This window comes from Suncus etruscus, chromosome 1 (genome assembly GCF_024139225.1).
Source record: "Suncus etruscus isolate mSunEtr1 chromosome 1, mSunEtr1.pri.cur, whole genome shotgun sequence".
NCBI classification, from domain to species: domain Eukaryota; kingdom Metazoa; phylum Chordata; class Mammalia; order Eulipotyphla; family Soricidae; genus Suncus; species Suncus etruscus.
Genome location: NC_064848.1, coordinates 126,235,485 through 126,492,136, shown reverse-complemented (window position 1 = coordinate 126,492,136; position 256,652 = coordinate 126,235,485). Strand labels below are relative to the sequence as shown.

The 256,652-nt window shown below is 34.4% G+C and overlaps 1 protein-coding gene, 1 non-coding gene and 1 pseudogene across 2 annotated transcripts; 2 read left to right on the top strand and 1 right to left on the bottom strand.

The window, feature by feature from the left end:
* Window positions 1–33,235: 33,235 nt before the first annotated feature.
* CFTR (CF transmembrane conductance regulator) lies at window positions 33,236–181,215 on the bottom strand (the record flags this gene model as incomplete). The annotated part of the gene is made up of 26 exons (XM_049778966.1): window positions 33,236–33,436; window positions 34,696–34,801; window positions 35,533–35,705; window positions 46,149–46,238; window positions 54,653–54,808; window positions 64,961–65,212; window positions 75,616–75,716; window positions 78,180–78,407; window positions 79,786–79,936; window positions 85,506–85,585; window positions 89,633–89,883; window positions 90,337–90,374; window positions 101,061–101,189; window positions 103,818–104,544; window positions 106,107–106,193; window positions 108,709–108,803; window positions 128,560–128,751; window positions 130,878–131,060; window positions 141,754–141,846; window positions 145,391–145,637; window positions 149,393–149,518; window positions 150,647–150,810; window positions 151,654–151,743; window positions 156,296–156,511; window positions 178,210–178,318; window positions 181,100–181,215. Coding segments are annotated over 26 exons (4,401 nt in total), but the record flags the coding sequence as incomplete, so codon positions are not given.
* Window positions 41,220–41,326, top strand: LOC125996532 (U6 spliceosomal RNA). The gene has a single exon (XR_007491283.1). It is a non-coding gene; the product is annotated as a U6 spliceosomal RNA (small nuclear RNA).
* A 62,232-nt stretch (window positions 181,216–243,447) lies between the features above and the next one.
* LOC126029873 (uncharacterized) lies at window positions 243,448–243,547 on the top strand (annotated as a pseudogene).
* The last annotated feature ends 13,105 nt before the right edge of the window (window positions 243,548–256,652 follow it).

The window sequence follows — 256,652 nt, the reverse complement described above, 5'->3', positions numbered from 1 at the left end:
GTCCTTAACAGGATTTGAAAGACCTTCTAAAACCCTCATATCCTTCATTTTTAATGTCCCAACAATCTGGTAGGCACTCAAGTACTTGCATTTTAATTGAAAACTTTCAAAACAACAATTTTAATTACCTAAAGAATAATCTTCAGTTGATGAAAATTTGTATGCCATTCCCAAGTGTGAGGAATCTTTTCCTACCCCTGGCCCTTCCTCACTTCCCAGTTCCTCTCAATTATACATTTAAACTAACCTTGCTATCCTATACTGAGCTACCAGTCAAAACACTTAGAGAAGTCTTATGCAAGGCTGTAATTTTACAGAATTGGAAACTAAGGCCTAAAGAGATTAAAATGTTTTGCTTAAGGTAATAAAACTACTTAGGTGTTCATTAACCTAAGGCCCCAGATTTTATTACCCACACAGCATTCCTTAACCATGATTCTTTGTTTTTATCTGCCTTAAATCCTCTCCCCCCTAAACCAACTCTTCAGGTAATGCACACCTTATTTTTCCTTGAGAAACAGTTCCTTCTATTCTCTGTCAAATGGACAGGGCTGACTCCTTTTACCCAGGTTGGAAACAGTTGGCATTAAATCTGAATTTAGTCGATCAAAGTAAAAGACGTCTAATTCAAGGACTATGTTTCAGATTCAAATAGAGGAATATTTTTTACTTCAAGGTTGTTGAGAAAATAGAGTGAACCTGGGATAGCTGGTAGTCTACTTTGCCAACTCAGGAAGAAATCCTGCCTTAAATAGAAATATAAAGACAAACAGACATAAAGTGACTTAAAGACATAAAGTTATTTAGAATATCTAGGTTTGGCAGAGTTCATAAGTTCTCCATTCTCTTTAAGACATTAATAAACTTCAGTTTCTTGTGACTGGAATTTATTAGTAGGAAAAATTTTGTATTATACCACATAATATTTGATTAGGAGAAAAACTAATATAAAGCAAAGAGAACTAATCACAGTGCAGGTAGTATCTTTTCCCTTTCAATGGACTTCTTTGATATAATGTCAAAGACTTAAAAAAAAATGTGCTTTGTTCTGCCCTGTTTTTGTAAGAACTTATGTGTTTGGTTACAGGTGTAGGCCAACAGGAGTGCAAAGAATAGGCCCAGTATTTATTTATAACAATTAAAATGAGAAAATCCAAGTCAGAGTATATGAAGAAACTCAAAAAACTCAGAGTTTACTGAAAAAAAAATTAGAAAACAAATATAGAGAGTGATAAAGTAGTAAGTAATTCTTAGGACTGAAGAAGAAGGAGGGGTTGGAGGTAAATAACACTAAAGAATGTAAAATTTCTTTGATGATTATGATTAAATGTTCTCAAATTGCTTATGGCATTGTTGTACAAGTATGAGTATTTTCAATTCTTAACCCTTGAAAAAAATCCCCAGATGAAAAATACAAAAAGAGAAAAAAACTGTTGGGATGTTTATGGGCTCATTATGGAGTCAAGTATAAGGTTCAACAATAAAGTATATGCATGAGACTTGACTTTAATCCCTGGTATGAGACACATATAAAAGTAGTTGAAATAGAGCTGGGGATAAAGGTATGTGGTAGATATGCCATGCCTCTAGCTGCAGCACTGCAAAAAGGAACCAAGAAGAAAGGGGGCCGGAGAGATAGCATGGAGGTAAGGCGTTTGCCTTTTATCCATAAGGTCGTTGGTTCGAATCCCGGCATCCCAGCCTGCCAAGAGTGATTTCTGAGCATAGAGCCAGGAGTAACCCCTGAGCACTGGGGTGTGACCCAAAAACGAAAGAAAGAAAAGAAGAAAAGAAGAAAGAAAGAAAGAAAGAAAAAGAAAGAAAGAAAGAAAGAAAGAAGAAAGAAAGAAAAAGAAAAAAGAAAGAAAGAAAAGAAAGAAAGAAAGAAAGAAAGGAAAGAAGAAAGAAAGAAAGAAAGAAAGAAAGAAAGAAAGAAAGAAGAAAAGAAAGAAAGAAAGAAAGAAAGAAAGAAAAGAAAGAAAGAAAGAAAGAAAGACAAGAAAGAAAGAGAAGAAAGAAAGAAGAAAGAAAGAAAGAAGAGAAAGAAAGTAAAGAAAGAAAGAAAGAGAAAGAAGAAAGAAAGAATGATAGAAAGAAAGAAAGAAAGAAAGAAAGAAAGAAAAGAAAGAAAGAAGAGAAAGAAAGAAAGAAAGAAAGAAAGAGAAAGAAAAAGAGAAAGAAGAAAGGAAAGAAATGTGGGTTGGCGAGATAGCACAAAATGTTGGAATGCTTACTTTGCATGGAGGGATCACCAGATACAATTTGGCACCATAGTTCATCAATCATTGAAGGGTATGTTCCATTCCACCCCATAACATTTTAAACCTCTGACTTATATTGGTCTTAAATGGGAGAGTTGTATTTATAGCTACCATATGTGAATTATATTTTCAATAAAGTTGTTACAGAAAAAAAATCCATAAAAACTAAGCTTAAAGAAATATTTTATAAGCTATATTAATTTAATTGTATTTATATGAAATTATATGCTTAAAATTTCTATAAAAATATACTGGCCTGGAGCAATAGGACAATGGCTAAGGTAATTGTCCTGCATGCAACTGGCCCAGGTTCAATCCCTGACATCCCGTATGATCTTTCAACCTGCCAGGAATGATCTCCTAAGCATAGAGCCAGGAGAAAGTTCTATGTGTAAGCTCTGTTCACATCTGAGTACAACCAGATGTGATCCAAATTCATTCTTTACCAGAGCCATTCAGTACTCATTTTGATTATTGATTATATAGGCTATCTCCCCAGTTCTGTGGAGTAATAAACAATAATTACTAATTATTTATAGTAAGAGAAATATTCTGGAACCTAGCAAATCCAGCTGTCTAAAAGCTGACATAAAGAAACAAACATGAAAACTTACCTTTAATTTAGAAATATATGTAATATCCAGAAAGAAAAATGTTATTTACATTACCAGATATTAGTTAAGGTAAAAACTTTTCTTGAGAATCAAAAGAGGTCATTTGCAGTCTTCAAGGCCCTCGTGGCTCTATGCTCAGGAATCATTCCTGGCAGGCTTGGGGGACCATATGAAGTGTCAAGTATTAAACCTAGGTTGGCTGCATGCAACACAAACATGCTATACTTTGTTATCTCTCTGAACCCATCAGAGAAAAATATTAAATAATAAAAATTTCAGAATTATCATTTGTGTATACAAAATAAAAAATTCAACTGAAAAAATGCAGTGAATTTCCTTTAAGTGGTAATTACTTCTAGTGGCAAAAGTATATATGAATTTAAAGATCTAGAAATGAGTATTTCTTTTTTTTCTGGAAGAGTGGTGGATAGATTTTTGGGGATCACTTGTAGTGGTGCTTGGGAGACCATATGCAGTGCTGAGGACTAAACTGGAGCCAGTAGCATGCAAGGCAAGTGCCTTACCCATTGAATTATTTCTCTTTTTCATTATAGTTCAGGTAAAATGGCTAATATTTGTGGTTTTGAAATACACAATTACTACATCTCATCGCTATCAAAAGTGTCCAAGATACTCCACCACTGGATATATACCATTTCTTTGAATTGCATTGGTAAAACACATTTAAAGATTTCTTGCTAAGGTGGACACCTTAGGCAGAGGGCAGTGGGGAATAGTTAAGCTAGTTATATAGGATATGTAATCTGAATCAGAGTAAAAAACAATGAGTTACTCTGATTCTTTTCCTTGAGGCAAAAGTTAGATATTTAATTTAATGAGTTGACTTTTAAAGGTAGGGTTAATCTGGTACCATAAAGCTTTCTGCGAAAATATTCTCTAACTCTTGCATATGTCGCAGCTACTATACTATCCCAAACTTCTCGGGATATTATTCAGGGTCATTACAAGTGAAGGTTCTTTAAATTAATGTTAATTTATGTAATGGTAAATTTCTTTGGCAAATCCTTAACTCCAGACTTGTGCATTAAACACTTAACTAAATTAATTACAATAATCTAAAAGGGGAAAGAAAGAAGACTTAGCTCTTCATACTTTTAAATATATATGAAAGCTCAGTACTGAACTTGGACATGAGCAATTTAAAAAAACTACCAAAATCATTTTTGAGACAGTGATCCTGGAATCATTCTCTCCCAGGTTATAGGAAAGGAAAAGATGGGTTAAACTCAATGTAACAAGTTATCTAGAGGTCACAAATAAGAGGTAGTAGAATACTGAATTTTCTACAATCATGAGTCAAGCAGTTACTGTGTGTTATAGGTTTCTTTGTCAAAACACCATGTCCTGTTTGGCCTTTTATATGCACTTTTTCTAATACAAAGGATAGTTGTAAGCACTTTTTAGAAAAGGTTTTGAGGATTGCCAAATTATTTTTCTAGAGAATTATTATATCAAAGATGTAATCACTTGTGAAAATAAAACTGTGACAACATTTGTATACAGAGAGCCTTATTCTGTACAGTGTAGATTAAAAAGAAGAGAATGTTAAAGAGGAAACATTTCACCTCCACAACTCTAATAGAATAATAGACGTATAAGGAGTGTAAAGAAGTTTTTATATGGGTATAAAAATGGTTTATAAAAGCCTAATTTTTCTATTTAAACAAGTGGGTACAAGGTTGTTCATATTACAGGGTTCTTTTCCACATGATAAAGTTGTTCATGATTGAGTTTCAGTCATACAATATACAAGAACCTTCACCAGTACACATTTCCTGCCACCAATATCAACATTTTTAAGATGGGTGAGAAAATTACTACATGGAAGTTCCTACTGCATCTAAGAGAGAAAAGAAAACCTACCTCATAGATCTTTTAGTAGTTGACCTGTTTACATATTCCTTTTTTTTTTTTCATGACTTTTAAAACTTACAGCCTCTTTTCTGTGCCAACACACTCCACTTTTTTGCCCAAGTGGAAACAACTTACCTAGTAGCCTGAGAGGAAAATACATCTAAATAATCCCCAAAGTAAATATGATTAATACAAAAGGATTATTAAATAAAATCCACCCTGTGTTCTGTTGACCTTGACAAAGTTTCCTATTAGAATATGTCTTTTCTGTGAGGAAAAACAACTTTGACAAGTTGCAATGTAATAGTAACTGTAACTAAATTTTTTCCTCACATTTGACCTCTAAATGAAGAACTTAATGTTAAACTTAAGAATTTAAAATACTAATTGTATGTGTCCATGCACTGGTTATATAAGTACACTTTTTAAAAAGTCTCTTGGAGTTACAAAGTAATGAACAAAAGTTCTTTGACTTATTTATAATGTTTACTTATTTAGATATATATATATATGACATATAACATATATATGGCACTGCATCTTAGAATAAGACAAGTCTAAGGGATCCAAAAGACATTTTCATGACTAGAATCTGTAATGAAGCTTTAACAATTTAGATAATGATGTCAACCATGACCAGTTATAAACTGTATTAAATGAACAACCAAAAGAAATAGATCATGTTCCCATAGTGTACAATAAGTAAATTTCACAAAAATTTGCAAGTATATTTTACTTAATAAGATGACTATCCAATGCTGTATCTATTTTATCTTCAAATAATTTTTAATTACTTGAAATATACAATATGCTATTAAAATATGCTACTTGAAATATGCAATACTTGCAGAAATTTAGTAACATCAATTTACTATTAAAAATATAAAGAAGTTTCCTAAAATTTCTGGATTATACGAACTACATCATATTTTGAGTTGTGCTTAAAATTGACTACAGATATAATAGATTAAAGAGCAACTGGATAGTGTTTTTTTTCTTATCAATTTATGTAGCCAAGATGAAGGCCCTGAATAAAAAAAGAAAAAGAGACCAGTTAGTATTAAACACTGAAAGTATTTAATATTGAAGGCAGTAAACCAATTTCAAGGATACTTAGTTTACGACTTCAAACCCAAAACCACCACCACAAAGCTTTTTATTTCCCTCAAGCTCCAAAATCCAATCAGGTACTATAAAATTGGACATGATTGGGTATAGAAGGGATTCTGACATATCCCTTCCATTTCCTGATATACATGATTTCCTTCATTGGAAACTATAACCCTTCATAGGCCTGTGAATTGATGCTATGATCACCAATACCAGTATGTGTGGAAGAAAGAGCTTCCATGACAAAATGAAACATAAATATAAGGTGTCCTTGTAATCCGACTCAATATTCTGACACAATAACAGGAGATCAAAAAGACCTCTTCAAGACACTTAGCCATTTCCCAAGCCAGACACAATTCAGGCAATTACCTTTGCTTATAACTAAGTGGTTATAAACATCCAGCGTTCCCCAAATCCCTCCTTCGATTCAGCAGATTTGTTCAGGTACCTCATAAAAGTCAGAGAAAAAAAATGTACTCCTTATGTAACTATTTTATCATAGAAGAATGTAACTCAGAAGAGCAATTTGAAAGAGATACATAGGAAAGCTAATGGGCCTCTTCAGTCATAACACTAGTCCAGCATACCAACCTTCTCACCAATCTAGAACCTTTTCAAAAACTGTCCTTAATGGTTCTTATGAAGACCTCATATTTTGTATGTTTGATGAATTTATTTACGATTAAATCAACTTCTAGTTTATCAGCTTGAATGAGAAGTCAAGGAACAGAACTGAAAATGCCACCCTTTAGAAACATTGCTCTTTCTTCTGGCAACCAGCTTTGTCCTTAATTGCCTCCAAAAGTCACCTTATGGGGCTGGAGAAACAATACTTTAAAAAATCGCTTTAACTTGCATGCTACTAACTCCAATTAGATATTCTGTAACATAAATGGTTCCCTGAGTCAGAGGTTAAGGGTTACTCTTGAACATAGAGCCAGAGACAACCTATGATCACAGCAGGTGTGAACCCAAAACAAAAAGCAAACAAACATCACCTCATTGTAATAATAAGAGACACCTTTATCATTCTCAATTCTTTGGATATTCCAAGAGTTTTGAGAGTTATGAGTCAGGAATGTAGCCAAATGTGGTTTCTGAATGACAAACGTAATTATCAAAATATTGAGATTTGCTCTAAACTTCCCAGGACCTGGGTAGATTCGCAATTAATTTTTGAAAAGATGTAAGTCAAGCACCTAAAATTCATGGGTACACAGGTCTAACAGCTGAAAATCTCTAGTGGTGGGGGGGGCGGCTTCAAAAGTGGGTCAAGTCAATTCCATGCCCTGACAAAACCCTGGAAGCCACACCCAAACCTCACAACTTCAGCCATGCCAACAATCCAACTTTATTTGCTTTACGATTAATCATCGCAGAGATGCCAAACCAATACAAATTCTAGGTTTCACCAGTTTTCAGGCTAAAAACTCTGGGGTCTTCTAAGAGTGGGGGGGTGAGAAACCTCATACTGTCAGAAGCCTCAGTAGCAACAACCACATCACAGCTTCTGCCAAGTAAACTCAGTCAGCCAGTTCTGCAGATTCTGGAGCTCCTGGAGCCCAAAGCCATGTTTGCAGCCACCCAGAACCTTCAAATTGTACAATACTGAAAACCCAGTAGGATCACATCAAATTAGATGGGAAAGTAGCACAGAAGCCAATTAAGTTAAATAAACAAAAATACTAACACCAAGGCAACAAATAGCTTAGTAAACTTCCAACGACTTAATGACCCAGTTTGGGATAACAGTTTCCACACATTTTCTTTTACTGAAGTATTTCTCAATAACTTCATTAACCAGTTAGTTGTAACAAGAAATATAAAATAGATTATTTTGTGCCTACTCAGGGAGCAGGCTTGGGAGAGTGTGTGGGGTAATGGGGACAACAGTGGAAGGAAGGTCATTGATGTTTGGGAATGGTGTTGGAAACTGAAATCTTGAAACAAATATATTATAAACAACTTTGTAAACCATGATACTTAAATGGAATAAAAATAAAGCAAACTTCTATCCAATTCTTTTGTATCTTTTTTCCTTCATAAGTATCAGATCTCTATTAAGGCCTGAGTGATTGACCCATTTTCTCTTTTCCTCTCCCCATTCTTCAAGTGTTTTCTTCCATAAATCTCTCACTTCCAATCACATTTTAGTCTTGTCTGCTTCTCAGAAAATTTAAATGAAGAGACTTTTGATGACAAAGGGTGAAAGTGTGTCTTTTATCTGTGCAATCATGCCATGATTAGATCCTTATAGTGATCTACTAGCTCTTAATATTTTCTTTATCATTGTAGTTATTTTTATATCTAAGATATATATTTATATATTGTCATGTATATACATTTTTATTTCCCTACTGTTCAAAACTGCAGGGATAATAGTTTCTAGCATAAATTGTCAGTTTTCTAAGTTTCAATTTCAAGGGATAATAAGATATTTAGATGTCTGATATATATATATATATATATATTCAAAAAAATAAAAAAGTAAAAACAATAGTTATGAATTATTGTTGACAGAAAACCTAAGTTAATCATTATAAAACTCAAAGCAAGAAGAAATATCAGTTATCTTTTATATTTTAAATAGATATGGAAGTAATATCTTTATCCAAAATTTACATATGAATAGATTCAATTCAGTGTGATAAGCTTAAAAAAAAAAAAGATTACCTAGCAAGAAAGTTGTAAAAGGAAAGAAAACTAAGTCCCAGGATTTTTGTGCTCCAAAACAGTGCTGAAGAGTGAAAGCAAATGAAAGGGAGGCAAATCTGACAACAGAAGTTGTCTTAGTAAAGTGGCAAGGACAATTTTCAAAGTGGATACCCTTGCAATGAGAAAATTTAGGAGCAGAAGCAGGCAACTAGGGCACGACAGCTTAGTGACCCTTTCTAGGATTGGGGACAGAAAAATAGGCTATAAATTATAAAGTTATGAATAAAACAGAAGAACCAAACTGATCAGGTCCTGCTTGAGCAGAAACAGAGAATCAATTAGAAAATGTCTAGATGAAACTTAAAACAAAACATATCAATCACCGATTATACCAAGCATTGCATATGTTAGCAACCATTGTATATGTTAATGAAAAAATTGTTCTATAGGATTTGCATATCCTGTATCTAACCTATATAAATTATGTGTGAACTAAGTCTGGGCTGGACCCATTTTGGTGTTAACCAGGTTGAGTCTGTATGTGGAAATAAAACTTGTCTTTCCATATAATCTCTGATCTGTATCTGATTTTGGTCAGATTTTTATACTACTCAGTCCATACATCTGTAAGTACACATCTGGCAACCAGAGTAGCATCTGCATAAACTATCCCAAGGAACTAAATCTTCTTTGTCACCTAGAATAAATCAGTGTTGCCTCCCCAGATGATAATAGCTCACTCCACTACCACTAAGTCGGCAAGGCAATATGGGTGAGTCATTCTCTTAAAATACATGAACATGTAAGAACAGAATTGCCACAGAGCAATTTCATCAGCTGCAAGAAATTTTTGGGAGGGAGTTCTGGCTGCCCTGATGCAAACTCAGAGAATTATACACTGCCCAAACATGATAACCAATCCATTGAAATATTGGAGAGCCTTCCATCATGATTACAAATTCAATGCCTATAGAAAAGTCAATCTGCATTGTTTTTCATTTGTTTGCTTGGTTGGTTTTCATTTATGTTTCTAGTTTTGGTTTGGGGACCACACCTAGCTATGGCTTACTCCAGGTTCTATGCTAAAGGATCACTCCTGGCAGAGCTTAGGACACAATATGTGGCACCAGCGATTGAATTTAGGTTGGCTGCTTTGACTTAGCAGCTGTACCAGCATTCAAGCCAAACTTTGGCTTAAAAAGTTTTTTTAAGGTTTTTTTTTTGAGGTCTCACCCAGATTCTGTGTTCTTTACTTTAGGCTCTGTTCTCAGGGATCAATCACTTAAGGCTATGCTTAGGGGTCCATAATCAGTGTTCGAAATAAAACTGGAAATGGCCACATTCAAATCACATACCTTACTCTGTACTATCTCTCTGGCTCTAGAAATAATAAATAATTGGTTGCAACATTACAACCAATTCAACAATTATTAGGAAAAAATTCTTAGAAATATTTACAGCTCTCTTCTTCTTTCTCATTTCTCAATTATTAACAATTGCATCTACTAACAGTCCACAAAGTTCTGTAAACTTTTTCTCTTTTTAAAATCTTCCATATAATCCTAGGGGGTTATTTCTTTTTGACTTGAAGAAAATAAAAACCATGTAGACTGAGTCAATTACCCAAAGTCACTCAGGAACTTGTAAGACAGGAATAGGACTAAGAAGTTAGAATTGGAATTTAGATGTCTGACCTCAAAAATTTGGCTTTCCACTGTTTTAAGATAGGCTATAAAAATAATGACCCTTTCATTCATGATGATCTAATCTTGTTTAGATTTAATTTTATAGACCACCACAATGCAGTAGAAAGCTTTCTTCACTTCTTACCTACTTACACATGCACAGGAATTCTGACTTGAAAACTACTTTTCTTATTTAGTCCATCAAAATATTTGCCTGTTGTGTATATAAACATTTTATGAGATTATTATGTTACTGACCCTACCCTGATCGGTGATTGTGCCCTACCCTAGGGTGTGACCTGGCATTCTACCCCCACCCTAGGGTGGTACCTGATTCTGTTTCCACCATTGGGTGGTATCTGATCCCACCATTGGGTGGTACCTGATTCTGGGGATAAAAACAAGGGTCTGTGGAAGGCGGGGGGCTTTTGGCTGGAACTGATGCTGAGGCTCTGGGCATCAGTCTTGTCCTCTGAATAAAGCTGATATTTCCACAAGCCTGACTGTCTGCGAGCTGTTTACAAGCCGCTTCACCTCAGAACCGCCGGCTGAACAGGGTAATAGACGCGCGCTCCGAGCTGGAAAGACCTCATCCTCCAACCCTCCATCAGTCAACCCCTTCAGGGGCTGACTTGCAACATTTGCCTACATGTTTTTTGTTTTGAGGGGATTTTTTTTGGGGGGATGGGTCACACCCAGCAGCGCACAGGGGTTACTCCTAGCTCTATGCTCAAAAATCGCTCCTGGCAGGCTCAGGGGACCATATGGTATGCCAGGATTCGAACCATCGTCCTTCTGCATGCAAGGTAAAAGCCCTACATCCATGCTATCTCTCCAGCCCAATTTGCCTAGATATGTTTTGCAGACAAAATCATATATTTACACTTAGAGATGTTAAATTAGAGAGAGGTGTATGTTTTAGGATACTACTGGAGGATAGAATTGGATACTAGTACCATCCTCTCCAAATTTATTTCTATTTATCCATGTTATCTGACTACATTTTCTTCTTTTGTCTCATTAGCCAAACTTATTCAAATAGAAACAAGTAGGTTTTTTTAGAAGTGAAAGTCTTTTTCATCTTTGAAAAACAATGTATATTAAATGACATGTATTCACTTAAGCACAATTCCTTAAGTTTAAATATTGTCTATGCCCTTGAAGCCATTACTATAATAAGATGTAAAGCATTTCCACTACCACAAAAAAAAATTACCAGTGATTTTTGGGAGGACTTTAGGGCACACCTGACATTATTCAGGTCTTAGTCCCCACTTTCACAATCACTTGTGAAGGGCTCTTGGGAACACATGGAAACTGGGGATGAAACCCATGATAGCTGCATGCAAGACAAATGCCCTCCCCTCTGTACTGTCACTGCAACCCTCACCACACAGTAATTTTTAATAATTTACTTACTGTATATATTTATATGTCATATATTATTACACTTTCACTTATACTTTCATTGTTACTGGTCTATGAAAATAAGCTTTTATCATGTCAATAACTAAGATCCAAAGCTTCTTTTTAATAGCCTCATAAAGTTTATGCTATATGTTTACCACAACTTTCTCATCTACTTCCCTATTAGTGGATTTTATTTAGATTTTGTTTTGTTTTGTTTTGTTTTTGGGTCACACCTGGCAGTGCTCAGGGGTTATGCCTGGCTATACACTCAGAAATCGCTCCTGGCAGGCTCAGGGGACTATATGGGATGATGGGATTCAAATCACCGTCTTTTTGCACGCAAGGAAAACGCCCTATATCCATGCTATCTCTCCAGGCCCAAGATTGTTTTTTTTTTTATTCTGTTTCAGTTATTACGATCATATCATCTAAAATCTTTAAATAAAATATAGGCTTGCTAACAAATGTTTGCTGTATGAAAATACAGAAATTTTTGATATCTGTAACTTTTAGAAAAAGAACTATCCCTAACTAAAAGTGTCTCACCTTGTGTTCGCTCCTCCTTTCACACTGAAGAACACTGGTGATTCAATGCAAGGGAATACAAGTGGAATTTTATTTTGTCACTACCTTATAGGTAGTGACAAAGACTATGTTCCTTTCATCATCCAGAGGAATTTCCGAGAGCTATGACAGGCTCCCTCTGACACACTCCTGCCTCTTTTCTTTTGTTCCCTCATAAAGAAGCCTTTGACTTCTGTGAATCTCAACATATTAAATATTCTGACAACACAATACCTTTATCTGGAAACAACAAGAATGTGTATTTATGGTTAAAACTTCTCATATACTCTCCCAAATTCAAAGCTAACAACCCCCTACATAATCTCAGAAGAACTAGCCCTAACCTTAGTTCTTCTGGAGTGAGGAAACTGCATTCTCATGGGAACAAAAGAGGAAGCTGGGTCCTGTAGTTTACTGATGCTTGCTTTAGTGGTCACAGTTTCTACTGACCTTCTTTTAAATAGGATTGCTTCATTTTAATGTGCACAGCTCCAAAGCTAGAATTTTCTAGGTTACAGCTGTCCTATGCCCCCCCATCCCAATATATCTCATTTAAGTCTCAGTTGTTTCCGTTTATTTGAATTATTCTTCTCCAGAATCCTTACATGTCTGGCTAATTTTTACATCATTCATATAAGATTAAAATGTCACCGTCTTTGGAAGGCTTTCTCGGCTACAAGTTTCCAACATGCTTATATCCCTTTTTATGCTTCTTATCCTTTGTGCCATAGTATCCTCTCATAGCACTTTTTCACTGTCAGTATGAAAACCAGTAGAGTCAAAAACATATCCCTAACCTACCCATTTTCCTTCCACTGGTTCCTGTTTCAAATTCTCACAATATCAGGGGATTCTATTGAATTCAAGCCAATTCATGACATTCTTCAGTTCTAAACTCTCAGAATACTTTCCACAGCATTTAAAGCAATACATTTCTTTCTAATTGGTGCTCACTACTGCTTAATCCTTCTTTCTTTCCATTCTTTCTGATTTAATTTCTAAAAGCTCTACTGACTCCCTACTGTTTCTAAAGATAGTCTATATTCTTTATACTAGAATCCCCCTTCTTTGGAATACTGAACCTTGATATTCATGAGACTTATATCCTAATTTCCTTAAGAACTCATAGTAAAGTTATATAACTTATTTGCTCTGTACTTCTTTGCCTCCATTTTTTCATTTATTCATAACATTGATCATAAACATAATAATAGCTAATAAAAAGCTGTAATAATTGACTATATATTTAATAAGTCATAAGCCAATAATAATAAATATCTAATTTTGAGATATAAAATATATATCTTGGTCCTTATTCAGGCTCTTGAAATATTTATCATTTCCTACATGATAGAATTGCCTTTTGCGCCATTGCAATGTCTGAGTAGCCCTTAGGTATGGGCTGATCACAAGCATGATTTAAAGGTCAGAATTTTTAGCCTGGAACAATTTCTTGAGAAAGGAGGAGGGATTGAAATGGAATTAAAAGAATCATCCTGAAGCAGGGTGGAGCCTGTTCACCACCACCGAATGCCATTACAAGAGGCTGCAGCACACCCTCCCTATGGGTTTTGAGACCAACCCCTACCCAGAAGTCCCTGCTGAAGCTGTTTAAGCTCAGGTAAGCCAGAAACACCCAAGCAGGTTCTAGTCAATGAACTCCACCATAATCTGTAGAAAAAGCCACACAATATGCATGACAATGGGGAAACAATGCAGGCCAACACCAGGCATAGAGAATGAAAATGGCAGGTCTGATGACCTAAAAAGTGCCAACCACCTAATTAGACACTTACAAAAGATATTTAGAGAAGAAATATGGAGGATCCTCACAGAAATCAAAGAAATTTGGGGCCGGAGTGGTGGTAAGAGCCATAAGGCGTCTGCCTTGCGCACCAGCCTAGGACAGTGGTTCAATCCCCTGGCGTCCCATATGGTCCCAATCGCTCCCAAGCCAGGAGCGATTTCTGAGTGCATAGCCAGGAGTATCCCCTGAGTGTCACTGGGTGTGGTTGAAAAACCAAAAACCAAAAACCAAAAAACAAAACAAAACAAAACAAAAAACAAAATCAAAGAAAGCATAGGTTGAGCTGAACGGAACACAAATAATAATCAAGAAGATATGAAGATAGAAAACAGAAAACTCTAAACTGAAATAACAAGTCTGAAAAACTCAGTAAATGAAATAAAAACCTCAATGGAAAACTTCTCCAACAGAGTAATAGAAGCTGAGGACAGAATCAGTGAGCTGAAAGATAAGATACAGAACAACTCCATACAACAGAAGATATTGGAAAAGAACCTTAAAGCAAATGATCAGACAATAGAAAAAGTACTTAAAGAGTGTGAACAGATGAAAATAGAAGTCTTTGATAAACTCAACAGAAACAATATAAGAATCGTTGGAGTCCAGAGACATAGGAAGAAAATCCCCCAGGAAGAATAAACAGTCAAGGACATCAATGAAGAGAAACTAAGGAGTACATACAACCAAATCCTGCATGCTCGAGGAATACCAGCTAAAAGAGATCCAAAGAAAAGCACCCAAGACACATCATAGTCAGACATATCCCACAGATAGGGACAGAATACTGAAAACAGCAAGATAAAAAAGGAAATTACATTCAAAGGAGCATCCTTAAGATTTAGAGCAGACCTGTCACAAGAAACCTTCAAGGCCAGAATGCTGTGGTGGAATATAGTGACAAAACTCAATTAAATAAATGTTTCACCTAGAATAGTGTACCCAGACAGATTCACTTTTAGGTTTGAAGGAAGAATACTTAGCTTCACAGATAAACAACAGCTCAGAAACTTTACAGACTCAAAACTAGACTTAAAAGAAAAACTGACAGGACTACTTTAAAACAACACACACCAACAGACACACCAAACTTCTACACAGAGATTACACTAAATCCCATAACAATTATCTCTCTCAAAGTCAAAGGACTAAATGTACAAGAGACACAGGGTGGCAAAATGAATCAAAAAGCTGAATCCAATATTCTGCTGCCTATAATAAAACACATATGAATAGTCAGGACAAATGTAGACTCAAAATCAAAAGTTGAAAGAAAAATTATCCAAGCATACAACTCCCTTAAAAAAGCTGGAGTGGTCACATTAATATCAGATGCCACAAACTCTAGACTCAGAAAGTTATAAAAAAGATAGACATTTGGTACTAATCAAGGGATCTGTACAATAAAAGAAATCACATTTCTAAATATATATGCATCCAATAAGGTACCAGCAAAATATTTAATACAATTATTGACTAATCTGAAAGAAGACATCAATAGCAACAATAACAGTGGGAGACCACAGCACTGCCTTGTCACCCTTTGATAGGTTAATCAGGCTGAAACCCAACATGAATATACTAGCTCTGAAAAGAGAAATAAAATAAAGTGGACTAGTAGATATTATATGTGTATATATACAAATATATGTATATATATGTGTGTGTATATATATATATATATATATATATATATATATATATATATATATATATCTACCTCCAGAAAACTGGATACGCATTCGTCTCCAATGCACATTGATCTTTTTCCAGGATAGACCACATGCTGGCCTATAAAACATATCTCCATAATCAAGAGATATTATATATAATCTCAGATAACAAGGCACCGAAATTAGAAGTGAACTAAAAGGAACACAGAAGAAAAAATATAACTCCTGGAAATTAAACAGTTCACTAGTGAACAACCAGTGGTCAGATATGAAATCAAAGAGAAAATCAAAACATTCCTGGAAACAAATGACAAGACAATGAAGGCACAAATTATCAGAATTTATGGGACATAGCAAAAGCGGTACTAAGAGAAAAATTCATAGCTTTACAAGCACACATCAGGAAGGGAAAAGGGGCCTCCATAAATAGCTTAATGACACATCTTTTAGAATTAGGAAATGATCAATAAAAGGAACCAAAAAATAGGTAGGCAGAAGGAAATAACAAAGTTTAGAGCAGAAATCAATGAAGTGGAAATAAAAAAAATCTGAAAGATCAACAAAAACAAAAGTTAGTTCTTTGAAAAATAAACAACATGGATAAACCACTAAAAACTCACAAATAAAAGGAGAGAGATAAATGTAATAAACTGGATAAGAAATGATAACTGCAGAGATTCAAAGGGTAATCTGAGACTATTTTTAGAAACTCTATGCCATGAAACATGAGAACCTGGAAAAAGATGAATAAATTCTTGGACTCTTAAAACCTTCCACAGCTAAATAAGGATGAGGTAGCATATATAAACAGCCCCATTAGTAATGAGAAAATTAATATAGTAATCAATGGTCTTCCCAAAAACAAAATCCCAGGACCAGATGGACTCACTAAACAAATTCTTTCAAACCTTTCAAGAGGAACTACTACCAATCCTTTGCAGGATCTGTCATAAAATTAAAGAAACAGGAATATTCCCAAATAGTTTTTATGAAGCTATCATCACCCAGATACCAAAACCAGACAAAAATGCTGCAAATAAAGAAAACTACAGATCAATAAACCTGATGAACACAGATGCAAAGATCCTCAACAAAATCCTGGCAAATAGGATTCAATGCCTCATCAAGAAGGTCAGACATCACAACCAAGTAGGTTTCATTCCAGGAATGCAAGGATGGTTTAACATACAAAAATCAAGCAACATAATATACCATATTAACAAAAAGAAAAATAAAAACCACATGATCATATCAATAGATGCATAGAAAGCATTCAATAAGGTCCAACACCAATTCTTAATAAAAACGCTCAGCAAGATGAGAATGGAAGGAACTTTTCTTAACATCATCAAGGCTATCTACTACAAGCCAATGGCAAATATTGTTTTCAATGGAGAAAACTAAAGTCTTTTCTCTAAAATCTGGTACAATACAAGGCTGCCCTCTCTCACCACTCCTATTCAACATAATGCTGGAAGCTCTTGCTATAGCTATCAGGCAAGAAAAAGATATCAAGGGCATCCAGATAGAAGTCATGCTCTCACTGTTCACAGATGACATAATACTATATTTAGAATATCCTAAAGACTACCAACAAGCTTCTAGAAACAATAATTTGTATAGTAAAGTGGCAGGCTACAAAATTAGTGCACAAAAATCCATGGCTTTTCTTTTTTCAAACAATAAAAGAGAAGAAAGAGACTTTAAAAAAACAATCCCATTTAAAACTGTGCCTCAGAAAACCTAGTACCTCAGAATCAACTTAACTAAAGAGGTGAAAATATATATTTAAAGGAACTACACAACATTTCTTAAGACATATAGGTGGATGCAAGGAAATGAAGACATATACCCTGCTCATGGAATAGGAGGATTAGCATCATTAAAATGGCAATACTTCCCAAAGCATTGTACAAATTTAATGCAATTCTTATAAGGATACCCATGACATTTTTCAAAGAAGTGAATCAAGCACTTCTGAAATTCATTTTAAATAATAAATACCCATGAATAGATAAAGCTATCCTTGGAGAAAACATGAGAAGCATCCCTTCCCCCAAATTTTAACTATCCTATAGAGCAGTATTCATTAAAACACCATGATATTGGAATAAAAAAAAACGCATATCAATAGAGTAGACTTGAATATTCTGAGAGTGATCTTCAGTTATGTGATTACTTGATCTGATAAAGGAGCAAGAAATCAAAGTGGAGCAAGAAATGCCTCTTTAATAAATGGTATTGGGAAAACTGGTTAACTACATGCAAAAAAGTGAACTCAGACTTCTAATGACATGTACAAAAGATATACCAAAATGATTTAAGGACCTTGATATCAGATATGTAACCACAAGATGCATAGAAGAAAATGTAGGTAAAATGCTCTCTATAACATTAATCATAAAGGCATCTCCAAGGGTGAATCATCCTTGGCCAAGTAATTGAAAGCAAAGATGAACAAATTGGAGTACATTAATCTAAGACGCTTCTGTAGTTCAAAGGAAATTGTGTCTAGGATACAAATACTACCCACAGAATTGAGTAACTATTCACTCACTGACCATCTAATAAAGGATTAATGTATAAGACATACAAGGCACTGGTAGAGCTTAGCAAAACAAACAAAAACACATCTACCCTCATCCAAAAATGGGGAAAAGAAATGAATAGACATTTTCTCAAATAAGAAATTCAAATGGCCAAAAAGACACATGAAAAATGCTCCACATCATTAACCATTAGGGATCCCATTAGGAATCAAAACAACGAGTTGTCATTACTTGGGAGAAAAAGGGCTTTCATTCACTGTTGGTAGGAATGACAACTGGTATATTTTATCTTTCTTTCCACATGATTCCCATAAGTAGATTCTAAAAACTAAGAGGCTAGAAGAGGTTACAGAAGTCACTTCTGATGCCTGGATTTGACCTCTTAGAAACTATGGCCTCATTTCCCACCAGAGATAAGTCATCTTGTTATTCTCCCCACGTAAAGAAGCCACTTCCTGATTGTGCTTTTCTTTTTAGAGTCTGCCATACTCTCGACTATCCCACTCAATCTTAAACCACAACACTCTTTTCAGAAAAGACTCAAAGTGTAAATAAATCTTATATTTTCTGGCATGACTAAACTCAATCTTATGCCGTCACTGATTTTTTTAACTTTGTCACCATGTTTCAATAAACATTTGCTTTGTTTTGTTTTGTTTTGTTTTGGGCCACATCCAGTGATGCTCAAGGGTTACTTCTGGCTATGCACTCAGAAATCGCTCCTGGCTTGGGAGACCATGTGGGTCGCCGGGGAACCAAACTGCGGTCTGTTCTAGACTAGCAAACTCCCTACGCTGCGCCACCGCTCTGGCCCCCAATAAACTTATTAAAAAAAAAAACAGATTCAGAGGCCGGAGAGATAGTATGGACCTAAGGCGTTCGCCTTGCGGTTCGAATCCCAGCATCCCATGTGATCCCCAGAGCCTGCCAGGAGCGATTTCTGAGCATAGAGCCAGGACCCCTGAGCGATGCCAGTTGTGACCCAAATACCAAAACCAAAACAAACAAACAAACAAGCAGACAAAACAAACAAACGAAAAAAAAACACAGATTCAGGGACCGGCAATGGTAGGGCGTTTGCCTTGCATGTGGCTCACCCAGGATGGACTGCGGTTCAATCCCCTGGCGTCCCATATGGTCCCCAAGCCAGGAGAGATTTCTGAGCGCATAGCCAGGAGAAACTCCTGAGCGTCACTGGGTGTGGCCCAAAAAAAGACAGATTCAAACAATAATATATAAACACGTGGGGTACTAGAGAAAATTACAATAGAAATTATTTCCTTATGTACGTTGTCAGTTCTTAAAAATGTATTATATAGAAAGCAAAATGTTTAATTAGGAGATTAACTTTTTTTTTTTTTTTTTTTTTTTTTTGGTTTTTGGGCCACACCCGGCGGTGCTCAGGGGCTACTCCTGGCTGTCTGCTCAGAAATAGCTCCTTGCAGGCACGGGGGACCATATGGGACACCGGGATTCGAACCAACCATCTTTGGTCCTGAATCGGCTACTTGCAAGGCAAACACCACTGTGCTATCTCTCCGGGCCCAGGAGATTAACTTTTAATTAGAACATATCGAAAAGCATATGCTTTTCTACTCCTATTTCTTGTAATAGTTTAAAAATTAAATTACGGACCGGAAAAATTAGTTAGCATGTTATCCTTATAGTATTTCCAAAGTTATTCATACAAAAATAGCTTTTGTGATACGTTTAGATAAACTTAAAAAATATTGAATTAAAGACCCCTGGTTTACAAAGTTTTTAATATTTGAGTTTTAGGTAGAAAATATTTTGAGTTTTAGGTGAAAATATTTAAAATCAATCCCACCTTCTGTGTCAAATCCCATCAACAACACTTTCATACTCCATAATGCCTAACCTCCCAATGGATCTCTCCACTCCCTGCCTGCCACCTTGGCACTCACATTAAAGTTCCATGATTTTACCTTAGATTTCATGTTTTCAGTGTTGCTAAATCCATGTTTTTGAACTATAGCTATACAACACTACTCCCTAGTATAACTGCTAGCTGGACCTCTATTCTACAATTATTTCCCTTTTTCATCTTCTTCCCTTCTTGATTTTATTTCTACTCTGTACTTTTCCTCCCTAGGTTCTGGGGTCAAGAGTGAACTAGACATCTCTGCTTATTACATTATGTCTCCTAATTCAACTATTTTCTGTACCATAGATAAGTGAGATCATCTTATCATTTTTATGGCTTACTTCACTTAAAGTGCTATTTTCCAATTTCAACCACTTTGCAGCAAATTGCATGATTTTATTGTTCCTTAAAGTTGTATAGAATTCAGTTGTGTATATGAATGGCATTTTTATAATCAATTTTTTATGTTTTTGAACACTTAGGTTGAATCTATGTCTTAGCTATTGCTCTCATTGCAGCAATGAAGTGCATATATTCTTTTGAGTTTTTAAGTGCTGGGGAAAGATACCCAAAATTGGGTCATTGGAATCTCAATTCTAATTTACTGAGGCCTCTCCATATCACTTCCCACAGGGGGTAGAACCAGACAACATTACCACAAGCAGTACATAAGAGTTCTTTTTTTTTAACAAGTCTGTGCCAGCACAGATATTTCATATTATTTTTGATATGTGCTATTTGTTCTCACTGGTGTGAGATGATATTTTACTGTTATCTTGATTTGAATTATCCCAATGATAAATGATGCTATGCACTTTTTTGTGTGAGCATTGGTGATCAATCTGCTTCCTTTTTGATAGTTCCTGTTCATTTCCTTACCCCATATTTGATAGAATTTTAAATTTTGTTTTTGTTGATCATTATTAATACTTTATATACCCTGGATATTAATCCTTTATCTGAAGATTTGAATACGAATATATTTTTCCTATGCTTTTTTTTTAATAATGTCTTTATTTAAGCACCATGGTTACAAACATGTTCGTAATTGGGTTTCAGCCATGTTTCTTTTGCTATTACAAAAATTCTTAAATTTGATGTAATATCATTTGTTTATTTTTATTTTGTTGCCTTTGTCAGTGTTAATAGATCTTTTGTTTGTTTTATATTTTTGGGCCACTCACCAACAGTGCTCAGGAGTTACTTCTGGCTCTGAGCTCAGAAATCATTCCTGGCAAGCTCTAGGAACCAGATGGGATGCCAGGAATCAAACCTGGGGTACTCCTGGGTCAACTGCATGCAAAGCAAATACCCTACTTCTGTGCTATCACTCTGTCCCTGTTATCAGATCTTGAACATTCTTTTGAGGTCCAAAAGTTGGAGCATTCTGCCTATATTTTCTCAATGTACTGAATTGTTTTTTCTCAGAACTCTAGGTCTTTGATCCAATTTAAACTGACTTTTGTAAGGTGTGAGATATGAATCAAAATTTAACGTCTTACATTTAGTTATCTAGTTTTCCCAGTATCATTTATTAAAAAAGGTATATTTACTTCATTTCATGTTCCTGGGCTCTTTGTCAAATATTAACTATCAATATATGTAACTATTCTAAAAACTCCCTCCCTGCTTTTCCGTCCTTTTCCTCTCACCTATCTTGAGTTCTAAAAATCCACCCAGACTTGATTAGGGACCCACCTGGGTTTATTTAACATAAGTATCCTTAAGTATTTTAACCCTGCCTTTCAGGTGAATTATCTTTATTCTGTTCATTTTGGCTAATAAAGGCAACAGGGAGCTACAGGGGGAGCTAGCTGCTCAGTTTGACCCTAGATGCTGCTTAACCCCCTGACCCTATGCCCTTTCTCTCATGAATCCATTTGTTTCTTATGATACACTCTTGCTGCTGACTCATCCACTCTAGGATCAGAATGAATATGGAAATCAACTGCGGACAGCTACCTATATATATATATATTTTATATATATATATATATATATATATATGTATGTATATGCAGTTTTGGCATTAGATATTTGCATTAGATATTTGGCATTAGATATTAGATATTTGATTCTGACCAGATATTTGATTCTGATCAGAGAGCTTATCTTTATGAAAATGTATTTAGAAGTTTGAACTCACTATCAATTTATAATTATATGGAGAATAGAAATTTTGGAGATGAAAACAGCAAAATCAAGACTGGGAAAACACAAAGGATGTCAAACCTGTTTCTTTAGACTGTAAAGTTCATGGATAATCAAAAGAGAAATGAAAAGATCTATAAAGAAATATGATATTTATGAACTATCAATAACAAATAAGCCTTAACTGAATTCAAACAAATTACTGGCAATTCATATTTTGTATAGTCTAATGTAAACAAATTTCTAATACCATAAAGTAGTTGAAAAGAAAGAAAAATAAAAGGAAAAAGAAGTAGAGAAGGCAAGGCAAGGAAAAGAAAAGAAACCAGTTCTTCAGCAACATGACTCAAATTTCAGTTACCACAGTATATTAACTATGAATAAATGCATAAAGTACACATGTCACTACTAGCTCTATAGCCCACATATTACTGTGTAAATAGCATTTAAGTCATTATAAGTGACCAATCATGTTGCCACTTTCAAAATCTGTTGGTGAGAGATGCCTGTGCAATTGTTACTTGATGCATTCAGCAAATTATGTGGAATGTTGGTTCTCTTCCTCTCTCTCAATGATAAAACCACTTGACATTTTAAAAAGTAGACAATGAAATAAAGGAATTGGATACCAGAAAGATAAGTACAGAGGCTAAGACTCTTGCCAAAAAATGCAGCAGACCCCAATTTATCCTAGTATCTTAAATCCGCCCCCCCCCCCAAGCATAGCCAGGAGAGATTCTAAGCAGAGCCAAAAGTAGTCCTTAAGCACCTTCAGGTGTGACCCAATATTGCCTCAATCCTGAAAAGGGATGAAGTTGGCCAGAAATGAAATTAAAACAGAATGCAAGTGAACTGAACTTAGAGAATAAAGAGCAAACCATGGGAATGTTGACATCACATCCAATCAACAGTCTTTATATATACAGCCTGAGAAATGCCGAAGGAAAACTCTGGAGTGAGGAAATCAATATGACAAAAATAGATTTCCTAGGGGAAATAACATTAACAAAAATAGTCACGTTAAACCAAGTCTTGTAGACATTTTAGCATTAAAGTTACAAAAGATAATATGTTGGGATGTAACCTAAACCTTGAATGGTATCTAATAACCACCCAGGTATAGGAGAGGAATTTTCTTCATATTATAAGTTGCATGATAAAACAAAAGCATTGTTCAAATTAATCTTGATAAATCTTTAAAAGCCACTTTAATTCTATAATATATCTTAAGTTTAAAATGAAAGTTTTGTCAGACTAAATAATAGTTTTGTCAGACTTTTTATTTTATTATATTATTCTATAAGATTTTTAAAAGTTTAATATCTTTTTTCTTTTTTTGTTTTTGTTTGTCTGTTTGTTTTTGGGCCACACCCAGTAACGCTCAGGGGTTACTCCTGGCTATGCGCTCAGAAGTTGCTCCTGGCTTGGGGGATCAAACCGTGATCCATCAGTCCAAGGCTAGCGCAGGCAAGGCAGGCACCTTACCTCTAACGCCATCACCCGACTCCTAATATCTTAATTTTACTTTTTTGAAGAAAGGTATAAAGACCATGGACTCCAGCACGTGAAAAAATATTTATTAACCCTGAACAATCTCTGGCCGATATTTAATAATTTTAGGGAACATGGTATAATCATAATTTCTTCCTTGCTTATTTAAATTATTTTACAAGTCACTTGGGTCATTGTGGGTCAGCCATGTGCAAAAGCAAGCACCCTACCTGCCATACTATTACTCTAACCCCATTCAGGATCACTTTTTAAATTTTAAATTTATATAAATTCTATACGTCAAAGTAATTAAGACAGTAACATCTGTATATTCAATATCACTTAGTGATATTAATGACTTTTTATTTTGGTTTTCCTTCTAGTGACGATAGCTTTGTATATATATTTTTGCAAAGGGACAAAAGACGACATCCTTGTCTTTTAGAAATTTATACATATAATGAAATAAAACATTTGAAATTTGTTCAAAATATAAGAACAGGTGCAAAGTAATATATACAAGAGATTATCTAAGTTAATTACTGAATTACAATAACCATGATGGAGTTTATAGATTTGTATGTCTAGTATTTGTATATATTTGTAAATAGAAAATATTAATTTGCCATTAAATGGAAAAATATAATAGTGTACAAGACTCACTTGCATTGTTTAATTTTATGTTGGTGATTCCTAGCAATACTGCTCATTTGCTAAGTACAAGTAATATGTAGAGAAATGGAAGACTGAAAATATTCAAGAGCCTCTGGTTCTTGTTTGCTCCCTCAAAGACACTGTAACAGCCAAGTTAAATGGAAAATGAAATGATAAAAGCAATTTCCATTGTTATATTACGCAAATCAATTTGTACAACTTTTCCATTGGGATAAATCCTTGCTATCTACTTTTAGTGAAGAAAATGAGAGAAAAGAGACAGTTGATTTGTAAACAGCTTTGTTTTTCCCTCAATCAGTTTATTGAACACTAAAAAATGATAGTAAATCAGCTGTAGCTAAATATGTTTATTTTTAAAAATTATTTTCCAGTTTGAGATAAAAATCACATGCAATGCTATAAAAGTATAAGGTATACAAATTATCATTTGATACACTATATATTACAAAATGATTAGTACCTTAACATTAACGAATACTTATATCACAATGGCTTTTTGTTTGTTTGTTTTGGTTTGGGGCCACACCCAGTGACACTCATCTGTTACTTCTGGCTATGTGCTCAGAAATCATTCCTTGCTTGGGGAGCATTTGGGATGCTAGGGATTGAACATAGATCCGTCCTGGGTCAGCTGCATGCAAGGCAAATACCACTGTGCTATCGCTCCAGCCCCCATATAGAAACATAATGTTATAGTTTCTAATGTTTAAATTTTTTATGTTCAATGTTATAATGTTTAAATATGTTTATAATGTTTAAATAAAGTTTATAATAATAGTTTATAACATAATGTAATAGTTATAACATAATGTTATAGATATAATGTTTGTTATAGAAACATAATGGCACCTTTCAAGCTAGAAGATAGAATTGCTTATTATAATAACTATGCTGTACTCTATAGAACATAATCATTTTCTAACTAAAAAAATTAATTCTTTGATTAACAACTTCCCATTTCTTCACCAGGGGCATATTAATAACTACTGTCCTACATTTACTTGGGGGTGGGTTTTGGATATACCTTGCAGTCCTTTGGGCTTACTCCTGCCTCCGTGCTCAGGGATCACTTTTGGCATAGTTGGGGAACCCTATTGGGTCTGAAGGAAACGTCAGAGTCACATCAGCTTCGTGCAAGGTATCCACCTCAACTGCTATAACATCTCTTCAGCCCTATTCTATATTTTTATGTTTATCCTTTTATAATTTAAAACACCACAGATTCACACACAGAGCTTATTTCTGTGACTAACCATTTTCATAAAATATTACTTAATTTTTGTGAGTGAATTTCAAGAAATACTTCTACACTTTTTTTAGTTTTTGTGCCAATAATTGTTCCTTTAAATACAATTCTGTTTTAAGAACTTCTGCTGCTTGTAAAGATATTTCCTTCTATATTTCATCAGTATCAAATATGAATGGGAAAGAACATAAATAAAGCTATTTATACTCTGTAATGTTCAAACTTAATTTAAAAAATTCCAAAATTTATCATGCCACGTCTTTCAAATATTTTTAATGGGATCCTGTACTTGTTTTGTACTTGTCACAGATTTTCTTTCAGAAAAGGATCATCTTCACAGTAGATCCAAATCTCCACAAGGGGGCAGTTCTTAAAATTAATCTGCACTTTTTACATAGATTCTGTGGGTATTTTGACAAGTTGAAAAGTACTATACACTGTCTTTAAAAAAATTACTCTATTTAAATAATTTATGCATTCGAAATGAAAGGTAATGATTAGAAATTGTCGATGACCTTTCTTTATGCACTCATTTTACAGATACAAAAGCTGAGTTATTAAAAGAAATAAGTATCCTTATTTATACCCAATGAATTTAGCATGAGCTATATTTCTGCCAAGAATCTCCATTCTCTACCAAAGAATATAGATATGGATCTTTTTTGTTTCCTGTCAGTTGACAGTCACTCAACTCTGGAGCTACATATTGAGAGCAGCTTCTAATACCCAACCTACCAATTTAGTTCTCATGCCCTCATGTGATGTATTTGTTTTGCATTTATAAGATTTTTATTGTACTTTTTTAATTGAGAATTGTGATTATCTACACCTGTTTTAACAGGTAAAACAGGTTTTTATATTGAGCTCTTTAAACCTCAATATAAATTGTCTTCCACAAAGTATTTGAGGTTCTTTTTATAGCAATCAACTAAAATATTTACACTGGGGGTTTGTTGGTCTTTCACTCTAATACATAGCAATTTCTCAATTCTGCAGGATCTCTAGTTACTGGAAGGAAATGCACTTGTTTCAATTTTTAGCTTTTTTGTACATAATGAAGAATAAAGTAAAGGGATTTGCATATAAATTAAGAAGGTGTAATGTTATATTCAAATGGGCCTGGACTGACAGAAGTAAAACCTAACATTCAAGATTTGTCCATAGGAAACAAATAGAGGAAGTTATCCATAGCCATACTTTGAATTTTAGATATGAAAAAGAAAAGAAAATCTAATATGGGAAAAAGCCAAGTATTAGACTGATCAGTCAGTTTGGGGGATCATCACTGGCTCTTACTGTTGTTTTAGTATTTTTCCTTTTGTTTATTTGGTTTTGGGGCCACACCTTGTAGCACCCATGGGTTGCTCCTGGCTCTACCCTCAGAAATCACTCCTGGCAGGTTCAGCAGCAGATGGGATGCCAAGGATCAAACCTGGGTCCTTGCCAGGTCAGCCATGTGAAAAGTAAATGCCCTACAACTGTGCTATCACTCTGGCCCCCATTTTTCCTTTTTAAAGTAAACTTTCATAATTAGACATTTCTTAATGATATCCAGCTAGCATTTGACTCCTATCTTTGCAAAGGTTTTTTTTTTTTTTTCTCTTTGTTTCAAATTGAACTACAAATACTTTCAGTTTCTGATTTGACCTTTACAAAGCTTAGAAGTCCACCATTCCAACCTAACAATAAGTAGAGTTGAGCAAGCTGAAAACTCGTCTGAGTCCTGCCAGAGATGTAAAACCATAGAACAAACTGCACTTTATCAAACAGGAGACACAGATAAGGGGACACAGCAAAACACAGATTACCTGCATAAAAAACATCAAACAGACATCTTTTAGGAACTGGTGCTGGGAAGAAAAATCTGGGCTGTGAGCCAAGAACTGTTGCATGCTCAATACAGACACATGTCAAGGACAAAAATTATAAGGTGACCTATTCAATGCAGAATAATGTCAATTTTTAGGAGTTTCATGTCTAGAAATTCTTCACAGGTAAATAAAGTCAGAAAAACTCTGATGCTTCTAAGGAGAGAAAAAAAAATCTTTATATTTACCAAAGCCTGTTTTCTTTTTTAATTTCAAAGCCTAACTCAGAGATCATAATAAAATCTCACTTATATGTTTTAAAAGAGAAAGAAAAATTAAAAAGCAATCTAACCAATGTAGAATAAAAAAAAAAAAACAACCAATTCAAGCCATCTGGTTTCCCATGGTATCTGATGAAATTCACTCTCCTGGAATACAGACTCATTAAGTATGAAAACTTCTAGATGACTGACAGATTATGCACCTCTTTGCACACAAGGATTTCTTTACATAAATAATAATTATAATAATAATATCATTATTTCAGCTCCTATTTCACAGTACCATATATCTATCTTTCAACAGAAACAGTCACAAGCCCTCAAAAGAATGAGGAGAATTTTTACATCTTGATAAAAGACATTACAAAAGCCTTTTAGCTAATTTGAGTAAGTGTGAAAAACTAAAAAAAAATCCCACTAACATCATCAACTGGGTAAGGTTGTTTCTGCCCACTCCCAATATAATTAGCAGGCTACTGCAAAATACTATAGTAAGATAAGGGGCTGAAGGCTAGTGTAGGAATTAAGGTGTTTGCCTTGCACATAGCTGACATAGTTTTGGTCCCCTACATTGGTCCCCTGAATGTACATCACCAGAGTTATCCCTCAAAACATAGCCCAGTATAAGAATTTTTGTGGTCAAACCCATTTCCCCAAAAGAAAGCAAGGAAAATAAATTAAAAGTACACAGATAAGGAAGGGAAAAAAATAACCCAACTTTGTCCACAGATAATTCAAACATCTACATGGAAAATACAAAGAATAAAAACAAATAGACCCCTTAGGATACAAGTTTAATATACAATTATTTTTTATATATGAATAACAAACAAGTAGAATTTCAAATTAAAAACATTACCATTTATGTTTGCAGCAGTGCTCTCACACACCCAAATGTTTATGTATAAAATATTTATGTATAAAGTAATAAATATGTTCTATGCAAGATCAAATATTGCAAGATATCTTCGCCGTTATCTTGGCTGGGTATTTGTGAATCCAAGAACAGTCCCCAGAATGAGAAATTACTTCCCATCCCCTTGTCCCCTTTCGGGGGAAGACCTTGGTAATATTTATCCGCAGCAAGTAATAATCCACACAGACAAGAACGATAGGGTTTAAAAGATCGGGCAAGGAGAGCCAGAGAATCCTCCTGCAGCCAGCAGCTTTTCACAGAAGGACCCCTCACTCCTGTCCCTCAAGCTATTTATTGCCAACTCCACAGCGCCCCACCTGGAAGGGTTAGGTGGGGCAAAAGTCACAGAACAATCCTAAGGAAACACTTTTATATACAATTCCAAGAATCATCTTATGGAAACTTTTTCATATGCTACAAAATATAAATCTGATATACCAAATATTAAAACAAAATTAAAAAGTTATAGTTCAAATTCATGGCTCTCAATACACAATTTTATTATTCTCAACTTAATGTAAAAACCAATATAATGTTAATCAAAATTCCAATAAATTATATATTGGATCTTAAGTACTTTATTTTAAAGATTATATGGAGAGGACTGGAGATCTGATATACAGGGGTAGAGACACTCAATTTTCCTGTGGCTAGCCCCCGTTAACATCCTGACATTGCATGTGGTCCCCTGAGAACGAAGTTTAACATAAAAAAAAGAAAAGGCAAAGAAGAAAGCTTAAAATAAAAGAAAGAAAAAGTAAGAGTAGCAAGCACATTTGTCAAAATTATTGCGTCTCTGATGAAGTCATTAATACAATGGTAGAAGGTTTAGTAAGCTCTTAACTTTCCATTCTGTTAAATTCCTGTGTTCCTTTAGGGATGACAGCATCAAACAAAAGAAGTTATTCAGAAATTCAAAGCACTATTACTAATACCACAATTTTTAGGAGCATGTACTCAGCTGCCAGGCCTCCCGGAAGAAGGATGTTAAGGGGGAAGGGTGCCCACACACTCGAAAAAGCCCTGGTGATTTCAGCCCAGAAAACAGCATACCTGCAAGTGTGGTCAGATAAATGTCCTGAAGGAAATCGTAGGATCAGTGATGAGGCTGGACCTTCTTGGAATCAGTGCTTGTGGGTGATGGTAGTCAGCAAGCATGGCTTCACCGGGGGGTGGGGGGTGGGGGGGTGATGGGGCTGTTTGGCCCACCCTTTCCTCCCGAGAAAGCCAGTTTTCTGCTGCATGGGCTGTTGTAGCCATATTCTGTCATTTAAAGCTCGTTAGGAAAAAGAGTAGTCTATGGGGCTGGCATGATTTGAACATGGCAACTGCATTTGTGAACGTAGTTACAGTTGCCAGGCTTAAGATCATTGATCATAAGAACCAAACTATGTGAACAGGGGAGAGGTCATGTGGGAAAAGTTAGAGTTCAGGAAGCTAGAAAGAGGTTCAAAGTTAATCTATATACAAACCCTTCACAAAAATTAATTCAGAATGAATCTAGACCTAAGTGTATAAACTTAATTTAGAATGATTCTAGGCCTAAGTGTGAAAAATTAATTTAGAATGAATCTAAGCCTAAATGTGAGGTGCACATTTCTTTTCTTTTTCCTTTGTTCTTTCTGTTCCTTTTTTCTATAACTGCTTTCACTTATCTTAAAATAAATGAATTATGGTCAACTATGTCAAGTATATGATGCATTTTCTTTAAATAAAATTTAAAAAACCAACAAAATCTCTTGATTAAAAAGATCTATGCTGTACTGACTCTATTGAACAATCTGATTTTATATTTTCTTTTGTTCTATTTTTTCTGTTGTGTGTTTTGTTCCATTGAATTATTGGCATATTTTTGACCAATTATTTTACTTTCTCAATTTTCAGCAGGGGGATTCACACCCGGTGGCACACAGGGGTAAATCCTGGCTCTGGGTTCAGGAATCTCTCCCAGCAGACTTACGGTACCTTTTGGGATGCAGGAAATTAAACCAGGTCTGTCCTAGGTCAAGCAGCATGCTAAGAAAATACCCTAGAGCCCCTCAATTAATATCTTTTTAAAAAAATCTTGTTATTGGAAAATGTCAATTCCTGAAAAGTCTTCTTCAATATTTATTGAGTGTTGTGAATCTTACTATTTTCATAAGATTTACTTATTTATTTATTTGGTTGGTTTTCTATCTAAAAAAATTATCTAGAATGTACATAAGGTTTATTCCTGATTCTACTCTGGTCCCAAGGGATGAGAGTTTTCTTGAATGACTAAAGACCGATTTTCACAAGAAGACAAAAAGGTCTGTGTATGGGTGGTGATGACAATTGTACTATATAAATACACTTAAATCTTTTGAACACCTATATTTTAAGTGTTTAAAATGAAATTAAGGTAAATTAAATTTTACATATAGCTTCCTACAATTTAAATAATGATTTCTGGGAGGAAATATAGAATAGGGGTCACATTAAATATTTTGCCTGTACCCAATTCCAAGTGAAGCCCCTGCACCAAATACTACCTCACCTCTCCATTCCACACTCCTAGCACCTCCAGTGTAGCCCTGGTGATTCTCAGCATGACAAGACTCAAAAAGTACTACAATTTAGGGCCTTAGATTTCAACTCTCTGGCCTAGTTGGCTCAGAATCAGTAGAGGTAATTTCATGTCCCCTGAGCCCTGCTTAGAGGCTGCCCTGAAAACAAAAAAAGGGGGAAGGAAGGGAGGGAGGGAAGGAGGGAGGGAGGGAGGGAGGGAAGGAAGGAAGGAAGGAAGGAAGGAAGGAAGGAAGGAAGGAAGGAAGGAAGGAAGGAAGGAAGGAAGGAAGGAAGGAAGGAAGGAAGGAAGGAAGGAAGGAAGGAAGGAAGGAAGGAAGGAAGGAGGAAGGAAGGAAGGAAGGAAGGAGGAAGGAAGGAAGGAAGGAAGGAGGAAGGAAGGAAGGAAGGAAGGAAAGAAGGAAGGAAGGAGGGAAGAAAAGAAAGAGAAAATAATAGAGAAAAATAAATATTTCTAAATGGAATGTCTTATATGGCCTCCTCAAAGGTGCTGTATCTAAAGGAAATATTTATTATATTCCATGTGCCTTAGAGACTAAAATAAGAGATCAATGAGACATAATTATTGAACACGTCTGGAACAGTTAAGTTTCACAACAATATATGAATTTTATTGACATTATATTGTTATACATTAATAAATAGAGTGTAGCATTAAGGGCTACTTTAAAACTTGAAGGCAGTGTGTCCTTGAGAGTGTGAGTAGATTTCTTAGTACCTTTTCATTCAGAAATGTTTCTAAGTGGGAACCTGGCACTGACCAAGAATCATCCAAGTGTGAATAATATCCGTGTCAGCCCCAATGCATCTTGCTTCTACTCATCAAGAAAATTCACAGTTCCTGGCTCACAGTCGAGTCCCACAGCTACCCCACCCCCCAGTTATAAGCTATCATAAAAAAAACTAGTGCCATAAAAAGTCAACAATTTAAATATAAAAATTCTTTATACAAATATAATTCATAATATAATCATTCATAAAATACAACCATTTATGTGTGTGTTTGAAACATTACTAAAATAAATATTTCCTAGAGAAAATTTCATTTGTTTCACAAAATTATAAAAGAGAGCATATAAAACTAATTCATGTTTAAATCTCCAGTTTGTCTCCCATGATCTTTCCCACTCATATGTACAATGTGAACTGCACAGAGCAATGCTGGAAAAACACATTATCTTTGATATACCTAGAACTCTGGATTTCAATTAATTATCTCTAATGCATCCAGAGTCCCTCTGCCCATACATACTCTACATAAAGCATCTGGATAAGAAGGATTTCCAGTTAAGAGCTCTAATGAGTTTGTTACTTTGTTGAAAGCTAACAAAAATATTCATTATCAAGGGTAAGCTTCTATCTTCTACATGGAACTGAAACAGCCCTTGTCCTAAGTCAGTGATCTATTCTGATTATTTCGATCAATATTGGAGTAGAGCTAATAGGACAAACCCTGATTTCCAAGATCAAGAAATTCTCTATCTTGATTTATAGACAGAATTTGCACCGTTTGTGTTTTGATGGGTCATCTGTGACTTTCACTTGCTTCTAACATTTCTTTGGAGAGAGAACTGTCTAAATTCCCAAGATACTGTGTGCTTATGCCATTAGGTATCTTGAAATGTAAGACAGAAAAGGGGGCATGGGCTTATACAAATGACTAAAATTTCCAAATATCATTACTTAATCACATCTCTAAGTAGTATTATTATAGTTCTCCAATCATACATATTTATGTTCCACTAAACAATAAGTCAAAGAATTAATCTAATTAACATTTATAGCCATCTTTCTAACTACTACCAAAGTATTTCTAATACCAAAGTATTCTGGCTTGCAAATCTTCCAGGGTTTCAAGCACCTTTCACATAATTTGACCATTGCCAGAACTCTTTTTTCTTGATCCAAACAAGTGTCCTTAATTTGTCTTATCCAATTTTTTTCCTTAGAAGATAAAATTTATCCTTGTTGACTGAGGCAGAAATTGTTTGAATTCCTTGAAAGGATGTCCCATAAATATTTGCACAATTTCTTAAAGTCGTGTTTCTTGTACCTCTTCTTCCGTCTCCTCCTTGAGGGAAGTGATCTTGGATCGGGATTTGTACTTGCTGGAATTTCTGTGTGGAAAGAGCTTCAATCTGTCAGAGGAACTGATGGCCTGTCGAAAGAGGCTCTTCTCACTCAGCAGCTTCTGGATAGAATCATACTGCCGCACTTTGTTCTCCTCTATGACCTAGGGAAGTGACTGTTAGTGAGATCTCAGACTAAAGGTAGGATGGATCAGAACAAGGACTGAAACTGGCACAGGTTCAGAGGAGGAGAAAAAGCTAAAAGAAAACAGTTGTCCAAAAGTTTGCCTTCTGAGTAGTCTCAGATATTTTATTTAACAGCTGATTACTCAGGCTTTCTAAACAATCTACTTTTTGAGACATTAATAGTATTTCTTAGCAACTGGATGTTTTGGTTTTGGTTTTAAATTAGTCTAACACTGAGCAATTCTTCAAAGAACTTTTGAAGAACTAATGGTTATTTGAAAACAAGATTCATGTTAGTCATCTTAAATGTTAGCTGAAAAAGTCTACACAGCACTTTTACAACAGGGAATATGAAAACACTCAAACCTTTCAAATTGATCAGTATGTGCCTCTTAATATGCTTCCTTCACATATTCAAATCAATCAAATCCAAGGACAGAGGGCTTTGCGCAGTATTCTGAACAGGTATAACATGATAACAAAAGAAGGGGAAGTCTGTCCCCTAATTTATCATCTGGCACTTAGTAACATTGGTGGTAACAATCCTTCATTAAAGAAAGCATTTAACACCAAGAGTCTGAAAAGCCTGTATAGAAGTGATGTGATAAATAAATCATCCTTAGGATTTCTATATGACTAGACCCAAAGGAATCTGTAGATATCACTGGAAAGAGGCTGACAGTTTTTAAAGTACAATAAAAAGGAACTTCAAAAATGACTTAAGAAAACATTAAAAAATACACTTTGGATTGTAAGAAAAATCAAACCTGTCTAAGAATCTATTTGTGGAAGACTTAATTATTGAAAGCATTAGGACTTAGTCATTTTTATGACTTGATCTTCAACTAAAAGGTTTGAGAAACATTTATAGATAAGTCAGTTATTATTTTAGAGAAATAATATGTTGCTATTTTGCTTTATTTTATTTATTTACTTTTTTTTGCAGGGCAGTGGGCTATCCCTAGCTGTATTCAGTGCTTATTAATTCCTATCTCTCCACACAGAGAGAAGTCCTTGTGATGATTGGAGAAACATTGCACAGCTTGGGATCTAACTTGAGTAGACCATACGAAAAGCAAGTGTCTTACCTACTATAATATCTCTCCAGTTTTCTATGAAATATGTTTTAAGAAATAACTTTGACACTGATGTGATTTGTAGAAACTATCACAATGATTTTGTTATCAAGAATTAAAGAGGTTAAATCATATATACATTATTAACTATAAACACTTACTAAAAATCGTTGGCATTCCAACATTGCTTCTATCCTGTGCTCACAGAGGATTACTGTGCAATCAGCAAATGCTTGTTTCAAGGTTCTTCGAATGATTTGGTATGTTCTAAGAAAGACAAATAATTCAGAATGTTAATCACAGATATCACCAACAATAAATCTTATATTTCTAAGGTTTATAACAAAGCTATTGTCCTTTCTGTAAGTTACTGTAGGGACTTATTAAAACCTTTGTGGATGCTCTTGGAAGTGCCTGGGTTACTATAAGGTAAAATAGAATTCAGGGTCTTGCATATATAAGGTATGTATGTGCTCTTCTACTTGAGCAATATTTTGGCCCATAAATACTTCCAACATATGTAGATATAGAGTTAGTTACAATCAAATATTCAACCACAGGAAAGATTGTAAGTTTTTATATATAAACATTTATGGAAAATATTCTGAAGAAAATTAAACAACAATTTTGTTCTGCATTATTCACTAGTAGTTCTTATATGCTATAAATTATCCCTATTGGGTAAATTGAATAGAAAGTAACATTATAAGTATCTGATTATGCCTGTGTTATGATATATTTTCTCATATATCAACAAGAGGAAACTGCTCTATGAGGTTATATTCAAAAGATTACACAACACCCTTATACATGGATTTAAACGTTTGTATTCTTGTCAAATGGTGACTTATCCACTGCACAACTTCTCCGTACATGGGGAGGGGTAGGGCCTCCACTGATACGTATGAAAACCTAGAAGAATTTCTGCCAATATGAAGGAAGATTCTGTGATTCAACACCTATTATGTGAATTCATTTGCAGGAAGTTTGAAACTTACATTGGATCCAAATGAGCACTGGGTTCATCAAGCAGCAATATTTTTGCTTTACTGAGAACAGATCTGGCCAAGCACATCAATTGTTTGTGACCATGGCTTAGGACATAACCCCCATCCACAAGAACAAAATCAAGTTTTCCGGGAAACTGTTCTATCACAGACTTAAGTCCAACCTGCAAAATAGAAAGAGGGAAAATAGTGTAATTTTAAAGGGAATTAAGATACTGTTGACATAATTAAAGGGATTGAAAGTCTAAAAAGATATATAGAAATTCTAAAAGAGTAATTACTCTGTCCTTTTAAGCTATTCTCTTGCTCTGTTCCTGGTTTAATACAGATAATCTCATTTAAGTCTAAAATAACTTGGCTTCTCGGTCTTTTGACTAAGATCGAGTGTTAAATAACTTGACTCCTCCAAGTGCCTAAAAACAGATGAGCAGATGAAGAAACTCTGGTATATCGACACAAAAGAATACTATGCAGCTGTTAGAAAAAATTAAGTCATGAAATATGCTTACACATGATTGATATGGATTATGTTGAGTGAAATGTGTCAGAAGGAGAGGGATAGGCATAGAATAATTGCACTCATTCGTGAGATTTGAAAAAAAGATATAATGGTAATAATATCTAAAGACAATATAGATGAGGGCTAGGAGGGCCATCTGATGGTAGGAAGCTTGCCACAAAGAGTGGCACACTGTAGTGAGGGCAGAGAGGGACCACTATGACAATGAGAGTTGGAAATAATCATCTAGACAAGAAATAGATGCTGAAAGGAAAAGTGATAGGCATGGTACCCCTTCAGTAACAATATTGAAAACTATAGTGTCTAAAATTTAAAAAAAGGGAGAGAGGGAGATAAGAAGGGTGGGAAAGAGGAGAAGAAGGAGGAGGAGGAGAAGGAGAGAAGAGGAGAGAGAGAGAAGAGAGAGCACAGGCAGAAGGAAAAGGGTGGAGGGGGAAGGAAACTGGGGACATTGGTGGCGGGATATGTGCACTGGTGAAATTTGTTGGACATTGTATGACTGAAACTCAATCATTAACAACTTTGTAACTGTATATCACAGTGATAGTGATTCAATTAAAGATTTATTTTTTAGAAGAGTAGTTTCAAACCAATCTTCCTCCCCCATTCCTGTTATTAAGAGTAGATTGAACTAAAGTTCCATATAAAATCTTGGCTAATAAAAAGAATCAGTCTCTAACTTTGACTTGTTTCTGCTCTGTGCTTTATTTACTTGGGGGAAATTTTATTGCATGCCTATTGTGCTTAGGTACGCCAAGAGTCATGATAAAATGACATATGGTTCCTGCAAGGCTCAAGGTTTACAAAAGCACAACAATAAATCCAACATAAAGAAAACATGTTTGGAAGATACTAGCTATTAAAAGCAATTATACACTCTACCATGACAAAATTCTTTTACATAACTTCTCATTCACATATCTGAACAAATACAGTATGGAAGGTAGGATAAAAGAACAGACAAAGGAACTTTGATTTTTTTTTATTACAGCTTAGGCAATAATGGCTATAAAAGTGTTTACATTTATAGAAATGGTGTACAATGTTACTGCACATCACAACCACAAAAAAGTCCATAACCTTCCAACACTATCCTTACATCATTATTGATCTGATTTTCATCACCCACTTCCCCTCCCTCAACTATGTGTTAATCTTTAATCCAAGTGCAATGCTATTTCCTTTTTTCTCTCTCTATTCTACAAATTAGTGAGATTATTCTATATTTGTTCTCTATCAGGTTTATTTGACTTTTCCCCATGATTTATTTTAATTACCAGAATACTCTCAATTAACTGAAATGCTCTTACAAAGTACACAGAATAACTCACTACCTGGTTTTTTAATTGATATAGAATTTTTTAATAATTTTTATTGAGACCAATGTGAATTACAAGTCTTTCACAGTTATATTTAAGGTACATAGTGACAGTGAATTAGGGCAATTCCCACCACTATGTTGACCTCCCTCCACCTCTATTCCCAACATTCATCCCATACCTTCAACCTTAGCCCCCCCCCCCCCCGGACTGCTAGTGTAACAGGTTCCTTTTGTGTAATTGATTTTAAGCAACTAATAAAACAATAAAGTTTAAAAATATTTAAAATAGTATGGCATTATTAGAATATTTAAAGTTTTTTTTTGCTATTGATGCAGGGTATAAATTTTATTATGTTAAATAACTCTTCAATAATAAAATGATAAAATAGGCTTAAATGCAAGCAAGATAAATAAACCTATAATTTTACAAAAAAGAAAAATATTTAAGGCTTGGTTCATCACATATTTAGATTTACTTACTTTTATACTAAGTACTTATATGTATTGGGGGTTTTAAAAATACATAGATTATTTTCTCCTGCATTTGGGAAATCTAAGATTTAGTATCAGGAAGAAAAATGTGTTCATATTTAACTTTAATACAGGCAAATTTCATAATGGCACTGCCCTAAAAAAGATTCATGAGAGTCCATTGATGGCTTCAGATATGACTGCCTCACTATTCAAAAAATATTATCTGTGTGCTGTGATTTTTATTGGATATAGCATTCATTTCCTTGGGATTCTTGTTAAAGCAATCTCACTTGGTGAGAATTAATTAATACTGGAAAAGTTTCCTAGAAGGAAGAATGCAAGTATATCATTAAACAAGGGGGACTGCTCAACTGTATCCTGGAAGGATCAATTATGAAACTAGTTTCAAATCTAAGTGTCTGAGAATGCAAATAAAGACACAGGTAGGAATTAGAGTACCTTTCTTTTTTCTCCTCAACTTTTTGCTTTATATGGGCTTCAGACCATGAACCTGTCAAGCTCTTATCTCAAACCAGAAATAAAACCCCTCAATTGCCTCCAGTTTTTCTTTTAATTATTATTAATATTATAACTTCTTCCTCTTCTTATGTGGTTTATGGACTGATGCTGGTGTATGGAAATTTCTTGGTGATTTGCCAAAAAACAGACACACAACCACCACCAAAACTTGTGAAGCTCTAAGCAATCACAGCAGATATTATATAAGTTAAAACATGTGATTTTTATAAAATTAGATTTAATAACTAATTTATTACCCACATGATTTACACACACATTAGGTTTTAGGGTCAGAAATATTTAACAACTAGTCTTAAGCTTTATTCTCAGGAATTAACCCTACAAGTGCTTAGGGGACCATAAATGGTGCCAGGGATTCAACCCAGCGTCCTGGATATACGGCCACATATAAGGCAAGAGCTTTCCAATCTGTATTGTCTTTCTATGTCTATAATGGTTTTTGTTTCTGTGATCCACAAAATATTTCTACAGTTTGCAAATGTAAAAATATTTAAGCATGGTTATGTCTCCCTTATCATTTAGAAATGTCAAAATATCAGTTTGTATTTTTTGCCTTTACTTCCTTATATCACAGATTTTTTTCTTCAAATATTTTTCCTTGGCATATGAGAAACACTATCTCTTAATATAATACATAAACAAGCTTGCTCTGATTCTCTTTTCACCAGAGTCCTGAGATCTCATTTATTCAATGTATTAACTACTAAGAACATGCTAATGATTTTTCATTTATCTCCAATCTCAGACAGTTATGAAATACTTCTCTTCCTTGTTAACCCTAATCCAGTGAGCCTATTTCAGGTGATCATATTTTAACACCTTACCAGCAAATGGTTGATTTATCAATAAATCACACAAACATACACAAGACCTTCTAAAATGCAGATAAACTATAACAGTCTTTCTCTTTAAAATTCTATGTTCTCTTCCAAATAAGAATACTATTATGCTTTCTTAAGAAGCAAACAAGACCAAAATTGAGTCCTCTTTACTCTTAACTCTGAGAGCACTAAATAGCTTATAGTTTCCTAGACACTGATTAGTCTGAAATACCTGGGACTATCACAGCTAAGCTCTGGGTTAAGCATGGTGATATTTGTGCATTCTCCCTTGTTATATTGGAAGCTTTTAAGGGACAAGATGAATAGTATATAATACCATTGGCATTAGGGAGTGAAAATCCAAAACATTTCAGTCCCAACATTTTGGGCAGGAGAGATGGTACATCAGGCAAGACATTCCCCTAGCAAACTATAGACCTAGTACCAAAATCCCCAGTACCACATATGGTCCCCAAATGCTATTAGGGAATAATACCTAAGCACAGAGTAAGCACATAGTAAACTCTGAGCAGAGCTGGGTATAGCTTCCCCAGGAGAAAGGTATTGATTAAAAATAGGTACTCTGGAGCCAAGCAGCAGTCGGTTTGGATCTGCATGCCACCACTCATTTGCTAATATTATATGTATTACTAAGCCCTTTTGACCTAACATGCTAAAATTGGGAAAGATTATAGCATAGTCTTCAAAGAACTATAATGAGAATTACATGAGATAATTTGTGGTAAGAGGTTGCACAGGCGGAAGTATTTTATCCAAAATAACTATTCTATTGTTATGCTTGAGAAACCCTAAGGATGTGAGCCTGTTCACTGAGACACTCCCATAGTGCATAAGGATCTGTAAGATTTTCCCTTCACTGACTGCTTTGGGAAATATGTAAGTAGGACACAGCAAAATATTAATTTGTCATAAACTAGAAACAGGATTAGGATTTGGTAATATAATAGCCTGTATATTTTACTATTACACAAATCAAACAGGAAGTTCCTGAGGCCTTATTAGGAAAACTGCTTCACTGTATGATTTTAGATTTCCTTATGATAAACTTGGAAACAATTATTTTTATTCCCAAGTAAAAACTTTTCCTCCATGCAAATCATTAATTATCTAAATATATTTCACTGTCAATATTTAGCGAACAAAGTTTTATTAAATGAACAGTAGTGAAACAAACTGATCAAGGGTGTATTTACCAACATTCCTATCTTACTATTTCATTCACTATTAAGTAGAGTAAAATATTTAAGTCATTCCCTAGAGAAAGGTCAATTACATTAATAAAAGTTCAAATTTTTGTATCAATGAACATTTAACCTATGTTAACATAACTTGTTTTTCTGCTCAGATACTGTAATACACTTTGAAAATAAAATGCAATGCCAACTGTTTAAGAATGAACTCAAGTAGTCTACTGATTGAATATAAATGGCTGCTAGTTTAATATACCTTCATAGCCTTTTAAGGAGAGTTTGTCAATTCTAGGTACTATGACACATATGCAATTCAGAGATGAATAAAATTAAAATTAAGCCCTTTCTAAAGGGCCCAATGGACAGAAAAATGATCAGTGGGGAGGAGATTACTATTCAAAGATAAGTGCTATGGGAGAAAAAAAACAGAAATGGAATTGCTATTTATATATCATCTAATTCAGTGAACCTTAGCTGTAGAATCATTTATATACACATATGATTGTATGTACATTTATGTGTGTATTTCCCAAAATAAACAGAATTTAGTTTGGTTCTATTTAAACTGTTAATTTAAAATTATTACAAATATCAAAATTTACAAGTTATTTTTATTCCTATAGTATTAAAAGTAAAAAGGTCAATCCTGGTGGTGTAGTGTTGAAATAATACCTGCATACAACTACCACTAACAGTATTGCAGCTTATAAAATTTCAATAACAATTAAAAGATAAATAAATGAAAAACATCAACAATTTGGAGCTATATAGAAGCTTAAAACTAAGAAGTTGTGCTCACTTAGGTAGCACATATACTAAAATTGGAACGATACAGAGAAGATTAGCATGGCCCCTGCGCAAGGATGACACGCAAATTCGTGAAGCGTTCCATATTTAAATAAAAAAAAACTAAGAAGTTATCAGTTTTATGCTATCGAGATAATAAAACATGTATGTTTTCCAAAGTACTAGTGTCAAGTAAACATAAAATAATGTAGAAATGTGAATTTTTATTGGAATGAATAGCCCAATAGCAGGCAGGTATAAAAACATGGGACCAGAGAGATAGCACAGTGGTAGGATGTGTGCCTTACATGCAGCCAACCGAGGACGGACTGTGGTTCAATTCCTGGTATCCAATATGGTCTCCAGAGCCTGTCAGGGGCGATTTCTGAGAGCAGAGCCAGGAGTAACCCCTAAGCACCACCAGGTGTAACCCCTCCCCCGCCAAATAAGACACTCAGCCCTGGGGAAGTAACTCTTAGAGCACTTACCTTGCCTGTGTAAAACCCTGGGCTTGATCCCCAGTGCTCACAATGATCTCTAAGCACATAAGCACAGAACAAAGAAGTCGCTGAGCACCTCCAGGTGTGACCCCCCGAAACCAAACCATTTAAAAAAACTCTTAATTTTGTTTGATATTCCTTTTGACTTTAATTATGCAGGCCAAATTTTTAACTTAAAAGTCACTATTTCTGCTTTTTAGATTGGTCTCTAAAATAACTTACCTGACTAGCAATGTATAAGTAAAAAGTTAAGTTAAAATAAGTTTTTTCATAAGTTTTAATAAATATGTTTAATATTGAATAAATTAATATTTGATCATTTAATAATTAAATACTAATATTTAATAAGATAAGTTATAGTCATAGATTTACTGAAAAGCCTTCATTCTAAATTTAAGAGATACACTGCTTATATGCAGAATTAACTCCAAGCCAGCATATTATACTGACAAGGTCTGTGAACTAGAGGTCCAGGGATGTGGGTCTTCTGCCTCCTGTAACTATTTTGTATGCATCCCTTAGACTGTTCAAGTATCTTTCTACTGTGTATATTTGACTATCGATCACAAGACTATATTTATGATACATTACACACTATCATTTATTTTTATTTGAAGAAAATTTTTTGCTCTTTCAATCAGTCAATCTATGTGCCCAACACTATTACGCATGCTAGAAATACCATGTGAAATACGGCATCATCTCTGCCTACTTCCAAGAACATCATGGGGCATGGTCAAGTTCAGATGTGAAGAATGCTTTGAAAGGAGGAGGGCATAGTCCACACTGGATGGGCAGCCTCCTCACATATAGAGCATTACAGCAAATAACTGGGAAGAAGCAGTCGGTAAGAAAAGGTCTTAGTCATGACGAGGAGCAGAGAAAGATCTACTGGCAAGGCTCCTGATGGGGTTTAGAGAACAAATTGTAGGAAAAGCCTCTAAATGGACAGAGAGCACAGAGAAACCAGAAAAAAATCTTAGTAACTGGAGAAACCTAAGAGTGAGTTTACAAAGACTGGTTAAGATCAAAATATGAGGAATTAGTTCAAGGCAATATGAAACTGTAGGCAGAAGAGGAGCATATACACAATTTATATAAAAATCCATCAGAAATGAGAAGAGCAGAATGAACCAATGGGTAGAGACCTTACAGACTTCTTCAAACACACATAAGTGGAAGGGTGAATGTAGTCTAGAGATGTGTTGGAGAGAGTCTGAACAGGACATTATAAGTGGAAATAGGGAGACATCCAGGGTCAAGCATGAGTTCTAGGTCTTGACTCTGGGTAACTGGAGCATGGTGAAACCACTTACTAGGATTAGGAATCGAGAAGAGTGTGCTCTGTAGACAGATACAGAACTTGAGGTGATGGGGTACCTGTTCATGCTGAAATATCACATAAAGAGCCCTCGAAGTTGATGCATTTGGCAGTTATCAACATATAGTGCAGAGGTTATTAATTCACTTGCCATTCTCAGAACAAAATTAGGCTCAACCCCAACATCACATATGCTTATATGTGATAAGAGCACTGTCTTATCAGAGCACTGTCACAAATGGCATCTTTGGCAAAAGGCCAGAACTAAGCCCTGAGTACATAGTGTGGGTGTGTGTGTATGTGTGTCTGTGTGCCTTTCCATAGATCATTATGAGATATAGATACAGAGATGAGAAGTTTAAAGATAATATAGGGAATTTTCCAGAATAAAGTAAAGTAAAAATTAGGGATAGTAAAATAATAGCATCAAAGGGATAGATTGTAAAAGATCAGTTGGAAATGGTTATACTATCATTTAGTTAATACCAATTTAATATGCATTGGGTTGACCCTATTACATGTAAAACCCATAATTTATAGGTTAACATTTTCCCACTTGGGATTTAACTGGTTTTAAAATTCTCTTTACATAGTTGATAAAGACAGTGCTCCTGGGAAGATGTTACCTAATCCTGCATGATTTGGAGACAGGTAAATTAGACTATCTCAGTTTTACATCCTAAAAGTACTTTGCCTTCATTGAACTTGCTTGAAAAACTCATATCTAAATGTTAAGGTAGAAGATGCCAAGATGAAGGCATGGGCCTTCATGGGTACAAGGGAACAATGGCTATTTGGACCAGATTTGCTTCAAAAAACTAAGTGCTGACAACTAGGTATGAACCTTATGGCTTTATAGCATCTTGTTCAATTCAGCAAAAGTAAAGTTTTCACAATGGAACTTGGAATTTCACACTGGAATTTCTACAAAATCCAATGTAGAAATAAAGTGCAGAGATATGTCCCCAGCCCTAGACTCCATCTATAAATAACAGTTATTAAAAAAAGAAAATCCATCAAACAAATTAAATAGGAGTTGTTAAATAAATATCAAAACAGGTAAAAGTTTGAAGTTAACCATGTCTGCCATAATGTTCTTCCAGTGATGATGGTTTCCTGTAAAATTTTCACTGTGGTTTGGCAATACTTGCAGAGTTTGTGAAGTCTAAGATCTTCCCAAATTTCTTCCCTGTTACATTGTGTTCCTCTAGTTTATTCCCTGAATTCACATCAAAGATCTTAAAAATGCGTTAGCAGCAATTTAGTTAATGTTTCCTTTGAAACCCCTGTTTGTTGGGTAATAAGGAAACTTTGATAATGAAAATGGCTAATCTATGTATATTTTACTAGGGATATGTTAAGGTTGGATTCTCAATGGGTGAGTGTTTAACACTCAGTCATTTTAAAGCTTCTGAAAAGAACCCTTCTGAAAGCAAGCAGAAAATAAAAATAACATCTAGAGAAAATAGAATCAGGTTACAACAAAGATTTTAAAATGCAGAAAATTTCAGAATAAAGTTTTCCTCTAATATTAGTGAATTTTGATGTTCTGGATATTATGGGTACATAATTTTTATATATTATGGGTAATGCTATATGTACATAATTATTATTTTTTACCATATAAAGTTTTAAGACTAAAACCTTAAACCCAATAAAATAAAAAAGTCTCTTCCTTCTTTATTAAATATAATAGTTGTTGTTTCAAGAATTATCAGTTATAGCTAAAATGCTTGGTAAACTCTACCTCCTCTATCACCAAATTTATCTTTATGCTTTCAATTTCAAAATAAATTACCCACTTAGTATGCAACATATATTATATAGGAATCTTTATTTTACTTAAATCTATAATTTCTGTAGCTCTATAGTGTGCTAATGCCTTCAAGAATATGGGAATATGGAGTTTCACCCAGATTACACTCAGCATGATAGACTCCATGTACATCCATGTATAGGAAAATTTCATGACTTCATCTCTCCTGATGGCTGCATAATATTCCATTGTGTATATGTACCACAGTTTCTTTAGCCATTTGTTGTGGAAGGGCATCTTGGTTGTTTCCAGAGCCTAGCTATTGTGAATAGTGCTGCAATAAATATAGGTGTGAGGAAGGGGTTTTTGTATTGTATTCTTGTGTTCTTAGGGTATATCCCTAGGAGTGGAATAGCTGGGTCAAAAGTCATTTTTGTAACAATCCTCAGAGACAATGAGAGGAGGATTGGAACACCAGCTTACTCCATGAAGCTTACCACAAAGAGTGGTGAGTACAGCTATAGAAATAACTACACAGAGAACTACCACAATCAAGTGAATGAATGAGGGAATTGGAAAGCCTGTCTGGAGTAAAGGTGGGGGTGGGGTGGGATGGAGGGAGATTTGGGACATTGGTGGTGGGAATGTTGCACTGGTGAAGGGAGTGTTCTTTACATGACTGAAACCTAATCACAATCATTTATGTAATCAAGATGTTCAATAAAGAAAAAAAAGGTAAAAAAAAAAAAAGAAGAAGCTTTAATAGCTACATGCCCTGAAAGAATTGACTCCTGATAATTTCCATGAATACTTTAGTCTTCTGAATGTGCTCTCAAAGCATCATCATCATTTTATTCACAGAAAAAAACATATCAAAGCAAAGCAAATCCTCAACCAATGCCTATAATACATGGAAACCCAGGCAGGGAGTAAGTGTTGAAGGTATTGACTGGTTCTAATTTGTATCACTAATAAATAGGTATACCAACAGGTATCTGGGTCTCTCTTTCATATCCAACTGATACATTTGAAAAGTGATGAAGGGCAAGGTACATTCTGCTAGAGGGAAAAATACTGAGAAGAGTACTGAGGGTACAATTACTCACTCATTTACTTATTACTCACTCAATTACTCATTACTCTGCTCAAAAGTACTGAGAGTAATGGGACCAGTTACACTGAGAATAGTATTGGGACCAATTCAAAATTGTGGGTACTTCATGTATCTTAGAGTTCTATGTTTTACAGTTGTATACACAAAAAGATGAACATAACAGTATGTGATATTATCTATTATGACAACCATTCTTATAGTTTGAGATACTACTTTCAAAATAATTTTAATAAGCATATTTACCTCTTCTGTAACTTTCCATATTTCTTGATCATTCCACTGGTCATAGGGATCCAGATTTTTTCTAAATGTTCCATTAAATATAAATACTTTCTGTAGCAATACAAATGAAAAAACATGAATACTATAAACATCTTTGCTATAATACTATAAACATTTGATAAAATATTTCAAAGAGAAACAAACTAAAAATTAGCTGATAAGCATCTATATATACTTACCAGTATTTTAAATTAAAATTTTTGTTATTTGCTTGGTCTTTTTGTTTGTTTGTTTGTTTGTTTTTGGCTACACACAGCTGTGCTCAGTGATTATTCCTGGCTTGCACTCAGGATCACTGAGTGATTCTGGAGATCAAACCTGGATTGGTTGTGTGCAAAGCAAGAACCCTATCCTCTGTACTACCTCTTCAGTCCCTTGTTATCTTTTGTTTGCTTGTTTTGTTTTGTTTTGTTTTGGGGGGCAACACCTGGTGGTGATCAGGAGTTATTTCTGGATCTGAGCTCAGGAATCTCTCCTGGCAAGCTTAGAGGACCATATAGAATGCCAGATATTAAACCCGGGTTGGCCATGTGCAAGGCAAATTCCCTACCCATTGTACTATTGCTCCAGTCCCACCTCTTGGCATTTTTAAAAGAAATGAAATATTAATGAGCAGAAGGATTTTTTTGGTGGTACAATTTTCACCTTTCCTACTTTCTGGATAAAAGAGGTAAAATTTACAAACAGAAATATGGAGCTAAAACCCTAAAATTCCACTATACTATAAACCAAGAAAAAATTAAGGCAAAAAGAAAAATGATATAGCTACATCTAAAGTTCCTATGGAAATATCTAAAATTAAAAATCTTTAGTAAAAAGATATTGCAATCATTGCAAGAAGTAGGAAATTAAATTTTTGTCTTAGCAATACTTATTACATTAAGCAAATATAACATAAAATTAAAGTGAAAATTATAGTTTTATGAAGCATAGTAAACTTGTTGGAACAAATTCCTATTGTGTTAATGTATTGGATTTGTAAATTAGCTTAAGGGATTTTAAAACACTTAAAATTTATGGACATTTACATAAAAGCATGTTTTATGATCTGTAAACTAAGTCATGTTTCTACTTGTGAAACCAGGAAAGACCACAAATTAGGTCTCCATGAGACAGTGTAAGTCAATTATTTATTTAGAAAAACGTACTAACTTAGAGAAAGGAAGGGAGATTGATAAGATCGAGTCAACTGAGGTGACAATCGACAACTGATTTCCTGAAAGGAACACTTCACAACTATTATCCTAAGATACTTTCTTGCCTAATCATTGTCCATTAGATATGACTATTCTAGAAGAACATTTTACAAGAAAAATCTTGTTGAGAAGTTCTGACAAGAAAATAATATTTAGTTTTCTTTCAGTTCATTTGTCAGAAGAAATGACAAATATTCTTGACATCATTGTTTAGAATAAGTTTTCTTTTCTTGTTTTCCTATTTCCTTGGTTAACAGTGTCTTGTAGGAAGAATTGAGAACCAAGTTTCTCAAAGCCTAAGTTTTTTTTACCAATTTCCTCAGCCTTAGGAAAATTACTCAAATGTTCTTCTGACCTGTAACAAGCTATAAAAGGCAAGCTGGCCCTAGTTTCCTGGTGTCCACTTCCTGGCAGAATAAGAACATCTTTACCCTGGGAACCAAGTTCATGGAGAGTAACTTCGGAGACCACATTTCCTGAGACATAGTTTGCAACTTAAACTGAACAGTAACCATCTATCTCAGGAAACCTTGTAAGATGAAAAAAGGCCTGAGTTTATATTTTTAAATCTGCATTGAAACCTCTTTTAGGGACCACCAACAAAGCTTCTAGAACTGAATATGTAATGATTTTAAAATCACAAGATATGAAGGATATAATTATTTACATTCCTTTAAGAAAATAAAGCAAAGAAGCAAATGAAAGTCTAAAGAAGGTAATGAGAGGAGACAAAGGTAATTTTAGGGAAACTATGGTACATTAAATTAAAGGAAAATTAAAAAGAAATAGTTCTAAGAACTCATAGCCATTGATAAGTTAAACAACTGGGTGGCTTTAAGAGCTCATGTCAATTGATACATAAAGTAATTGAGTTTAGTATCTGATATTTAGTTTACTATTATTATTTAGTATCAGAAACCCAAAAGCTTGCTAGTAGAGTATGTTTATTTCTAATTAAAATTTACTTTTCTTTTAGATTGTGACTTATTATAGAGTTCTAGCATTCTTGAGAAAGATGAAGCATAGCAACTGAAGTTCATGAGTATTATAGAATGCTTCAGAAATCTGGGAACAAGGCATAGACTTCAGAGTTCCCATTTGTGGTTGATTTACCATGTGCCAAGTAAGGCTTTCTGATAATGTATTATCTCTTTTCATCTTCATAGAAACCAAATGAAACCTATCCCAATGAAATCACAATTGGGAGGAGTCAAGTGACTTTCGCAAGGTCCCTTAACTGGTAAAGAGCAGAGCTGAAATTCCAAACAGCGGCACGTGACTCCAAGCCTGTCCTCACTACCATGGCGTGGCAAAATTCTTTTCTAATCTGGAGTCAAGATTAAAGGTTGGAGATGTTTAGCTCATTACTTCTCATAGAAGCCGTGCTAGTGGGGCCAGAGTCATAGCACAGTGTTAGGGCATTCGCCTTGCACATGGCTGACACGGGACGGACCCCAGCACCCCATATGGTCCTCTGAGCCTGCCAGGGGAGATTTCTGAATGCAGAGACAGGAGTAATTTCTGAGTGCAGCGTGTGTGGCCCCAAAACCAAAAAAAGAATTTGTGATAGAGCAGCAGTAGTGTTTTTTAGAGCATTACTGCCCACCACAAGATTCAGCTCTTCTTCCCTTCTCTTCTAAATTGATGGGTTTTATATGGCTACAATGTCTTCACAACTTTCAAGGAAACTTTTCAATCCAATGGAAAAGTACGAAAAATGTTTGCTGTAGTTGAGAGGAAAAATTTAATTTTTCTGGAGGACTGGGGTGGAGACTTAATGTGTCATCACATTACATGAAAACAGTCATTAAGGTTAGTACAAAAATGAATCCTGCAAGGAGGATGTGAGGAAAGCAATTTTGGGCTGGATATGAGTTGATAAACAAATCAAATCTGAGTCTAGGGGCTTTTTATTGGAAAATGGGGGAAATGCCACCTTTCTTCTTAAGTTTCTTTTATCTCCACTTGGATATATAGTCCATTCATTTCCTCAATCCAGATATATTAGCTGCCCTAACTTAACTTTCTACCAGATGCTTCCAAATATTGAAACAATCATCAGCCCAATAACCATATATCCCCCAGATATATGTGAAATTCATTCATTTCTGTTTTTTTTTTGTCCCATCCCCTAAATTTATTCATTTCTACCACTGGTTATGCTACCAATAGTTTAAGCCACAAAACTCCTTGGAACATCCCCCAAACTTCCTAATTAAAGTTTTCCTTATCTCTTCTATCTCCCATCCCTCACTCCCTCTCCTCATATTTGGAAATGAAAGCAGTCACTTCAAAGATAGATTACATGGTACCATTAGCCTTTTAACTTTTGGGGGTAGGGATATGGCTCAACAGTAAAGTGAAAACTTTGTATGTAGTACATAATATATTCCTTCTGGGTACAATCTTTTTGCACTGCAAAGACAGACAAGCACAGATCTGTCCAGGGTGCCCGCTTTTGTGCACTTCACTCTGGAGTTACCAGAGTAGATCAGCCTTTTCCTTATAGAATTTTTTATGAAATCCTCTCACACTTTTCCATTTAGGGATATACAACTTTATCCCTTAATTTTTGGATTTAATTTTTGGATCCTACATTTTGGAATTGCCCATATCCCAGCTTGGGTTGTGTGATTTCTCTTCCTTTACATTTAGGGACTCTTTTCACTTCTCTTCTTTAATATTTCTGAATGAAAACTATTTATTTTACTGAGTAAATAACACAACAACTTAGTGACTTTCTGGTATTTTCTGGAGAAAATGTAAAGCCCTTTAGATGGCCTATGGGCTGATCAACATGCTAGTGACTCTATTTTTTGTCTCATGGAGCCTTTCTCCATTGCTTTTTTATTCTAGACTGACTTTTGTGCCCTCAGTTTCCTCACACATTTCATGTTCCCTACTTCTGAAAATTTTATTACCTATACTTTTCCTATGTCCAACTTGAGTCTTCAAGTTTCATATAAAAAGTTACTTCCTCAGAGACATCTTTCTTATCCTGAAAATCAAGTATAGTCTTCCAGTATAGTAGTTTAATTTCATAGCTTATAATGAACATAAAATAAAAAGTTTCCAAGAGCTGGAGCAAAGGTATCATGGGTAGGATGTTTGCCTTGCAAGAGGCCAACATGGATTTGATTCCTAGAACTATATATAGTCCCCTGAACTGTCCTAGAAGTGCTCCCTTGAGCTCAGAACCAAGACTAAGCACTTAGACCTGCCAGGTGTGGACTCCAAAGGAAAAAAAATCAGAGTTCCCAAAGTGTTGGGCCTACCATCCTCCTTAATTATAGAGATATATAAGAAAAATAAATCACTCAGAATAATCACAGAAATCTATCTTCTATTCTACAAATAAGAAAAAGTGCTCCAAATTTCACCCGAGGCAATCATTGCCCCCTTGGAATGTTCCAGACTGCAATCGAGAATAGTATTTCTCTTTGGGAAATACTGATTAAAAATATATGTGAAATTATATATACTTGGGAGCATTTTGTTTTAATTCTTTCTCTTCTACATTATAACTATTATTATGTAACTCTGTTATCAGCACATGGGCATGTACTGAGTACAAGCTCTGTCAGTGTTGCCTGACTGGATAAATGTGATGGCATAAGATAAATTGTGCATATATAATAGCAAAAATTTAGTGTATATTTCTCATCTGGAAAAGTAGATACTATAAATTATAGTCTTTAAAAGAATAATACTAAAAATTTATTAAAAATTAAATCTTACTTCATAATTCAACAAATGCCTACATTTAAAAATAATAACCTACTAATTTATATTCACAAAATATGATAATATTTTAAATAATTTGTGTAAATTAAGTATGGGGAGATAGCTGAGTGGTAAGAGACCTAGGTTTGAACCCTGGAACACATGGTGCTACAAACACTATCAGGTATAGTCTAAATTAAGGTCCCTAGTACCACAAACTGAAGTAGTTTCTCATTTTGGGGTTCTATCCTTGAATTTGGGCAAGTATTACAAAGTAACTTCAGGCCCCCTGAGTGCTACTTGGGAAGCCTCCAACAAAACATGAAATAGATACATTCAAACTACAAATATAGAAAAGGGCTTACAAAAATGAGGTTTTTAGAAATTAAAACAGAATAGAATAGATATGATGCCTCTCAGAAATTCTGTAAATCTTTTCTTTACAGTTTTTTGTGAAACATTCGTATAAAGCTTTGATTTTTATTGTTGTAAAAAGTAACTGGCTGTACTAATTCAATTATTCAAGTTTGTAAAGCGGATCAGACATTTCATTCACATTTTACAAAGAGAATCTGGCACTCTAGCTTCCAGGAGTGCTAGTGAGTAACTTAGTTCTGTTTTCTAAAGTGTTTGAAGTTTCTACAAACTCGTCTCTAATATGGAAAGGTCCTCAAATGTACCTAAATCCTATCTTTCTTGTTTACAAATCAAACAGTCAAGGCCCAAAGAAGTTCTATGACTTGTTTAAGGCAGTACATTCAAGCTGACCTGTTTAACTAGACAATACACCTGTGACGATCGTCACACTTTGCCTCAATTTGACAGGAAGTTGTCACCAATAGGAACATTTAGATATGTGAGCATTTGAAATTAATTTATTGTCATGTATGTATGGTATAAAAAACAGTCTTAAAATTCAAGAAGGAAACGAGAGAAATGTTGTTTAATAGCTGACTAATAGTTTCATATTGTCTCCTCAAACAGACTTAGTAAAGATAATTCAAAAAATCTGTGTGATGTGCTCAGAGCCAATGACATATGACTATGAGGGTCATGATGCATTAGCCTCATCATTTTATTATGTCAAATGAAAACAATGCATCACTGTGGAGTATGCAGTAATTAAGAGCGATACAAGGGAAATAAGTGTCAGGACAGGACATATTTTGAGATCTTGGGCAAATTGCTATTTGTAAGGTCAGAAGAAACAGAAAGGTATAAAAGCAAAAAAGGTTATTTCTTTGATATTTTAGATATTGCTTTCATTTTATTTCTAAAATTATATTCCAATAAAAAAGAAAAGTTACTAAATTTGAAATTTCAGAGAAAAGTTAAGAAAATCAAAGTATTCCTTAGCTTGGGTATTAAACCTATCTATGGAACTTACTTTCTTTTTTCCTTGCACATTTACTTAATTTTACCAATATGTAACTATATACGAAATAATATATATTGTCAATAGACATCCTTGGTATAATTTGGGATACAAGAAGATCTAATTCAAAACCAGGGTAATACACAAGTGTAAGCACCATCTACAATAGCGTAGTCATGTATTCATGAATGCATATCTTGAAGTATTTCTCAATTACTTTCTAAAAAGCTTAATGCAGAGAATAAGATACATAAAATAAAAGCAATTTGAGGAGATATGCTTAAGCAGAAAGGTAAAATTAAAAATTTATATAACACTTGTCCCCTCAATTTTTTGTAGGTTTTACATATTTGGGTTCCTAGATAGAGCACATGATGGAACAAAAATATGTCACCTGGAAATTAAAGGACACTTACTGAAATTGAAAAGAGTTCTTAGAACTTTGCTAATTCTACTGAGAATATTTCTGTGGACAAAAATATAAAAATATTTACAATTATAATTCAAAATGAAACCAAGAGAGTTAGAGTGAATAGGAGAGCAAAGGTTCTCCTTAGATACCCAGTAGATTGTATTTCTGGGTTGTTCAATTTTGCTATTGTCTTAAAGTTGATACATGCATTCTGAATGCTTCATTATTTTTGACCATATAACAACTCTCTGTTAATGTTTGAAGAAACAAAGTATTTAAAATATTTGTTTATTTATTTAACTTGAGGGCCATACTCCATGGAACTCAGGAATTACTCCTAGCCCAGCACTCAAAGATCACTCCTGAATATACTCTAGGTATCATAGATACTGGGCATCAAATCCAGGTAGGCCACATGCATGGCACATAAACTATTTTCACATTCAGCCAGATTTATTGTTAGTCTACCTAGAGATGCTCCTATGATTTTTAAATTTTTTGTTCAAAATAGAGAATTGTTAGATCCTTGATAGTGGGATAATTTAGTTCCTTTTATACAAAGGGAACAATGTGATAATGAAATCAGTAAAAATACATAGAGATGAGGAAAAATTTCAAGAGAAATAAGCATATTCATTTTAAATTTGTTTCCTGTAAAGATATTCCTTGGTATTTATATATATTTTCATATATAAGAAATATTCTTGCACAATAACTCAGAGAGTGTTACTTAGCTAGCAAGGCTAGAGATCTTTTGTGATCTGAATCAAAGAATGACATTTAGAAATTAAATAGCTGCAAATTAGTCTGACATGGTGCAATCTACCAAAGAACAAAAAACAACCATTGCACTTTCTATTTTCAATTTCACTAACTCATGTTTCCAAGTATTTGTTTTTTCAACAGCATCTTTTGTATCTTTCAAAGAATTTCCTAATCTGTTGTCATTGCTAATATGGAGTTCACACTAAAGAACTCAAACAAAAAAATAAGTTATAAGCAGATTTTATCTAAGGGGAAAGGCTATCAAAAGTACTTATATTTTAATAATTGTACTTTAGGGTATTTTAAAATTTTAGAGAGATTTCCCCCCTATAAAAAGATTGCATAGGGGCTAGAGCGATGATGCAGCGTTAGGGCATTTGCCTTGACACGGCTGACCCAGGGCGGACCACGGTTGGATCCCTGGCGTCCCATATGTCCCCAGAGTCAGGAGCGATTTCTGAGTGCAGAGCCAGGAGTAACCTCTGAGCATCACCGGGTGTGACTCAAAAATATATTACATAAATCCAGAGAGATAGTACAGTGGCAGGGATCTTGTCTTGCAAGTGGTCAACCCAAGATCAAACCCTGGGTATGCCATATGGTCCTCCAAAGCACCCCGAGCACAGAGTCAGGAATAACCCCTTAGCACTCCCAGGCTTTCTCCTGTAAGTAAGACCTAGATTGCATAGTATTAGAGGAATGGTACAGGATGTAAGATTCTTGCTTTGCAAGTGATGATCTCCAATTCAATCCCTTGTGCTTCATATGCCCCCAACCAAGTGCTCAAGAGGAGACCCAAAGTGTAGAACCAGAAGTAAGCATTTGAACATTGCCAGTTGTGGCTGACGAACAAACAAATGACACTTTATTGAAGAAGAAAGACAGCAATAAATATTGATATATTTTACTAGGAAATATAGATTCTTGAGTACAAATATTCAATTAATGGTACAATTTTATCCGGTCACTTTTTCTATAAGTACTTTTAGCTTACCTGTGGTATGACTCCAAAGGCTTTTCTCCACTGTTGTAAAGTTATGGAATCCCAAGACACACCATCTATTTCAATTTCTCCTTCAGTATTCAGCAGTCTCAAAAGAGCTGATAACAAAGTACTTTTTCCTGACCCAGTTCTTCCCAAAAGACCCACCTAGAACATAAAAGAGATGTCAATTTTGTGACATAAAGACAAAACACTGTAAATGTAATCTGCCATTACATTTTAAAATATGTTGCTGAAATTATTTATTTTTTAAATGTGTTTTGCTTTTCTTTTTGTTTTTGTTTTTTCATAATTTTGTCTTCCTCTTTTTTGGGGGGCTGACACTAATTTTAAATATGACTATGAGCCTTAAAAGCACCTGAAATATGCCTATCATTTATATTCAGTCTTTAATAAATGAATCAAGGTCATATTCAGGTCTAGTAGCAAAAAGGTTTTCAAAAATATATTGCACAAGCATGCTATTTCACCATCTCTTCCTCAGTGAATAAACACATGAAGAATGGCCATATCAAATTCTTATATCCACCATGATTGACAGGAAAAATAATTGGAGAAAGCATAAAAAGATAATAGGAGAAAAAACTTGTTACCTAAACCCTAGACAGAAAGTGTAGCATGGAAGTAAAAGAACACCATTGATTGCAAAGGATTGGGGTGGGGAGATAGGAGTTATAAAGGATTAACAAGAAACCCCAGTTCTGAGTTTTTGTGCTATTTATATTCAACCCTGGAAATAAGGTGCTTACAATGAAATAGTTTTACAGTACCTGAAAACCAAAAAGCTGCTGAGAAGTTAGTGAATTATGTCAGCATTTATTTTCCATCTCTTACATGATTCCTATTCTCTTTTATGTTTGGCCTTTTGTTTTATTTTATTTGGTCTTTTATTTTTACAGTAGAACCAAGCTAATGGTCTTATTCAATAAATATAATAAATAAATATAAATAAAATAAAAATAAATTCAATAAGTATAATAATAATTTAGTAAGTATTCAATAAATACCGTATTTATTTGGATAAACTGGGAAACAAATAAACAGAAGAACAGATGAATGGATAGTTAGTTTGATGTATTGGATAGCACCTCTGGGTGATCAAAAGAGAGGCGAGAAATAAGAAAGTATACATAAATAATCTTATTTTTTGACTGATTTTCAAATGAACTCCTAACTTTAAAATCTTCTAGAATCTCATATGCTTACTTTGATTTTTGAGTCATTTTAAGCTTCACAAATATATTCACCATATATTGTGAGTTTTCAAACAGCAGTAAATTTTTTATTATTAATTTAAACATATAAATGAGGTAAAGGGATTAAGTCCCTAAAGTCAAAATGATTATAGATCTTAGCTAAAGTTGACATAAGAAATATATTATGGTCTTTCCCTTCCTTAAGAAGAAAACACTGGGGCCCGGAGAGATAGCACAGCGCCATTTGCCTTGCAAGCAGCCGATCCAGGACCAAAGGTGGTTGGTTCGAATCCCGGTGTTCCATATGGTCCCCCGTGCCTGCCAGGAGCTATTTCTGAGCAGACAGCCAGGAGTAACCCCTGAGCACCGCTGGGTGTTGCCCAAAAACAAAAACAAAAAGAAAACACTGAAATTTTTAATATTTCCAATTTTTATAGTACAGTAAGATTGGATTGAAAGGCAATTTTTAAGCCTTTTTATTTTTAAAGTTTTTATCTATTGCTCTGATTTCTTTATATCACTGAACTGCTGGTCATGCAAATGTTTTACACATTTTTTAATAGGGAGGAAACTTATTGATTGGTAATTAATGAAGTCTTTTCTTGTTCATATAATTGTCATGTAATAATTCTTTCCCGGAATTTGTTTTTCCAGGTTTCTCAGTGATCTGTTGAATAAGGCCAGAGCACTTCCTGTAAATAAGCTTTTAAGTTAAATCCTAATTCCAAGTCACTGTTTCTAGTAACTTCAATGCACTTCCTCTCTAAGACTTTTGGATCAAGATAAATCAAAATTTTATGTTAACAGTGTTGAGTTTAGTACTAACTGTAATCACATTGTACCATGAGTAGAACACTTTCAGTACATTCTTATAAGTGTCTTATTCACCACTTTAATGATGCAGCAGAATGAAACATGCTATAATTATTATTCCTCTCTCTGTGGCTTACATAAATCAATATGCAAAGTGAAAAAATTATTGCCCATTTTATAAACTTTTATATTTTGTTACACTCCTGTTTCTTAGTAAAGAATAGTTGCTGAGGATGTTTTTATTAACCAGATTTAAATTACTAAGTAATGCAGCTACTTCACACTAATTTCCATTAGTATGGAATGCCCTGTTAACAAATCAAAAAGACAAAAAAAATCAATAAGAAATTTAGGCATTTACAATGTTATGATCTGAGCTCTTAATACTACTCAGTATTTTAAAGAATATACAAATGGTATATACAGGATATACAAGAATATTAAAGAATATATAAATGGCATAAGTCATACAAATGAAGATAAGCAATTCAGCCAAAAACAGATTATGTATATAAGAAATTAGTTTTTATATCATAATATATTATATTTTATATCACTGGAGTGTCCTGTGAGATATAATAAATCATATCATATTATATATCATCTGCAGCATTTTGATGTTTATCACTACATGTTTATCAGTAAAGACCTGGCTCCAAATTAATCTCTCAATCTACTTTGCATTTTAAGAGAAAAAATAAAAGAATAGCATGGAAAATATTTCATTTTTAAGAAAGTGATCTGTATTAAAACATATGCATACACTATTAAAGCTTTTAAGAAAAAACTAATTGATGGGGCCGGAGCAGTGGCACAGCGGTAAGACGTTTGCCTTGCATGGACCACGGTTAGATCCTCTGGTGTCCCATATGGTCCCCCAAGCCGGGAGCAATTTCTGAGTGCATAGCCAGGAGTAACCCCTGAACATCATTGGTTGTGACCCAAAAACCAAAAGAGGAAGGAAGGAAGGAAGGAAGGAAGGAAGGAAGGAAGGAAGGAAGGAAGGAAGGAAGGAAGGAAGGAAGGAAGGAAGGAAGGAAGGAAGGAAGGAAGGAAGGGAGGGAGGGAGGGAGGGAGGGAGGGAGGGAGGGAGGGAGGGAGGGAGGGAGGGAGGGAAGAAGGAAGGGGGAAGGAAGGAAGGAAGGAAGGAAAGAAGGAAGGAAGGAAGGAAGGAAGGAAGGAAGGAAGGAAGGAAGGAAGGAAGGAAGGAAGGAAGGGAGAGAGGGAGAGAGGGAGAGAGGGAGAGAGGGAGAGAGGGAGGGAAGAAGGAAGGGAGGAAGGAGAAAGGAAGAAAGGAAGGAAGGAAGGAGGAAGGAAGGAAGGAAGGAAGGAAGGAGGAAGGAAGGAGGAAGGAAGGAAGGAAGGAAGGAAGGAAGGAAGGAAGGAAGGAAGGAAGGAAGGAAGGAAGGAAGGAAGGAAGGAAGAAACCTGTGAAATACTTCTATATTTCTCATGAAATAAAAATAAAAACTAGGAATGGGTAGATAACGAAGATTGATTCAAGCACCACACAGCCTTCCAGATATTCCAGGTGTATAGTCCTTGAAGATCTCAACAGATGCCACCTTGGAAGTCTCCAAGAACCATGAGTGGCCCTGTGGCTATAGGCCCATTGGGGCTGCATGGCACCATGTAATCAGGTCTTAGCCCTAAATCATTCATCCGGTTAGTCAAGTCTTGCTGGGAGTGCTCCATGGGTCCCCAGAGCACTACTTGGAAGAGCATCCCCCAAATAAAATAAAACAGAGGCTTTTTTATGTCAAGGTATAATAGGAGCAAATAAAGTAGTAGGGCTCATTTTACTTAAAGTAAATGATATGTACAAAATCTTAAATATAATGAAAAAAATTTTATATAGAACATTGACCTTTCCATCATTTCTCCATGATGTGTTGCTGAGTCTGCATATTTCCCTATATTCCCGTTCTAATGGTTAGCCTTAACTCACAATATGATGGTAATAGGAAATGATTGGGTCATTAGGGTAGATCCCTAACAGGACTGTAACCTTTTAAAAGAAGACCCAGAGAAGATAAATTATACCACACGTGGTCTCTGCTCAGTGAATTTCAACAAACAGAAAACATCAGTAGCTGCAAGAGAGCTGAAAAATCTCCATCTGCTTGGAGATGAAAAAGCACATGAGTCAAAAACAAATTCAAGTAACATCTAAGAATACTTCAGATAACTAGAGAATTATCTAATTTCTTAAAATATATGGTGACAATGAAAGGAGTACAGAACAAAATTTATAGTATTCAATGTAAAAAAAATCTGAAATCAAACAACCTAAATGTCAAAAAACTATCAGAGACTAAATTCAATGAAGAACAAGAAACTAATTAAAAATCAGTACAGAATCAATTAATTAAATTGAAAACAGATGCAGACAATTGTTGAAGAAAAGAAAATCAATGAAAACCAAAAAAATTAATTCCTTGAAAAGATGAATGACATGGATTAGCTTGTAGATGGGCTTAAAAATAAGAAATATTGATATAAATTATTTAGAACTAAGAGAAGCTGGAGAGATAGCACAGAAGTTAAACGCTGGCTTTACATGAAGCTGACCCTCATTGGGTCCTGAAACTGCATATGGTCTTCTGTGTGCTGCCAGAAGAGATAACTATACACAGAGACAGAACAAGCCCGAAAACCACTGTTTATGACCCATAAGACCAAAGAAAATGGAAAATGAAAAATAGGAGAAATAATGTCAGAATATAAAATGTATTCATGTATATAATGTATAATATTATGTGTAAAATATGTAATAAAATAATATAATAAATATATAAACATATAATACTATATGTAAAATATAATACTATAATTATCCTTTATTAAGAAAATAAAAATAAATAATTATATGACCACTATTTTGATAATGCAGATAAAATTAATTTAAAGATATAATGTGTCTAAATTTTTACACAGTAAGTAGGCTATCTGAATTAGCATACATTTTTAAAGATACTGAACCAAAAATTTTAATCTTTATAAAAAGAAGGCATTAGGTTAAGATAGATGGACTGATAAATTTTGTTCTTTTTTTTGTTTTTTTTATTTTTGTTTGTTTGTTTTGGCCACACCCGTTTGATGCTCAGGGGTTACTCCTGGCTAAGTGCCCAGAAATCGCCCCTGGCTTGGGGGGACCATATGGGACGCCGGGGGATCAAACCATGGTCCTTCCTTGGCTAGCACTTGCAAGGCAGACACCTTACCTCTAGCGCCACCTCACCGGCCCCCTTTTTTTCTAACATTCTATGGTTCCAACATTAAATGACATCAAACTTGACAGAGATGTCACAGATCAGTATTTCCCATGAATCTGAATATGAAAATTCTAAACAGCATCAGCAAATAAATTCCAAAATTATCTAAAGAAAAATCATACACTGTAAATGATATTTATACTAGATATTCCAGATCAGTGTAACATCTGAAAATCCACTTACTCATTTGGATTTGGGCTTGGTTTTGGTCTCCCTAGTTGTACTATTCCTAGTTCTAGGCTCAAGAATTGCTCTCTAAAGTGTTCAGGGCAAAACATGAGTCTGGGTATCAAACCTGAGTTTAATTAATTCTCTCTGGTCTAGAATTCATTTATCAAGAATAAATAAGCAAATAAAAAGAATAAGAATTACATGCTAATGTCAGGAAGTGCAGAACATTTTAACAAAACTCAAATGCAATTTTTGTTCAAACTCTCTAACATTAGGAATAGAGGATACAGACTCCAGAAATTCAAAACTTCCCTGCTAAGCTTAAGCAGAAGTGAGGCAAGAACATACTCTTTCGACCCCTTTTCACAATGTACTGGGAATTGTATATTGCAAAAAAAGCAAGAAAAGGATACAATAGACATACTGAGAAGGAAGGAAGAAATAAAATGGCCTTTGTTCACAAATGGCATTATCATAAATGTAGAAAATCTAAAGAAATAATCAACAAAACTGCTGGAACTAATAAATGATTATAATAAGGTCGCAGGATACGAGGTTAATGTACCAAACATCAGTTGTTTTACTACATACCAGCAGTGTACAAGGGAAATCTGAAGCCACAACAACAATACAGCTTACGTTAGCATCTTCAAATGGGTTAACTTGGGTATAAGTTTAAGAAATTATCCTCATTTCCTTAACTCCTTGTTCTATGGTTCTCTATTTCCCTCCTTCCTCACTTAAAATAATTCAAACCTGGATAAAGAAAATTCTGCCCTTATAGCCATCCCCTTAGAAAGATGTTCTTGCTTTCTTTCCCACCACCAACTACGGTTTTCTATAACTAAAACAACTCATGTCAGTAGTCACATACTGAAGTCTCTAACTCTTTGCAGTTAGATATTCACCCTTATTCCTCTATTTCTAAAGCCTCTCCTGAGCGGGGTGTTTTCTTTTCTTTTCGTTTCCTTTCTTTCCTTTCATGTTCTTTTCTTTTACTTTAATTTTTCTTTATTTTTTATTTCTTTCTCTTCTTTATTTCAGACACCACACTTTATAAAACTGTTAATGGTAGGATTTCGTAAATAAAACATTCCAGCATTATACCTTACACCATTTTCCCAGAGTCTCCTCAACCCTTATCCTAATTCCTTGCCTCATAGTATGCTTCCTATTGAAGATCAGTTTTCAGGTTCTGTTGCATTTGAACATTTGTTTTTCCCCTACTATGTGCCTTTAAATACCACATGTGAGAAATATCTTTCTATATCTGTATCTCTTTTTCTGACTAACATCAGTCAGCTTTATACCTTCCAGTTCCATTCACCTGGCAGCAATTTACAACTGTATTGTGAACAACTTTATAAACCCCAGTGTTCAAATAATGTTTAAAAAAGAAAAAAAATGTCTGAACATATTATATCTTTCTCATTCAGAATGTCTGGTAATTACCCCTCAGAGAAATTATGCACAAAATGAATTCAGTGAAAATCTTGACAATATAGAAATTGAGTGAACTAAATTGAGTAGCCAAGTGAACATCAGTGAAACAAGGTTTGGGAAGTTATCACAATGAAGAAAAAAGATTAATTTACCAAGTCTTTCTCACTTGGTCTTATATTAACCTATTTGATTATATGTTCATTACCTATTAGCAATGCTTTTTAGCATCCATCCTGGTGATCCCAGATATAAACCCTTAGATACCTATGTGTAAAGTAAAAGAGAATTCTTGTGATTTTTCCAGTGCAAGGCAGAAGTGAAAGAAAATGATTGATTTGACCATTTCAAAGCATAACAGTCTTTCCAAGTTCAATAATAAAATAAAAATTTTATCAGAAATATGATATAAAAATATGAACAAACATTTCCTTAATAAGAGAGGAAAATTCAGTACAAAATTTTTAGATTTGAAAGATAGGACAAAAGGTAAGATGCAAGTCTTGTATGCAGCCCACCAAAGTTCAACCTTCAGTACTGCATATGCTCCCCTTAACACTGCCAAGAGTGATCCCAGAGTGCAGATACAAGAGAAAGCCCTGAGCACAACTGGACAAGTGTTCTGATGACCAAAGGGGAGGGATTTCACATAGGAAAAACCTTTTTCTTTAAAAGGAAAAATAATCTCATTCTGAGCAGAAAGATGAGATATTTCCAGGAATGATCTCTCACTGTAGAACTAGTACAGCTCAATACAATCCCCAAATATTTTTTTTAAAAAAGGGAGTGAAATACCCCTAGCAATGCTCTAAAGGGTGTGGGCATAACAGTGCCTAGAATTGAACTCAAGTCAAGTTAACTATGAGCTCTTTCATTGAAGCTAGCTTCCAGGCCAATGAAGTAATGTTTTTACTTTAGCTTTCATGAAAACTACCTATTCTCTCTTACTGAAAAAAAAAAAAAAGATTAACAGATTGTCTAAAATCAGAGATTGAAAGACAATAAAAACCAACATTTATAGAGCATGAAATATTAGAGAATGAATGACAGTCCCCTTCTCTGAAATAATTTCAGAATTAGAGTATTTGAGATGTTTGTGTTGTAGTTTTATTTTTTAATTTTTGGGTCACAGCTGGCAGTGCTCAGAGATTACTCTTGGCTGTATAAATTTAATTTCCATATGACCCAGTAATGCCACTCCTGGGAATATACCCTAGGGACACAAAAACACAATTCAGAAAAGACATCTACACTTCTATTATATATTGCAGAACTATTCATAATAAGCAGAATCTGTAAACAACTCAAATGTCCTAGAAAAGATGAGTAGATAAAGAAACTGTGGTATATCTATACAATAGACTACTATGCAGCTGTTAGAAACAAAATAAAGTCATGAAATTTGCTTATACATGGATGAATATGGAAAGTATTATGCTAAATAAAATAAGTCAGAGGAAGAAAGACATATAATAAAGACATTCATTTTCTGAATATATATAAAAACGATTGTATGATAATATGTACAGAGACAACAGAGATGAGGGCCAGGGGGATCATAGAATGAATAATTAGAAGCTTGCCACAAAGAATGACAGAATGTAGTTAAGGCAGAGAAGAGACCACTATGACAATGATAACTGGAAATGATCACCCTGAACAAGAACTGGGTGCTGAAAGTAGGTAAATTGATATATATGATACCTCATCGGTAACAATATTGCAAACCACAGTCTAAAAGTAAATAAAAGTAGGGAGTAAGACTGAAAGAGAGAGTGGGACATATAGAGAAGACTGAAAGAGTGGAACACACAGAGAATGAGAGAGAGAGAGAGAGAGAGAGAGAGAGAGAGAGAGAGAGAGAGAGAGAGATGCCTGCCATAGAGGCAGGCATGGTGGAGGGTGGGAGAGAAACTGGGGATATTCGTGGTGGGAAATGTGCTCTGGTGAAGGGATAGGTGCTGGACACTGTAATACTGAAATTTAAATATGAACAACATTGTAACTGTATCTCATAGTGATTCAATTAAAATATACACACACATATATATGTATATGTATATATATATTAAGAAGAAATGAAAAAAGGCTATAATCAACTGCATCTCAGTCATCTCAAATGGGAGTTTCACAATGAAAAATCTCAAGTGTTATAAGCTTTGTTTACTTTATGGTTTAATTCTTTTGATTGTCTTAGTTTTAATTGGCTTGCTTTACTTCTTTTTTAATAAAACAGGGTTTGGGGTGAGCAGGGCAGCAGATAATCTGATGCACTATGAATACACCCAGAAATATTTGGCCCCCTGGGTAAAGCAATGATGCTTGGGTCAGCAGTACTGGAGGCCTCCAGGGCATAACCCCATCAATGCTGGTGGGCTGGTGGGGATGGGGCATACAGTACCTAAGGGAAATAGAAAGCCTGTCTAGAATACAAGCAGGGGTGGGGTGGGGAGGAGGGAAATTCGGGACACTGGTGTTGGGAATGTTGCACTGGTGATGGGGGGTATTCTTTTTGGTTTTTTGTTTGTTTTTTTTCGGGTCACACCCGTTTGATGCTCAGAGATTACTCCTGGCTAAGCGCTTAGAAACTGCCCCTGGCTTGGGCCGGGGGATCGAACCGCGGTCCTTCCTTGGCTAGCGCTTGCAAGGCAGACACCTTACCTCTAGCGCCACCTCACCGGCCCCAAAAGAAATAGCTCCTGGCAGGCACAGGGACCATATGGGACCATATGGGACACCAGGATTCAAACCAACCAACCCCCCTTAGGTCCTGGATTGGCTGCTTGCAAGGCAAATGCCGCTGTGCTATCTTTCTGGCCGCCTAATTGGGGGGGGGGGGTTCTTTACATGACTGAAATCTAACCACATTCATGTTTGTAATCAAGGTATTTTAATGAAATACAAAAAAAAAGGGGACAAAAAATTCAGATCCTGAACTTCCTCCCAAGATTCCTAGTTAATAGCTTCATATTAATCCACCTAGAGATCAATTACACAGAATTATATATATGTATATATGATATGTAATTATGTGGAATAATATGTAGAAGTGAGAGATTTAAGCTTTGGCAAACTAAATCTATATGAATAAAAAGAATAACTCCATATACCATAGTTTTGTACCATTTGATGCACTCCTCCTCCTCCAAAAAAGAGGTGTCTTATGGAGCAAATGCCACCTGGAGCTGAAGCCTGAGTGCAGGGTAGGAGAGCATCTAAAAACTATGTATGTCTTATGATTAAGTGCATCTTATAGAGTGAAAAATATGGTAATAACAGAAATATGTGTGTACAATATTGGTCTTTTTTATAATAATAGTGTTTTAGATTCTAGACCACTGAGAGTCTCTTAATGACAAACAAATGACGAATGACTAACAAAGCTTAGAACATTTAAGACTCACCCTCTGACCAGGGCTTATAGAGAAGGAAATATTCTCTAATATGGCATTCCCTCCATCTATGTATTTTGCAGTAAGGTCTTTGATGGTCATTTCTCCCCCAGAGGGCCAGATGTCATCTTTCTTCGCATGTTGATTCTCAATAATTGTAACTTCTGAGAGTAGACCATTTTGAGATGTTTTGATTGCCTTGGTAGGCTTACCTTCTTCCATTGGCATATCAATAAATTTGAAGATTCGGCTCACAGATCGCATCTAAAATAAAAACAATAATCTATTTTTATTTTTTTGGTTTTTTCATACTGGTATGTACATAAATCATAAGTATATATGTTGATCTTTAATTGAATATTAAAAGTTGCATTTAAGTTCATCTAATTTTACTGCTTGATTTCACACACCACTGAGAAAGAATGTTCTGTGAAGTTTATGTTTCTATCCAGTAATCCCATGTTTTAGTTCTCTTTATTTTGCAAATATCTTGAAAATTATCTCCAGTTACTGTTCAAAATTCAAAAAAGAGAATCCTTTTAAAGCAAACCCACTGTTATGGAAGTGAATTGGCCAAGGCTTACATCTATTTTAGTAACTCTAGGGTAAGTAAAAATCAGAGTTAGTATTAATCCCCCAAGTAATATCTTAAATTCCAAATTATGAACAACTTTATTTCATTTTTTATTAATGCCAAGTTAAAGTATATTATATAAAGTATATTACTTAAGTAATATAATACTAATTTTAACAGAGAGCTGCTAGATTCAGAAGACACAAAGGAATTGTAATGACCACTGAGATGATAATCAGAGAAATAGCTCAAATGTCACTTAAATATCTTCTTGCATTTATCCTAAATAAAATAAAATCATGACCACAAAATGATTGCAAAAAATATAGAACTGTAGCTTAATATGATACAATAAAGTTGAGAAAAAATCAATTTTGAGGGGATTGGGTCACACCCAGTGGAGCTCAGAGGTTATTCTGGCTCTACACTCAGAAATGGCTCCTGGGAGGCTGGGGGACCATATAAAATGCCAGGAATCAAACCCAGGTCAGCCGAGTGCAAGGCAACACCCTACCTGCTGTGATGTATCTCCAGCCCGAGATGATCAATATTTTGTATGTAAATTTTGTGAAAAAAATTTAACCTGCTCTGTGATAAATGCTTTACCAAGCCAGAAAAGATAATACAAGATAACAAAAGTTTTTTGTTTTTGGTTTTGGTTTTTGGTTTCTGGGTCACACCTGGCAGCGCTCAGGGGCTGCTCCTGTCTCTAGACTCAGAAATCACTCCTAGCAGGCTCAGGGGACCATATGGGTTGGCGGGATTCGAACCATCGTCGTCCTGCATGCAAGGCAAACGCCTTACCTCCATGCTAGCTCTCCGGCCCCGTAACAAAAGATTTTCTACAAATTAATACTTTTAAACAATCAATAAAACATTTAAGAGTTGCTATTCAAACCCTCAAAATTGTTTTTGGAAAACATACAAATTCAAAACTACACTTTGGTCACAGCACAAATTTTTGAGGTGTAAGGAAGAGTGTTTGAGCACTGCAAAGTACACATTTCATTGTGAGGCTCATTAGTGAAGATGAATTAAGAACGTGGCAAATGGAACATGGCCAAAAATTTAGAAAATAGCTTTTTTAATGTATCAGTTTTCCTAATCTTGCTTCCTGCAACCTCAAGACAACTTAGCATACTTACCCAAAGCATGCTCAAACATCCCTGACCAAGAACAAGTTCATCTTAACTATGGGCACTCATCCACAGCATTTAAGAATTTGTTCAATTAAATAAGTTAGAATATTTTCTAAGGGGGCAAGAAGGGAACTAGTACAGACAGCTGCAGGAAGGTCAGTTTTGTAGCCACTCTGAATAGATGATGTGGTCAGATAAACTCAGGAATTACTGATTTCTCTTGAACTTCACAGGGCTCTCCAATTTACAACCATTTCTCAGAGGAAATTTCTCAAAACCAGAGCAAAGAAAGTCAATCAACTCTGGCTTATCCAGTCTTTTAAAAAGGTATTAGAATTGACTATTAGCTTGAATATTTGTCATACAATTATTGATTTTCATCTTTAAAAGTCTAAGCATGAAGGACTCAGCATAGTTTCTGGGCAAAGATGGTAGCCACAGACAAAATTATGATAAATAAGAATCAGCTGCTTTTCTCACATTGTAATCTAATTAATGAATGGAGGTAACTGAAGCTCTTATATACCAGTTTCTCTAAAAAGTAGTCATGCCTTGCAACTATTGCAACCAGCTATGGGGAATTTTCAGACATGCCTCTAAGCATGCAACAGACATCTGTTGCCTGGCAGAGCATGGGAAAGTGGAGAGAACATGGTTGCTAAGTAACTTGACATAACTTCAGATTACCCTTTATATCTCAATGGAGAATCAGATAATCCCAAACTTTTAATTGTTTAATGTCTTTCACTCTCTGGTGTCTCAAGAGTAAACTCACAGTCAGGACATAAGGATCAAAGACTGAAACTATGTGACCAGTATGCCTCTAGGTTCAATATGAACACTGATATCTCAGAAATAGCATGATCTGGAACAAGTTGGAATCTGATGCCTCCTCCCTACAGAGTCTTGGCATCCCCTGACCTTTACTTAGAATTCAGGATCTCTTCCAGCAATATCTGATAATTTGCCAAGATTGTTTCTTCCATTTAGTAACGTGGGTTCAAACAGAAAATAAATTCAACACAAGGAAAATAAACTTACCAAAATAAATTCATATTTCTTGCACACTTTATTTCATAGACAAAGATGCATTTCTGTGACCAGAAATGGATTCAGCATTGTGAAACTTAGAGTGTAATAATTTCGGAAACTATTAAATAATCAGAATTGGCAAATCTAGTTAAGGCTAGTTCCTTTGAAACCATCCATGCAAGTCAGAAGACTTTTTATGGTCTTCAATGCATATCAAGCCAACAATGCCTGCTGCAGTGAACTTACTCAAGGCATTCCTTATCTATCGTATGCTTTCCCATTTAGGATTTAGCATGGTGCAGTCCTTGGTAAATCTTTGTACATTATGAATGAGTTCATTGTTTTACCTCACTTGCAGAAAGCAGTATCTGTGCAGCAAGAATTACAATGCTATATCATAGCAGATAATCCAGGCTGCAACTGCCCCCCTTTGCTCCTCAGCCTGACTGTGTATGTTTGGATATGGATTAAAATGAAGTTGCAACATAGCAAACTATTTTTAGCCTTGTTTTTTTGTTTGCTCTAAGACTTTAAAGCTTACTGAGTCCTCACTCTACATTTTAAATGCCTATTAAACATTATTTAGATGCTAGGTTAAAAAAAAAAAACCTGCTGTGGCATTACCCGTCTATCTAGATTGAGCTGGATGGAAAATTCAAACTTGGCAAATGTCAAAGCAACACTAGACTGACAAAATCGATTTAAAATTCTCCTTCCTTGCATAAAAAAGAGTCACCATAGGAGAAATGGAGGGCCAATACTGTGGGCTCCAGACGAGAACATCTTATGTGACCATCATCCCTTGGATAGAATCATTTGTTCCATAATTCTAACAGAATGAAATGACAAACACTAAACCACTTAACATATTCTTCATGTAAAGAAAAACATTGAAATAATTTGTGTAGAATGCTGCAAAACTGGATTTCAGTTGAAAGGAGATGGTTTTTCTACTTGAAAATCATCTGCTTTACATTTTTGCTTCATTAATTATATTTATTATGCACCAAAAATTCTCCCAAGCTGATCTTTAAAAATAAATCTAATTACCTTTATAGAAATGTTTTAAATTACTAATCTGAGTCATAAGAACATGATCTTTTGAAAGTATGATGTGATTTAAAAAGTTGCACCAACTTATCTCAACCTTACTTTGTAACAAATGTGTTTAAGCAAGAGAAAAAATACGCATATAAGAATTCCAAACTAACTGATTTTACATTTTTTGCAGTTTTTTCCAAGAGTGAATTGAAATATACAATTCTTAAAAAGAGGGTTTTGATTCTTTAATTTCACAGAACCTCTTTCTCCTTCATCATTGGATTTTCTAAAACCTAGGGTTCACAACCCTGTAAAGAGATTTTATAACTGATAGTTATAGAAAGATAACCAAAAAATAAACAAATGTAATTCTATCCCATAGACCAAAATACAGCAGAAATATAACTGAGGCAAATCCAGCCACACTCATATGTCTTATCTTGCAAAGGTAGATTTGTGTAATTGTTATAGAGACCATGTATTCTGCAAAGCTACTATTATTTACATGTCCCTTTATAGCAGCAGTTTGTCAATCCCATATGATTCCGAAAATCAGGGCAAAATTGAATTCTAGATATTATCTAATCCAATTTACTCACAAGTTTGGATGCAAATTAGAATAAAATGAAACACTTTTAAAAGACAATATGCTTGCTTGTGACTAAGAAAGTTTTATTTGTCTTTAGAAGGCTCAGAATTAATGTATTTTATATCAAGTTTTTTCATGTTCTGCTAGACTGAAGAGTTCTGATTTATTTTAGTCATTCTTGGGTGAGAAAAATAGAGAAAACTAGACATAAAAAAGGCATGAAACTCAATAATTCTTCAAACTTTCCAACAGTCTTTCAGAAAAGGGTTCAGGAGAAAATGTCAAAGATGATAGAAAACAAAATAATAATTAGTATTATTATTATTATTTATTTTTATTTTATTTTATTTTATTTTATTATTATTTTATTTATTTATTATATATTTATATATTTATTATTTATTATATATTTATATATAATATATATTATATATTATATATATAATATATTATATATTATATATTTATATATTTATTTTATTTTATTTTATTATTTATTTATTTATTTTTATTATTATTATAATAATTAGTATTCTTAGTTTTACATATGGGAAAGTTTGTTTCCCTTAAGGAAATTAAGACCACAGGTCCTCTGAGTGGTAATTTCACAGTCGGTTATAAAATGAAGTCTCTCTGCAGATAGAAATACAATACTTAACTGGAAATATGTTTTGTATCAGAGGTTACGAGTAGAAAATAATACCACAGACTTGATCTTGTGTTTGTTTTCTGTTTTCACAAATTTTTGGTATTACAGGAATAAGTAGATGTTGCATGTGCACATCTGCCCATGGATGTATGCACTTATACATATAAGGGAAATGAGTCTGCTTCTCAGATTCTTATAGAAAAAATGTCTTAAATACAGGTGAATTGCTTCAGGAGCAATGAAAAAAGCTAGATTTCCCTTTTCTCCTACCATCAGGTTTCTTGTTGGTCATTATACAATCAGTCACTTGATCTTTACTGGAACCCAAAATAAACAGGTGCAATAAAAGGACAAAGGAGAAAGAGAGGGCATTTCTATTGACAGAAAACTCTTCTCAGATTGCATCAATCTTGTAAGAACAATAAGCTAATGATTTTTTGGGGGGGTCTCATTGACTGGAATTCAAACATATGACCTAAAAATGCAGTTTTCCCTGTTAATCTTGGTGGCTGTTTTTCTCTTATGCCTTTAGGAACTCATAGTAAAATAAGCTTAGTTGCTATAGTTGTAGTATTAAAGAAGCAGGATATATTCACATAAACCAGTCCTAAAAAGGTCAACTGCCTAATTCAAATAATGAGACAGAACGTGGGCAATTTATTAGTCACCAGATGACTTGATACTGTTAAATTTGAAATCTTGTGCTATCTAAAAATTCTTTCTAGCTCCTGTTTCATATTCTTTTATTCATGGGAGTAGAAATTTAGAGGTTCATTTCCCATTTAAGGTACATAATGCTTTCAGTATCTTAGCATAACAGAAAGAGAAGTTTTACAGTTCTAAAAATAGTATTGTTGCAATCCAATAGGAAAAATATAGGAAAAATATTAGGACTTAGACTTCTTAAAAAGGCAAGGAACACATGAGTGCTTTAGCAAGATTGTCAATAATTCATATAGTACTTGAGATATGAAATTAAAATAAATTAATAATTCTAATCTGTTTTACATAATGACATAAAATATAATTGAAATCAATATATATAACATAAAACTTAAAAAGTAAATTAGAAACAACAATTTCTAAAAATTTCTAAAAAGTAAATTAGAAACAATAATTAAAATATTGTAGTATCAGTTGAAATAGATGAAAATTCTCTAATGGGTTTTTTTCCAATGAGAATTAAAGTAGATTTTATAATAATTTTATTGCATTTTAAATTTCAAGGGTGATTTATGACCTGTTAAATTATAGGAGTAGAGTAGAGTAGTTGAGTGATTTTTTCCAGCATGCAATCCTAAACTACAAAAATTAGTAGTCAGAATAGAAGTGTTGTTCCCTTTTAATGTTCTAAATATGCATCTTTAGTATATGTATTTTTTTTTTTTTTGGTTTTTGGGCCACACCCTGTGACGCTCAGGGGTTACTCCTGGCTATGTGCTCAGAAGTTGCTCCTGGCTTCTTGGGGGACCATATGGGATGCCGGGGGATCGAACCGCGGTCCGTCCTAGGCTAGCGCAGGCAAGGCAGGCACCTTACCTCCAGCGCCACCGCCCGGCCCCATAGTATATGTATTTTGAGTATACGTATTTGAATAGATTTTAGAATAGAATTTATGCTTTAAAATATAGGAGTTTGGGGCCAGAGCGGTGGTGCTAGAGGTAAGGCGTTGCCTTGGAAGCACTAGCCTAGGACTGGCTGGGATTCGACCTCTCGCCGTCCCATATGCCCTCCGCAAGCCAGGATAGATTTCTGAGTGCATAGCCAGGAGTAACCCCTGAGCATCAATGGGTGTGGCCCCAAAACAAAAGAAAAAATGACAAAGAGGAAAACAGAGTCTGTATTGGGGAACTCCATAAAATTATTATCATATTTCTCAATGTTAAAAGACCAGACAAGAGACCAGAAAAGAATAGCATGATGTGTTATAAAATGTTGAGTGGGAAAAATCTTCTAATCAACAATACTCTGTCCAGCTAGATTTCAACTCAGATTTGAAAGACAAATAGAGTATTTCCGATGTTTAAAGGATAACATCTCCTTTAAACTGACCCTCAAAATAAATACTAATGGGCTTCAAAACAGGGGGGAAAAAAACCATGTGGAAGTAATTAGATACTTTAAAAGCATTAGGTGTGGGAGAGGAGATAATTGTGATAATCTTGGTATTCTACAAATTTTTAAGTTTACTGATTTTTTTCCAGCTATTAAGTATGGAGAATATTATTTTAAGATACTCTTACTTTTCTTTCTTTTTCTTTTTCTTTTTTTCTTTTTTTCGGGCCACACCCGTTTGATGCTCAGGGGTTACTCCTGGCTAAGCGCTTAGAAATTGCTCCTGGCTTGAGGGGACCATATGGGATGCCAGGGGATCGAACAGTGGTCCTTCCTTGGCTAGCGCTTGCAAGGCAGACACCTTACCTCTAGCACCACCTCGCCAGCCCCTGCTCTTATTTTTATTTCTGAAATTTTATATTTGGTTCTTTTAAATAGATCTTATATCTGTGATGATATATCATACATATTAAAGAAGCTTATTAGCATACATTTTATTCCATTCTTGAATTTTGTTATAATAGACATTTGTTACCATTTTTCTCAATTTAATATTTAGTTAAAATTCAGTTTGGTCTAAATTCAATTTCTTTTCTGTACAAAATATGAGACCTATATAATATTTTGTTAAATAATTTGAATTGTATTATATATAATATATATTATGTTCAGATTTTTATGTAACTTATTCTGTCTCTAAATTCTATTTTAGTCTGAAAAAATGTTTTCTGTTTCTTTATTCTCATTTTTTAACTAACTTGAATTCACTGTGAAGTCTGACTCTTCATTAAAATGAAAATTTTTGTTTAGTTCTTTAATTGAGATAGGGTTTTTTTGGGGGGGTGGTTAGTCTGTTTTGGTTTTGGGGCTGCAACTAGCATTTCTCAGGGGTAATTCGGCTCTGCATCCAACGATTAATCTTGTGGTGCTCAAAACAAAATATAGGATGCTAGGGATAGAAAGCAGATTGTCACTCTCATTTGGAGTGTTACTCTAATTTATGCATAGACAAATGAGGGGTCAGTAAGCTCTTTAGGTACAATTCAAGGGTAAAATTCATTATAATCTTCCCATCATTCTTGCTTCCTAGTGTTCTAATCACTGAATTAGTTTAGTTTTTAATTGTTCTGTTTGATTAAAGCCCTGTCTAATTTTTGAAGACTAGGAATATGTCTAGTTTTGTTTGGTGTTTTATCTACTCTGTGTACAGAATGTATCCTGTCCATATGTCAAAAACTAAAATGAAAGCCTATCCTTATCACTTTCTCATCTATGGCTTGACGTCTTTCCAAAATCTACATGCATTTCTGTATACCCAATTTACTTAGGATAATTATAGGTTTTTTAATTTAATTAATTAAAAATTTTAATTTAGTTTATAATTGCTCTGCAAGAGTGCTAATCTAATAGAAACTTATTTCTCCATGACTATCTCAAAATCAATTAAAGATTCCTTATAACAATGTATAAAAACTACCAGATCACAACTGCTTTCTATGCTATCTCTTCATTCTTCATTTTTTTCTTAATCACCTATCACACTTTATTTACTTTATTAGAATTTTATTCCTGCCTAATATTTCCTGTCCTAATTAACATAGTTGTTTGTTTTTATTAAATTATCATTTTATATGTTGAAAAATTTAAATAAATGAAATAAAATTTCCAATTACCTGAAAGATATTCTATCACTATTTTATAAATGCTTGGATGTGTCAACTCAAAAATTGTAGTAAATTTGAGTAGACTTAAATAAATGCAAAGACAATATTTATTTACTATTTGAATAATTTTTAATAGAATATTTTTAAGCGTGTGTGAGAACAAAACCTCAAATCATAAGAACTATGTGAGAATATAAATGGGACCACTAAATATTTTATTAATGTCAGAAAAATAATGTATTAAGAGAATCCCTCCAATTAATCATATTAAGGTAAAATTACATTGCAATTAATCATTAAATACTGTAAATAAAATAGACACAAAAGTTTATTTAAAATTTTTGCTTTTGTGATGATGTTTATTCTGACAGAAGTTGATTAAATTTCACAGCATACTTTTGGAAGCTGTGAAATGCCTCAAAAAGTAGTAAAAATAATTAACCACATTTTAAAACTGTGTTACAAGATCATTTTCTACTTGGTTTCTAGACCATAATAAAAACAGTAATGTATGACTAATTTTAAATACAGTACTCTAGAGTTACTGAGAGATGCCAATGATGAAGCTATCCAGAAACTATATGATCTAATTAAAAGTTATATGCTACTTTTAAAAATAGAGACAGAAGTTTCCCATGTTACTTTTATTTCTTGTTTACTTTCATCTTGCTTGTTGCTATAAGATTTGTGGCTCTGACATAGTATTTGTTCTGTCACATTATTACAGACTCTGCATTCTAGAGAAACTAGACAAGAAAAACTAAACCAAAATATAATTTTGGTACACACTAATATACAAACGTGTAGCAATAGCAGTCAAACAAAAGGAGGAAAAGAAAGGATAAAATTCAGGAATAAGATAGCAGTTATCACCAAATACTTTTTTTTTTTTCTTTTTCTTTCTAGAGACAGGATCTCGCTATGTTGCCCAGGCTGGAGTGCAGTGGCTATTCATAGGCACGATCCCACTACTGATCAGCACGGGAGCTTTGACCTCCATTTCCGACCAGAGTCGGTTCGCCCCTCCTTAGGCAACCTGGTGGTCCCCCGTTCCCGGGGGGGGGGGGTCACCATATTGATGCCGAACTTAGTGCGGACACCCAATCGGCATAGTGCACTGCAGCCCAGAACTCCTGGACTCAAGAGATCCTCCGGTCTCAGCCTCCCGAGTAGCTGGGACTACAGGCGCGCGCCACCACGCCAGGCTGTATATTTTAAAAATAAAAAAAGCTATTATATAAAACATAGTGGTATAAATTTCTTTTATACTCTAAATAGGAAAGATTTCTTAACCAAGCCACGAAAGACACAAACATATAAAGAAAAAAATTAATTTGGGTTAATTAAATGTTTATTCTCATTTTAAAAAGTCTCTAAAGAGAAGTCACATATATCATATTTGAAAAGTATTGAATTGAAAATTTATCTAAAAATCATAAACTTCTGCAAATTAAACTAAAGAAAAAGTCACTTGGAAAATGATCAAGTAGTTTAAAGAGAATTCCAGCTGTCAAGTAAATATGAATTACACTCTCCCTTTTCCACTTTTCTGACATTGCATTACCAAAATCAAGAGAGTTGATTATATTAAATATTGCTGAAGTTAGAGGTCATCCTTACAATCTTTCAATTGGAGTATAAATTGACAGAACCGATTAGAGAAATATTTGGCACAAACTAGTAGATTTGCACCTGGAAAAACAATTTGCCCTAAAAAAACTGTTCAAAGAAGACAGTGCACTTGATCTTGATGGTTATTTTTTATTGAAAGAATATATGTGTGTATATATATGTATATATATATATACACAAAAAGAATATATATGTATATATACACAAAAAGAAATTGTACCTATATTATTATCCATATTTTTTGGTTTGTCTATTTATTAAATTAAAGTTAAACAAAATAATCAGTACTTACCAAGCTATCCACATCTATGCTGGAATTTACAGCCCACTGCAATGTATTCATAATATTCATGGCTAAAGTTAGAATAATTCCAATGCTTGCTTCTCCTTCACCTATAGATGGGTTGGGTGAGAAGCATTAAAAATGTTTATGAACCACTTCATTTTATTTCAATTTTGTGACATTTTAAAACATTTCCTTATCAGTTCACCAACATTATTAGCACTAGAAATAATGCCCTTCACGTATAAGTGTTCGACTGATGTTTAAAATAAGAATGACAAAATATTTTAAAAGAGGTGGCCTTCTTTTAAAACATTTTTTATATTGAAGGTGTTATTGGTATTGGGCTGTATTCTGACAGGACTTTTTACTTGCAAATTGAAATAAGGAAAAGGTGTACTGAGCTGTAGTCATTGACAGATGAGTTGTGTGCCTTTGCAACAGAACTTTCTCTGCTAATCAAATGCCTTGGGAAGAAAGTGAACTTAGAGTTTCATGAAGAAGTCAGAATGTGTGGGCCTGCTATTTAGTGTGTAAATATATAAATTTTTAGGTTTACAAAAATTTACTTGTCATGCAATAAAAAGTAGATCTAAGGTTTTTATTAGAATGAATGTTTTTCATTATAATTTATAAATATCCATTATTTATAACAACAAATTATATAGTAGAATGATGTTAACTTAAGCTATTATAAATTTGGGTTATTAAGCATTTAGTAGGTGGGCTTGGATCAATAATGCATGGTGAAATTATTATATGATGTTGAAAGTGGAAGAAACATTTTTTATTAATTAAAATTTTTTGCCTCCAAAATTTCTTTAACCTTAAGAAAAATTATTTTTAATAGTTTGGATGTTCTGCTGAGGACAACTGCTTATCAAGAGTGCTTTTGGAGAGTCATTCCCCATTGCCTCAACTGAAAAAAAACTAAAATTACAGGAATTTTCCATCTTTAAAGCAGTTGTGTGTACTGTAGGTAGCAATCCTTGAGTCAAAATGCATCTCTCTTTTCTCTTTCATAGAACTTTGTAACTGACCAAGCTCTGCTACCAGAGTCTGCAAGAATGCAGTGTACATAAAGTCACTATGATAAAGTCCAAGATAGTAGGAAATCATGTCTATAGAAAGAGAAATAATGAAGTAATCATAGATTATCAACACAGAGCAGCCTATGGCCTCAAACAGTAAAGAGGGGATACAGAGAGAGTACAGCAGATAGGGCACTTGCCTTGAATACAGGAAACCCAGGTTTGATCTCCAGTCCCCATTTAAACCCCTACCCTGCCAAAAATGTGCCTGAGTGTAGAGTCAGGAGTAAGCCCAGAGCACTGTCAGATGTGGACCAAAAATCAAACCAAACCAAACCAAAACAAAAAAGGTGAAAAGGGGGCTGCTGTTGGAGTGTCATCTTCTACTTCTAGACCCTATTCTTAACTATGAGGCATGACCTGTAAGGGGTCAGATAACTGAACATGAGAGGAAGGATCTGAAAACTTTGGCAACAGTTAAAGTCTTCCAAAGATGCAAGGTCCAAAAATAAATTTAAAAATTAATCATATAAAGAATTGAGATGTCACTTTGTGGCAATTAGAATAAATGGAAGCATCTCACTGAGCCTCCATTTGTATATTATTCTGTTCTTATAAGCAAAAAAATGTTCAGATTTGGTATTTGCTGGGAATCTGCATCCACTATCACATATAGAACATTCTTGAAATTTTTTTGCTAAGTATTTCAACGTTTTTAATTAGAAGGGCTAATTTACATATATGTGCATTTTTATTTGCTTTTATTTGTTTTAAAACCACAGTCAGCAATGCTCAGAGATTACTGTTGGTCTTCCACTTAGGAATTACTCCTGGTAATGCTTGGTGGAGTGTATAGGGTACAGAATATTGAACCCAGGCTGGCCATGTGCAAGGCAAGTACCATACCTGCTGTACTATCTCTCTAGCCCCAAATTTTTTCCATTTTATCCATTAGTAGAAGCATGTGTTTCTGCCAAAACTCTTAACATTCAGAATATTTATATTAAAAAATGGCCCTGTGATTAAAGTTATTTCACATTTGTGGCAGTTTTCAGTTATACAAAAATTCTACTAGCATAAAGGCTTTCACCAAGAGGTAGTCAAAATAAAGTTTACCAGAGAAGAGGTTGTATATGTGTGTATATATAAATAAATTTGAAGTTTTTTACTCCTGCTTATTGAAAGAAGTCTTTAATGAAGAAATATATTATTTTTGACGTCAGATATTTTTAACCAAAATCAGTCAAGATGTAATTTTTTTTCCAATCACAAACTTGCCATCTGACATCCTGCTTTAGATTCTCAAATATTAGAGTATGTATATTAATATACAGCATGTATATTAATACTATTTCAAAGAAATAATAACTAACAGATATCAAAAATATACATTGTTCAACAATAAACCATTCATTTTCATTCAAAAGATCCAGTAAATCTGCCTGAAATTTCTAATCCAAAAGTTTTATCTTGTAAGAATGTAACATGCTGACAAACTTTTAAATTAATTACTTAACTAAATAATCAGTGAGTTCATAGTACCTGTTGTTAAAATGGAAATGAAGGTAACGATAATAAAGAAGAGGACAAAAATAATTTCTATCCTCATTTGGAACCAGCGTAGGGTTGATAGGTATAAAAACCAGTTGGCAGTATGTAAATTCAGAGCCTTATGGAACAGAGTTTCAAAGTAAGGCTGTCTCCCAAAAGCACGAAGTGTCCACAGTCCTTTTAAGCTTGTAACAAGATGAGTGAAAATTGGACTCCTGCCTGCGGAGAAATTCCCACAGAAACAATGTAAGTCATGTAAATACATAGTGCAAAATATTACTACCACAGACCTCAAACAATGAGCTTAAAATAATAATCATATAGCAAAGGCCATTGGCTGGAGGGATTTTTTTTTCATTCTTTGCCGTATTTTAAATCAAAGCAATTTTATTTTACTTGACTGTCCCAAAGAAGAACTTACTAAAAAAAGCATTGACATTTTTATAATATCTCTTGGCTAACACTGGACATTGTTTTTCTGGCTAATCCAGCATTAATCCCTGCTGAGAAAAGGTTTTATTTTTTAGACAAGTTCCTCAATTAACTTTGTGACTTAGTTGATTCACAATGTTCAATGAAGAAATATAAAAATTGAAACCCTAGATATGTCCTCTTTTAAGACAGAAACTAAAAAAATGTAAACAGCTCAAGAAATATTTTTGGGCACACAAAATATTTGGGGGCACATAAAAGATCCCATGGATCTCCTTCAAACAAAACCACGTAACTTGAACTAGCTAGTCCTGCCCCCCAATTAGAGGGGGAAATAAAGGAGGCATCAGGACCAAACAGGTGTAAGACTACGAAGTAATAGGATAGGTACAGAGGGGACCACATATTCTAGCAGCCCTGGGGGTGAGGGAAGAGGATATGGAAGGTAGGACAAAAATGGAGGAGTAGGGAAAACAAACCGGTGATGGGAATCCCCCCCTGATTTTATGTAAATATGTACCTAAAATATTATTGTCAACAATATGTAAGCCACTATGATCAAAATAAAAATTATATTAAAAAAAAAAGATCCCATGGAGAAAAAGAAAGGGTGTTTGAAGACAAATCAAAGGAAAGGGTTTTGTGCTGCATTATTTGGGTAACCAGGTCAACCTTCTATAATTTTTTTTATCATTTTATATCATTTTTAGTTTAATTTTTTATCATTATAACTTAATTTTTATGGATTAAGAATGCCCTGGACTACAGTTAATAGAGTGGATTAAGGGATCTGTGTTGCACGCAGCCAACCACATTTGAGTGGTTGCAACTCTTACTGCTTCCTTAAGCACTGCCAGAATGGATCCTTCATCATAGAGCCATGAGTAAGCACTGAGCACAGTCAGATGTGGGCCCCCAAGTAAAATAAAACAAAACAAAGACATTTTTCAAGGAAAAATACTCTATAGGCCAGCCAACACTTGTTTTAAAACCTTAGAGGAGTCTGATGAAAAACTACATGTGCTTTATAATGTAATTTCCTTTTATAGGCATATTGCTTTTTTTTAATCATTGCTGTATAACACAAGAGTTTAAGAGCAGGAAAAAATGTACTGGAATAGAAGATTAATATTTCAAAATAACAAATTTTTCAGATGTGTCATACCTTCGGACTCTAGTTGCTTAAGCTGTTGTGAGGTGTGGAGGAAGTAGGCTCTCAATAATATAAAAGCAACTATCACTGGCACTGTTGCTAGGAAGATGTAAGGTTGTAAAATCGAGACCACTGTCACAGCGCCGATCACAATTAAAACCAACTGTAGGGATCAAAGAAAGCATGTTGGTGAGTGGCTATGGGTCAGCAACGCATTTCTAAGTGATTTCTTCCACCTGGTTGCCATTCTTAATAAGGGAAATATATGTTCATACAGTGAAGTCAGCCACCTCAAAATACATTTTCTTAAGCCCTAGAAATATCCCAAACTGTATTTAAATTGTTCACAAAATATTGCTGATCTTGAATTTCAGAATAATCTCATATCCTTTACACTTTCACATGCTATATAATATACTTAAAATTTTTGTTTAAATGTAACATGCTTTAAAATATGAGTTATTTTCTTGTTTGCTCTTATTTTCACATGAAATTTTCTTCTGAGATAATTTTGTATGTATGAATGTAAAATTTTAAAATGTAAGTGATTCCTAAAAATTAGACATTTCTTTTCTAATATTTAAAATAAAGCGATGGTACAATTTTAGTGTATTCTTGGTTGCTGAATAAAGCTACTAAACTTCTATAACCCTAAAGAATGAAGAATAAATACACTCATATTCTTTTTCTTCTTAAAATAACTGGTACATATTCTAGAGGTTCACAAATAATTAGGAGGGGTAACTCATTTTAAAGCTGGAGAATTTACTCTATCCCACATTCTGAAAATTATGTGTCAGTCAGACCTATCTTATTCACCCAAGAGATGGAGTTCTGTTTAAAAAATAACAGAAACAAGCCAATCATATACCTGTTAGATGTTCCTCAGAGTGATATTAAGGGAATAAATCATTTATTTCTACATGACTCTAGTTCAAGCATTTAAAGAGAAAAATATTTACTAACAGTTGTTCTACATGAGCCCATTTGCACAACATAAAAAGCACCCATCAGTAGTGAGGATTAAAATACTAAATTTTGGCTTTATTTTTTTTATTTTTTATTTTTGGCCACAATTGGACATGCTCAGAGCTTATTCCTGTCTCTGCACTCAGGGATCACTCCTGGTGGAATAGGGGGGACCATATGTGGTGCTGGGAATCAAACCCAGATCAGGAGCATGCAAGACAAGTGCCAGACTGGCTGTACTATTTCTCTGACCTTTAATATAATAAATTTAATTTTTTAAAAAACTAATGATAATGTCCAAGTGTGGATGAGCCAGCTTACTCCACAAACTTATGAGCCATATTTCCACCAGTTTTCATGTATGTTCCAGAAGATATAGTAAAACAAAATAATCTCATAAATGAGGACAGGAACTGAATAATTAAATCTTCTTTGAGTGGGATACTAGTTTTATTTTTAATGTCAGATGGCCAAATCTCAGTTACACTTTTCTAGAAAATATTCCTCTCCATCTTCAATCATCAAATTGCATTACCAGCCCCTTCCTCACTGAACAAATGCTCACACACAGCTTCACTATGGCAGGAAGGATACTCATCAAAAATCTTGACTATTTCATTCATGCCTTATAAATGCAACTAGTATGAAGAGAAGACTCTAAATGCCCTAATTATTACAACATAAGGGATATCAGTGATATCAAACTATAGTTATTTTAAGTGAAGTAGCTCATATCTCAGAAAAAGAGAAGAAATTAAGTTCAAGAAATTAGAGACTATTATTTAATATAAGTAAGTCATTAATCATAGTAAGTCCCAGTAAATCTAAAACATCAATGCTACTACACAGATAGCAGGGAACCATTTAGTTACCTCATAAAACACAATCATTACTGTTGACAGGTGTGTTCATTTGTAAATCAATCAAATAATTAAAAAAATTGTTGTTGTTGAATTTTATCATTGGGTGGGACATTTTTTTTAACAAAAATGCTAATATGGTAAAAAATGAAATTTGCAGGAATGAAACTGTAACTTTGTCATGATAGAACAGGTTCAATGAAGAAGTCAACTGACCAAGTTATCACACTGAGTTGGAGAATAGATGGGCATATTTGTAAGAGGTGATACATTCACAAAATAACATCCAGAGCAGATTCTAAAAAGCAAAAAATAGGAAGGGGTACAAAGAAAATCTAACCCTTTGGGAAAATAGTTTCTGTCATTCTAGAATAACTTAGAATTTAATAATTTAGCAGTATGTACAAAATTATTGGCATTGGTTTATAAAGTCAATAGTCTAATATTTCAAAAATCTTAAATTCTGTCCTAGTGGATTCGGTTTTTTTGTCTGTTTTAACCCTAGATTATATCCAGTAGTGCTGTGTCACTTCCAGTGGTACTTGTCCCTAAATTATGAGCCTGTCAGTTTGTTATTAGGGCTCAGTGGTGCTCACTGACACCATTACATAATTATAATGAGATATGGGAGATGGTGAAGAGTCTGAACTCAATATCTTGTACCACCAGGCATATTCTTTACAGATTGAACTAGCATCCTAAATTTATCCTGATTTTTAATTAATAATATATTAGAAATATATAATATCAGACTGGATTACTAATGGGGATAGCAAAATAAATAATTAAAGGTACTTCAGACCAAATGGAAAGATATTGGTTTTTATCCCCATACATTCTCACCCAAATACAAAATTTATTTTAGGGGAAATAAAGTCCTGCAAGACCCTTTTCATACATGCTTTTAAAAGGAGAAGCACAAATTTACCCTCCAGAACACATCAAAACATTCCTGAAACTGACTCTATGAAGAGCTGCCTGTAAAATGGGAGCAGATCTTAAGAATGAAGAAGCAGGGGTTGGAGAGATAGCACAGTGGTAAGGCATTTGCCTTGCTTGCAGCTGACCCAGTATAGACCTGGGTTCGAGTCCCAGCATCCAGGCTGGTCCCCCATCCTGACAGGAGCGATTTCTGACTGCAGAGCCAGGAGTAATTCCTGAGTATCACCAGGTGTGGCCGAAAACCAACCAACCAAACAAACAAACAAAAAATGAAGAAGCATTTTGAAGCAGTAAGTAGGTAAAGAATTACACAGACAAATTTACAAAAAAGATACATTTTTATAACCAAGCAATGAACATTAAGACTTAAATTGTAAATCCAAAATGATAGAAAGTACCAAAAACTTTTGAGATTAATAGGTGAAGAGAAGTTAATCATATAAAAAAAGAAAACGACAATGTACATCATATATTAGAAAGAGAGTAGAGATGAAAATGAGCTAAGTTTTTGAATCTGAGATTTTGTATTTTGAAATATGTAGGATTTTGCTTTCTGAAAAGAAATATTGACCGAGATAGAATATGCTAGAATAAAATTCTCCTCCATTTTTTTGGGGTTGAGTTTTGTTTTGTAGTCTACTTTCAATGTGCCAATTTGAAGCACACACAATTGAAAAGCATCAGATTTTTCTCAGACACTTTACAGGATAGAAAACTTACATCAGTGATATCTTAGAATAGGATCTGGATCTTACATTTTTATTTAACAATGTTTCAAACAGAAAAAAATTTTCTAGAACATTATTAATCATTAGGAAATAAACTAGAGACCAAGAATTATTTTTAAATATGAAACACAATGACTTACAGTACTGTTAATGATAAGGTTTTATGAATAAATTATTCCAATACCAGAATTTCTGCTTCACTAACAGTGAGTTTTTATAAAAGGAAATGTATTTGTATCGACTTTATGCAGTACATCTGCTTCTAAAATGTAAACAGGTGATTTAATTAACCCAAATATAAGTATAATTAGAGGAGGCCATCATTTAAAGGGCCCTTACAGGTGAATTGTTAACAAAATCAACAATTTTGATCAAATTTTCAATGTGAACTCATTTGAATTTTTCTATCATGTTTCCCTAATGTAAGACACTTATAAATAAAATTAAAAAATTAAAGAACTTTGTCCAATCAACTGTGAAGCAACAAATAATGAACCTCAACATTAATTGAGCAAACAGTATATTTGTTATATGAACAAGGAACTAAAATCCATTACACATATTTAAAAAGGGATAATTTATAAAATTAGTATCAAAAATTAACTTTCTCAAAGGATTTAAAAAGTGAGCCTTAGAGCCACGTAGACATAGTACAGTAGCTAAGGCACTTTCCTGGCATGCAGCAGACCTAGGTTGGATCCCAGCAACACCTATGGTCTCTTGAGTCTACCAGAAGTAATTCTTGAGTGCTAAGCCAGGGACAGCCCCTGAGCACTGTGCCAGGTATGCCCCCCCCAAAAAAAATGTGTGCCTTACACTGACTTATAATATACTCTGTAGACTATTAAACTAGAGAGTGGGGGTAATTAACTGATGATATTTATGAGTTCTTTGGCGATCATGCCAGGAAGTTCATGTTCCTGCCAATATCTGATTTAACATTATATTAAGTCCAGTCATTTACCCTTCTAGAATGAGGAACAAATGAGCGGTAGTCTTAGAAGACACAGAAAATATTTATCTTAATAATGAATGTGAGGCTTTAAGGAATTTCAGTAGCTACCACAGAATTATATCCCTAAACAGAACAGCCAAAGGAAATAGAAAATGTAAAGTTCACTTGGAACAGGTTAATATGTTTGATTGTGCCAATCATTTCAGATGAGGTAAACTGTCAATCCGGTTTCTCTGCACCTGCAATTGCCAGTTGTGTGTACATGTAAACTAGGTATTCCTTATTTTGTGCATAAGCTCTTTTGAACAAAATATTACTAAAAGGTGATGTGAAAAGAGATGAGAAATGACTCATCCTAAGATAGGCAACATCCTCTTACAAATGCCTCGCCAAGGCAATCATTGAAATGGTGGAATTTGTTCTCTGGAGATCTACCTTCCTCAGCCAGGAAACTGTTTGAAACTTGGTCCAATAGTCAAGATTATTAATTCCTCATACTTCTTATAGTCTGTCACTTATAGAGTCCTAATGCAGTATCTCCTAGATCTCCATCTCTGCCTTCCCTTTCCTCTCCACCTCCATTTCCATCTAATCACAAGCTCATTACCAGGCTGCCTTGAAAACCTCATCCAATATGTCATTCAGGAATAGACTTTGCTATTTTTGACTTTTTTATATACTAAACTGGCTTGAAAACATTTATTTTTTATGAAATATTTAAAAATTATTTTAATACATATTTATTTATGTACCAGGATTACAAACATGTTTGTAGTTTGGTTTCAGTCATAAACAGAATACTACCCTTCACCAGTGCAATATTCACACCACCAATGCCCCCACTCCTAAAACCTGCTTATGTTTCTAGAGAAGTGGAGGTCTTGATGGTAAAGTTTCTGGTTAAGCGTTGTGAGGGTGCTCAGAATAAGGATGGTTTTCACCGTAGTGCACCAAATAATGGCTCTTAATTTTAACATGAAGGGAGGTAAGTGAATTTTCATTAAATTGTGACACCAAAGGTATTTGGTAATTTGAAGGATGCTGGTCCTCTCAATTGACCTGTTTGTAGACAATTATTGCCTTTCATTATAAAGAGATATTGGATTTGAATAGGTAAATGATTCTTACTTATCATTAAATTTAATTCTATTTTAAAGATTTTTATTAACAAAATTCTGAAAATACTCTTAATCAAATGAAAAATTAAACAATATTTTTCTTTTTTAATCATTCAAAGCATGACAAGTGCAGAGATCCTTCATATAAGTTTTTACAAACCTGAATGAAGTCAAATATGGTAAGAGGCAGAAGATCATCCAAAATTGCTATATCTTTGGAGAATCTATTAAGAATCCCACCTATAATATAATATAAAAGAAGGTAAATTCTTCAAAAAATCATAACCTGAAAAATTTGTCAATATATGTTAATGTTAAATTTGGAAAATCACAAAAGCATTTAGAATGCAAATAAGATTAAGCATAGAATCATAAAAAATGTTCAGGATTGTATAAAGATTCTATGTGTGTTCAAGTTATCATCATCCACTTTACTTTTAAATCTTTATAAAAAACAAATTTCTGTGAGATTTATGTAAAAGTAAAATGGTACTCATATTATAAATAAGGTCAGGAAGTGTCTATTACTCATATTCCAACCTTAAAAAATTGGACTTAGTGTCAAGTCATTAACAATTCTATCGTTATTTTCCTTGTCTATATTCCAAAGTACAAAGTCTCTCTCGGACTTCCCACATTTTTTAATCCACTCTGCATAAATGGCTTCATGCCTAGCTGCCCAATATGAAGATCTCTTTTATTATATTCTTCCTACTCTCTTCTGTGATAACATAAGCTTTTACCTGTCTTCCAAACTTTCTGATCCACATTTATAAATCTGATCATTTTCTCCTTCAATGAAAAAATAAAATGACATGAGTATCTCTGTTTTTTTTTTTTTTTTTTTTTTTTTTTTTTTGGGCCACACCCGGTAACGCTCAGGGGTTACTCCTGGCTATGTGCTCAGAAGTTGCTCCTGGCTTGGGGGACCATATGGGACACCGGGGGATCGAACCGCGGTCCGTCCAAGGCTAGCGCACGCAAGGTAGGCACCTTACCTTTAGCGCCACCGCCCGGCCCCTGAGTATCTCTGTTAATGAGACACAACACAAGGTATTGAGATAAGAGGTGAATAAACTATTTTCATTGCCCTGAAAAACTCATTGTTTAGGGTAAAGTGAAATATATAATTAGATAAAATATAACATAATACTACACAAACTAGGTGATATGGAATCTTATATGTTACCCTCTGTTAACAAGGGGATAAAGTTCGAATTCCTGGTTTAATGTTTAATGTTTCCCATACATTGACCTTAAGACCTAGTACAAGTTTCCTTGACTCAAACATTGTTTCTGCCAAATTGATCTATTTACATATATCATACTTTCTCCTATCTTCCCTCCTTTTAGTGTGGCTCCCTCTACTTAAAAATTTTTTTCCACTCATTTATACCGATCAAATCTACATCTCCTTCTGGATGTGACCAAGAGCTCTACTGTGTGAAAAAAAAAAAAACTAGAATCAATGCCTTCCCTTTCTGAACACACAGTACCCTTAATATAACTCATCAGCATTTTTGTGTTACAATGATCTTATCCATGTCTTAATCTGTTTCTTATGTAAATATCATATCTCTTTTTGGATTAAATATTTCTAGAAATAAATGTGATCATGACAGATTAATTTTGTATCACTCATAGCCTTCAGAAAAAACTATATGCATGGAATTATTTATATATTTATTAAAGGAAATCATCATCTCTCTTCTCCAACAATATGTTTCTAGCACATTTGATTAAATATTTATATATTTTACCAATTATACAACTAAGCCAAAAATAGGAGAAAATAGATATGGAACTTATCACTGTTTAGAAAATAAAAATTCACTTTGGTGAAAAGAATTTATGCATGAGGTTTATTATATTTTAAATGATATTGTTATGTCTATTTATGCAGTAATACTTTTGCTCCACTATAGTTTTCTGAACATCTGTTAAGCACTATGCATCTCTTGAAATTGTGCACAGTGATAAAAAATAGTTAAGAGTTATCAAGCCCAATATTTAGTTGTAGAGGAGAATATCTGGGAGATACTAAAATGTACACATTAGCAGAAGAATCATTGGTTGACAACTATATTATAGAATATAAATGCAACGATGAAATATAAATCAGTAATTTTTAAATCATTCTTATATACAGAAATTGCAGCCAGGAGAGTGTCAGAAAAAGGACATTTAGATGTCATAAGATTTTCTTACAATTTTACTTCTCAGAAGCAAATTGGATTAAATATGGAAAGTTTAATGTGAAAAGGAAATGAATGGTAATGAGTTCAACATAAAATTGGAAATATCACTCTGTATGGGCCAATGATAATATAGCAGGTAGAGTTTTGCCTTGCATATAGCTGGCCCAGTAAAATCCCTGGCATCTCATACAGTCCCCTGAGCACTTCCATGAGTAATCCTAAGAACAAAACCAGAAGTAACCCCTGATCATCATGATGTGGCCTCAAAAACAAACAAACCAAAAACGAAGAAAACAGCTGTAAAAGCTGTGAATCATGCTTAAAGGAGTGAAATCCCTTAAAACATGTAAGTGGAAATTAGAATGGAAAGAGCATCCTTTATGAAAACAACACTCCATGAGAGAAAGTAACTGTGGGAGGTTTAATTTCATGTTGGCCATGTCAGAGCTAATAAGATTGTTTCGTTTCATCCTTGTGATCTTCAACAACATTATTTATTTCCCTAGTTTATAGGTATAGAGACAATTCTCAGAAGAGTCAACTTGATAAGGTGATGTTTCAAGTTTTCTGGGGATCAAGCAAAGTCTTAAACAAGGTTTCTGCTCTAGTTACTTGAACTTGTCCATTCCTGTACACTGGGATCTAAGAAAAATACTTTCTCTAGGCCACAATATTCCCATAAAAATGAAATTAGTTGACTAAGAATTTGAGGTTATCTTTAGGATTAATTTTTTTATTTGTTTTTTGCTCTAACCTCCAGGACAGTGATGGGTATATCTAAATGAAGCAAGGATTTGGTAACAAGTAAAGGCTTATTTCAAGAAAATATTCCTTAATAGAGACACTAAAATTCTCTTGCCAAATAATAGATTGATGGGCATGTCTTTCTTATATGTTGAGGTTTTAGATACAAATTTTTATTTCATTTTTATTTTTTTATTTACAGTGCTTCTGTGCCTACCTACTTATTCATCTTTTCATATCATCCCTACCTTGAATATTAAACTAAGTAAGTGCTACAGAAATGAGGGGAGCGATAGCACAGCAGTAGGGCATTAGCGCAGCTGACCCAGGATGGACCTCAGTTCCATCCCCAGCATCCCATATGGTCCCCCGAGCCAGGAGTGATTTCTGAGCACATAGCTAGGAGTGTCACAGGGTGGGGCCCCAAAACCAAAAAAAAAAAAAAAGGGAACAGGGGTAGGCAGAACGTTATTGACCTTGGAATCTTTAAATGGGAATCTGTCTAATGTTACTGATTACTTTCAAAGCATATTTTAACCTGTCATAAGTCTTTTGTCTTTTTATTTCTCTACTGACACTTTCTGTGACATTTTTTGTTGTGTATAATTAGCAAATAAAGTTACATGCATTTAAAGTAAATTATATAATAATATTAGATAAATATTATAATATATTATTTTCAGTGAGTAAACACATCCATCATCTGTCATATTTACCCTTTTTAGTGAGAATTTCAACTTTTACTTTTAGAAAATTCAGTTATACAATATTTATATTAATTATACTCACTCTATATTTTAGATGCCTATTCTTTATTCACCATTTATTAAAATTTATACTCTCCAGTTTCACATCAAGAAAAAGTTTTAATAAATTTGGGGTACCCCTGCCCTCCAAAAAAACAAACAAAAGTATCTAGAATAAACATATATAATCATGTTAGTAAAATTATATGACACCAAATTATTCTAGTCTACGAATAGGCTTTATCAGTAATATAATTTCATGTTTTCCTTAATCACCTGGAACCTTCTTTTCTAAATAAGACTACACATGGGTGAAAATTGCCTGGTAAGGAACTAGAACAAATATTTGAAGAGAGAAGTAAAACTGAGCCAGAACAGCCAGCTTCAGCTACAATTCCATCAGCATTACATTCTAAGAAACCAATTACTCTAATTAACTGATAAAAAAAATAGCGTAAGTTATAATATACAATTAACTAAGAAACACACGGATCAGTTTAGAGGAGATTCAACAAAAGACAATAGGCAAAAAGTCACTACAACTACCAGCAAATCAGCTGACCTACTTCTGTTATTTGTAGTCAGTATGTAGTCAGTACCTGCTTTCAGTGTGTTGAGGGTTGACATAGGTGCATGAAGAATAGAATGCAGCATTTTGTGGTGTAAAATTTTCGACACTGTGATCAGAGTGTGTACCAGAGGCAAACCTCTGAAAATTCCCAGAGCAAGCAAAGTGTCAGCAACTCCCACATAAATGTAAAAAAAATAAAATGAGCTGGTGTTGGTGACGATAACTCCATAGGTGCTATTTGCAAGCTCAGTTCCATTCTCTTTGCCTAATTCAGGTTGTCTAGAAAGCAAAAAGGAAAACAGTTATTCTGTAATGGAACTTTCCTGTTGAAATCGCAGTACAGTATGTGGAAGCAAATCTGAATCTGAGTCTTCAAGAACACTGTCCATTTTATCACCTGAGTTTGTATCTTTCACCACAACACTCAGTATTGCAATGAATTAGATTTTGGTACCATTAAAACAGAACAAGTGTACCTTTATTAAATTTTGAGATTACTAAGTGTATAATATTGTTTTAAATACTATCACATTATAGGGAAACAAAATACATTTAGTTCTCTAGACATTGACAAGGCTATAGGAAACATAATGCTCATAATTTAAAAGAATTTGACTTTCCTCTATCATACTACTGTGGGGAACTGAAGTACAATGGATATTACGATGCTTAGTAAGACTCAGACAATCAATACAACAAAATAAAACTCACAACAGGACTTAGGATACTCACTTTTCAAGTATCCACAGCACCACCAGAGACAAAGCAACCTGAAATAGAACAACAAAGAGATGATCTTTTCTCAATATCTTACCTACTCTCCCAAATAATTCTACCACTGTCAATACACAGATACACCAATTTTTATTTTTCTTTGTTTTGCTTTTCTTCAACTGTAATAATTATTGTAGGGACTACTATTTTGGTGAGAACATAAAAAACTAGTGGAATTCATATTTCACTGAATGAAAGACCTTATCATTTCTCAATTAGTCCTGGAAGAAAGTGATCTCTATTTAACTGCATCTATCCATTTATTTTCATAGAAGAACTAAGGATATAGGAAAAAAAAAAACCCAGTTGCCATGCTTGCACCAGGTCAGTTCATAGACTCATTCTTTTCTCCTAAAAGATGTAAATCAAGCCTTGAAAAATCATGGGTACACCAGCCATGAAGCAAAAAGCTGGCAATCTCAGGAGAGGACAGGACAAGCCCCAACCGACTGAAGCCTAGCCTGCCACATCCATCAACCATAATCATCACTTTGTCTGTGGCCCTGCCTCACCACTCCTCTTCAATTCTCTTCAGAGATACCAATCTGACTAAATTTCAGGAATGCTGGTATTTGAGTTTATATCACCAGGGTTTTGTTGGGTTTTTTTCCTGTCCTCTCTCAAACTGAGGTTGAAAGCCTCTAGAAGGACTCCACCCATTTTCAGCTTATTTGATTTTTTACCCCATTCTATTGCTTTTCTTGCCTTCAAACAAAACCACATAACTCGAACTATCTAGCTCGGCCTCTCAAATAGAGGAGGAAACAAGGAAGGGTACAAGGGCCAAACAGATATATGATCACTAGTAGTAAGCTAGACATAGAGGGACCACTTACTCTAGCAGCCCGGGGGGGAGGGGTGTGAGGGTGGGGTAGGGGATATTGGTTGCAGGAAGGGAATGGGGGTGAAGGGAGAACAAATTTGGTGATGGAAATTCCCGATTCAATGATAATATGTAGCTAAAATACGACTGTGAAAGATATGTAAGCCAATATAGTCAAAATAAAAATTAAAAAAAAAAAGTGTGGACACTCCCTCTACAACCTTCTTCCAGAGGCCTGGCAGCTGAGAACATGCCTCACAAAAGCCACAGTATCAGTAATAGTGCTTTGAATTCCTGGACAACTTCATTAATTTGATGCTGTTCCCTACAGGAATACACCAATTTAGACGCCAATGTGTAGCTGAGGTCACTCAATCTTTGGAAACAAATGAAATAACAGAACTTACAGCTAACAACAGGAGCTTATTAAACTTTCCGCCATTATCTGAATGACTTCATTGGAGACAATAATTTTCACAAATTTGCTTTATTTTCTTTCCTTTTTTTTTTTTTCTTTTCTTTTTCTTTTTTTTTGGGGGGGCCACACCCGGTAACGCTCAGGGGTTACTCCTGGCTATGTGCTCAGAAGTTGCTCCTGGCTTGGGGGACCATATGGGACGCCGGGGGATCGAACCACGGTCCGTCCAAGGCTAGCGCACGCAAGGCAGGCACCTTACCTTTAGCGCCACCGCCCGGCCCCTATTTTCTTTCTTTTTAAAATTTTTTTACTTCTCTTCCTTTTCTTTCTTTCTTTCTTTTTTTTTTTTTTTTTTTTGTTTGGGCCACACCCGACAGTGCTCAGGGGTTATTCCTGGCTGTCTGCTCAGAAATAGCTCCTGGCAGGCACGGGGGACCATATGGGACACCGGGATTCGAACCAACCACCTTTGGTCCTGGATCGGCTGCTTGCAAGGCAAACGCCGCTGTGCTATCTCTCCGGGCCCTCACTTTCTTTTTTTAATTTCTAGTATTTTTAAAACTTTGCTCTCACTTATATAGAAACAAATGTCTTTCCTAATGACCTAATTTGAGATAAAATAATTATGGCAAATTTGCTTGTCACTGGTCTCTCTCTCTCTCTCTCTCACTCTCTCTCTCTCTCTCTCTCTTTCTCTCTCTCTTTCTCTCTCTCTCTTTCTCTCTCTCTTTCTCTCTCTCTTCCTCTCTGTCTCTGACCTTTATCCATATCCCCAATATTGTATATATAAAAGAGAGAAAAAGAAAAAAAAGAAAAACAAACAAAAAATTTACTTATCACTGTACTTATTTTTTTAATTTTCTTTCTTCAGTTCTTTCTTTACTATTTTTCTTTCTATTCTTTGTAAATAAATTTTCTCTCACTTATCTGGAAGTAATGCATCTTGGTCATCTATGTCAATTATGTGATGCATTTTCTTTAAATGAAGTAAAAAATAAAGAACTAAGAGTATCGTTAAATATTTTAAATTATAAAAAATTTCTTACAAATGTACTAATAATCTCTGGTGGTAAGTTATTTACCTGATTCTTTGATATTAGTGATGTCACCTATTGAGCAATATTTATGAGACTTTGAGACCAGTGATTGAGAAGATAAAATTGTATTTATTAAAATCGATTAAAAATTTAGCTATAAGAATTGTTTATGAATAAAATACATTAAAATTAAACTGTATATTATTGGTATTAAAGTATCTCAGCCTTTCTCAAAGTGCAAAGGGACAAATGTTCTGGGCCAAAACTAAGGAAAACACTTTTAATTCAGAAATGTGGTTTCTGTAGTTTCTTTGATATCTACATTTTTTTACTTTGTTCTATTTTGATTTGATATTATATTTTACTTTATTCCATTGAATAAAAATATTGTGTTGATACATTTGTAATATAAGTGAAAAACAATCAAAGCAGCTTACAAAAACTGGTCAGTGTAATATAATTATTCACTATTTCTTATTTAAAAAAAAGAGTCCAGCTATGCATAAAAGCAATGGAACCCCCTCATTCGAACTGCTTATACTAACTAGAAAAAAATTCTAATGTCTGAAATAAAATATTAAACAAAAATATTTGGAGCATACAGAAACAACTGAGTAAACACATTCTAGCATCACATGTCCAAATTATTTTGAAGTTATATAGTTCAGGCAGTTTATAACATCATAGTGGGTAATTAAAAAGAAAAAGCGAAAGAATACTTATTTTAATATTTTTCACTATTTTAAACATGAATGATAATGAATGGACTATCCTATGGAAATCAGTATGATCTAGACCAGCGATGGTGAACCTATATAGTAGGCGTGCCAGCTGTGGAACTCAAAGGCCTTGCAGCTGGCATGCAGGAAGTTCACATTTAAGATATGCTACGGGGCGGGAGGCGAGTGTGCCGGTGTCTGCTTTGCAGCTCACATGGCAACAGGGTCGGACTGGCCATTGGGAGGACATGCTGGCACTTTGAGGAAATTCTTTGGTTTTATGTGGTAGTTTGGGCACTCGGGCTCAAAAAGGTTAGCTATAACTGATCTAGACCATCTCTGTCCAATAAAAGTTCACAGTAATAGAAATATTTTTAACTATTAAATATCATTGCTATATATTATGGATGACCTTTAATCACTTGAAATGTAGATAATGTGTTAGTAAATCAATTTTAAATTTGATTTTGATACGCTAATTTAATTCATAAGTAGTGACCTGTATGGACAGTTTATACATCATAACTTCTATATGTATATGAAACAGTTATTATACATAAAGTTACATATAAGAAATCTGATGACAATATTCTCTAAGGGAAGGCCCATAAATACATAATAATATGATACTTTACAGAAGGTGCTAAGTTTTTAAAAAAGAAAATAATATTTAGAAACTATAACAGAATTGAGATTATTTAAATTTTTTATGTAGGGATAATTATAATGAGTAGAAGTTATGTCTCATAGTATAAACTATGATATACAAAGAAGCCAAGTGCCTATATTTGAAAGACTTATTTTCTAAGTGAATTAGTAATTAACTTAAGAGATATTGGATACAGAAACTGATCATGTATTTGGAAAAAAACTATAGCAGCATGCTATATAAGATGTGACTTAGAACTAGTCACACCATTTTAGTAGAGCCAGAATATTTCTTAAAGCAGTGTTTTGTAGTTTTCTTTGTATAGGTCCTTCACCTCTTTAGTTAAATTGACTCCAATTTATTTAAGTTTCTGTGGCACTAATGTGAATGGAATTGTTTTTTAAATATCCATCCATTTCTTCTCTATCATTATTTGTGTATAAAAAAGGCCCTTGATTTTTGCATGTTAATTTTGTAACCTGCTACTTCGCTATATGAATCTATTGTTTCTAGAAGCTCTTTGGTAGTTTTGGGGTTTTCTAAATATAGTAGCATGTCATCTGCAAACAGTAAGAGCTTTATTTCTTCCTTTTTTATCTGGATGCTCTTGACATCTTTTTCTTGCCTAATTGCTATGACAAGTAAATCCAGTACTATGTAGAGCAAGAATATATTCAAACCTATGAGGAAATCTACCACAACATAACTTATCTAGATACAACTTTCATATTCACAACTAAATAAAATAGGTTTGAAAAAGAAGAAAACTGCCAAGAACAGAATAATTAGGTCAAATATTAAAAAGGCTCAAAAGTGCAAAACAAGATAAAATGGTTCAACATCCTATCCTACAGAACTGAAAGGAAATATTAAAAAAAAACACTCAAAATTATCTCACTATGGATTATCTTCAGAGCTTTTGAAGATTACTGAAGATTCTTAGCAATTGGCTTCTTTGTATGAATTCTCAACACTCTAAACATGAAGGTATTTAACAACATCAATCTGAGGTCACAGAGATACAGCTGGTAGGGTGCTTGCCTTGCATGAGGCTAACCCAAGTTCAGTCCTCAACATCCTATATCATTCCCTGAATCCACCAGGAGTGATTCCTGAGTGCAGAATCATAATTAACCCTTGAGCAAAAACAAAACAATCATTTTCAATCATCATCATCATCACCATGTCTCTCTCCCTCCCTACCTTCTCTCTCCATCTCTCCCTCTGTCCCTCATGTGACATCCAAACTATTTTTCATGTAGCAGAGTGATCTTTTTCTTAAACTTTAAAAAGGTCACATAATACGTTAGCTGAATCTTCCTAGTAAAAAAATCCAAAGTTCACACCACAGCTAATGGTCCTGAAAGTCTATTTTTCAACAACACTACATCTCACTCACTTCTCTCCCTAAAATTCCATTCATCAAGGTATTTTCATGTCCTTGTTTTTCTCTATCAATAGTCTTTAGGTGTCAGCTAGAGGTCATTTTCTCAGAAAGACCTCCCTGCCTATACCCTTTTCCCACTTTTACCTTAATGAATTGTTTATCTCCTGCCATTATCATATCTGTGATTACTTTCATCATAATGTTCTTAGGAAGGAGTATGGAGAGAGAGATAACCCAATTATCCTTCACAGCCTTTACTACTGCATCACATCACTGGCCCCATCAAATGTTATTGTCTCTTTATTCCCTTGGAGTGGTTTTTGTAAGCAGAACAAATAGAAATTTTTCTTCCATCTCACTATATTTCCAATACCTATCATTGGTTAACATTATGAATTCAAAAAATTCATGTGAACTAAAGGAATGAACAGATCAAAGACTATGTAAACAAAACATAAATTTCTAGAGAGATAAAATTATAAATATTACAAAGTTGAAGACAGATAACATGTTATATATAGAAAAGATAAAAAATCAAAGTTGGTTTATTCTACAATCTTTGTACATATAAGAAAATGCAACTCACAAAATGAATCTGTATAAATGAATATAAACATGATTGATATTTTGGCTTTTTTTAGTGGGTTTTTTTTTTTTTTTTTGGCAACACTCTGCTGCACTCAGGAGTTATTCCTGAGTCTGTACTCAGAAATTGCTCCTGGCAGGTTTGGGACACCATATGGGATGCCAGAAATCAAACCCGGGTTGTCCCGGGTAGGCTGCATGCAAGACAAATGCACTATTGTGGTACAAATGCACTATTGTGGTGCTATCTCTCCAGTTACAGTCCCCCCTTTATTTTGTTTTATATTTTGGCTTTTCATCCCCCAAACAAAGCAAGATAAATTTTAACATTATGATTATACAATATTAGTATATTCCATCTCTATTTTCTTTTTTTCCTCACTATGTACACAGTACATAAAATCATGCCTAGCATATAGTAGAAACTCAAGGTATTGTTTGAGATGGTAGTTGTGAATGAACTAGTAAAACTAAAGTGACACTGTAATATGAACTAATACTCATATTTTAGAGTTTCAGAAAGCACATAATATCCTAAAACTTAGGCTCATGCCAAAAGAAATCACCTTAACAACATAAATAGCAATTAATAGCAGTGGTATTAAAAGAGTGCATTTTATATGTATTTTACATGTTCATTTAACTGAACAAATGAACCTCAGGATTCCTCATAAACAAAAAGGAAATAAATTTTAATAATATAGATGTGTGACATATTTCTAAAATATCATAAGATAAAAGCACTAAACACAAGTTTTTGTACTCACCAACAATCCTCTTGTTCTTGTAAAAATAAACTATTATCTGCATCACACACACAATTACACATACACACACCCTGCTTGTGTCTGCCACATAAGAGCACTAGAAAGCCCAAGAATATCTAGAAAAAAATTATTGCTCATATCTGTGATAATGATATCTAAAAATTATATCTAAAAATAATACTGAAAATGTAAAAAACATTTTAGCACAAGAAAAAAATGTGCCTTGATCTATCTGTAGTGAATATTAAACTATAAACAAGGTGCAAAAGAACTTAACTATCTTCCTGGATGACTTGTACTATCATTTGAACCATGAAGAAAAACACCAACAACATATTTCAATTAATGAGAAAAGGCTACGCGGTATTAAAAAAGGAGCTTACCTGTTCCTATCATTGATATACTCTCTAATATGTAGTGAATTAAATAACAGCAGCTAAGCTGAAATTTGTTACAATGAGCTACTTCATTTTATTTTCTTGATACTATTGTAATAATTTTGCCCTATTTTTGCAAATTCGATTAATAATTATAGAATGGTTGGGATTTTCCTTTAAGTTTTATTAAATTGGAAAAAAATAAATAAATAAGGTGCTTATTTTAAAGGAAAAAAATACGAAGGCTAGCTTAGTGGTTGAAAGTTCAATGCCTTGTGAATCATGTATTTCAACCCTATTGCAACTCATATGAGCTGAGCATGATACTGGCAATTCTACCCATTGTGGCACCCCTCATGCCCTCATAGAGTGCAACCTTCAGTAGAGAGCCAGGTGTAAGGTGAGTACCACAAAAAAGATGCTTCAGCATTGCAATCCCTAGCAAGTATGTGTGTGAATACCCCTGGAAAACAAGGCAACTGTGATATATTGTGACCTAATGTGAACAACCTTTTCAGCTGTGTGCAATCCTGATCATTGAGCAACCAAAGTAACAATGGAAAAAGAGGATTGAAAAAGACAAAAAAAAATTAACTTTTGATACAAAAAAGGCAAGAGAATTGTAACTGAATTTTAATGAATGTGCCATTTAGCATTATCACTGTATATACATTGAAAACAATTACCATCACCAATTTATCTTAGTCGAAATTCCCAAAGTGATGTAAGTAGTAATAGCTCCAGAATACTGCTCAAAAATTCTCACAATTTATTACATTATTTTCTACCTCAAAATGATATACTAATTGTTCTATTAAAAATTAAGTTTGTGCACTAAATATGAGAGAACAATCAAAGCATATAGTTTAGTTTTATAGCAGTAGTATACTCTATAGTAACTTAATTCTTTGTCTAAAGACAAAGAACAACTGTATTCTGATTCAGCAAGTAATAATACTGTATGGCAACTCATTAACTAAATTTTAATTAATGACACCATTTGAGAGGTGCATTAATTTTAAAAACTCAGTAGAGATGCATGGGACATAGCTTCTGTAAATTCATATAAATCATCGCCATTCCATCTCTATTTTCTTTTTTTCCCCACTATGTACACAGTACATACATTTTGACATATCCTTCCAACTTATTCCTTTCTAAGGGACAAAAGAACTGAGCTATTATTCAGTTTATTTTTATGTGGCACAATAAAACAATTTAGAAGCATTACGTCCAAACTGTTCTTAATTTAACTTTAAGAACATTTTTTCTGAGTTCTGTAAGTGGAAAACAATTAACGTGATTAAGCAGAGATTGAAATGACTAAAATTATAAAGGGCTCTTTTAAAATTAAAAGTGATATAGGGCTGGTTTTAATCAAATGTTGGTCATTTGGTATGGCTGGCAGATATTAATGAGGTAATTTTGAAATATATAACAATGAGTAATCAAAACTTGGGTGCAAATATTGAAATATGTATTTTATGTGCAAAAGCACTTATTAATATTTTCATTATATCACTGTTATGAATATAATAAAAATGACATAGCATTAAATGAGAACATAAACTGTTTAATAAGTACCAACTATTATATTAAATATTTTAACCCACAAAAATGGTTCATTGCTATCAGTGAGGATCAGAGGCTCAGAGCTTAATGAACTTTCTCAAGGTACAGTGTTAATAACAAGAAAAAAAGAGAAATCAGGTTCAAACCAGTCTGACACTATAGTAAATATTATGCTGCACTGCACTTTGCATTAAGCCTCCTTCTTGCATCCTGTTAATCTAAAATGATAGGAAAAATTAATTTTTGGTGGTGAGTTTGTTGCTGAAATATTTTATGCACGAAACTCTACAATTTACAGCTTTGCAAACTACATGCCTTTAAACAACAAAAACAACAACAACAAAAAAAAGAGCAGGGGTTAGGAGTTATTATACAATGGGTAGGAAGTTTGCTTTGCATGTAGCCAACCCAGGTTCAATCCCCAGCATCCATTTGGTCTCATAAACACTGCCAGGAGTACTGGCAAATCCTGAGTGTAATCAGGAGTAATCACTGAATACTGCCAGGTGTAACCCCAAAACAAAAACAAATAGAAGAATCATTACCAGAATCAGATAGTTGGAAATGGTCATTTAACAGTGAATTTAGTTATAAGTGCACAATTGTGTTGTATTTTTGGATTTTTAACACTATCATACTTGATCAGAGTAATGATATTTTTATGTGGGCTTCTTAATCAGTTAGAAATTTTGATTAAGCTTAACAGTGATGAAGCATGTAACTGTATGTTTAGGCTATCATTATTTGTACTGAACATATCTAGGAGTGTCCTATGGAATACATATCTGGAGCATTCACTCATGTTCATGAGTTAAATTTAAACCATCAGTATGTTTTGGTGTGCCATGCTGTGTTCCTTTGTTATATTTTACTGTATCAACTACTCACATTTTAAAACAGGAAACTTTGAGTTGTGACTTAGAGATAAAAATTCATATTTTGCATGCCCAAGACTTGGATTCAAATACCAGCACCACAAAACAACAATAATTACAGGAAAAGTTTACAGTAAATATGGGTTTCCAAATTGGCAAATAAAATATTGCAAATAAAAAGATTTAACAAAAATTATCCCAAATTCCATTATTGCAATTGCATAGATGTTGCCAACCTGTAGTTTGGGAGAATATGTGTTCCTCATTCTGCCTCATAGTAACCACCACTGGCATGCTCTGCCAGTCCCCTTTGGCATTTTTTTTTTGTTTTGTTTTTGGTTTTGGGGCCACACCCAGCGGTGCTCAGGGGTTACTCCTGGCTGTCTACTCAGAATAGCTCCTGGCAGGCACGAGGGACCATATGGACACCGGGATTTGAACCAACCAGCTTTGGTCCTGGATCAGCTGCTTGCAAGACAAACGCCACTGTGCTATCTCTCCGGGCCCCCCTTTGGCATTTTTATGGCTGTTCCTGCTGCAGAGACAAGTCTGATTTTCCTTTAAATTTCAGGACATTTTTGATAAGGAACTAAATTAAGGCCTATGGTACCAACATACATATGACCTAACCTCTTTTGTATTTTGCTAATATAGAACCCACATCCAGCACATATAAAAACAAATATTGATGTAAAAGACAAATAATTTCTGCAATCAAGTAGGTGATTTTATTCTCTAAAGCTGTTGCTAAAATATGAGTTACCAGTATATATTTACTTCCTTCTGTGAGAAAACAGTTTTTAAGGTGGTGATTCATAGCTCTACATATTTATTAACAACGCAACATACTTATACTCAAATACATTTTAAAATTTGTACAAAAAGATTTTGTGTTTGAATTTAAATCAGCATAAAGGCATTTGAATTTGAGCTTCTACACCTATTAAAATAATAAAATACTTGTTATGCCATGTATGACATAAAATACCAAAGGGATTCCGTATTACATAAGATAAAATCTATTTAAAAATCTATGCATATTAAACAATGTTAATTATATTATGCATGTTTATGAATATATGTTTATATGTATTCATGTAAAAATGGCATACATTTTGACATATCCTTCCAACTTATTCCTTTCTTTTTTTGGGGGGGGGCCACACCCAGCGTTGCTCAGGGATTACTCCTGGCTGTCTGCTCAGAAATAGCTCCTGGCAGGCACGGGGAACCATATGGGACACCGGGGATTCGAACCAACCACCTTTGGTCCTGGATCGGCTGCTTGCAAGGCAAATGCCGCTGTGCTATCTCTCCGGGCCCCAACTTATTCCTTTCTAAGGGACAAAAAGAACTGAGCTATTATTTAGTTTATTTTTATGTGGCACAATAAAACAATTTAGAAGCATTACGTCCAAACTGTTCTTAATTTAACATTAAGCCATAGCAAAGTTTACAATAAAACATTCTTACCTCAGCCAGAAAAATAACTAAACACCAAATTAGCACAACAATTAAATTCTTATGAATAGTAACATATCGAAGGTATGTGTTCCATGTGGTCACTGCTGGTATGTTGTCCACGTCATCAAAAAAACACTCCTAAAAAACATAGATATTACAGTGAGACAATACATATAATATATTTTTCTAATGCTGTTGTGGTTCTATTTTGAATGTGTTGAAATAAAAAATACCATTTGAATCTCAGTGGATTTAACATATATAAATCCTGTGAATAACATATATATTATCAACCTAGGGGGCCGGAGAGGTAGCACAGTTGTCAGGTGTTTGCCTTGCACGCGGCCAAAACAGAACAGATCCTGGTTCGAATCCTGACATCCCATATGGTCTCCTGAGCCTGCCTGGAGTGACTTCTGAGCATAGAGCCAGGATCTGAGCACCCCCGGGTGTGACCCAAAAACCAAACCAAACCAAAGCAAAACAAACAAAAAATATATATATACACATATTTATTATCAACCTAATATTTAGTATTATGTCTATTGAAGTGATATAACATTTTTAAAAATAATAAATGTTCTAATTTAAATTGTAAAAACATGTTAATACTAATATTTAATTATTTTTGGAAAAATTTATCATTTTAATATTTATTAATCTTTTGTCTTTGTTTCAGGGCCATAACCAGAAGAACTGAGGGCTTATTCCTGGTGGGCTCCTGAAATCATATGGAATTCCAGGGATAAAACTTGGTTCTGCTGCATGCAAGGCAAGCACACACTTGTTGTACAATTGCTCTCATTCCATGTCTACTATTTTAATGTTTAACCAAATGTATGAGATTTACAAAGAGGTAAAAAAAAGATGAGAGTTACCAAGTTACATGGACAAGTTACATGGACAAATATATTTGGGAATTTTGCTAGTTCATACAGTTTTTTGACTGATATAATGGTAACAGAAGTAACCCCTAAGCATCACTGGGTGTGGCCCAAAAACAAAAACAAAAAAAAAGTAGCTTATTAGTCAAAGATCATTTTTACAATTAATGTTTCTTAAAAATATTCATTCAGGGTGAAACTGTAGGGCATTTGTCTTGCTCGCACTAACCTAGGACAGACCAAGGTTTGATCCCCCGGCGTCCAATATGGTCCCCCAAGCCAGGAGCGATTTCTGAGCCCATAGTCAGGATTAACCCCTAAGCATCACCGGGTGTGCCCCCCCAAAAAAAACCCAAAAAAACATTTTTTCATTCAGCTTTATATTACAAGTATACTTTTAAAGAATGGAATAAATTTGGGCTGGAGAGCTATAGCATGGAGGTAGGGTATTCGCCTTGCATGCAGAAGGATGGTGGTTCGAATCCTGGCACCCCATGTGGTCTCCAGAGCCTGCCAGTAGAGATTTCTGAGCAAAGAGCCAATAGTAATTCCTGATTGCTGCCAGGTGTGAACCAAAAACAAAAACAAAAAAAAGGAACAAATTTACAGATTTACAAATCATATATATGTAATAATAGGTATGTAATAATAGTCATGACTGATCATGACTATTCATAATAATCATTATGTAATTTTAAAAATTGTAGGACTTTTTTCTTTTTAAAGGGAGTCAAATTCATGGACTTTTACATGCGAGGCATGTCTTTCATCTTTCAAATCATATCCCTGGATCTAGAGTTTCCCAATTCTGTTTTCTTATTTACAAGGCAGACACTTTTGTCCAAAGGATGCTACTTGACTTTTGATTTGTCAATGTTTAGGCCACTCTTTATTATTTATTTAGTTAGTTAGTTAATTATTTTGTTTTCTCTGTGATACCCAGCAGTGTGAGGTCTCATTTTTGGCTCTGCATTCCACTCAACGATTGCCTGATGGGGCTCAAGGGAACATATATGCTGCCAAGGACTGAACTCAGTTTGGACACATGCAAAAAAAGCATCCTATCTATTGTACTACAACCATGACCCTCATTTATGGCATTCTTAAATGATATATACTAATAAATATGTTGATTTATTACAACTGTGTCTAGTTCACTGAAGATATTTATAGAAAAAATGTAATAAAAAGACACAAAAACTCTTGTATTCTATATTACATTTTGTTTGAAGATTAACAGCCTTTAAGAAATGGAGAGATATAACAAGGGTTAACGTGTTTGCCTTGCATGCAGCTGACCTTTGTTTGATCTTTGGCATCTCATTTACCTGCCCACCACCAGGAGTCATCCCTGAATACAAAGTAAGAGATAACCCCTCAGCACAGCCAGGTGTGTCCCCAAATCAAAAATAACTAATAAATATAAAACATTTTAATTTTAAAATGTATAATAGTAAGAGAAATAACTCTAGTTATTATCCCTAGCATGTACAAGATCTGAGTTTGATTGCATGGTTCCCTGGTATTTTCAGGAATGGTCTTAGTGGCCTTTGAGTGCCAATGGATTGAGTACCACCATCCTTGCATAGTGCTAAGCATTGTCCTTTTGAAAGAGCCAGGCCTATTATATATCTCAAATAGGCCGTTTTTGTACAAACCAATATTTCTATAAGTAGATATAAGTGCAGCAAAAAAGGCATATAGTTGGTTCTTTCACATTTTGAAGTTGCTTACATAAAGTTATATATACTTTAGGTTTTTAGAATCTTAAGATCAACTTCATCCTAAACCCAAACTTTAAGTTGCATTATATTCGATACATTGCTTTCTATTCAATTTCACATGGGAGGGACAGAGAACCACACTAATAATTTTGACACACCTTTAAGTCTTCTTCATTAATTTCTTCACTTATTTCCAAACCACTGTCTTGAGATAGCCGTCTTGAGTATATATCCCTTTCTGTGAAGTTCCCCTGAGGGGCCACGGACATTTTTCTAGCAGATGCAGCTATCCTTCGGTGAATGCTTGGACCTTGGTTCACCGAAGAACGTGTCATCAGGTTCAGGACAGACTGTCTCCTGCACCCCTGTAATGTGGGACCAGTGTTGAAGACATTGCTTCGAGGAAGGATAGCCTCCCCCTGCTCAGAATCTGGAACCAGAGACAGTCTTCTCTCTAAAGGCCCATCAGAGTCTTCGTCAATACCATTCATTTGTGCTGGACTCTTTTGAGCAATCGAAAACTTTCTTGTGGAGTTGATAGGATTGAGAATAGAGTTCTTCCTTTTTTCAATGAACTCTCCCGTCTGTTTAAACGATTGTTTTTTTGATTCATTCCGGGAGATAGCAGCATCTCCTTCCACTGAGAAACGTCGTAGAGTCTCCGTTAAGATGGAATTTCTTCTTTCTGCACTAAACTGATCAAAAGAATCATATCCCATGAGCTTTGAGCTGAAGTCTGGCCGTAGATTTTGTAGTTCAGAAAATGTTCCATAAAAATAGCTGCTCCCTTCATGTAAAATTAATATTTTGTCGGCTTTCTTTAAATGCTCCATTTTAGAAGTGACCAAAATTCTAGTTTTGTTGGCCATCAATTTACAGACACAGCTTTAAGAATATAGAAAGATATAATGGTATCAATGTTATAAGCACATTACTATGCAAACTAAAATGCTACATATTTATATTTATTATGGAATTCTTACACAAAACTTCTGCTGTGTCATATAAATATATTAAAATTATCCTAAAGGTAAAGATCCAAGAATTTGGTATATTTTGAACTTTTTTAGCATAAAATATTTTACTATTGTATTACTATATCATAAGAAATATAGTTGAGTATTAACAAACTAAAATGGAATTAAATGTCTGATATTCGATAAATGCCCTCTAGAAATCTATTTATTCACCTAAAAACTGAGAAAATGGTTAAATGACCTTTAAGATCTCAGGAAGTTTATATTTTATGTCTTCTAAAAGTTCAGAACTTTCTCATACTTTCAATTTTCTATTAATTTCCTTTTATATTTTTTACATTTACATCTTTTTATTAATAATTTCCTTTTATATTTTAAGCTAACTAACATCAAATCTGAGAATTGGTGATAAATTTGATTTCCCACTCAGAAAATTTATTTCTACTTCCTTAACGTGTTTACCCTGTAGTGTAGAAGTGAATCCTAATTAAAACCACTTATGGGAGGTCAATTTTATATTTATGCTTTTGGGGGATGACCACATAGTAGTGTTCAGTGCTACCTCTTGCCTTTATACTCAGTAATTGCTCCAGGACGGTGCTCAGGGGATGATGAGGAGTCAGGAACTAAATATGGTTCCCCTGCATTTAAAATGCATATACTCAGTTCTTTGAGCTATTTCTTTGGTACTTTGTACCAAAATTATATATTGTATTAAAAAAGCATCAGTTTAGATTACTCTAACATATTAGAACAGTTATTTTATATAGTTAGTAAGTTACTTATCACTATTTCAGAATTATAAAAACAGTATCTTAGGTATTGAGTTTAAATAATTTCTCAAGAAAGTGTTTCAAGGAATAATGGAGCCATCTATCTACACCTACATTATCTATATCCCTATTGCTTAAATTTTTTATTATGCAACTAAATTATTTTATAGTACATGAAATGATGTACTATGAATTTGAAATAAAGTCATTTAGTTGCCTCTTCATGTACATTGAGTCCTCATTAAAATTCCAATAAAATGTAAATTGAGGACAAGGTTCTGGATAAGGTATTGAGGGATATTAAATAAAATTCATCTACATTAAAACATTCAGCATGGGTAGTTTTTAAGCAATTTAACATCTAAGCAGGAAATAAATAATGCTAGCATAAACAATCAAAACTTTAAGCTTCATATCATTTTAAAATAATAGGAGATATGCCACAAGTCAATAACTCTATAAAACTACTTATTATAATTGACTAAGTGAAGGAATAATAGCAAGTTAGCATGAAGAAAGTGAGTGATATTTAATCTGGCCTCTGAAGAAAAGATCAGATTTAACTATGTTTATATCACATTTTGCCATAATTAATGTCAATGGTGGATTTACTTCTCAAAGGGTAATAGTTGGTTCATTGTAGTATAACCATTCTTTCTTGCCTTTTTGGATGAGCATTGTTATTTAAAGGACATACCTTTCAAATATTTCTTTTTCTGTTAAGACATCTAGGTAACCAAATGGAGAATCCAATAAGTATAAATCAGCATCTTTGTACACTGCTCTAAAAAAGTAAAAGAGCAAATTAAATCAAATTTCTTTACTATTTACCATAGCATGTGATTTGAATTAGAATTCAAAAGATAAGTCACTAGTCTTTTAGGTCACACTCAGTGGCAGATTTCTGGTTCTGCAATCAGAGATCACTCCTGTTAGGCTAAGAGGACCATATGGGATATTGGGATCAAACCCAGGTTGGCTGCATGCAAGTTAAGTGCCCTACATGCTATACTATTTCTCTTTCCCCAAGTCACAGATTAATTTTATTGCGATTCATGCTTTCTGAAAATTGCTGAAGTAGTTTTGCTTATTGTGTCATTAGCTATCAAATGTTATAAGGTGAATACAACAAAAACAATTGAGGAGGAGGTTTTTGGATCACTCCTGGCAGTGCTCAGGGCTTACTCCTGGTTCTTTATTCAAAGATGTCTCCTGGTGGGCTTAGGGTACCATATGGGATTTTAGGATAGAACACCTGGTCAATCAGCTTTAAGGCAAATGCCCTACCTGCTGTACTTTCACTTAGGATGCTCAAACATTTTTTTCTTAAACCCTTATAGACACAGTCAGTACTATACACATAAAAATATCCAAATAAACAAAAGATGAATAATTCATAATAAAATTCATGCTCATTGAATTTTACCTACCCTTTTGTAATACTAATCCTATTACCACTATACAATAGCAGACATTTTTATGTTAAAACAGTGTTTAGTCAACATAAGTAATAGAAGTAATAAAAATGGCAAAAATTCTAAATAAAACCTAAAATAACTTTTTGCAGTATAAATAATTTTATAGACAGTATGCAATGGTTATATGAAAGAAATCTCAAGAAAATGTACCCAAAAACTCTCTCTACTTCATATCCGTGACCACAGTTTTATAAGATATTAAAAATGATATATTTGGGGCCGGGCGGTGGCGCTGGAGGTAAGGTGCCTGCCTTACCTGCGCTAGCCTAGGAGACGGACCACGGTTCGATCCCCCGGCGTCCCATATGGTCCCCCAAGCCAGGAGCGACTTCTGAGCGCATAGCCAGGAGTAACCCCTGAGCGTTACCGGGTGTGGCCCAAAAAACAAAAAAAAAAAAAAATGATATATTTATAGTCAAAATAATAATGGGGCATATTGCAATCAATACAGCAATATTTTTAAGTAAAAACTCAGTCTAAATAAGTAAAACCATATCTTAATCTAGTAAAGATAAAACAAAAGCTCAATTCTCTGTATATTATTGAAACTTCCTAAATTTGATATGACACAGGTAATATTACAATTTATCAATGTCTATATCTGTGAATTAAGCACTATACACTTTACACTATACACTTTATACACTATACACTTTATTAACCCAGTATTAAGTCCTAGTTTAATATTAAGTCAAGTAATATTAATTCAAAACGGAATGCATGGTGATATGAATATTAAGTAAGATTAAGTGTGCATGACCCTACACACACACACATGCACACACACACATACACATTCACACAGCCTTAGAATAGACCAGCACCAGGTAATAGCAGAAGTCTAATGACCTACTTTCCTGTCTCAGCGGAAGTAGGGGAAGGAACCAAAATATTAATGAATCAACGTAATTTCTTGTTAACAAATATAGCAGCACAAATTAAAGAATTTTTTCAAATAATATTGAAGGAACATATTCTGTCCTCTCTTACAAAGTATTTTAAAATAAAGTTTATAGCTTAGATAAAGTGTTTTTCTTGGCACACAAGAATTTGTATTTCTCTATGGTTGTTCAAAATAGTTAGACTAAGTATACCAGCGTCATAAATATCATTTCTATTCTACAGTGTTAGATGTACTTTTCCCATTTTTTATAAAGTTTTCAAACTCTGATGTAAGTGATTTTTCTTCCTTTTGTTTTTAAAATTGTTTTCTGAACCAAGTTACATAAGTAGAATCAATCATAAAGGAGGTCTATGAAATCTGAGGTGGAATGAATAAGGAAGTACAGGATGACCTCAACAAAAATACAACAGTAGCCAGAGAGACAGTAACTTGGGCAGGAATACTTGCCTTGCAACAGCAGACTTGGGTCAATACAAAATACCCCATATGTTCCCCCCAGGCCACCAGAAGTGATCCCAGAGCACAGTCAGGAGTAGGCCCTGAACACAACCAGGTGTGACCCAAAACAAAAATAAATAAATAATGATTTATACCACCTTTTTTCTTAGAATACACACAAAACCCAAACTCAGAGTTTTTCATAAGTAATAAAACATGTAATTGGCAAAGCATAAGGAAAAATGTGCAAATACCAATATGAAGGTATGCTTTTTGAACACAAAACAAAACACTAGTTTGGAGGGTTTTAGATGGGAGTACTATATAACTATATTGCTCTTAAGTGTGATTCTCAATGTCATAGCCAGAAAACCCTAGGAATATTTCTAACTAAATATGAAAGATACAGAGAAAAGGCTTTTATTAAATTTATGATATTTGTAGCAAATGCTCACTTAGCAGTCAATCATGTGTTTTACCTTGCTAAAGAAATTCTGGCTCGCTGACCTCCACTCAGAGTGATTCCACCTTCTCCAAGAATTATATTGTCTTTTTCTGCAAATTTGGATATGTCCTATTAACAAAAATAGAAAAAGTGGTTTATTGGTATTTGTTATTAGCATGAATTTTAAAGGTATACTATAAAGAAACACCTATCAGTGAGATCACATATTGTCACTGCTGTCTACGTTGACCACACTTTGTCAACAGTCATTTTGATTAATGCAATTTCAATGGGACAAGACAATGCTAACTATTAGACATAAAAATGTGTTTAATTTCTAGAATGTTATTTGTAAACATTAAGTAAAATTTGAACATATAAGTAAAGCATATGTATACTTACAGAATTTTAAATATGTGTATATCTAGTTCATAGGCTCATGTCCCCAAACCCAATGATATTAACAAGCTAACTGTGCTTCTCTCTTATTTAAATTGTGCCTTTTAAAGAAACATCCATTATTATAGTAAGTGAAACAAGAAAATGAAAGATAATTAAATAACAGAGGCTTTCAGTTATATGAATAATGAAAGCAAACAAAGTGGCAAGAAACAACTAAACTAATTCCTAATTTTAGTGATAACTATGGTGACTATGTAAAAGAAAGAGGAGGAAATAGAAGAAAATTAGATGATGTCTTTAGAGGACAGATAGCACAAATTTGGGGTGGAAGAAGTGGTAACAATTACACACATAATGTGTTAAGCTAACCTCTTGAGATTCCATGACATTGTAAGCCAAAGTTAAATCAATAAAAATAAAAACAATGAAATGGGCTCCCTTCCAGTAAATGACTAATAAGATTAGTTAAATATATTATTCATACCAATATCAAAATATACTCATATGTCCACCGACATATGACAACTCATTTCACATTACTTGCCCAGTCAACAAAGCCTTCATCTTCATCCACCTTTACTTCCTATATACTCATCGATCAACTCTGCTTCTTATGTCACCTCCCTGCCACAAATGTCATATTATCATCTCTCATACTTAATGAATTTTCTATGAAAACAACTACTGTCTCCCAAAATATTAAAATTTATCCAAAATAGTCCTTGACATCCCATCATTGTTAATCTAATTTAGAAAATACATTATAATCCCAGAGAAAATATAAATAAGATCCTAATGATTTAACTGATTATTTTGAGATAAGTTATAAGTGTCATAAAATCAGCCAATAAATTTTACAGATAGTGGAAATATATACAATAGATAGAAAATACTGAACTTTCTGGAAGAGATGGATTTTAGCTCTGACTTGTTGAAAAAAATGAATCAAATTACATTGTATTCTTCAGTTCCATAAAAGTTATTTTTCCTTTATCTTTGTATCCACTTTTATTTCCCTTAATAATCCAAAGGTGATCTACCATCTATTTCTCTTGACCTCGTATGGGGGAGGAGGGAAATGAGGGGCATTAGTGGAGGAAAGTTGGACTGGTGAAGGTGATGTACTTTAAAAACTAATTGCTCATTTTTATGTTTTCTATGATATGAATGTTAACTGAACTTTATATACAAAATTCTAAACAAAAGGTGAGTAAATAACTAATCTATAGACTCTATCAGCAATCTAAGAGTATAACTTCCCTATGAAAACCATTTGTAAGCTTAATTTACCTAGAAGAAAATTTTAGATTTCAGACCTCCAAAATAACCTACTAAATCATACCAGAACACATAGCAATTCCAATTGCTCTAACATACAGTAAACTGTGAACTGATGGCCTAAATAGAGGGTCTGTATTACACAGTTTCAGGGAAGATGCTTAGTAGGACCAATCTTGTTCCTTGCTGTTCCAAGAGTACACTACCTTTAATGACTGCTGCCAAGCAACCACTAGATTATCACTTAGCATTTTACCTTTTATCATATATGCACATCTTCTTTATCTTTCTTTCAATTATTTTATCCAACAGGTACATAGTCAATTTTCCACTAATAGTAGTATAATGTAAACTTTCAAAAGTAGGGAATACTAGAACTATACTAGTCACTGCACTCATAGATCTATTGCTGGAAACACTTTTTACCTATAGAAACCTAAATTCCATGATCAAAATTGCTCACATGTTGGTAAGAAATGCAGCAGGACTCATTTGCATTAGTTGGAGAAATTTATCATAAAGAGTTGATTAACACAGCAGGTGAGAAGAATTTTTGTTGTGATGTGAACATGACACCTAGCACTCATTGCTTTTTGTTGTACTATATTATCTATTCAACTCCTGAACCAAGTCACATACCTAGAATTCCATCTAAATAACAAGGACTACAGATAAATTCCACACCCTAAACTTGAAATTTTCAGCCTTACTTAAGGAATCCATCTCTCAAAATTTGTCGGAAGTCTTTCACCTAGCTATTCTTTATAACACATTCTCGATACTTACGTTAGAGGAAGAAAAAACAGTTATTCTAGGCTAACCTGATTTCCTTCTCCACATCCCATGACCATCTAAAACTGAAGCTATTAGAAGAAAATAGCTTCAAATGAGTAAATTGAGAACAAGCTTTGTTAAGAAAGCAGGTTTTCTTATACAATATTAAAAATACATTAGTTTCTGAAATTTTTGGTGCTTTTTATTTTTGAGGAATGATTTTCTTTTTTTTCTTTTTTTTTTCTTTTTTTTTTTTTTTTTGGTGTTTTGGGCCACACCCGTTTGATGCTCAGGAGTTACTCCCGGCTAAGTGCTCAGAAATTGCCTCTGCCTTGGGGAGACCATATGGGACGCCAGAAAATTGAACCATGGTCCTTCCTTGGCTAGCGCTTGCAAGGCTTACCTCTAGCTTACTTTACCTCTAGCGCCACTTCTCTGGCCCCGAGGAATGATTTTCTTTAACAACAATCAACACTAATAAAAGTTGCAATGTGTCTACCAGTTTTGAATTGAACATAATGTTACTTAAAATCTTACCTTTTGAAATTTAGAAATATCAGCAACTACCTTGATAGTATGATCACAACAGTGTTATTACTAAGAAAATGGATTATATATTTAGTCATATAGTAAGTATACAAAAAAGATGTGTAGAATGAAGAAGGGAAAAGAGAATGGAAGAGAAATTAAACATTCAATTCCAAAGAAGGGGTTGTACACAAGAATAGGAAATTATGAAGAATACACAGTAGAGAAATAAAGGAAGTAAGACAATTATTTGACATAAAGAGGAAAAAAAATAACAAGAAAATATTTAACATAAAAAGAGACAAGAAATTTGAAGAGGAAGACAATAAATTCTAATACAAATTTAATAAGTCTCCCTACTGATTTTAAATACCCAAAGAATATTATATATTATATTTTCTTAATAAAAAATAAATAAGATGTTGCTTTAGTCATATCTCTGCCTTAGGAACTAGTAATATTTATATTTCATATACATCAGAGAAATAGAAGGAGGAAGAAAGAAAATGGTATAGTTTCTTCTTTCTTCTTAATAGTATAGGAAAAAGCATATATTTCTCAAAGAAATCCTAAGATTCTCAAGTGAACTCAGACTTTGTCTGTTCAATGAATAAATCAACATAAAATTCCCTTAAAAAGTTAAAAGTGAAAGGAGAATTAGAGTACCCTTTAATCTTATCATCCCTCACTAGTTCATCTATTCAAGAAAAACGGTTCATCTATTCAAAAAAAAATCAGGTCCATCCATTAATTCACGAGTCAAATTCTGCAGGCAAGTTAATCAAATAATTGCTGTGAATCCATCAAGATTTGAAGATTTTCTTTAACAACAATCAACACTGAAGTTCTGCTAACTTTGAAAATGTCTTTACGGGCCGGGCGGTGGCGCTAAAGGTAAGGTGCCTGCCTTGCCTGCGCTAACCTTGGACGGACCGCGGTTTGATCCCCCGGTGTCCCATATGGTCCCCCAAGCCAGGAGCAACTTCTGAGCACATAGCCAGGAGTAACCCCTGAGCATTATCGGGTGTGGCCCAAAAACCAAAAAAAAAAAAAAAAAAAAAAAAAAAAAAAAGAAAAAAGAAAATGTCTTTACGTGTAGTCAGTCATAGCAGAAACGTAATCATTTCTTTTACAACAGACTCGTTAGAATTCAAAAATAGGAACAAATGCTTATGAAAGAATTAATGTTTTTGTTCTATTAAATACTTTGCCCTCCTTGGACCAGGAAAAGTTTTACCTTCAGGGCCCAAGAAATTTTTCAAAATTGTTGACTAGTATATCTGAATTATCTTTCATACTAAAAACTCAATAACTAAATAAACCCAATAAACCACTCCCAAGTACCTATTAATACCAAGTTCATATGAAATTTCACACTCTTACATGGGCAGGTCTGAATCTTTTTGTTAACATGAAGAAGAAATAAAAGACAGACCTTGACCTATGTACCCATTAAAGATTTAAGACTATGAATGTCTAGGGGGAAAATGTTAAAAGAAGATAGATGGTAATGAGTTTTGGAAAATAATGAAACTTAAGAAGAAACTGCCAAGCCTTGAAGTATGCCAGAGGCATGAAAAACACATTATAGGAATGCAAATCCTGAGCTGAGCTCTTTGGACATAGAGAAACCAAACTCCCACTTGAGGGTGTACCCCTCAAGAAAGAAGTTACAAGAAAATATAAAAGTTCTGATAAAATTATGAAGGATCATCAAGACTTTCCTTGTAAAATTTTTATTTGTGCAGAGAACACCAGGCCAATAAAATTCTGAGAAATTGTATATAATTTTTTTCCAAATGACATTTTTTACCTTTCTAATTTGGAGAAGCCCATGATCACACTATTCAATTTAACTTTTTGTTTTCCCTCAAATATCTTTATATATTCTTCGGTAAAAATTATTTTGGAAAGGAAAAGGAAAAAAAGAAGAAAGAAAGGAAGAAAGGAAGAAAGAAAGAAAGAAAGAAAGAAAGAAAGAAAGAAAGAAAGAAAGAAAGAAAGAAAGAAAGAAAGAAAGAAAGAAAGAAAGAGAGAGAGAGAGAGAGAGAGAGAGAGAGAGAAAGAAAGAAAGAAAGAAAGAAAGAAAGAAAGAAAGAAAGAAAGAAAGAAAGAAAGAAAGAAAGAAAGAAAGAAAGAAAGAAAGAAAGAAAGAAAGAAAGAAAGAAAGAAAGAAAGAAAGAAAGAAAGAAAGAAAGAAAGAAAAAGAAAGAAGAAAGAAAAAGAAAGAAGAAAGAAAAAGAAAGAAAGAAAGAGAAAGAAAAAGAAAAAGAAAGAGAAAGTAATAGAGAATAATAAAGAACAAAAATTCTTGTCTAAAGTTAGTCATGAAAATAAATGCTTTCAGAAATTCTTGGTATGAGAGCTCAGGCTCCTCTGATTTTATTTTCAAAGCAGCATGACTTTTTCCTGCATATTAATTTTATTTTATTTTAATTTTTAATTGAGGTAGCATAATTTAATCAATAATGATCCTCATATTTGCATATCATTACATACATTCAGCTTAGTAAATCATAGTTACATCCCTGGAAAACCCCAAAACAGTATGATAAGTGACCCTTGTATTTGGTCTAGCTTAGTGTAAATGGAATTTCTACACCTGAAACTTCTCTCACACTTGAGATAACTTCATTACTTGCTGCACTCTAGAAGAATATAACCAAAAAATCTTCTTGGAAATATCTTTTCTTGTGAATTGCTGATGAGCTAAATTATGCACGTGGTGAGAGTCTAGTAGTGGTTGCTTTATAAGTAACATGATTGAAAGCAAAGTTGGATATTAGGGGGCCGGAGAGATAGCACAGTGGTAGGGCATTTGCCTTGAAAGCAGCTGACCCAGGACCAATGGTGGTTGAAATCCCAGTATCCTATATGGACCCCATATTTGGTCAGTGATTTCTGAGCATCTGTGCCAGAAGTAACCCCTAAATGCTGCTGGGTGTGGACCAAAAACCAAAAAAAAAAAAAAGTTGGATATTAGGAGGCCCAGGATTTGTACCCTAGCCTGCAAATTAACTATAAAATATCAAATACTTAGTGCAATGACTTCGTTCCTTGACACATAATCGCAACACAATAATAATTCATCTTTTATAAAGGGCTCTAAGAGAATTGAAGAAATGAACTAAAGAAATAAATTAAAGAAATGACATTTACAAAAACAAACAACAAATGCAGAGCAATAAAATAATGTAAAATATAAAACTAAATGTTTGTGTTTAGAGAAGGGGGTTATTGCTGTTGCTTTTTAAGTTACACCTTCTGATATTCAGGGTTTACAACTAGCTCTGCACTCACATTTCGGCAAGCTCAGAGGACCATATGGTTTGCCAGGAATTGAACTAGTGTCAGCTATGTGCAAGGCAAGCACTTTATTGCTGTACTATCTCTTAAGATGAATGTTTTAAAATCTAAAGTAAAACTTTAAAGAATAGAAAACATGAGTGGTAGCAGTGACCATCAATACATACTGTAAACTTCCAATTAAGTTGATACCTAATAATTTTGTGCTTTTCTACTATTTTGAACTGGTTAATCTCCTAATCTCAAGAATAAATGGTTCTAGCACAGAGAAAAGAGATTCTATATTATCTACCATCTTATTTATCTTGCTCTTTGACTATCCAGTCATTTATCATATAGTTTAATTAATTCTAGTAAGACATTTGATTTATGTGTGCTTATTGTGAGGAAAGGGGAGAGAGGGTATATGTTTAGGTAAATACACTTTTAATTAACATGTAACATTTTGTTTGTTTTTAGACACATGGCACAATTTTTTCACCATTTAAAATAATACAAGAAGTGTTGATAAAGATGTAAAAAAAATCAAACTGGTGTGGGAATATTAATTGTTTCAACCTCTATAAAAATGATAATAAAATGATAATAAAATTCTTTAAAATAACTGATAACAGAAATAATCAGTGAACTACCAATGTCATTCCAAGGCATTTATTCAAAAGATGTAAAAAAATTATTTTGAAAGATGTCCATAGAAGCCTTAGTCACAAAAGCCAAAACAAAGAACCAACCTCAATTTCCACTAGAAGGTGATCAAATAAAATTACTATGACACATATGCTCAGAAGTAAATTTACATTACCATTAAAAAAATATAAAATTCTATTTGGGGAGGAGGTAGTGAATGGCACTTGAAATATTAAACTATGTGAAATTACTAAGAAAGTGAAGAATGGCTTACCTAATATGTGGCATAAACAAAACAAATGAACAAGCAAAAACAAAAAACAGAAATAATTTCTAGATTCAAAGAAAATGGATGATGGTTACCAGAGAAAAAGGAGAAAGCAGTGGGAAGAAGGGGCCGGAGCGATAGCACAGCGATAAGGCATTTGCCTTGCATGTGGTTCAATTTCTAGAGTCCCATATGGTCCCCTGGAGCCAGGAGAGATTTCTGAGTGCATATGCAGGAGTAACTCCTGAGTGTCACCAAGTGTGGCCAAAAAACAAACAAACAAACAAAATAGGTAAGAAATCTTTTTGGAATCCAATGACACTGAAACTTAGAAAGCATGGAAATATTCACACATATATAGAGATATAGCACTGGACCTCAGAATTCTATATTAGAAACTATTGTATATCAATAATTTTTAATTATGTAAAATTAAAAGGACTAAAATAATGTTTATCTGAGGGTGTTTGAACAGGTTATTATATTAGTTTCTTTAATTTTTATTTTAAGTTTTTATTTGACATAAGCTACTGACTTTCACATAAGAATGAAAGTTAAATAACTGATATGAAATTTTACAAATCAGAGTTAAAGTCTGTCAAGACTTTAACAAGAGCTTTCAGAGTCTAAGGGAATAGGAGCTCTCTTAAGTGGTTGGTGACAGTGTAAATTGATATTTAAAGTACAATTAAAGTACAATTTGGCAGTATCTAATTAATTTGAAAATTAATTATATCCTATAGTACCACATTTATCTGGTAGGTATTTGTTAGGACCAGAGAGATAATCTAGAAGGAGAGGCCCTTGCCTTACACCTAACCCTGTCTGTCTTAGTTCTTGACATCACATATTGTCTCCCAAGAATAGCCAGGGGAGAAAAGTGTAAGAATTAGCCTGAGTTTTGCTGGATGTGACACCAAAACAAAAAACAGGCATCTATATCAGAGAAACTCTGGTAAAGAAAAATATTGTAAAAGTACTGCTACAGCATTAAGAATCTTGATACGTTCTAAAGATCATCAGTAGCAGAATAAATAAGTATGGCGTGAGTATAATATAGCAGTACAAAATGAAGTCTTTTTTGTGTTTGTCTGTTTTGGGGCCACATCCGGTGGCACTCAGACTCCTATGTCTGCACTCAGAAATCGCTCTGGGGACCATATAGATGACAGAGATCAAACCTGGGTCCTTCCAGGGTCAGCCACGTGCAAGGCAAACATCCTACCACTGTGTTATCATTCAATTTTACATCTAGGAAAGGTAGACTAAAAAACTAATGGGAACCTAAAAAAGGAAGTTGGAAAATGATGTATACAAATACCATTTGTCTAAATTATAAAATATACTAGTAAAATTTCAATATTGTGGGGCCAGAGAGATAGCATGGAGATAAGGCGTTTGCCTTTCATGCAGAAGGTCATCAGTTCGAATCCCGGCATCCCATATGGTCCCCCGTGCCTGCCAGGAGCAATTTATGAGCATGGAGCCAGGAGTATCCCCTGAGCACTGCCGGGTGTGACCCAAAAACCATACACAAAAAAAGCAAAACAAAATTTCAGTATTGTATATAAACAAGCATTTTATAGGTAAAAATCCATGTAAATTTTAAATTATTTGGGCAATCAAGTGTTTTTTCTTGTTTTTGTTTTTTGTTTTTCAAAAAGTACCTAGCACTATAAAAACAGTGATTTCTTATGCCTGAGAAATAGTTCAGCATATAAGGCACTTGCTTTAAATGAGGCTGACCTAGATCCATCCCTGGTATACCCATCCCCTGGTACAGCCAGGAATGATCCTGGAGCATAGAGCCAGGAGTAAGCCCTTAGCATAGGTCAGGTGTGATTCAAAAAACAAAATAGTAATTGCCTTCAGCCTAGGGTTCAGTGAAGAATGGTAGTGAGAAGGATCCAGTGAAAATTTCACTAGGAATTCATTTTGTATCCTAAAATCTCAATTGAGAAAATGTCAGGACTAAGTTCTATCTAGAACAGACACTAACTGAGGATTTTTGCATCTAAAAAGATTTTCTTTTCTAAACCAATATATTTGATCACATTTTCTAGACTAAAATAATTTATGAAGAGAAATATATACATTTGGATCACTTAACTGTATTGTGTCTTGTTATAATTCTGTATTTTTCGGCGAATAAGACGACTTTTGAAACAAAAAAAGTCAACCGAAAATTGGGGATCGTCTTATATGCCGAGTATATCCCGAAAAATCTGCTGCAGGAGATCTGGGGGCCACTTCTGGCAAAACCCAGCTAACCGTGTTGTTGTTTCAGTGCTATGGTCCGAGGATGGGGTGTTGTTTGGTTTATGTAGTGGGGGAGATAAACTGACGCCACCAGGGAATTGCTAGAAAAGGTGCCTATGACAAGAGACCAATCACTGCAAGGCTGCTCGGACCACCTCTCTAACTCAGCCAATCCAAGCTGGCTTCTTATGTATGAAAATTAGACAATGTTTTGAACCCAAATCTACACTGTAAAAACCTGCTCATATTGGCCAGAGTCAGAGAGGAGTCTATTACAGTATATAACCTTTGAACCTTTGCTTGTTGTGATTGGCTCATTGTGGTACATACAGTTGCAGCACAGGAAAGTTCTGTCTGATACAGCGAATATAGGCCTAACCCTATGTTTTAACTGCAAAATTAGGGGGTCGTCTTATACGCCGGAAAATACGGTAGTAAGCAGGATTGTAACAAAACTAAAGAATGGAGGTACATCAAGGAGAACTGTGAATGAGCTCATTATTTTATGATAAAATATATTACCAATATCAATATTCTGCTTTTATATGAGTACTTGTTCTGATTACCTGGTTTACTGTTCATTTATAGCCTTCTTTATTAATATTTATTTTTTCTATTTGACTAACATAAAACACTTTGGCTTGTATGCACTATTTAACACTTATCTTTGCTGATTACTAAGGGCATTCAAATCTGGTATATATTTATCTTAAGGGTGTTGGTTTGCTGACTTCACAGAAGCTTTTTCTCTTCTGTGAAAATTACAACTTAAAAAAAAAAGTAAAGTTGCAGTACTTGTGCTATCTAAGAAAGAGCATGTACCACTTCAAGAAAACTTGCACAGTCAGATAAATGTCTTTTTTTTCCTCTGTATACTAAAATATCCCTTGAACTCTCTTGTACAACAAAAAATGTTTTTTCTTGCCTGAGATTCCCAGACAGTGGGGTTATCAGGATCAGTTTGGCAAACGTAAAAATTGTAATGGTTGCCCCAGGCCATATGGTTTACTTGAGTTTTGACCTAATGACCTTACATTCGTAGACTGGGCAGGAAAGTGCTTTAAGCCCTTGAATCATCTGGGATTTTTTTTTTCAAGACTATTACTGAAATCATTCATTAGACTTAAGTTCATATGTATAATCATGTTATATAAAAATTAACTGCTGAGATTTTAAATACTCGTGTCTTAAATGAAATAAAATATGAATTGTTTTAACTCAATCCATAATATCTCTTTCCCAAAGAAATAAATATAAATTTAATAATTTGTGGTCAATTAATTTTCTTGTTGGAGACCCTAAAAATTTTGTCTGGAATTATCTTGCATTGCTATTTTTATTCTTTTCTGTTTTGTTTTTGTTTGTTTGTTTGTTTTTTGGCCACACCTGGTGATGCTCAGGGCTTACTTCTGGCTATGCACTCAGAAATCGCTCCTGGCTTGGGGGACCATATGGGATGGGATGCCGGGGGATTTAACCGTGGTCTGGTCCGTCCTAGGCTAGCACACGTAAAGCAGGTGCCTAATCGCTGTGCCACCGCTCCCACCCTGATATTTTTATTCTTAATAATTTTCTCAGCTCAGTTTATCTAGAAATGAAATAAAATGTCTTGATTTTTGGTTCACAGAGAATTGTCCTGAAGTGATTTTTTTAGAATTGTTGAAAGATGAAATAACTACACCTGGTATTAGTCAAAGAATTAAGGCAGTACCCAGAAACTGGCATTGAAAATTTCCCAGAAAACTATTATGATTATACCTACACATTATACTGACATACCTGGTCAAATTTTTTTTACAATATGCTCATCAGAAAGGCAAATGTCAACTTCAAAGGATTCTGTGCATATTATGCATAAGATCTCTTTAATATTGTAAAGCATGTGAAAGCACTAGATAAAGCATGCTAGATATAAGGTCAAAGCATTAAAATAGATGTATTATAAAGATGTACTTATTTTTTATTAAGAAGTATATATATATATGTATATATATCTGAAATGATGCCTGAACTTTTCTCATAAATTTTTACCACTTTACTTTTTAGAAATATACTGAAATGGGACCGGAGCAATAGCACAGGGATAGGGTTATTGCCTTGCACACTACTGCCCCAGGACAGCCTGGTTCAATCCCCAGTGTCCCATATGGTCCCCCTAGCAGGAGCTATTTCTGAGTGCCTAGCCAGAAGTAACCCCTGAGCGTCACCATATGTGCCCCCCAATATATATGTATACTGAAACTCCCCTATCTGCATATAATTCAACAAAACCAGATCACCTAAGAAGGAATTGCTAAAATCAAGTTAATCAACTTTATCATATATATATATAATAGGGAGGTGTTCAAGGAGTAATATTATGGGAACAAGAATAGGTAGAAAGAGGAGAATATAAAGAGTTTCAGGGCTGGAGATATAATATAGTGAATAATGTGCTTGACTTACATATGCCCAAACTGAGCTTGATCCCCTGCACTCCATTTAGTTGGCCCTGTGAGTTCCTACAGGAATGATCCCTGGCACAGAACAAAGAGCAAACCACCCCTCCAAATTGAAATAAAAAAAAGAAAGAAAAAAATTTTTTAATAAAACAAAGGGAACGTCAGAGAGAAAAAAAGAGACAAAAACGGCGATAGAGAAACAGACATAAAGTGTTTCATTGACTGGACCTGTGTACTTTTGCAATATTTGCTGAGTACATTTGACTTCCTCTGGCTTTGTAGATAGGAAAATGTCATAAACTTTGTTTTATGGCTGTCTTATCATGCTTCAGAACAACCTTGACAATATAGCTGCTTGTGGTAAAGGGGGTGGGTAAGAAACTGGGTTGAGGAAACCTGAACTTTAGAGGTAATGCCGTTTAATGGAGCATTAACAAAACATGCTTTTAACAATAAATCATAAGTCAGAATCATTGTTACTAATGTTTAATAATGACTAAGTATTTGTACTATGCTTTATGCACAGGGCAAATGGGTAGAAGGGAGAGGAGAAAAGAAATGTTGGAATAAGAAGTTTTAAGAAGAGAAAGTTTTGTTTTTCTTTTCTTTTTTTTTATTTATTTTTGGGTTTTGGGTCACACCTGGTGGCTTTCAGGAGTTACTCCTGGCTCTGCACTCAGAAGTCTCTCTTGGCAGGCTCAGAGGACTACATGGGATGCTGGAATTTGAGCCGGGGTCCGTCCTGTGTTGGACGTGTGCAAGGCAAAAAGCCTTACCACTGTGCTAGTGCTCCAGCCCCTTTGTTTGCTTTTCTTTGTATAGTTTTGGGACCTTTACCTGGTGGTATTCAGGTCTTATTCCAGCTTTGTATTCAGGGATCCATCTTGGCTTCTGGGCTTCAGACATCATATGTGATACTATGCATGGAACCCAGGTTAGCTGCATGCAAGGCAAAGGCTTTACCTGCTATGGCCTTATGAACCTAAGCTTTTATAAGGGAAGAGCCTTAAAATGCAGTGGTCTAGGGGGTCTTTAAGTATGTGTTTCCAAAGAAGTTGAGTTAGAAAAGATACATAAAGCAAGTATATTGAAGAATATTGACTTATTGTGATTCTACATTAGATTCACTTAATTATAGATTTATAGAGTCTTGTTTTCTGAAATGACCACCCAAAATTTAGTTTTTAAAAGCTCTCTAGTTTAGTTATATTCAGTAGGTCCAATAATTAACTGTTAGGAAGTTACTAATTCCTTAAATCTTTTTTATGTCTTTCCACTCAAGAATCTGAACCAGGGGCCAAGAAGATGTCTCAGTGGTTAAGTTTTCCTCATCGCTATGATTTTTAGAAATACCATCAACAAAGGGCTGGAAAGATATCTTGAAGGTTTAGAAAGCACCCAGGAACAAGTATGAGATTCTGAGCTTTATTCCTGGCCCCGAATATAGAGGAAGGTATTCCTGGCCCCATAGTCAACTCCTAGCAAGAGAAAATAAAGCAGATAAATACTTTTGTAAATATGCAAAGACAATCCAATCCAATCTATAAAAAGGTCTTTCTAGGTGTTTCACAGACACACCATTGTGTCGCTTTGCAATTGATGCTGCACTGGAGTTCCGAACACGTCTTGTAGGTCCCTAGTAACCAGATGTCCTGCTGTGCACTTCTGTATTTCAGAAGAGCGAACTTCAATACTTATTATCTCTGAAGTCCTTACAATGATTCTTATTCTCTCAAGAGCTACCTTTGGAATACTGGATGCTTTAACAATGTTTCAAACAGGCAGGCTCATTCCCTTTGCTTACCAGTCCTAGCCTGGTGGGACATCCATTTTTAAAATTTGAGGTAGAAGTATGGAGAAAGACTCCCAAGAAAGAGGAGAAGGAGAAAAATTGGGAGAAAACCTGGGAATCTAAATGAGAGAAAATGGGAAGATACATTTAAATTCCAAGTGTATTTGTTTCCCAAGGAGATATTTATTTAAAATTATGATAATATATATAATTATATAAAATATTTATACATGATAAAATATTTACATATATAAAATATATACCCAGATTGAGTAATCTGAAAGAAAATGCCTTGCAGAATCATATCATAGACTTTTCAATGTCTCTCCTCTTTCCTCTCCTACTCAATCCCTCTCTTCTCTCTCTAGGACTTTCACTCACATTTTCTCCCTCTCTCCCCCAACCTCTTTCTCTCCATCTCTGTTTTATCTTATGTTCCAACCACATGGAACCAATTATACCAACTATAGCTCCTCAAATGTGCAATGACTCCAGGACTTGTGTACTGTGTACTGCTTCTAGAATGTTTTGCTCCTCTTCTTTACTCAGAAAGCCCCTCTCTGCCAAGTTTCCACTTTAGGTATTTATTACTTCAGGGAAACCTTCCCTAATCCATCTGAGACAAGAATATAAATGTTCCTTATCTTTTATGACATAGGACCCTGTATCAGCCAGTATTAGAGAATTTACCAAACAGTACTTGATTTTCCTTGTTTGCCTACACTGGAATTAAAGCCATTTGAGGACAGAGATTGTGTCATACGTCCTGTCCACCAATAATTCCCAAAGTTTGTTGCAGTTTCTAATTCATTGTTTCCACTCACATGCATTTACTAAACTATTAAAGAGTTAGATATATAGGGGCCAGAGAGATAGAATGGAGGTAGGGCATTTGCCTTGCATGCAGAAGGACAGTGGTTCAATTTCCAGCATCCCTTATGGTACCCCAAGCCTGCCAGGAGTGATTTCTGAGCATAGAGCCAGGAGTAACCCCTGAGCACAGCCAGGTGTGACCCAAAAACCAAAAAAAATAAAATACAAGAGTTAGATATATAAATATCTCCCACAATTCTTCTCCATGTATCTATTAATAAGGTTTTATATCAGACAGGGATCCTTATAAATAAGGAGGTAGGATGCCTTGTATAGTACTGTGCCCATAATAGAATATAAAATAGCAAAAGTATTTTTTAAAACATTTACTCCCTTAAATTTGATCAAGGGTAACTAAGCTTTCAAAATGAAAAGTAGAATTATAAACTTAGTAAAAAATAATATTGGTGATATTAGTTCGACTTCAAAAATTGGTTTGCCTAAAGGAACACTTATGCTTGTGTGTGTTGAAGCCACCAAGCCCCCTTTTCTAGAAATGTCTTTATAAACATTACTAAATTCTAAAACTCAATGAAGCTACAGTTTTAGTAAAATATAAGATATCTTCTTAGTTTTCTTTGATTAATCATTACTACAAAATGAAAAACTCCTATGGAGTAGAGAAAGGATCTAAAATCACACTTCTTCAAGACAAACGGAACAGTAGGCATAAAGATAATAATAAATTCTGGCTTTTACCTTAAGAAGACTTAGTGATTTTATTTCCATAATACAAAGACCTGGCTTAAATGTCTTAACTTCCTTATTTATTCATGAAATAGATTCATCCCCAATAGTTATAATTAAAGTCTTATACTTTTAAGATTACTTGTACTTTTAAGTCACTTTTCTGGTGAGTTGCCCATTTCTTAGAATAAAGCCAAATTTAGGATTGTTTTGATCTTAGAGATGTGAGAACTTTGATTTTAAATATTTCCAGTATAATGTACAACCTATAGCCAATTCATACACATGAATTAGGAATTCAGCATGTGTTCATTCTTTTTGCAAATGCCTAGCAAAATTGTCAACAGATAACTAGAAAGGGAGAATTCAATGGACCAATGTGTGCAGTCCTAAGCACAGCAGTGCTGACGTGGTCTTTCAATAGATGTTGGCTAGCATTTACTTTAAAGTTCCAGGACACAAATGATATGAAATAATAGTCAATTTCAGGAAATACTATAGCATTCCTGTTTGGTTCTGGTTCAATAGACTTATAAAATAAATGTTCTTGCTTCATATTACAGCAGCACTTTCAAATCTAATTGCCTATCAGGAGAAAATTACAGGTGGTTGAAGGTAGTTCCTTCTGGGTTAGGGACATAGTTCAATATGCCTCAAATATCAGTTTTAGATGTCCATTATGTCTTGGCGACTACTGAATACAAATGTTGATTTCTATGGCACTTTTTTATTTACAAATGCCCCAATCGAACATTCCTGATTTCTCCTACAATGGTGAGTTCACCATCCCAAGGTTAAATAGTAGTTCAATGCAGGTTAGTTTTGGCTACATCTGGAGATCCAGAGGTCAAATTCAAATTTAATTAATCATACGATATCTGCAAAACAGAACTTATTTTTCAAACACTAACCAGTCTCTAACTCATTCCTTTGCTTACTTTCCTTCCAAGTTTTTCATGCTTTTGCCAACCCCACCCCATATTTTTTCTTTTAGTAACTGCTTGCCAGTTTATTTTATCACAAAATTTTCCTTCTAGTTACTTAAATATAAAAGCAGTGGTAGCATAGGCGGCGTACATTTTTACCTCTTCCAACTTCTACAATGATGCATATATAATAGTCTCATCACAAATACTCAATGAGGATCATTTTGTGGCTGACAAAAGGATGACAATTTTGATGAAAGGTTGGATATTCTAAGCCTCTGACCTCTCCTCAAACTTCCCACCTGAACTCTACTAAAAAAGTCAGTCACTTCTCCAAACTCCAGTACATTTATGAGGCTTCACAGCATAAAATCACCAGTCTGCCTAAGTCTTTGCTATTGGTTCTTTAGATACAAAGTGATAAAAAGCAAAATAAGAGATGTTCTAAAAAACTAAAAATAAAGGCGTCTGGTGCAACAGTGTTGTGGGAGCTTACCTTTCATCTGGCTGACCCAGTTCAATTTCTGACATCCCGTATGGTTCCCCCAAGTCCACTAGGAGTGATTTCTAAGTTCAGAACCAGGAGTAAGTCCTAACAATTGCCAGTGTGACCCAAAAACGAAACAAAAATTTAAAAAAGAATAAGAGAATAGCTCAAAAAGCTGCAGCAGATGTTCTCTGTCCAGGAACCCTGATTCAATCTCCAGAACCACATAGTTCATGGGCTCTATTTGTTGTGAGCTCCCTCAGCACTGAGCACTACTATGTGCCAAAAAAATGTTTTAAAGCCCATAACAGTAATTTTCTTAAAGTGTACGTTAATAAGGGCCACACTGTAGTGTTGTCCCTTTCAGCTAGCTAAGTCTTAGTAGTTAGTTAGCAGAAATATTCATATTTAGAAGGACCCTAAGGGTTATATGGGCAAATATAAAAGAATATGTTAGTAGGCAGAAGGCTATAATGTAATATTTTTAAAAATAACTTCTAACTGGCCTTGAAATTCATTTTATAATTATCAACACTCAGTGTGAGATGCATAAAGCAGGACATAGGAAATTCTATAAAATAGGCAATGAACATGTCTAGCTCATTCATGTCCACATATCGCAAGCTTATCTCTGAGTATAGAAGTGTGTTGACCCTTGAGATGGTGTTAAAAACTATCTTACCGAAGGAATAACTTTCAACAACAAACTAAAATCAAAAAACTATGTGAACTATGTTCCGTGTGCTTTTCTCGATCCAAACAAATTTATACCTACCTAGCCTTCTCCTGCGAACCAAGCAGCATTGCATACTCAAGAGCTTTGTAGATATTAGAACTGAACAAAATCAAAGAAGTGAGGAAGAAAATATTCTGATCTCATCTCCTGTTTAAAGACCCGATGTAGTACATTGAGGAAAAGATCACCTTTGGCAGTCAAAATGAAAACACATTGACTCATGAATGTTTGTATTTGGTAACAGGGGTCATGGAGAAAGCACCGAGGGAGTCTTTTGCTGGCACCAGTTGCTTAACCATCAAGAAATTTGTAGGTATTTTAAGGTTCTATGCTCAAAATTACTCCACACTTCAGAACTAAAACATTCCTTTCTACTGTCATACCCCCAGAGAGAAACAGAGGAATATTAGTGTTTTACTGGTGGATGTGGTGTGTGAGCATTGTAGCCATAAAAGATAAACCATACTCTTGTAAATTAATGTTAGCTCAATAAATTTAAAATGTTTTAAGTGTAATAATTGTTTTCTTTAATTAATTAGGCTTTTAAAAGACTCTTTTTGGAAAGTAGTCATTGGCCACTTTTAAAGGTAGACATATCAACAACTACAACGACAACAAAATAAAAACTCTGAAGCAACTGAAAATAGGAAAACCTGCTGATTTTGTTTGTCAAAGCAGTATAATTCTTGCAATTATTTTATTGTCACTCCCAGCAACAATGCTGTCAGTATAATCCTCCCCTTATCTCTAAGATTGAACCTCATAGAATCAAAATTTTCTGAGCAGAATTCCTACAACTGACCTACCTACTGAAAAATATTTCTGGAAGAGTCATTCAGTAAGAATTTACCTTTCTGTCTAGTATTATGCTAGGTGGAGTAGAGCAAAATAAATTTTTCAGAATCACTGTTCTCAAGGAATTTACTGTGAAGTTGTATAGATAACAGCAAAAAGAGTAAAATTAAAAGAAAACATTCAGCAAAGAGAAGAAAACAACATATTCTCAAGTACTCATTTTACTCAACACATCTGACTGTGTAAAATGCAAAGAATTTCAAAGAGGCCAGATTTTTTTTCCTTTTCTAAGATGACTACGAAAGCTAAGTCACTTGGCAATTGTGAGGGGAAAAGGAGCAAAGATTCAGGAGTGCCTAGAAAATAAAAGCTAAGCATCTTATTTGAGATTTTATGTTAAGGTAGACAAGAGTGAATTATATATTTGATAAAACTAAATAAAAGTCATCATTATTATGAACAGTTATTTAAGTTCACCTAGGTGTCCTTCCTGGTAGTCTGTCACAACATCAAGTTTTAAAATACTATTACTAAAATAACATTACTATTAGAATGATAGAATAAAAAAACACAAATATTTTTCAGAATAGCTTTAAAATTTGTATGCTTTGAAAATATATGTAAAATAAGAAAGTAGAGATTCAAATACCATAATAGTCAATATAGACATCATACAGAACTTGTTCATAATTGCAGTTTTTATTTGTCTATAGTCTTTCTATTTTTCATGCACTATATTATTATACTATACTATTATTATACTATTATACTGCTATACTATATTATCTCATTAATTCCACTATCATTTATTCATAGAAAGTTATATAAAGGTTTCCATTTGTGCCAAATGACATCTCTCAAGATAACAGTTTTTAATCAGTATCACCATTCAAACAACATTTTTATAAACTACATAATAAATTCCATCTCATAATATTTATATCAATAATTATTAAATCATCTATCATACAATTAATCTATTAAATACTACAAGTTTTACATAATGGTCTTCCTTAAAATACATTTTATGTTTTCAATTTTTAGCCCATTTCCAACCCAGTTCCTGTTATGAATTTATTAGTAGCATTCTTTTCATTTTTCTTAATTTGGGGAACTATAGTCAGAGTTTAGAAGGTTATGTAAAGGTCAAAGGATAAGATATAATAAAAATTTATCTCTGCTTCTCTTCTGGCTAGTCAGTGCTTACTCCATTAACCTACAGAGTTTGAAAAGTCATTAAAATTTTCTTATTTAACTCTTTATTTTCTAAAATGCATTCTATAAAGCAGGGTGTGCATTTTATGGCTGAAACCCAACTGCGAACATGTTTGTAACCATGATGCTAAAATAAAGAAATTATTGTTAAAGAAAAATAAATTAAATTAAATGCACTCTATAGAAATACACTCTACAGAAGTGCTTTCTATAGAATTAATTATATTTTACTAAATCATTTCAGTAACGTATGACCAAAATTTTCTCCATTCTATAGAATTTTTATTGTTATCAATATAGTCTAGCATTTGAAATATAAATCATACCTTATGTTTTTTCAAACTTTTTAAAACAAAGACCATATATTTTATTAATTGATTTACTCATATTATAAGTTCAAAATATAATTAGATCGAAAATTAAGTTCAATATATTATTTAAATAGTTTGAAGAGTTCATGTCTAGAATCTGAGAATTTTCACATTATTTACCTCTTCTAGTTGGCATGCTTTGATCACACTCCTATATCTGTATTCATCATAAGAAACACCAAAGACGATATTTTCTTTTATAGTACCAGGCATGATCCAAGAGAACTGAGGGCAAAATGAAATTCTTCCGCTGTGCTTAATTTTACCTTCTGAAGGCTCCAATTCTCCCATAATCATCATTAGAAGTGAGGTCTGCAAATAAAAGCCTGTTATCAGGTCATCTGATTAAATCACTCTCAGGGTGCATTTGCCTCTCATTGTCATCCTAAGAAAAGATATTCTTATTTTAAAAAATTCTATATGCATGTGTATATTTATGCATTCCATATATGCATTCCAACTTTATTTTTCTCTATCTGTGGTTCCAGATTTCTTGCTATACAAAAAAAAAAAAGCAGAGATAATTGCAATTGAGTGTAGTAAGTATTATGATCGAAGATCACTGAAAAAGCCCTAATTCAGATTGTTGCATACCCCAATCCCATATACTTACCCACTTCTTGGTCTGGTACTCAATTTATACTCTAGTACTCAATAGATATTGTCTATTCTTATTTTGTTACCCTGAATTCTATAAATGAATGAGATCAGTTTGTGTTTGTTCTTCTCTTTCTGACTTATTCCACTCAGCATGAGGATACCCTCTAGTTCCACCCAAGTTGCAGCAAACTGTTTGAGTATATATTTTTCTGGAGACTGCAGAGTATTAAATGGTATATAAACAGACTACAACTTTTTTTTATCCATTTATCTGTTGCTGGACATTTGGATTGTTCTAAAGTCAAATAATACAGGGGCCAGAGAGACTGTTCAGAGGTAAAAGTGTTTACCTTGAATGTGGTTGACCCAAGTTCAAAGGTTTGTGTCACAGATATTTTGCCAAGCCCTACCAGGAATGATGCCTGAGTACATCCAAGAGTTACCCGTTTGCCCCTTGAATGATGGCACATATACTGTTAAAACTTCAGAAAATCTACAGATACAAAATACACCCAAAACTTCAAAGATAGCAATTTAAGTCCAAAACATTGTAGATGTTTTTCTACATATATCTGCAATATATTTTCTCTTCTAAAATACAGAGATAATATTCAAACTATTTTGTATCTTTTATCTTAGTATATTATACAAATTCTTACAAGTCATGCAAGAAGTTCTCTCCCAACAGTGTTATTCAGGGAGTCATGCAATGTCAGACATCAAATGCTTACAGTACATGCAGGTTTGAACCCTGAGTTATCTTCATGGCCCTTGGGAGGATTTCTTAAATTCTATTTGAATTTATATTTTTCCCTATTAGAATAGTACTTATCCTTCCTTCCCTCATGCTTTCCTTTACACCTTTCTTTCCTAATTCTTTCCTTGTTCCTTTCTTCCTTCCATCTCTCCTTCCTTCCTTCCTTCCTTCTTTCTCTCCTTCCTTTTATCCTTCTCTTGTTCCTTCCTTTCCATTTTATGTCCTTGAATTTAATTCTAGAAAAAAAATTTTAAGAGTACATTAAATGTTTTCTTATACTTCTAGAAATGAATATCAAGTGGGCACAAGTATTCAACTGTATACACTTTCCAAAAAAATACCAGTTGCTTTTGATAGTGTATTGCAAAGCCAGGAATACTTTCATGTCATTGATTTAACTTTTTAAGTCAAAAATTTATTTCCTAAATATTGATAATAAGTATAAATTGCCTAAAAATAACTCACATCATTAAAGATTACCATAAAGTATTTTCTTTAATAAATTTCCAAACTTTAAACTTTTTTCACTTTTAAATCTATACATTTGCATCACACAAACTGCTAAATAGTCCTAGTTTTGTTATAATTTTAATAGATGGTTAATGTCATCGAGTAAGTTAACACCTAAATATTTCCTTTGATAACTATACCACGTGGGATTTTTTTCTCATAATAAATCACACACACACACAAAAAAAAAAACCACAGAAATGGCTCAAATGGCTGGAGCACATGCATTGCATATAGGAACCCTGAGTTCAATTTCTAGCAACACAGGATCTTCTATGCACCTCCATGTGTAGGCCCCAGGCAAGCTGTATATAAAATATATAATATAACATAATATAATGTAATATAATGACAAAGAAAATATTCCTGAAAATAATGTAAAGCCATAAAAAAGAATGATCGATAAAGTTATTCAAAGCATCAATAGAATTATTCAAAGTAGAATATTTCAATCATGCTCGTTATATCAAATGTAAGAATTTCCTGAAATTCTTAGCTTGTTTCAAAGTTGAAAAAGTAAGAGATTGGTCGCCTGTTGAGATCTTAGTGATAAGGAATAATAAGAGACTACCTTGCCTGCTCCAGTAGATCCAGCAACTGCCAACATCTGTCCTCTTTCTAGCTTAAAATTTATATCCTTCAGGACAGGAGCACCAAGAAGTGAGAAGTTGCTGTAGATAAGGCTATTATCACCATTGGAAATGCTTCTGTTGTTATTATTTTCTTTTGCTTTCTCCAATAATCCCCCAAGTCCCTGTAAAAGGAAAAACATAAACCAAAATGGTTTTATAGCTTTCTTCTATAGCTATTTTTCTATGATTGGTTTCAAAAGCATTATCTACACAGTAGCCACACATTTTATAACACATAATCATACAGCTCACGGTTTCTAAAGCAAATGATCGAAAGCATTTTGAAATTGCAATAATGAATTATAATGATTTTCAGGTTGGAATTATGACCCTAGTATGACTTTTACTTTATCATATTTGTAATCTTCCTTTAAGAATTTCTAAGTCCTTTCAAAAATAGTTATCCAGGCCAAGAGACAATAAGTAGGGTTTCCCAGGTTCAATCCCTAGCTTCCCATATGGTTCCCCGAGCCTGCCATAAGTAATTATTTGAGTGCAGTTCCAGAAGAAACTCCTGAGTATAGCTGGGTGTGACTCAAAAACAAACAAACAAATAAGCAAAAATAGTATTGATTTTCCAGAGCAATAGTACAGCAAGTAATATGCTTGCATGGCCAGCCTGTGTTCAATCATTGGCATCTGATATGGTCTCCCAAGCCATGTCAGGAATGATCCCTGAGTAAAAGACAGAAGTAAGCCTTAAATGTGGCCCTAAAACTAAAACAAAGGGGCCAGAGATATAGCACAGTGGTAGGGTGTTTGCCTTGCAGCTGACCCAGAACGGATGCAAGTTTGATCCCCAAAGTCTCATATGTTACCCCAACACATGAGGAGTGATTTCTGAGTGTTTAGCCAGGAGTAACCCCTCAGAGTCACTGGGTGTGGCCCCAAAACAAAAATAAAATAAAAATAAAACAAAAATAATTTTTTTTTGCTGGGCAGGAGAGATAGTATAGCAGGTAGGGTGCTTACCTTACAAGGTTCCTCCCCTGACATCCCATAGTGTTCTCAAATACTGTCAAGAGTGATTCCTGAGTACAGAGCCAGGAGTAACTTCTGGACACTATTGGATTTACATTCCCCCAAAATAGTTATCACTATTAACTGCACATGTGATGAGAATCTATTCCTAAATCCTGAACATCCAGGTTTACTTGTTTTTTAAATAAACCTGCCTAAGAATTTGCCTGATGTTTTTCACTTATTCTTTTCCACTTCTCTCTCACAAGTATCCTTCCCTCACTTCACACTGAATCAGCAGCTTTATCACCAGAACTATTTTGCACTTTCTAGAGTGTCACTATCTCTAAGACAAAGACGTAAAAATCATAAAGAGTAATTTGATTTCTTCTGAGAGTTTCCCCTAAGATAAGCCAGAAATATTTAAGGATGCAGCATGTATATATTCATGTTCAAACTTAAAGCAATCACACATGTCTTACCTAGATCAAAAGCATATTTCTAACATGAACTGAAAGATTCATTTCCAACAACTACATATTCACTAATTTTTCACTTAATTTCAACTAATTTAGTAATTTATAATAATATACTTTTGTTGCATTTTATGGTCAAGTTACATATTTTCTGGTCAAAAACTCCCCACATTTAGTTCATTCCTTTGACAATAAAAATTAGATTTATCAATGTATTTGTCTTTCAAGATGGGGAGTGGCAGAGCTTTGCATGTAATGGAGTCTTGAGTTCAATCACTGGCATCATACATAGAAGAAATGCCCACCTAAATGTATTTGTCTCTCAAAAATTGAAAGCAGAAAATCATTTCCAAATAAGGTTTTGACAAGAATTTATTACTTAAATATAAAACTTGAAATTTAATACTACAAATTACAAAAGTTGAAATACAAAATAGTCGATATTTAGATCATGTGCAATGAATGTGAATGTAATGTTTGCTAACACATACCTATGTATAAAAAACCTTAGGAGTCAATTTAAACCATCAGAGTCACATGGTTTTGCTAAGTTCTTTTACATCTTCCTAAAGATGTGAAGGTTGAGAAAAACTCTCTATTCTTTTAATAGAAATGGCTAACATGCTCCACAGTCATTAAACAACTAGAAGTAAAATATTTAATAAGTTGGCGTAAAGGACTTAAAAACAAAACAGATATTAATCTTCCCTTATTTATTTAACTAATCAGTATTTATTACTACCTTTGTAATAAATACCACTTTAAAAATCTCACTTTTGAGAATAACATGCTAATATCTATTAATATTGCAACATTTTTTGTTCTGCAACTAAAAACCAAGACAGCTTCTATGGGAGTTTACTAAAGAGAGCAACAGATTTAGGCTGGATCTTGACCAAGTAAATGACACATGCTTAGCTATGAAGGATATAAATGGAATTTCACAATACCAAAAAAATAATACAGGTGTTTCCATCAAATGGATTACATGCACAATGACTTAGGCTTAAAAGAACAAAACATGCCTCAGGAATTATGAGTAGCTAAATTAGACAGATTATATATACTAAGCCGGAAAGAGTATGTGGTTGGTAATATTAAACATGATGTCTTCTCAGAGCTGTCTCCTGTTTGTTTCTTTCAGAAGCCAACTCCTGTTTAACATTTCAATTACTATTGCTTCATTTTTTACATCAATATAAATATGTATACTTATACATATACAAAATACGTTAGTTTTACAACATTAAGAAAAATGAAAGATCTGTTGTCCATTTTATCCTGACTTCTTAAAAATTTTATTTTAATACTATTGAATCATTAAATTCTCTTTTTGTAATTGGGAGAGCCTCTCAAATAAAGCTCAGGAGTCTGGAGTCCTTCCTGGTACTTCAAGACCAGCCTAGTGGCAGATTTATGCAAAGATCCAAGGAAACTATGATACCTAGTTTCCTTTGCTGCAGTATAGGGGATTACCAGATATCCTGGCATTACTTGTGAAGGGTGTGAGTCACCTAAGTGATGCTTGGAGGCCTCCAAGGTCACTCTTGGAGTTGCTAGGGGACTTCCAAGTCTGTACCTAGAGATGCCTGAAAGATCATGTCGGGATCAAAGCTGGGTCAGAAAATGCAAGGCATTTATTTGCTTTAATTCTTGTACTTTCTGGTCACATTAAATTTTCACTTAGATATAATTTCAATTGTAGGATAGTATCAAAGGATTCAATAAATAATAAATAGTTCAATATATTTGATATTATATCATTTTAAAATACAATGTACTTATTATTTTAATTTAACCTATCATTTTTAATGTGTTTACTTTCCTACAAATCATGGAGAAAAAATTTTTCATTACCATTAATTCCTGCAAGTATAATTTTTTGTGGGTTTGTTTGTTTGTTTAATTTTTATTGTGATCATAATGGCTTACATATCTTTCACAGTAGTATTTTAGATACATATTAACATTGAATCAGGGGAATACCCATCACCAAATTTGTCCTCCCCCCATCACAGTTCCCTTTCTGCAACCTATATACCCCACCATCACCCCCCAGCTGCTAGAGCAGGTGGACCCCTCTTTGTCTAGCTTACTATTAGTGGTCATATATCTGTTTGGTCCTGGTACCCTCCCTTGTTTCCCCCTCTATTTAAGAGGTGGAGCTAGATAAATCGAGTTATGTGGTTTTGTTTGAAGAAAAGAAAAGCAATAGAAGGGGTACAAAATAAGAAAAAATAAAAAATAAATTTAAAAAAGAAGTCAAATACTTTGAAAATGGGCGGAGACCTTCTAGAGGCTTTCAACCTCAGTTTGAGAGAAGACATGAAAAAGGTAATTGAAACACCACAACAATACAGAAAGAAATATCAAGTTAAATATTCAGTGAGCACTACAGCAATAAAGACAAGCACCACACAATAGTCTCGGTTCTGAAATCAAATCATGCCGGAGTGCAAAAAGAAAGAGAAAATAAGATAAAAATAAAATGAAATAAAATAAAATTGGAGTTATCAATTTCAATATCTACACCAAAATAAAGACGTCAAAAAATCAATCAATCAATAAATAAATGTGTGGAAAGATGATTCTTTTTTTTTTTTCATTTTCCCCCTGCATAGGCACATTAAGTATTAGGGATATTATAGAGTGAATTCCCTTGGCCTAGGAGTTACAGGGTTTCTCCACCCCTGAAGTATACTGTAATGGGATTAACTGGCTGCAAGTATAATTTCCAGAACAAAAGGCATATACAATTCCAATTCTTTTGAGAATAGTTGCCAAATTTCTTTCATCAATATAAAAGAGCTTTCAATCATCATTATAAACAATGCCACTTGCTGGTTTAGGATTTATTTTGTTTTATGTTTTTTACATTGTTTATAAGTGAAATGTAATCTCAATGTTGATCATAGTTATATTTATTTCATCCTTAATAATGTTGAACATTTTTGATTTTTTGGCCTCTGTCATTATGAGTGGAATAGTAATATCCATTGTGCTTATTTCAGTCTTTGTTTTATATTTTCAAGTAGGTGGGTGGTGGATGACAAGCATGAGCTTCTGTCTCCTGAGTTTTGGGGTATATTAAGTAAAGAGAGAAGGTTTGACAAATTAAAATTTATCATATAAGTTGGCAGCCACTTTTATTTTAATGAGGTATTATGATGAATAGATAAAAGTTCATGGGTCAGAGAAACCTAAGCTATTTCAGGTTGCCATCAATTATATAACTCTGTTCTGGTTATATAAACTCTCTAAGTCTCATCTTCCAAATACATAAATAGAAATCTTACCTACTCACAAGTTTTGGAGGTGGGACAAGCCATCTATAAGGAAGGAAGGAAGGAAGGAAGGAAGGAAGGAAGGAAGGAAGGAAGGAAGGAAGGACAGATTTGAGTACCTTTAGTAGACTGGTGAGGAAAGAATACAGATTATGGTAAAAGAGAAGTCTAAAAAAGAAAAGGTAGAAAAGAAAATAGAAAAATAAAATGAAAGAATAAAAATGAGTAAAGGGAGAAAAATACTTTCTTACTTTGAAAATATTTAAACATAAGAAGGAATCACTAGGAAAGAGATACTGAAAAGATAAAGCAAAATAATAATAGCGCAGTCAAGAGCTAAAGAGGAGAAGGGAAGGTGTATAAGACGGGAAGGAAGAATGGAAAAAAATTCCAAGGATAAAGAGAGAAGTTGGAGCAGCTTTTATTCAGGACAAAGGCTTCTAGCATTGGTGATTCCATGGTTGAATTCTCACCTGCTAGGATAATGGGTATATAGCAGAAGTCATAGTCATTTTCTGGAGATTATAAGGGAAGCTAGGAGTTTCCAAAAAAAGTAATAAAATCTGGAGACTAGTGAGTTAATAAAGCAAGTAAGCTAATAACCTTGCACATAGTTGACCAGGGAATTGATCCCGAGCACCCCATATGGTCCCAGGAGTCCATGAGTAATGATCCCTGAGCATTAAGTAGTGGAATGGCCTTTAAGAAGTGCTAAAGTTAAATTTGGAGAATATTCAAATAGGTCTCTAAAATCAGTGTATATGTAGACGTGACTTCCTATACAGTGGTCCTCTCTGACTGCCAAGCCTAACCCATAAACAACTCATCTATACAATATATATAGCCCCTCTGATATATTTCACCTCCCTCACACCAGAGCCCCTTCTACTCACTCATCTCCCAATCAGATTCGTTATCTTCCCCTCAATTAACCCTCTTTACCCTCAGTTCTTTAATTTGTTAGGCACCAAGACCAACCTCCTGCCTCAACAGATTCTGCCCTTTTGCACACCCCTACAAAGTTTATTATTACTCCTTAACTCTCTCACCCCCAACCATTAGTACCCCATATTTACCCTTTTTAACTTCAGTACTACACAGTCCTAATCACAGACCAGTCATGCATTGGAATTAACAACCCCAACTATTTCAAAAGACATAAAATGGACACATATGTCTTTTGAATATTTTATGTGTATTTTCTTTAACAGTTATAACTTTCTAAATAATCTTTTACCGTGAAGATTCTACCCACTTTTTATCTTGTCTTCTCTTTGTGAGCTGTTCAATAAGGAATTTTGGTGGAAGAGTCCCTCAGTTTAATGCTTATGATTGAACCATGTCATGGGGATTGTTGGACATGTTCTTATGGCCCCCATATGTGTCGATAACGCCACGTGGCATTGTTCTTTGTTTGCATAAGCACATTAAAATGGGAAAATACTATACATACAAATAAGTTCTTATCTAATAGAGATTGGAACACACAAATCTTGTAGTGCAATGGGACCTTACACCCTGAACATTGATATAATGACCTGGCACAGGCCTCAGAAGAATGGGCATCCTCCATTCACCCCTGAACCAGGGAAGCTATCTGCAAAATATCCAAGGTTTTTTATAACAACACCTGGAAGCAATCCTCTACCAGGGAAGACCCTATCACTGCTCTGAAATCGACCTGTTCAAAAGAGACTTCCCTTAACACTAAGAAGACTTGACAACAACAACGACCTGCTTACAGGACAGGGATCTCTGAATTGCCCTTTAATTGTGAGGTGAAACGAGAGGATGCTCTGCACCATCCTGACTGCAATGCAGGATATGTAGAATCCAGGATCTTTAATACAGAAACATGATACCAAAAACAGAGACTGTGTGAAAAATAAAAGTGTATTGGCACTACAGATTGGACAAACTAGTTTACCTGGAGCCTAGAGTTGGTCTTTTGCCAGGAAACTTCAGGGGTAGGGTCTCTTGTATTTAGGCCAAGGCTTTTCCTTTCCATGTCCCTCATATTTTGGTGGGCCTATGCAAACAATAATTGCCACTCTAACACCGTTTTTACTGTGCTCCTTTGACTCTAATCCTTAAGAAAAGCAACCCACTTAAACTTTTGAGGTTAACTTAAACTAATATGCATGTGCATGGAAATGTAAAAAAGTACTTTGCTTTCAATGTTTAAGGAGTTACATAATTTTATGGCTTTAGATTGCTTTGTATGATGCTAAGAAATATTATGTACTACAATCTGGGGACTTGAGGGACAAAGTAATTGTACATGGGTTCTGTTTAATTTTTCTTAATGTTCTTTGGCTGGAAGTTCAAAGTTAAGATATCAGCAATGGGACTACTGAGAATTCTGTTTATGGGTGATTGTCCTTCCACTGTAACTTTACCTTGTCCTCTTTCTTTGCATTTTTGTTCTCATAATTAAAAATAAAGAAAAAAAAGTGCTAAAGTTAAATTAAATAAATTAAATTAGATTAATTAAACTAATTTAATTTAACTAAACTAAATTAACTAAAGTTAAGTTAATAGACTTACTGAAAGGGCTTTAAGGCCAAGATAATGGTGGAAATATAACTGAAATTTTAAATAAACAACACTGAACAATTTTTCCTACATAGCTTCACTTTCACTGAAACTGACACAATGAATGTTCTGCAGCAATTAATTTAGCAAATGGAAAAGACTAACAGTGGTTTTTGGAGGAGAATAGCAATAAATGACTTTGGAAAAAGCAATAAATTTCATTTGGACTTTGATTAAAGCAGGAGGCATCTTAAATGAAATTGAAAATATAGAAATCTTAATAATATTAAAAGCAAGGAAACTAGAGTTAAAAAATGAGAGAACTTAACGTTGTAGAATATGCAAAAGGTTTCAGAGTATGACATTTCCAAAGTGGAATGAACTAGGTGCTTAAAAAATCAGGATAGAATTAGAGATAAAGCTTCTGAAGGAATCACTATAGGGCATTAGTATTTTTGACAATATATGAAGGATTTCTAATACAGACATTGATGTCTCAGAGATGAGGACCCAGGTTTGCCAAAATCAATACTGTGCATATTCCATCAAGAACTGTCTGGCATTAGACTTTTTGGAAGACTATAGAGATATTTCTTTAAAAAAAAACTAGAAATTGAGCTTCCATATGACCCAGTAATACCACTCCTAGGAATATACCTAGGGCCCCAAAATACAATGCAGAAAAGCCCTCTACACTCCCATGTTCATTTTAGCTCTATTAACAATAGCCAGAAACTGAAAACAACTCAAGTGCCTGAGAAGAAATGAATTGATAAAAAATCTAGTACATCTACATAATGGAATATTATACAGCTGTTAGGAAAAATGAAGTCATGTAATTTGTTTATAAATGAATGAATATGAAGCATATTTTAATGAGCTAAGTGGGGTCAGAGGAAGAGAGATGAAATGATGACATTAATTTTGGGGATATTGGGGCCGGAGGGATAGCATGGCGGTAAGGCATGCCTTGCATGCAGAAGGACAGTGGTTTGAATCCTGGCATCCCATATGATCCCCTGAGCCTGCTGGGGGCAATTTCTGAGCATAGAGCCAGTAGTGGCCCCTGAGCACTGTCAGGTGTGACCCAAAAACCAAAAAATGAAAAAAAAAATTGGGCGGATATTTAAAAAAAGATAGTATGGTATTAACAGACTAAGACAGTAAAGTCAAGGACCAGAAAGATCAGTGTCTACTTCCCAAAAATAGCCACAGAGGGAAGTTAGTGTAGAAAAGGGACCACTGTGGCCAAACATAGTTGGAAATGATCACTCTGGCCAAGAACTGGATGCTAAAAGGAGAAAAAATAATTTTATGATACTTCTTCAGTATCAATATTGCAAACCAGAGTAACTAAAATATAAAAGAGAAGAGAAAGAAAGAGAAGAAAATTTTCTGCCACAAAGAAAGGCTGGGGAAGTCAAGGAGAGGGAGGAAGCAAAACTGGGAATATTGGTGGCAAGAAATGTGCACCGGTGAAGAGTATGGTATATTGTATGACTGAAATTCAATCATGAACAACTTTATAATTGTGTGTCTTGTGGTGGTTCAATTAAAGAATTCATTTATAATAGTAATAATTTGGCATTTAATAGGGTTTAATAGGTGCAAGTCAAAGAATGAAAAATGAGATGATAAGTAGGTATAAAGCAATGGTTCAGTAAAAGTACTGTACACTGACATTTCTTAAGTTAGGTTCAAATTCCAACTTCAACTGTCAATTGAACTTTGTCAAGTGCCCATAATCCTTTCAAGTAACCATTTCTTTATCAGTAAAATGGTAATTGTAGTATTTCTTAGGTCATGAGAACTTTGCCTGAGGCAAAACATGTCATATATACTAGTGTATAAGCTGACCCAAGTATAAGCCGATCACTTTCATTTTAACTGAAAACTGAGAAACTAGCAACTTGAGTATGAACCTAAGTGGAAAGTGCAGCAACCACTGATAAATTTCAAAAATAAAATATATACCCAAAACAATTACAATAATTGAGGAATCAGTAGGTTAAATGTTTTTCAATATTTACTGCTAAAGAAAAACTGTAAACTAGAAACAATAACTTTAAATAAAGTGCAGAAAACCGTGGCTTAATAGGTAATCAAGCTAAATCACAAAGGTTAAAATATTTCTCAACTGGATTCCTTATCATCATCATCTGAATGTTCAAACAGAGCTTCAGCTGTATCTGATATGAGGGTATCAACATAGACACTGTCATCATCACTGAGTTTGCTGATATCATCATCACTGCTGTTGGTTTTATACAAAGCACAGAAAATTGAGGGTTAAATAATTCAGTGGCATACAGTTCAGTTCAGCTGCCTACCTCTTCAAGCTCAGCCTCGACTTGTGGGCTGAGCTGAAGCACCGCCCCCTTCAGCAAACGACAGAAGACAACTGGAGACTATATGCATTTGATTTCGTACGAGCGCATCAAATCAAATAACCTGTATGACTCGAGTATAAGCTGGGTTTTTTCATCACAAGTTTTGTGCCAGAAAAACTTGGCTTATACTCAAGTGTGTATGTATAGAGTGCCATGCCACTCCTTGAGCCTAGCACTTAGCGTTTATGCATATTATTTTATTAGAAGAACAGCAAAATGAAGATGGTATGTTTTTTTCCACTGGAGTAGAAAAACAATGATTGGAATATAGTATTGAAAAGAGTAAACTTTCTTAGTTTTCCTTTACCATTTGAATTTTCTAAAAGTAAATATGTAAGATCAATCCAATCTATATACATTTCCCAATTTTTAGAACATATAAGAAATATTTTCTAAAAGGAAACCAACTAAAGCCATGGTGATTAGGTTACATTATATAAATGAAACCAAGTTAAAATTTGTGAATTATGTGAAAATAGAATACTAGTTTTATATTTCCTATTTAACTCAACAGAAGTGATAAATTTTATAAAACCTTAATAATTACATTAAATTATCAATAGATATTATCAATAATAAAAGTTTCTTCGGTAGAGGCTAAAGATAATGAATACTTTTAAAATGTTTGACAACTACAAAATAATTTTAAATAATAAGAGAAAATAGTTTAAAATGGAACATACAAAAATGGTATATCATGCATATTAATGTGAACTGGCATATAGAAAGACTATTGGAGCAAAACTTGAGATAAGAGAAGGTAACATTTATTGAGAAATAATTATGTGCATGATACTCATTTTCCAAAATAAATTTCCAAGATAAACAACAATGTTTCCATCTCATAGACAATTAAAGTTTTCACAAAATAACTTTGTCCTCATTTTAAAAAGAATAAGAACCATGATTCAAACCTAGTTCAATCTGAATCCTAAGCCTACAATTTGTATTCTTTCTAATCTGTTATGTGAAGCAAATTATTACACAAGAAAAAAGGCAAGATGGTTTTATACTATATTGAGTAAACCTCAGTCTCTATTTCAAAATATGTAGTAGAGGAGTTTACCCTTCCAGTTTTATCACCTTTCAAACTTCGTTGCATATGAGAGCGAGAGTCAAATTTACAGAAAGAAAATGCCTAAATAGTTAAAGCACAAATCTTATTCTGACCTCTTCCCAGTAAGCTGTTGCATTCTCCATCTCCATTTCTGTGGTTGTTAAGTTATACTCCAATGTCTTATACTCTTGTTTTTGTAAGAAATCCTGTTTAAAAAAAAAGTGGCAACAAATTTAGAAACAGAGTAGCATGAGTTCACTATGACATCTAATTTATACTCAACTGTCACTTCATTTGAATTTTATAAATTGTATTAGAACTAGTTTTTATAACGAGTTAATACCAATATTATAAACTAATGGGTCAGTGAGAAAATACAGCAGGTAAGTTGCTAGCCTTGCATGCAACTGATTTAAATTCAATCCCTGACTCCTCATAAAGTCTCCTGAGCCCTCCAGGAAATTCTTAAATGCTGAGCCAAGAGTAAGCCCTGAGCACCATGGGTATGGCTCCCAAACAAAATTGTTTTTGATAAGTTCTAGAATTGATCATATTTGAAATGCACAGTTAATCATGGGAACTTTGAGGGACCCAAGTGATAGTATTGCATGTAGCAACTCAGATTCCATCCCCTGAACTACATATGGTTTCCAGAGTACTGCCAGGTGTGGTACTCTGAGCATAGAGCCAGAAGTAAGCCCTAAATATAGCCATATGTTCCCCCAAACAAATAAATATATGAACAAATGTGTGCTATTTGATAAAAATTTATTTATGCAATAGGCCTTAATATACTAATGATTGTTCCTTGTATAATTATGTATTAAACTTTAATATTTATTTATATAACATCCAGGAATTATTTTCCAAAATGTTTATCTTCAACCATAGGACAGAGAATGCACTAAAACTTTCATTAGTAATAATACTTTTGACAAAAGAGACACTTAACACATTTGCATTCACTAAACAATTGAAGATCTGATATAACTAAAATATGAAGTCTTAATTCTAAAAAGAGAAAGATATCGTCTCACACCACAAAGACTGGCACAAAAAAAAAAAAAAAAAAAAAAAACAAAGAAAAAGAACAACCACTCCTTGTCTGGAGGCAGGGAGAAAGGGACTCTCATTCATTGCTATTGGGAATACAGACTGGTCCATCTTTTTTGGGAAACAATGTGGATATTCCTCAAATAAACTAGAAATTGAGCTTTCATATGATAATCACAAAGAATAAGATCAACCAGTGCTGGTGCAAATGAAGAGAAAAGGGACTCTAATTCATTTCTGGTAGGAATGTAGATTGGTCCAGCCTTTTTTGGAAAACATTGTGAATATTCCTAAAAATATTAGAAAATGAGCTTCCATTTGATCCAACAATATCACTCCTAGGGATATATACCCCAGGAAAACACACATACACACACACACACACACACACACACACACAAAATACAAAAATGCCCTCTGCACTCTTATGTTAATCACAGCACTATTTACAATAGCCATAATCTGGAAACAACCCAGGTACCAGACAACAGATGAGTAGCCAAAGAAACAGTGGTACATCTACACAATGGGATACTATGCAGCTGTTAGGAAAAATGAAGTAATGACATGGAGACTATAATGCTGAATGAAATGAGTCACAAGGAAAGGGATATACATAGAATAGTCTCACTTATTTGGGGAATATAAGAAAAATAAAAGATAGTATGGTAATACCTAGAGACAATAGAGATGAGGGTGGATCAAGAGGACCAGTCCATGATATGAAGCTTGCCACAGTGTGTGGTGGATTGAGTTAAAGTAGTATAAGAAGGGTCTATTATGACAATGATAGTTGGAACTGATTACTCTGATCAAGAACTGGGTGCTGAAAGGGGATAAAGTGATATGTATAATACCCCTTCATTATCAATAGTGCAAACCAGTGTCAAAAAAGAAAAGTGTGGGTAAAATGCTTACCCCACAGACAGGCAAAGGGGAGAGTGAGAGAGAATAGGAGGGAAACTGGGGACATTGGTGGCAGAAAATGTGCACTGGTGAAGGGTAGTGTGCACTGTATGACTAAAACCCAATCATGGACAGTTTTGTAACCAGGGTACATAAATAAAGTAATTGTATATAAAAAATAAATAAAAGGGATAAGTATGAAGCTTTAATTCTAATAGCAGAGTTCTGCTGAAGTCTCTAAGGTACAGTATTACTAGGGAAAGTAAGAGTGTAAGGAAGAAGTCTGTACATTCTGATATCTTTGCTATAAGTTCTTAAAAATAGCCTAGACCTTGACTAAGATTTATCAATTTATTTTTTTCTTACTGTATCTTTTGTTTTCTTTCCGTTTGTTTTCAAGATGTTTGTGTTCCTCTCCACAGACTCCTCTATTTAAGGTTCTCTGTGTAGATTTGAATATCTTTTTCTACAGATATGGACTCATTCTCTCTCACACACAACTCCATCTCTGCCTTTTGTCACTCTGTCTCTATGTCTGTCTTCTCTACTCTCCTTCTCTTCCTCTCTTCCAATCCCTCCTCCCTTTCCCCATTCCTCAAAGGATTCGTAGGTTAACAGAGAAAACAAGCTAACTTCAAAATCTGCTTTTTCTTGGCTATATTCTCCACTTTGTCTAATGCTCAAAGAGTCGTTTTTAAAGGAATATGATCAAGGATGATCTGGAGAGGGCAGGAGGACTTCTCTGAGAGCAGAGTGGCTAGTTTGTAAATGAAAATTACCCAATTTTCCATCCACTCTAATTCTTTGAAGGATATTGAAGACATCGTTTATTTATTATATAAGTGACATATCCCAGTTGCAATGTTGACAACTAATTCAAATAATTTTTTAACTCTCCCTTTTGGGCAGGTTGTAGGGGGAGGTAACTACCAGCTTACTCAGGGCTTATTTTGGGCTCTGTGCATTCAGGAATCACTCCTGGTAGGGCTTTGGAAACAATATGCAGTTTCCAGGACTGAATCAGATGCATACAAGACAAGCATCTTATCTTATGTATTAACTCTCCAGAACTCCATTATTATTTTTAATTTTAAACAAAACAAACGAGGCATTGAAATTACATTCATAGGTCACTATATATAAATCTTTCTTCATCCTTCATATTTATGTCACAGTTTTATTTTCTGAATTAAATATTTAAGTTGATATTAAATACAAATAATAAAACTTGATCTGCATACCAACTATAGTTATAACCACAACAAGTACATGGAAGTGATTTAATTCACCCGATATAAATTGTATTTAACTACCTTAGAACTTTAGAACTATATATTCAAGCCACTGGCTACATCAGCATTGCTGGGATACTAAAATAATTAATGCAGCATAATTTTCATCCATTTTACTAATGTGTTCAATGCTTGTAAAAGTTTAAGATGAATATTTCTATTGTTAGGTGAAAGGTATTATAAGTTCCTCCTGAATCTACCACCATCTTTTTTTACATATTTTTCAAACTTAGTAGAGTCCATTTATTGATTATTTGAATCAAATTTTCCAGAATACATAAACGGTATTTTCTTAATTTCTTTGACCTAAGATCATGCCAAGGGCTTTCATTTTGTTTTTATTATAAGTGCTCATGAGATCAAACATAGACATGAAAAGAAGAAATCTACACATTAGATAGGCCTAAGAACAAGTATTCATGTCTACAGGGTTTGCTATTATAAACATTTTTAAATGTTTTGAACTCATTGTATATAATGTTTGCAAGTGACACATTACCTGTATTTTGTTGATGGCTCCAAGCGAGTCATACCATGTTTGCACAGCCCAAGGAAACTGCCTTGTGACTGCCATGCGCAGAACAATGCAGAAGGAGATGGTGGTGAATATTTTTCGCAGAATTATACCTTTGAGCAATACATGGGGAAGTACAGACAAAAACACCACAAAAAAACCTGAGAAGAAGAAAGCTGAGCTATTGAAGTATCTCACATAGGCTGCCTTCCGGGTCAGTTTCAGTTCTGCTCTATAAAAAAATTAAATAAATAAGTTTCAGAATAGTTTTTCACTTCTCATGTAGTTTACATTAGAACATATAAAATCTAAGCATGGGTTCTTTCTGCCTGTATTCTCATTTTGATGCTACTCTGTATGTGCTGTGTGCTTTGTAGAAAGTTATTTCACTATTTCTGGTTATATCATCTAAAAGGAGAATCATAATGCATGTATCACATATGCTAGCAGTGCATACCATTTTAAATTCTAATTAATAATATCAACTATTTTAACCTAACTGCTGTACTATTTTTGTCTGTGGCATTAATAATTTATGAGATTAGTGATATTTATTTTTATTTGTTGATTGTCTAGTATTTTAATTAATTGAATAGGCACATAAGAACAATGTTTTGGTATTTGGGAAGAATTTAAAATGGAGAAATATATTCCACTGATTCCCTCATTTAGAAATTCTAGTGTGGCACTTGAGAAAACTGAAAACAACATACAAACCACAGAGCTGTGGTTCTCAGCTAAAAAAAACCCTGAAAATCTCATTAGAATGTAGTTTCACTTAGAGCTATTAATACATTAAATCTGTGATTGGATACTAGAACTTATATTTTAAAAAAAGAACCCAAGTGATCCTCAGGCCAGAGAGCTAGCTCAAAAGCCTAGTGTGCAGGCCTTAAATGCGGAGGGCATAAAGTTCAATCCTTAAATAGAAGGCATGATAGGGTAAAGGCTGGGTTGCCAGGCCATAGAGGTGATCCTTTGACACCCCCTCCACACACACACTAACACACACTGTAGAGCCCCTTCGTTGAATAATCCTTTCCCATTGTGTGTTGTTCAATGTGGTCTTTGGACTCCCTTGGCAATACTTGCTAGCACTCCCACCAGATAAAAAGAAACCCAGATTATATTCTTTTATGGGTAGCTCCTCACTATAAAATCATAACAACAGACTAGATCTTTTCAAACCCTCTCATACTAGTATAATCATTGCAATCATATTATACTTTCTATTTTTGAGTCTGAACTGAAAATATGAGCCTTTAAAAAAAACATTAATAAGAAGTGTAAATGCCTCAACAGACATAAAACAGTGCAAAAGGCTGGGAAGAACAGAAGAGTGTTGTACTATCTTCAACCTCTGGTCCATTATCATAGGACCATAAAATATAGTCAGTGTGATACTCTTCATCCAGATCTTGAAAAAAGCAAGTGGATATAGTACTGCTAACTCGAAGAGTTCAGGTGGGAGGAACAATTGTTATACCTGGTGGTTTGGTTCTAGTTCCATGTTTTTATATAACGTTTTGAAGTGGTAAAACTCAAAGGCAATTAATTATTTAATTACAAAGAAAAATATAATCCTGAGGATATGAATAAGAAAAAGAGTTCAGGGACCAGAGAGATAGTACAGCAGGTAGGGCATTTGTCTTGCACATATCCGACCCAGGACCAATTTGGGTTCGATCTCTGGCATTCCATATGGTCCCCTGAGCTTGCCAGTAGGTATTTCTGAGAGCAGATCCAGGAGTAACCCCTAAGTGCTGCCAGGTGAGTCCCATAAACAAAAAAGAAAATGAAAGCAGAGTTCAACATGGCCCATCTAGACTCTGATTTATGGTCTAATGAGACTTATCTCTTTCAATTATTTGTCACTGAAGATAGATCATGATTTTAAAATCTTTAGGTTTGAACTCCTGATTCTGCTGGTCATATAGCTTAACCAGATCAAGCTTTTATTTCTTTGAAACTGTAGAATTCATGTCCATAGATGGGACATCCATAGATGTCCATAGTGCTCTTATAGGACTATTGACAAGAATAAAAGACAGCACAAGATAGGGCCAGACACTTAGCATCTAGAGTGTCTATGTCCTTAGTTTTCAACAGCTTAAGAAGATGCATTTAAGAATAGCATTTTTAAATATAAAAAATATTGTTATAAAAATGTTTGCAAATTTGTCCAAATTATTATTGTAATGGATTAGAAACAATTAAGAAAAATAGGCCATGGCATTGAAAGAAAAGATATAAATTCAAGAACATTTACAAGTCTTCCATAAATAGTACTTTCCATAATAAAGTCACTAACATTTTATAAGTCATAGAAAATTGTATTAGTTATTTATGAAAACTTAGAAGTGACTTTATTGACAAAGAGTAATGAAAGAATTGATTTGCAGTGAGCTTTGCAAAAAAAATTCAACAGTGCCTGAGGCTGAGCTAATCACTCCTTTGAAGTGCATCCTTGCCAATTTTTCCAGAACACAGTATTTCCTCTTTTGAGTAGAAGCAATTCTTGCTTTCACTTATTTACGTCAGCACTGTCCAGCCTTTTCAGGTAAAAATTTTATACCAGATTAAGGAACTAGATTATACAAGTTACAACCACACATTTGCTATTAGAATTGGCCAAACAGAAATACAAAGTAGGAAGGATGGATTTCATCTTTTGAGGAAGAAGAAGAAGAAAAAAAAAAAAAAAAAAACCAAAGTCAAGAGCATTCAGCACCATGAAAGACCCAAGCACTGAATTTAACATGAGGACAGGGAAAATCAACCCTCTAATAATCTTGCTTTACGTGTGTGTGTGTGTGTGTGTGTGTGTGTGTGTGTGTGTGTGTGTGTGTGTGCATAAGATAACCAATGGGGTGAGTATAGCAGAAAAAAATCACTTCAATCAAAGAAACAATTGCCTCAAGAATATTCTGGAAAGAAAATTCAATTTCTTTCCTTGTCTTAAAAGGCATAATAAAAACAGATGACCAATAATGTTGAGGAAATAAATACTCTTTTACTCTTTCTATTTACATGGCAAAGGACTTAATATTTCAGTATTTTTTTGTTGTTCCAATCACACACCTGCAGTTCAGGTAACATTGCCTACTAGAAACAAGTCTGAATTCCTGCTAACCCATATTCACACCATCTAAATGGATACTCTTCCTTTTAGTTTATTTTTCCCCATGAAATGTTTATACTACATAGAGAGTTGAAATTATTTAGCTTTTACATATGCCCCACTTTGTTATCTTTTTTACTACAGATTGTAGAATATAAAGCCTGACTAAAAAAATATGTTTTATAATGCTAAACAAATTCATCTATATTGTATTCAAAACTATTTATGTGATAATATTTTAATCTGTGCTATCCGTTTTTTCACTGGATATAGTCTTTATTGGATATAGTCTAATTTTAACATAGATAAAATAAAAAATAGGTTTCATACATTGATTATATCTCTCTCCTTAGCTCTTATTACTTGAAGTGGCTTTTTAAGTTGGAAAGCATATAAAACACAGTTTATAGATATTCTCATACATTATTATTAGTAATGTAAATAGAATAACGTATTTTAATCAAGATTCCTAATTGTTCATGACCTATAATAAGTTGAATAAAATGTAAAATACAGAACTACTTGATAAAAATTGTATGTTTACTACTCTAGAAATTTCAATTAAAATTTTAGTCTTAAGACAATCATTATTTTTCATAGATATTATTATACTAATTAGCTATAAATATCTACAAGTGATTTTTTCAGAATGTATAAAATCATCATGTGAAAAGTAACACTCCTGATTACATAATGCCGCAGTTCATAAAAATTATATTATGCATCAAAATACGAATACTGATTTATCTTAATACTGTTGTTTACCAGAAACCTCAGGTATGAGCTGAAAGTATACTGTGACATGTTCCTTTTTTTAAAAATTAAACTTACCTGTCTAGCTGTATTGAAAATTATGATTTACTTACTGTCTGAGGTTTTCAATCATTTTTTCCATTGCTTCCTCCCAGCAGTATGCCTTAACAGACTGGATATTATCAATAATTTCTGAGGTGATTACAAGTCTTTCATTGATCTTTCCAGATCTCTTATCCCTATAAAACAATATTCATCATTCAGTATAATATTTTGTAAAAGAAATCAAATTAAGAAATCAAGTTTTTAAGAAAAAATCATATTTATCAGGTAGATACTTATCATCGAATAAATTATGACAAAAATAATAATTAATAATAATAGCTTCTATCAAGTAAATATTTTCTATGAGAAAGATACTGGATTAATTTCTTTCCACACATTATTCCAGCCTAATGACAGCCTAAAAGAGGTTAGCACATTTTTAAGACTGAAATAAATCAGAGCCATGTTGGGGTAAAGTAGCTTAAGATAACATTATAAGTAAATAACCTGAGATTCAAGCCAAGAGCTAGTAGATTTTAAAATCTGTACCCTTCTTTTCATACCCTCACTATGACACTCTAGAAGTCCTCTATGATAGCAGTGCCTATTGTCACTGATTCACTGCACAAAAAATTAAGACTTTGGAAGTGACAATTCATTAGATAAGCAGGAAATGACTGTCAATTTTATCTAAAAATAGTGTGCATACTTTGTAATTTACCTAAAAATTTTGTTGATTTGAGTAAAACATAGGATCTGCAAAACTTAACTGAATCAGCATAGTGATAAAGAAATTCTATATGTCAACAAGCAAAATTCTGCCCCCAAAATACAAAAGTGTTGTTGATACCACTAGGGTAACATTTTTAAGTGATTCCCAATAAGTAGATATTTTTACAGACAGAGCAGACTAGGTCTGATTAGTGTTACTTCTGAAATCTTCATTTGAGAACACTTTCTTTTCTTTCTTTTTTCTTTCTTTTCTTTTCTTTCTCTTTTTCTTTCTTTCTTTCTTCCTTTGTTCTTCCTTCCTTACTTCCTTCCTTCTTTCTTTCTTTCTTTCTCTCTCTTTCTTTCTTCTTTCTTCTTTCTATTTCTTTTTTTTATGATAATGATGAGGGAGTTAGGGGGACACCTGGCTGTGTTCAGGACTTTCACCAGACTCTGTGCTCATGGATCACTCCAAGTGGGCTCAGAATATCATCTGAGGAGCCAGGAATGAAACCTAGGTTGACCACGTGCACAGCAAGCACTTTACCCATTGTGCTATCTCTCTGGCCTTCATTTGAGAACTTTTTAAAGCTATAAACATAGAGTACTACCTGTACTTCATCATCATTCTTCCTAAGCCAGACTGGAAAAGGGCAAGGACTATCAATAAAGCAAGTCCACAGAAGGCAGAGGCCTGTAATAACTCCCAAAGCAGCCCCATCAGAAGTGTCACTTGTAAAGGAGCGATCCAAACAAAATGTGCAAGTGCAAGTCCCTGGAAAATAAAATTACAGAGAAACTGGTGAAGTTTTACCTACCATCCAAATAAACAAATAAGCACAAATGACAGAAACTGAACACAGTGCATTTATACAATCAAACCCATTATTTTTCTCAATGTGCTAAAATCTCCTTTGGAATATAGAACTTTAAAATATCCTACATATAGACTAGGACTTCCCAGGGATTATTTCAAGTTACAGTAGTTTTAATTATATTTTTATTCAGTTTAGTCAAAATTGCATATCTTAAGTTTTAAATTATGCTAATAATTTATTTTAAGTAGTTTATTTCTTTTTGAATAATTTAAGAGCCATTGACTGTATAGAACATGTAAGAATAGAAGGCTGATTGGTCTATACAATTGCATCATTCTGCCACCTGACAATGCATTCTAAATTAATGTGTATTCAACTCAACTGTAGTTTATTAACAACTTCTGTGGTTCAATATTGTAAATGTAAAGATAGATAAAAGGTAGTATCTGTCCCCAAGGATCTCATTCATGCTTGTTTGTGACCTAAGGAGGCACTTAACCAGCTTTCCTCAGAGGGTTACATTCAGCCAAAGTGAATAACTGATTGAAGATGTTTAAAGGAAATAGAACCAATAAGGAATGAATTTTTACAAACCTCACTAAATACACAGCAAACCAAGATAGCTTTGAATTGGGTGCTTCCACCCAACCATTCTGGATACCAGAATAATATTCTACTCCACAACTTACAGACATTGTAAAAGGGGGATGCATATGACTTATCAATTTACTATTATTTGATCTAGAAAACTTAAAGTTTATAACAATAATACACAAAAGAATACATCAGTAGGCACTTACTTCATCAAATTTGTTGAGGTTGTTTGAAAGAAGACTAACTAATTGTCCAATGCTTATTTTATCTAGAACACGACTTGATAGTTTTAAAGTCTACAATGAGATTGCAATTGTTAGGTAATATAGATGAATATAAGATAAATACATGCATAAGTAATATCATACAACACAAAAATTAAGTAACTGAATGAACTTTTAAATAAGGCATTAAAATATTTCCTCTATTGTAGTATCTGCTTATGTTTATAACTATTGGATTTTAGATATTCTATAATTTAAAATCTAGAACATACTAACTTTTTCTACACAATAGATACTATACTCAAATATCAATTTCATAGTGTAGAGAGGTATTTTGTCCTTTTTTATTTACATTAATTTATAATATATGGAATCAAAGGCAGTATAATTTGAGATTAAAAACTTGACTTTAATTTTTAATTATTGTAATTATGTTTTTAAAATACTATAGTTAAAATCAAGAAGCATATGTTAAAATTATGATTATCACTAGTAACTGTGAAATATACTAAAAACTTAAGTTTTATCAATAATTTATCAACTTAAATTATAATTGTTAAATAGATCTAGCAATCATGATTTATTATTAGATGGCTTTGATTGGAGAATGAGTACTTATGTAATATAATGTTCCTACTGAATCATTCACATATACTGTACCTTAGTATATTTAAACCACCATAATTTAATTTGTTATTTTAATTAATTGTAATTAATAATTCAAGAAAGTATTAATAATAGGGTGTTTTTTGTTTTGGTTCCACACTCAAATGTGAGCTTAGGAATCTCTCATGTCTGGCTCAGGGAACTATATATGGTACCAGTCCAAGACAAGTACTAACTCTCCAGCCCCCCATTACTAAAATGTATTAAATAATTTATTTACTTTTTATTTGAAGAATCATAGTTTACAATTGTAATTCTTGCAATACAATAGTAATTATTATAATCTGAGTTTACAATAGTAAGGCATTACTTCATAACTGCAGTATTACACAAGCCCTCCATCAATCTTTCAAGATCCTCCACCATTTTTCACCTTTCCTCACAACCTCCAAAATTTATTTCTTTAGTCGATAACTCAACCAATATATACATAATTAAAAACAATATACTAAATGAGTTAAAAGAAATAGTTTTACTATGAGAAAATCCACATATATGGTTATGAAAATATCTTGAGGAAGTATACATTAAGAAGAGATAAAATATTGAATAAAGTTTAGATTAGCATACATGAAAAAGAAATCTTGTGTGACTTACAGATATAAAGCAATGTAAGAGGAGAATTTCACTGTGATGATTACATGTGATTTATAAATACACTCAGTCACAAGTAACTTTAAGTTTCCTACTGTGTATAAATGTGTGCAGAAGTATTCCAAGGACATTTTTCATTTTAGCTATTTCATATTCTTGAGCCTCAACAGGAAAGCTTACTTTGTATTTATAACCATTATTTAAAAAGGTTTTCATGATTTCAGATTTTGGAACATTGCAAAATAGTACTTTTATCACAAAATTTGGATAATGATGAGAGTTGTTAGTTGATACTTTTCAAACAAATAAAAGTCCCATTTGGGCTGGAGCAATAGCACAGCAGGTAGAGCATTTGCTTTGCACGAGACCCACCCAGGTTCAATCCCTGGCATCCCATCTGGTCCCTTGAACCTGCCAGCAGTGATTTCTGAGCACAGACATAGGAGCAAACCCTGAGCACCTCTTGTATGTGGCTCAAAAATTATTCCAATTTATTTTAGATTTATGTTATGGACAAAGTGTGAGTCACCACACATCTGCAATAGCATTCCTCAGCAATGATGTTCATATAGAACAGTATGTGTGGGTAGAAGAATAAAGCAATATGGATAGAAATATTCAATATTGAGGATGTAGGATAGATGAAATATTTTCAAACATTTTATTAGTACATTTTGGTTCTGAAAGCATATATCCATATACCTATGATAAATGTTATACATAAACTTATCTACCAATTTACCTATTTCTTTTTGCTGGGTTTGTTCCCAATTAGTTCTCAGATAACCCAGAGAAATTCCTGGAGACACTCAACCAATCGTTCCAAGTTCATGCATAAAAATGCAGTGTGGCTGGGTCCAGTAGTGGTGGAGGCCATATGGTCCACATCAATGGTACCCAGAGCACTATGCCATGCATGAACTCAGGGCCTCTATAAGCAAGGTAGGTCCTTTAGCTCTCTGAGTTTTTTCCCAAGCCTCAGTAAACTTTTTCCTTTTCCATTTCACTACTTTAGTTTTGAGCACTCTGGTCTTCTATTCTTGAATAACTGACTCATTTTGTCATGCTGTAATACTTCAATTGCAATTTTATTTTCTCTTCATTTGAAAATCTTCCCCTTTGATTATGATTTGCCTATGTTAGAAATTCTCATATTTCAACATTATTTCATAATTTTTATCTTAGTTTCTTAAAATAGTTTATACATTCAACAGGATGTGGAGAATTACGGAAAATCAAATGAGATGGTGCACCTAACTTACTTATAAGCTTGTCATGCATATTGATAACATTTAATTAACATTTTAGTAGAGTGTGTTTATAAATATTTTTAAAGCTAGATTCATTTTTATTTGCTATACATTCTTGGTAGATACAATCTTCTGGTGGGCTGCATGTAAAGCAAACACACTCCCTACGTGCTATCGCTCCAGCCCTTAGATCCTACCTTCAATACAACACCATTATTTATTAACTTCTATCAAATTTTTGGATCAAAATAAAATTATGTTGGTTTGTTATTGTTTCCTGGTACTTGTGATCTGATAAGATGGCAACTGTGATGATCTGAGTGAACCATTGACACCACTTTTTCTTATGCCATCATAAAGTTTTTCTTTAAACAATAAAATATTTATATCAGGGGCCCGGAGAGATAGCACAGCGGCGTTTGCCTTGCAAGCAGCCGATCCAGGACCAAAGGTGGTTGGTTCGAATCCCGGTGTCCCATATGGTCCCCCGGGCCATATATAGCCAGGAGCTATTTCTGAGCAGACAGCCAGGAGTAACCCCTGAGCACCGCCGGGTGTGGCCCAAATACCAAAAAAACAAAAACAAAAAATATTTATATCAGAGTACAATCAAATAAAACAGTACACTTAAGTACTTACAAGCTTGTAATGTACTTCCCTATTTTTAAATTACCTTTATAATAATGTTTGTAAATATTTTTAAAAGTAGATACAGGGGCTAGAGTGATAGCACAACAGTTGGGAGTATGCCTTGTGACCCAAGATTAAACCAGACTCACTCCCCGGCATTCCCTATGGTCCCCTGAGCCTGTTCTGAGAGCTAAGCCAGGAGTAACCTCTGAGTGCCACTAGGTGAGGCCCAAAAAACCAAAATTAAACAAATAAATAGAAATAAAAATAAAACTAGATTCAGTTTTCTGTGTAAAGTCTACCTTATATATAATACCATTATTCATTTACCTAAATGAAATAAAAATAAAATTTAAATTAAAAAATTCTTTGTTGGTTTACCACCATTGCTTTCCTGGCAATTGCGATCTAATTGTAATGATCTCTGTAAAAAGTGGACACTGCTTTTTTCTTGTGCTATCAAAAAAATTCTTTGAATGATAAGTATATATATATACATATACATATATCAGGTCACATAAATGACCTTCATGTGTATTATGGAAGTATTATAAATTATTTGCTGACAGGAGTTATATTTTTATAAAAGTATATAATGACTTTTACATTGGGGGAAGAATAGCAAGAAGAGTAAGGCAATATTTAAATAAGTCTTAAAAAGGAACATTTTATAATAACTTGTTAGAGTTAAGCTACTACACAAAATTTTGAATCACATTGGTGGGTTTACATACTGCTAGAGGTTTTGTTGTTGTAACACTGCATGCATGAAACATTATCATTAACAATATTGTAAATTATGTTGCATATATTTTACATTTGTATACATTTTAAACAATTGTATTTAAAAATAACTATAAATACTGTATACTTATAAAGTAACTGTAAAATAAAATATTAAAATTATAATTTAAATCTGAATTTAACTAAAATCATGTTTTAATGAAGAGTTTTTGTGTGCTGTTCCTAAAAGTGTGCCTTTTCAGAACTCACAGAATAACAAAAAAAAATATCTAACCACAAATAAGACAGTGGCTACCAATTTTTATTGCCTGGATTATCATTAGCAACTACAAGTTGTGTCTTGCAATTGAACACAAATATAGAAAGCATTTTATCAAGAAACAATACTTCACCAATACTCCTATGCAGACTATATGAGTCATTTAAATGGGGACCCTTGAAACTAATAAAAAATGATGATACAAATAAAAAGAATATGAAATCTGTAACAGACAGGTTTAAAAAGATTCTCTATCATGACTAATTGAAGTAAACAAAATTATCATAAAATTAAAAATACAAATTATTGCTCCTACATATCTTATAGGCATAAAAGCAAATTTCTTTTATATACCTTTTATATATCTATTATCTCTTTTTTATAGGCATAAAAAGCATTTATCTTACACATACAAAGAATGACTCTAAGCATAAAGTAACAGTATTGAGCATGAAAACTGCTCAATAGAAGGAAGCATTACCTTCTTATAAATTAAACTGAACATAGCTATTCTCATTTGCATTCCAATGTGATGAAGCCCAAAAATGGCTGGATGTAGGAGTAATGTCCTCACAATAAAGAGAAGGCATAAACCTATGCCTAGGTAAATGGCAATAGAGCGTTCCACGGTATTATCTGGATCATAGGAAGCTATGATTCTTCCAAGTAAGAGTGGCTGGACTGCTTTGGTCACTTCCTACAGAAAAGAAAAACAGAAAAATTGAATTTCATTTTCTTGTGACAAAATGTCTTCACAATGTCAACTAACAAAAATTCATCTTTAAAGGGTTATACTATAAAGGATCATATATGAAACTCTCCATATTATTTCTCATTATTTTCATATTTGAGATAAGATTCTATTTTATTTATTTATCTTGTGAGCACAAAAATATCCTAGATACTGGGCCGGCAAGGTGGCACTAGAGGTAAGGTGTCTGCCTTGCAAGCGCTAGCCAAGGATCAGGACCGCAGTTCGATCCCCTGGCTTCCCATATAGTCCCCCCCCCAAGCCAGGGGCAATTTCTGAGCGCTTAGCCAGGAGTAACCCCTGAGCATCAAATGGGTGTGGCTGGAAAAACCAAAAAAAAAAAAAAAAAAATATATATATATATATATATATATATATATATATATATATCTCCTAGATACAAGCTAAAACGTGAAGTACTTTTAACTAAAGAGAGATAGTGGCCATAAAATAAAGGTGTAGTTTCATTAGTGGTGTGTTAATTAGTAACATCTACATAACCCTTAACAGTTTATAAAGTAGTTCTCTTTAGATTTTTAGGACAATTTTAAAAGTCAAAGTATGAACTACCATATTCACTTGCAGATGAAAAGAAAATCAAAAAGATCAAATAAAGTTCATGTGATTTCAAAATAGAGCTTTAAACGCACTTTTAGTGATGACTCCAGAATGAACATAACTTGTGAAGGTGTCTACATTAAGAGAGGTATGAAAAGGAAGAAGTATACAAGCATTAGTGTTAATTAAAGCAGTCTCTTCTGGGGTCATGCCTTCCATCAGGTATGAAATTGAAAGGAGTATGCATTCATGTTGGGGACTGACTTGTTTGAGGACATTTTGCTGTTCTCTCTGCCATAGCCCAGCTTTTCACCTAAAAGCAATATGCAGTCTTGCTGTAAATCTCTGAGCTAAGAGAAAAGAATGTAGCTGCAGGACTTAATTTAGCTATAAGCCCGGAGGAGAGAAAAAACCGCCTGGTCCAGTTATCAGAAACTAGGCCCCATTCCTTAAGACCACATTCCGGAGTAATTTAGGCTGTTATCAATAAGTATATGCTATATTGTCTGTTCAAGATCACTTAGGCAAGCACATATTGCACCATTTCCTGATAGTCAAGCAATTAGGAATGCAGCTGGAAGGTCACTAGAAATTTCCATTGAAACAGCACGTTCAGTATAGCTTAAAGGTCATCCAGCCCTAGCCCACTGCCCACTTCCTTATGAGCCTTCGCGCCAAAAGTATGATTGACAACACCTTGTACTGCCCCCTTCTCCTTCACTATAAAAGAAGGGGTTACACCTCAATAAATGTCTTTGAGCAGTGAGACGCTGCCTTGGATCTTTTATTATTAACCTCTCTCAGATTTTTTACAGGTGTGGTTGTTCTTCTACTCAGCAAAATAGGAGTGCAGTCGTCTGAGAAGCCTTCCCAGCTAATTCCTGCTGGCCGGGTCCCCCCTGGGGGGTTTCTGGACCCTGCACATTCAGACTTCAAACCCAAAACAGTTCCCAAAGACTTATCAACTTCTCAAAGGTTTGTAAACTAACAAGACAGGATATAAGCTATGTTCTCCAAATCAATACCATTGAGATTCTAAACCACTACTAATCAAATTGCCTATCAAATTCATGATCACTTCTTCTGAATGTATAAGAGTACTTTTAAGCTCATGGATTCAAGCCAAGAGGTCTCTTATCTAAAATACTCCCCTTTATTTATTTATTTCAGGATGGCTTTAGTAAAATGAGGTTCAGAGTCTAGACCCTACAGGGGAAAGAACACAATGCTAACTGATTCCATTATAAATGTCTATTCTGACCCTTACTAGACATCTAATATGGCTTAGTTTTACTCTTCTCAACCTTAATTTTTTTCCCATTATCTGCAATGTTTGGTTAAACTCTGGACCTCAAGTGCTCAATACCATCAAACTTCTCATTTGCAATTCATATTCTGGTGCTGGGGATTACTCAGCCCACCTGGCAGTGTTGAGGGATCCTCAGAGTCACCAATTACAGAAGACTGATTATAACAGCAGTGAGGGAATAGAACTTCCAGAACTGTAAAGAAAGACTCTATCCTAAGCTTCACCCTATGACCTGTGCAAATACCAAGATCTCTAGTTACAGAGTCCTGATTTTAACATCCATGACTGAGAGAAAAGTCTCCTGGCACCATAAAAAGGCATTGGGGTGTGAAAATGAGCATGTGTGGAGCCTGTAGTTATTCCCCCGACAGTATGCTTCAAGGGAAGAGAAACTCTGTATCTCTTAGGCCAAGGGAAATCCCTATCTAATTTTCTCAATATTTACTGTGCCTATGCCAGAAGGAGGAGGAGGGAGAGGAGGAGGAGGAGGAGGAAGAAGAAGAAAAGGAGGAGGAGGAGGAGAAGAAGAAGAAGAAGAAGAAGAAGAAGAGAATGAGAAGAAGAAGAAGAAGAAGAAGAAGAAGAAGAAGAAGAAGAAGAGGAGAAGAAGAAGAAGAAGAAGAAGAAGAAGAAGAAGAAGAAGAAGAAGAAGAAGAAGAAGAAGAGAAGGAGAAGGAGAAGAAGAAGAAGACGAAGAAGAAGAAGAAGACGAAAAGAAGAAGAAGAAGAAGAAGAAGAAGAAGAAGAAGAAGAAGAAGAAGAAGAAGAAGAAGAAGAAGAAGAAGAAGAAGAAGAAGAAGAAGAAGAAGAAGAAGAAGAAGAAGAAGAAGAAAGAAGAATCACAAAACCTTGCCACACCAGCACTCCTTCCTTTTTATTCTTTTTTTTTTTCTCATTCTTGTGGTTATTATTTGGTTGTTGTCTTTGTTGCTGTGGTGCTTTTCTGTAGTTGCTGGGTTTTTTTAAATTTTTTGTTTGTTTTTGTTTTTTGTGCAGAGATTTTTGGCTTTTTAATTATGTTTTTTCTTTTTGTATCTTTCTTCCTTTAAATTGACATTTATAATCTCGTCTAGGCGAACTCCTCCTGATTTTCTTCTTTTCTTTTTTTTCTTTTTTTTCAAACAGAACCACCTAACTAGAATTATCTTGTCTCCCTCATAAATTGAGGGGAAAATGGATGGTACAAGAACCAGTCATATCAACACTGAGTAGAAATATAAAATTATCAGACTTAAACACCAAACCCAAAGTCAACAACAACAGAATCAATACCCAATCTACAACAAGCTATACAAAGAGGGGACCAGTTATACTAGCAGTGTGGGGGCAAAGTAGGGTGATATGGAATGCATGCTGGGAAAAGGGATGGAAGGAGGACAACACTGGTGGTGGAATGTCCCTGATTCAATGATTTTATGTCACTATGTACCTTAAATATTACTGTGAAAGATTCGTAATTCACTTTGGTCACAATAAAAATTATTTAAAGAAAAGTTCTCAGGGTTCCAAGATCAAACTCAGTCTGTTTGGGGGATCATGTGATTGATGCCATAATATTAGCAGGTTGAGATGTGTGCAAGGCATGTGCCTTAACCTGTGTTACTGATTCCTGTCCTGAAGTATATTTGTTTTAAAAAAGTAGAAGGGCCACTTTCTTTCTTTCTTTCTTTCTTTCTTTCTTTCTTTCTTTCTTTCTTTCTTTCTTTCTTTCTTTCTTTCTTTCTTTCTTTCTTTCTTTCTTTCTTTCTTTCTTTCTTTCTTTCTTTCTTTCTTCTTTCTTTCTTTCTTTCTCTCTTTCTTCTTTCTTTCTTTCTCTCTTTCTTTCTTCTTTCTTTCTTTCTCTCTCTCTCTCTCTTTCTCTTTCTTTCTCTCTCTCTCTTTCTCTCTTTCTTTCTCTCTCTTTCTCTCTTTCTTTCTCTCTTTCTCTCTTTCTTTCTCTCTCTTTCTCTCTTTCTTTCTCTTTCTTTCTCTCTCTCTTTCCTTCTTTCTTTCTTTCTTTCTTTCTTTCTTTCTTTCTTTCTTTCTTTCTTTCTTTCTTTCTTTCTTTTTCTTTGCTTCAAGAGTGCTTTCTGAATCCAGAGGTAGGCACAACCCCTGAGCAATGCCCAGTGTGCCCCCTCCCCCCAAAAAAGAAACAAAATAGAAATATACAGGCTTACATAAATTTCCCCCCTTTGAATAATTTGAACTAAACTCCCTGCAATTATATTACCATTATATTTTTCAGTAAATTATCACTTCTATCAGTAACTTATCACTTATCACTTCTATTTGATGAATTGTTTTAATGTATGAAAAAATAATTAAGGGTATATTAAACTGACTGAAATATCTTTTTTATGTAACATTTTTGATTTAGTTGTCACCATCTTACCTTACCTAAAAGAGGACAGGACATGCTTGTCCTTTCAATTATAGTGGCTATTTTACAAAGACACTGGCGATACAACTCTGTGAGAATATATATTTATGGAAAAAGGAAAATGTGACTTCCTTTGATAGAAAAATTCTAATAACATGACTACCTGCAAACAAAAGTCCAACATAAACCTCACTGCCACCAAACTGTTAATATTCAAGGACAAAAATAACTCTCCAACCCCCTTCCCTCAAAGTTTTCCTTAATCTCTTTTAAGCAGTCTGTTCTCTAATATTTACAATAGAACCATTAACAGATATCACCTGATTTTTTATTTGCAATGGAAAACAATGGTAACTGATACTTTGCTTCATCTATGAAGTACAGTCCTTAACCAAAAATCACTCCTGTAATAACTGGAAGAACAGACATCTACAATCTTGCTACAGGAAAGCTGTGTATACTCTGTTGCTTAAAGTACAAATATAAAAAAAATATCTCCAGTATATCACTGTGGAAAATAATGACTACTACAAGCATACTGAGGCTGTAATATAGTGGAAAGGAGTACAAATTCATCTGAAATTTGATACATTTTTTCTTTTATCAGACACAAAATATAATGTAATTAACTTAAATTTTCACTTTGATAATAGAAATTAATTGCAAATTTTTAAGGTGAGTAACAGTAAAATGAATACTGAATGTAGAGGTAGAAAGCCCAAGCAAAAGTTACTGACACCATCTGTGACACTTTAGTCACTTCTTTTTTGTTGTTGTTTTGTTTGGGGGGGGTCACACTTCTTGGTGCTCAGGGGTTACTCCTGGCTCTGTGCTCAGAAATCGCTCCCCTGGCAGGCTCAAGTGACCATATGGGATGCCAGTATTCGAACGACCATCTATCTGCGTGAAAGGCAAATGTCCTACCGCTTTGCTATCTCTCTGGCCCCCCAAATTCACTCTTATATTGGACATTTTCCTAACTAATAAACATAGTGATGGAACAAGCTGATCTCAAATGTTCCTTCCATTGCTAACATCTCAGATCTTATGATCTGTGTCTAGGAAAACTTATACAGAAACTGAGGAATTCTCGGATACTGCAGCAGAGAAGGTGCTTGTTTTGCATACAGCAGACCTTTGTTTGATTCCTGTTATGGTATATTGTCCCACAATCCTCGCCAAAAGAGAACCCTAAGTACAGATCCAGGAGTGTAGCCTGTTGTAACACACCCCTTAATTTTTTTTTAATTTCAAAATAAACTTTTTTAAAGAAAGGAATTGAGAATTTCTTTGATAATTGTCATAGTCCACATTCTATAACCACAATTGCTATTTTCTACTCAAAGTGACCCAATTCTGAATAATGTGAGACCAGAAGACAATCTGAGTAGAGAGGGTATTAGTTTAGAGGGTAGTAAGTATTTTGAGATACAAAAACAGAACCAAATTTAATTCTTTTATTAGATATGCTATAAACTTTACCAACTTAAGCATCTCTATGTGTAGAGTTTAGTGATGGTTGAGTATACTCAAATCATTATACAACCAATATCCTGAACTCTTAATTCTTCTAAAAGAAAACTCTATCCATTAAAAAATAACTCCCAGGCCAGAGTTATAATACAGTGGATAAGGTGTTTGACTTGCACAAGGCTGACTAAGGTTTGATCTCTGGCATCACTTATATGGTCCTCCAAGCAAGCCAGTAGTATTTCTGTGTGCAGAGCCAGGTGTAACCCCTAGCACCACTAGGTGTGAGCCCAAAATACAAACAAATCAAAAGGACCAAAAAATTTAACTCCTAATTTCCCCTCTCACTTTAGTCCTTAGTAACTACCATTCTGTTTTCTGTATCTATGAATTTCAGTAACCTAGGTATGATAGAAATAATTGGGGATTTGAAGAGAGGGACACACCCGGCTGTAGCAAGGTTTATTTCTGACTCTGTACTCAAGGACCACTCCTGGCAGGGTTTAAGAAAACACATGAGGTGGTCAGGATCAACTTTGTGCAAAGCAAGAGCCCCATCCACTATACTTATCTCTCAAGTTACCTAGAAATTATCATGAGTTTCAACTTCCATCAACCTCCCAGAATAAAAATTAGGAGACCAGAAGATACATGCTAAGAGATAGACTTGACCTCTCCTGGAAAACTATCAGTGCTGAAAATTATTTTGGTTGCATCGAAAATCCTTAGACTATTTGTATATAGTCTATACTTGTATATAGACTATTTGTATATAGTCCATAAGGGTGTTTCCCTTATGCTATGGTCCCCTTCATTAAGCCCATCCCCTATTCTCCAAAGTTCAATTCTGTAGGTCAACTCTCAGGTTTTGTTGCTTTAGACATTTGTTATTACCTATTGTTTCTTTATATCCACATTTGAGAAAGATTATTCTGTATCTGTAGTGCACTCTCTGGATAGATTTCACTCTGCAAAAAACTCTCTAGTTCCATTCATTAATGATAGATTGCATAATTTTTATATAGCAGAGCAGAATTCCATTGTGTATGTATACCACAATTTATCAGCCATCTGTTCCTGAATATTTGAGTTGTTTCCAGATCTTAAGTATTGTGAATAGTGGTGCAATGAAATAGGAGCACAAATGTCTAATCTAATAATGTTTCTGTCATTGGTATAAATGCCAAATATGTTGGACTGTATGATTTTTCTTAAGCTTTATATGTATAACAATTTTGCTGAATATAGCTAAAAGGAAGATTCCAATTTAGGAAATTTTAGGTGTACTTTGAGTCTGCATTTCTTAAATATTCTTCCAGGTAGTGTGTGTTTGCTTTAGGGCTAGATAGTTATAGAATAAAAGGAAGTCTAGTTGGAAGGAATAGTATAAATAAAGAAATAGGCAGACTAACCAGAGCAAAGAAACTGAAAATAAGGAGACATATTCTACTGAGACTAAAATATCACCTTGGGTTATAAAAATAAAGTCCCCAAATAGCTATTAACTTTCTAAGTCTTCTTCTAGAACCACCTCCTAGAACTTCTCTGTAGAGACGCAGGTAAGAAGGTACATGTGGAGGGTAAAAGTATATCTAAGTCGGATCTCTGTTGAAGTAAGTGCGGATGTTGTATATTTTCCTTTAGAACGTTCTTATGTGAAACAGTTAGGCTTTTATTGTTTGGTTTTGGTTTTGGAGACATGCCTGTCATTGTTAAGGGCTTATCTTGCTCTGTACTCAGGGATCATTCCTGGCATTGCTCAGGGGACCATATGTTGTGCCAGGGATAGACCTAGGTAAGCTTTAGTAGGTAAGGCAAGTCTTACAATTTAAACCTGGAGAATGTTGGATTTTTACCTAATCAATTCTCTAGGACTGTTTCAATATAAAAGTTCTCCCAGAGTCTTTAGTATCATATGTGCTTTTAGCAATCTCATATCAAGTCATTTATCCAATGAAAATATACCTCCTATATCTATATACATAATGTTGTGACAAAATTATAAATTAGGAATTTATATTTCATAAACTTACACACCTTTACCTAAATATGAAGGGCCCAGTTCTCTCATTCTGGATAACAATAAAATGCATATTTAATTTTTATATTTGACTAATATCTAAAAATAATTAATAAATGTGGTGGTCTAAAATGAAATATATTTGCATTACTCTAAAGTGTATTTTTTCTAAGATTAAATAATTTTTGACTCTTCTTGAGCATGCTCATAATCTATGGCACAGCCTGCTTTTATGATATTTGAGAAAATTCAATAACATATCTGGACCTTAGTTTCCTTAATGCAATTCTCTAGAAATTTTATTTTTTTAATTATATATATATAATATAGCTCCTACAGAAATCATCTTATATTAAGTTGTTACAGAAATAATAAAGGTTAAACTTAATTTATTATATTAATATTAAGCTCATTCTCAACTAGTGCTTCATTAATGTTTGCTACTACTATAACTAAATAAAATTTCTACTTGTTAAAATACTCATCATTTAAATTTAATTATTTCTCTATATATTTTATAAGCTATACTTAAAGCACTAATTTTTATAGACTTCAGGAGAATAAGTGTTAAAAATGATAGCTTGATTTTTAATAACTAGCTTGAAAATAAAATCAATATATTTTGCATTTTATGATTTAAATCTGCCATTGCTATTATAAGAATAATAAAAAATTAATTTTTAGAGGGCATTTGCCTTGCACGTGGCTATCCAGGACAGACTTTGGTTCAATCCCCAGCATCCCATATGGTCCCCGAGCCAGGAGCAATATCTGAGTGATAGCCAGGAATAATCCCTGAGTGTCACAGTGTGTGGCCCCAAAAAAGCAAAAAAATAATAATTATAATTTTTATAAAACACAGAGTACTACTTATATTTCTACTAAGGGCTTCTTTGATAATAGTAAATTTGAATCAATAAGCAATGAAAGAATAATGCTAAACAAGTCAGTTAAAATTATGCATTAATCTAAAAGTGATTCAAAAGTTGATATGATTTAAAATTCTGTTACTATGATATATGTGCTTTAAAAAATTAAAACTACAAAATATTGTGATTATTGTGTAATTGTGTAAATTGAATTTTTTGCTAAGAAAAATATGTAAAATCTATTTCTTTAGCAACTTTTATGTCAAATATTACTCTCAAAGTCTAATTTATTAGGTTAAAAAAATTTTGACATCCTTATTCACCCTACAAAAACAGAAACCAAGTCTTTGCTTTGATATATAAGTTTATAGACTTTGGATTATGTGAAAATTTCTGGGTATGTTCTCTATGTACATTTATCTCGTCCCACTTTTTTGTTTTCTTTTTATAATTTATTACATATTATAAATTTTCTATACAAAATTTTATTATTCTAAATATTTTATGATGATGAAGTCAACTAATCATTAATAAATTTGTTACCTATCTTAATTCTTCCCATGAGAATGTTACTTAATAATGGGAGAATTATTACCTTATTAATGTTATAAATCTGTCTATTCTCTTCATATATTATGGATTATTTTTATATCATTGGATGTTTCTCTGCCTAATCACTTTAATTCTTAATAAGTTAAATAGGTGGACCATAATTCATTCTATCAGTTCCTCATTGCTGAATATTTATATGGTCACCTATTATTCATTCTGATAAGTAGTCCTCTGAGGCAGATTCTTTCAAAAAGTAATTCTCAACATGTTTTAAAACTGCTTTTCAGAAAACATAAACTAATCTTTCTCAAAACTAAAATATAAAAATTCATTTCTTAGAAAAATCACACATATCATTTAAAATATTTTATAATTTGTTATGTGAAAATATGTAACATTTTTATTTCTTTAATTTTGGTTACTAGTGAGTAATAATTTTAATATGTTACTTATATATTTATATTACTATTGTAGGTGTGTAGATCAATATATTTTGTTCTTTGGCTACTTTCAGCACCCTGTTCTTGTTCAGAATAATAAGTTCCAACTATCATTGTGAGAATGGACTATTCACTACCCTAACTGCATTCATTATACTTTGTGGCAAACTTCCTACTATGAACTGGTACTCCTGGTTCTTTTCTCTATTGTCTCCGGATATTATTACCACACTATCTTTTATTTTTCTATATCCTACAAATGAGTAAGATTATTCTGTCTATGCTTCTCCCTCTGACTTATTCCACTCAGCATAATCTTAATATACATCTATGTATAAACAAATTTCAAAACTACATTTTTCCTAACAGTCGCATAGTATTCCATTGTGTAGATGTACTATTGTTTCTTTAACCACTCATTTATTCTCAGGTACTTGGATTGTTTCCAGATTCTAGCTATTGTAAAGAATGCTACAGCATACATATAAATGCAGAGGGCATGTCTGCATGTTGTTTTGGAGTTTTTAGGATAAAACCCTAGGAGTGGTATTGCTGGATAATATGGAAACACAATATCTAGTTTTTTTGAGGAATGTCCATTGTTTTCTATAAAGGCTGGACCAGTCAACATTCCTATCAGCAGTGAATGAGAGTTCTTTTCTTCCCACATCCACCCCAGCACTGGTTGATCTTGTACTTTGTGATATGTCCCAGTCTCTGTGCTGTGTTGTGAGATGACATCTCACTACTGTCTTGATTTGCATATTCCTAATAAACAGTAATATGAAGCATTTTTGACCATCCTTATTTCTTCTTTGAGGAAATATCTGCTCATTTCTTCTCCCCATTTTTAATGAGGTTAGAGTTTTCTTCTTGCTAAGCTCTACTATTGCCTTGTATATCTTGTATATTGATCCCTTTTCTGATGGATATTAGGTGAGTAGTTTCTCCCATTTTGTAGGTAGTCTTTGTATCCTAGTCATTATTTCCTTTGAACTGCAGAAACTTCTCAGTTGAATGTACTCTCATTTATTTATGTTAGCTTCCACTTGCTTGTACAGTGCCTTTAGCCTCAATGTCATAGAATGTTTTGCCTACATTTTCCTCTATGTGCATTATGGGTTCAGCTCTAATATTAAAGTCTTTAATCCACTTTTAATTGACCTTCAGGTATGGTGTTAAAAAGAGTAGTCTAAATTCACTTTTTTTTTGCATGTAGTTTATCAGTTTTCCCAACACCATTTGTTAAAGAGGCTTTCCTTGCTCCACTTTGTATCTCTTGTTCTTTTATCAAACATGAATTGATCATATACTTTGGGGGTCAGTTTTAGAATATTCAAGTCTATTCCAGTGATCTAAGAGTCTGTCTTTATTATAACACCATGCTGTTATAATGAATACTGAATTATAGTACAATTTAAGGTTGGGGAAAGTGCCTTCATCTTCTTTTTCTCAAGAATTGCGTTAGCAATTCATTCATGGATGTTTATAAATGAATTTCATAAATTCCAAATGATGAAATTCCAAATTTCATATTCCAAATAAATTTCAAGTGTTTGACATGCTTCATTAAAATGTCATGGGTATATTTATAAGGAATACATTAAATCTATACAATATTTTGGAAGTATTATCCTTTTGATTATGCTAATCCTCCAAATTCATGAACAGGATATATGTTTGCATTTCCTTTTACTCTTCTATTTCTTGCCAAAGTAACAGCATTTGTAGTTTTCTTTCTATAGGTCTTTAACCTCTTTAGTTAAGTTCACTCTGATGTACTTGATTTTCTGACACACAATTTTGAATGGGATTTGTTTTTATTTAATGTCTTTTTTCTTTCATTATTTGTATATAAAAATCCATAAATTTTTGTGTGCAAATTTTTTAGCCTTCATTTTTACTATACAAATCTATGTTCTATAAGCTTTTTGTATAGTGTTTAGAATTCTTTTTTGCTTTTGGTTTTTGGGCCACACCCGGTTTTGCTCAGGGGTTACTCCTGGCTATGTGCTCAGAAATCACCCCTGGCTATATGGAGACTATATGGGACGCCCAGGGATCAAACCGCAGTCCGTCCTAGGCTAGCACAGGCAAGGCAAAGCCTTATCACTTGTGCCACTGCTCCAGCCTGTTTTTAGGATGTTTTTAAGTATAGTATTATATCATCTTCAAAGTGTGAGAACTTGACTTCTTTCTTTCCTATCTAGATGATGTACTTGATATATTTTTCTTTCTTTCCTATCTAGATGATGTACTTGATATATTTTTCTTGACTCGCTACTATGGCAAGTACTTCTTGCAGTACATTGAATAGAAGTGACAAGAGGGTTCAGCCTTATCATTTGCCAGATCTTAGAGATAAGTCTTTGATTTTCCCCATTAAGTGTAATGTTCGCCATTGGCTTGTAGTAAATGGTCTTGACTATATATTTAATTCCTGAAAGCAGCAAAATAAAAAGGGAAATTACATACAAAGTAAACTTAAGATTTTCAGCAGATTTATGAAATTCATTTCATAAAATTTTTTCACTATATTTCACCCCTCCTTTTGGGCCAGAGGGTTGCTTGTTATAAATCTGCTGTAAATCTTAAATTTACTTCTTTGTATATAATTTCTCTTTTTTATTTTGCTACTTTCAGTATTCTATCTATATTGATGGTTTTCGTCATTGTAACTAGGATTTGCCTTGGGTTGCTTTATTTGGATCTATTTTACTGGCACTTTTTGAGCATCCAGGATGTGGGTGCAAGTATTCTTCAGTTCTGGTGGTTCTCGGCTATTAAATCTTTGACTGTTGCTTCTTCACAGGTATTTTCTTCTAGTCTTCTGTGATCCCAATGATTCTTATGTTTTTCCTGTTGAATTTATCCCAAAGGTTTATTTTTGTCTGTTTAGATATTTTGAGGATATTTTCCATAGTCTATTCATTTATTTTAAGGCTCTTTTCCTATTTATTCCACTTAATGCAGTTCATCTTTGATCTCTATACTTGTGTACCTTCCTATGAATTCAGCCTGGTTCCTTAATTTATAAATTAACCCAAACAAGATAAGTAATGCCAAGTTCGTTTTCAGTGGCCACCCATATTGTTTGTCTACCTATGCTTATCAGTAATCAATTTATGCTTGGGAGAAACTCACTTATTTATTTATTTATTTATTTCCATTACTGCAAACTGTACCAAGAAAGCTAAATTTTCATCTTAAAGCTAAATCATTTTAAGACATATAACTTATAGTTCTCATGCTTGTTTGCTTCATGCATTACAATTGTGGCCAACTCCAGAAATACAACTTCAAGTTAATAAGTCATCATTCTGAAACCAAAATTATTATAGAAAATTCATGAAACTTTTGTTGACAAAACAGAACTAAGCATTCTACTTATGGTACTTTAAGCTGAGAAAGACTTGATGAACAGTATTATTTTACTATAGTGTTTTATACTTTATATTATACAAAATATAGTGAACTGTCTCAACTCTAAAAGGTGATTTTATTGCCTTCTTTAATTGATTCTTTTTAGAGTATATTTGTACTGTATGTTATTTATATTGTTAAATAATAATATATTATTTATGTGCTTGCTTTCAATAAATTTCATTTCTTCTCTAAATCTTGATCAGACAGGGTAAACAGTGATTCCTAACTAGGCCAGATGGCTAAATCTAGCAGAGAGAATGCAGTGCTGCTGGAACTGGCCATATTTGGGAGCTTTAGGGAATGTTGGGGAGCTTATATGGTCCCAGAGTGCAAATAAGGTTCAAGGTTTTCAAAGCATTCTGTCTATTCTATTCAATCTATCTATCTAACTCCTGTACTATAACTCTGCCCCAGACATTTTAGATTTTTAGAGATTGGGACAGAGGACCCCAGCTCTGTCATCCCAGTCACTACTTATTTCAGCATTGAAAATCAGTGGAGGCAGCCCTGGAGCCTGCTGAGCACTTCTGGAGTAGGGGACTAGTCAGGTAATCCTCAACACTGTAAACACATGCAATTCTGAATCCTTGAACCCTCATACTGAACAATCAGCCAACATAATCAATAATCTTCCGAAAGGGTGACCCCTCCAAAAAAAAAAAAAAAGGTGCCAAATCTGTGCACTATCACCTTTGTTTTCTGCTTTCAACAACAAACACTTCCTCAACAAATAATATATATTTACTATCATTTTTCTCTTACTATTTTATCTTTTACAGTTAATTATCTACTCCATTTTAAATATATTTTGGTGCATGAATAATATAGAAATGAGATAGAAATTTAATTTTAGGAGCCAGAATGATAGCACAGTGGTATGGTGTTTGTCTTGCAGGCAGCAGACCTGAGTTCAATTCCTGACATTCCATATGGTCCCCCCGAGCCTGCCTGAAGTGATTTCTGAGTGCCAAGCCAGCAATAACCACTGAGCACTGCCAGATGTGATCCAAAAGAAAAAGAAAAAGAAATTTAATTTAAAAATGAATGTATCGGGACGCAGAGAGATAGCACAGCGGCATTTGCCTTGCAAGCAGCCGATCCAGGACCAAAGTTGGTTGGTTCGAATCCCGGTGTCCCATATGGTCCCCCGTGCCTGCCAGGAGCTATTTCTGAGCAGATGGCAAAAAGTAACCCCAGAGCATCGCCAGATGTGGCCCAAAAACCAAAAATTAATTAATTAATTAATTAATTAAATAAAAATGAATGTATCATTTATAAGTCTAGTCTGTCTCAACTGAATTAAAATGCTATGTTTTATTGTATAGTAGATTATTACATGTACTTGAACCTGCTCCTATACTTTCTAGATAAATTCATTTCTTTGCCATGGCTATATTATTTCATATTCAGCTATGTAAATCATTCATATTTTTCTTTTTCTTCACATCTTTAAGGTTCAATTCTCTTATTTTTCTACACTTGCTTTTAGCCAAAAATCTGACAGGTGATACTTTTTTTAATGAAATTCAGAGTTATATTCCCTATCAGCAAACACTTGGCTTAGGAGCTATTCTGTACTAAGTATTGTGTATGGTGACAAGATTATTGTGAAGATTGTTGCAAATACTAAGAAAAGATAGCCCCTGTCAATTTGGTAGTGGTGGCCATTCATTTTGCTTTTAAAAATTGATTTATTATTATTTAAATATTTAAATATCATTGTTATTAATATTAATTGTTAATATTAATATTAAATATTATTACTTAATTCTTATTATTATTAGATATTTAAATATTGTTTAAAATTCAAATTGATATTTTAAAATTATCCACATGACAAATAAAATCAAACTAAAATTACTTTGTATACATAACATTTCCAAACTCCTATATCCTTTTTTTGTTTGTTTGTTTTTTGTTTTTTGGGCCACACCCATTTGATGCTCAGGGGTTACTCCTGGCTAAGCACTCAGAAATCGCCACTGGCTTAGGGGGACCATATGGGACACCTGGAGATCTAACCGCAGTCCTTCCTTGGTTAGTGCTTGCAAGGCAGACACCTTACCTCTAGCGCCACCTCACCGGCCCCAGAAACTCCTATATCCTAACTTTACATATTTATGATAGACTCATTTAATGAAAATGTTTCTTCTTGTTTACATGAATGAGAAACACTGGGGAGAATCTTTTATCTTGTTATTTCAACTGCCACCCCAGATAATTAAATTACATTCTCTGGTGTGGATCCATTGGTTACTCAAAGAACTAAAATTGAAGTTCTTTATATTTCAAATAAATAAAAACCTGACAATTCTCCAGATCTTTTTGTCACAGAAAGTGAGGGAAGGGTGGAACCAAGAAAATTCATTTGCATACTAGGGATAGTGGTTCTACTAGAGGGTCAAAATACTCTGGGTGTGTTTAGGCAATGAAATGTATGTCATTGCTGGGGTTAAAGACCTGCTCCATAGAGAGATATGTGAGGATGGGAAGATATGAGAAAAGATTCCTAGCTGACATGCAAGAAGAAAATAAAGCAGAGACTGCTGTCCTTAGGCAGTCAATCATTAAATTATGAAAGGCTCATACATAAATCAAAGTGCCTAAACCAGGGATTCTGCATGTGCATAATTATGCCAAACCACTTGCCCTATATTCTTGTTTTCAAGTGACTACTCACTGTCTTTGTCAAAACTAAAATTACAAAGATCTTTTGCAGTACAGAAAGTGGGATTTGAGGACTTTTAAAGCGGGGTTCAAGGACATTTTGCCCTTGGATTTCTGGACGGTCTGACCCAAGTTGCACTGCTATGGATGCCAACTCAATAATGTAAACATTTTCAGAGGTTTGGAGAAATTAAGAATATTTTTGGTGAATGCTTTTGGATTTCTTATCATAATAATTATATTGTTATAACCCCACTTGGTAAACTGCTATCAGAACTCCCTGAACTTGGCTTGTTGCAGACTATCCTTAGCTGACTCTCATTCTATTTTCTAACAACTAGCTTCTTTTTAAACTGGCAGTCTTAAATGTTAAAGACAATGTTGTATCTGGCTGTTGAGTCAGATGTAGAAAAAAAGCAGTAATATAGTGATGAGAGGGCATAACTAATATGATTTAAAATGAAATCAGTATTCCAGAGAGATATCTCCTTCATGATGGTATTTCCTTTTTTTCTTAACCTTTCACGGTCAACAGCAAATTGAATAATGTCTTTCCATTAATCTTGAAACTAACCAAAATATTCTTTATACCATGATTAAATTGATTTGGGAGAAGAATCTGAAGGACATTTTGAAAAAAAAAAAGTGTTCAACTTTTACCAAGAGAAGTTTAGTATGAATCCCTACTCTTTTCATGATATTGAAAGGTTGTCAAGATGAAATATAGATAAAGGGGAAAAGAATACACAGAAAGACTTAAGTTCTTGACATTGTTGTTTAAAATGGTAAAGTCTTGAAGCCAGGGTGATAATATAGCAGGTAGGGTGTTTTTACTTTGCATGCAGCTTACCTAGGTTCAAAATCCAGCATCCCATATATATATATATATATATATATATATATATATATATATATATATATATGTATATATATATATATATATATAGCACTGGAGCACTACGAGAAATAACCCCTGAGCACAGTTGGGTATGGCCCCCAAACCAAATAATAATAATAATAACAATAACAATAAATGGTAATGACCTTATTATAATGACAAGTTTTCCCTTTTTATCTTCTAAAGGATGAAGAAAAATAAAATCCTGAGAGGAGATGCTTTGAAAAACTGTTCTTGTCCCAAATGACCAAGTAAAAATAAAAACATTTAAAAATATTTGGTTTTTAGCATTTCTTCATGTAAAACTGCATAGATGGCTGGATCAGGGTAATAGTAAAGATTATAGGGCATTTGACTCATATGCAGCCCACATAGGTTAGATTCCCCCGCCCAAACCCATAGAATTCACTGAACTCTGCCAGGAGTGATCATTGAGCACAGAGACAGGGGTAACCCTTAAGTAATACCAAGTGTGTCCCCAAAATCAAAAGGAAAGACTTCAGTTAAGCCTTCTCTCTTGGGCCCAGGCTGTCAAGTTATAGTCTGAGCACATGGTACACTGAAAGTCAATTTCCCTCTCCTTGCCTTCTCTCTTTCTTGTTTTCCTCGCCTGCTTTCCCCACAGTTCTTTAACTCGCCAATATTTTGTTTGTTATCAGTAGAAGTAAACTTTGTCCTTCAAATCTGGGGCCAGCCCAGGGTTCAGGTTTACTCTTAATACCTCTTTTCTAGCCCTCAAGTAATTCATGCTCCTTGAAATCCTTTAAGGATGCCTATTGCTGACACTTTAAACTTGAGAAGTTGAAGAATGTTAGTGCCTCTCCACACCCACTCAATTCTCCTCCCCTTAGTATTATTTATAGGTTTGACCCTTAGCACTGCCTCTGGGGTGGATTCTACACAATTCCTTCTCTAAGTATAAGTAAGAAAATTCTAAACTTCCCCATCCTGCTTCCTGCAGTCAACGTTTTTCAGCTATCCCCGAAGGCAACCCAGAAAGACTGTAAACCTTCAAGTTTTTGTTAACCCCTGTTTCTTGAGAAGCTGAAAGAAACTTGACAGACCCATGATTGATCAGTAGATTCTCATTCTATTAAATATCTAAATTAAATCAATATAAATAAAATTGTATAGCTCTACTTTGATTCAACAGAAGGGCTATAGACTTTAGAACTAAAGATATCTAGCTACCACCTAAATGTACCATATGAGTGAATTTGGAGAAATTACTCAATTTCTCTGCATCTATTTTTCTTTTCTGTTATTAGAGCTAATAACATCTGTTCCTGTGTACTAGGAAAATTAAATAAAATAACCTGAAAAGGATTTATGCTAAATCTAGAAATATGAGATATTAAACCCCATTAACATTAAATAATATTCAACTAAGTTAAACTGTATAAATAACGTGTTATGTTAATAGAAAGCAATATCATTTTTGGTCGGTATACAGCAGATCAGAAAACAGATCTACAAATACATTAGATTTTGGTGAGTGCTTTTGTTCTGGTGAAATTTCTATGCTGGTGGAATCTAGAGAATAAATTATTGCAAGTCAGGTAGAGCATAAGAGGAATATAATTAGGTATCTTTCAGGTATTGTTCAGAAGTATGACTATTATTAATGTGAGGAAGAGCATGACGAGGAAAATTTTGAGTTTACCCACAATCTTAGTCATGTCATTTTTTCACTGTTTGAAATACCATTGACTTCAATCTAACAGTGATTTACATAAAACTTTACATTCTTAAATTATGTAATCATAAATAAAAATCAAAGAATGTAGTCATGTAGGCAACCAACAAAACATTTTATTTAATTGACTTCAAGCAGACCAGAAATTATAGATAAAACATTTCCCCAAAGATTTAGGTACTCTCATGGAGAAAAATCACCTGAGAATTATCTTTAAAAAAAATTTCTCTTCAGCTTTCTTATTCCTAGTTACCAAAAAATGTTTTTATACATATTTTATGCATATATTTTTAAACATAAACCACTGAAGTCTCTATGGGGGTACATAGATTACAGATAGATATAGATAGACAGGTGTATGGATAGATAGATAGATAGATAGATAGATAGATAGATAGATGGATGGATGAATGGATGATAGATAGATATATAAATAGATGATAGATAGATAAATATTTAGATAGATTATAGCTATAGATATAGATATGTAGATATATTTTAAAAGTCACACAAATAATTTCCAGAAAATTATCAAGAGTTTTATAAAATACAATAAGTTTAAATGTGGTCATTTTTGGATCAAGGTAAATTTTCAAAATTATTTAATAGTATGGTGTCTATTAAATAAGTTTTTAATTTATAAAATTGCTTAGCATTTTAGGAAGACACTATGGCATTATTTATTTGCAAAGGTATGAATACCAATATGAAAGTGAAACAAATCTACCCAGAGAGTACTAAATAACATAGACTAATATTGTGTGCATTCTTCACTGCAACAAATCATTTTTTATCTACCATCATCATTTATGGGTTACAATCAAGGAAGAAAATGACACCCATACATCATTTTGTAAAAATAAAAAGACCACAGTTATAGTTGACAAGAGCTAGGAACTCCCAGACTGCACTGAATGATCACAAAACCTGTATTTTCAGGCATGGAGCTACCTTTATACTAATGTCAGAAAAAACTGCAGAAGCACCTCTTCCAAATTTTTTTTTTTGTATTTTTTTTTTTTTTTTTGGTTTTGGTTTTTGGGTCATATCCGGCAGCGCTGAGGGATTACTTCTGGCTCCAAACTCAGAAATTGCTCCTGGCAGGCTTGGGAGATCATATGAGATACCAGGATTTGAACCACCATCCTTCTGCAAACGCCCTAACCTGTGCTATCTCTCCGGCCCACCTCTCCCAAATTTAATGTCTTTGTTATTATTCCTTTGAACAATTCCACCAACAGATCTGACATTGCAAACTTTCCTATACTGGCTTGGTTATACGTGATTTAAGTCTTCTAGTGATACTGCCCATTTAAATAAAGGAAAACAATAGGACCAGCAATCTCAAGTGTTAGTAAGACAGTGTGAATTAGATCTAAAATAGAAAATACACTTCAGAAAGAAATGTTATTGAACCCCATTTTAAATAACAAATCTCCACCAATGTTGGGACACTTTAGTTTTAATTTTTCTTTTTGTGAGGTATTTTTTTTTTTTTTTTTGGTTTTTGAGTCACACCCAGCAGCTCTCAGGGGTCACTCCTGGCTCTGCACTCAAAGGTCACACCTGGCAGGCTTGGGGACCATATGGGATGCTGGGATTTGAACCATCCTGTGTTGGCCATGTGCAAGGCAAACACCTTACTACTGTGCTATCACTCCGGCCCTTAATTTTTCTTTTTGTGGAGCCAATGATCTAACCCAGGCCTCACACATGTAATGCAAGTTCTATACCACTAAGTCACATATCAAGCCCTCTAAGACATACAGTTAGTTTAGTTAGTTGGTTAATTAGTCAGTCAGCCTGTTGGTTAGTCAGTCAGCCGGTTAGTTAGTTAGTTAGTTAGTTAGTTAGTTAGTTAGTTAGTTAGTTGTCACACCCAGAGGCTCTGCATTCAGGTATCACTTCTGAAAGTGCTAAGGAAACCAGGTAGATGCTGGGAATCAAATTCAGATTGGCTATGTGCTAATCCCAATGTTTTAGTTTAAAACATTTTCACTTGTTCCTCTTAGATTAGAGTGGCTTCTTTGTATTTAAACTGTTAACTACACATGTGACTGACTATCCTAGATGTTTGTACACTTATAAATGATTATGAAATTATAATACAGCTAACTGAATGGTAGAAAAATTTTGCACCCAGAAGATAAAGGTTTGATATATATTGGGCATTGAAAGTACCCACAAAGGTTAACTCCACAAAACCTAAAAACCCCATTAAAAATGGGGAGAAGAAATGAACAGACACTACTCTGAGGAAGACCAAATGGACAAAAATACATAAAAATGCTCATTATCACTTATCATTAGTAAAGTTCAAATCAAAACAACAATGAAATATCATCTTATACTAGTGAGGATGTCACATATCAAAAATAATGGGAACAATCTCTGGCTAGGATGTGGTGAGAAAGGAACTCTAAGCCACTGCTGGTGACAATGCTGCCTGGTCCAACCTCTATGAAAAACAGTATGGAGGGTTCTCAGTAAACTCAAAATTGAGCTGCCATATGGCCCAACAATCCCTCTTTTAGATATCTATCCAGAGAACATAAAAACTTTCATCCAAAAGTTTGTATGCACACCACTATTCATAGCAGCACTTGGCACAATAGCCAAAACTTGGAATCAGCCTAGATGTCCAACAACAGACAGGTGGATCATGAAGATGCGGTATGTATATACAATGCAATACTACATAGCTATAAGGAATGAGTCAACCATTCAATTTGCAGCAATATGAATGTAACTGGAAGTTATTATGTTAAATAAAGCCAGAAGAATAACTGCATGAAGAAATGCAATGGCCTAAATTGGAGTTGTCTTGTACACCCTTGGCCTTAGAGTAGAGTAATGCAAAGGAAAGAAACTGAGTGGAAGAGGAAAACCACAAATATAAAAGGATGTAGACCAGGGGTCTAGCGGTCTTAGGTGTATTGGTAGTGTTAATAAAGGACAGAGATAAATAAGTATCCAAGCCAAAAGAAACAACAGTGGAATCAAAAGACCCAAACTTTAATAATCTAAACTTAAAATAGATCTATTATATTGGCATGCTGGAAAGCCAGGTAGGGTGATTACGGATGCACTTGGGAAACATTGGCTGAAGGAAGTGGACACTGGTAGTGGGATTGTCCCTGTTTCATTATATATCTGAAGCCCAACTATAAAGGACTTTGTAAATCACAATGGTTTCAATAAACTATTTTTAAATGATTATGAACTATTTTACCTACAATAAAATTACAAATGAAATATTTACCCCTAAGAATATTAAGAATTCATGGAACATAAATTTCCAGAAAAAGCACCATCGAAGGGCATTAAATGATTATGAAGTATTTTGCTTACATTAAATTAACAAATGAAATACTTACCCCTAAGTATAATAAGATTCCATAGAACATAAACTTCCAGAAAAAGCATCTTCGAAGGGCATTAATGAGTTTGGGATTTTTCTTGGAAGCCAGCTCTCTGTCCCATTCTCTGGAAAAGAATTATAAATATGAATATCATTGTAAAAATATTAGTTGTTCTATTTACCTCAGTTTAGTTTTGTTTACAAATGCAATCCAACTAACTATAGATATATTATTTATTCATTTGTGTTCATTTTTAAATAAAGGCTCTAGACTATTTTAAAGACATTGCTAATGCATACAATAAGGTGATAAATCATTAAATCTTCCCCTCTTAGCTTTGCTTATTTATAATTACAGTAGGTTTTACAATTTTAAATTTATACCAAAACAATATAAACATCAGATGGAAATTTCTGGAATTTAACATTAGAAAAACATGTTATTTAGACTTTGGTTTTAAATGAGACAAATAGCATCAATTTTTATTTTAACTGCATCATCATTTAATGGAATAAAAGTATTTGGTTATTTGAAAATAATCAAATTTTACATTTACAATTAACAGTTGAAAGTAAGAATTCTGAAACTGAAAAATATTTATTTTTAAGTATTAAATACTCATTAGTCAATTGTAGTCATTAAAATTTTTAGCACTAGTATCTGATACTTTTTTCTCTTAAATATATTAGATAAAATAGATTTATAAATGTTACTTTTATATTCATTTTAAAATTCTATAGAGATGAAACATTTCATAAAACACAGGCAAGAACAAAATGATGAACAAGAAAAAACTGCATCTCATCAATGAATATTTCCATTACTATTAATGAACCATATATATGGCTTGTACTGAGAAATTTAAAGGAAGAATATAAATGAGACTTGAGGCGAAATAAGCATTCTCTGTGCATGACATGAAGCTTTCTACCCTATCTCATCTTTCTACCTCTCCATACTCTTCTCCATACTTTAATTAACTCACATGAGTTTGTCTTCCAGATGCACTTTTCAGTGACTTACAACGGTTATGTAAAACTTACTTTAAGAGCAAATAAATATGTGACAGGTTCAACCTCTATTTCAAAGGAATAATGAGACAAGTAAACAAGTCAGAAAGAAAGGTACATAAATCTAAAATTTATTTCAAAGTGTGAAGACGTGTTTAATATTGAGGTTATATGAGCCGTAATTATGTTTGACCTTAAGAGCCCTGTGAGCATTTTAGTCATTTAAGCAATAATAAGACACAACATAGAATTATATTTCAAAGGGAGCTCAGATGTAAAGAAAAGATAAAGAAGTAGAGATACCAGGGAAGCAAAGAACATTATGAAAGATCAAAAAGGGCGAGTAGAGTAATGACCTGAGGGGAAGGTAAGATTGGAAGAAAAATTTTAATAAATGGGATATAAAGAATGTTTAGCCTCACAGTGGGGAGTAGTGAGAATAAAGGGTGTGGTTCCAACAGCATCTTAACAGGTCCATAAGTTTTTCAAGCAATGAAAAACTCAAATCTTTCTACTTATCAAGTTCTTAGCTTGGCTGCAATTATGAAAGGAATATTTTTTTCACCCTGGAATTATATAAAAGATTCCACTTCATAACATCAGTCTAAGCTATCTGAATTAATAGACTTCAAATATATGACAACCACCAAAAGCACGTGGGCAGATATTTAGTGAAGAACTCCATTGCCATTTAGAGGTCCAAAGTCCTGTTAATAGATTTAAATGAAATAATTTAGAAAAAAATAAAATTTGTATAAGAAACAAAATATCAGTGAAAAAGATACCTTAAAATGTATAATAAATATAGAATGTACAGATTTATGCTGGCACAGAGTTGTTGGCTTGGAACAAAACAGATGTACTTTTTAAACTGAATTGAATGGGGAACACAAGGAAAACAAAGGACAATACAAAAGATCAAAACCATAGGCCATAAAATCCTATAATTTGAAGTGCATATCCTCTAATAACTATTAATAAAAAATATATATGGAGTATAGTTTTATGGATTTAGTTGACCTAATAATATTATGAATAATATTTCTCAAATATATTCAATATCTCCTATATTATACATTATGCTTATTTATTTCATTAAAACATTACATTCTTTAAATTATTGCTTTATGCCTTATAAAAACCAAGCAAATTCTAGAATTAAAATATTATTATAGGAGTTATTGTTATTGTTGTTATAATAGGAGTTACTTCTCAGAAAAAAATCGCTTTCTCTTATAATTTAATTGGTTTAATTCCTAACTGGTCAAGGTTTCATCAACAAAGTAATTATTCCCATTTTAAGAAAATCATCTTTTAATGTATTCCTCTGAGGAACCAAGAAGATGGATTGAAGGACCGGAATTCAGGCTTTTCATGTGGAAACACTGAATTCAATGTGAGCACCACTTGGTCATCCAAAGCACCTTTGAGAGTGACCCATGCATGAGAACTCTCAGGATGTTTCTTCAATAACAGATTTTTTTGTTGGTATATTTATTATCTGAATAATTAATAATATTAATATATAAGTTAACTAGAAAATATGTTTATGAACATCCTATCCACCTGTTGGGTGGCGGATTGATCATTTAGAGATGTTATGGCAAGGTAACTCTACACCCACAAACATGATTTTAAACACATTACCTTAAGTATTATAAGTATTTTTCATTAGAATAAAGCCACAAAAGAGATAAATATAAACATTGTGTAAAACAGGAGAGAAATGATCATGATGACTATAGTTAACAATGTTCAATGGTATAATTTTCTATGAAAACAAATCTTAAATGTAATCATAATAAGAGCAAAATGTATTTCTGAGTAGCTAAACTCATTGTGTCATCATCACATAGTAGATACATATGTCATGGAAAGAGTGTTCATGAACATACCTTTCCAACTTCTCAGATAGATTGTCAGCAGAATCAGAAGAAGGAATTTGATATATGTCTGACAATTCCAAACGCTGTCGGTAGCCTTTCTTCAAAATTGGTGTAGTCCAGCTAAAGAAGGGAGAGGGAGATCAGATATAAATACTGACCTGATTTGTGTCCAATACAAATATGGAAACTGACACTATTTCAAATATCTGGCATTAAAAATTAAACATTCTTTTCCCTTTTTTGGGGGGGGCACCCCAGCGGTGCTCAGGGGTTACTTCTGGCTCTGCACTCAGAAATCACTCCTGGCTCGGGGGACCAGATGAGATGCTGGGGATCGAACCCACGTCCATCCTGGGTCAGCCACGTGCATGGCAAATGTCCTATCGCTGTGCTACCACTCCGGACCCTAAACATTCTATTCTAAATAAATAAATGAATATGGGGCTGGAGAGATAGCATGGAGGTAAGGCATTTGCCTTGCATGCAGAAGGTTGGTGGTTCAAATCCCAGCATCGCATATGGTCCCCTGAGCCTGCCAGGAGCGACTTTTGAGTGCAGAGCCAGAAGTGACTCCTGAGCACTGCCGGTTGTGACCAAAATTATATATATATATATATATATATATATATATATATATATATATATATATATATATATATATATATATATATATATATATATATATATATATATATATATATAGTTTAATATGCCACTTTTCACATTGAACTGCAATATTTACCTATTAATATGAATCTTCTACTCTTGATAAAGGATACAATTGGATTTTATGGAGTCAAAAAGATAGTGCAGTGAGGAGGGTATTTGACTTTCACATGGCCTACTTGGATGTCATTCCCAGCATCATATGGACCCCAAGCAACACTAGGAGTATTCCTGAGTACAGAGTCATGAGACCCTAAGTCCACCTCCCAGCAAAATATTTTATCTGTTATATAATTTTATTCATTGTTGTGTTTTCCTAAAGAAAAAGAATGTACACAACTGAGGATGGACTGAACACAGTAGTGAAAGCAATGTCAGCATTCATGGTACCACTGCTCAGAGCTCAACGTCTACATCCAGCTAAGGCACTGAAAATACTGTTGAAAATATTAGTATCATTAGGTTGGGAAAAATCAGGGACAAAAATATAACAACTCCAGTTAATTAGTTATGACCCATTGTGAACATAAAATAAGATGTTTATGAAAGGGTGAAAAGGTAAAATAAGTAAGTGCTTATTATGAATAAAAATGTGTGTAAAATATTGCTATATATGACTTTCTAAATAACTTTCACAATTGTCAGCATGACATGGTTTTAATTTTAAAATCTTGTTAGGTAAAATAAAAAAAAGTTTTATTGTAAGGTTTAGGCAGTGTGGTTTCTGAAATGCTAGTCCTATTTTACTAAATAGCAGCAAAAGTTTCAGTAGCACAATTCTTACCTCATTCATTTGACTTCTATTTTATTTTCACCATGTGTCACTTCTCTACTTAGGAAAATGAATCATGGTGAGTGAGATATCTTGGAGGAGAGGTTAAAAGGAAAAACACTAAAAGCTAGCAAACTGCAGGCAGCAGGACTCTAATATATTGACAAAGATTTAACTATCCTTTATCCAGAAAAAACAATTAAATAGTGACATGGCAAATGTCTTTTCTACACTGCATTTTGGTTCCTTACAGTATATTTCAAGTAGTAGAATTTCTGGGTCAAATGAGAGCTCAAGTTTTAGTTTTTGAGCAATCAATGTTCATATTGTTTTCCAAAAATTGATGGGACATTCCCACCAGCAGTGAATAAAGGTCTTTTTATCCCTGCCTCAACACCAATTTTTCCTGCTCTTGTTCTTTTTGATGTATACAAGTCTCTGTAACATATGTCATTGTTTTTTATTTGGATGTACCTAATAATTCATTACACAAAGCATTTTGTTCATATGCTGTTTAGCTTTTTGTATGTCTTATTTAAGGAAGTTTCTGATGACTGGATAAAGATACTGTGGTACAAATACACAATGGAATATTACATAGCTGTAATAAAAGATAAAGTCATGTGCAACAAAGATGGATATAGAGTGTATCAGTTAATCAGAGGGAGCAAGACCAACAGGACATAATCTCCATCATATGCAGGATTAAAAGGACATAGCTAGGCAATAACAAATACTTTAAGCCAATATAAACAAAAAACATAAGAATCAGTCTTCACAGGAAGCTTGCCACTTGGGGGATGATGTTTAATTGATTTTATCCTCCTTATTATAGTCACAGCTACTAGCAGCTATATTGATAAATTATAAATTATTAAATAATTATAAATAACCAATGTTCTTACTATTTTTAACTAAAATTAAATAATCAATTATTGAATAGCAGAGACTGGTTATGTATAGAATTTTTTATAATATCAGTTTTAAGCAAGCATGAAAAACATTTTAACTTTGGGGGGGAAAGGATAGTATCCCAAACACATTACACTGTTCTATTTATTTAACTGTAAAAGCCTTCAAGGGTTTTTACTTGTTTGTTTGTTGGTTGGTTGGTTTTGGGCCACACCTGGTGACACTCGGGGGTTACTCCTGGTTATGTGATCAGAAATTGCTCCTGGCTTGGAGTACCATATGGGACGCCAGGGGATCAAATGGTGGTCCGTCCTGAGTCGGTCGCGTGAAAGGCAAATGGCCTACTGCTGTGCCATTGCTCAGCTCCAAGCCTTCAAATTTTATTGGGAAAAAAAGGTTACCATTTACTTTTTTAAATTACATGCAAAATAAAAACTAGTTTGTTTCATTTATTAAGACAAACTTTCCAGTTTTGGAAAAGACTGAATTGTAATTCCCTATGCTGAATAAAAGGTTTTAACTCGAATCACTTTAGGTGCTAATTTTCTCAAAACATGTCTCTCTAAAACTTTGTAATTAAAACAAAAAATTTTATTTTGTATTTGACATTAACTTTTTAAATAGATGTATCTTACATTTTTATTTGCTAGAACTTAATATGAAGGTCTTGTACCAAATCTATTTCACTGAAAATTACTTTTTTATATTAAACAATCATATCTTAACAGTATTTAATCAATTTTACTTCAACCATCCACATAAAATAAAACAGGTATTTCAAACCACCTTTTAAATGCACCATAAATTGACAAACCATAGACCCACATCTTATAGACTTCTCTCTTCAATAAACAATATGTCAATACTTAGTAAACTAAGTAGAAATTACTCTAAATTACTTTTTATAAAACAATTTAAGAATATGAGGGGTTTTCTTATCATAAAATATAAATACCCAGAGTTTGAAAAAACCCAAATAATATAAATAGTCCTAACAAAAGAAAATATATAGAAATAAACATTTGAACAGATTATGGTAACAAATCTCTAACTCCTGCCATAGTTAGCTCTACATTTTGCAATAGTATTTGATAAATGTCTATGACAGAAAAAACTGATTTGAGACAAGAAGTCTCAAATTATTATATTATAAGATATTTTTAAAAGTCATGAAACCCTTCCAATGTCAGAATTGTTTTATTTACTTAGATTCAATATTGTCTTAGAGAAGAGGTTCCCAAACTTATTTGCCCTGCCATTCTCTTTTCAGAAAAAACAAACACCTAGTATCCCCTTGGAACTCTGCCTATAAATGAACAAATAGTAATTATTCCTAATTGGACCCCTATTCTGACCCCTTTTGTTATGTCTAATGCCCCTAAAGCCAAGAGAGCTATACTGATTACTTTCAGAAATTTCCCTTAAAGTCTGACACTTTTTTAATATTTTAGTAAAAGTTTGAGAAAGTAGAGGTAACAAGCTCTCAAAAGTCTTAGGCTTCAAGAAGGCACCCTAAAATCTCAGCACCCAGGTCAGTGTCAGGTCAGTGACTTCTTTTTCCTATGCCACAGATGTTTAAACAGTGTATGTTGCCTATCCATAAAGTGAATTAATAAGCAATAACCATTTCAGTCAGCTCAGTCAAGTTGAGGAAGTACATGCTTACTAAATATCAATCAAGTTTGTGTTTGAGAGTTAATTACTCAGGAGGCTCCCATGTTACCAAGAGTACTGAAAAAATTCTTTTCTATTTCTATTGCTAGATGACTTAATGAACTTCCAAGATCTGAAAGCTGATTAATTGTGCTCAATAAAATACCATGAACATATTCTGAAAAAGTTGACTGGAGGCCCAGAATTTATCAGGTCCCTTAATAAAAATTATTTTAACATCTTACCTAATTAATCTAAATTTTAATTTAAAGGGCTGATGATACTGCTTAAGTTTCAGTGCACAGCCTTACAGATATGAGGCCTCAGATTGGACCCATAATTCCCTTTACCTCATTCATGGATCACTGTGGATCCTAGGTACCACCAGGTATGGCTGTCTCAATAGTAAAAAACATTGAGACTATCCATATCCCCAGCACTACAGAAACACAAACAAATTCTAGATTGTTTGGTTGCATTATCACCACTAAAGACTAAAATAAATTAATTTAAAATTATCTAAATTAAATTTATGTGCAGTAAAAAATACTGATAAGTGGAAAAATATCCCCCAAAATATGAAAAAAGTTTATAATTCATATTTCTGTATATAAGTAACATAACCAATAATAAAAGACAAACAACTCATTTTAGAAATATGCAAAGTAGTCAAATAAGCTTTTTCTGAAGAATATTTACAAATACAAAAATAAAAACATGCTTAAAATATCAAAAATAGACAAGTCAATAGAAAGATAAAATAAATGAGTAATTTCCTGGAACAAGTGAGAGTAAAGAAATGGAAAATGGCTACATATGAATAAGAAGCTTTTTGCATTCAAATGCTCCATCACTGACTTATACCACCAAGTATTTCTTTAAGGAGGCAAGGAAAGTGTTCTAAAATTGATTATAATAGATACATATCTCTGTGTATATATTAAGTATCATTAAATCATATCAATTAAATGAGGAGATTTTGTGTGGATTATATCTCAATAAACATTAAATCAACATAATAAAAATTCCCATCCATCTTGAAAAATAAAAAAACTGAAGCATTGAGAATGATATACTATGTCCATATTTTAGAAGAGTGGTTATCTGGAAGAAATGGATAAATTCTTGAACTCTTATAACCTTCCACAGTTGAGTAAGGAGTATGTAGCATATCTAAATACCCCCATTACTATTGAGGAAATTAAAATGGTAATCCATTATCTGCCCAAAAAGAAAAACCCAGGCCCAGATGGGTTCATTAATGAATTCTTTCAAACTTTTCAAGAGGAACTACTACCAATCATGGTCAGGCTCTTTCATGAAACTGAAAAAAAAACAGGAACATTTCCAAACAGCTTTTATGAAGCCAACATCACCTTGATACCTAAATTAGACAAAGATGCTTCCAAAAAAGAAAATTACAGACCAATATTCCTAATGAACACAGATGCAAAGATCCTCAACAATATCTTGGCAAATAGAATCCAATGTCAAGATCATTCACTACGATCAAGTAGGTTTCATCCCAGGAATGCAAGGATGGTTTAACATTCGTAAATCTATCAACATAATACACAACATCAACAACAAGAAAAATAAAAAATCACATGGTCATATCAATAGAAGCAGAGAAAGCATTTTTTAAGGTCCAACACCCATTCTTGATAAAAACTCTCAGCAAGATGGGAATGAAAGTAACTTTTCTCAATATAGTTAAGGCCATCTACCACAAGACAATGGCAAATATTATCCTCAATGGAGAAAAACTAAAAGCCTTCCCTCTAAATTCTTGTACAAGACAAGGCTCTCACCACTCTTCTTCAACTGTAACTGAAACGAGTGGCTGAAAAGACAGAATAATTAACTTCCTTATAAAATGACTATTTCTTGTATAAGTTCAATTTTAGGATCAATTTAATAACTGAGAAAGACAATTAATAGCATTGCTCTCTAATTTTTGTCTTCTATTTCCCTTGGCAATAAAAAATACATTTGAAACCAAAAAAATAAGGAAGAAGGGAAATGGATTGTCCTTAAGATTTTACGGTAGAAATGTCACTGGGTGACTGGCTGGCATTTTCAAAAGCTTACAGAGAGAAGCTTGTGTAACTGGCAGGACCTCATCACCATTTACTATTATCTTGTATTCTAGAGAACAGAGACACAATTTCCAGTAAGACTATTAGTAGCTGAGAGAAAAAGAAGGAAAACAAGTTCCTCTTCTCTCTAAGGTAGGAACAAAACATGTTTCATATGAGTTATAGAAGGATATTTTCCAGATATTATATTGATTTAACTTTGCTAGTATTTATTTAATAATAATGCTACTTATTTGGTATTCTCTCTAGACCTACCTAGAGATAGGTCTCTGGAACTCTAATCCCTTATTAAAGTTCTTTGTTTATTGGCTCAGACACCTTCACTAAAAGCCAAAGTAAATTCTCTGACTTATGTTCACTCAGCAAGCTATACTTCAATACTTTCCTAGTTTCTATAAACTGCATGACATCACTTTTTTCTAGTGCATGTTTCTTAGTCTGTCATTTATGGACACCAGATTTTTTTTTATATATTCTTCTCCTATTGGACTTTTGGGTTGCCATTGTCCAGCAAAGAAATACATCCCTTTGAAGTAAATGCTGTCATTCTCAAATTAGCTCAATGTTCATAATTAAAGCTACTTGATATTTTTCCATTTAAGTATGGTTCTGACTCTTCACTTCATGGGACTGAAAGCCTAAGAGAAGCCAATTTGGACTACAGAGTGAGTGGTCTGTTCAGTTTGAACCATCATAGACAAAGCATCAACTATACTCTCATGATCTTCAACTTCCAAATTGACAATGCATATATACAAAAATATCCCCATTTACTAAACCCTCACTGGCACTACCTTGTCAGTGATGCCTCAAGAAAGTTGTTGAAATTAAATTAAAATGTACTATATAATGTGGTCAGAACAATAATACAGTGAGTAAGGTGTTTGGTTTGCATGTGGCTGATCTGACATAGATAACCTGTACCCACTATTTTCCCTTGATCTTGCCAAGAGTGGTCCTTGAGCATAGAGCCAGAAGTAAGACCTGTGCACAGCTGGGTGAGGCCCCAAAACAGGCTCTACTTGGAGCCTACTATGCAAATAACTGGCCAAATGTGGTGGGAATGTTACACTGGTGAAGGGGTGTATTCTGTTTATGACTGAAACCCAACTAAAATCATGCTTGTAATCATGGTGCTTAAATAAATATTTTACATATCAAAAAATAAAAATTATAATATTTTTCTAATTTATATATTCATTCTAGTTCTGTTCATTCTAATTGCTCTTCACTCTAATCTCCTCATTCTAATGCTGTTATACTATTACTGTCCTGTTGATTCTCATAATTACTTCTCAAAGGGATTTAAAAAGGAGTATGCATGGGATTCAGAATTAACAGCAAGAAATTATTTGACATCTTTGAACTACCTGGGGAATTTGGATTTGGGTACCATTTTGATCCTTCCTTCTCTCTCATTATTATTACTTCAAGTATTTAGAAAACAAATTGCAAACTATAACATGACAAAGTAAAGTTAACATCTTTATCCCTCTCCCCTTTGATGATAGAAAAGTATATGTAGACAAATGTTAGGTTCAGGGTTTAATTTTCATATGTGTTCCTGAGATTGTTGATCAATGCTAATGTTATTATTCATTTCTTTGAAGTTATGCTATTTCTGGAGAGGACACTGACCATGAAGCTACTGAGAGCCCTACGAGGAGGGCAGTGGTGATTTTTCTCACTATAACTCTTAGAAAAATGGGATAAACAGAAGAAGATTGAGAAAATACAAGGAAACAGAATCTAATGTAAGAATCTTGCTTGAAATCCCCTTCATTTAATTTTTGCCATTTTTACATTTTGGCAACACACAACTGAATAAAAGTCCACAAACTACTCTGGTTGTTCTTTCCCCATGTTAAAACATACAATAAATGATTGAAGCATTAACTTGTTAAGCAATTTAAGAGTTTAAAATGGGACCCGGAGAGATAGCACAACGGCATTTGCCTTGCAAGCAGCCGAACCAGGACCAAAGGTGGTTGGTTCGTATCCCGGTGTCCCATATGGTCCCCCGTGCCTGCCAGGAGCTATTTCTGAGCAGACAGCCGGGAGTGACCCCTGAGCAGTGCCAGGTGTGGCCCAAAAACAAAACAAAAGATTTTAAAATGACTACCTTCATAAGTCAGGTCATAACAAAAAAATCTTAATGAAGATTTTAATATTTTAGAGCAAATAATTTATATGATAAAAATCAGAGCAAATAAGTTTGTATTAATTTAGAGCAAGTAATTTTATATAAAAGTGTATTCCTGATGCACATAGAAAAATGAACTTCAAAGAAGCAATGAACCAGACTCTCTCCTTTGAACTCAGGAGGAGTTCTCACTGGGTAAAGTCATTATTAATAAGATGTCACTCAATTTTTAAAAGAATTCTCCTATTCCTATCACTTGGCTTAGCACTTTTTATTCTTGTACCATACCTGAATAAGTGCCAAATCATACTGAAGAAAAATAAACCACTTCCTTGAAATGAAGCCTGACTTCTATTTCAAACACAACTAAAATGATTGAAAATGATTCTATAAATTATGTATGTGTAAGCCTCTCTGCAATTTAGATGTAATTTTCTTCCTCCTGTGTACGCTATTCTCTCTTGTACTTCTCTCTTGAGTTCTGACATGAACATGTTCATGTACTTATCTGCCAATCTACAGTGTCTTCAATCAAACACAAAACTATAAGCTATATGTCAGGGTTTACACCTATATATCTAATTTATTTTTGTTGTGTTGTTGTTTGATTTTTTGGTTCACACCTAACAGTACACAGGACTCACTCTTTGCTCTGAGCTTAGAAATCACTCCCAGAAGGGGTTTGGTTACCGTATGAAATGCCAAGTATCAGTCTTTTATAAGGCAAGTGTCTTACCCACTGTACGATCCTCTGGCCCCAGATCTAACTTCTTGAAGATATGTGTAGGTATAACCACATCTTCATATAACCATTGTCTTATTTATTGCCTTATATTGTCTTATACTTGTTTAGTGGAAAAATTGAACAAATTAATATGTTAACCAATTTAACTCAAGAATTCTATGTAAAAAATAAAATGATTTAGATGCTTCTTAGGCATTATTTCTGATCAAATGTACAAAAATGTCAAAACATTTTCTCAAGTCTGTTGTGAATATAACACAAATATGAAGATGTATATACTTGTCCAGTAACCTTTCTTTAATTATTTCTGACTATAATTAAAGTTAATAATATCAAAATTTGTAGCAACAATTAATTATTCTCAGTAAAATGTTTTCAATTTCAGTATTTTTATTTAAAAAATATTATTCCTAATGTATAACCTTTGTTCCATTTATTCTTAGTGTTTCTGTCACAGAATTTCTCAAGTGAAAGGCATTTTTCAGTATACAAAGAGCTGATAATCCCTTTGATTTTCACATTCTTTGAAAATTCCTGTGTCACTTCACATCATCTCCATATTATTTATGTATCCATAAAGATTACTTATTTATAGTTTTTAAAAGTTGCGTTAATTAGTGTGACTGTTCATGGCTATTATACTTTACAGGGTTTTCTTTTATAGCTCATTATTATATATACTATTGTTTCTAAAGATTATTATTATTATTATTATAAGAATAAATTATATCCATTCTCACTTAAAAAAAAGATGTGTTTGAATCCTAACCTCCAGTACCTCAAAATGTAACCCTAACTGGTAACAAGTTAAAACAAGTTCATAAGAATGCACCCTAACAAAATATGATTGGTATTCACTTATTTTAAAAAAGTGAAATGTGGACAGAAACAGGCATACAAGGAGAATGTATGGAAAGAAAAAAGCAGAGATCAGGGTTAGGCCTCTGAAAGTCAAAGAGGACCAAAACCACACAAGAGTGGGTGGGAGAGAGGCACAGAACAATTTCTTCCCCACAGTCTCAGAAGAAACTAAACTTGCTGATACTTATTCTAATTAATTAATACATTGGTTATAAGATATAAGGAAACTCATATTAACACACAGCACATGAGGGACAAATGAACAAATAGGAATCTTTCGAGTATTTAGTGAAGAGAAAGTCAAAACCACTCACATAGGGGAAAATTTATTTAGTGATTTCCAAAAGATGGACTTTAACATCCACTTAATGCTAGAGATGCTTGGAATTCACCAATTTTTGATTTAAGATGTCAATATGTTTTACTATATTAAAATGAAACACTGGGGCTATGTTAAAATATATTTTATAATATAATATAATTAATATAATATATTTATATAGTTTATAATATTATATATAATTATATATTATATGTAACATATATAATATATACTATATTAAAATGAAACACTGGCAATAGAACAGCGGTAGAGTATTTGCCTTGCACAACAGATGACCGGGATAGACCCAGATTCGATTCCCAGCATCCCATTTATATAGTCCCCAGAACCTGCCAGGAGCAATTTCTGAGAGCACCTCTGGGTGTGGCAAATAAATAAATAATAAAATGAAACACTAAAGCTTCATACATTTTTATCTGTGTTGTGTGCTGATTGGAGGGTTAGGACTAACCCAACCCTAATCCTGGACCACCAGACTAACTCATGCAGTGTGTGTGCTACATAGGAAAGCTTTCCCTGGCATCTTTTTACATATGTAAACACACCAAAATCTGCCTTTGATTATTTCCTCACTGCATAAGTGAATGTGTCACTATAGTACATGTGGAACAAGAGGGTTACATCTCATCATATCTCTTATTGACATACATAGTTTATCCCAGCATAACAGAGTTGCTACAGGAATACCAGAGAATGAGATCAAGCCACATATGATGATATCATGGTTTCATATATTTCAATATATATATATATATATATATATATATATATATATATACTTAACAATAAGGTATTGGTTATAAGATTCACCTTCAGTTTGACAATAGCCTCAAAATCGTGTAAAATATATTACTGTTTAAAAAAAAAAAAAACAGCTGAACCTGGGTCAGCAGACTATCAGAATTGTACCTTCCCACTGTGTTATATTTCTGTCCCTTTTTTGTTCTTTTTGTTGTTGTTGTTGTTGTTGTTGTTGACCACATCTAAAAGTTCTCAGCTATTGCTTTTAATTCTGTGCTGAGAGATCACACATAATGGCATTCAGGGAATGGTATGCAGTATTAGGAATCAATCTGAGGTTTGCTGCATGCAAGGCAAATGCCTTACCTATCTCTCAGGACCTAAGTCACTGTCTTTTATGATTACACATCCTTGAAGTTCCATAACATTTCATCTGGAAATCTGGACTTACTGATAAATATTATTTTTAAAAACTGTAAAAAATAATCTCTAGGAAAATCCAAAATGTCTTTTTATTCATGTACAAGAAACCTAAGGAACACATAACATTGATAATAAATCACTGGGGATTGGTAACCATATTGGGACAACAAAGCAATAACGGTGAGAGAAACAATGAAGTGACTAAAGTCAGAATATAAAGGGGTAAAACATATCAGGTATTAAATGTGATACAAAATTTAAATAGAAAAGCTGACTCTATAGGCATGAGAAAGTAAAAAACAGGAAGCTACATTTGGAAAATAAAATAAATGATGGGTGATGCTTAGTTCCTGAATTATATTAGATAAACTAGAACCAAGATAATAAGTGCAGTCTGGCTCAAACCTTATTTATTTAGTTTTAATAGGGACCAAAACCAGTGGTACTGGAGTAGGGAAAATGAATCTGGGGCTCTAGTCTGCAAAGAATGCATACGAGCCTTTTGAGTCTTTCCCTACCTTTAACATCCATTTTTACTATTGATTATTTGATAGCTGTGTATTTAATTGATTAATCAATCATATTTTATTAATGACTCAAATAATAATATATGAAAAGAATCATTGGAGAATATTAAAATGATCATGGTTACTCTCTCCCAGCAATTAAATTTTCTCATGTATTAATGTTTATCTAGTAATATGTATTAAATATCTATTAATATCTAATATAATATATCTAATAATATGTAATGTGATATTTTGTAAATTATTATAGTTTGGAAATGGGTGATTGGGGGAACACCACAATTTGAGAAGCACCATTCTAAATTTCAATTTTGATTCTAATGTCAATTTTAAGGACATAAGTACATAAATAGTTATGTAAAGGAATAATTAAACATAGGTAAGACATTTCCTAAGCTGATTTAATGTCACTTTTTTTAATATTAATGTATACACGGCAATAGCATTTCTGAGTCTATCTTGCATAATAGGAGCTGGAGTAATGTCTGTAACTAAAAAAAGTCAAGATAGTTGTTTTGAAGCATCAGAAACAAAGAAGCAAAGATTGTAATCGGCTGATAAAAGCTGTCAAGTTTTTAAATTATGTACCTCAGTGGATCCAAAGACTGGACTCACAAACTGAATTTATTATAAGTTTCCATATGTGTGAACCAATTGTTCAAGGTATTCTATTTTCTACTTTTAAAAGTTTATGTGATAGCTTTTGTTTCATCAACAATTTTGTAAATCAATTTAAAAATAATTTCTCTTTTATTTGGTTTAATTAGAAAAGTATCCCAAGTAGTACTCAGGGAGTTTGAGTAATTTTAAGCAATTTTTTAAAACATTTTTTGTTTTTGTGGAGCCACACTTGGTGGTGCTCAAGGGTTACTCCTGGCTCTGTGCTCAGAAATCGCTCCTGGCTCAGGGGACCATATGGGATGCTGGGGATCAAACCCACATTCTTCCTGGGTCAGTTGTATGCAAGGCAAATGCCCTACCACTGTGCTACTACTCTGGCCCATATTTTAGCAATTTTCAAATAAGCAAGCCAGGCAGATCAATGCTAGGAATTGAAGATGCAGAGCTGCTCTAGCCAGTGGTGCTGGAACCTTCAATACTATACCTGGTGGAGCTCAGGAGGCCACATGATACCACGGTTCAAACTCAGATCCTTGCATTCCTGATAACTGAACTAATAAATATCCTTTAATAAGTAGGAAATAATGGAGCCAGAGTGATAACACAATGGGAAGGGCATTTTGTTTTACATGGGACTGAACCAGGTTCAATCCCTGGCATCCCATGTGGTCTTTGAGCCTGTCAGGAATAATTTCTGAGTGTAGAGCCAGAATTAACCCCTGAGCATTGTTGAGGTAACCCAATAACCTAATTATTTAATTTATTGATTAATTAACTAATTGGTAAGAATAAAAAGCTAAAGCTAAATATGAATTATGAAGTCGTTGGCTTTCTAAATAGTAAAAACTATAAATAAAAATAATTTGAAGGGTGTGGAAAGATAGTACAGAAAGCAGGGTGCATGTCATCTTGGTTTCAATCCCTGTCTTTCTATATGGCTAATTAAGGTAAGCAATACATTTACATTTATGAACAGAAGAGAGTAACTCTGAGGGATCAGGTGTAAAGGGGTAGAAAAACAAATGCTAGTTTTTAGATGCCAATTCTCACCTTTGAATTGAAAAGTATGTTCCTTTGGTTATACTTGGTCAGCCTACTTGTCATTTCTAATAATAGATGTATTCAAGGACTTAAAACTAAAATTAAATTAAGATTTTTTTATTATGGGCTGGAGCAGTGCCACAAAAGAGTAAGTCATCTGCCTTGCCAGATCTAGCCTAGGACAGACGGCAGTTTGATCCCCTGGTATCCTATATAATCCCCCATGCCAGGAGCAATTTCTAAGCGCATGGCCAGAAGTAACCCCTGAGTGTCACCGGGTGTGGCCCAAAAGAAAAAAAAAAAGGATTCTTTTGTCTCTTGAACCTCTCCTGAGAGGGCCAAGAAGGGCCCAGCAAAAACTCTCTCCTAGAGGTGCCCAAGCCAAAAAGCCAAGAAAGACAGAGTGAATGAAAATCGGCTACCAGCAGTGCCCCAGCAAAAAGGCAGATCCATTGAGAAGGCAGGCAGAAGAAATCTGCCGCTACTGTGAGATTACCAACTGGGAGAGACTGAGAGGGGCCTATCACCTTTGCGTGTTTCTCTAATCTTCTATCTCCGAAACATCTCCTGAGAGGGCCAAGAAGGGCCCAGCAAAAACTCTCTCCTAGAGGCTCCAGAAGAGCAGGGTCACTCTGCTTTGCTTTGCGACCACGTGCTCTTTCTAAGAGCCCACCAGGCCGAAGAGATAGCTGGAGGTAAGGCGTTTGCCTTTCATGCATAAGGACGATGGTTCAAATCCTGGCATCCCATATTGTCCCCTGTGCCTGCCAGGGGCGATTTCTGAGCATAGAGCCAGGAGTAACCCCTGAGCGCTGCCAGGTGTGAACCAAAAAAAAAACAAACAAAAAAAGAAACCACCATAACATGCAGATAAAAATCACACTACAAGTGTGATAATGGGGAAACCTCACAGGCAAACACCATGCACAGAGAATGAAGATGATAGCTCTGATGACCCAAAAATTCCAACCATCTGATTAATCTCTCAGATAATGGGTTTAGAATAGAAATATGAAAGATCCTCATAGAAATCAAAGAAAACATATCTCTACTGAACAGAACACAAAGATAGAAATCAGAAACTCTAAACTGAAATAACACATCTGAAAAACACAGTAGCAGAACTAAAAATCTCAATGGAAAGCCTCTCCAACAGGATAACAGCAGCCAAAGACATAAACAGTGAACTGGAAGATGAAATGCAGAACAACTCCATACAGCAGAGAGATTGGAAAAGAACCTTAAGGCAAACGATCATACAATGGAAAAAATACTCAAAGAATGTAAACAGATGAAAATAGAACTCTTTGATGAACTCAACAGAAACAACATAAGAATCATTGGAGGTCCAGAGGCCCAGAAAGGGTATCCTCAGGAAGAATCAACAGTCAAAGACATCGTCACAGAGAAACTCCCAGAGCTGAAGACTGCATGCAATCAAATCCTGCATGCACAAAGAGTACCAGCTAAAAGAGACCCAAAGAAAACACCCAAGACACCTTCTAGCCACAATGATGAATCCAACAGATAGAGACAGAACACTGAAAGCAGCAAGATCAAAAAGTGAAATTACATTCAAAGGATCATCCATAAGATTTACAGCAGAAATGTCACAAGAAACTCTCAAAGCCAGAAGACAGTAGTGGAATACCATGACAAGACTGAATAAAATGGATGCTTCACCTAGAATACTGCACCCAGACCAACTCACATTCAGGAAGAAGGAAGGATTCATAGCTTCATGGTTAAGCAACAGCTCAGAAAATTTACAGATGCAAAATCAGCATTAAAGGAAAAAGTGAAAGGTCTACTTTAAGATAAGACAGACCAACAGAAACACCAAACTTCAACACAAAGATGACATTAAATCCCATGATAATCATCTCCCTCAATGTCAATGGACTAAATGCACTGACAAAGAGACACAAAGTGGAGAAATGGATCAAAAAGATGAATCAAACCTTCTACTGCCTACAAGAAACACAGCTGAATAGACAGAACAAATATAGGCTCAAAATCAAAGGCTGGAAGAAAATATTCCAAGCAAACAACACCCTTAAAATAGCAGGGGTGGCCATACTAATATCAGATGACACTTTAGACTCAGAAAAGTTGTAAGGGACAAAGATGGACACTTCATACTAATCAAGTGATATGTACAACAAGAAGAAATCATACTACTAAACATATACACACCCAATGAGAGACAAGCAAAATATATAATACAATTATTGACAAATTTGAAAGAGGATATCAATAATAACACAATAATTGTGGGAGACCTCAGCATGGCCCTGTCAACACTTGAGAGGTCAAGCAGACTGAAACCCAACATAAATATACTAGTCCTGAAAAAATAAAAGGAAAAAAAAGGCCTAGTAGATACATATACAACACTCCATCCCCAGAAACCTGGATACACATTCTTCTCCAATGTACATGCATCATTCTCCAGGATAGAACACATGCTGGCACATAAAACATACTTCCATAAAATCAAGAGAATAGAAATTTTTCAGGCTACCTTTACTGACCACAGGCTCTGAAATTAGATGTGATCTACAAAGGGACACAGAAGAAAAACATTAACAACTAGAAATTAAACAGCCTGCTACTGAATAACCAGTGGGTCCGAGATGAAATCAAAGAGAAAATCAAAACTTTCTTGGAAACAAATAAAAATGAAGACACAAACTATCAGAATCTATGGGACACAGCAAAAGCGGTACAGAGAGGAAACTTTATAGCTTTGCAAGCACACATCAGGAAGGAATAAGGGGCATATCTGAACAGCTTAATGACACAGCTTATAAAATTAGAAAATGATCAACAAAAAAAAAACAAAAATAGGAAAACAGGAGGAAATAACAAAGCTTAGAGTAAAAAGAAATGAAATGGAAACCCAAAAAAAAAAATTCGAAAGATCAATGAAAGCAGTTGATTCTTTGAAAAATAAACAAGATTGATAGACCATTGGCAAAACTCACAAAGAAATAGAGAGATAGAGAAACTTGGTAATTTGTATTAGAAATGAAAAGGGGGAGATCACTACAGATATTGCAGAGATTCAAAGTGTAATCAGAGACTAATTTGAGAAACTCTATGCCACCAAATATGAGAACCTGGAAGAAATGGATAAGTTCTTGGACTCTTATAACCTTCCAGGGTTAAATAAGGAAAATGTAGCATATCTAAACACCCCCATCACTATTGAGAAAATTAAAACGGTAATCAAATGTATGACTCCAAACAAAAGCTCAGGTCCAGATGGATACACTAATGAATTCTTTCAAACCTTTCAAGAAGAACTACTATCAATCATGGCCAGGCTCTTTCATAAAATTGGAAAAAAAAAAAAAACGGAACACTTCCAAACAGCTTTTATGAAGCCAACATCACCTTGATACCAAAACCAGACAGAGATGCTGTCAAAAAAAATTACAAAACAATATTTCTGATGAACACAGATGCAAAAATCCTCAACAAAATCCTAGCAAATAGGATCCAATGCCTCATCAAGATCATTCACTATAATCAAGTAGGTTTCATCCCAGGAATGCAAGGATGGTTTAACATTCATAAATCTATCAACATAATACACAACATCAACAACAGGAAAACTAAAAATCATGTGATCATATTAATAGACACAGAGAAAACATTTGTTAAGGTCCAACAACTATTCTTGATAAAAACTCTCAGCAAGATGGGAAAAAAAGAACTTTTCTCAATATAGTTAAGGCCATCTACCACAAGCCAGTGGCAAATATTATCCTTAATGGAGAAAAACTAAAAGACTTGTCTTCTGAATTCTGGTACAAGACAAGGCTGTCCTCTCTCACCACTCCTATTCAACATAGTATTAATCAAAATAGTACTAAAGTTCTTGCTATAGCAATTAGGCAAGAAAAAGATATCAAGGGAATCCAGATAGGAAAGAAAGACATCAAGCTCTCACTGTTTGCAGATGACATGATATTATATTTAGAAAACCCTAAAGACTCTATCAAAAAGCTTCTAAAAACAATTCATATAGTAAAGTAGCAGGCTACAAAATTAACACCCAAAAATCAATGGCCTTTTTATACACCAATAATGATAGGGAAGAAATGGGCATTAAGAAAACAACCACGTTAACATTAGTGCCACACAAACTCAACTATCTTGGAGTCAACTTGACTAAAGATGTGAAGGTCCTATGCAAAGAAAATTATAAAAACCCTGCTCCAAGAGATAAGAAAGGACACACATGAATGGAAACGCATACCCAGCTCATGGATTAGCAGGATCAACATCATTAAAATTGCAATACTTCCCAAAACATCATATAGATTTAATGTGATCCCTCTAAAGATATCTATGACATTCTTCAAAGAAGTGTACCAAACACTTCTGAAATTAATTTGGAACAATAAACACCCTCGAATAGCTAGAGCAATACTTGGGAAAAGTAAATTATTTTTCCCAACTTTAAGTTGTATTACAAAGCAATAGTTATCAAAACAGCATGGTATTGAAATAAAGACAGGCCCTCAGATCAGTGGACTATGCTTGAGTACTCAGAGAATGTTCCCCAGACATACAATCACCTAATTTTTATAAAGGAGCAGGAAATCCTAAATGTAGTAAGGAAAGCCTCCTCAACAAGTGATGTTGGCACAACTGTTTAGCCACTTGCAAAAGATTGAACTCAGACCCCCAGCTAACACTATGTAAGAAGGTAAAATCCAAATAAATTAAAGACCTTAATATCAGACCTGAAACCATAAGGTATATAGAAGAACACATAGGTAAAAACACTTCATGACATTGAGGCTAAAGGTATCTTTAAGGAGGAAACAGCACTCTCCAAATAAGTGGAAGCAGAAATAAACAGATGGAAATATATTAAGCTGAAAAGCTTCTGCACCTCAAAGGAAATAGTGCCCAGGATACAAAAGCCACTCACTGTGTGGGAGAAACTATTCCCCCAATACCCATCAGATAAGGGGCTAATATCCAACATATACAAAGCATTGACTGAACTTTACAAGAAAAAAAGACATTTAATCCCATCAAAAAATGAAAAGAAATGAACAGGCACTTTGATAAAGAAAAAATACAAAAGAAACATGAAAAAATACTCCACATCACTAATCATCAGGGAGATGCAAATAAAAACAACTGTGAGGTACCATCTCACAACACAGAGATCAGCACACATCACCAAGAATGGCAATAAGCAGTGCTGGCGTGAATTTGGAGAGAAAGGAACTCTTATTCAATGCTGGTGGGAATGCCGTCTAGTCCAACCTTTATGGAAAGCGATAAGGAGATTCCTCCAAAACCTGGAAATTGAGCTCCCATATGATCCAGCTATACCACTCCTAGGGATATATTCTAGGAACACAAAAATACAAAAATCCCTTCCTCTCACCTATATTCATTGCAGCGCTATTTACAATAGCCAGAATCTGGAAACAATCAAGATGCTCTTCAACAGATAAATGGCTAAAGAAACTGTGGTACATATACACAATGGAATATTATGCAGCCATCAGGAGAGATGAACTCATGAAATTTTCCTATACATGGATGTACATGGAATCTATTATGCTGAGTGAAATAAGTCAAAGGAGAGAGAGATAGATGCAGAATAGTATCCCTCATCTATGAGTTTTAAGAAAAATAAAAGACATTTTTGCAATAATTCTCAGAGACAGAGAGAGAAGGGCTGGAAGTTCCAGTTCACAACATGAAGCTCATCACAAAGAGTTATGAGTGCAGTTAGAGAAATAACTACACTGAGAACTATCATAACAATGTGAATGAATGAGGGAAGTGGAAAGCCTGTCTAGAGTACAGGCGGGGGTGTCGTGGGTAGAAGGGAGATATGGGACATTGGTGATGGGAATGTTGCACTGGTGAAGGGGTGTGTTCTTTACATGACTGAAACCCAGTCATATTTGTAATCAAGGTATTTAAATAAAGATATTAATAAAAATCCAAAAAAGAGTAAATTTTGGTATACACATTTAGGAAAATATTTTAAAAACAATCATTGTTAATAATCATTTAAAACTGTCAGACATATTGTTATTTGAAGTGGAAAAATGTTTTCAAGGAAAGAAATTACTTAAAGTAAAGTTGTCAATCACTCAATGATAATTGGAATTGATCTCTCTGGGCAAAAACTGGGAGCAGACAGGAGGTAAAGTGATATACATGATACCTTTGTAAGTCAAGTATTGCAAACCAGAGTACCTAAAAGGAAAAGTGTCAGAAAGAAAAGTATTTGTCATAGAATCAGGCTGGGTGCAGGATGGAATATGGTGGAGGGAACAGGAAGCTGGTAAAGAAATGGGTACTCAAACACTGTATTTCTGAAACTTAATCATGAAATCTTTGTAACTGTATCTAATGGTGATTCAATTTTTTAATTATTAAAAATAAAAGTTGTCACTTACCTTTGAAGAAAAATAAATGTGTATAATTTAAGCCAAAATTTTCCTACAAAGAAAATTACAAAAGGAAGCAAAAGGAACAGATTTTTTCTGTTCTTCTTTTTGTTCGAGAATATAGATTTTATGGGGAAAAAAATCCTTATACAAAATTAGACATCATAGGGTTCAGAGAGATAAGACAGGGTTTAATAAGTCACTGCTTTGTGTATGGTTGAATCTGGTTCAGAGGGTTCCAAGGGCACTGTCGGGAGTAATTCCTGAGCACACAGCTAGAAGTAAACTGGGTATAAGCAAAAACAAACATATGGCTGACCCACGATGAATCTTCAATGATACATAAGGTCCCCAGAGCCCTGCCAGCAGTGATCCCTTGGTATAGAACTAGGCATAAGCCCTAAGCATCTCTAGGTGTAGCCTCAAAACACAAACAACCCAATCAATAAAAAATAAAATAATATGTCCATAAACAGAATTTATCAAAGTTCATTCATTGCATATAGTGTGTTTATGGCTCATGAAGATCTCAAAATTTTTGTGTATCAAAAGACATAAAAGATTCATCTAGCATGAACTTTGAAGGACAAAAGATGGCTATGCAAAAGAGGAAATGGTCAATAATTCTTCCATGACAAAACTACTTTGATAATAATCTAATAGTCATTAAGCTACTGTTTCTCTCTTCTGAAAAGCCCATATTACATGTCTAAATGTTTCACTTCCTTTTCAAATTACTCAATTACTGAATACTATAATGGCAATTACATAGTAGTCTTGAAAGAAATTTCCAAGATCATATTTTAAACCAAGTAATTTTAAAGCATTCTTTTTTAAGCTTACTGAGATAAAAAAAATTTTAAATATATGTTTGGTACATAAACATTATATAAAATTAAAATTTCTATGCACACAAATAATATTTCCTTGGAATACAGCCATGAAGACTGTCTTTTTATTATCTTTGGCTGCTTTCCCACATGCTCACAAGGTTGAAAATATTTACTATCTGGTCCTCTACAGAAAGCTTACCAGCTCTGATCATAAAACTGGCAATGTGGGGCAGAGCGATAGCACAGCAGATACAGCAATTGCCTTGCATACAACTGGGCCTGGATTCAATCCCAGGCATCCCAGTTGGTCTCCCAAGCACAGGAATGACTCCTGAGCACAGAGCCAAGAGCACCCACTGGGTGTGACCCCAAAAACAAAACAAAACAAAAAAAAACGCAATTGATTTTGGGTGAAAAATTAATGCTTTCAGTCTGTAGTTCTTGTAGTTTTTGTAACATATAGAAATGTTTTAAAATGAAAAAACGGTGCCTTCTCCCCCGCAACCCCAAAAAAAGAGCTCCCTATTATTACTTTCTGCAGTCTACTGCTCTGCAACTCAATTGCTAATTCTGGTCAGCAGGACCTTCATGATCTTAACTGCTCCCATAATCAAACACTAATGTGCTAAAAATCTGGCCCTTGAATCTTCTCTAAATTCAGTATCTCTAGGAACTGTCTTAAGTTTAATTACTTCTATATCAGCACTAAATTTGAGTTATCTGCTTTAAGGCTATATACAGCAGTACTTAAACCTAACTCTAAGATCAAGTGTGGGGTGCCAGGGATTGAAACCCAGGGCTGTGTACAAGGTAAGCACCCTATCTACTGTACTATCACTCCAATTTCATCTCTTTCTTGGGAAAAGATATGTTCAGAATGATTAAACAGTCTCGACATTGTAACATACAGCAATGGTCCAGGAAGCTTTCAAGAGTAATTAAAGCCCTTTCAACACACATACAAAACACTTCATTATAGTAATAAGCTAAAACTAATTCACTTGAAGCCTCAGCATCTTCCACACCTTATGGATTATTTCTACCAGATAAAGTCAATATGTCTTGGATGTAAATCCACTGTTTAAGGGAATTATGCTGGGGCCAGAGTGATTAGACAGCAGGGTTCAATCCTTGACATTTCATATGGTTCCCTAAGTCTTGCCAAAGTGATTTCTGAATATAGAGCTAGGAGTAACACCTGACTCTCCCCCCTCACCCCCAAAATAGAGGGAAAAAAACAGGTCCTTCAAAATAAATGATGCTAGGTATCAGATAGCTCAAAGGGCTTTTGGGAGTAAGAAAGGTGAAAGGTGGGGAGAGACTCTGGGTGCACTTCCCCAAAAGAAAACATAAAAGACTGATGTTACAGTGGGATGGGAAAACTTCAGACTCCATTTTGGTAGGCTTGGTGGGAGAGAAATACAATAAGAAGGTTTTAACCAGTGCTATGCTATCCCTAGAATATACACTCTCAGGTGACTGTAGCAAAAGGTCAAAGGAATAGGCACTTTGAACTCTGCCCTTGAGCCACTTTAGACTTTAGAAGAGTGTGAGGGAAGTATTTCTAATTCTGACTACCACTTCAGACATCTTAATATCACTTACCTAAGATTAGACTCTCAATCACTTTAATAGATTCTCAAATAACCCGATTACCTGGCCTTGAGTCATAGGACTGTTTCCTTTTCATTTTAAAGAGAGGCAAAATGTTTGGAGTGGAGAAGCTTCCACACCCACTCCAAGCATTCTCCAATTTCAACTAACTCCCTCCTCAGCACACTTTACCAACATCCACACCACTGCCCTAAGAGCAAATCTTGACATTATCCCAGATTCTTCTCTCTCATCATCACCAGTACATTTAATCAATTTTCAACCTCTAACTACAAAATGTCATTCTACCCCATCTTTTTCCTTCAATTCCTTCTGCCACTCTACTCTCCTTCTTTTCCAAAACTGCAACAGCTTCTGAACTAATCACTTCCAATATAATGAAATTCAAACAAAATCCATTAAGCCTATTAGCATTTGACTCTTGCTAGAGTTTTTCAAGGTGTCAAGTTCAGTCTTACTGGCGGTTTTTCCATACTAAATGATGGCTTTATGTTTACATTTTTGTTTTTCTTTTTGGCCACACCCAGTGGTGCTCAGGAATTACTCCTGGCTCAACACTTTGGAATTAATTCTGGCAGTGCTCAGGAGACCAAACATATGGGGTGCCACAGAAACAGAATGCGAGTCAGTTCTGTTCAAGGCAAATGCCCTACCCACAGTACCACAACTCTGGCCTCTTGAATTTTTCCGAATCAATGATCATCTCTCTGTCTAATCTATTTTTATTATAGATTATATAATTAAGAGTCACTCCTGCAAGCCGTAGGAGTTCAGAACCAGACTTCTTTAGCCACCCTTGAAGAGTTTCTATAGGGCCCTGAGACTGACTTCAGAGTATGTTTTTCTATAAATGCTGCCACTAATTCTTTTCTTGTCCACATGAGCTTCTTAATGACTCACAGGGAAAACAAAGCTGGCATATAAATGTGCGAAGGTATCCTCCATGCTTCTATGAATCTCCTGACTTACAAAGGAAGTTCTCAGTTTGACTCATCTCCTTGAAGGAATGTATAGGAGAATTCTCTGGGTATTTGAGAGTAAATCTATTTTTGGAACTGAGAAGCCCAAAATTAATCATTTGTTTGCCAGTCAGAAACTACTAGCAAGCAGGCTAACCACAAAGGTAAAGGTCTGGCTATAAAAACGCAAGTAAAATGACTTGATGGAAAAATTATTTACTTACTACAACATATGTCCAGTGGTCTAAGAAAACATGATTTTCTATGCATTCTAGTCTTGGTACCACATGACCACCACCTCAAGAATCACTGGATTAACTAACTCCCTCCCAAAAGAAATCCTTCTACAGTCCTGCTTGTGTTTATGCCTTTTAAATCAAAATGATGCTGTACTATAGTGTGAATGTCATCAATATATAATATCCATAGAGCTCTAAAGATGATCATCACAAAATCATCATCATCACAAAGAAATATTATTCAAGTGTTACATGCAGGTCCTTTGGAATGGTCTGAATACTATACCAAAAAAGTTATAGAAATTCCAGACATTCAGGACTTTTTAAAATAGTCATTAATATTGAAAATAATAAACAATGCCAAGAAATAGTAAATTAACAGGTTTTACAATGTGGGCATAGCTGTGAAAACCTAATATATCAAAGTTCTATACTAATATATTCATTTGCTGCATCAAACATCCTCAGAATTTTTACAGGTTTTCTATTTAAAAAATTCCTACTTTGCTGATATAGAACTCAATAGTAGTCACTTTATAATTATAATCCACAATAAAATAGGAGCAAAGTAAATTCTTAAAAGCAAAAAAGAAGCATCTGAAGTAGTTTGACTCTGTGGTGATGTACTTTACAATATTTATAAATTAATGCTCAGTCAAGGTTCCTAAAAACCTTGGCCTCTACCATAATCTTTCATCCCCTCTTGACCTCATTGTATTACCAGGATTTTGCTCTAAGAAAGTACCCAACACTGATGCATCAGTAATTAATGGGTTACAAAATTGACAAAATTGCTACTGAGTCACAGGTTTTTCTGAAGGTATGACAAACAATATATAGCTCCATGTTAAATGGTTAACACCCTTCCCAATGGTTTTGTAATCCTAAACTTATATTTGAAGTTCCATCAGACTTAAATTACAAGGCCCCTGTGAAACATTAACAATACAGTTTATAGCAGTGTTCATATAAGGGCCTTTGAAACAAGCTTCCATATATATACAATAGATATCATAATAAGTCCTACTTCCTTCCACAATATAAAAATGAGTGGCCGGAGTGATAGCACAGAGGGTAGAGTGTTTGCCTTGCCCGTGGCCAAATTGGTTTTGATCCCCAACATCCCATATGGTCCCAGAACCTGCCAGGAGCGATTTTAGAGTGCAGAGCCTGGAGTAAACCCTGAGTGCTGCTGGGTGTGGCCCAAAAACTAAAAAAAAAGTGGAAAGACAGAAAACTGTGATTTGGCTATCAGTTGATTCTGATTGCATTCTTTCACATCAAACAAAATTCAGATAAATCAGTTAAAATATATTCCATTCTGTCTAGAAAGAAATTAAATATTTATACTGTACTGTATGCTTTGTATTAAAGCCATATAGAGATTAAAGGAAGCAAAAATTTGAACTATTAAAATATTTATTGGAATATATTTTTAACTCAAGATTGAATTTTAATACCTGCGAAATTAACTAAAACACATAATTACATTGTCATATGTTCTACATAAAGTATATGCAATTAAAAATTTAATCATCTTATGCAGAGGAGGTAATATTAAAACTTGAAGACTTAAAGCAGTCAAAATTAACACACACAAAAAAAACCACATAGTTCAAAGAGAAAGATATACTACATAAGAAAAAGTAAAGACTACAAAAGGTGAATAGGAAGATGGAATATGACAGACTGGCAGAGGGAGATAACATCTGTCAGTATTGGAGCACCACTGTTCAAGACAGAAGGGCTCATTTTCACAAAGGCTTCCTCCTATTCCTACAGGGAACAGACCAAAAGAGCACCAGGAAACTGTGGGTTACTCTCACTGTATGACATTTACCCACAAACTGGCTAAATTAAATGAATTCAATGTACCCTGATCCCCAAAGCAGCTATATGTGTCACTGTGAATTGTGTTTTTTCCATCAGCTTTCTTTTGGGGTTTTGTTTTTGGGGTTTGGGAGGGTGAGTTCTTTTTATTTAGTCACTATAAAATTACCAAGTTATGTATGATTGGGTTTCAGGTAGAAAATTCAGCACAGATTCCTTCACTGGTGTCCACTTCCTTCCACCAATTCCCCCCATCCCATTTGCCTACCATTCACTATTCTGCTTCCAGAGAGGGACTTCCCCCAGCCAATAACTTATCAGCACCACTTCCTCCTCCTAGTTGAATCACTACTTCCACCATAGTCATTGCCTTCTTCCTGTTCTATCTCCCAGCCACCTCAAGTGGCATGCTTCCTACATGAGAACATGCCAGCTCTTTGTTTCCATTGTCTTTGGGTATTTATTATTCCATCATTAGGTTTCTTTTAAATAATCTATCTTGCCTTAGAAATTACACTGAGTGATGCAAGTACATTGATTAGAAAAGGAGTGTTTGAGTGTCCAACTATCCCTCTTGGTAACAGGTCTATGAAAAACCCCAACAGATTGTAAACCATTTGTAGTTCTGCCATAATTTTGTATTGCCTCCTGCCATGCAAACATGTAAATAAAAAATATAAAATCACTATGATTAAATATTTTACAGTATTCTACAATTTATGCAACCAAATAAATGTTTCCTTCCCAAACTGCCATCATTTTGGTGGGAAAAGGAAGAGTGGCAGCCTCCCTAAAGGTGTTCAAAGGCTCACAGGAGCTCACTGGCCAACTCCTGGCAATATTCAAGCAGTTAATTGTGGTTCTGTACAAAGGGCCAAAGACATGTACACAGGTTCTGCAGTTCTGGGAACTACCAGGTCACCCTGGAGATGCTTGCAATAGAGGATGCGAGGAAGACCATATAGTGTTAGGTTTAAAATTGCACCTCAACTGCTGTCCTATCTCTCATGCCTCCAAATAGTCAACTTTATAGGACTTTTAAATAAGACATTTTTACAAATGTATTGTAAAATTTCATCACACATTTTTTAAAATACAATACCTAAACTTAGCATTTGACTATTAACAAAGTAAATATACTAAAAAATAACTTTAGTGTTTAGGGTGGGTTGAATTTAATATACAATTAGGTCATTTAGAAGCAAGTCAATATGACCAGTTTAAATATTATGTTTTGGAGGGGGAGTTTAAATACTAGTTTAAATATTATGAATTTTTATCTAGGCAAGTTATAACTATAAAATGACTATAATGAACATATTCTATGTTTATAAGAAATGTGTATGTTTTATATAAGAATTTATTTATTTAACAAACCACACTGCATACACTCCATTCTCAGAATATATTAGTTCCATTTTCATTGTCTATGGTTTGTCTTTTTAATTTGTTTTCTGTTTACCCACTTTATGTCCATATATTGTACACAGTTATATCAATCATTTTTGTCTCTTTCTCTGGCTTACATTGCCACACATAATACTCTCAAGTAATTTACATTTTGTTGATATGGTAAAACGTTAAAATGTCAACTTGTTATAGCTAAGTAATTATCCATTATACTATAAATGTAACACCCACTTCTCCATCCATCTATTGACAAGCAGTTCAGTTGTTCCCACATTTTAGTACACTGTACTGCTTTTTTTAAAGAAGGTAATTCCATAACAAAAAATCCAAAAAATAGGGGCCGGAGAGATAGCATGGAGGTAAGGCGTTTGCCTTTCATGCAGGAGGTCATCGGTTCGAATCCCGGCGTCCCATATGGTCCCCTGTGCCTGCCAGGAGCAATTTCTGAGCCTGGAGCCAGGAATAACCCCTGAGCACTGCCGGGTGTGACCCAAAAACCACAAAAAAAAAAAATCCAAAAAATAAATTAGATCAAATTCAGTATATTTACATTAAGAGTTTAACCATTGTCTTTTATACCTATATTGAGTCATCAGACCCACTCTAATATAAGTTCTTATATCTAATATAGTACATTTTAAACATCACATTATTTTGTGTTTAATAATTATAAAAGTGTCTTAAATTATCTTACTAGCCTGAGATGTTCAAAATGCAATTCTTTACCGAATTTCCATCTAAGATATTAGCATTATTTAATTGAGATATGTCTGTGAAGTCTCTAGCAATTTCTATAGAGGCCATGTCAAGTAGTATGGGGGGGTCACCAAAATTATGACTGACAGTGCTAGGGTATCACGAGGTACCTGAGATAAAACTCAAGGCCTCGGGGCCACAGCGATAGTGCAGGGGTAGGGCATTTGCCTTGCACATGGCTGACCCAGGACAGACTTGGGTTTGATCCCCAGCATCCCTATGGTCCCCTGAGCCAGGAGTGATTTCTGAGTGCAGAGCCAAGAGTAACCCCTGAGTATCACTGGGTGTGGCTCAAAAATCAAAAAAAAAAAAAATCAAGGCCTCATACATGCTAAGTTTGTGCACTACCATGTGTGCTATCTCCTTTCCTCATCCTACATTTTTTAAAGTATAGACCTAGATTTATGGTATGCATAATAATCACATCACAAGTTATTTCACATGACACATGGTATGAAATCTACCAAATAAACAGAATATAGAAAATCCAGGGCACAGAAGAAATAAGCAGAACAAATGGAATAATTACCTTGCATTAAAACATATAAGCTCTGTTGATAAGCATCTGAAAATTAATCCTACTGGGAGATGAATCATAAATTCTATACAAATATATCACCTCTTGCTCAAAATAATATTAATAATTCATTAAAACTTTAAGTTATTATACTTGCTTTTCATTATATAAAGAATATGATTGATTTTTGTGGTAGGCTCCCTTTTAGAGTATTATATATTTATACTCATACAGACACTAATGACATTTCAAAATGTCCTTAAATTTATTTGATGTAAAACCAACACAAATTTAAGAAAATACTTCCATTTTTCCCCAGATATTATCAACTTCAGTTGTTCAAAATACTTATATTTCTTCTCTATTAGATAATGCCTTAAGGCAGGAGCAATAATATGGTTTATAAGGCATTTGCATTGTAGACAATTGACCCATGTCTGATCACCTGCAACTCATATGGTTCTCTAAGCACTTCCTGGAATAATTCCTAAGTGCAAATTTAGGTGTAACCTTGAGCGCCAGATGCCTGGTATAGTCCTCCCCAAATAAAAACAAACCAAAAAGTCTGTTTATAACATATTTTTATAATACTTAACTAATAGTTGTGTGTTAACTAAGGAGATTGCACTAAAATAATCTGTACTTTAGGGTGAATTTGATTTTGAGATATAGTTCAGTCTTTAGAGACAGGAGTAAACTTTGCACCACCAGGTGTGACCTCAAAACAAAACAAAAGAGAAAAAGGGTGATTTAGAAATAAAACCAAGAGACTTTAAAGAGACAATGAAGTTTTTTATTATAACCTATAAACAAGATCATAAAATTATTTATTTACAACTCTGAAACTGAAAATCAGAAAACTAAATTTGTTTTGTTTTGTTTCTGCTTCGGTGGTACTCCTGTGGTACTCAGGGATACCCTGAGTTTCAGTGCTTGAGGTGTTACTTGCACTGGTGCTCAAGGAACAAAACCATGCAGTACAGGGAACTAACTCTGGAGTTCAGCATGCAAAGCACAAATCCCAGCCTCCTGAGTTACCTCTTTCACCCAAAAAGTGAAATTCTAATGCATTTCACAAAATGTTTCACTATTCTAATGATATTTTTCCTACATAAGGCAATGCCAGAAAAGGCTTCACTTAAATTAAACTCATCCAGGCCCTGTGCAGAGTCACACAATTCTATTCACAAAGATAAACTGAGTGTCTGATATAATCAAGGTACATGGTACAAAAAAAGAATGCAAAAATATGACAAATAATAATAAGAGCTAGCATTCACCAGATTACACATTTTATACTCATTTTTTCAACAGATCAGCTTCTATGATAAGGATCTATTTGGATAATTTTCAAGTTCACATTTTAAAAGTTAAATACCACAAACATAGTATTAAGGAGTTTACTTAAGATGTTGAGTCACACAATTACTAAGCAGCAGATTCAGGACCTGTATCAAAATAATAGAACTCCAATGCTTAACACACTTGGCCATGAAACTCAGCAGTACTATCTGACCTGGGGCAGTTTCTTCTCTCATAATTGCAACTCAGCAGGAAATTTTAATCACTGATACATTAGGTGATTGTCAGTTCCTATAAATAGTAGGAACCAAATTCTTAAAATGCACCTATTCTTAGAGTGATTATTATGAAATAGTTTGGAGACTAGCAATGAGTATGTTCTTGATAAACTTAGAAGCCCTTATAATATACGTTCTTTACCCCATAAACTGAGATCATTTTTAAAACTATACATGGAAATTAAAAATATTTTGTTTTAAAAGTAACTGAGCAACACAAATGCAATTTAAATCAAGGATAAAATTATTTCAAGCTCCTCAGTACTCAATTGCAGAAGTAGCCATAAAAAGAAACTTTTTTTTTTTTTGACAACTATCATTTTAGATAATTTTAAGGCTCTTCAGTATGCTGGGCTAGGAAAAAAGGAAATAATCCTCTAATGTATACCAATAAACATTCTGATTTTGTAAGCAATAAAATCTATATGCTAACAGGTAATCCAATTTTTATTTGTGGAGTAACAAAACGGGCTTTAACAAAAGGTGATTCCAAAGAGTAAAGTCCTGCATCCACACGGAGGAGCTCTCTTGCCTGGCCAATGGCCTCTTCTTAACACCTTAGCACCTGAGTTACAGGCTCACTGAAGAGACTAACACAGAGAAGTTACATTCTTACACACCCACACATACACAAACACACACACACACACACAAATGGGAGAGCTTATTTATAAAAGATTTGGATTTTTTTCTGATACCTATGAGTGCTGATTCACCAGAGAAGCATGAGTCAAATAAAATCCCATGGGAGAACTGTACCCATTCATTCACAGAAGTATAAAGTCACATAGATACAGTAACCAAAGAACAGTTCAAATATGAAATCTACATCTAATTGCGTTTTGCCTGAGAATGATTTTAGTCTCTATTTTTAAAAGTCTCATTAAATGAAGTTTTCAAGTTTTTATGGCACACAGCCTGCAAAGTAGGATAAAAGTATGAGTTATTAAAGTGTCAGGTGGATAAAACTTCAGTATCTCCTCCCATGCTTTCACATATCTATGATAATTTTGACACCCCCTTCCTTGTTCAGATGTATAACTTGTATAATAGACATTTTTTAAAAAAGATTACAAAGAAGCTTTTATAATTTCGAAAAGAAAAGCGAATGAAATTGAGAAATATATTATATCCTAGATTTTTGCTCTATCAGAATAAATCTATCAGAACGTTCCACGCCTATTACCTACATCACTGCCTCTCATAGAAAAGTGCAAACTCAATGAACTAGTTTCTGAGCACCTTCTACATGAGGACATTTCTAAGGCCTAAAGAGGAAAAAACAATAGGCCAAAGTGAAGTACTTGTCCCCCAAAAGTTGTCATAAACTTAGATAAAATCCAGGCAAACAGTTTCTAGGTAGCATATTTGGGTCTGAAGAGAATGACAAGCAGCAGACTGGGCTCCTAGATAAGCAATTAGCTTCAGACATGCACTTGTTTCTTCATGTTTTCTATTTCATTCCCCCAAATCTCTATTAATCTCTATTCTCTATTAATGGATGAATACTAGCGCATCTCCCAAAAACCTAAGGGAAAGATTCCCGGTTCGGTTCCCCCAAGCCCAGCCCAAGCCCTCCTTTTATGCAGTGCACGTGCATTTGCACTGTTCAGCGGGGCACCCCACCCCTCACCTGAAAAAAAGTTTGGAGATAACGCTGGCCTTTTCCAGGGGCGACCTCTGCATGATCTCTGGGGGCACCGGGGTCCCTGCGGGGGGCAGGCTGGGCGCGAGCTCCTAACGCCAAACTCCCTTGGCTCGCCGGCCGCCGGCCGCGGGCCCCTTTTGCTAAGACCTGCTGGTGATGTCAGCGGCCTCCCCTTTCCTCTAGCTTCTTCCCCGCCTCCGCCGCCTGGGTTCAAAAGCTGGGCGCTGCCGGGTCCGGCTCCAATTCTGCTCTAACGGCTTCCTCCACCCCTTGTGCGCCTCCCACCTGCACCCCGAGACTGCTCCCAGGTCCTCCCTCGCCGCCCCGCGCCTCCCTTTGCGCTACGAGTAGCTCGCTGGCAGCAGCCGCGTCCTGCGCGCTCCTTCCAGAACCCGAGTCCTTCCCACCTTCCTACCTTCCAGCTCCAGCCCCGCCGGCACTTGGGGAGCCGGAGCCCTGGAGGACACTTTCCAGGCACGGTGACCACGCTCGAGGACTGGAGGAAAGGAGCCGATCTCCAGGGCAATCCGCGACTCCTTCGGCGTGCGCTCCAGGGAACCGCGCAGCCGGTCTGTCCGCTCCTTCGCCCGGGAGAGTCCTAGCCCAGCCCGGAATAACTCTACCTTAGCCGGGTGCTTTTTTTTCTTTTTTTTTTGAAAGGGGGAAGGGAAATGAGTTTCTTCGTTGCAAGATAGATAGATCGATAGATGATAGATAGATAGATAATAAATAAATAAATAAATAAATAAATAAATAAATAAATAAATAAATAAATAAATAAATAAATAAGTAAAGCAGCCCTGGGAAGCCGGGAAGTTCCGCACGCAGCCCAGATTTTCACTTTGGCTTGGAAGGACGGAGTAGCAACCAGTATTAGAGCTTTGCAAGAACTTTTCGAGGAGTTGCAAAGAAAGGGACTTGGAGAAGAGGTGGAGGATTGGGGAGAGGGTCCAGGTGCAAAACCACATTCTGCTTTAGATCGAAGCATTTCTTCCGGATGGGTTGTGGTTTGGTTTTGTGTTAAGGAAAGTGTGTGTGTGTGTCTGTGTGTGTGTGTGTGTGTGTGTGTGTGTGTGTGTGTGTGTGTGTGTGTGTGTGTGTGTGACAGACAGAGACAGACAGGCAGGCAGGCAGGCAGAAGCGCACTCCAGTGTGAAAAATAATCCACCCCTCCCCTAGAGTTCCTAGTCTATAAGTCTTCCGCAGCAAAACATCTTGACTAATGCACAGAAAGGAATTCAAACAATCTTTGAAGAAAAGAAGGAAGCGTGTTAATGCCGAAGCTGAGTCAGAAACGCCATCTTCACCTCGGTTGGCGTCTGGGCTGCCCAAAGTAGAGACACCTGGGCTTGGCGGGAGACTTTGCGTGGCCAAGGCTCACAAACCTTAGGGGTCGGGCTAGTGGTTCTTCAAGAGTGTTTGAGGAGGCAAGTTGGGCCAAGGCGAGTATGCCTTGAGATCAGATGAGAACATTTAAATGAAATTTAAAAAGGCATTTTTTGAATCTGATTATTGCTTCTTCAGTGGAAGTCAGAGATATTTGTGAATTTACTCACTTGTGGTTCCACCCAAGACAAATGCAAAATGGACAGAAATGTGTAGTATTTCATGAATGAAATTCATGGATTCAGTAGGGTTCAACAGTACTGTGCATCTTAATAACACCCTCCCCCATCTTAAAGTAGATTTTATAAACTTTCCACTTTATCATCCTAGACGCGAAAAAAAGAGATAAACTAAATGCTGTAAGTTGGCTACAGGGAAAGAACTTCAGCATTTCTAATGCACAATTTCTCGTGGTCAGTTTCTTCTCACAAACTTTGTCCCTATGTTTCCTCTCTCCAGTAAGACATAAATTTCTAAGCTGTCTTCATTATTGACTTTTCCCAGGTATGTGACTGAGTTCGCTACATTCACTTCTCCACCCCCACTCTGTTGTTTGCTTTTATGACTGTTGGTGTCACCCATCAAATAAAATACACACATTTTTGAAATATTATTACAGTGCAAGTGGCTATAAAAGGATTAAGAATTAAAATCTAAGGAAAAATCATAGAAACTGACCAAGTTATGTGATAAGAGAACCCAAATATTTGTCAATCCATCTCTGTCCTCTTGTATGAATAAATACAATAGTGAATATTTTGTGAGTTCTTACTATTGTCGAGCCATCATGTGTAAACTTCAAATGTTATTATTAAATTAACCAGGTAAAAGAACATTATTCTCTCCATTTTTAGATCAGAAAACAGTCAAGAGAAGGTTAAGTAAAAATCTATAATATAATAATACAACTGAGATTTAAAATCGGATTTAATTCTAGGCCATCATTCCTATCCATCTGTAATTTTGCATCTAATTTAGGCACGATCACACAATAACTCAGTCTCTACTCACATTTGTTTCATGATACAGCTCTATCTTATCTCAAAACTGAGATAAAAATCTACCTATCAAGTATTTACTATGATTGTATATGATTAGTAAATGATGAGGACACTGTTTGCAAATATAAACTAATATTTATAATCAAGATTTACACCCAGCAGTTATCTAATGTGAGAATATAAATTTGAAAGAATCTGAATATGGCTGATGGGCATGACTGAAATCCTAAATGTGACTGTGATACCAGAAATAGGACAGAGATTGGTGACTATAATGAGAGTAGAATGTGAGAGAAAGAAACATCAAAATTATTCTCTATAAATTGCCCAAATATAAACACATAAAATTTTACTATAATAACATTAGTTGAGCACTTACCATATATGCTAGGTGCCATGCAGAATATACAACTTGCTAATCCTTATTTGTTCTTATAATAACTATACAGGGCAATTAACTTCATTATTTATCTAATAGAACTGGTAAAAACTGCAGTTAGAGAGTTAAGTCTTTTCTCAAACAAGTCACAGTTTAAAATAATAAAGCCCAAAAAATGGTACAGGAAAAAAACATATGACTTACAGTCCAGGGGTCCTCAAACTTTTTGAACAGGTAGCCAGTTAACTGATCCTCTGACTTTTTAAGGGTTGGGTTATTTAAAATAAAAATAACTATGAACAAATCTCTATGCACACTTCACATATCTTCTTTCGATAAGGGGGGGGGGACAAATACAACATTTAAAATGAAGAACAAGTAAAGTTAAACCAACAAACTTACCAGTATTTTAATGGAAACTATGAGCCTTCTTTTGGTGGGCTATAGTTTGAATACCAACTGCCCAAGACTGAGAGGAGTCCAGAAACAGAGAGAAAAAGGGGAGTTGGACAGTACTGCACACATCCCACACATGCACACTGCAGGCCCGAAATCATTCAGTGTGAATGAACAGACAGTGGCAGCAAAAACACCCTGCGGGCCAGATAAATGTCTTCAGCAGGCCATAATTTGAGGGTCCCTGCCTTACACTCAGGATCCCCAGGTTAAATTCCTGGCACTCTCTGAGCATTGCCAGGAGTAATCCCTAAGCACAAATTCAGGATAAAATCCTTAGCACTTCCAGGTGTAATCCCAAAACTAAATTAATAATTTAATTAAATATTAAAAAATCTAGTTGAGGGGCCGGGCGGTGGCGCTAGAGGTAAGGTGCCTGCCTTGCCTGCACCAGCCTTGGAAGAACCGCGGTTCGATCCCCCGGCATCCCATATGGTCCCCCAGCCAGGAGCAACTTCTGAGCGCATAGCCAGGAATAGCCCCTGAGTGTTACCGGGTGTGGCCCAAAAACCAAAAAAAAAAAAAAAAAAAAATCTAGTTGAACCAAAAATACCTATTCACCCACTAACATAGATATCCTACATTATTTCTTAATGTCTTAAGCAGAACTACTCTCAAATATAAATGATTACATCGCCATTTGTGTAGGGAGGGGGAATTAATTGTGATAAACACTATGGCAGAACTTGCTATTTTACTCCAAATATTAAATAATAATACACTTATGTTACACAACCATTATTGTTACCCACCTCCATAACTTCATCTTTAAAACTGAAATTGTAGGGGGCCTGAGCGATAGCACAGCGTTTGCCTTGCATGCAGCTGACCCAGGTTTGATCTCCAGCATCTCATATGGTCCTCTAAGCCTGCATAGCCAGGCTTAGCATAGCCAGGAGTAACCCCTGACAATCACCAGGTTGGCCCAGAAACAAACAAACAAAAAAAAGAAGCCAACCTGAAACTGTAAACTGATTACACAATAACAATTCAGCCCCATCTTCTTCCTATACCTGTTATATTCTTATCTTTATGATTTTTACTATTTTAAGTAACACAGATAAGTATTTTTTTAAGATTAGTTTATTATATGTAGCATAATGCTCTAAGGTTTCATCCATGTTGAAGATACTCAAAAGATAAATTATTAATTTTCAGCACCATGCACTCAGATGTAAGAAAGTATACATAAGACAGATTGCCAGTTTCTAAAATTTTAAATGTACAGATAAGACATTAAAGTTCTCTGAAGAGAATATAAAAGTATAATGGAAATATTTTTTCTTTGATTTTGTTCTGGGGCCACACCTGGTAATATTTGAGCTTATTCCTAGCTCTGCATTCAGGTGTCACTTCTGGCAGTGCTCAGGGGTTCCTAAAGGGATACCAGTGATCAAACTTGGGCCAAGGGCAAGACAAGCACCCACCATCTGTACTAACTCTCTGGCCTCAAAATAATTTAGATATAAAAGAAGTAAAGGGTAGAAATAGAATCCTAGGGTCACTTCTAACTTAGCTGTGTGGTCTTGTGATAAGGTCTGTGTCTCTTTTCTTTAAAAAAAAAAAACAGGTAATAATATCAACATCATAGAGTATTTGGATGTATTACGAGGTCTGTGCTCTTGTAATGTCTGGGAGACTGGATAATTCTAATCAGCAGTAGGGAAAACCACCATGCATATTGTAGGAAACTTAGTAGATTCCTTGTTTCTACCCCTCAAAGGCATTAGAATTATATCATTACCACCAAACTTTAAAGGGAGTATGGTTTTACCAAGTGAATTTGTATATTAACTTTTTGTTTTGTTTTTGCTTTTTTTAGCCACACCCTGTGACCCTCAGGGGTTACTCCTGCTTATGCACTCAGAAATTGCTCCTGGCTTGGGGGAACATATGGGATGCCAGGGGATCGAACCTTGGTCCGTTCTAGGTTAGCACGTGCAAGGCAAAAGCCCTACTGCTTGTGACACTGTTCCGGCCCCTGAATATTAACTTCTATCAAATATTGTGCTATGGAAATAATCCAAGATAACTGGACTATGGGGTCAAGATATTCAAAATTACATCTAATTCCTAAAGCCAATAAAAATATATTTAATTCAGTTTCTTTTTATATGCTTAATTTAAAATGTCTTACTGGTTTGTTATATATATTTTCTAGTAGGGGAGAAGATAATTATAACTAAATAGCCTACTGTTCTATTAGAGTTTTATGATGGTTCCCTGTGCCAATTGATGCTTACAAAGATGTAAGTATTTCAAGGAGAGCTGTTTTCGAAAACAAAAATTTGAGAATTTCCATGGTCAAAGTCTCCTTCCTGGTTTACTTTAACTTATTCCTCATAGACCAAGTCTAGAATATTATGTTGTTTTAGGATATCTTGCTAACTACTCATTTACCGTTAAGCTAAATGTAATTGGTGTAACTATGGTGATTAATCCATAGGTCAAAATAACAATGTATTGCTCCTAGAGTGTCTCAGGCTCGTTGGCTTGCATCATAGTAGCTCATAGAATGACTGGAATCTTCTTACTTTAGAAGCAGCAATGATAAAACTGTAGCACAATTCTTTTGAATTCTCATTTATGTGTACAAAATTATGTGTAAAAATATGTATGAAAAATCATCTAAATCCTTCCTAAAATAAAAACAATAATGCTAGATATTATCATGGTTACACATAAAAGTCTACCTTGCTATATTTATTTCATCATGGTTTCACATAAAAATTTGATTATAAGGAAATTGACATACTATCTTAAGTTTGGTGGGATCCTTCTTGCGTGAAAAATATAATGTTGCATATAATTATTGGCTATCATATTTATATTGTATTGTAGGAATAACTTGTTATAGTTTATATTTCATTCTATTTTATTAAAAAAAAAAACAACTAAGGTACAAATGGCTAAGTACCATGTTCAAATTCCAGAAACTGAAAGACAGAATTTGAATAAAAATGAAACTAGTAATGCAATACCTACAGCTCTAAATTTCTTCAGCTAATGATGGAATCGCTGTATTCTGGTTGGCAACTGAATCATCCATACCTTTTTGTTTAACTAGCATTTATAAACTTTCCACCTGCTTCTAAATAGAGAAGTAAAAAAATAGGTAAAATAAAGGAATCTATTACAAAGCAATTTTTTCATTTCTTCAAATCTATTAAAGAAAAATTAATTTATAAATATGAATTATAAACATTTAAATATGAACTATGGAAGATAAGTAGAAAAAACTTCTTTTGAAATTCAACAAAGTTAAAATGTGATGATTTAAGATGAACCCAATTGAAGAGCTCAAATATGGAACCCAAGAGTCCCAAAAATAACACAACAGAAAATACAAGGGAGAATTTAATGCCAGTGCTTCCTGCTTGGTGAGTGAAATTAGAACTGGATATTTGTTCATCATGGAATGTTGAGTGGGCTCAGGAAACTGCTGGAGAAAATCTTCAAGTATAAGTGTACAAGTGTATGATGTACTATACAGGCTAAAAGAATTAGCTTCACTATCCATCAGAAATTTGTGATCTCTGTAAAGATCTACAAACAGCATCAGTGGACAGGGATACATCACTCCCTGGGATCCCATTGTCATCACTCTCATAAGTGGTGACCAAGGCTTCTGCAGGAGAAAATGCAGCAGATCATATGAGAGTGGACTGCTCAGATGCTCAGAAGTCTTTTTTTCTTGTGTTTGAAAACAGAAATAACTCCTTTGCATGTGAACCCTTATGCTAATTGGACAGTTGTGGAGAGAATGAAGAAATTAAAACCAAAACCAAAATCCAATTAGCACCAAAAGGTACTAATTTTACAGTAAAAGAGTTATGCCCTTCTTTACATCACAAGAACTAAATGAAAGAAGTCATAACATTTGCATAAGTACAAAAAAGAAAACAAAGAGAGGAAGGCTGCATTTCACAATTGTCTTACGCAATAATTTTAAACTTGAAATTCCTTTGAAAATGAAAAATATAATGCATCCTGTGAAGTAAAATGACTTCCTGATTCTATTTACAAGTGTTTTTCTTGAAGAGTCTACTGTGGAAACAAGGAGATATCTCAAAGGGCTGGAGCATACATTGGATATAGCCCTAAAAGCCTTAGGAGTTCTGAACTTGAACCATCTGGGCTACAAAAGATCATTGGGCCCTGTGAGCATTGGTGGAGTTCACACATCTCCCCACATCACAGCAAAAAGGAAGAAAGAAAGAAAGGAAGGAAGGAAGGAAGGAAGGAGGGAGGGAGGGAGGGAGGGAGGGAGGGAGGGAGGGAGGGAGGGAGGGAGGGAGGGAGGAAGGAAGGAAGGAAGGAAGGAAGGAAGGAAGGAAGGAAGGAAGGAAGGAAGGAAGGAAGGAAGGAAGGAAGGAAGGAAGGAAGGAAGGAAGGAAGGAAGGAAGGAAGGAAGGAAGAAAGAAAGAAAGAAAGAAAGAAAGAAAGAAAGAAAGAAAGAAAGAAAGAAAGAAAGAAAGAAAGAAAGAAAGAAAGAAAGAAAGAAAGAAAGAAAGAAAGAAAAGAGAAGAAAGAAAAAGAAAAGCCCATAGTGCTCCAGATCTATTAGGGAAGTGAACAATAGTTGTGAGGAAGGGGTTTTTTGTATTGTATTTTTGTGTTTCTAGGGTATATTCCTAGGAGTGTTATAGCTGGATCATATGGGAGCTCATTTTCCAGGTTTTGGAAAATCTCCATATCGCTATCCATAAGGGTTGGACTAGACGGCATTCCCACCAGCAGTGAATAGGAGTTCCTTTCTCTCCACATCCCCACCAGCATTAATTGTTCTTGTTCTTTTTGATGTGTGTCAGTCTCTGTGGTGTGAGATGGTACCTCATTATTGTTTTGATTTGCATCTCCCTGATGATTAGTGATGTGGAGCATTTTTTCATGTGCCTTTTGGCCATTTGTATTTCTTCTTTGAGGAAGTGTCTGTTCATTTCTTCTCCCCATTTTATCATCCTAACTTAATAAGATACCCTGTCAGAATAAACAAAAAATATTTCCACCAGGTTACATTAGACATGTGAAAATAACCAGCTCCCTCCACTTAAACTAGTTCATTAGAAGTTAAATATTCTTGTAATGTTAATATTCTTTGAATGTTATATATCTTATGTAATGTCACAGTAACATAAGGTATGTATACATGTGTAGGTGTGAGGTTTGTGTAAAGGCATTACTTTTTAATGTGTGAAAAAAATTATAAAACAACTTTATAACTCAATTTTGTCATTTTTAGCCCATTAAAACAAATCACTTGAAGGATCAGGAAAACTTGTTTAAGTGGAAGTGCCCTAGAAGTCTCCCAAATAAAATTATCTTATCCAGAGCATCCTGGAAATTCCCTCCATGTCTACTAGGCCCCCTCTGAGGAGCTGCACTGGTTCTCACACCACCTTCACGATAGAACCCTTGCCCAGAGGGAAACAGGAACACACTTTATGCCCCTAGGGACCTAAGAGATTCTGGTCCCATTGAAATGTTGCATGCCCCATATGCCTCTGCCTTCAACACACCAGGGAACACATACCTTGAACCTTCTGTACCTGTACAGTACCTGAAACCTGAAACTGACAGCTATCTGTAAGGAAGCCAGGACACCAAAAACTTGTTTCCATGCTTCTAGGGCCAACAAACAGCTGGAAACTGCATAGCTTGTTTTTAAGACCACTTTGGCAATGATTGTTTATAACTGACTTTAGGAATTCTTTTCGCTAATGTCTATCAAATGGTAAAGCATTGGGAATTATTTACTGATCCAAAAATAGAACAGGGAAACAGTATATTTGGCTATTACATTCTATCTTGCTTTTATTTTTTTAATATCTTTATTTAAACACCATGATTATAAACATGTTTGTAGTTGGGTTTTAGTTATAAAAAAATAACACACCCTCCCCCCCATTCACCAGCACAACATTCCCACCATCAGTGCCCTCCATTTCCCTCTTGTCCCACCCCCTGCCTGTATTTGAGACAGGCATTCTACTTATCTCACTCACTACCATTGTCATGATAGTTGTCAGTCCCTGGGTTGTTTCCAGATTCTGGCTATTGTAAATAGTGCTGCAATGAATATAGGAGTCCAGCAGGCATTTTTGCATTGTGTTTTTGTGTTCCTAGGGTATATCCCTAGGAGTGGTATAGCTGGATCATATTGGAGCTCAATTTCCAGTTTTTGGAGGAATCTCCATATTGTTTTCCATATAGGCTGGAATAGACAGCATTCTCACCAGCAATGAATGAGAGTTCTTTCTCTCTACATCCCCACCAGCACTGATTGTTCTTGTTCTTTGTGACATGTGTCAGTTTCTGTGGTGTGAAGTGGTACCTCATTGTTGTTTTCATTTGCATCTCCGTGATGATTAGTGATGTGGAGCTTTTTTCCATGTATTTGGCCATCTATATTTCTTCTTTGTGGAATTTTCTATTCATTGCTTCTTATCTGATGGCTAATGGGTAAATAGTTTCTCTCATTCTGTGTGTGGCCTTTGTATTCTCATAACTATTTCCTTTGAAGTGCTGAAGCTTCTCAGTTTAATATAATTCCATCTGTTTACCTCCGCTTCCACTTGTTTGGACAGTGCTGTTTCCTCCTTGAAGATGCCTTTAGTCTCAATGTCATGGGTTTTTTTTACCTATGTGTTCTTCTATATACCTTATGGTTCTGAGTCTGATATCAAACTCTTTAATCTATTTGGATTTGACCTTTGTGCATGGTGTTAAGTGGACCTCTATCTATCTTGCTTTTAAGGAAATTTAGTTTTTTTTAAAGTTAAACACATAAGTGTAAGGACTTGAGTGAGGGATTCAGAAGAGAAATTTAGAGATTGATTTAAATTTCTGAATTCTACTCAATCACCTGAAAATGTTCTCAAACCTAAAATTAAGGCTTGTTACAATCAATGCAAGAAAAAATTAGCTAATTTATGCATAATCATATTTAACACACTTGGGATTGAACAGATAGTACAGGAGATAAGACTTCTGCTTTGCAAGCTTCTGGGACTGGCCCCATTCCCCACACTACATATGGTCCCTTTAGTACTGCCATGAGTAATCTCTCAGTGCGAAGTCAGGAGTAAACCATTAGCTCACCTAGATGTTTATCCAAAACAAACAAAAATTTAATATACTTTAATTTAATTGTGTAAAAAATACAAAAAAAGAAAAATATTAGATTACATCACTTAAAATATATTTTTAATACAGCAGACATAAGAGTTCATAGTTCCTGCACTGAAATTTCCTCACCTATAAATGGGGTTACCATTTCATTTTATTGTGAGAATTAAATGTCTTTTATATAATTTTTAAATGTACATATTGTCTGACAGTCTCAATCAGTAAGTAATGTGTTTCAAATTTTACATGTTTATGCTCAGTGATCTGCAAACTGTTCCTTTTATTATTTTTTAACATTAGTGTTAGAGATTCTGCTCAATAGTAAATGCTTGTCTTGCATACATAGTACTTGCATGAAACAAAAAGAAAATCTGCAAGAGATAATTCTTAATGAATTTTTAAAAGATGACTGAACCAGAGAGAGAAGAAAAATGTCTGCCATACAGGCAGTCAAGGGTGGGGGAAGGTCAGGAAGCAAACTTGGGACATTAGTGGTAGGAAATGTACACTGTGAAGGAATGAGTGTTGGATATATGATATAACTGAAACTCAATTATGAACAACTTTGTATATTTAGCTCACAATAATTCTAAAATAATTAATTAAATTTAAACAAAAACTATATATACAGTAACCACTTTAAGAAAAGATGCCTCATCCACTTCAATGTTTTATTTTTATTTACTTCCTTCAAAAATAATTGGAGACAACTGAATCATTAGTCACCAAATTTGAAAAGTAAGCATATCTGAACAGATGTTGTACCAAAGAAGATACAGATGGCAAATAAGCAGATGAAAATATGCTGATCATAATTTGTCACTAGGGACTTGCTAATTAAAATAATAAGATATAGGGGCCATATATGTGCCACAAGACATAAAACACACGTTATGCTTTGGGCTCAATCTCAGTACTGCTGTGGGTATGGTCCTAATGATTCCTGAGCACAGCCAAAGTGAGTCCCACAACAACAACAAAATGATCACCCTTAATTAAGTATAGCTAATATCCCAAATACTGACAACTGAAACTGCCAGTAAGGATTTCTGGTAGAAACACAAAAATGGTCCAGTCTTTTGTATAGTTTGTTTAGTCTGGCAGTATCTTGCAAAAAAAAAAAAATAGTCAATATATAATGTGGCAATCTCACCTCTGATACACATACTCAACTTATTTGAAAACTTAAGTCCACCTGGAAAACTATATATATGCTTAATTTATTCTTAATTATTTAAGATTAAATAAATTATGCTTCAATTAATGAGTGAACAAAAAAATCTGTGGTAGCTCTATACAATATAATACTTTCTATAATTTTTGATAACATTAAGGCATGTACTCTCAAGCTACAAAAAGACCTAATGAACCTTAAACTACACATTGCTTGTAAAAGAAACTAGTGTAGTAAATCTATATAATGTATTAGTTCAATCATATGAGAAAAATACCTGTGTCTACTAGGAGTTTGTAATGAAGGTTGAAACGGGTGAAATTAATAATAATTTTAGGATCATTAAAATAATTCAATGTAAAATTCTAATTCTGAATATGTGACACTAAACATTTATTAAAAACCACAGAACTGGGGCCAGAGCAGTAGCATAATGGGTAGGGTGCTTGCCTTGTGCTTGGCTGACCCAGGACTCCAACATCCCATCTGGTCCCTTAAGCCCTCCATGAATTGTTTCTGACTGTAGAGCCAGGAATAACCCCTGAGCACAGCCAGGGATTATAAATCATAAATCTTTACAGGACAAACAACTAATTTTTAGAAAACATTTAGAAAATTGTTGGAAAGGGGGGAAACCCAAAAATAAAAAAATAAATACAGAATGAGACAAGACTCTATTACTCTAGTTCAAATATATGAAATAATATTACTGAAAGAACTAATACTGTTCTAGACTAAGTTACTATAAATGAGTAGTTCCTAAAATTAAAAGGAAAAGAATCTATGTAAACATTTTTCTAGTTGATGAAGTTATATTCCAAGAGATACAGGTTAATAACACAGAAGTCATTTCATAAGTATACTGGAGATAAAAAATCAAAAAACAGAGTAGATCTTAGAAGACATGTTTTCTCACTGTTTGGGAAGTTTCAGTTAAGTAAGAGAAAGAGGCTAGAATAATCTATGTGGTAAAGAGCTAGAATTATATTTAGCTCTGAAAAGATACAGATGACTATATAAAAATATTTATAGATGTTTATACATAATTATATATATTATATGTGTATTATAAACATATAGATTATATATACAATTATTATTATTATACATACACAATGTATGTAATACACATACATTGCTTTCCCCTGCCAACTGAGAGGATCTAGGAACAATGACATCTACATAACAGACAACAGATCTTGCTTTTCAATACCATTTCCAATAAAAGGAACCAGAAACCTCGGTTCCTTTTTGGAAGGACGTAGGAAATATAAAAGATGTGCATGGAGCATAATGTAGTGCCAGAGAACAAGAAGTAATAAAGTACGTACACACACACACACACACACACACACACACACAATGAGAATATTTTCAAAGGGACACAGGAATTAAAGAGTTCCCAAAGACTTAAGCAAGAATAAGCCACACAATCAAATTCTGAATAGACAAAGTTCCCATGCTAATGTACTTCAAATAAAATGTGTAGATAACTTCACTCTGAAAGAGTTCAACTCCCCTTTTCCTGATGGTAGGTCATGCGGTCATGCATAATAACTTTCTTTGGGAAGACAGAAGAAAAACTACAAACAACATCATATCCACATCAGCAGTAAAGGCATGTTATGATGCGATGAAAACAGTTAACTTTGGATAGTCTTGCAGTAAACCTTAACCTTACTCTAATAGTGACAAAAAATAAATAAAATAAAAAGCATGAGTCCAGAAGAGTTCTTCCATTGCTTTCTTGTCTTGCTTATGTAAGGTCCTAGTTTCCACCTCAGGAGCTGCAGAAAATAAATCAAAACAAACAAAAACAACATTTCATGATTTTTCTGCCAAGTGGGCATTAAAGGGAATATCTGAATTGTTCTCACTATAACTATCAAGGTCATAACAAGGCAAGTCAGACACTGCATGCCCAAGAAGACACTAAGGAAGCATGAAAAAATTGTGTTATCTTGAACAAGATCTTAGATCAGAAAACTATTAGGAAAAAAACTGGACAAATTAGGAAAAAAATGTAGGAACAGATCAGTAGTGACATAAACATTGATCATTATCTGTGAAATATATATATATATATACATATATATACACTAAGTTAGAAGATACGGAAAACAGCAGAGGGTGTGCAGAAAACCTCTGCAAATCATGTCATACTATATATTTTTCAACTGAGAAAATTGTGTATGAAAAAATTTTACTGATCTTTGGCATATTGTCCATCCAACAATAAACTGCTAATTACTTGAACTTTTAATAATCTTCAATATTTAATATGATCTCAAGACAAGCTGTATCTTTTTATCTCATGTGTGACATTTTCAAAATCAATATTCTTAGCTTTTATCTTTCTCAATTAATTCTCTTGCAAGAGTGACCATAAGATCTAGGGCTTAGAGCATGAACTGCGTAAGTCAGAAAAACTGGCTTCAAAATAGGTTACTCTATGACCTTAAAAAGTTTTCTAACCCCAGTGGGGAATAAATTCTGCTAAAATATAATAATAGAAAATGAATGTTTGTTCTTAAAATGAACCAGAACAATAAAATGTACTAAATTTCTCGACCCAAGAAAGCTTGCATGGACAATAAAATTTTCATGTTCCTTTGTCAATTAAGGACTACCAAACTAGCCTACAATTATTCAATTATTAGCTATTATAGTATTAGCTATTTAAAAATAGAATTTCCAATGTTTCAAGGTAAGATTAGTCACTCACTATTAAAGTTGTATGAAAAAAGGTAAAAATGGCATGATAAATTTCTATTCCCATCATATTATGTAAAAAAATATTTAGGGGGGGGCGGAGAGATAGCATGAGACAAGGCATTTTCCTTGCATGCAGAAAGTTGGTGGTTCAAATCCCAGCATCCCATATGGTCCCCTGAGCCTGCCAGGAGCAATTTCTGAGCCTAGTCCCAGGAGTAACCCCTGAGCACTTCCAGGTGTGATTTCCTTTCTGTTTCTCTACTCACCCCATTCTCTCATTTTTCTATATTTAATATTACTGATTTTCCACTTCAAAAATTTACCTAAGATTTTTATGCACTAACAGAGTTGTCACACCTTTCACTCCAAGTACTTTGGAAATAGTTAAAATTATCCAGCCCAAGATTTTCCATTCTATTGGAAAATGTATAGTAAAAAATATTTTGAAAGTAAAATATTTTTGTAGAACAACTAAATATTGAGACAAAACAAGCATATTTGGGTTTGCCTTTCAAGTCCTATTCTCCCTTAAATATGTATCTCACTTGCTTGTCTAGGCTTCTTTGCTTGCCTATTTTCACACTTGGGAAGCCAGTTCTCTCTTGAAGTTCTCTTTTGAAGTTACATTTATCCCTGTCTCTCCCCTTACATGTTTCTAAATTAGTTTCAATTTAAAAATGCATATGTATGTACTTCTCACTTTATTCTTGTAGCTTCTTTATCAATTTGAACTAAACCTACTATATACCCAGAATAAACTAAATATAGGAGACTAGTACAAATTTCTTAGTAAGGTAAATTTCATATGCTTTATCCACCATTTTATTTCCTCAATATTTTGTGATATCATAATAAACATACCATTTTACCTGTAAAAAAAATTGGATTCAAATTAATGTCTAACCTCTTTATCTACATACAGCCTTACTTTTAGGAAAGTAGTACAAGATTAAATGGAACTGACCTCAAGACTACTCCATTTCACAATACTGTGGTAGCATATATACTAAGCAACATAATGGGTTGAGAATAAAAATTCACAATTTATCTTCTTCATATTTTAAAAATTTTTTAGAAGTTTCTACTGTGTATAATCAGTGAAATAATTTGAACTGAAAAATATAATTGACTTCATGTCACAGAATTTTGGCATTTAGTGAAGGAGACTGTGTAATTGTTTAGTCATGTCCCAAGAGGTACTTATTAAGGAGTAAAGGGTAAAAAAGGAAACACTTAGTAGAAGCCTAGTTGATGGGACACATCTCATTCAGAACTTTAAACCTTTAAAACTCAACTCAAGCTACAATCCAGGATGTACTGTTGACACAAAGGGTAAAAATTAAATTTGCTTTGGGAGAATAAATTTGCCTGATTTGGGAAAATAATAAAGGCATTTGCACTTGAGAATGGAATTCTATTGTTTCTCTATAAATATATAATAACACATACTGGGTTTTGTTTTGTTACACAGTATAAATTACTAAATTTTCTTATAAGAGAGATGTGATATTCTTTTTGGAAATTTTGAAATGATTAGAAAGCAATGGTTGGGGCCGGAGCAATCGCACAAGCATAGTGCAGTTGCCTTGCATGGGCTAATCTAGGAGGGACCACGGTTCAATCCCCTGGTATTCCATATGGTCTCAAGCCAGGAGCGATTTCTGAGTGCATAGCCAAAAGTAATCTTTAAGACACAATAGGTGTGGCCCAAAAAGCAGAAAGAAAGAAAGAAAGAAAGAAAGAAAGAAAGAAAGAAAGAAAGAAAGAAAGAAAGAAAGAAAGAAAGAAAGAAAGAAAGAAAGAAAGAAAGAAAGAAAGAAAGAAAGAAAGAAAGAAAGAAAGAAAGAAAGAAAGAAAGAAAGGAGGGAGGGAGGGAGGGAGGGGAGGGAGGGAGGGGAGGGAGGGAGGGAGGGAGGGAGGGAGAGAGAGAGAGAGAGAGAGAAAGAAAGAAAGAAAGAAAGAAAGAAGGAAGGAAGGAAGGAAGGAAGGAAGGAAGGAAGGAAGGAAGGAAGGAAGGAAGGAAGGAAGGAAGGAAGGAAGGAAGGAAGGAAGGAAGGAAGGAAGGAAGGAAGGAAGAAAGAAAGAAAGAAAGAAAGAAAGAAAGAAAGAAAGAAAGAAAGAAGAAAGAAAGAAAGAAAGAAAGAAAGAAAGAAAGAAAGAAAGAAAGAAAGAAAGAAAGCATTGGCTGTTTTACAACTAGGTTTTTAAGTGAATTCTGCATACAAATAAATGTGTATTTTTAGTTGCTGTTGGCAATAGATATACCTATTCATCTGGTAGTGCTAGCCATCTGGTCATTATGAAAATTATTAGGCATATTTTATAATATCTTCATTTATTTTACTTTTAAAATCCTATAGTGACAGCATTTACATGTTAATATGCAGTCTTCCTAAGTTTAATTTATGTATAGATTTATTTTTATGTTTTTACATATTATAATTAAAAAATTTATGCTAAAATGCTTTTTCACTTTTAAAAAGCTTTAAATATATAGATAAAATGAGACTATAAAAGACATCAGTAAGTTTATTATGTAAAGCATATTACAGTTACTTTGAACCACTAAAAACATTTAATGTTATTTTAGATACTAAAATTTTAATGTACAATAAAGTTTAAAGAAATGTAAATTAGTATAGTCTGAAAAGTGACAAATATGTTCAACAAATAATTTTATTTTTTAATTGTTTATATACTTAATGACTATCTCTAAAGATTGACACTTGGGGCCAGAGAGATAGCACAGTTTAGGGCATTTGCCTTGCAAACAAATGGTGGTTCAAATCACGGCATCCCATATGGTCCACCAAGTCAGCCAGGAGCTATTTCTGAGTGCAGAGCCAGGAGTAGCCCTTGAGCACTGCTAGATGTGACAATAATAATAACAATAATAATAATAATAATAATAATAATAATAAGAAGAAGAAGAAGAAGAAGAAGAAGAAGAAGAAGAAGAAGAAGAAGAAGAAGAAGAAGAAGAAGAAGAAGAAGATAAAAAAAGATTGACTCATAGAGAAGAACTTCACCAACCCTTGGTTCTCTCTTAATCCCTACTTGTGCTTCTTAGACCACTGATTTTAATGGAATATATCAAACCACTCAAGTGCATGTGAATAGATACTACTGTTTTATTATAGTTGGTAGAGCTCTTGCTTTGCATGTGACTCACATGGTTCAGTCTCCAACATCCCATATAATCATCCAAGCACCATCAGAAATTATTCCTGAATGCAGAACCAGGAGTAATGGCTTAGTTATAACCAGCTGTAGCCCAAAAACAACCCAATACAAATTATCATATATTTTACTTGATACAGAATTATCATCAGTAACAGGGTCCTTTTTCTTTCTTCTCCTTTTTATTATAAAATTATTTTATATAAAAGGCACCAAATTAATTTAGTAAAATAGGTCTTAAACATATCTTTTTACTAGTTTTCCTATACATGGATGGACGTGGAAACTATTAGGTTAAGTGAAATAACTCAGAGAGAGAGAGAGATAGACACAGAATAGTCTCACTTATCTATGGATTTTAAGAAAAATAAAAGGCATTATTGTAATGACACCCAGAGACAATAGAGATGATGGCTGGAAAGCCCAGCTCACAATATAAAGTTACCACAAAGATTGGTGAGTGCAGTTAGAAAAATAACTACACTGACAACTATTTTGATCATGTTAATGAGTAAGAGAAGTAGAATGCCTGTCTGGAATATAGGCAGGAGGTGTGGGAAGAGGGAAATGGGGTCATTGATGGTGGGAATGTTGCACTGGTGAAGGGGGTTGTTCTTTTTATGACTGAAATCCAACTACAAACATGTTTGTAATCATGGTGCTTAAATAAAGATAATTTTTTTAAAATCAAATCAAAAATAGATAAATAAACTATATTGGAAAGTATCTAAATAATTTCCAAAAATATGATAATTCTAAAATGTCTAGCAAAGGATCCCTAATAACAATAAACCATTTATGTCCCCATTTTAAAGACCTAGTAGGCTGAGACTTTCCTTTCTAAGATAAGCAGCTGTGCCCAGGAAACTGTAGTAGGCCCACAATTGCTCCATTCTGCACCCACAGTTCCTAGAACTGGTCTAGTCACTCCTACTTTATCAATCTGTCCCAGCAAGACATGCATTCTATGCTTCAGCCACCAAATTCCTAGAATTGACCGCACTAATCCCCTCCCAGGATAGTCTAAAACTCAGACTATTTTTTATTATCATTTACTATTTTTTATTATCTTTATATGATTTGTTCAGAACAACTTGATTGATATTAATGTATTTTTGTTCTTTATATGTGATTGACTTAGAGTATTTCTATGGACAGTTTTCTTTTTTTCTCTCAAAGTGGGTAGATGTCTCCTGCTAACCCCCTCCCAGGACTAACTAATCTATAGAAAGCAGAAGTTTTCCACCTGAAGAAGCACAAATTAAAGTTTCCCATAAGAATGCTAGACGGTCTCTTTTGGAGCTCCCTGATGTGTCAGTCTGACCATGTACACTATTCAATATTCTCACTTTGCTCTGCCTACATCATCTCACTCTTTTTTTTAACTTTATTTAATTATTGATTGATTGGTTCTTGGGCCACACCCGGTGGTGTCCGGGGTTATCACCTGGCAGCCTGGGGAACCATACAGGATGGCGAGTATGGAACCAGGTCCCTCCCAGGTCGGCCTCATGCAAGGCAAACGCCCTGCTGCTTTGCTATCTCTCCAGCCCCATCTCACTCTTTTTTTTTATTTGGTTTTGGGACCACGCTTAGTATTACTGAAAGTTTACTCCTGATTCCGCTCTGAAGATCTCTCCTGGCAAGTTTAGGGCACCACATAGAGTGCTGAGGATCAAATCCTGGCCGTCTGTCTGTAAGGCAAATGCACTACCTGCTGTATTACTACTCCAGCTCCAAACCATCTCATTCTTGATCAATTTTCTTACCAACCACAGTATAGATTTAACAGACACTTCACTTTCTAAGGATGTGAATATAGCTTTTAGATTTACCTGATTTCAATTAAATTTGATTTGTATTAAATTGATACTGAGGCTGAACAAGAGTAATGTGCTTACTTTGCCTGGGGAGGACCCTAATTTGATTTTTAGTACAGTATATGGTCCCCTGAACACCACCAGGTGTCACTCCTGTGTAAAATCATGAATAGTCCTGAAGTAATCAAGTGTAGCCCTAAAAACAAAACAAATAACTGGAGATTCGCTGAGTTACAGAATTTGTGAATTTATTCACTAATAGTGGAGATAGTTCTAACTAAAATATAAATGGCCCTGGCCTCTCTGAATTGAATATCTTGCAGACTTTGTTAGTTGCAGAAAACCAAGCTAATCTCTAAGAAAAACAAAAAAAGGCCCTTGCACTCAATGAGCTTATTGTCAGCAAAAAAGAAAAATAAAAGAAAAAATACATAAATACTTTTTATTGATGGTAGAATTAAATGAAGGGCATTCTGAGATTCAAATAACTCAGTTGCAGCAGAGATCATGTTTCTAGTTAAGAATTAGTGTCTGGACAGAGGGAACAGCTCAAAGGACTGGAGCCAAGCGTAGCAGGCAGAAGCCCTGAGTTTGATATCCACACCCCAACCAGGAGACATCCAGGTCTTCTGAACACGACTCCTGAGCACCACTGGGTCTGACCCAAAAACAAGGAAGAAAGTAAAGAAGGATCTGAATGTCATAAGAGAAAGTTTAACTGAAGAAAGATCTTGAAAGATAAGAAGACATTATTACAATGAGAGCTAGTAAAACAGACTAGGAACAACAGTTTGAAGAAGTATTTGAGAAGCAGAGGAGGAAGTAGATGTGAAAAATAAAATGGAATCATGTAGTTTAGTGATAATACAATATATGGAGTTCCATTTGCTTTCGAAAAAGAAAGTCAGTATGAGACTATGCAAGGAAATAAACTCATTGCATCGCATTTTAGAATAATGGAAGTAAAATAAATATACACAGTGGCCTAGTGGAACAAGGAGGAGGCTGTCATTATCCTTAGTCTGAACACTCATCACTCTGCTTAACAAAGGACTTTCCTTTTTCCACTGCCTTGAAGATCTATCCTTGGAATCTCTCTCTACTCATTTCCAAAGCTACAAATTTAGCTTCAGTGAGTGATATTTCAAAATGCTGAACTATAAAAGAGTTCTTATCTAAGAACTTATCTATTTAAGATTGAGGAATTTCTCATCAAAATTGAATATTTTTCATCATCCTGCTTCATTCCTTTAAAAGCACTAAATTGTATCATGTCACATTATTTTTACATATAAAATTTAAAGCCAATTCACAATACTAGGAAGCTTTGAGGCTAAGACAATTAAGTGGCAAACATTACTGTTCTCAATTGCTCAGTAAAGTAAAGTGTGTGTTACTTGACTCAAGATATATTTTTACATTGAATAAATGAAAACTAGAATAAGCAAATCTATGAAAATAATTTCTAGTTTTTCCTTTTATTAAAAATTTTAACTGTACATGATTCCCTCTGCTAATTTAATAAATAGATAAAATTAAACATGACTTGCAATAATAGCTAAATTATATAATAGATGTAATAACAACCTAGAAAGTACTTATGGCAATGTTCTATGCACTATAACTAACTGACAGTTAAAATAAGTCAAAAAAATTTTTTTCAAAGATGAATTTCTCTAAAAAGAATGAAGTAGAAAATAGGGTTTCTTAACACTTGGGATAAGCATAATGAACATTTATTTTATCAGTGGTAGAACCTACCCAGTTTCTCCCTGCATCTGTACTTCCAGAACAACTCAAGTATAGAAGGTGAAAGTCCAAGTTATTACTTGACTTGATTTAGATTTAACAAAGGTTACATAAAGCTATCCTAAGCAGTTGAATTATATAAGTTATTCTATCATCTAATATGTTTATATTTGAGTAGTGACCAAATAGAAAAACGTAAGAAAAATACTAAAAGTATATTTAAACATAAGGTTACTAACTGAAAAGTAAAATATAGTTATTGAATTTTACTTATTATATATTTGTTATGTTTAAAAATACATCTTATTTGATAAATAAAACATCAAACTATACTGAATAATTCTGCACACTGCAAAACAAAAGGGTTGTTCTTAGGACATGTAAAAGAAATACACAAACTATACATAGCTGAATTAGAAAACTTATATAAAAGCATCTAATTAATTATCATCTCTCAAAATTCTGGGCAATATAGGTGTTACTTCAAAAGAAAAGAAAAGAATAATCATATTTTTCAATAAATCATTAATATAAACAAAATTTAAAGTAATAATTTCATTTAAGTCAAATGTATTATAACATTTTAAAATTTTATACTCAGGAAAATTATTTTCACACTACAATAATTAAACAAATAAAATAGCCTGTCTTGCAAGTACATTGTCGAATCCAGACCAGAAAGAAATACCGTACCTAAGTACCGGTATTTTCTTTTCACCTCCTCATCTGCCCTCTACTGGCAGAAAGGAGAAAAACAAAATAATAAAGAAGTTTTCTCCTAAAAGATACTTTAAAACAGGAGCCCGCCAGAAAAAAAAAAAAAAAAAAAAAAAAAACATTCATCCAAAAGAATATATGCAGGCCGCTATTCATTGCAGCACTCAGAACAATAGCCAAGACTTGAAATCAATCTGTATGTCCAACAACAGACAAGTGGATCATGAAAGTGTGGTATAAACAATGGAATACTACATAGCTGAAAGAAATGATGCAATCATGCAATTTGCAGCAACAAGGATGGAACTAGAAAATTTTACTATGTTAAAGGAAGTAGATAAAAGAAGAAGGATAAATACAGAATGATTTCACTTATATGTGATATTTGGAATAATTGCACAAAGAAACACAATAGCCTAAATGGTAGTTGTCTTGAACACTGTTGGCTCCAAAGTTTAGCGAGGAGAAGGAAACAAACTGAGTGGAAGAGGAGAAACCCAAAAGCTTATATTCTCTTTTATACTTCAAAGAGACCTGCAGCAAGGGATATACCTGTTTAGATTGAGCAGGTGTTCCATTAATTTCTCTTTATAGATCTCTATAGTAATGTTCTAATTCTTTTACCCAGAGAAACAAAAACATCCCAATCTATTCATTTTTCCATTTGATTGTGCCTGCTAATATGGTCTAATGTTTATGTCCACAGATATCTTTGGAATAGGCAACCACATGCCATAGACTCTTGCTATAGTACTCATTCATTGAGTATATTTTTGCTATTTATTTTCAGTTCAATCTAGTTTCCTGTTATACCATAATGCCCATGTTTTCAGTTTGCTTTCAGGAAAGGAACCTGGATGTTCAAGACACGTTAGACAATGTTTCATGGTGTAGACTCTTTTTACAGTGTTCATTACCATATTACTTAATATTCTATGCTTGAAAATTATGATCGCTTAAAGAATGTTCTCTGCAAAATCTAAGCCATGAAGCCTTTCTCTAGTAAAGTTTAACCTCACCAATGATGACTTGCCTAGGAATTGGAAAACCTTTCCATTTAACCTGCCAGCTTTATATTTTTAAAGCATTGTGAACTATTCCACCTGGGTCAGTTTTTCAACTGCAACCTCTGGATAGATCTTAATTGTGTGTGTGTGTGTGTGTGTGTGTGTGTGTGTGTGTGTGTGTGTGTGTGTGTGTGTGGTGTGTATGTGTGTGTGTGTGAGTTGAGAGAGAGTGTGTGAATGAGTGAGTGTGCCACCTCTATGTCTGTCTAATGTCCTCCTGTATTGTACATGTCTGTCTATGTTGTATATAGTCCTTCTCCCTGTTGTACTGTATATAACTTTTCCCTCTCCCCTGCTCATCATTTTACAAATCCTTCTCTATCCTTTCATTCTCACACCCCTGATCTATTATTTTTTATTTAACCCTTTTTACCTTCAGTTCTTAACTTCTCAGGAACCAGAACTCTTCCCCACCCCAACCAGCTTCCAGCCGTCTCCCAAAGTGAAAGGACAACCTCCTAGCCTGCTTTGCCTTAGCCATAGAAGTTGGTACTGCAGCTGCTGCTGATTTGCTCGCAGTGGCTCCTTTTCTCCCACCTCCCTTCACTGTGGGCTGCTGCTCACTACCAGCTTCAGCTTTTGAGATACCCTCTGCTTGAGAACATTTCCTCATTTGTGACTGCTAGGAGCCATTTTTCAGAATCCACAAGACCACATCACAGGCTGAAGAAGCTGTCTTCTGGATTTTATCTACACACACACACACACACACACACACACACACACACACACACACACAATTTCAAAAGACTTAACAGGGGGAGATATATAAAATTCCTTTGTATATTTCTTTAGATGTATTTCCTTAATAGGCATAATTCTTATTGTGTATTTCCTTATGTAGATGTAGTTTTCCCACCACTTTTTTTGGATTTGTTTAGTAGGAAATTCTAGTAGATAAGTTTCTCTTAGGTTCTGAGTTCATGTTAGAAAGTTATAGGGATGTTTAGCTTATTATTTTTACCCCCATATTTACCAGTAGTAACATGTGGCTTTGTTCCTTTTTGCATAGGCACATTAAAATGGGGAATCTTATATATAGAAAGAAGTTCATATCTAATAACTCCTAAATTTTATATTGTAAGAAGCAGGTCTTCCACCCTGAACATTTGTCATAGTGATTTGACTTAGACTTCAGTCAATCAGATATCAGCCGTTTACCCTCGAACCTTGGATCCCATCTTTGGAACTGGCACAGTTTTCTGCACCAGCACCAGGAAAAGAACTTCTACCAGGGAAGTCCCTAATGCTGCCCTGGCACTGACTTGCCCAGGGTGGGTTCATATGACACCCTGATGACTTGGAAACAGCAACAACTTGCTTTCAGGGCAGATGTTCCTGCCTTGCCACCTAATGGTGAGATAAAATCAAAAGATGCACCATGATACCTGACTTCAACACTGGATCTGTGCAAAAATCAAGATCTCTGACTGTGACAACTGTGATTGAGGAGAAATTTTCCTGGGACCATAATGGAAGACTTCAGGGTTAGATAAATAAGTATGCCTGGAGCCCGTAGTTGTTCTTATTGCAAGATGCTTTATGGGTAGGGACACCCTGTTTTATGCCAAAGATTTTTTCTTACTATTTTCCCAAACTTTTGCTGTGCCTATGCATAAAACTGCTACCCCATTGTTTATCTTTTAGATAGGGGCTCCTGTCTTTTTCATAGAACCTTGGGGCATGAATTATTTTATTTTACATCATATTTCTACGTTTTTCTATAAAATTAAGAAGGGAGGATAAATGAAAGTATGGGGGCCAGGAACCAAGTGGTCTCAGGGCCATTGGTAGAAATAAAAAAGGAAAGAATAAATATTCAACCCAAAGTCAACAACAATAGAATCAAGAGACCCAAACTGTAACAATCTAAACTTAAAATTGTCCAGATTTACTAGCAGGCCAAAGAGCAAAGGGTGATGGTATAGGATGCATCTGGGAACATTGGTGGAGAGAGGTCAATACTGGTGGTAGGATTGGCCCTGATTCATTGTATATCTGAAATCCAACTATGAAGGACTTTTTAAATCACATTGATTTTAATAAAATAATTTTTTAAAGACAGGGACCCTCAAACTTTTTAAATAGGGGGCCAATTCACTGTCCTTCAGATCACTGGCAGGCCAAACTATAAAAAAATAAAAAAAACTATGAACAAATTCCTATGCAGACTGCACACATCTTATTTTGAATTAAAATTAAAATTAAATTAAAAAATTAAAATTAAATTAAATTAAAATTAATTAAAATTTAAAATTAAAAATGGGACAAATACAATATTTAAAGTGATAATATTTCAATATTTAAATTTAAATATTTTACTTGTTACCAAAGTGAAATTGATAAACTACCAGTATTTCATTACTAACTATTGCCTGTTTTTGGCAGTCTATAGTTTGAGAAACTCTGCCCAAGACTGAGAGATGGAGTCTAGAGACAGAGAGAAAGAGTGGAGTAAGAAAGAGCAGCACACATCCCACACATGCACCTTGCAGGCCCAGATTGAGTAAATTGCTAAGCAGGACAGGCAGCAGTAACAAAAACACCCAGTGGGCCAGATAAATGTCCTCAATGGGCCACATGTAGCCCATTGGTCATAGTTTTGGGAGCCTTGCTTTAAAACAAATAAATAAGGCACATTTTAAAAATAAGATATACGTGATATGATAAAATATCTCATATCCAAAACAAGTCTATCATTTTATTATCTACTTGCTTGTATTTTAGTTAGGATTGGAAAATTGGGATAGAAGTCCCCAGAACCCAAACCCTTATTTACAATCATCAAAAAACTCAGATATCCAAGAATCAATTTAACAAAGGATATTAAAAATCCATTTATTGAAAGTGTATATAACATCTAAAAGAAAATAAGAAATAAAATAAGATGCAAGGAAATGGACATATATTCCTGGTTCATGGATTGGGAGAATCAATACTGTTAGGATAATCATATTGGTAAAAGTAATTTATAGTTTTTTTCCCACTCTCACCTATCCAAGTTTTAAAAATGAGAAGTTGGGGGGGCCGGGCGGTGGCGCTGGAGGTAAGGTGCCTGCCTTACCTGCGCTAGCCTAGGAGACGGACCGCGGTTCGATCCCCCGGCGTCCCATATGGTCCCCCAAGCCAGGAGCGACTTCTGAGTGCATATAGCCAGGAGTAACCCCTGAGCGTCACCGGGTGTGGCCCAAAAACCCAAAAAAAAAAAAAATAAAAAATAAAAATGAGAAGTTGGTTTCATATTGGTTTAACTTACTAAAGTGGTAAGAAATGAGTGAAGAAAAAGGGACAATTCTCTGTTGTCGGTATTGAAACCAAGAGTATTGGTATTTACAATTCACCATATAGAATATTTTAATACATGACAAATGGGGCGTTAAATAGAAGTTATATAATTTAATATTGAATGGTTAGTTTTCTGGAATAATTGCCTCTCCTTTAATATAAGTCTCATGTTTGATAAATTATGAAATTTACTTTTTTGATATACATGTAAAGGCAACCTTTAACAGTTCTTATGGCTCATGTAATTTTATTTTTCTTCATAGATAATGAATATAAATAATATAAAATTACTGTGTTGCAGAGCCAGAGCAATGGCACAAGCAGTAAGGCATCTGCTTTGCATGTGCTAGCCTAGGACAGACCGTGGTTCGATCCCCCAGCATCCCATATGGTCCCCCAAGCCAGGAGCGATTTCTGAGTGCATAGCTAGGAGTGACTCCTGAGCATCACCAGGTGTGGCCCCAAAACAAACAAAAACAAAAATTACTGTACTGCAATAGCTTGGTAAAAGAGAGCATTCTTTATGTATGTTAAACCTTCCAAAAAATATTATTTGGAGATTATTGAGAAGTATATAAATTCATAAATGCCTAACTATGCTTTAAATTAAAGGATAGATAATGATTAAAATCTAGAACATAATTTCCAAAATTTATTTCACTATTTAAAGCACATTTAAATTGGTTACATTGATGAACACCTAAAGGAGCTTTGTGTGTATGTATATATATTTTTTAATTTAATTAAATAGCAAACAATTATTTTTTATTCAGAGTAACTGCCATAAAATCATATTTTGGGTTAAAATACATTACAAATAGATATACTAGACTAATAAACATCAAATTGGTGACATACAACATGTGATTAAAATATTTATATGCAAAGTTTGTTGAAGATTTTCCATGACAATTATTCCAGGCAGTTAATATCTATACTTCATTTTTTTTCCTGTTAAAAGTTAATTTGGAATACTCATTGGTTCAGTGGCACAATGATTTTCAGGCAACCTCTAGAATATCTCTACCAGATCCAAGCATCTATTTCTATTGAAGGGGGAATTAAATAAGGAAAGGGGCCTGAAGAAATAAGACGAGGGTAAGGCACTTGCATTGCATGCAGCTGACTCAGGTTCAATCCCTAGAACCCCACATGGTAGATACAAAGATGCCCATCAAAAGTGATCCATGAGCACAGAACCAGTAGTAATCCCTAAATAATCACATTGTGATTAAAAAAGAACAAAAAGGAAGTGATGGTCCAGGCCATATATATTAGCCAGTTTTCCTAGACACCCAACTACCAACATCCAGCATCCAAGATTTTATGAGAGATTGATAAATCAAGTATTTCACTCTTCTCTGAATTTACAGTAGAGTAGGGGAATGAGAAAAAGGTGGAGTCAGAGGTTGAGAAGGGATATTGGCTATGGAAGTCAACAGTGAATCACACATCCATGTAATTCTTACACAAACCCTACAAATTGGTTCTATTAGTTATCACCATTTTACAAAAGAAGTAAAGCTTATAAAATTTGAACCGAGGTCAAACATCTAAAAATAACAGAACCAGGTGTCAGCTCATGTGTTCTGCCTCCAGACTCCACACTTTCTTCTCAGTCGCTTGACTCTACTATGGATATAAAGCATCAGACAGATTGAAAAGTATGACATCTTATGTGAGTGAACTTTTATATGACATGTTGACAGTCTGATAATGATTAAAAAGGCTATTATAATGTATAAGAAAAGTATATTAGTATGGAAAGTCCAATAAAGTGATACTCTGTCCATTAATGTATCTTGTGATCAAGTGTTCAAGCTTAGTTGCACTTATGCTATACTTTTTTTTTTGGGGGGGGCCACACCCGGCGGTGCTTAGGGGTTACTCCTGGCTGTCCGCTCAGAAATAGCTCCTGGCAGGCACAGGGGACCATATGGGACACCGGGATTCGAACCAACCACCTTTGGTCCTGGATCGGCTGCTTGCAAGGCAAACGCCACTATACTATCTCTCTGGGCCCATGCTATACTTTTGACACAAAAAGTTTTGAAGCTAAAATAGATCATTTTTGGCATATGAATAAGCATAATTGGCACAATAATAAGCCAATATGTTCAGTGTAAATTTAAGAATGCATTCCTTGGAGCCCGAGCGGTGGCGCTAAATGTAAGGAATTTGCCTTGCAAGTGCTAGCCTAGGACGGATCGCGGTTCGATTCCCCAGCGTCCCTATGATCTCCCCAAGCCAGAAGCGATTTCTGAGCGCATAGCCAGTAGTAACCCCAGAGTGCCAATGGGTGTAGCCCAAAAACAAAAAATAAAAAGCAAAAACAAAGAAACAAAAACAAGAATGCATTCTTCTGGAGAGATTACTCTAGGGTTTTTTGTTTTGTTTTGTTTTGTTTTGGGGCTACATGACGCTCAGGGCTTACTCCTGGCTCTATGCTCAGTAATTGCTCCTGACTTGGGGACCACCTGGGATGCCAGAGGATAGAACCGCTGTCCATCCTAGGTCAGCCACGTGCAAGGCAAAAGCCCTGCCCTACCGCTGCACCACTACTCCGGTACCTTATTTTTGGTTGTGGTTTTTGAGTCACACCTGGTGGCGCTCAGGAGTTACTCCTGGCTCTGCGTTCAGAAATCACTCCTGGCAGGCTCCAGGGACCATATGAGATACTGAGAATCGAACCAAGATCCATCCCTGTTTGGCTGTATGCAAGGCAAATGCCCTATAGCATTTATATATATATATATATATATATATATATATATATATATATATATATATATATATATATATATAAAATTATATATATTATAGTATCACACCAGCTCTACTCTAATAATATTTTGTATTTTTCCATCAATATAAGCTATCATTAAAAACAAAGATTTATTTGTAACATCTTCTAATAAAAGAAAACTAGGTTCTGTAGGAAATAATATATTTTCTCTAGTCCAGAGTATAATGGGGTTTTGCCACTAACTTTTGAGACAACAGGTCTGTGCTGGGAATAATAAGTTTTTGTGGAGCAGGACTTTTAAGATGCGTATATACTAACAATGATATTTGCTACAGTGCTAAAAAATGAAAGATTAATAAAATAAATAAGTGGGTAATAATGGTATTTATTTGTCAAGCACACATTAATGTACTTTCCCCAGCTATCTATAGTGTGTATTCTATTTTTAAATACTCCTTTGTTATATGGATTCAGAAAAAGCCTTTCAGGGGAGGTCTTTTTTGATTACAGATTGCTTAACTTACTTCAATTCCAGGTAAGCTGCTAGAATTTCTAGTGAATGATATAATTGTTAAACATTTGAGCAAATAACCTATTTGAAGATGCACAGTATGCTTTACGCAATGGGAAATCATGCCACCCAATCAAGTTGAGTTCAGTAAAATGATAAATAGCTATCTGAAAAAATGAGGAACAAGTGGCTGTAACTTATTAACATTAGAAAAAATACCTTTAACAAAGTCTTTCTTCTCTCTGCTATGATCAACCATCCCCCAAACACATTCCAACATACATACCCAAGAAAATATTTCTTAAGTTACACTATAGGGTTGAAGGCAAAACTTTGCTTTATTTAGAAACTGACTTAGAAACCAGCATCAATATGTCAGGAAAGGTATTTTAAAAACAGATTTTAGTGTTTGATTCCCAGTAAAAATTTCTGATGTTAATAAAAAAATTCATAAATAAGCATTATTAGATTTCTGAGTTTATTATTACATAGAAAATGCTTTGTGGGTGTGAAAAATTAACAAAGAGGTTTTTAAAGTCTGAAATGCTGGAGAGAAAAAAGAAAACAGTAAGTTGAACTTTGGTATGACTAAATATAAGATAAGGCCTATGGCTGGAAAGGGTCCAAATATTGTTAGGAACAAAATCTTTTGAGAATAGCTGTTAGTTTTCTCCAGAAATTTTGAGAAATTAAAAATATCTTAATGTTTTATCTGATTGTGTTAGAACATACATGACATTAAACCATTTCAGTGATATAAATCAATGGCATTAAATATATTCACATATATTCATTTAATGATTCTTATACAATTATCAAGTATCAACATAAGTTCTATAATAATTAAATAATCCTTTCCCCTAACTACTGATAACTTATTTTATTTTTTTTTCTCTCTGAATTTTTCTATTCTAGATTCTGCCTATAATTGAATTTATATACTTTTCACAATTTTTCAAGGTTCATTCATACTGTAACATGTATCAGAACTTCATTATTCTTTGTATCTCCAAATAATAATACTCCATAGCATATACATTTTTTAAAGAAAGTGTAGAGAAAAGGAGATAATAAAGGGATTAAGGTCCTTGTCGTGAATGAAGCTGACCCTTATTCAATCCCCAATGTCACATCAACATCACCAGGAGTGGCCCCTGAACAGAGTCAAGTAAGCCAAGAACAGAGCTGGACTTGACCAAACTCTACTCCTTTAAAAAGAATGAAAGAAAGTGTATGCTGGTTAACCATGCTCTACAATATATTCATTCCATAATATGTCACTTCATCTTCACAAGAACCAAAAGATAAAATAAACCTTAGTTTATAGATGAGAACACTAATAAGTGGTATTTAAGTAGTTAAACTGTATGGAGATAAAGACCTAAATATCATTAGGGTTCAACCACTTTAGGAATGCAGTACACTGATACCCTAAATAATGTTCTTTCTTGAAGTATACAATTTTGTATGAGCCATAAGAGAATGAAGAGAATGGTGTTTAAGAAGAATGAAGAATTGAAGGATATTTGCTGTTATATTAATTAATAAATACAGACTTTTTCGTTAGGTTATATAAAAAGAGACAGGAAAGTACTGGAATTGAATCTTGAGGGATATGCCTAGGACAAGTAGACTCTTATTTGAAAAATCTTTTTAAAGTTGAGTTTTATATTGTGTTCGCTTTGGCAGCATATATATAAAAATTGGAACAACATAGATATTAGCTGGCCCCTGCACAAAGATGACATGCAAAATTGAGGTTCATATATTTTTATAAACAATTTTTATTGTGACCAAACTATATTACAAATCTTTCACAGTAATATTTTAGATACATAGCGGCAAGAGGTTCATATTTTCTCTTAATTTTTTTCAAAATTATGGCCAAAGAGATTATTTAAAGAACAAAGTGCATTCTTTACAAGAAGTAGTTTCAAGTTTAGTCCCAGAACTGGAGAGATAGCATGGAGGTAAGGCATTTGCCTTGCATGCAGAAGGACGGTGGTTCAAATCCCAGCATCCCATATGGTCCCCCATGCCTGCCAGGGGTGATTCCTGAACATAGAGCCAGGAGTAACTCCTGAGCACTGCCGGGTGTGACTCAAAAACCAAAAAAAAAAAAAAAAAAAAAAAAAGTTTAGTTCCCAAGCACCTCATGGTCCCCAGAAACACTGTCTAAAAAGATGCCAGAGAACTGCACTGAATACTGACCCTGAAAACAAAATAAACAAAAATTTTTTTAAAAATGTATGTTAAGGACTGGAATAATAGCACAGTGGGTAGTGCACTTACCTTGCACGTGGCCAATGTGGGTTTGATTCCTGGCATCTCATATTGTCTCCCAGGTCTTCCAGGATCAATTTCTGAGTGCAGAGCCAGGAGGAATCCCTGAGCACCGCCAAGTATGACCCAAAACAATGGCAAAAAACATTCATGTTAAAGGAACTACATTACTATATGAAAAAGTGGAGGTCATAGAGAAAAACAAAAATGGTTACAAATAATTTATAGAGAGAGCTTATATTGAGAGAAAAATCATATGTAAAAGTTTAATTATAATTGTTTCTATGCTAGTGACATGGAAGAAAACCATACTATTGTTAACATCTAAAGTTAACCTCCAGGGCAGAGAGATAGCATAGCAGTAGGGTACTTGCCTTGCATGTGATGGACCCAGTTTGATTCCTGACAGCCCATGTGGTTCCCCAGCTTGCCAGGAGTGATTTCTGAGAGCAGAGTAAGAAGCATCGCCTGGCATGGCCCAAAAAAACCAATCAATCTATAAACTGCTTAAAATTGTAAAAAAGTTAACCTTGGATTCAAGATCTATCCTACAAAAATCACTAAGGAGATGAACAGCACTACAATAAAACCTGGAATTTATTTACCAGCATGCTGGGGTCACCCCTCTATGGCAAAAACCCCTTACTGAGCTCTCAGGCCCCTTTAATAGGGTTACAGAGGCATCAAACCATCACAGTTAACCTTTAAGTTGTTTGGCTGGTGTGTAGGGTGTTTCCTTTTATGGCTAAATATCTAGAGTGGAATAGTGTGGGTTTTAGGGCTTTGAGATCTGCATCAATTAAAGTAGTAGAGGAGGGGCTCGGGCACTCACAGGAAACTTGTCCACTCGCAGGCCCCCAGATTCAATGAGTGCATGCCTTGCATGATCTAGGCCAGATTAGATGGATACCTTGATCCAGCCTCCAGAGAAATGATTATTAGAGGAAAAATATTTTTCAATAATCTTTAACATAACTGTCAACATAGAATGTGACAGATTTCTGTGTACTAATCTTGTTGCCTGAAATTTTATAAATTTATAGTTTTTAGGAGTAGAGTCTTTATTATTTCCTACATAAAAACACCATGTTGTCTACAAATAGACATACCTATATACGCGGGTATAAGTCGGTCTTCCCCCCCCCCCATAATTTTACCCTAAAAACTGGGAAAACTTAGTAATTTGAGTATAAGCCAAGATGAAAAATGCAGCAGCCACTGGTAAATTTCAAAAATAAAAATATATACCCAAAACAATTACAATAATTGAGGAATCAGTAGGTTAAATGTTTTTCATATTTATTGCTAAAGAAAACTGTAAACTAGCAACAATAACTTTATAACTTTAAATAAAGTGCAGAAAACTATAGCTTAACAGGTAATCAAGCTAAATCACAAAGGTTAAAATCCTTCAAAACTGGATTCCTCCTCTTCCTCATCTATATGTCCAAACAGAGCTTTGTATCTGTTGTGAGGGTATTAGCATAGACACTGTCATCATCACTGAGTTCACAAATATCATCATCACTGCTGCCGGTCTCATACGAAGCGTAGAAAATTGTGCGTTAAATAGTTCAGTGGCATACAGTTCAGTCCAGCTGCCTACCTCTTCAGCTCAGCCACAACTTGTGGACTGAGATTAAAGCATCACCTCCTCCAACAGATGGCACAAGATGACTGGAGACAATGTGCATTTGATTTGGTGGGTGCGCACGGAATCAAATAATCTGTATGACCCAAGTATAAGGCGAGTTTGGGTTTTTCAGTTTATACTCAAGTATATAGTAGTTGAATCTTTTATTTCTCTTTCTTGAATAATTGTGGCAAGGACTTTGAATACTATTTTGAATTAAAGCTGTGAAATTGTACATCCTTGTCTTATGGAAAGGTTTTTTTCCATTAAATATAAGGTTTTTTCCTAGTTTTTGCCTTAACCATGTCCCACAAATGCAGCCACCATGTCTGTATTCAGCCAGCTCCAAAGGCTTCATCTATTCTCAAAAGAGATATAAACCGAGCTGTGGAAATGTATAGGTACACTGGCCATGCAGCTGAAAGCTGGCAAACTCAGGATGATAGGTCAGGCCAAGTTCCTACCCTGCCGAAGCCATGCTAACTGCACCCACCATTCACAATTGCCACTTTGCCAAGGACCCAGTTTCACCACTCAGGTATGGCTCTCTACAGAGATACCCTTCTGACCAGGACTCCAGGTAAGCTTATATTTGTGCTGATATCACTAGGACATTAGGGAGTGCAGACACCAACCATCACCTTCTGGACTTCTGGAAGTTCTGGCATCCATCTGAAAACATGCCCTATGAAAGCTACAGTGTCAGCAATAGAGCTGAGAATTCCTGGACCGTGCAGTTGTGACAGCTCCATTTCTTTTTAATATTGTTGCTGTAGGAACACAGAATTTAAACATCAATGTGTATATGAGTCATCTAATCTTCAGAAACCTAAACAGCAATAGAATGGTCAACGAGCTGCAAGAGCTTACTAATCCTGACAATAACTTAATGACCTCATTGCAAGATATAATAATATTCACAAATTTTTTGGTTTCTGCACTGTTTTATTTTTCTTTTCATTTCTTTTTAATAATTTCACTCCCACTTATCTAGAAACACATGTATTATAATCTGCTGTGTCAACTATGTGATACATTATCTTTAAATAAAGTAAATTTATATATAAAAAGTATATTAGCTTTAGGTATTATGTTTTGCCTTTATAATACTGAGGTAAGTCCCTCCCACATATATTTTGCTGAGGGATTTCATCTTCAATAGGTTTTCGAACTTGTCAAATCCTTTTTCATCTTCTATGAGTATATGATTTAAATCTGCCCTTCTATTAATGTTATATATCATATTAATTGATCTGTATATAATAAACTATATTGTATCCCTAAGATAAATCCCACTTAACTGTGATGTATGCTCCACTTAATGTATTATATTTGATTTACTAGAATTTTGTGGAGAATCTTTGCATTTATGATCATTAAATATATTGTTCTGAAATTTTCTTTTGTAGTAGGGTCTCTTTTTAGTATCAAGATAATGTTGATCTCACAGAAATAGTTCAGGAGTCTTCCTATTTCTTCCACTTCCTAGAAGAACTTGAAAATGTTGGGTAGAGGTTGCTCTTTGAAGGTTTGAAAATGCAACACAATTACCATCAAAATTACCATGTTATTTTTAACAGCCATAGAGAAAATACCTTTAAAATTTAAATAGAATCATAAACCCACAGAATATTCAAAGCAATTATAAGAAAAAAAACATGAGAGATATTCCATTCTCAGATTTTTATCTTTATCACAAAGTAAAAGTAAAACTATATAGTACTAGAACAAAGACAAACAGATCAATGGAATGAAAGTGACAGCCAAAGATAAATCTTCAGGTTGTTCTGGGAAGTTAATTTATTAAAGAGGAACTAGATGCAAGAAGTAGAACAAGGAAACCCTCTTCAACAAAAGATGCTGGGAAAACAATATATAACAACCACCTGTTAAGCGAGGGGGAAGAATTAAACCTTTTCATCACACTGTACACAAAGGTTTATTCAAAATAGACTAAAAACTTAATATAAAATGTTTCTATATAATACACTGAGGAAAATATAGGCAGGACGCAGAGAAGGCTACATTTATGATATCCAAGGCCAAGGACAAAGAAAACAAAAGCAGAAATAAGCAATTGAGATTACATACAACTAAAAAGCTTCTGTAATGTGAAAAAAAATAAGGTTTCAAATATAAAAAACAGCCCACCCATTGATAGAAAACATTCACACATCACACATGAGACAAAGAGCTAATATCATAGGGTGAGAGATATCTGGGCTGGAGAGTTAGTACAGAAGATAAAGCACTTGCCTTACATGTGATCCCTGGCACTCCATATGTCCCCCAATCACCAGCAGGAGTAATTCCTGAGTGCAGAGCCAGGAGTAACTTTAGAATCACTGGATGTGGTCCCAAACCAAAATAAAACAAACAAAAAAGCACTCTCAAAGCTTACCATCAACAATTCCATCAAAAAATGGGGAGAAGAGAAGAACAAAAAAAATTCTCAATGATAAGACAAAGATAACCAATAGGCAAAGGAAACAATGTTCATTGAATGTCACTGATAATCAGGGAAATGTAAATCAAAATGACACTGAGCTGTCACCTCCTACCAGTGAGAATGATCCAGATCAAAGTTCAGAAATAACAAGTCAGGTAGGTATGTGGCAGAAAAAAAAAAGAAGGAATTCTTATTCCTGTCTAATAAGACTGTTGTTTGGTTCAGCATCTTTGAAAAATGGCTTGTCAAACTTTTCTAATTGAACCTTACTTAATCCTGCAATTCCACTACTAAGCATCTTGTTTTGTCTTCTGTAAGAACAAGAAAAATTCATCTGAAAGGATATATGCACACAAATATGCATCACAGCATATATAATAGCAGCTAAGCGCTGGAATTAACTCATGTTCAATATTAATCAAGTAAATAAATGTATTATGACATATCTATACAATGAAATACTATGTACCTGAGAAAAGAATAAACACTTGCCTTGCAGTTTGCTACAAGTTGATGGAATTAGAGGAAATGAAGATAAATCAAATGACTTAGAAAGAAAAAGACAAGACAAAATATCTGACTCATTTTGCTGAGCATAAAAGTAAAGTAAGCGCTTTGACCATACCTGACAGCAACAGAGATAATGTCAATAGAGCTATGATCTGTGAGTGTTGGGGAGTAGAGGAACTTGGGAAAATAATGACATAGCCCTTATTTGGTATAGTAGGTAAAATTTGCAGTACTGCAAGTATAAAATAATAATACTATATATCGCAAAATATACAAACATTATATGTCATCCATTACCCCCTTTTCTTTCTTTCTTTCTTTTCTTGAGGGGTGGTTTGGTTTAAACCCTGCCATGCTCAAGGTTTTATCCTGGCTCAGTAATTAAGGCTCACTCTTGACAGGAATCAGGGGAACCAAATCAGGTGCCTGGGAACAAATTCTATTCTACTGCAAGCAAGGTAAGTGCCCTGTCCACTGAACTCTAGTCCCAACATTACCCCCATTTCTTTTCATTCCAGCTACCATCCATCAGTAAGTGTTTCCTGCTTTCTCCACAAAACACAGACATCCTTCATCTGACATTGAACCATCTCTAAATTTAACTGCTCTATACTCGTGATCTTATATAATCATTTTCAAACTTGCATTACATATTAAACAATTTGCAGAAATAATTACAACACCATTTTTACTAGCCATTAATTCCTTATATAATATGGTTAATTCCCCTTAACTAATATCCATTTTTATCATTTGCTGATGATTTTTTTCCTCTTTGCTTAACTATTTTGTTGGTTGGTAATTTAGCTATATTCTTTAAAAATTAAACACAAATAATAATCTATTTGTTATAATAGCCTAATTTCAGCATTTTGGTTTTTCACATTTACCTACTGGGTATAGATAGCTTTAGCCCTTAACCCAATCTGCTAAGTTTTTCTTCCATGTGTTTCAACCCTGACTGCTTACTAAATCGCCAGAGGAAATTGGGGAAAAATCAAATCCTTCTAACTTCCTATTGCATGAACTTTACAGAAGCCTTCCCTGAAAAAAAAATTGTTTTCATTTTTGGTTTTTGGGTCACACCCAGTGGTGCTCAGGAGTTACCCCTGGCTCTGCACTCAGAAGTTGCTCCTGGCAGGCATTGGAGACCATATAGGATGCCATGAATCAAACCGGGGTCCATCCTGTGTTGGCCGCATGCAAGGCAAACACCCTACTGCTCCGGCCCCTTCCCTGAAATTTTTATTTAAAGTTGAATTTGCTTCTGTTATTTTTACCCCATTTGCCTCGTTAAATTTCTTATAGAGCATATCATTCTCTTTCCAGATTACATATCTGAGACCTTGCATGTAGACAATTGAGTTTCAGCCCAGATACCACATAATGTCCCTAGAGTCCCACAGAAATAATCTCTAAGCAGAGTCAAGAGTAAACTCTGAGCATGTCAGGTATAGCCCAGAACCTGACACCTTTTACTCCACCAAAAATAGTTCAAAGTTTCTTTTTTGTTTTGATTTTGAGCCACACCCAGCTGTGTTCAAGGCTTACCCCTGGCTCTTTTCTCAAGGATCACTTTTAATGAGCTCAAGGACCATATGAAATATGTGGGATAAAATCAGGTTGGTCACATGTGAAGCTTACCTGCTGCACTATCACTCTTACCTAGTTCAAAGGTTCTTGACAGCCTGTTTATGACTTTATTTTCCATACCTCAAAATGATAGTACAATAAGGCGCTTGCCTTGCACACAGCTTACCTGGATTCAACTGCCAGGAATGAGGTCTCAGCACAGAGGCAGGAGTTGGCCCTGTGCACTGCTGGTAAAATCCCAAACCCCCAAAATAAATCATCTCTCTACATACATATACATATATTTAGAAAAAAGTTATTTTGGGGTTCAAACAATATTCTTAAAACAGTACTACTATCTCCTCCTGACTATCTTATACACACAATTGAACTGAGTAGTTCTTAAAGGGCTATGGCCCACTTGAACCAACAGGCTGTGCAACTTGGATTAAGCATTAGGCCACCATTGAAGATGGGGGAAATCCAGAGAAACACTCAGAGTTGTTGGAGGAAGAAAGAGCCTGCAGGGCCAGAATTAGCCAGAAGTAGTCACACAAAGTGTGACTTTCATCCCTCCCCTTGATAAAAAGAGTTCCTAAAATATATAGTAACATCATGTGCAATGGCAAAATGACCTACATTGATTAATTATGACTAATGTCTGAGTCAACTCCAAAGAGCCTAAAATTTGAGTAATATTTATTGGAGTCAGCTGGTTTCTTTGTATTACCAGTCTCTAGTCATCAGTGAACCAAACAGAACAGCACAGTCATTAACAAGGTGATTTTCTGAACCACTCCAGGAAATCACTCTGGGGGAATTCCCAGTTCTTTTCATTCAAAAGCAAATTAACAATTTCTTATCTGGCCCAAAACAATCTTGTGATTTACCTGAAATCAAGGTTTATTTTAGATTTTTTTTTACTTGTTGGAAAATGAAGCATATTTTGTAGAGAAATACTTCAGAGAGAGCATCACAGTGAGAGAACAAAACATAGAAGAGATCTAAGTCTCCATCTAAGTCTCCTCTATGGGCATTAGACTTTCAGAATTAAATGTGACCCACTCTGGAGATAGACTATTGTGAATTTGACTGCCCATTTAGTAGTTATATAATTTCAGGAAGTTTAGACCTTTCTGAAATTCAGTTTCCTCGTCTATCAGATGAAGAGAATAACAACATATATTTCAGAAAGTTAGTGATAACAGCAGAATTAATGGAGACAAGAAGCATTAAAATAACTATATGCTATGTAAGAGTTATAAATATATACTATGTAAGAGTTAGTATGAGTAAATGCAAATACTGAAAAAGTGATTGTTGTTTGGCAGTTTGAATCTCTTGTCAGGTAGATGACCTTGGACAGGTGATGCTACCTTTTTGTGCTTACATTTCTCTTCTATAAAATTGACAAAGTAATTACTTCAATAGGATTTTATAAGTATTCAGTAACTTAAAGGCAAGGCCTTCAGAACAGTGATCAGCATTCAGAAAGCATTGCACAATAGCATAACATCCTCCAGGTGATCTCTATTATTGCAAATTACAGAATTTCCTCTTTTATTTCTTAGTAGATTTTTGTGTTTTATATATATATATATATATATATATATATATATATATATATATATATATATATATATCCTTCAATTTCTTTTATCCAATTATCTAATGTTCACTTAGGTTGTTTCCAATTTTTGCTAGTTGTAAACAATACTTTAATGAAGATTGGGTGTGAATAACTTTAAATTAACATATGCATATTTTTAAATAATTATCAAGAAGTAGAATAATGCAGACATATGGCAAATTTATTCTTTATTTTATTAAGGACCCCATATGTTTTTTTCATGTAGGAATAAAGGCTACAATGTGGAATCTTAAAAGCATTACACTAAGTGATATAAATGATTGACTAGTGTTCCACCAAAAGATATATCCACTAGGAATATGCCTAATTGTTTGGACATCATTACAGATATAATCGAGTTTTAAGGTCATAGTGAGACCTAAATTCAGTATGCCTGAAATCCTAAAAAGAAAAAGGAATTTGTTACAAAAACATAGATACTTGGGGAGAATGTATAGCAAATATAGAATCAGAGAAGAAAATTACTTCTGTAACACAAAGCTTTCCAAAGACTGCAGATAAAAAACAGCTAGGGAAGCCAAGAGAAAGAATGTACTGCTAGAGTTTTCAGTACAATCATGATGCTGTCAAATTTGCTTTCAGACTCATAGCCTCTACAACTGTGAAAAAAGTAAACTACTATTATGAGTCATCTAATTTGAGAGAATTTATTATAGTAGACTTAGAAAATGAATGCATGTGGTATCAGTATATCATATACTTTATCTTCTCATTAGTTGATAGATATTTGGGTTGTTTCTGGCTTTTAGGTTATCATGAATAGTACTTATGAACATTCATCTTCCAATAATCCATTTTTTTCATTTGGAGGTGAGGGAGGCTGAGAGAAACCTGGTTTGAGATAAATTGAACTATATAAGCCAGTCCCCCCACCCTCCAAGTTATTAACAATCTGATTGTTAGTGCACCCCATGCAGAGGTGAACCACTCCCCTTTCTTTATTTCATTTGGAGTTGGGGAGCTGGGGCTGAACTCAGCAATGCTCAGGGATTACTCCTAGTTCTGTCCTCAGAAATCACACCTGGCAGGTTCGAAGAACCATATGAAATGCTGGGGATCAAACCCAGGTAGTTAGCATACAAGGCAAATGCACTACCCTCTGTGTTATCACTCCAGCCCTTCCATTTAATATTTTTAAAAACTATCATGAGAATTAAGATTAAACTTTACTTTTAATCTATTCAGTTACTTGGCTATCATTTATTAAAGGTTACCCTTTATTAAATTATTCTTATATCTTTATCAAAAAATATTTGGGGAACAAAAAAATAGTACAAGGTTTAGGTGCTTGCCTTGCAGGCATCTGATCTTAATCCTATCTATTGTCCTCATAACTGGCACCACAATGGTCCTCAAGTACCACCAGGGAGTGGTACTTATATAAGGGATTTGAGGTAGCATAGAAGGTGGAATGTTTGCCTTGCATAAAAACAACTCAGGTTCAATACTTAGCATCTGATATGGTCCCCTGAGTTTTGCCAGGAGTTATCCCTGAGTAGAGAGCCAAAGGTATGCCTAAAAGAGCCCAAAGCCCCAAAGGATATAAACCAAACAAATAAACAAAACAAAACAAAAAGGAAATAAGTCTTCAGCATATCCAGCTATGACCCAAGTCTCCCAAATACTTGCGAGGCTATTTCTAGATTCTGTTCTGTTCAGTTTATTTATGTGTTTATCTCTCTCTAACACCACTCCTGCCTAGAGCTACACAGAAGAATTACATGTTCTTTTATTTATTGTTACTTTTTTAAAATGAGTTATCTTTTATTTTTGCCTTTTCACATACAGTTTAGAATAATCCCATTTATTGTCTTAGGTCATTGGGCTGTTAAAACGTAAGAGCAGGTGACTTGTAAATAACAAATACATTTTTCACAGTTAAGATAGGGATGTTCCAAATCCTGGTATGAGCAGACAGTGTCTAGTATGAGTTCACTTCCTCATTTACTGGCTGTCTTCTTGATGTGCTCATTTCTGGTGGAAGGAGGAAGAGATCTCTGGGGTCCCTTTCATAAAGACACTAATCTCATTCACAAGGGCTTTTCCCTCATGACCTAATCATCACACTGGGGATTAAGTTTCAACATTTGAATTTGGGGAGGAACACAAATTGTCTACATCATCTTAATTACAAAATGTCTTTCTAGGTAAACCCCAGTGTTTAGAAGACCAATTACATGTGGGTAACATTAAAGTATGACTATATAGGTATATGTGTACATATATGTATATATATATCGCTTTTCTTCTGATATCCTATCCATCCATAAACATCCAACTATCCTTAGACAGTTAAGCAAGTGTGAAATATGAGCTCTGCGATGTTCTTCCTTATTCTATAAAAGAACATTCTTGGCCTTCATTTATTTTTCATAAATGACACCACTATTAGATAACTATTCAAACTGAAAGCCTTCCCACCTCTACAAAAGAGCTCTTAAAATTTCTCTTAAAGTAAGTAAGCTTTACTTTCATCAAACCCACAGGGTCTCCTTATCTAGCTCCAGCCTCCTCAGCTCTTTCTTTGTTTCTGATTGGCTTTGCCATTCAGAACCTTGCTCAGTCTAACTATTCTATTCAACAAGTGTAATATAGTGATTAAGATTTACCTAGTGACCCTGGAGATGCCTCAGGTATAGTCTTGGTAGCCTCCAGCATCACTGGGGTATTCCCCCCACCAAAAATAATCACTCACTAAATTTAACTGTAATTAACCTCAACTATTTTATTTAATATTCACAACAATCCTATTGAGTGGTAAATATAATTATCTCCATTTTACAGATAAAGAAACTTATGTAGAAGGAAGAATAAACTGCTAAGTAAATTACTCAAAGGTACCAAGTTAATGTGAATGATTTAGCCAGGAAATATGCCAGGTGATTTGATTCAGAATACCTATTTCCTTTGGAGCACCTATAATCTGCATGTCTGATTTTTTGTTACTTGTCTTTTCTCATTATAAATAGAATTCTGAGAGGCAATTTGGTTAGTCTTCTATGTTATCTACCCAAACTTTGTTATTTTTGGCAAGGTTCAATGATTCATAATATGTATTGTATAAATAATGTAGAAAGACAGGTCTAGTCCCAAATAACCAAACTAAATACATTATGTATGTGAAAATATCTCAAGTAAATAAATTCATTTTGGGTTGTTATTTATTTTATATGGTCATAACTGGGCTTACTCCTTCCTCTGCACTCCTAATAGGGCTCAGAGGACTGTATATAGTGCCAGGTATCTAACCTGAGTTGGATTCAGACAAGGCAAATGCCTTACTTGATGTATTATTGCTCTGGCCCCCAAGTCAAGGGTTTTTTGGGTTGTTTCTTTTTTTTTTCTTTACTTGTGTGAGGAGGGGACACCCAGAAATGCTTAGAGCTTAGTCCTGAATCTGTGCTTCTTTCTGAGTATGAGTCTGTCCTGGAGATGATCAAAGGGATTATATAGAATGTTAGAGGATAGAACTGGTCAGTCACATACAAGGCAAGTACCGTCACCTATTTTATCTCTCTAGCCTCCCTTACTTCGTTTTTTTACTTCAAGTATTCTTTTTTAAAAATTGTTGCAGAAATTTGCAAAGACTGTGCCCTTTTTGGTGGGTCTGCTTTTCCATGATGGCAAAGATCATCAAAATGCAATCAACAATTTTATTTAGAAAACGGAGAGTTTACTCAGAATCGTTTGCCCCTTATCCTACACCCCAGAAAATTCTAGCCTCTGTAAAAGCAGCTGAAAGGGAGACAGAGGCTGAGAGAGCCCAGGAGCAGTAGAGAAGTAGCTGCTAGAAAAAGGCTTAGTATAGAGGCCATGAGGAGGTGTGCATGGCAGAAGGGACTGAGAAATAAAACTGGCTGACTCCTGAAACCTCATCTGAATGCTTTGTGAATCTCTCTGCCCTCACCCTGCAACCTTCAAACTCACCAGATATAGGGGCTGCGGAAGCCGAGTTAAGTCCAGAAAGACCTCACCATTCCCCTACCAAATCTAGGACTTATTTATATTAAAACAACAGTAGGTATTCCTGCCAAGACCACCCATGGATGGATGCCTGAAACCTTATAACAATGAGCCCTTTATATATAGAGTTTCCACCCTTATAGACCACATGCATATCTACTGAAAAACTTAACTCGTTCTCACCCTGTCAGGTATTTTTTAACTGTGACAGTTCACAATCCACTGAAGCCGGCGACTAGGGAGATCTTGATTTACTGGATGTATTTTCTTGTATTTTCCTCTCCCAGCTCTTTCGAGCCAGTTACCCTCATTTCTTCCTTTAGGACATCCACACGATCCAGTATTTGGAAGGGCCAGTTGAAGTTGGCTCTAAAAGGAGAGCTGAAGGACCGGAGAGATTGCACAGTGGTAGGGTGTTTGCCTTACATGCAGCTGATTCAAACAAATGGTGGTTTGAATTGAATCCCATATGGTCCCCCTAGGCCTGCCAGGAGCGATTACTGAACACAGAGCAGGAGTAACCCCTGAGCACCGCCGGATGTGACCCAAAAACCAAAAATTAAATTAAATTAAAAATAAAGAGATCTGAAAACTCCTGCTATAAAAAAAAAAAAAAAAAAAAGCTGTTCTTGGAGACTGTACTGAACTCCACAGCCCAAGTCCTGGCTTCTAGAATCTTGTGTTCCACAGAGGCCTACTCAGGTCAATCTTTGTCATAACACTCTCCACAAGTTTAATGATAAGTATGTTAGCGAACTGACCCAGTATGGACTCCCTAAGCATCACACGTGGGACACAGGATCCTGATCAAGAACTG